This window comes from Scyliorhinus canicula, chromosome 11 (assembly GCF_902713615.1).
Source record: "Scyliorhinus canicula chromosome 11, sScyCan1.1, whole genome shotgun sequence".
Lineage (NCBI taxonomy): Eukaryota > Metazoa > Chordata > Chondrichthyes > Carcharhiniformes > Scyliorhinidae > Scyliorhinus > Scyliorhinus canicula.
The window spans coordinates 51,076,894-51,365,251 of record NC_052156.1 but is presented as its reverse complement, the minus strand read 5'-3'; positions in this window follow the sequence as shown (position 1 = coordinate 51,365,251).

Genomic DNA, 288,358 nt, shown 5'->3' with positions numbered 1-288,358 from the left:
GCCGCTCGGCCCATCCGGGCAGGACAATCAGCGCACCGGCCCATGCCGGCCCAACTGGAGAGTCGGCGCATAGCCCGACCAGCACCGTGCAGAGCACACCGGCCTCTGTGGCGCTGACTGCGGAGAATTGCAGCCCGGCATTGGGGCAGCGTGGCGTGATTCGCAAGACCCGCCGGCAATTCTGCGACCCGGCGGGGGGTTGGAGAATTCTGCCCCAAATCTGTGACATGCAGCCTAATTTAAATATTTAAATGAGATGCCGTGTCATTAAAATTTTCATAAGCGCCACACCTCCTGGAATTGTGTTGGTTGCCAACTCCCAAACCCAGCCCTTCACCATCATTTTCTCAGGCTCAATGAGTTACAATCCCGACAGAGACAAAAAGCTTTAAAATATAAATTTGAAATTCCAGTTAATATCTGAATGGATGCCACAACACAATTTCATATTGTAAGACATTTATTGTAACAAACAGACTGAAAGCACCTTTGACTAAACACCATCTTTGTATGAAACTTATACTTTAAACTACAGTATAGAACTTTCAACATCTGCAAGAGGACTTATCCTGAGAGAGCAGATGAGATCATCCATCCACTCCCTGCACTGGATGGTGTTTCCTGGGTGAGTGGCAGCGGCGCTGATCGCCTGGACAACTACCTCCCAGGCTGGAGAGGTGAGGTCAGTGTGGTTTCAAAAAAACATAAGACACAAATTAAAAGCAGGAATAGGTCACCAGGCCCTTCCAGTCTGGCCCACCATTCAATTTGATTACGGCTGATCTGTGCCAGCCTCAACTCCTTTACTGTGTGTCATCTGAGAATCCCTTTAAGAAAAGTGTGTTTTATCAAATGGTTGCAGTGATGTCACTGTGTGGGTGGAGCTGGAATGTGATTCTGTATTTTACTTTTGTTTTGAGCTGGAAGCTGCTGTGTGTCTTAGTTTTGTTTTCAGTTGAAAGCTCTATTCAGACTACAAGGATGTTGAAGTCCCTCTCTCTGGATGTTAAAAAGGTGTTCAGATCACTTGATAATTTCAAAGTGATACCTACTTTTTGTAGAGATTTCAAACCTGCTGTGTTTGTTAAAAAGGGTCTTTTGACTTATGGATGTTGTCAGGAAAGTTATTAAGGGTTACCTACAGAGTATTGTATCTGTGGCATTATCAGTGTTGTAGTTGATAAACTGTTTACTGTTTATTTATAAAGGTTTAACTGAATTCATGGAATAAACATTGTTTGGTTTTAAAAATACTTAAGATCGCTGTTGGGTAACACCTGGAGTGTGGACCCTTGTGCTCCCCATAACCAAAATCTATTAAAAGTTGTAGGTCAGGTGAACTCCATGATATACGTTGGTGTTCTCTAAACCCTGGCCCATTATAAGTGCAATTTCTCTATTGCCCCCTTTTCTTCGATCTATCAAATATTTATCCACCTCCACGTTAAGTACTTCTAATGATCCAGCCTCCACCACCTTCTGGGATAGAGAATGCCAGAGATTCACCAATCTCTGAGAGAAGAAATTTCTACACACCTCAGTTTTAAATGTCCAGCCCTTTATCTTTTAACTATGTTTCTCCCTTGGGTAGAGCACGTATCTATGGGCCTTGACTCTTCGAATAAGGACCTTGAGGGCCCTGGCAGTGAAAGCCAGTGCTGACTTTTCTTGAGGCTGCTCGCCTTTTCCCTCTGGCCGGCCTCGGTGCCACGCATGGCTGGTGCCATCTCCTGCGCCTGTAGCCTCTGGGACACCTCCAGCGGCAATGGATCTGCTGGAGCCTCTGAATATCACGGACGCACCCTAGCTTCTGCATCAGCTCTTGGGAAACCTGGTCCAGAGGCTCAGCATCAGACTAGGACCCAGCTGCGTCCTGGGATCCAGCAGACCTCCAATTGCTCTCTCACCTGGGCATTCCTGCCACCACCTGATGTGCATCGGCACTGTGTGGTGTTCACGGGAATGTGTCCAAGAGGTCTGTATACAACTGTCGCCCACTGAGATGTATGTCTCTGCGCTGGTGGAGGATGGGGATGATAGCTGTGCTGCAAATTCCTCCGAGGCGTTCTCATGGGAGGCCGGGGAGTGGGAGGGGGTGGGGGGGGGAGGGGGAGGGGGGGGGGGAGAACCACACCAGACTGGATGGGGCTGGCACCATTGGATGAGGATCCTGCAGGAGAATGGGCACATGGTCAGTGGGACGGATGGATCAGTCTGTTGGACATTAAGAACTCACTTGTGACAGGACATCTGGGTGAGGGCCAGTGTAACAACATCTCTGCGCTGTATATCAACCTCTACATCGGTGACAGATCTGGCCTCGGCCACTGCCGCGATCTCCAGAGCTTATTTCTCATGGGGAGTGAAGACACTGATGTCCAGCACCCTGCCACCCACCTAGGCCCTCTCCCATCTGCTATGGGCCAACCTGTCCTGCAGGGACACACAGGGGCATCGCGAGCTGCACATGTCATTCATCGCGGGGGTGGGGGGTTTTGATGGGGGGGGGTGGGGAGTATGGGGGGGATAGGGAGTAGTGGGTGGGGTGGGGAGCCTGGGGAGTTTGGCGAGAATGGGGAGTATGGGGGGGATAGGGAGTAGTGGGTGGGGTGGGGAGCCTGGGGAGTTTGGCGAGAATGGGGAGTATGTGTGGGGGGGGGGGGGCTGGACATGGGAGGGCTGGGGCATGGAATGATGCTGGGTGGGGATGGTGGCAGACGCATGCTCATGGGGGGGGGGTCAGGGGGGGCAGGGGGGCAGTGCCAACCCACCCGTGCGGCCGATGGAGGTAATTGACCGCCTTACAGCACATGGTGCCAGTCCCTGCATTCCCTGAGCTGACTGCCACTGACACTTCAGCCCAGGTGGCACTGGCTGCCCTGTTGTTGACCCTCCAAACCCTCAGGGCAACAGGGCATCTCGTCTGACCTCTACCGCGTCCAACAGTCTGCCCAGGTCGGCATCCCGAATTGTGAGGCTGGTCATCTCGGCCGCATTTCTGCAAGCTGAGTGTGGTTTTCTGTGCAAGAGCAGTTTAAGTGCTGCTCTCCCTTGTTAGCAGGGGGCAGATGAACGAGATCCCGGTGAATTGGCCGACGGGACAGTCATTTGCGGCATGAAGCTGGTCCAATTAACTTTTCACAGCGGTGACGGTCTTGCCGGGCCGAGCGGCGGGAAGCTTGCGGAAGTTCCCACTCATTAACACACTTAGAAATTTTCCATTAAATCATGCCTGTGATTTTACGCCAGCGGGTTTTTGACTTTTTGGCTCCGGGCCAGATACTCCATACCTGCCCCAACACCAAACCCGCCATTCTGATGACAGTCCCAAAGCATAACACTCTTATAAACCTCAGAATTATAACAAATGTCTACAGATTTGAAGTATTCAAATGATAAAACCACACAAAAAATAATAGTAATTGTACTTTGCGTGAATGAAACATTTTCCACGTCATGAAATGTTAACTGGATTTTTTTTGCAATTAATTTCATTTTATGTGCTGACAAGAAATATGAATTCGATGACAAGCCAATGTCATAAAAACCTCTAGTTTACTTTCATGAAGTGAAAAGCAGAGCAATGGAGGATGACATGATTTTCCATGAAGTCAGTGCGACATTTACTGTCGGATCACATTCAACTTGTTTTGTAAACACTTCATGTCAACCTGTCACCAACATAATAAAATGAGTGAACGCTTTAATTGATTATTTAGATTGTGCCAGGACTGCGAAACTGGAGTAGTAAAGAAACACAAGTATTAAAGGTTGTGTCATAAATTGCCTGTGCCAAGTCCAAACAGTTTGCCAAAGTATTCAGAAACTGGCTGATGTTAGGAGATTCCTCCTCACCTACAGTAAAGACAAACCACTCTTTTAGCACTTGTGTCCCGAGGATATAAATTAGTTTTAATTATATGAATAGTTAATCTAGAATGACAAAGAAAAGATGACCTCAGCAGTGATAAATGAAGCTTTGATCTAATCTCAAACAAAAATCAATACGTTTTTTAATTGGCATAGTAAAAAGCAGAAAGAAAATTTCCTAGTTTGGCACTGACTTTGTTGATGACAGCTGAGGGTGGATTAGGCACATTGGAAATGTTCTGTATCGCTTGTCTGCTGTGTGGGAGAAAACACCCAAGATTCCCATTTTTACTAATGAGCCCTTCTGAAAACGTGCCCGTGTACATGCAAGTATATGTGGATCGTTGAGTGGACAAAAGATCAGATTTAACTCTGAATGCTCTCCCATAGATGAGCATTATACTGATGAGCATCACCTCACATAAAAATGACCACTTGGGCATTTGTTTGTCAGCACCCATCGGACTCTATCCCGGCATGAGTCATTGTTTTATGGAGGAAAGAAAAGGAATAAAAGAATGTTAAATATAATGCCAGAGAAAATTAACACAGAACTGCATTATATGCATTTCAGTATATCCATAGTAGAGGTAGACAAAGAAAAACAAAATACAGTAGATACATTCATTGACTATCAAGATATACTCGATTGCTGTCATCTTAGCATCTCAAAAGAATGCTACAACATATCCAAATTCATCACTCAGGTAGTGTTTTAAAAAATAAACATTTCAATTGCATATGCATGGAACCATACGTATAAAATAGAAGCAGAAGGAGGCCATTCGGCCCTTCGAGCCTGCTCTACCATTCATTAAGATCATGGCTATCATCAAGTTCAATATCCTGATCCCGCCTTCTCCACACAACACCCCCCCCCACCCCCCCCCGCCCCCCCCACCCCTCCAATATCCCTTGATCCCTGTAGCCCCAAGAGCTATAGAAACATACATAGAAAATAATATTTTAATGTCTCAGCTCAGTTTGAACTCACGGTGATTGAAACTTACGTCTGACAGTGAGGGAATTACTGGTTCGACAAAGTAATTGGAATGCCATAATGTTATGTTGGCTGTGAAATAGCCACACATTTCTTTCTGGCATTACAAATATAATTACTGATTTGTTGACCATTCCAAACAGCAATTTGTCATGGCCGGAAATACATTGCTGATTGGTCTCAACCAATAAACACTGATGCTGTTGTACGAGTGAAAGTTTGGAAAGCGGCCTCTTTGATACTGGGTGATCATGGAATCGACAACACCACTTATCCAACGGCCTCCCATAATTTATCGGCCTCTCCAGCAAGTGGTCACGCCTTTTAAAAAAAACATGAACCTGGCGGAGTGGCTTCTGTGGGGAGCCGAGGAGGTGAGGAGCCATCTTTGCTTACAAAGAGTCCGGGGGTGCTGGACCCCAGTGCTCGGAGGGGGGTGGGGGTCCCTCAGCTAGGGGTGGGCCGCCATTGGGATGGTGGGGGAGGAGGTGCTGGGAGGGCAACAGGGGAGGCAACTGCACGCGGCACCACTATCCCAACCCTGGATCGTGTATACCCATTCCGGGTGCAACCTTTGTCCCAGCCCGTCTACTCCACCGACCTCCTATAACTCCCACTGACTGCTGAGGTCTGTGCTGAGGCTATTGCTGATAGGGAATTGGCAATGGTGGTTAAATGATCACTTCACACAACCCAAGTGGAATCCCATGGGTGGGCGACCCATGTAGTATGCGGGCGTCATTGCCTATCATACCAATCGGACTGTGATGCCTGGACATTGTGCCTGAACATTGCGTGAGACAACACCACACACGCATCAGCCAACATCCAAATATCCAGGGGATGGGACACAGCTCTGGAGCCATGTCCATGACCGGTGTGTGCCACAGAGGGGACTAGTGTACAGTCCAGGATATGTTATGGGTGGGTGTCCGGGGCTTTGTTAACGAACAAAACTATAAATGTATTACACTCCTGACTAAGATTTGTTCACATTCCTAAAGTAGAAGGTTATTATATAAAACTATGCTATCTCTAACTGCAGAACTATCAAGGAGACAACTGCTCCTATGCCTGACACTCTTCTAACTCCTTCTAACTCCTAACTCCAAGAATCCCCAAAGTCACCTGATATACATATATAATATATATATATATATATATATGACTGTTCTGTGGTTCCCTCTAGTGGCAAGAAGCATTATCATTAACTTGTTAACTCTTTACATCCCAGTCAATATATATATACAGGGGCTGGTGAGGGGAGCACGCTGTGACTGGTTTTTCATGGCCAGAACATTCTGGGTGGTGGGAAATCAATGGGGGCTGGAGGGTCCTGGGGTAGGAACAACCGCTGTTTGTCAGCCTAACACCATCTCCCAATGCCTTACATGTATTGAACACTATGGCAGAGATTTTGGACACACAGAACTTGCCTAGTGGTGCTGCTGGTAACCTGGGTGGCAAGGCATTGGAGGTGGCAGCAGGAGCAGTGTCTGCAGGTTCTCGAGGTGGCGGGCTATGTGCTGAACCCTGCCCCACACCCTGAGGACCCGGCCACCCATCAGGCCAGGGAGGGAACCAGAGGGGGAGTCCGCAAACGATCCAGGGTGTACAAGCGCCATTGGGTCTTTTGAACAGATGACGTCCATTACGTGCCACAGAGGGCTCCGCCTCAACAAGGAGACAATGCGGCACCTGTGCCATGTCCTCGCAGACTTGGCACCATGTGGAGGAGGAGGAGGACACCCGTTCCCAGTGGCCATTAAGGTCACCACGGCCCTGAACTTTTACTCCTCTTGATCATTTAAGGGCTCAAGCAGGGACCCTGTGGCATCTCGCATGCCAAAGTCCACAGGTGCATCTGACAGGCCATGGATGCTCTGGATGCCCAGGCGGAAAACAACATAATCTTTCACATGGACCAAGCTTAACAAAATGCCTGGGTTGCAGGTTTCTCCACCATCGCCGGCATGCCCTAGGTCCAGGGGGTAATAGATGCCACGCATATTGCCTTGTGCTCACCGGGCCAACTGGGAGTGCCCTACATTAACAGAAAGAGATTCCACTCCCTGAGCAGACAGCTTGCGTGAGACCACCAGATGAAGGTTATGCACGTGTGTGTACGCTTCTCAGGAAGTGTCCACGGCAGTGACATTCTGGGGCAGTCAGTCATCCCCGGCTGCCTCGAGGAGCACCCCAGGGTTTGCAGCTGGCTCTTGAGGGAATAAAGGGTACCCGCTGAGGACCTGGCTAATGACTCCAGTGTGGAGGCTGGAGACCGAAGCGGAGACCCAATATAACGAGGCTCATGTGGTCACCCTTACGGTAACTGAGATGCAGTTCCGATATCTTGACCATTGTGGTGCTGCCCTGCAGTACACCATCTGGCCAATCGCCCACTTTGTGGTGGTCTGCTCCGCCCTCCACAATCTCGCACAGCAGTGGGGCGACGAGCTGGAAGTTGGTGAAAAGGAACATGTGGCCACATCTGAGGAGGAGGGCAAACGAGGAAGAGGAGGGGGAGGACGAGGATGATGAGGTGGTGACGGACCAGCAGGGGCTGGAAGACGCGGCCAGGGAGGAACCAGAGGACCAGTTGCAGGCTGCAGGACAGGGAGGCCCTTATAATAGCTCAATTCACTTAGGATGTGGCCTGGTCCGTCACCCCCAACACCATTTCCCACACTCCCAGGGTGTGTGTCACATCGCTCCAGGGTGCTGGGACTGTGTCGGCTCCATCAGCAGGTCACTGTCAAGGGTAGGGGTGTGATGATAACCTGCAGAGAGCTGAGTGTCAATGCTCCACAATCTATGCCATAGTCTGACCCCTGCCTTTCTGTTGAGTGCTCGCTCACACCCATCACCTGCAATTGTGTGCCCATGGATATGGGGGGGGGGGGGGGGGTAGAAATGTTTGGAGAGATAGGCCAAGGGTTCGGAGGTCGGCTGGTCCCTGTTTGTGGAGACCAGGACTGAACAGCGCTTGCCTGTGATCTCCAAGGCATGTGGGTTAGATCCCAAAGTCTTGGGTAGATCATGGGAATGCATATTAGAGTGAAGCTAGCTGTCTCACTCTAATATGCAGATTTGCTAAAATGTGATCATCGCGACATCTCGCAAAATCGCGTTAGATCTCACGAGGTGTGGCAAGCTGGGAAGATCCCGGACGAGGGATCTCTCGGCATCTACCAGCTCAAATAGGGAATTTCGCCCAGTATCTTCAACATTCTTTATGTGGGTGCATATGAATCCCTGTCAGTGGTGGGTGCTTTTACTAAATTTACCCGTTTATATTCTTAGCCTATCCAAAACCCAGGAACAAAGGCATCTACCCTTCCTTTGTATTTAGAGAATAAACAGCCACCTGAATTGTGATTTAACTATTTATTTTTTAAACTTTGAGTACCCAATTAATTTTTTCCAATTGAGGGGCAATTTAGCGTGGCCAATCCACCTACCCTGCACATCTTTGGGTTGTGGGGGCGAAACCCACACATACACAGAGAGAATGTGCAAACTCCACATGGTCAGTGACCCAGAGCCGGGATTGAACCTGGGACCTCGGTGCCGTGAGGCAGCAATGTTAACCACTGCGCCACGGTGCTCCCTTGAATAGTGATTTTTTAAGTGCGGCATTAAACATGTGTCAGCATAAATTAAAGGACACTGATACTCCTTCATCGGACCCTGTATTACAATTCCTTTCCCGGCTTAATGAAGAAACTGCTACCCGATTCTACAAAACGGTAAAGTTCCTGTCAGTGAAATGAACAACTGATGGAGTGCCTTCGGCAATCAAAGCTCCATCCAAGAATCTACTAAATGTCATGAGCAGGAAAGGCTTACTTTTGATTAATGTGCAGCCAATGTGTGATGCTCTTTACTTTATCATGCGTGTTAATGCCAGCGACCTTGGAAGCTGGCTATTCCATGCGCCCATGTCTCAAAGCCATGTATCAGGATCAGCTAATTGACGATCTGTGCCATCCCCTGCAGTCTTGGCTTACTCCATTATGGCTTCTGCAGACAGAGGGTGAGAACAACATAATAAGGTTAATGTGGCACTACATGAATGCGATAGAGCAGACAATAGACATTTTGAACAGCTGCTTAAATCTGCCCAGCAATCGCCATTAGAATTATTGCAGCTTGCTGCATCATAGAACATAGAACATAGAACATTACAGTGCAGTACAGGCCCTTCGGCCCTCAATGTTGCGCAGACCTGTGACACCCCTCTAAAGCCCATCTACACCATTCCCTTATCGACCATATGTCTATCCAATGACCATTTGAATGCCCTTAGTGTTAGTCCACTACTGTTGCAGGCATTCCACGCCCTTACTACTCTCTGAGTAAAGAACCTACCTCTGACATCTGTCCTATATCTATCTCCCCTCAATTTAAAGCTATGTCCCCTTGTGCTAGACATCACCATCCGAGGGGGGAAGCACGGTAGCATAGTGGTTAGCACAAATGCTTCACAGCTCCAGGGTCCCAGGTTCGATTCCCGGCTTGGGTCACTGTCTGTGTGAAGTCTGCACGTTCTCCCTGTGTGTGCGTGGGTTTCGTCTCACACTTTTCTGCATTAAACTCCATTTGCCACCTGTCACCCCAGCTCTGCAGCTTATCTACGTCCCTCTGTAACTTATAACATCCTTCTGCAGTGTCCACAACTCCACCGACTTTAGTGTTATCTGCATATTTACTCACCATCCTTCTACGCCCTCCTCCAGGTCATTTCTAAAAATGACAAACAGCAGTGGCCCCAAAACAGATCCTTGTGGTACACCACTAGTATCTGGACACCAGTCTGAACATTTCCCATCAACCACCACCTTTGTCTTCTTCCAGCTAGCCAATTTCTGATCCAAACTGCTAAATCACCCTGAAGCTGATGCCTCCGTATTTTCTGCAATAGCCTACCGTGGGGAACTTTATCAAACGCTTTACTGAAATCCATATACACCACATCAACTGCTTTACCCTCATCCACCTGTTTGGTCACCTTCTCAAAGAAGGCATTAAGGTTTGTGAGGCACGACCCACCCTTCACAAAACCATGTTGACTATCTCTAATCAAATTATTCCTTTCCAGATGATTATACGTCCTATCTCTTATAAACCTTTCCAAGACTTTGCCCACAACAGAAGTAAGGCTCACTGGTCTATAGTTATCGGGGTTGTCTCTACTCCCCTTCTTGAACACGGTACAACATTTGTTATCCTCCAGTCTTCTGGCATTATTCCTGTAGACAAAGATGACTTGAAGATCAAAGCCAAAGGCTCTGCAATCTCCTCCCTAGCTTCCCAGAGAATCCTAGGATAAATCCCATCCGGCCCAGGGACTTATCTATTTTAACACCTTCCAGAATCGCTAACACCTCCTCCTTATGAACCTCAAGCCCTTCTAGTCTAGTAGCCTGTACCTCAGTATTCCCCTCGACAACATTGTCTTTTTCCTGTGTGAATACTGACAAACAATATTCATTTAGCACCTCTCCAATCTCCTCGGACTCCATGCAAAACTTCCCACTACTGTCCTTGACTGGCCCTACTGTTACTCTAGTCATTCTTTTATTCCTGACATATCTTTAGAAAGCTTTAGGGTTATCCTTCATCTTACCTGCCAAATACTTCTCATGTCCCCTCCTGGCTCTTCTTAGCTCTCTCTCTAGATCCTTCAGCACAATATTACATTGAAGAGAGGCTTGCTGCTTCCAGAAGCTGGAGACAATCATGAAGAAATTGGTGGGGGGAGGAGAGGGGAGGGGGGCTGAGCGGTGAGGATTCATTTGATGGAGATCCATCACGGTTTTCAATTGCACTCTCCAGCAGCACAGAGACACACCCCATGAGTCATACTTATAGATTAGGCTTGGGGTCACATTCTGGAGTATACTTCAACCACAATAATTTCTGCACAGCAGTCCGAGGCAGTGATAGCCCAGGGGCTGGATTCGCTGTTTTTGGGACTATGTCCCCCATGCTGTCATAAAAACTGTGGCCTTTCATATTCATAAGGGCCACATATTCATAGCCCTGTGGGAGGCTAGCAGTGAACCATCGGGAAGTTCGCAGCTTTTGCTGCAGATACGAGCCCCCGCACTTCCGTGTCAGAGGCCGCACATGTGCATGGCGGTGGCCTCCAGTGGCCTCACTGTGCTCTATGGCGGACTCAGGCCGTGGAGCTGGACCCTCAAAATAGTGCCCCCAATCGGCCGCTCGCCCGACCCGGACCACCTGCCCAAAAATTAGCCCGGCGTCTTATAAGGGCCCCCCTGCCCTCCGATCGGCCCGACCCCGACCATGATGGCCGCGGACTGAGTCCGCAGTCACCACGCTAGTATCCCGACTGGCAGGACCACATTAGATCCACGCCGTTGGGACTTCAGCCAGTTGGGGGTAGAGAATGGCGGGGTGGGTCTCCAGTACTGGCCGCCGGTAGGGGATACGCGTACAGGGCCCGGAGACTCAGGGAACCGACGCCGGAAAGAATTCTCTGCCCCGGCTCTGGCTATGATTTTGGCTTTGGGGTGTGGAGAATCCAGCTCCAGGTCTCTGATACCTGGAGGACTGCAGGAGAACATGCACCTGCTGAGTCCGAGACAGGTGATGAACTTCAGGAACCGGCCACGTCACACATGCTGGAGACAAATTGACAGGTGCTGGAAAATGAGGTTGAGTTGCGAGAGGCAGTCACCAGCCCAGAGCAAAAGTTAGATGAGCCTGTCTACCTTCTGTCTGATGTCGTGCTTCTGACTTGCAAGCACCTTGATCTTTCCATGAGAAGGGTGGCAGCTGCCTTGGCCCAGCAGATTCTGCCAGAATTGTGCTTGGACCTCACTCTTCTTGACATCTTCACGAAATAAATGGGTGGGATCAATCCATGTCAATCTCCCACTGGAAGCTCTGTCTCCTCAGGGATTCTGGCGAGATTCACGGGCACTCTTGAAAAATTACAAAACTTCAACATCACATCTGGGTCAAGGGTGCTTAATCACTCTGCATGTCATCCACGTTTGTAAATACATTTTCTCTTCATTAGAATGGTCTCATCATTTCAAGCATTGTGCATATGCATCTATGTGTCCCTTTTTGCAACATGAGTCATGCTCCCACTCAATGATCAACAAACTTTGTGAGCCTCACATTCATGCCATGTGTTACTGAATCATCATAGTTACTGGACCCTTGTATTATGTCAGGAAGATATGTCAAACTCTTTACTGGAAGCAAAGATCAAAGAACAAAGAAACTTACAGCACAGGAAGTGGCCCTTTGGCCCTCCAAGCCTGCATCGACCATGCTGCTCATCTGAAATTAAAAAAAACTAAAAAAAAACTCTACCCTTCCGGGTACCATGGGCACGATTCTCCGCTGCCCACGACGGGTCGGAGAATAGCGGGAGGGCCTTCCCGGCAATTTTCACGGCCTCCCGCTATTCTCCCCCCCACCGGCCGCCCCCCGACACGAATCACTTCTTGCCGTTTTTTACGGCGAACAGCGATTCTCCGCAGGCCGATGGGCCGAATACCGCGGAGTTTACGGCCGTTTTCACGGCCGCGATCACACCTGCTTTCAGTGTTCGTGAAAACGGCCGCAAAGTGCCCGTCCCGGACAAACATGGCACCGATTGGCACGGGCCTGCGATCGGTGTGCACTGATCGCGGGCAGTGGGTCCGATACCCGCGCACTATTTGTTCTTCCGCCGCCCCGCAGGATCAGTCCGCAGGGCGGCTGAGGGGCATGACGGCCCGCGCATGCGCGGGTTTGACACGTCTGCGTGATGACGTCATCGTGCGCGTCAGCCGCTGTGACTCTTGGCAGGTGGAGTTAGCGACGTTCGCTAACTCCGCGTCGCCGTGATTCACCCGGCCCCGATACTAGCCCCGCCCAGGGGGGAGAATCGGGTCCCGGGACGGAGCTCCGAGGCTGGCGTGAAACACGGCCAGTTTCACGGCACGCCGGATTTGAGGAGAATCGCGCCCCATATCTCTCTATTCCCATCCTATTAATGCATTTATCAAGACACCCCTTAAAAGTCACTATTGTATCTGCTTCCACAACCTCCCCTGGCAGTGAGTTCCAGGCTTCCCCCACCCTCTGTGCAAAAAACTTGCCTTGTACGTCTCCTTTAAACATTGCCCCTTGCACCTTATAACTATTCCAATTGACTCTTCCAATCTGGAAAAAAGCTTCTGAATATCCACTCTGTTCATGCCCCTGATAATCTTCTAAACTTCTATCAGGTCGCCCCCTCAACCTCTGTCGTTCGAGTGAGAACAAACCAAGTTTCTCCAACCTCTCCTCATAGCTAATGCCCTCCATATCAGGCAACATCCTGGTAAATCTTTTCAGGATCTTCTCCAAAACCTCCACCTCCTTCTGGTAGTGTGGCGACCAGAATTGGACACTATATTCCAAGTGTGACCTAACTAAGGTTCTGAGAAAGCTGCAACATACTTGCCAATTTTTAAACATAATGCCCTGGCCAATGAAGGAAAGCATGCCATATGCCTTCTTGACTACCTTCTCCAACTGCTTTGCCACTTTCAGTGACCTGTTTACCTGTACACTCAGATCCCTCTGCCTATCAATACTCTTAAGTGTTCTGCATTTATTGTGTATTTCTCATCTGTACTAGACCTCCAAAATGCATTTTGCATTTATCCTGATTAAACTCCATCTGCCATCTCTCCGTCCAAGTCTCCAATCTGTCTCTATCCTGCTGTATCCTCGAACGGTCCTCATCGCTATCCATAATTCCCCCAACTTTTGTATCGTCTGCAAACTTACTAATCAAATCAGTTACATTTTCCTCCAAATCATTAATGTATATTACAAACAGTACAGATCCCAGCACTGATGCTTGAGAAACGTCACTAGTCACAGCCCTCCATTCAGAAAAACATCCTTCCACTGCTACCCTCTGTCTTCTATGACCGAGCCAGTTCCATATCCATCTTGCCAGGTCATCTTGATCCCGTGTGAATTCACCTTCTGATCCAGTCTGCCATGAGGGACTTTCTCAAAGGCCTTACTGAGGTCCATGTAGACATCATTCACTGCCCTACACTTATCAATCATCTTTGTCAATGGTGCCACTTCACCAAAAGCATTCCTGCAATCTCTGACCGAGTATGCTGATTAAGATCAACTTGTACTTCAGCAATGATTGGATGTCCATGCCAATTGGGGAAAGCGCATTCGAGAATTTCAGTGATGAAATGAAATGAAATGAAATGAAAATCGCTTATTGTCACGAGTAGGCTTCAAATGAAGTTACTGTGAAAAGCCCCTAGTCGCCACATTCCGGCGCCTGTCCGGGGAAGCTGGTACGGGATGATCTGGTGGATATGCAGCAGCCATGCTGTCTCAATGGTTGTCTGCATTTTCCATTCTCACATTCCTCTGATGTTTTCATTCGCACATTCCAAGTGAATTTTTAAAAAAATCTTTCAAGGGATGTGGGCATCGCTGGCTGGGTCAACATTTATTGCCTACCCTTAATTGCCCTTGTGGTATGTGGATTGCGCAGCCATTTCAGAGGGTAGTTAAGTGTCAATCATGTTGCATGTAGGTCAGACCAGGTAAGGACGACAGATTTCCTTCCCGAAAAGACATCAGTGAAGCAGGTTTTTAAGACAATCTATAATGGTTTCATGGTCATCTTATGACTTTTAATTTCATATATATATTTTTTAAATTCAATTTCCACCATCTGCCATGGTAGGATTCCAGCCCAGGTTGTCAGAGCATTACCCTCTATCTCTGGATTACTAGTCTAGTGACAATGCCACTACACCACTATCTCCCCTTATTGTGAAGCCAGTGACAGTCTCTCATTGAAGTATACAAAAAGACATCGGATAGGATTCTCCGTTTGGGGGTGTTACCGCCAGGACTGAAATGCGACCAATTCGCATTCCCATTGGGTACGCTATTTGGAAAGCACGTCAAGACATACAAATACTCTGCCAGTGTGAATTGTCAGTACTTCCCAGCCCAGGAGGCGTTCTAACCACTGGGGCTGGAATCAGCGCTAAAGTGCATGGCAGCTGGAGCTCCACTTCCAAACACTCACTGCATCCACGGAGATGAGGTCGGGAGTCCAAGGTGGTCCCACAGCTCCAGGCCAGTGAGGTGCAGAGGGACACCCTCTTCCCCAGGGTGGCCCTCCTTAACACCGTCTGGTGGCAGAGGTAGTCAGCCTCACCAGGAGGAGACAGTTGGTGATCCAGAGGTTTGGGGGTCACTAGTGAGGCCTTTGCCCTGAGAGGAACAGCTAACCAGGGAGGGCTCCAAAGGCCACGGTGCAGATGTCCCTTGGTTAGGGTGAGCTCTGCTGAAACTCTGCTTCCTCTGCAGTGGAGCTATACCTTTGAGGAGTGACAGCACCTGGCGTGCCCCTGATTGAGCTTGGCCACACCCATCCCCGAGAGTCTACACGGTACTGCTGGGGTATGAGGGTGTCCAGAGGGTCGGCCTGGGTGGGCTCCCAGATGACCAGAGGCTCCCTGAGAATTCAAAGGATGCAGACAGCACTCAGCAGAGTGAACAGCCAGGGACCTGGAAATAGTGAGACAGACTGCAGCAATGGTGGTCTGAGCCAGTCCACCCCGATCCCAAGGGGACACCCTGAATCCACTGACTTGGCACCACGGCGCTCCCCGATACAGCCCCCAGCCTGGGCAGCAATCCCCCCCAGGAAGCCTGACAATTTTCATGGGTTTTTCACAGTTTCTTTACCCTGCCGCTCCCCCTCCACAGCCATTGCGCTCAGGCCCCACTTGTCAGTGCTTGCACTAATTCATGCCTGCGAGTCTTCTGCCTAAGAGGGGTGGGGCATCGCAGAAGGGTGGAGTATACTGTGTCCAACGCTAAGGAGATTTAAATCCCTGCAAATTACGATTTTGCATGGACCTGCCGGCTCAAGGCACAAACATTGATATTGATGCCAGCGAGGGACTGGAGCATGGCATTGGAATCAGAGCCAGGCACAAACCTAGATTCAATTCCCGGCTTGGGTGACTGTCTGTGCAGAGTCTGCACGTTCTACCTGTTTCTGCGTGGGTTTCTTCTGGGTGATCTGGTTTTCTCCCACAAGTCCCAAAAGACACGCTTGTTAGGTGAATTGGACATTCTGAATTCTCCCTCAGTGTACGCGAACAGGCGCTGGAATGTGGCGACTTGGGGCTTTTCACAGTAACTACATTGCAGTGTTAATGTAAGCCTACTTGTGACACTAATAAAGATTATTATTACAATGTTGAGATTCTAAGCAGTTTAGAGGGTGCTCCCTGAAAGGGCCCCTGGGTCCAGCCCTGGGCTGCTCCCACACAGCCTCAGACCCCTCCCATGCAGATTCTTTTCCAGTTTTAATTTCAAACTGCGCAACAACTTCAGGCTTTCTAGATGATGGTGCTGCATTTTTATTTTGAGACCAGCTCCGATGCTCCCTGTGTCACTGTTTGTCTCTCCAATCATCTGGAACCCCACAGTGTGGAGGTCGAGCTCCATTCAGTTATTCCACAGCCTCCTTCCCTTGCATTCCTATGTAATTGCGGTGGAAATTCCAGCTGCCCTACCTGAAGCCATCAGTGTAGATGTCCTCATGCCCCATGTGGACCTTGCCATACCTATTTTGAGGTTAAATGCACTGTAAACATACAGAGGACACCCCCCCCCCCCAACCACAAGCCTTGCCTGGAGCAAGCCTACGACATGCGTGCCATGCATAGCCCTGTAGCATGGCGCACAAAGCTCCAGGCCTGCCTGTTTCTGCTTTACTGATGACAACACAGTCTACTTTCCCCTCAACTCCCATGAGCCTCTATGCCTCCGTCTCTCTTGTGCCACACTAATACCCCTCCCCCTCATATTCCGGAATCTGCAACCATCCCCTCTGATTCAGGCAGTTCAATTCCCATCCCTCTCCTTCTGTGTCTGCATTCGAATTTTCCATGTCGGGTTCCCGCTTCCCTATCCTCGGTGTCCCCTCTGCCTGCCATCGCCTCCCACCTCTTTAACTCCACATGGCCCATTGTATCCTGTTTGTCCTTTCTTCTGTCACTCCCCACAACCCTACCATACCCCATTGCCCTACTAGGTCTCCATCCCACTCCCCCTTTCCAACCCCACCATTAGACAATAATTCCCATGTCTTCTACCCTGCCTCCAGGCTCACCCCCCCCCCCCCCCCCCCCCCAGGTCACAATGATGATCTCTAATTCACATTGCAGCCCTGCCTGAGCTCTGCAGAACACACCCTCCAAGAGTATGGAGGAAAACATTATCAGACCAAGCCAACATCCCCAAGAGTGTAGCATCTCATTAGCATTGGTGAGAAACTGGAACAGCAGTGCTGCAGGTAGGCTTTGAATGTTACACCCAACTCAGTTAAGTGAGGGTGGACATCTGCATGCCATTCATTTCCAAACGTCATTGCCGCTCTGATGTGGCACAAGATTGGGCTGACATCAATCAGTGGGAAACCCAACCTTCCATCAGCCCGCCATGAAAGTGGCGAGGAGGAAGTTCGAAGCTGATTTCCCAGTGGCGGATACCTGATTTTTGACCTCTCTCTGAATTTTCAGCTCCTGCCCAATACAAAGTCTTCCACAGAAAGGACTGGAAAATTCTACCCATCACGATGAGTCTAAAGATAAGAGCAGAGAACATGGAGACAGGACAAGACAGGGGAAAGGGTTTCAAATCATCACCCTGTGTTTTCAATGAATTAACTGTAAGTTGATATATCAAATAAAGTCTCTTCACACCCACCCCCTTCCCACAAACACACTCGCAAAATCCTTCACTGTGCATGCCTTTTCCTGACTTCTGTCCCAGGACAGAAGTCTGATTTTCACCTCCCAGCATTCAGCACCTCCCAACGAGAAAGAAATCCAACCCCTTGAGTGTGAATGCTTTGAACTTTTTCAAAACAGTTTTATCTTACCTCTGAATCACTAACATTGTCTTCCATTGCTACCAGTATCAGAGTCATTTTGTTCAAATTCCATTTCATTTTTTTTCTCTGTTTGTCCACATTATCATCACAAGCATCATTCTAATCTAAAACTATTGAAGTGTCCATGCGCAGCACTTGGTACATTCGTTCTCAAATGTGGATTTCTGAATGTTTATCGGGAACCTATCCATTAAATGCGCACACAACATACTGTCTGAATCTAAAATACAGAATAGAATTTCAAGCTTTTTAAGAACGAAATAGGCATGTCGTTTCAACAAGATGATGATTGTTTTATCTGTTTGGTCCTGTGGTTTTCTTGATGCTTGTCGGACTGATTGTTCCCTAGGTAACACGAGTGGAATAGATAATAGTGGCAGACAGAGAGACGAGGTGGGGACGATTAACTAGTCTGTACCAGGTTGGATGTTTCATCAAAGTCCCACTAAATTAAAGGGATCTTGCGTTTGTAACTCTTCCTTAGCCAATGAATAACTCCTTTGCCAAAAGTACATTTAATTCTAACGGCAAATTATTTTAATAAAAACAACAGTTTATCCATTTGTATAATTTCACAGATTGTATAGGAACAGGAGTAGGTGGGCGCAACAGGTGAATGGCGCGCGAGCCCCAACTCGGGGTCCACGCTGGGTCAATCGCGAGCCACCTGACTCACTCTACCCGGCGCAACCTGGATCTCCCCCTCGCTGGGCGAGATCCAGATCGGAATATTTAAATGAGCCCAATGAAATGAAATGAAAACCGCTTATTGTCACGAGTAGACTTCAAATGAAGTTACTGTGAAAAGCCCCTAGTCGCCACATTCCGGCGCCTGTTCGGGGAGGCTGTTACGGGAATCGAACCATGCTGCTGGCCTGCTTGGTCTGTTTTCAAAGCCAGCGATTTAGCCCAGTGCTAAATGGGTTCTATATGAAGAATTCACAGGGATACTAGGGAAATTTCCCTAATTCACACTTGGCCTCTCTCCCCGTAAATCATCTAAGGTGTCAGAGCCATGTTTTTCGTTGGAATTTTAATAATATTTTCTGCCTTGCCATTTAACTCTGGATACCATGAAAAGCTGGTGACGTGCCCAAACTCATTGTTTAACGAAAGGGATGAAAGTGCTTTGAATTAAATAGTGGTCTATTGTCTAACTTTGGTTGGAATTCAATGACAAGTAAAATGAGCTTCTTTAATCTTAGCTATATATTCATACCTTTTATATCCTTTCCCATTTTTAAAAAATCAAAGTAATAATCAGAACATAAGAGTGTTTCTTCTACCTACTGCAAACATATCACACCCTATTTGCTCCCAGAGCCTTACAGGCGTGTGGTGCCTAATCTGTGGTTAAATTACAGTTAGGATCGGAATTGCTGACATGTATTAGACCTGAATATCTCTATAACATTATTCATTAGAGGCCCGTAAATCACTTCTCTCACTTCCTTAAGACCACCCTAGATTCTAATGAGGCTATTTTCTTTGCAATGTTGGAGTAATTTAACCTCCATAAATGAGTTTGGGAGCAGGAGAAGCAGGAGTGCTCCTGTCACTCCTGTGGTGAAATGCCTGTGAATAATATTGCATACACTCAGCAATGCGACCTCCCACTAGCAGATGGCGTCAGATGGGGGCAGCACGGTAGCATAGTGGTTAGCATAAATGCTTCACAGCTCCAGGGTCCCAGGTTTGATTCCCGGCTGGGTCACTGTCTGTGCAGAGTCTGCACGTCCTCCCCGTGTGTGCGTGGGTTTCCTCCGGGTGCTCCGGTTTCCTCCCACAGTCCAAAGATGTGCGAGTTAGGTGGATTGGCCATGCTAAATTGCCCGTAGTGTCCTAAAAAGTAAGGTTAAGGTTAAGGGGGGTGTTGTTGGGTTACGGGTATAGGATGGATACGTGGGTTTGAGTAGGGTGATCATGGCTCGGCACAACATCGAGGGCTGAAGGGCCTGTTCTGTGCTGTACTGTTCTATGTTCTATGTTCTATATCAGTCATGTGACATATAGCCATCGCCAGTTGGTAGTAAGATGTACACAAAGACAGTCGCACATTGGATAGTTCCAGGGAAACCCAGTCTGTAAAGATTTTGTATGTTATCCCTCCACGTGTTCATTAATAAAACATCATTCTAAGTAAATCATCAGCAGTTCTGTATGAATCCCGTAACAGCCTCCCCGAACAGATGCCGGAATGTGGCGACTAGGGGCTTTTCACAGTAACTTCATTTGAAGCCTACTTGTGACAATAAGCGATTTTCATTTCATTTTTCATGAATCATTGCAAGGACAAGTTAACAGAACACTGCAACCCCAGCCTGCCAGATGCACCATTAATAGTAATAATAATAATCTGGGCAGCACAGTGGCACAGTGGTTATCACTGCTGCCTCACAGCACTGAGGTCCCAGGTTCATTCCCGGCTCTGGGTCACTGTCCGTGTAGAGTTTGCACATTCTCCCTATGTCTGCGTGGGTTTCACCCCCACAACCCAAAGATGTGAAGGGTAGGTGGATTGCTCCACCTACCACACGCTAAATTGCCCCATAATTGGAAAAATGAATTGGGTACTCTAAATTTAAAAGAAAAAGAAAAAATAATAATAATCTTTATTAGTGTCACAAATAGGCTTACATGAACACTGCAATGAAGTTACTGTGAAAATCCCGAGGTGTCACACTCAGGCGCCTGTTCGGGTACAGTGAGGGAGAATTCAGAATTTCCAATTCACCTAACAAGCTCGTCTTTCAGGACTTGTGGGAGGAAACTGGAATGCCCGGAGGAAATCCACGCAGACACGGGGAGAATGTGCAGACTCCGTAGAGATAGTGACTCAAGCTGGGAATCAAACCCAGGTTCCTGGTGCTGTGTCGCCCCCAGCAACTGGACCTCTCTCTGCGATCACTCACCCCCTACTTCCCATGATTACTAACTCTTTTCTACCACCTCCCCACCCCATCCCCGCCCTACGCTCTCCCCTTCATATCGACCCATGGTTATCTAAGCCCCTCGCAATCACACACCCCCCACCATGGAAATCGTTCCTTACCATTCACCAATGCTCCAGGAAACGTTGCTGCTAGTTAGGTTCTCATGGCCTAAACTTTTAAATGATCAGTAAGGATTTCCACCTTTCCGCTCACACATCATCTGCAGGAACCTCATAAAGGTTATATCTTGTTCATTCAATTGTATCTGGGTTTTAAACAGTGACAAGACTAATAGAATTTGACGAATATCGAACTGACTCTGAAAAAAATCATGTTAAAACCTTTTCACACAGGCGGTGAGGATATGAGATTATGGTAGAGGGAATTGGAATTGAGACATTCAAGGGGGAATTGCATTCGATGATCCTATGGTGTTACATTTTTAATTTGTTGTTTTTTAAGCGAATACTTTTTAGTGATATTTCTAAAGCTTTTATTCTTTCATTATTTTAGCTGCAACTTTCATCCCATGTTTAAGACCCAATCTTTATCTTTCTCTGTGTAAACATTTTTTTAAATTATTTTGTTTTACGACTTTTTATTTCCTCTTTGGCTGTGTGTGAAAATCCTTTGAAGTGATTGGCTGCTTGGACAGCCTTATGATATCACTGGTGCTACACACAGTGAAAGCCCTCAGGGGTACAGAATTCCAAAGATAGAATGCTGCAATCCATCCGGTGACACTGCATGGAGATAGAGGTGAAATTATTTCAGTAAAACCTACTTCAGGGTCAGCAGCAAGTGCCTGTGCTTTGTTGCTGGCCACAAACGTCAGGTTATTGTTACCTACAATTGACAACTTGCTCCACCATCAATTACAGCATTTCTCACGGCCTAACCACTGGTTATAAGTTTCACAAAGTGTCTGTTTATATCCATGACTGTCTCTCTAATCTAACTCAACAGAACGTACATTTAAGTATTGTAGATGTTTCTAATCATTAGTGCCAAATAGTTCAGTCTGACTTGTTGTGTCATGCTGCTTCGGATAATACAGGCTGCTACTTGATGCAGTCTTAACTAAAGGATGCTCCAGACTCTGAAATGAGTTCAACGTGTTTATTGAACTATTAACACAGTTTTCAAATGAGTTTGTCTCTCTGCTAATCCAACTGTAGTAACTCAGTCTAACTGTACCAGCTTGCTCTAAGCCACGTGCTGGGGTGTGATGCTGCTGATCAACCCTATCTAACTCTCTAGATGTCTGTCTGTGGAAAGAGGCAGGGTGTGAGTGCCTCATCCCTTTTATAGTGTTTATGTCACCCTTGTGGTGATGCCGCCTCTGAGTGTCCTGACTGCCCATTGGTTGTGTCTTATTTTGAGTGTTCATTGGTTGCATGTTTGCATATCATGACATGACTCTGGATTTATTTATCGATCTGAAATTAATCGTAGCAGGAGCTGACACAGTTAAGAATGTTCTGTAATTATTGAAGTTGCTCCCTGCCATGCATAAAGTATGGTCAGACTTGGTAGAAATTTCAAGAATACTGATTGTGGATTACTCGTGCTGCTGTGGATTACGTAACCTGATCCTTTCTAAAACACACCATTTATCAATTAAAGTATTCAATGCTCTATTCCAATAAAATGCACAGCATTTTGCGTCATCTGTTACATCAAGGTCAAAACACCCCGACCCTTCCTGGAGTTACAAGTCCCTGTTACAAGTCCCTGCCTTTTCCTGTCCTATTCTCTCAAAATTAGGAACTCACTTTTGCATTACGTATTCCTGCTGAGCCTGTTATTTGTTACTAAGGAAGCAAACCACTTTCCCAGTGCAATACAATGCACATAGTAGGTTAGCATATGATCATGAGTCCACAAACCTTCCTTAAAAATTGCATTTCCAGATTACATAGTACATTGTCACGTCCTGACCTAATGCACTGAAAGTACACACCCCAGTTGATCAGTTAGATATCCTCTTGCTAGTTTTCTTAATGGGAAACCATGCAATGATTCATTGTTTAGCGGAATGAAACTTGGGACATTAGGTTCTGCTCCACCTCATCCGAGTGGACAAGCTTGGATTTGACTCAAATCTTTTGTGTTCAGCCTCCGTCCTGAAAGATCTCCAAATTGCCCAACTTTCAAACGTACACAGGTACACCGATGCGGTTCAGTTACAAAGTTATTTTATCACTGTTAAAATTCCAACAATGTTAAGTGAACATTAAGTAATACTGGTATTATATTCTGTAGTTGATTATAGGATTATGCAGATAAGGTTGATTCAGGTTGTTCATGACTCCAGGGATACTGCTGTGTCTTAATTGCCATTAATGTTGATACCTGTGAAACCCTGATTTAAAAAAAAACAAAGAAATGCCACAACCACATGGCAATTAGCACTTATAGATGTAATAGTATCACAAAGCTGGTGTCCATGTGATTCAAAACTCTTACTCAATCCAAACATCCTTAATATTCACATCATTTTTTATTATTCTGTGTCTAAACTGGCAAAGTTGTATTGTTGTAACATACATCAAATATATCATTATGCAACCAAATTCATATAATGCAAAAATAAAATTCCCTCAGAAGTTAGAAACATTATTGTTATTACAATTGCTAGATCAGCGAATTTTTCTCCTTCCATATTCTTTAGTATTCCTGTACCATTTACCTTCTTTTTTGAAAGGTCAGAGGGTGGTCAATGGTCTCCTCAATGGTGTGGTGACCGACCTCCACTGAAATAGACCCCGAGTATGGTGTGCAGCTAAAACTGGTCACTCACCCCGTGCAGAATGACCGTTGCAAATCTGGGAGAGAGTTTCCCCTTGTAATATTAGCACAACTTTGGCAGAATCCGCTTAACCAGCCGAAACAATTGGGGAAATAGTAAATATCGGCATGTTATGCCCCAAACTACATAGGTTTGTGTTTTCTGTGATCTTTTACTAGTTCAAGATTCAATTCACTTTAATTGGCTCATGTCCATAAAACTGACCACATTCCCAAGGTGAAATTTCTGCCATTGCATTGGTCCGGGAAGACTCTTTAAATTGTGCTCAGAGGCAGATGGGAACTAGTAATCATGCATTTAAAGTGTTTTTAAATCAAAAAGTATTTATAGTTTTTAAGTTAAAAAGTATTTTATATACTAAGATACTGGACAGGATTCTCCTCCCCGTGATGCCAGCAATGTGGATCACGATCGGGTGGAGAATAGGGCCTCCGGCTGAAATCTTGGTTCATGCCGAATGTGGAACCGGCTGCTATGCTCTGGCCCTCCCGTTGGTGGTGGGATTGGGGTTCGCACTGCGTGCCAGTGGGAAGATGTTAATGGATGTAAATTGGTCTTAATAGCCCGTTTACACATGGCACCAGATTTCCCGGGCCCTCGTGATTCTCCAATCCTCCAGCCCAGGAATCACATGGGTGCTTATTACTACAGGTATAAGCAAACATTTACCTGATGTGGTGGACCCCACAGTGGGCCAAGGTGGTAGCTCCTTAAGGGAGTTGCCCTGAAAAGCCCACCCAAGGGTCAGCCTACCCCTTCCCCGCCCCCCCCCCCACTATACACTACCTGCCCACCCCTCCCCTTCTAGATGACCCCCCCCCCCCCGGAGACCCCCTAAAATGGCATCACCCTCCACAGAGACCCTCTAACTAAAGGGATCCCCCATAGAGGTCCCCTAAATAGGGAGACTCTCTGGAACCCCTAACTAGAAGGGCCCCCCACAGACCCCCCCCCCATGAAAAAAGGCCCTTGTATGGAAGCTAGAGAGCAGTCTAGGCAGTGGCAGTGAAAAGAAACTACAGTTGTAACACTCAACTGCAAGCACCATGTGTCCATTCCTGAAAAGAGAACAGCTGCAAACCTTTCATTCATTTCTAGCAGTTTACTGTGATAGACATTTCCGCAAAATAGCTGCAGCCTTTATTCATTCATCTCCCTTCATGGGTGAGTGACTCCAAGTGTTAAAACCTCACATTTTACAAACATTAACCACATCAAAGAGAGGTAAATGCATTTCAATCACATGCCGTATGACTCATTTAATAATGTCTCGCCAGATTCTCACAGTACACGGGAATGAACAACTTCCCCAGAAAGGCTTCGGCCTGGCGCCATTTAGTACTGGTCCACACAAACATAATGTAACACAGGGCTAATGGCACATGGGAGGTTTCCCAGGCCATTGGAGGCCCCTGGGTCGTTGGGGACAGGGCAGGATGGCCCCCTAGCTCTACCTCTGTTACCTTGACACTGCCAGCCTGGCACATTGGTACTATCACCAATCTACTGGCAGGGTTCTAGGGTAGCAGTGCTGGCTTACTCAGGTGCCAGAGTGGCACTGCTAAGAGTCGGGGCCTGAGGGGGGCCATGTCCATGAAAGAGGGGGGTTGTGAAGGATGGAGAGGGGGTGAAAGGCAGGTATGAAAGGGCCTCATAAAGCTTGGGGGTTTAAGAGTGGAGGCCCTGAAAGAGGGGCAAAAATGGGCGTGGGGATGCCTGACAAGTGGGGGCCCTCAGCGTCCCCCAAAAGGGGTGTCCTCACCTGGGGCAGTATGGGGTAATGTCCATGTGTGCAGGGGATGACATTGCCTGTGGTGAGGGGTGTTGGGAACCCTCAAGCTCACTGCAAGGTCGGGCCTGACCTCTGAAGAGCCGACCTGGTTGACAAGTTCAGCTCCCCAGTGATGAACAAATTTCTATGGGCGAGATTCTCCGACCTCGTTATGCTCTCGCTTGAGCGAAACAAGGACGGTGTATAGTGGGAGACCCCCAAATTGGAAACCACGGCAGGCGGCAAACAATTTGCGAGGCGACTGGCCCATTCCCCTCAGCAAAGTCTCGCCATAGTGTAGCGAGAAACCCTTAACCCTATTTCCATACGATTAATGGAAGCCACCCTATACCCAAGAGCCTCCCGTGATTCAGCGGCCTCCCCAGCAAGTGGTCACGCTGGCGCCAATTAGTACTCGTTTCAATAAACTTGAACCTGGTGGAAGGGCTTCTGTGGGGAGACGAGGAGGTGAGTAGCCATCTTTGTTCACAGGCAAATATCCTGGGGGCAGTGGGCTTGCTACCCCAGTGCTTGGAGGGGGGTGGGGCACTCTCGTCTGGGGGTGGGGGGGGGGGGGGTGACACCCTCCGCAGGGATGGGCCACAGGGGGGGTCAACCTTGTGCGGGTCACCATGCCATCACGTGTAACTTTCTGTGGCAAACTTAGGCCCTGCCTGTCTGCCCCACCAATCACCCATAACCCCCATCGACTACTCAAGCCTCTGGCAGTGCGGCTGAAGGCAACTTCTAATAGGGAATTGGTAATCGTGGTTAAGTGAGCCCTTCACACACCTAAGTGGATTCCCATGAGTGGGCGGGCCATGTAACATCTAGGAGTTATTGCCCAGCATCCAATCAGACCGCGATGCCTGAACACTGCTTGAACACTGCAGAAGGCAGCAGCCAACATCCGAACACCCAGTGGATGAGACACAGCTGTGGGGACATGTCCATGGCCAGAGGATGGGTGGGTGCCATGGGCAGCGGACCAGTGCCCGGTCCAGGTAAAGGTATGTACGGATGTCTGGGGTACAGTGTCTGGGGTCCGTTGAGGGGGGCCCGCTGTAGTCGGGAGTGTGTGGCAGGTCGTTCCGGGTGTTGGGGAGGGGGAAGATCAGTCGAGGATTGGAGGGTCCCGGGGTGGGAGCGAACACTGTTTATCCATCTAACCCCCCTCTCACAATTCCTCACAGATATTGAACAATATTGATGGTATTTTGGACCTCACAGAACAGGCCCCAGTGGTGCTGCTGATAGGTTGGACGGCCAGACACTGGAGACAGCGGCAGCAGCAGAGTCTGCAAAGGCTTGAGCGGTGGCCCACGTGTACTGTCCCTGCCCCGCATCCTGAGGACCCGGCTGTCCATCAGACCATGGTAAGACCCAGAGGGGGAGGCCCGCAATGGCCAGGGTGTACATGCATCACTGTCCTTTGAACAAATGACGGACAGTGCATGCCGCAGGAGGCTCCGCCTCAAGAAGGAGACTGTGCGGCACCTGTGCCATGTCCTTGCGGACTTGGCATCACATGAAGGAGGAGGACACGCGCTCCTGGTGGCCATCAAGGTTACTGCAGCCCTGAACTCGGGATCATTCCGGGGCTCAACTGGGACCTGTGTGGCATCTCACAGGCCACAGCCCACAGGTCCATTCGACAGGTCACGGATGTCTTGTTTTCCCGGGCTGAAAATTACATCAACTTTGACATGGACGAAGCACAGCAAGATGCCCGAGTAACAGGATTCTCCGCCATCACCGGGATTCTCAAGGTCCAGGGTTGATAGACTACAAGCATGTCACCTTGTGCTCACCGGGCCATCTGGGAGTGTCCTACATTAAGAGGAAGGGGTTCCACTCCCTGAACATGCAGCTTGTGTGCAACCATCACATGAAGATCATGCACTTGTGTGCATGCTTCCCGGGGCGTGTCCACAACAGCTATATCCTGGGGCAGTCAGACATCCCCGGCCTCTTCGAGGATGACCCAGGATGAGCGGCTAGCTCTTGGGGGATAAAAGGTACCCACTGAGGACCAGGCTAATATGGAGGTCGGAGACTGAAGCAGAGACCCGATACAACGTGGCCTATTTGGCCACTCGGGCTATCATTGAGCGGTGCATCGGACTGCTCAAACTGCAATTCCAACGCTTCAACCGCACTGGTGGTGCCCTGAGGTATACTGCTGGGAGAGTCGCCCGCTTTGTGGTGGTTTGCTGTGCCCTCCACAACCTGGCACAGCAGCGAGGCAACATACTGGAGGTTGGGTATGAGGAACATGTGCCCACTTCAGAGGAGGAGGAGGAAGATGAGGAGGTGCCGGACCAGCAGAGCCTGGAGGCAGAGCCCAGGGCTGAACGGAGGACCAGCTGGAGGTTGCAGCAGCAGTGGTGAGGATCCGGCAAGTCCGGACAGCCAGGGAGGCTTCATAGCCGCCTGATTAGGAAGTGGCCTGGTCCATCAACTCTACCTTCCCTGCCACCCCCCCCCCCCCCCCCCCCCACCCCTCCCCCCCCCCATTTCCCATCCTTCGAGGGTCTCACTCCAGGGTGCTGGGACTGTGTTAACACTGTCAGTAGGTCACAGTCAAGGGAAGCGGGGTGATGATTACCTGCAGAGAGCTGAGCGCCAGTGCATCTCAATCTATGCCATAGTCTGACTCCTTCTTGTCTGCTGAGTGCTTGCTCACTCCCATCACTTGCCCCCAGTGTGCCTGGAAGAAAGTGGTAGAGGCTAATTGTGGTGAAAGGTTTCTAATGTGTTACATATGCCCAACAATGCTCCATTCTCCCTATGGTGCTACCCCACTCTCCTGACGACCACTTCACGCCCCCCCCCTCCCCATCACCCACCTACTCTCCCAGCCCTCTCCCCCCTTCCCCTTGTGCCCTAAATGATCCTCAACACATTCATCCCCTTGTTCTACCGCTACATAAATGTGTGTCACCAGGACACACATCAGCTGTTTACCATGTCCCATGGCCTTTGATGTCCCCAGCGGACGTCCTCTGAGGCTCTGGGGCCGGAGGACCCCGGTGCAGTTGTCGACGGCACATACTGCCCTGTCCCGTGAGACGCAGCCTCATCAGAGGGGACTCAGGGTCGCCACCATCCCAACACCATGGGACCAGTCCGGGTTGACAGCCAGCGCACTGAGGAGCTTCTGGTTTGAGCCCCGGCTTCCCCGTGTCATCTGGCTCTGCCAACCTTGGCATCTCCCCGATGTCTACACCATGGTGTTGATGCCCTGGGCGATTCTCCTCAGTGACTGAGACGTGCTCTGCTGTGCCTCAGCAATGCCCACCGCCTCAGTAATGCCCACCTGCGACTTAGACAAGCTCCGCAGCACCTCGGCCATTGCTATCTGAGTGTGACGTGTCTCGCAGAACTTCATCAAGATCAGCCTGGTACTGGGCCATGTTCCCTAGCTAGTTGGACAGTCTACCAAGGCCCTCAGTAATTGACGTCACCAACAGTGCCATGCCTTGGACACCATCACTCATTCTCCCCACCTTGGTCACCATCCTAGCAGTTTTGGCCTCAGTACCACGCATTGCCGCCGACATCTCCTGCACCCTTAGACTCTGGGACTCTTCCAATCAGCTATGGACCTGCTGAATGTCCTGGCCGCTCCCTAATGACTCCATCAGCTCTGGGATAGCATGCTATGTAGGCTCAACATCTGGCTGCGTCCCAGCTCAATCCTGGGATTCAGCAGACTACCGACTGCTGGTTCATCTGGGCGTTGCTGCCTCTACCTGATGTACATCAGCAACTGTGCGGTGCTCACAAGATTGTGCTCCAGCAACCTTACCACTAACATTTCCCGCCGAGGTGTGTGTCTCTGAGCTGGTAGAGGGTGGGGTGACAGCTGTGATGCGTTGATTGTGTCATCCTCGGAGCTCTCCTCCTAGTTGGTCTCATGGGAGACCGGGGTTGGGGACACCCAGAATGGGCCGGCCCCATCGGCTGGATGACCTGCGGGAGAATGAACACATGGTCAGTGGGAGGGATGTGTCAGTCTGAATGCCAATAACAACTCAGGTGTGACAGGTGTCATAATATACACATCAGTATATGATGGTGCAAAGACAGACACTGACTGACACACTGCAAGACCAATCAACACACACAACACAACAGCCAATCACCAGACAGGGCACGGCCACTATAAAGCCAGAGGCACTAGTTTTCCCGCTCATTCGGATGCAGCCTCTGAGACAGACAGAGCTCGCAGTCAGTAGCACAAACATCTACCATGTGCTAGCAGTATAGGCTGGTCAGGTTAGGCATAGGTCTTCAATCAATCTAACATAGTGCCGACCCACAGTGCAAGTATGTTTAACAGCTCTTAGTTAAATAAAATCGAGTTGTACTATTACAAGTGTTGGTAGCCTGTCTATGTTACTGCTAAGGTAAATGCAGTCTCCACAGATCCAGAGTACCCAACACATCAACAGGTCCTCCAGGTGGGGCCTGGTGGATCCTCACCTCTGCGGCCTAGGACAACCTCGACATTGGTGACCGCTTTGTCCTGGGCCACCACCGTCACCCCCAAGGCCTGTTCCTCGAAGGTTGTGAGGATTCTTATGTCCGGCACAGCTCCACTAGTCTGGGCCCTCTCCTGGCGATTGTGGGAGAGCTTCTTCTGTTGAGACACAGAAAGGTCATCATTAGCCACATGCATGATTCACAGTGGTGGGGGTGGTGAAGGAAGGGTTGTGGGGGTTGAAGTGTAGGAGGGTTGGGGGCTGCATGGAGGGTAGGGGCATGGATGCTCACATGGGGGCGGAAATGTCTCAGGTGGGGGAGGTAGTGCGTTGGTGTCAACTCATCTGTGCTGGCTGGTGCAGGTCATTAACCTTCTTGTGGCATTGGGGGCTGTCCTCCTGGTCACGTTTCCTGAACTGATGGTCGCTGCCATTTTGTCCCGGGCAGCACTGGCTGCTCTGTGGCTTACCCTCTGGGAATCTCGGGGGAACAGAAAATCCCTCGACTTTATTAGCTGGGGGGGTTTGGGGGGGGGGGGCATGGCTGGCAAGCACGGTCCTGGAAAATCGGCTGGCAAGCCTTCATTTGTAGCATGAAGCCCATGGGGCCTATTTAAGTGGACCAATTATCATTGCCGTAGCATTGCCACCCTCACCGGGCCGAGCTCCGGGAAGCACGTGGCAGTTCCTGCTCGCTACCACACTTAGAAGTCTTTCTGTTGAATCACGTCCTAAGTATGGGCTTGACCAGAGAACAAAACAATGCCTCAGGGCAGGATTTACCGATCAACCCGCTGCGTGTCCTTTGGTGGTGGAGTCAGCCCATCGGGGATTTTCTAGTCCTGACATTGTCAATGGGAATATATGTTGACTGCACCGCTCATCACCAGAAAACCTGTGCGCCATGGTGGGACCGGAATATCCCACCAGCATGAACAGCCGGTAAATTCCACCCTAATTTTGGTCGAGTAGCAGTGTGGATCGCACCCAAAAAGCCGGGGAGAAACACGCCGCCAAACTCGCCCAAAGGCCAGAATTCTCCGTTTAATAGACTTGGAGTGGGATTTTTTGGCAGCGCCCACCCAGCAACCAGAAATTCCCACCCGAGCTCAACGGACCTTTACATGGCCCCGGTCCCACCCGTGGCAATCTTTCACCGGTTGCGGCCAAAAATTCAAGACCTAAGTGCTGACACCGGGACTGAATTGCGTGAGTACTATGGCCCCGAAAGCGGAGCCGGTCCTGGCGCAATTCAGGACTAGCACAGACGCCACGTGGAACTACTGCAATTCCAATGCATGCCAACATGCGATACGATGGGGTCAGGATCGGCACTGGGGAGCAGGAGCTGCATACAGGCACTCCATTCCCCACACACCCTCATCCCAGCCAAGAAGATGGCACTGGTTGCACTGGAGCACATCCATCCCGTTGATGGGGCGGCTGGGGCCAGAGGGTACCTCAGGGGGTGGTCTGGAGACATACAAACACAGCCTGTGGTGCTACGTTCACAGTGGGCAGTCAGCGGCATGCAGGCTACGGCAATGGCGGTTCATGCGTGACCCCCCGACCACATGACCCACCTCCGGGCCGCCTCCTGCTACTCACCCCGGGCTGCCTCCTGCTACTCACCCCGGGCCGCCAACTGCTACTCACCCCGGCCCGCCCCCCGCTACTCACCCCGGGCCGCCCCCCGCTACTCACCCCGGCCCGCCCCCTGCTACTCACCCCGGGCCGCCCCCTGCTACTCACCCCGGGCCGCCCCCTGCTACTCACCCCGGGCCGCCCCCTGCTACTCACCCCGGGCCGCCCCGTGCTGCTCACCCCGGGCCGCCCCACGCTACTCACCCCGGGCCGCCCCCTGCTACTCACCCCGGGCCGCCCCCAGCTACTCACCCCGGGCCGCCTCCTGCTACTCACCCCGGGCCGCCCCCTGCTACTCACCCCGGGCCGCCCCCTGCTACTCACCCCGGGCCGCCCCGTGCTGCTCACCCCGGGCCGCCCCACACTACTCACCCCGGGCCGCCCCCTGCTACTCACCCCGGGCCGCCCCCAGCTACTCACCCCGGGCCGCCTCCTGCTACTCACCCCGGGCCGCCCCCTGCTACTCACCCCGGGCCGCCCCCTGCTACTCACCCCGGGCCGCCCCCTGCTACTCACCCCGGGCCGCCCACTGCTACTCACCCCGGCCCGCCCCCCGCTACTCACCCCGGGCCGCCCCGTGCTGCTCACCCCGGGCCCCCCCTTGCTACTCACCCCGGGCCGCCCCCTGCTGCTCACCCCGGGCCGCCTCCTGCTACTCACCCCGGGCCGCCCCCTGCTACTCACCCCGGGCCGCCCCCTGCTACTCACCCCGGGCCGCCCCCTGCTACTCACCCCGGGCCACCCCCCTGCTACTCACCCCGGGCCGCCCCCTGCTACTCACCCCGGGCTGCCCCCTGCTACTCACCCCGGGCCGCCCCATACTACTCAACCCGGGGCCGCCCCCAGCTACTCACCCCGGGGCCGCCCCCAGCTACTCACCCCGGGGCCGCCCCCTGCTATTCACCCCGGGCCGCCCCCTGCTACTCACCCCGGGCCGCCCCGTGCTACTCACCCCGGGCCGCCCCCAGCTACACACCCCGGGCCGCCCCCTGCTACTCACCCCGGGCCGCCCCCTGCTACTCACCCCGGGTTGCCCCGTGCTACTCACCCCGGGGCCGCCCCGTGCTACTCACCCCGGGCCACCCCCTGCTACTCACCCCGGGCCGCCCCCTGCTACTCACCCCGGGCCGCCCCGTGCTACTCACCCCGGGCCGCCCCCAGCTACACACCCCGGGCCGCCCCCTGCTACTCACCCCGGGCCGCCTCCTGCTACTCACCCCGGGCCGCCCACAGCTACTCACCCCGGGGCCGCCCCCTGCTATTCACCCCGGGCCGCCCCCTGCTACTCACCCCGGGCCGCCCCGTGCTACTCACCCCGGGCCGCCCCCAGCTACACACCCCGGGCCACCCCCTGCTACTCACCCCGGGCCGCCCCGTGCTACTCACCCCTGGCCGCCCCCCGCTACTCACCCCGGGCAGCCCCCAGCTACTCACCCCGGGCCGCCCCCTGCTACTCACCCCGGGCCGCCCCCTGCCACACACCCCGGGCCGCCCCCCGCAACTCACCCCGGGCCGCCTCCTGCTACTCACCCCGGGCCGCCCCCTGCTACTCATCCCGGCGCCGCCCCCCGCTACTCACCCCGGGCCGTCCCCTGCTACTCACCCCGGGGCCGCCCCCTGCTACTCACCCCGGGGCCGCCCCCTGCTACTCATCCCGGCGCCGCCCCCCGCTACTCACCCCGGGCCGCCCCCTGCTACTCACCCCGGGCCGCCCCCTGCCACACACCCCGGGCCGCCCCCCGCAACTCACCCCGGGCCGCCTCCTGCTACTCACCCCGGGCCGCCCCCTGCTACTCATCCCGGCGCCGCCCCCCGCTACTCACCCCGGGCCGCCCCCTGCTACTCACCCCGGGGCCGCCCCCTGCTACTCACCCCGGGGCCGCCCCCTGCTACTCACCCCGGGCCGCCCCCTGCTACTCATCCCGGCGCCGCCCCCCGCTACTCACCCCGGGCCGCCCCCTGCTACTCACCCCGGGGCCGCCCCCTACTACTCACCCCGGGCCGCCCCATGCTACTCACCCCGGGCCGCCCCCTGCTACTCACCCCGGGGCCGCCCCCTGCTACTCACCCCGGGCCGCCCCCTGCTGCTCACCCCGGGCCGCCCGCTGGTACTCACCCCGGGCCGCCCCCTGCTACTCACCCCGGGGCCGCCCCCTGCTACTCACCCCGGTGCCGCCCCCTGCTACTCACCCCGGGCAGCCCCCCGCTACTCACCCTGGGCCGCCCCCCGCTACTCACCCCGGGGCCGCACCCCGCTACTCACCCCGGGCCGCCTCCCGCTACTCACCCCGGGGCCGTCCCCTGCTACTCACCCCGGGGCCGCCCCCTGCTACTCACCCCGGTGCCGCCCCCCGCTACTCACCCCGGGCCGCCCCCTGCTACTCACCCCGGGCCGCCCCCTGCTACTCACCCCGGTCCGCCCCCCGCTACTCACCCCGGGGCCGCCCCCTGCTACTCACCCCGGGCCGCCGCCTGCTACTCACCCCGGTGCCGCCCCCAGCTACTCACCCCGGGCCGCCCCCTGCTACTCACCCCGGGCCGCCCCCAGCTACTCACCCCGGGGCCGCCCCCAGCTACTCACACCAGTGCCGCCCCCAGCTACTCACCCCGGGCCGCCCCCAGCTACTCACCCCGGGGCCGCCCCCAGCTACTCACACCAGTGCCGCCCCCAGCTACTCTCCCCGGGCCGCCCCCTGCTACTCACCCCGGGCCGCCCCCAGCTACTCACCCCGGGGCCGCCCCCAGCTACTCACACCAGTGCCGCCCCCAGCTACTCACCCCGGGCCGCCCCCCGCTACTCACCCCCGGGCCGCCCCCTGCTACTCACGCCGGTGCCGCCCCCAGCTACTCACCCGGGCCGCCCCCCGCTACTCACCCCGGGGCCGTTCCCTGCTACTCACCCCGGGCCACCCCCCGCTACTCTCCCCGGGGCCGCCCCCTGCTACTCACCCCGGGCCGCCCCCTGCTACTCACCCCGGGCCGCCCCCTGCTACTCACCCCGGGCCGCCCCCCGCTACTCACCCCGGGGCCGCCCCCTGCTACTCACCCCGGGCCGCCGCCTGCTACTCACCCCGGTGCCGCCCCCAGCTACTCACCCCGGGCCGCCCCCTGCTACTCACCCCGGGCCGCCCCCAGCTACTCACCCCGGGGCCGCCCCCAGCTACTCACACCGGTGCCACCCCCAGCTACTCACCCCGGGCCGCCCCCTGCTACTCACCCCGGGCCGCCCCCAGCTACTCACCCCGGGGCCGCCCCCAGCTACTCACACCAGTGCCGCCCCCAGCTACTCACCCCGGGCCGTCCCCTGCTACTCACCCCGGTGCCGCCCCCCGCTACTCACCCCGGGCCGCCCCCCGCTACTCACCCCCGGGCCGCCCCCTGCTACTCACGCCGGTGCCGCCCCCAGCTACTCACCCGGGCCGCCCCCCGCTACTCACCCCGGGGCCGTTCCCTGCTACTCACCCCGGGCCACCCCCCGCTACTCTCCCCGGGGCCGCCCCCTGCTACTCACCCCGGGCCGCCCCCTGCTACTCACCCTGGGCCGCCCCCAGCTACTCACCCCGGGGCCGCACCCCACTACTCACCCCGGGCCGCCCCCTGCTACTCACCCCGGGCCGCCCCCTGCTACTCACCCCGGGCCGCCCCCTGCTACTCACCCCGGGCCGCCCCCTGCTACTCACCCCGGGCCGCCCCCTGCTACTCACCCCGGGCCGCCCCCTGCTACTCACCCCGGGCCGCACCCTGCTACTCACCCCGGGGCCGTCCCCTGCTACTCACCCCGGGGCCGCCCCCCGCTACTCACCCCGGGCCGGCCCCGCTACTCACCCCGGGCCGCCCCCTGCTACTCACCCCGGGGCCGCCCCCTGCTACTCACCCCGGGCCGCCCCCTGCTACTCACCCCGGGCCGCCCGCTGGTACTCACCCCGGGCCGCCCCCTGCTACTCACCCCGGGGCCGCCCCCTGCTACTCACCCCGGTGCCGCCCCCTGCTACTCACCCCGGGCAGCCCCCCGCTACTCACCCTGGGCCGCCCCCCGCTACTCACCCCGGGGCCGCACCCCGCTACTCACCCCGGGCCGCCTCCCGCTACTCACCCCGGGGCCGTCCCCTGCTACTCACCCCGGGGCCGCCCCCTGCTACTCACCCCGGTGCCGCCCCCCGCTACTCACCCCGGGCCGCCCCCTGCTACTCACCCCGGGCCGCCCCCTGCTACTCACCCCGGTCCGCCCCCCGCTACTCACCCCGGGGCCGCCCCCTGCTACTCACCCCGGGCCGCCGCCTGCTACTCACCCCGGTGCCGCCCCCAGCTACTCACCCCGGGCCGCCCCCTGCTACTCACCCCGGGCCGCCCCCAGCTACTCACCCCGGGGCCGCCCCCAGCTACTCACACCAGTGCCGCCCCCAGCTACTCACCCCGGGCCGTCCCCTGCTACTCACCCCGGTGCCGCCCCCCGCTACTCACCCCGGGCCGCCCCCCGCTACTCACCCCCGGGCCGCCCCCTGCTACTCACGCCGGTGCCGCCCCCAGCTACTCACCCGGGCCGCCCCCCGCTACTCACCCCGGGGCCGTTCCCTGCTACTCACCCCGGGCCACCCCCCGCTACTCTCCCCGGGGCCGCCCCCTGCTACTCACCCCGGGCCGCCCCCTGCTACTCACCCCGGGCCGCCCCCTGCTACTCACCCCGGGCCGCCCCCCGCTACTCACCCCGGGGCCGCCCCCTGCTACTCACCCCGGGCCGCCGCCTGCTACTCACCCCGGTGCCGCCCCCAGCTACTCACCCCGGGCCGCCCCCTGCTACTCACCCCGGGCCGCCCCCAGCTACTCACCCCGGGCCGCCCCCAGCTACTCACCCCGGGGCCGCCCCCAGCTACTCACACCAGTGCCGCCCCCAGCTACTCACCCCGGGCCGTCCCCTGCTACTCACCCCGGTGCCGCCCCCCGCTACTCACCCCGGGCCGCCCCCCGCTACTCACCCCCGGGCCGCCCCCTGCTACTCACGCCGGTGCCGCCCCCAGCTACTCACCCGGGCCGCCCCCCGCTACTCACCCCGGGGCCGTTCCCTGCTACTCACCCCGGGCCACCCCCCGCTACTCTCCCCGGGGCCGCCCCCTGCTACTCACCCCGGGCCGCCCCCTGCTACTCACCCTGGGCCGCCCCCAGCTACTCACCCCGGGGCCGCACCCCACTACTCACCCCGGGCCGCCCCCTGCTACTCACCCCGGGCCGCCCCCTGCTACTCACCCCGGGCCGCCCCCTGCTACTCACCCCGGGCCGCCCCCTGCTACTCACCCCGGGCCGCCCCCTGCTACTCACCCCGGGCCGCACCCTGCTACTCACCCCGGGGCCGTCCCCTGCTACTCACCCCGGGGCCGCCCCCCGCTACTCACCCCGGGCCGGCCCCGCTACTCACCCCGGGCCGCCCCCCGCTACTCATCCCGGGCCGCCCCCCGCTACTCACCCCGGGCCGCCCCCTGCTACTCACCCCGGGCCGCCCCCTGCTACTCACCCCGGGCCGCCCCTGCTACTCACCCCGTGCCGCCCCCTGGTACTCACCCCGGGCCGCCCCCATTTTGGGTATAATCACCTGAATGCACCCAAAGCAGAAATTCTACTCTTTGGATTTCATTGTTCCAAGCTGTTATGTACAATCCAATAATATTTTGGATCAAACAGTTACATTTCTGGTACATTAGGTATTAACAAATTTATCTCATTGACCAGTAATTTCCGCTCTATTGTTGATGACTGAATTAATTTACTGGAAGTGCAAAATTCCATTAATCTTTAATGAATCATGCCCAAAACTGGAAATGTATTGTTCTAACAGGAAGTTCTGTTTTTTTTTAAGCAATTCTAATTCTCATTATTCCTGGCGGCAATTTATGTGGGAGTGCTGTTCGACACTTATCAACAGACGTCATCCACATCACCCTGGGTCCATTTTTATGACTGAGCTTCTTTCACGAATAAGCTATTCAACTGCAGTATGAATCATAGCTCAGTTCCCATCTTGCCCATACATCGCTCTTTCTAGCAAGCACTCATTAGATCGGTAATAAGAGTCATGACAAAAATAAAATTGAAGCAGTAGTCAGCAACTGGGATTAGAGTCGTTGTCCCAGGGAGATCTGCTCCGGCTAAGATCGATTCAGTCTGTAAAGAGCAAGAATTGATCCTGGCATCTTCAATTTTGTAATACACAATAAGATCATCAATCAATCTGACAGAAATACATTGCATATACATACATTATAACAACTCATTTGGAAACAGATCTGAAAAATATATTCATTTTCTTATTCATATTTCAGAATATTGCTGCTGCGCTATTTTGTTATTCTTTCACCTAATCAATGGCTGAGATTTTCATCCTCGGATCAGGAGTGTAGAGTTGGGTGTCTTCCTGCATTGTTGAACCTGACGGGTAGCACCGTGGCTAGCACTGTTGCTTCACAGCGCCAGGGACCCGGGTTCGATTCCCAGCTTCGATCACTGTGCGGAGTTTGCACATTCTCCCCGTATCTGCGTGGGTTTCCTCCGGGTGCTCCAGTTGCCTCCCACAAGTCCAGAAATACGTGCTTGTTAGGTGAATTGGACATTCTGAATTCTCCTTTAGTGTACCCAAACAGGTGCCGAAATGTGGTGACTAGGAGATTTTCACAGTAACTTCATTGCGGTGTTAATGTAAGCTTACTTGTGACACTAATAAAGATTATTATTATTACGAAGACCACAAGTCAGATTTTCAGTTGGAAGTGGGCTGAAACAGGAGTTCAAAGGTGCATGATCATATTCACTTTTAACAATTCCAAAGGTGCCTTAACAATTCCAAGGGTGCCTTACCTTTCCCAAAGATGTTCCAGAATTCTATCCAAAGGAGTAATATACCTATCCAAATGGGTACCCTAGCTACCTATAAGAATGCATCAAGTTCAGACTTCCTCTTACTTGTTCCAATCTTCTGATTCCAGATTCCACACCCTTGTTCTTACTAATTCCCACTTCAGTGGAGGCAGCTGGTGATTTAAATAGCTCATTCTCTCTGTGAACCAATCATTTGCGATCTCCAGCTCCCCCCTCGCGAAGATGGGAAATACCAGCTTTGGGGGACTTAGAAATATCAGCTAGTTCCAGGATTTTCGGCAGGATGGAGAGGTTGTCCGTTGTAATGAACTCCAATTGGCTTTATTGGTTGGCCAATTGGAGTATGAGCTCCCTCAATGATAGCTCATTGAGGGGGCCCATATAAGCACCTGTGTAGGCTTTGTGAGCAGTCTTAAGTTGACTGGACTGCTAGCAGCACTGTTTGTAGCTGCTCCTGTAATATCGTTATTGTAAATAAATATTGGTGTGGTGACGGAACTCCTGCCTCCCGTGGATTACTACATCCGTCGTGGTGAAAATCGGGTGGATGTTACACTTTTCTATTATTGTAAGGCAAGCACTTTTTCCAACTTTGTTTTGAATGTGTAATAGCTGATGGCCTGCCTAGCTTACAGATCACAAGCTGTTAAAACAAATTATGCAAAATATACCATCACAAAATGTTTTTTAAAAACTTGTTTTGAACAGTGAGTGCCAATAAAATATCATCCTTTGGTGAGGTTCACCTGGATGTATAGGTTTAAGATGTACAGGCAACAGAATATTGTTAACTACAACAGAGGTGCTAACACCTGCAGGCTGTATTCTGCTGCTGGAAGTTCAATGATGCCATGATTCTCAGCTGATTTAAGTGAACAGAGCCTGAAAGAGTTTAGTTTGAATGTGTTTAATAGTTGATAATTTTTCCACAGCATTTTTGTGCAACATTACTATGAAAAGGAATCACGGGCATGTGGATTGGGCTGGTTTTGTGAGGGCCACGAAGAATCCAGCACGAGTTGAAGGATAGAATGATATAACATTTATTTACGACGACATACATATACAGCAGCAACTCCCTTGCTGCTCAATCTCCTCTTGCCAGTTCCAAACTGGCCAGCTTTATTTATGCAGGGAATCTGCTAATGATTTCTCCTGTTCCCCTTAGTTGAAGAGTCAGTCACAAGGGGACACAAGTTCAAGGTGAGGGGCAGGAGGTTTAGGGGGGATTTGATGAAAAACAATGTTTTACCCAGGGAGTGGTGACGGTCTGGAATGCACTGCCTGGGAGGGTGGTAGAGGCGGGATGCCTCACATCCTTTAAAAAATACCTGGATGAGCACTTGGCACATCATAACATTCAAGGCTATGGGCCAAGTGCTAGTAAATGGGATTAGATAGGTAGGTCAGGTGTTTTGCAAGTGTCGGTGCAGACTCGATGGGCTAAAGGGTCTCTTCTGCACTGTGTGATTCTGTGATCAGTCATGATCTTATAGAATGGTGGAGCAGCAATGACAGACAGCCTATTTTGGCTCCTATTTCTCATGTTGTTAAACTGTTATCCAAATAATGTCCGCAAACAGATGGAATTTTTCTGATAATATATAGCATATTTCTAATCGCGTGCAAGCAGATTAAAATGTTTTTTTGTTAAATAAATAATTCACACAGAGTTCAATGTTGATGAATTGAATCTGGAGGAAACTATTTCATGGAAATTTTGGAAATTGATTTCATGGGTTTCCACACATTGGATACAAACTGTGCTCTGATTTTCTTTGCTGTGAGCAATTATGTGAAAAGACATGTGCCTATCGTAAGGATCAATACTTTGGGATATCATTTTTTTGCTTTGTGGCAATGTTTGAAATTCTCAAAGAAATAAATGGATCATGAAGTGAATGATGCCACCTCGAAGGAAATAATCCGGGGCATCACTTGGTTTACTCATTTCTGCTTTAGTTCTAACCCTATAAAAGAGGCAGGTTGGTATTAAGAATGCTCAAAAGTATAGGTTTTAAGTATAAATCGCCGGAAATGCGTCGCAGATCATACAACTGTAGTGAAACAGAGAATTGATTATTTTGAGTGTAAAGATAAATTAGCACTTGAATGCCATGAGTAGGGTAGGGAGGTCTTTTTAAGAGAATGATGAGGATGGTCTGCTCAAGTTTGGAGCAAAAAACAAGGGGAGGGACAAATAACAGGCAGAAGTCAACAAATACAACTGCACCAAATGTAGGGTACCCTGAAGTCTGTTATAATTGGGTTCAGAGTATTTACAATGAATTGTAGATCTTGCACCTTGGTGAAGGTGAGGCCATCACATCTGGTCATTATCTCTGCTCGTAAAGATTGTAAAAGCACAAATAACTGTTCATTCAATGCTGTTTTGCATCACACTCGGAACATTTGAGTGTTGACCACAAACTCAATGATGAGTTTATTATGTCGGAAAATTAGAAGTAGAAAACACCACATGGTTTTCGATTTCACTTTCAAGAGTTTTTAAAAAAAACATTGATAGCATAATGTTAGTTTGGGGTGGCTGACATGCAATGATTCAGGATCCATGGGGTATACTTTAACTATCGGGCAGCCCAATGGAGCACAACAGCCAGCTGCCCAATCTTGCTAAAGAAAGGCCCTGATCCTTTCAAAGGTCAGACCTTATTGGCAGATGCCTGATGGCCATGACAACCAAATTGGCATCCCACTGCAGTCTACGGATCCAGGCAATTTAGAGTATCAAGGTCGGCTCAGGTGGGGGAGTGCACTGGGGGGTGGGAGGTTGGGGGCAAAGAGACAGCAAAAAAAGTTTTAAGAGGTTACTATTTCTGCAATAAGTCCTGGTCTTCTGAGGTTGGAGCGTCAAGAAGGCCGTCGAGTCAAATTAGAGGGAGGTTTCCCTTAAGCCAATCCATATTATGAATGCTTCACATTGACAATGGATGACAAGGAAATATTGTTCCTTTCCCAGAAAAGACATCCCTTACTGCACTGAGGTGAACAGAAATGACAACCAACATATAATTTAAAACAAGAAATGATCCGGCCTTAATTAGAACATAGAACATAGAACAGTACAGCACAGAACAGGCCCTTCGGCCCTCGATGTTGTGCCGAGCAATGATCACCCTACTCAAACCCACGTATCCACCCCATACCCGTAACCCAACAACCCCCCCCTTAACCTTACTTTTTAGGACACTACGGGCAATTTAGCATGGCCAATCCACCTAACCCGCACATCTTTGGACTGTGGGAGGAAACCGGAGCACCCGGAGGAAACCCACGCACACGGGGAGGACGTGCAGACTCCACACAGACAGTGACCCAGCCGGGAACCGAACCTGGGACCCTGGAACTGTGAAGCATTTATGCTAACCACCATGCTACAGTGCTGCCCTTTATTTACAGAATTATACAGAACAACAATCTTCCTCCACCCTCATTACTCTTATCACAAATGGTAAATACTGGGCACAACCTCTGCTAACTTACATTACATTCTGTACACAACGTTGACTGTGCATTGACAACCAATATTTGGAGCTTTCATTGTGATTCTTTTCGCAAACTAATTTATTGTAGAAAGTATTCCCCTTGTTTCACAATTCTTGCTAATACGTATTGGCAAAATATTTCGAAGACCTTGGGAAGAATTACAAGTAGTTCACAAAATGTTGATGGAGTGGGTGTGTTGCTCCAACCCCTGCAATTCATTGCATCATAAAGCCTGACCTGTTTTGATGCATGGAGCTCAATGGCATGTGACTGAGTGCTCTGCAGCTCGTCGCCCGATTTTGGAGGGCAGGAAATTGTCTGGCTCCCACCTGTCGGAGCCAGCTGGTTGAGACATGTAATGAGAGGGAGTCAGTGTTGGGTGGTGTGGGGGGTGGGGGATGCTCATATGGGTTGACAAGTGGGACGAATCTTATGCAGCCCCGAGAAGTATTCTTGCATTATACATTGAAAGCTCCCTCTCCCATTTGTTGAGTGAACTCGTGTTCAGCAGGAGGGCCTTTGATTAAGTTGCTTTATTTTTGGTACAACTTGGCAGACTGTGCACAGCTTGCTTGTACCTGACAATTGTAAAGCCAAGATGGGATACCAATTTGCATATGTAGATAGCCTCCTGACGGATTTAAACCAGCCAATTGCTTGCCTATTTACAGAGTGGCCTGAAAACCGCAAGTTACAGCATTAATAGCTCAGCAAAAGTTATTTCTACATCCCTCAGTCTACTATGTAATTAAGTTTGAGAAATTCACGATCAATTTTTCAGATCCACCACAGAACAAACAAAATCACAATGCTTTACTTTGGTCTGAAGGGAAGGGTTTAAATAGTCATTGAAAAACAATACACTCACATTGTTACAAATATAACCACGAGTTGTGCCTTCAGAAGTCAAACAGTCAAACAAAAATGACTTTAGTTTCAGTGCAGTGAAGAATGATTTTGAAAATCCGCTTGTGATCATCTCACCCAAACTCAATCGCCTCTTTTTATTACCCGTTATTACTGTGCACGGCCAGCTGGCTTTTCCTCAAGGAAAGAGAGAAGGTGATTATCTTAAAGCATTCATTTGAAGTCTAAAGCACAAATTCAAGAAAGATTATGGCTGGGAACCCCTGGTACCCGGCCGAGTGTTTTTCGGCCGCCCGCCGTTCGCTGGTGGCAGGATTCTATTTTCCCACTACTTGTCAATGGGATTTCCCATTGAAACCACCCCGTGCCGCCGGGAAACCCGCAGCAGGGGTGCGCGGCCGGCTGGAAAAGTGATCGCAATGACTGGAGGGTTCTGGCCAATATCGGAAAAATGTTGTGATATAGATAATCATACAATAATTGCAAGCATACACTGCAGCAAATTTAGCAATAATATTAATCCACCTCAAGAAGTGACTCTATCGGAATGATTGATGGTTGAGGCTGCAGCAACTCTGAAGTATCTGAGTAGAACAGACTCTTTTCCTGCTTTGCTCATTCCAATGAAATTTCTGATCGCAGTCAGAAAATGGCTATTCGGCTCCTCGCTTACATAAGTAAGGAGCCTGTCTAAGATCGTCGTGAGGCTTAAAAAATGGTTAGATCAAAGTCTGTGTTATGTTTCTTCAGGCTGCCATGGATCATTCTGTTGGTCCTATAAACTGGGCTTTGTTGCAGATGTTTTATGCCTGAGATACAGATCAAATGACATCTAGATTTGACCTCCTAATCGAGGCTGGAACTTTCAATGTCTTCCCAAATGAGTAGTGCATTTGCCGAAGTGTTACCTGAGACGTTGGATTAAAGCACAATCCTGGGACAGTGTACATTGTCACACCTGCTGGCAGCAGGACCACGGCAAGTTGGAAATGTTCATAGAATCATAGAATATAGAACAGTACAGCACAGAACAGGCCTAATTGAAAGTTGGTGGCGGCCAGCTAAGGACCGGTTGTCCTAATTAAGATAGTACCAACAAGCGGTAGGTACAACATGACCCCCAGAAGCAACTTGCTGGTCTCAGGAAAGCTTCAGAGGTTTCTGGGAGGTTAATCAATGGGGAGGGGCGTGGTTGTATTGTGGAGCAAGGGTCACAACCCATGGGTGGGTCACAGACGGGTTTCGGGAAGGTCACGGGCAAGTTTCGGGAAGGTCACGGGGCGATCGGTCCTGGCATTCCCAATCGTGGGAAGAAGTGTCCAATGGCCACATACATAGAAGATAGGAGCAGGAGGAGGCCTTTTATCATGATCATGGCTGATCATCCAACTCAATAGCCTAATCCAGCTTTCTCCCATAACCTTTGATCCCATTAGCCCCAAGTGCTATATCTAGCTGTCTCTTGAATATATTCAATGTTTTAGCATCAACTACTTCCTGTGGTAATGATTTCCTCAGGTTCAATACTCTTTGGGTGAAGAAATGTCTCCTCATCTCTTTCCAAAGTGGTTTACCCTGACTGTGACCCCTGGTTCTGGACACACCCACCATCAAGAACATCTTTCCTGCATCTACCCTGTCTAGTCCTGTTAGAATTTTATGTCTCTATGAGATCCCCCCTCATTCTTCTGAACTCCAGCAAGAACAATCCTAAACTAGTCAATCTCTGCTCATATGACAGTCCCGCCAGCCCTGGAATCAGTCTGGTAAACCTTCCCTGCACTCCCTCGAGAGCAAAAACTTCCTTCCTCAGAAAAGGAGACCAAAACTGCACACAATATTCTAGGTGTGACCTCACCAAGGCCCTGTATAATTGCAACAACACATCCTTGCTCCTGTACTCGAAACCTCTCGGAATGAAGGCCAACATACCATTAGCCTTCTTTTAAAAATGCTGGCCGCCACCAACTTTCAAGAATGCCGGCCGTCCTGCGCATCCGTACCCCTCAGCCGGATGTAGTAGTGTGCAGGCCTGGAGCCGATGGAGCAGATCGCCACCTCAGCGTGCTGACCCAGGAGCAAATCTTCTGAAATCGATTTGTCTACCTACCAGAAGCGGCGGCAGATCACGTGACTGGTATACGTATTCTGGGCGCGAAATTACTGAGGTGAGCTTCCTCCATTTTGTAGCTGCAACAAGCAAGCAACAGAATTGCGTGAAGAACTGAAGATGGATCTTGTTTGGGTTAAGTAGGAGATGGCCAGAGACACAAACAGGCCAGGATCTCACAACTGAATCTGCTGGAGAGAGATTCAAAGGAGAGTCCACAGCAGGACAAAGCAGTGCTGGTGTGAGCTCCAGAACCTCTGATGAACAATGTAACATTGTAACATTGAATGGCAAAGCAATTGAGATCCTGAGGACCAAACAGGCTCACCTGTCACATTAAATGTAAGTGAAAATGGTGGGTTGTGAAGGTTGCCTGGCGTGGGTCGCGAAGGTCAGCCTTTTGGTAATGATTGGTCCTTGGGAAAAAAGTTTGAAAAACACTCTCCTAGATTCACAGTAAGGTGTAATAACTTGAAACTTACCTTATGGCTGGCATGCTCCAGTGGCCCTTTAAGAAGGGCCCTTTAAGGCCCTTTTGGTTGGTTATTAAGGTTGTTGTGCACCATGAAAACAGCAAGCAGCTACAGAGCAATTTCACAAAGTGGCTGAAAGCAAGTGTTAAAACCTTGATATCAGTTCCTGGCTCCAGAACGCCCACTGAACTGGCAGCACAATGTGGTGTGTGAGTTCTTAATGGTGTGGAAAGAATACATGCACATTGTACTTCAGAACCAATTAATTATTTTCAAAGTGCAGCCGTTGATGTTATTTAGGCAAATATAATAGCCAACTGGGCACAGCAGAACATTGCAATATCTTACCTACAAATGTAACCAAAGATCCAAAATGAAAACTGTCTGACACTGGACATGTACAACTAATGCAGTACATTGCAAATGCTTTCTTAGTAATATAATTAACAGAAGCTGATTAACTAAAACAAACTATGGGCTTTGCAGACAATCCCAGTATTGAAGAATGTTCCTTGGCAAGGGGAAAATGGATATTGGGTTGCTGCTTGGGACAGTCCTTCATCAGAACACTGTTTGGTGCGGTGATCGGCATTCTTAGTTTGATCTGATTTTTTTACCAAGACTCTTGGGATCCAGCTTTACTTTAGTTTTTCATGCTTCTGTTTCTACCTGTGTGGTAGCATAGTCCCTATAAGGGGGCAGGCTCCACAGACCACGTGACCAGCTCGGTACCAATCCTGCAGGAGATTGTGAACCCCTGCTAATAGGGAGTTTGCGCAGGGCCCTGGGAATAGGACCCTGGACAGTGTGGACCAGGGAGCTGTAGTCTAAAGACCTAGGTCGGGATTCTCCCCTACCCGGCGGGGCGGGGGGTCCCGGCGTACCGGAGTGGTGAGAACCACTCCGGCGTCGGGCCTCCCCAAAGGTGCGGAATTCTCCGCACCTTTAGGGGCTAGGCCCGCACCGGAGTGGTTGGCGCCCCGCCGACCGGCGGGAACGGCCTTTGGCGCCCCGCCAGCCGGCGCGAACGGCTGGCCGAAAGGCCTTCACCGGCCGGCATGAGTCCGCGCATGCGCCGGAGCGTCAGCGGCCGCTGACATCACCCAGGCGCATGCGCAGTGGAGGGGGTCTCTTCCGCCTCTGCCATGGTGGAGGACGTGGCGGCGGCGGAAGAAAAAGAGTGCCCCCACGGCGCACGCCCGCCCGCCGATTGGTGGACCCCGATTGTGGGCCAGCCCACTGTGGGGGCACCCCCCGGGTCAGTTTGCCCCGAGCCCCCCCCCAGGACCCCGGAGCCCGCGCACGCCGCCAATCCCGCCGGGACCAGAGGTGTTTTGATTCCCGCCGGCGGGATTGGCCTATTAGCGGCGGGACTTCGGCCCATTGCGGGCCGGAGTATCGCCGCGGGGGACCCGCTGACCAGCGTGGGGGGCCCGCCGACTGGCGCGGCGCGATTCCCGCCCCCGCTGATTCCCGGGTGGCGGAGAATTCGGGCCACGGCGGGGGCGGGATTGACGCCGGCCCCGGGCGATTCTCCGACCCTGCGGGGGGTCGGAGAATTCCGCCCCTGTTGTATAGTGTTCTGTGCCTGCTATCTAACTGTCTTTGCCTTTCATCAATAAACTTCTTTGTTTATTACTGGAAGCCTCCAGTGTATGTCTTGAGTCACCACAACCTGCCTTACCCCCATTTCTTTCAGCTATTCACACACATGCCTTGGATCTATCTTTTCCTTCTTTGATTTCTCTCACTTTAGTGTCTATTGTCTGATGCTTCTATCTAGTAACTGTAGTGATCTGTACATCTGTACATACATCTGCACCGGGGACTACAGAAAGATGTAACAGCCACAGCATCACTAGAGGGCAGCATCAGAGACGGGTATAAAGGGCCCAGCCCAAGGGAGGAACCGGCTCTTTCAGAAGCACAGTGCTATTGAGCAGCAGCACACAGAGACAGCTCAGCATAGGCAGTTTAGCTTAGCTTCACTGGTCATATCTCTTGACTGTATTATATCTAGTTAAGCTCTGGAAACAGAACAAACCCACTGAATAAAGTATTTGTGTTAACTGGACTACAATCTTTATTCGGACTTAGGGAATAACATATGATACCAGGAGTGATTTCAGAAAGCTAGCTAGACACCAGCAAGAGAAGAAAAAATTAAACCGGATATTCAACTGTGGAAGACTTCACAGCAAATGGATCCTTGACGACTTACTGATTTGATGGAACTTGTTGGAACTCCATGCAAGCTGGAAACAACCGGTAATTTATGTTATAACTGGAAAATGTTTGAACAGCTGTTCCAAATATTTATCACAGCTAATGATTTAAGCACTGCCTCTGACGCAACGAAAATAGCCCTACTACTCTCAACAGGAGGGCATGAAGCTCGGGAAATCTATAATTGCTTTAATTACTTAGAAGGTGAGAACAACAGCAAAGTAGAAGTAATACTCCAAAAATTTGCTGAACGCTATTACAGTCAGTCTGGTGAGATGCTGGAAAGATTTAACTCTTGTCAGAGGAATGGAGGGCCCATCTCTGATTTTATTACAAATCTCAAGTTAATACCACAAGGCTGTGATTATGCTGATTTCAAAGACACTGTGATAATGCATCAATTAATTTCTGGACTATCTGATAAAAATCTGAGGGAAGATCTTTCACAAAATAAGTATCTAACTCTAGAAATCGCTATACAAAAATGCTTTGCTTATGAACAAAAAGAAAATCAATACTTTGAATTTCTACAAACACAGAATCATCATTTAGAAAACAGAATCGGTAAAAATGGCCTGAACACTCACCACGAGGCGGAGTCAGGGTTGAATTGGAGGAAGATGGAGGTTCTGAGCGGCAGCCATCTTGAGAAAGGAGCCGCACATGCGCAGTTGCGAAAAGAGCGTACAGGAAACCCGGAGTGCACATGGGCAAATGAGTCCTACGCATGATGCAATGAGCATCATGATGTCAGAGGACCAGGGCCATGCCCACTTAAAAGGGAAATGCATGAAAATGAACAGAAATAAATTTAAAGCTGCAAAAACCCAATTTTCTTGCCTCAAAAGACAGAACAATGCCCGAACTTACACCAGCAGTTGAAAATAACTTTCACAACACCCTGGAACAAGCAGTTAGCACCGCCCTATAAGGTGATATGGTCTTTGTAGACTACGACTCAGACGAAGATTTCATCTTGGGAAATGGCTACCCCAGTACCAAATACGAACCGCAACTAGAGATGTTGTACGTGAAGACCCCGACGATGAGTTCTTCGAATTGGGGAATCTTCAGTCTAACATTTTTTTTTGAAATAATTTTTTTTGAAAAATTTAGATTTTATACAACATTGACGCACCTTAGTAAAATACCGAAAATAATAATATTATTAACAATCATATACATTCGCCCCATCTCCATGAACAACACAGCATTTTAACAACAACGCAATTTAACACACTATAAAGTTACAGAATAAACACTACAATAATGCACCCCCCCCCCCCCCCCCCCCCCCCCCCCCCCCCGGGTTGCTGCTGCTATTGACCCAGTTACCTATCTCTGAGCCAGGAAGTCCAGAAAAGGCTGCCATCGTTTATAGAACCCTTGTATTGATCCTCTCAGGGCAAATTTGACCTTTTCCAATTTTATGAATCCCGCCATGTCACTGATCCAGGTCTCCACACTTGGGGGCCTTGCATCCTTCCATTGTAACAGAATCCTTTGACGGGCTACTAGGGACGCAAAGGCCAGGACACCGGCCTCTTTCGACCCCTGCACTCCCGGCTCTACCGCAACTCCAAAAATCGCGAGTCCCCACCCTGGTTTGACCCTGGATCCAACCACCCTCGACACCGTCCCCGCCACCTCCTTCCAGAATTCTTCCAGTGCTGGGCATGCCCAGAACATATGGGCGTGGTTCGCTGGACTCCCCGAACATCTGGTGCACCTGTCCTCACCCCCAAAGAACCTACTCATCCTAGTCCCGGACATGTGGGCCCGGTGCAGCACCTTAAATTGGATGAGACTAAGCCTCGCACATGAGGAGGAAGAGTTGACTCTCTCCAAGGCATCCGCCCAAGTCCCGTCCTCTATCTGCTCCCCGAGTTCCTCCTCCCATTTAGCCTTCAGCTCTTCCACTGACGACTCCTCCACCTCCTGCATTACCTTATAGATGTCAGACACCTTCCCCTCTCCGACCCACACCCCCAAAAGCACTCTATCCATCGTCCCCTGCGAGGGCAGCAAAGGGAATCCCTCTACCTGTCGCCGAGCAAACGCCTTTACCTGCAGGTATCTGAACATGTTCCCTTGGGGAAGGCCAAATTTATTTTCCAGTTCCCCCAGGCCCGCAAACCTCCCGCCAATAAACAGGTCCCTCAATTTGCTGATGCCCGCCCTTTGCCACCCCCTGAATCCCCCATCCATGTTCCCCGGGATGAACCGATGGTTGCCACCCAGTGGAGCCTCCATCGAGCCCCCTGTTCCCCCCGATGCCGTCTCCACTGTCCCCAGATTCTTAGGGTCGCCGCCACCACTGGGCTCGTGGTAAACCTCTTAGGGGAGAGCGGCAACGGTGCCGTTACCATGGCACCCAGGCTCGTACCTCTACATGACGCCATCTCCATTCTTTTCCACGCCGCCCCTCCCCCCTCCATCACCCATTTACGCACCATTGACACATTGGCTGCCCAATAGTACCCCAGAAGGTTGGGCAGCGCCAGTCCGCCTCTATCCCTTCCTCGCTCCAGGAACACCCTCTTCACTCTTGGAGTCCCATGTGCCCACACAAAGCTCAAAATACTGCTGGTCACTCTCCTAAAGAAGGTCCTGGGGATAAATATGGGCAGGCACTGAAAGAGGAACAAGAACCGCGGAAGCACTGTCATTTTGACGGACTGTACCCTCCCCGCCAACGACAATGGCAGCATGTCCCACCTCTTGAAATCCTCCTCCATCTGATCAACCAGTCTGGTGAAGTTATGCTTGTGAAGAGTTCCCCAGTCCCTGGCCACCTGCACCCCCAGGTACCTAAAGCTCTCCCCTGCCCGCCTAAGCGGGAGCCTACCAATTCCTTCCTCCTGGTCTCCAGGGTGCACCACAAACACCTCGCTCTTGCCTAAGTTTAATTTATAACCTGAAAAGGTCCCAAACGTGGCTAGCAACTCCATCACTCCCGGCATCCCTCCCACCGGGTCCGCCACATACAGTAACAGGTCGACGGCATACAACGACACCCTATGTTCCTCTCCACCTCGCACCAAGCCTCTCCACCTCTCTGAACCTCTCAACGCCATCGCCAGCGGCTCGATTGCCAGTGCAAACAACAAGGGGGACAGGGGGCAACCCTGCCTGGTCCCTCGGTAAAGCCAGAAGTACTCCGACCTCCTCCTATTCGTGGCCATGCACACCATCGGGGCCTCATGTAGCAGCCTTACCCATCTAATGAACCCTTCACCAAATCCAAACCTCCCCAACACCTCCCAAAGGTACCCCCACTCCACTCTATCGAAGGCCTTCTCCGCATCCAGCGCCACCACTATCTCTGCCTCCCCCTCAATCGCCGGCATCTTGATGACATTCAGCAATCTCCGCACATTCGTGTACAGCTGCCTTCCCTTCACAAAACCTGTCTGGTCCTCGTGCACAACCCCTGGCACACAGTCCTCTATCCTGGTGGCCAGGATTTTTGCCAGCACCTTAGCATCCACGTTGAGGAGAGATATGGGCCTGTATGAACCACACTGCTGGGGGGTCCTTGTCCTTCTTTAAAATTAACAAGATCAGCGCCCGCGACATCGTCAGGGGCAAAATCCCCCCCTTCCCACGCTTCGTTGAGTGTCCGCACCAGCAAGGGGCCCACTAGGTCCACAAACGTTTTATAAAATTCCACCGGGAATCCATCCGGCCCCGGTGCCTTCCCTGACTGCATCTGCCCGATCCCCATAACTAGCTCCTCCAGCTCAATCGGTGCACCCAGCCCCTCCACCTTCTCCTCCTGCACCTTCGGGAAAGAAAGCCTGTCAAGGAACCTCTCCATTCCCCTCCTCTCCCCCGTTGGCTCCGACCGGTACAGTTCCCCGTAAAAGTCCTTGAAGACCTCATTCACCTCTACCCCCTTCCGCACCACATTCCCACTCTTGTCTCTCACTCCAGCAATCTCCTTAGCCGCATCCCGCTTACGGAGCTGATGAGCCAGCATCCTACTCGCCTTTTCACCATGTTCGTACACTGCCCCTTGTGCCTTCCTCCACTGTGCCTCCGCCTTTCTAGTGGTCAGCAAATTAAATTTAGCCTGCAGGCTGCACCTCTCCCCCAACAGTCCCTCCTCTGGTGCCTCTGCATACCTCCTGTCCACCTCCAGCATCTTTCCCACCAGTCTATCCCTCTCACTCCACTCGCTCCTATCCCTGTGTGCCTGGATGGATATCAGCTCCCCACTAATCACTGCCTTCAGGGCTTCCCAGACCATCCCCACCTGAACCTCCCCCGTATCATTCACCTCGAGGTACCCCTCAATACTTGCCCGGACCCTCCTACACACCTCCTCCTCCGCCAACAACCCCACATCCAACCGCCACAACGGACGTTGGTCCCGCACCTCCCCCATCTCCAACTCTATCCAATGCGGAGCGTGGTCGGAGATTGCAAAGGCCGAATACTCGGCCTCCTCCACTCTCGGAATCAGTTCCCTACTCACCATGAAGAAATCTATCCGAGAGTAAACCCTATGTACGTGGGAGAAGAAAGAGTACTCGCGTGCCCTCGGCCTCACAAACCTCCATGGATCCACTCCACCCATCTGATCCATAAACCCTCTCAGTACCTTGGCCGCCGCCGGCCTCCTACCCGTCCTAGAGCTGGACCGATCCAGTGAAGGATCCAACACCGTATTAAAGTCCCCGCTATGATCAGACCTCCCGCCTCCAGATCCGGGATCCGTCCCAACATACGCCTCATAAAGCCCGCATCGTCCCAATTTGGGGCAAACACACTAGCCAGTACCACCTTCTCTCCTTGTAGCCTGCCCCTAACCATAACATAACTACCCCCCTTATCCGCCACCACTTCCGATGCCTCAAACAACACATTTTTCCCTACCAGATTCGCCACTCCCTGGTTCTTCACATCCAACCCATAGTGGAAAACCTGCCCCACCCATCCCTTCCTCAGGCGGACCTGGTCCGCCACCCTCAGGTGGGTCTCCTGAAGCATTGCCACATCTGCCTTTAGCCCCTTCAGGTGAGCCAGTACCCTCGACCGCTTCACTGGCCCATTCAACCCTCTCGCATTCCAGGTGACCAACCGGATCAGAGGGCGTCCCGCCCCCCTCCCCCGTCGGCTAGCCAGAGCCCGTCGACTGCCCGCCCCAGGCCAGCACCCCCTGCCCGACCCAGTCCCCATAGCGACAACCCCTCACCTCTGTCCCCCCAGTCCCCACCAGCTCCTTCTTGACCCTACCAGCAGCAACCTGGTATTCCCCTTTCCCCCCCCCCTCCCTCCCCCCCCCCCCCCCCCCCCCCCCAGGCTAGGAACCCTCCCAGCCGCGAACCGTCCTCCATTGTACTTCCGTGGGTCAGCTAACTTCTGCTGACCCCGGAAACTCCCGCCAATAGACCGACCCCTCCCGAAGTGGGATCATCCCCCAATCTATCCCTCCTCCAGGCACCACTCCAGCGCGGGGAAGAACCAGTTAAGGCCCCGCCTCCCCCGTCACCGTCTCCACCCCCCAGCCCCGCAGCGCGGGAAACCAGAGGAAAGCCCGCACTTTCGCCCTGCCCCACCACACCCTTCTGACGCAGCTCCCAAATATCAGCCCCACTCCATTCCCCCACTCCGACATAGAATACAACAGACCCCCCCGACCCTCCCCTCAAGATACACAGCCCAAACAATGCCCCACAGCACAAGAACAAAAACATAGCAGAACAACCCCTCCATAAATAACCATATCAAAATTGCAAAAGTACTAAAACAAGAAGAGAAAAATAGAAGAAAAAGAGAACACAGCAACAGCAGAATCCAGCACTAATATATTACAGCCGACCTCGCAACCCCCAACCCCTAGTTCAAGTCCAGTTTCTCCGTCCACACGAAGGCCCACACCTCCTCCGGGGAATCAAAATAATGGTGACAGTCCAAATAAGTTACCCACAGGCGCGCAGGCTGCAACATTCCGAACTTTATCTTTTTTCTATAAAGCACCTCTTTCGCCCGATTAAATCCGGACTGCCGCTTAGCCACCTCCGCACTCCAGTCCTGGTAGATCCGTACTACCCCATTCTCCCACTTGCTGCTCTTCACCTTCTTGGCCCAGCGCAGCACGCACTCCCGATCACTGAACCGGTGGAACCTCACCAGCACCGCACGCAGGGGTTCATCTTCCTTGGGCCTCCTGGCCAGCACCCTGTGCGCTCCCTCCAGCTCCAAGGGCAGATGGAAAGACCCGGCCCTCACTAGCGAGTTCAACATTACAGCCACGTAGGCTGTCAGGTCCGACCCCTCTAGCCCCTCCGCAAGGCCCAGGATCCGCAGGTTTTTCCGCCTCATGCGGTGATCTTGTGGAGTGCCTCGTGCCCCTCCACCTTACTCACGAAGACCACGGCCTCCTCCTCTCGTTCAGTGGCCTGCGTCTGCAACTCCTTGATGGCAGCACCCTGGGTGGACTGAATCTCTGACAGCCTTCTGTTCGTTTCCTGCAGAGAGCTCAGTACCTCATCCTTGAATTCTTTAAAGCAGCACAGGAGATCAGTTTGTTGCTCCTGGGCCCACAGCCTCCATTCTTCTGGAGCTCTATCGGTGGCCATCTTGGATCCCTTCCCCCGTTTTTTCTGAGGAGCTGCTGCCGTTTATTCCCCCTTTCCACTCCGAGTTCAAGGCATGGACTGCGGGGAAAGTCGTTCAGCACATCTTCCCCCACCGGAAGACGTCGAAAAATTTCTATTTTGGGCTCTCAAAAGAGCCGAAAAGTCTCTTTAAAACGGGAGCTCCCAAATGTGTGGCTTCCTACTCCATCACAGCCACCGGAAATTCTTCAGCCTAACATAGATGACATCCCGACTCGTGAGTGCAGGATTATGCTGCAGCCTGACGCCAAGAAACAGAGAGTGGTCCATGCACCACGAAGGGTCCCAGCCTCTACACAAGAAGATGATTTGTTCATTGAACATGAAGAGAACGATCACAACTCTGAAACAAAAAGCGATGATTTGTCTATTGAACAATAGATACAATTCTGCTCAGACATGGCTGAGTTATTCGGAGATCCTGATAACAGCATCAGCAACACGGTTCAACAGCTCAATACGACTCTTCTCATGGTAGATGAATCCAATACCATGATGCCATGGCAGATCGTCAATACATTGGATGACAGCAATACCCAAGATGAAGATGACGCCACACAGAGAGCACAGAACGACTCTGTTGAGAGAGCACAGATCGACTCCACAGGGAGAACACTGCACGACTCCACAAAGAGAGCGATGACAGACTTCACAGAGAGAGCGATAAAGGATTACTCAGAGAGCAATGAAGGACTCCACAAAGAGAGCGACACAAGCCTCCACAAAAAGAGCGATGCCAGCCTCCACAGACAGCTCGGTGATACTCCATAGCGAACGCCATGCATGTACAAGACCATGAAGATCCATCAAGCTTATTTGAGCCACCAGAAGAAGACACTATGTCTACCCACTGTATGTGAGACAAATGACAAAGAAATCACAATTCCCATACAGGATGTGCAGGATCACAGCGAGACTGACATATCTCAGCTCATCTGCACAGAAGCACTCAATAATCTGAGGACGGCCACCCATGTGCCCAGAGAGACCACGTCAATTGAAGATTTTGACTCCAAAAGAGGAGCACCAAGGAATCAATGATAATTCAAGTGACCCTGAAATGACTCCAAAAGAGGAGCACCAAGAACTCAATGATGATTCAAGTGAACCAGAAATGACTCTAGAAGAGGAGTACCAAGTAAGCAAAGAAGTGGAATTGAATCCACCACAAATGACTGATGTCACCAAAATCAATGCAACATCAGATCATTCTCATAATTCTCAAGAAGAAACGCTCAATGTAGCAGATACCACAAAGGACACTGACACCAATAACTGTGACAATGACTCAAATCATCCACATGGCACACTCATTGAGCGCAACAAGAACAACAAAAACCACAAGAAGCACAGCAGAAACAAGAGCAACAACAGCAACAACAAAAACAACATGCAGCTCAACAAAAACGACAAAAGCAACAAGAAGCATCCCAGAAACAAGAACAAGAAAAAGAACAAGAATAAAAGCGGAAACAAGGAAAACAGAATCAACAAGCACAACAAAAAGAACAACAAGAACAACAACAGCAAGAACACCAACGAAAACAACCAAGACAAAAACAACAAGAACGACAACGAAAACAACAAAGACAGAAACGACAGAAACAACAACAATGAAACAACGATCTGTACAACATGGTACAACTCTGCACGTGAAGGACAATGCCACAGCACACTGCGAAAAAATGACAAGACTACAAACATGCCATGGCATGATAAAGAATCTCACGAATACACATCTGCTCCAGAACAAACAAGCAAAACAGTTTGCACGAACGATGACATACAGGCTCAATACCACAAACACAGGAAAAAGTCGAGGTCAGACAATGGTGCAACACAGAATCGCTTCCCACAATCAAATGAAACAGGGGAAAAAGGAGTCCACAACATTAAACGACTCATCAGCAAGGCAGCCGAGTCACGTTCCGACATCAACCTAACTCTGTTATCGTACCGAGCAACCCCATTAAGCTCAGGACTGTCGCCAGCGCAAATGTTCTTTGGCAGTGACATCCGGACAACCCAACCGGCAAAGCAATTCCGAGACCCCGGCAATGCACCGGTTCTCGACGACATGTGGGCACTATGCTCCAAACAAAAACTATACTACGATCAACACGTGATCCCATTCAAGCCACTGACAATAGGTGACACCATCAGAATCAGGGACCCAGAAGGCGGATGGTCTGAGTCAGCCACGGTGATCAGGCAGGAGGCATCGCGGTCCTACATTGTCAAATCATCTGCGGGAGTACTTTTTCGCCGTAACCAGCGGGATCTATTAAAGATTCGACCTATAATGCCAGTATTTCCCACACTGGACTTGACCGAGTCCATTTGTCCACAGGATTTTCCTCACCACACAATGCCAGACAGTACTCTTGACGACATCAAACCATCAACCCTACTACCACCGTTAAGATGCTCCAGCAGAAGCCGTAAGGCACCCGACCGGCTAGATTTGTAATGACACTTCAACACACGCACAAGACGAATATGGACATTTCTCACGATGGACTCACAACACAGCTAATTGTTTCTGTATTACTTTTATCATTTTCACAGTGTGCAGATTTGCATATTCTCACCACTTGTTATGTACAGTTTTCTTGAGGCCAGTCTAGAAAACATGTCAAATAAAAGGGGTGGGGGATGTAGTTGTGTTAACTGGAAGTCTACAATCTTTATTCAGACTTAGAGAATAACATAGTAATCATCTTCTAGTTTCCACTTCAGTTTACTGAATTTTCTAGTTCTTTTCTTATGTGAGCGGATGGCCTTCCAGGACATCCTTGAGCAGCTCAGGCCCTGGAGGCCTGGCTTAGCCTATGACACCATGGGTGACAGCTGTCTGGCCAACAGCAAAGGCACAGGCGCAATGGTGGCTGGAGGAGGAAAAAAGCTATCATGCTGAAGGTGGACAGGGGATTTATGTCCCATGGAGCCACAGCTGCTCCACTGGGCAGTGCCCTAACAATCCTAGGACAGAGTGATAGCCGCTGTAAAACCCTCAAACCCTTTTGATCACTGGTATCCCAAGCCATGATGGCACCAGTAGAACCAGCATGACACCAAGCTTGGTTTGCATGGTATGAAGCTGAAATTTCCTGACCTCAGTCTGAGCTCTCATCTCTGCACACAGGCACTGGATGGATCCTGCTTGTGCTGCAATGGAAGCTGATACAGCATCATGCAAGTGTTCTCATGGAGTTGGCCACCACTTACACGATGGAAGTAATGGACTCTAAGCCCTGTACAAAACTCTGTGCCTGGTTTTTGCTGGACTCTTCCGTACTCCTTTGACAGTGAGTAGGTTTTCTGGCAGGCCTGCTCATTCACCAAGCATTTCCTTGTGCATACCCATCTGTCTTTTCCTTCATGTGGCCCCACTGACGTTCATCACCTCAGCCCTTAGCAGCAGAACCGGTGTGTAGTCTTGCTCTCCAGAGATCTCTGAAGCTGCCCTTTTCTCCTGCCCTGTCTAGAAACTACATGCCCAGTATCTCACCACATTCATTATCCACCACGATATGCCTTAAAGTAAGTGCAACCTCAGTAGCGGAGTTGGTGGCTGCGAGTGTGTGATCGAACAATTATGTTTCTTTATCATAAGTCTCTAGTTCTTCTGGCCATCACTGTCTCTTCCATTGGGGTGCAGACATGTAGCTTTGTCTTTCCCCACTTTTGCTCCTCCTCATAGAACATAGAACAGTACAGCACAGAACAGGCCCTTCGGCCCTCAATGTTGTGCCGAGCCATGATCACCTTACTCAAACCCACGTATCCACCCTATACCCGTAACCCAACAACCCCCCCCCTTAACCTTACTTTTATTAGGACACTATGGGCAATTTAGCATGGCCAATCCACCTAACCCGCACATCTTTGGACTGTGGGAGGAAACCGGAGCACCCGGAGGAAACCCATGCACACAGGGGGAGGACGTGCAGACTCCACACAGACAGTGACCCAGCCGGGAATCGAACCTGGGACCCTGGAGCTGTGAAGCATTTATGCTAACCACCATGCTACCCTGCTGCCCTAGACTACCTTGCAAGAGACAGGGAAAGTATGTCAATAAGTTTGATGCCATCTGTTTGGGTGATATTGTTGCCATAGTTGAATAATTGACAGTGTGTGGAAGTTGTAAGATGTGGGTGTGAAGCTTGCTGCAATGCTAAGTGTGCGGGGGTGAATGTGAATCTATGAAAGTAAAGTATGAGTCATGATTGATGGAAACGGTTCGTAGGCTAGTGTAGGAGGGTGTTGAATTGTGCAGTGCATGAGACAAGTTGTTCATTTGTAAAGTTATGGCATTTGAGGATGTATTCACTGACCTTGACCACTCTCATGTGAAGTCATTAAACATTGAGGTCCTTCGGATTGACTGCAACAGCTGGCTCCTCTCACTGCCTTTTGCAGTGTCTTTCTGGATGGCCCCCTGATCCACTGTGGATAGAGGACCTCACTTGCCCTGTCCACCTCCTGCACCAACATGTCCAGTACTTCACCTTGGAACCTTGGCACAAACTCTCTGCCCTGTTGAGCCATTAATCTGAGTTCATTCAGCTTAGACTGTCTTCCCCAGCCACTTCCAGCACCTACAGCAGCTAGAATCTACCTCCACTTTAAGGGTTTTATGATGGTTTTAAGCAGTGCAGGCTAGCTTTAAGTGATGGTCACTTCGAACAAACTTGGCCATAAGCACGGGCTGTAAAGTCCAAAAGAAACTAAATGTGTAATAGTTTGTTTTTAATTGCATGACCTTACTATATTTGGAATGAACCAAAGGGACCTGCCCAGTCTTGCAAACTGTTTAAGTGATTTCATAAACTCAGTTCAGGGCCAGATTTTTTGAAGATTGTGGAAGAATCAGCAGAGCTTTAAAAATAGCAGGTGACATCTGGACTCGGAAGTCCTGCCCCATTCCTGACAGTTCCTGTTTTTGCTGGTTGGGGAAAGGGCCGGAGCATGAGCAAGAGGGAAACATAAACTCAGCAGGGCCATTTGAAATTAATGTGCTGAGTTTAAGCAGACGTCGGACCTTAATTTGTAGTGTGGGAGTCATGGATTGATGGAGTACATGTAAATGTTCTTGAAGTGGGGGACAAGGTCTGTATAACTGTCATGATATGATGTTTGTTCAATGCTCGGTCTTTAAACTAAAAAAATAGCCGCCAGCTGTCAACAAGAGTTTTTTTTTTAAAAAGCCTGCTGCTGAACTGCTTTGATTGACAAGCGCAAGTGAGAAAAAAACATAGTATCTGGTCATGTAATTGCAATAGAGCTCTTTGTTGACATTTCCCAAAATGCTATCATTATGTCATTAAGAATGTCTGGCTGAGTTTCAAAAGATACAAAAATCTCAGCAGGGTGTTCTATGATCACAGTTTGATTGAAAGCTTAGGGAGGCTATTCAAAGATTAGCTACGGGGTCTGAATTGAAGTTTGTTTGTTTGAGAACCAGGATAGTTAAGTGAGCACACAAAACAAATGGTGGGGCTTCACACAAAGGTAAATTTGACAACTATATTCAAAAGAAGCAATTATCAAATAAAGGATCTCAGCATGATAACCATCCACTATTGCTGCTGGTCTTTGATCTTCTTCTGTAACGTCAGCTTTCTCATCCTGTTCCTCCGCCACTCTTGGTGATCTTCCACACATGAAATTTAGAAAATGCAGCACAAGACTCACATTTACTTGAGTCAGGCATAGGTCATCATGCTGCTAGATTTAATGATGGTTTCATTTTACTCATTTCATGTGAGAACAATGACGTGGAATATAGGCCTCCCTAACTGATGCTCGCATTTAATTTTGCTTGAATATTGTAACAAGAATGTTCTAGGGTAAAACTCAATGGTGGCTTAATCTTGATTAGGAAATACAAAACACAGTGTGACTAATCTACCAATTGTGGGTGGCCTGCCTTACCTCATGGTGCACTCAATGGTTAGTGCATATATTTGGCATTTCATCATAGTGTCAACAACTTACACCCTGTCTAACAATGAGGTGAGGAACTGGGACTTATAATTCACTAATGAAATGTCCTTTTTGAACATCTGTCGGGGAAATGTCACAAATGTCATGGCACAATCAAATTTTACTCAGACATGATTATTCTCCAATTAAAACATCGGCATTGGGAGTGGGTATTTTTTTCCTGCAGGGTTTTATCCTGGGCATTCTCTTAAGTACAGTGATAGCCTTTGTATGGGAACACCCACATGGTGAGCAAAATATTCTCTTTATCGAAGCAAACATCATTAAAGTATTAGCACTGATCCCTTTTGGCAGCCTTCTGTAAGCACTCAAAAGATGGTATTACTCAGGTTACAGTACCCCATAGGGCAAATTTTGAAAAAGCATGTAGACATAAATTATATTAGCGCAAGTTGTGGCAATGTAAGGTGCTAATTTGTATTATGGAATAAATTGCTCTCTATGCCATGACCTTGTGCATCTAGTGCCAGCATACTATTGTACCAGAAGTTGTGTGCAGTGTTAATCAACCAAAGTGTCATCAAAAAAATGCAATACGCACTATAAACAGTCAGTGTTCCTGCTGATTTTCCAGGATATGATTCAGAAACTGGGAATCTGTCTCAGAATAAGATAGCTGCATGAAATAACATCTTACTGAAATTTAAATAGTGTTCCAGAATTTGTTGGAGTATAACATCCACAATGTCGTCAATTATTTTCTTGCTACCTTCAGTTCAAAAACATTTGCTTTGTAAGTTGTTGGAAACGCAAACTGATAACAGCAGTTATTAGGTTTCCTATTATCGAAGATGGCCATTTCTTCACTGGTCAGAGTTATCTGTTGTGCAGTCGAATATGGCTGTGGAGCTGGCCAATTGCAGAGCTACATGGCTTTCTACAGTGGGGGCAAGGCTCAATTGTTATGATTTTGTTGACACTGTCTGGTCTTTCTCGTTTTCCTTTTGTCGTCAGCTGCCTGCAATATTTGCTGTTTGGAAGAAGCAATGCCACTACTTGAAATTGTTTCTCATGTAGTTCTTCCTTATGCATTTTTCTCGCTGGCGGACACGTCACGTTTCCTGAAGTTCATCTTCAATTACCTTAATCTCAGCCTACATCGCAGGCAGTGTCCAAGTTAAGTTGTGAATATATGACAACCATAGGAATTTTATTATCAATAGGTATTACATGTCCACTCTATCTGAGCTGAGGTTTGATGATGTGTGCTTCAGATCCAGGCAATTCTGCTCTTTGAAATACCTCAGTATTGGGCACTTTGTTCTCCCATTTGATGCAGTCATGTTCTGAATGCATCTCCTGTGTAACTGGGCAAATGCTGAGCTTTCATCAGATCAACAAAGGCGCAATAGTATCTCAACAGTTGTTCACAGCATTTCACTTGTATTTGGCAAAGGGTGAAGATTATGTTGCATGTGCCTCTGTCTTTCGTGAGCCCATTTTGACTTTCTGGCAGTACACACTCTGCTATGTGGCTCACCAATCTGTTGAGTAAAACCTTTTTGCTAAAATCTTGCCTGGGATCACAAGCAGCGAGATTCCTCTGTGGTTGTCACACAGATTTTTATTTTCCTTCCTCCATGTGAACAATCGTGGCTACCTTGAACTTCTAAGGAATGGTTTGTTGATCCCACATCCTTTCATACGATTGTGAATTAGCTCGGGTGCCCCAGATGTTCAAATATTACATGGGATCCTGTCTGAGCTTGGAGCTTACCTCAAGGATAGGGATTGGATGGCTTTTCCACCCTCCACAACTGGAGGTTTGCTGTCCGTATTTTCACACTTGGGTCACTGTGTAAGCTTGTCTATAGCTGCCCCACTTCAGGGAAGTAGTTACGCCAAAGAATAAAGATAGATGGGTGACGGTGAGAGGGGCTGGGGTAAGCAGTCAGTACAGGGATCCCCTGTGGTCGTTCCGCTTAGTAATAGGTATACCGCTTTGGATACTGTTGAGGGGGACGACTTACCAGGGGTCAGCCATGGGGTACAGGTCTCTGGCACAGAGTCTGTCCATGTTGCTCAGAAGGGAAGGGGGGAAAGGAGAAGAACATTAGTCATTGGCGAGTCCATAGTTAGGGGGATAGATAGGAGATTCTGTGGGAACGAGACAGACTCGCGGTTGGTGTGTTGCCTCCCAGGTGCCAGGATCCGCGATGTCTCGGATCGTGTTTTCGGGATCCTTAAGGGGGAGGGGGAGCAGCCCCACGTCGTGGTCCACATAGGTACCAACGACATAGGTAGGAAAAGGGATAGGGATGTAAGGCAGGAATTCAGGGAGCTAGGGTGGAAACTGAGATCCAGGACAAACAGAGTTATTATCTCTGGGTTGTTACCCATGCCACGTGCTAGCGAGTCGAGGAATAGGGAGAAAGAGCAGTTGAACACGTGGCTGCAGGGATGGTGCAGGAGGGAGGGTTTCAGATTCCTGGACAATTGGGGCTCATTCCGGGGTAGGTTGGACTTCTACAAACGGGATGGTCTACACCTGGACCAGAGGGGAACTAATATCCTGGGGGGGAGGTTTGCTAATGCTCTTCGGGAGGGTTTAAACTAGTTCAGCAGGGGATTGGGAACCTGAATTGCAGTTCCAGGACACAAGAAGCTGAGAGTAGTGAGGTCATGAGTAAGGTTTGAAAGTTGCAGGAGTGTACCAGCAGGAAGGAAGGTGGTTTAAAGTGCGTCTACTTCAATGCCAGGAGCAATAAGGTGGGTGAGTTTGCGGCATGGGTTAGTACCTGGGACTTCGATGTTGTGGCCATTTCGGAGACATGGATAGAGCAGGGCGAGGAATGGTTGTTGCAGGTGCCAGGGTTTGATATTTCAGTAAGCTCAGGGAAGGTGGTAAGAGAGGGGGAGGGGTGGCATTGTTAGTCAAGGACAGTATTACGGTGGCTGAGAGGACATTTGATGAGGACTCGAATACTGAGGTAGTATGGGCTGAGTTAAGAAACAGGAAAGGAGAGGTCACCCTGTTAGGGCTTTTCTATAGGCCTCCGAAAAGTTCCAGAGATGTAGAGGAAAGGATTGCAAAGGTGATTCTGGATAGGAGCGAAAATAACAGGGTAGTTGTTATGGGGGACTCTGGGGCAGTTGTACAAAACTGCTGTGGGAGCCTTCTAGTGCCATTTGCCTGCCAATTTGTGCCAAAAAGGGGCTATCAAAGCTCCTTAAAAGGGCCCGTTAGTCCGTTAGCGACGGGAGCTGCCGAAAACGCGACCTACCCGCTCATGGCCGCCGTCAGACCAAAACTGAAGTTTTAACCCTTCCTTATCACATAAATACAGAAACAAAAATTAAGCTTAAACTTAAAACAATATCTTATTTCTAATACACACAATACAAATATAAATTACTTAAACTATTTTTAAGTGCTATCATTTGATTCTATAACTGTTTGGAGCTTTCTCTAGTTGTTTCAAATTTCCAAAGATGACAGTGAGTATTGTGGTAGTACTCAAGGAACCTTTGCTGAGTTTTCGGCACAAACTAGTTCCTCCCCATTGGTTCCCTTATAGGTATGAATTGGAGAATGAAAAAGGTCATGCAGTGCAGGAGAAGCTGCTGGAAGAGGGAGGAAGATAATCAGGACAAGGGTTATCAGCAGATGTCTATCTCCACCCAAGGTTTTCAGGGAGCAATTTGTCTGAGGGAGTCTTTTTCTAATTCTTTCAAGGGATATGAAAATGAAAATCGCTTATTGTCACAAGTAGGCTTCAAATGAAGTTACTGTGAAAAGCCCCTAGTCGCCACATTCCGGCACCTGTTCGGGGAGGCTGTTACGGGAATTGAACCGTGCTGCTGGCCTGCCTTGGTCTGCTTTCAAAGTCAGCGATTTAGCCCTGTGCTAATGTGTATGATAGTTAATTTATTTCTCTAGTAAGGTCAGCATTTGTTGCTTATCTGTAGTTGCTAGTGAACTGAGCGGCTTTCCACACCATTTCAGAGGGCAGTTAAGAGTCAACCAAATCATGGAGTCTGGAGTCAGATATTGGCCAGATCAGGGAAGGATGGCAGATTTCATTCCCTAAAAGGGCGCTAGTAAACCAATTGGCTTTTTATGACTATAGAGAATGGTTCGCAGTCACCTGAAGGTGGCTTTTTAATTGCAGATTGCTAATTGAATTTAAACTCCACTGGGCTGTGATGGGATTTGAGCCCTTGTCCTTAGCACGATATAGTGGGCCTCTAGATTAGTAGTTGAATGATTGTCCCACTGTGTGAGGGACAATGTGTGCAATGTCTGTGCTTCAGCAATGTTGTAAAAAAATGAAAAAAATATGTAAACATTCAAACTTTCTCCAGTTTTGGGAGATATCCTCACATACATTAGAACCACTTTGAAGATTCTCCTTTATTGCCTTGATCAAAAGCAGAGTGAACTATAGTATCATGTGACATGGTAGTGATATTAGGAAGCCTGAAGGATATAGGTAACGTAAGTGTGTCTGGAGCTGTTTAGGAAAACATATCAAACTATATGTTATAGCCTGGAGAAGTCCCTTCCTTTGTTTCCCACGTCATCCACAATTTCTTATGTTAGTGCCCTCTGCAATTGCATCGCCCAAGCCTTTCATTCGCCTGGACAATATTGCGAGGAATTTTCTCTCATCCAAACAGAAGAGTTGCAATCCTGGTCAACAAACGGGTGACTTTTGAGGCAGGGAATATTGTGGCTGACAAGGGGGGCAGATCCATAATGGGTAGCGGGAAGCTGCAGGGGACTCAGATAGTGCTAGTTTACGCCCCAAACTGGGACGACGTGGAATTTATGAGACGCACGCTGGGTAAAATTCCGGACTTAGACTCAAACAATCTGATTATGGGGGATGATTTTAACACAGTTATAGACCTTGTATTGGACCGGTCAAACCCCAGGTCGGGGAAGTGACCAGCGGCGGCTAAATAACTGAGGGGATTCATGGAACAGGTGGGGGGGCGTAGACCCTTGGAGATTCACCCGACCGACGGTGAAGGAATTCTCTTTCTTTTCCCATGTCCACAAAGTTTACTCCTGTATAGATTTCTTTGTGATGAGCAGGGCGTTAATCCCTAGGGTGGAGGGGACAGAATACACGGCCATTGCAGTTTCCGATCATGCTCCACACTGGGTGGAATTGCGTCTTGGGGAGGAGAGAGGTCAGCCCCCACTATGGAGGCTAGATGTGGGGCTGCTGGCAGATGACAAGGTTTGTGGGCGGATAAGGAGGAACATTAAAAATTACCTGGAAACTAATGATACGGGGGAGGTAGCGGCATCCACGGTGTGGGAGGCCCTGAAGGGAGTTATCAGAGGGGAGTTAATTTCCATCAGATCCCAGAGAGGGAAGACAGAAAGAGCGGAGAGAGAAAGGCTAGTCGAGGAGATACTCAGAGTAGACAGGAGCTACGCAGAGACCCCCAAGATGGGGCTATTGTAAGAGCGCCGGAGGCTGCAGGCGGAATTCGACCTGCTGACCACTGGGAAGGCGGTAGCACAGCTGAGGAAGGCCAAAGGGGCTGTCGATAAATATGGGGAGAAAGCGAGTAGAATGCTGGCGCACCAACTTTGCAAGAGGACGATGGCAAGGGAAATTGGGGAAGTACGGAATAAGGAGGGCAACACGGTCATACACCCAGAGGGGGTGAATAAAGTCTTTAGGGCGTTCTACAGTAAATTGAGTCAGAGGTCCTGCTGGGACGAGAGGGATGAAGCAATTCATGGACCAACTGAGGTTTCCAAAAGTGGAAGAGGATCTGGCGGAGACACTGGGCGCCCCGATAGAGCTGGAGGAGATGGTAAAGGGTCAAGGGAACATACAGTTGGGAAAGGCCCCGGGGCCGGTCTGCTATCCTGAAGAAATCTACAAGAAATTTTCGGAGCTGCTGTGCCCACTCCTGCTAAGGACCTTTAATGAGGCCAAAGAGAGAGGGACCCTCCCCCCAACAATATCACAGGCTTCAATTTCACTCATCCTCAAACGAGAGAAAGATCCGCTACAGTGTGGATCTTATCGACCAATATCGCTCCTGAACGTAGACGCCAAACCCTTGGCTGCTAGAATTGAGGACTGTGTCCCTAGGGTGATAGGGGAGGATCAGACAGGCTTTGTCAAGGGCAGGCAATTGAACTCCAATGTACGGAGGCTCCTAAACATCATCATGATGCCCTCGGAGGGAGAGGAGGCAGATGTAGTGGTGGCGATGGACGCAGAGAAAGCCTTTGACCGGTTGAATGAGAGTACCTGTGGGAAGCGCTAAGAAGGTTCGGAGTCGGTGAGGGGTTCATAGGCTGGGTCCAGCTACTCTACCAAGCCCCCTTGGCTAGTGTGTGCACGAACAGGGTGAGGTTGGAATACTTTAGGCTCCACTGGGGGTCGAGGCAGGGGTGCCCCCTCTCCCTGTTATTATTCACCCTTGCGATAGAGCCGCTGGCTATAGCGCCGCGGACTTCAAAGAACTGGCAGGGGTTGGTTCGGGGTGGGAGGAGCATCGGGTCTCGCTTTACACGGATGTCCTGCTCCTATACATCTCGGACCCACTAGAGGGGATGGGGGAGGTCATGCAGATTCTGAGGGACTTTCTCAGGGTACAAGCTAAACAAGAAGAAAAGCGAGATGTTAGTGATCCAAGCTAAGGGGCAGGAAAAGAGACTGGGAGAGCTTCCGCTGAAGGTGGTCGAGAAGAGCCTCCAGTACCTAGGGATACAGGTGGCTCAAAAGTGGGATGCCCACCACAAGCTTAATCTATCTCGGCTGGTAGAGCAGATGGAGGGGGACTTCAAAAGGTGGGACATGCTCCCGCTATCTCTAGCGGGGAGGGTGCAGACCGTTAAGATGACGGTTCTCCCTAGATTCCTGTTCGTTTTCCAGTACCTTCCCATCTTCATCCCTAAGTCCTTCTTTAAGCGGGTGAACAAGATCATCTCGGGATTCGTATGGGCAAATAAGACCCCGTGAGTAAAGAAACTGTACCTAGAGCGCAGCTGGGGGTGGGGGGGGGGGGGGGGGGGGGGGGAGGGGGAGGGGGGGGGGGCTAGCGCTGCCGAACTTTTGCAGCTACTACTGGGCAGCGAACATAGCCATGATGAGGAAATGGGGATTGGGGGAGGGGTCGACGTGGGAGCGGTTAGAGGCGGCCTCATGCAAAGGTACCAGCCTAGGGGCACTTGTAACGGCACCTCTGCCACTCTCGCCAGCCCACTACTCCTCCAGTCCAGTGGTGGTGGAGGCATTAAAGATCTGGGGTCAGTGGAGAAGGGACAGGGAGGTGGAGGGAGCCTCAGTCTGGACCCAGATAGGCAACAATTACAGATTTGTCCTGGGCAAGTATTCTGGCCTTTGCGTCCCTGGTAGCCCGGCGGAGGATTCTTCTTCAGTGGAAGGATGCGCGGCCCCCGGGCGTGGAGGCCTGGATCAACGATATGGCAGGGTTCATTAAATTGGAGAGGGTGAAATTTTCCCTAAGGGGATCGGTACAGGGGTTCTTCAGGAGGTGGCAACCATTCCTATATTTCCTGGCAGAACGGTAGAAAAAAGGCCAGCAGCGGCAGCAACTGGGGGGGTCTTTTTGTTTTGTGTTGAAGGGGCGTGTATATTTGTTCATTGTTGATGATGGGTGTTAATTTATTTCTTTTTGTATATATGGGGGGGCGGGGGGGGTTTTATTGTATTTTGTTATTGATATTTTGTGAAAATTTGAATAAAAATTATTTTTAAAAAAAGATTTGTCCCGGGCAAGATAGACGGAGGGTTTCAAAGCTGGCATAGGGCAGGCATTAAAAGGATGGGGGACCTGTTCATAGATGGGACCGTTCCCAGCCTGAAAGCGCTGGAGGAGTGTGGTAGTCACCACTGTTGTATTATATTGTATATATGGATATTACGGTAAGGCTCCTGTACGACAGGTACGGAGGTAGATCCCTGCCTGCTGGCGGAGTAGGCGGAGTATAAATGTGTGTGCTCGGCGAACAGCAGCCATTTCATCAGCTGCTGCAGGAGGCCACACATCTCTGTGTAATAAAGCCTTGATTACACTCTACTTTCGTTGCGTTGTAATTGATAGTGCTTCAATTTATAACACAGAGATTTTCAGTGATGGACCTCCGCATCAAGCCTGATCACCTGCAGCTGCATCCTCAAGCAGACAACACCAAAAAGGACTTTGAACATTGGCTAGCTTGCTTTGAAGCGTATCGGGTCTGCGCCAGACCCAATCCCAGAAGCACAGAAGCTCCAGATTCTGTGCACGTGACTGAGCTCCAACGTTTTTCCCCTCGTCCAGGACGCGACTACCTAAGTAGAGGCCAAGGCGCTACTGAAGGATAATTGCGCCCAGCGGACCAACAAGATCTACGCCAGGCAACTCCTGTCCACGCGGCACCAACTTCCCGGTGAGTCTGTGGAAGATTTCTGGCGTGCCCTGCTCGCCCTGGTGAGAGACTGTGACTGCCAGGCCGTTTCGGCCACTGAACATTCGAACCTGCTAATTAGAGACGTGTTCATTACAGGCATAGTGTCTGATCACATCCGCCAGCGCGTCTTAGAAGGGGCCACGCTTGAACTCGCGGCGACCAAGAAACTAGCGCTCTCGATCACGGTCGCCTCACGCACCGTACAGGCTTACGCCCCCGACCGCACGGCCCACCCCCTCCTGTGCATTGTGGACCCCATCAGCAACCGCACTCAGCCAACCCCACGCCTGCAGCCAACCAACCCCGGGGAACCTAAATGCTACTTCTGCGGACAGACAAAACACCCCCGGCAGTGCTGCCCGGCACGGAGCGCACTCTGCAAGGCCTGTGGCAAGAAGGAACGTTTTGCTGCAGTGTGCCAGGCCCGCTCAATCGCCGCTATTGGTCCGGCAACCCCCACGTGCGGCCAGTGGGCACCGCCACCTTCCCCTCCTCAGACCATGTGCGGCCCGTGCGCAATGCCATTTTGCTCCACTCACAACACATGCGGCCCGTGGGTGCCGCCATCTTGCTTCCCTCAGAACCAATGGGCGCAGCCATCTTGTCTGTCCCAGGACACGTTCGGCCCCAGAGCGCCGCCATCTTGCCTGCCCCAGGACATGTGCGGCCCATGGGCGCTGCCATCTTACCCGCCTCAGGACCCCTGCCCATCGGGCACTTCATCGGGCCGCTGATCACCTGAAACCGCCGACGACCAGCCGCGTCTCGCCTCGATCGCGATCGACCAGTCTTGACCGCACAACCTCACGACCGCTTCAACAAAGGGGAAGGTCGACAGGCACAAGATATCCTGCCTTCTAGACTCCGGGAGCACAGAGAGCTTCATCCACCCCGATACGGTAAGGCGCTGCTCCCTCGCGGTACACCCCGCTAATCAAAGAATCTCCCTGGCCTCCGGATCCCACTCCGTGGAGATCCGGGGGTACTGCATCGCCACCCTCACCGTCCAGGGGATAGAGTTCAGCGGCTTCCGGCTCTACGTCCTCCCCAACCTCTGTGCTGCCTTGCTACTAGGCCTGGACTTCCAGTGCAACCTCCAGAGCCTAACCCTGAAATTTTGTGGGCCCCAACCACCCCTTACCGTTTGCAGCCTCACAACCCTTAAGGTCGACGCTCCTTCCCTTTTTGCAAACCTCACCCTGGATTGCAAACCTGTCGCCACCAGGGGTAGGCGGTACAGCGCCCAGGACAGGACCTTCATCAGGTCTAAGGGCCAGCGGCTGCTATGAGAAGGTATAATCGAGGCCAGCTACAGCCCCTGGAGAGCCCAAGTGGTAGTGGTGAAAACCGGAGAGAAAAACAGGACGGTCATTGACTACAATCAGACATCAATCGGTACACGCAGCTTGACGCGTACCCCCTCCCACGCATATCTGAAATGGTCAATTAGATTGCACAGTACCAGGTCTTCGCGACAGTGGACCTGAAATCTGCCTACCACCGGCTCCACATCCGCAAGGTGGATCGCCCGTACACTGCGTTTGAAGCAGACGGCCGCCTTTACCATTTCCTTAGGGTTCCCTTCGGCGTCACCAACGGGGACTCGGTCTTCCAACGGGAGATGGACCGAATGGTTGACCGGTACGGACTGCGGGCCACTTTCCCATACCTGGACAATGTCACCATCTGCGGCCACGACCAGCAGGCCCACGACGCTAACCTTTCCAAATTTCTCCACACCGCCACTCTCCTCAATCTAACTTACAACAAGGAGAAGTGTGTGTTCAGCACGAACCGACTAGCCATCCTCGGCTTTGTGATTCAGAACGGAGTTCTAGGGCCCGGCCGCATGCGCCCCCTCATGGAACTCCCCCTCCCCCACTGCCCCAAGGCCCTCAAACGATGCCTGGGGTTCTTTTCGTACTACGCCCAGTGGGTCCCAAACTATGCGGACAAGGCCTGCCCACTCATTCAATTCACCGTTTTCCCACTGACGGCGGAGGCTCATCGGGCCTTCAAACGTATCAAGGTCGACATCGCCAAGGCCGCGATGCACGCGGTCGACGAGACGCTTCCCTTCCAAGTCGAGAGCAATGCATCAGACGTCGCTCTGGCGGCCACCCTCAACCAGGCAGGCAGGCCTGTGGCATTCATTTCCCGCACCCTCCATGCCTCTGAAATTCGGCACTCCTCCGTTGAAGCTGTGTGGCATTGGAGGCATTATTTGGCCGGCAGGAGATTCACTCTCCTCACTGACCAATGGTCGGTTGCCTTCATGTTTAACAACACACAGCGGTGTAAGATCAAAAATGATTAAATCTTGAGGTGGAGGATCAAGCCCTCCACCTACAATTACGAGATTTTGTATCGCCCCGGTAAGCCCAAAGATTTTGTATCCCCCCCCGATGCCCTGTCCTGAGGTACATGTTCCAGCGCACAAGTGGACCAACTCCGGACCCTGCACGACAATCTCTGTCACTCAGGAGTCACCTACTTTTACCACTTCATTAAGGCCCACAATCTGCCCTACTCCATCGAGGAAGTCAGGGCTATCACCAGAGACTGCCAGGTCTGCACGGAGTGTAAACCGCACTTCTACTGGCCAGACCATGCACGCCTGGTGAAGGCGTCAGCGTGGACTTCAAAGGGCTCCTCCCCTCCACCGACTGCAACACGTACTTTCTTAATGTGGTCGATGAGTACTCGAGATTCTCCTTCGCCATCCCATGCCCCGATATGATGTCTGCCACCGTCATCAAAGCGCTCAACACCATCTTCGCTCTGTTCGGTTTCCCCCCCCTATGTCCACAGCAACCGGGATCCTCATTTATGAGCGATGAGCTGCGCCAGTACCTGTTCAACAGAGGCATTGCCTCGGGCAGGACGACCAGCTACAGCCCTAGGGGAAACGGGCAGGTGGAGCAGGTGAATGGGACAGTCTGGAGGGCCGTCCAGCTGGCCCTACGGTCCAGAAATCTCCCGGCATCCCACTGGCTGGAGGTCCTCCCAGACGCACTTCACTCCATTTGGTTGCTCCTGTGCACTGCAACTAACGAAACCCCCCATGAACGTCTCTTTGCCTTCCCCAGGATGTCCACCTCCGGGGTTTCGCTACCAACATGGCTGGCAGCTTCAGGACCCATTCTCTTCCGCAAGCATGTGCGGTTCCACAAGGCGGACCCGTTGGTTGAGAGGGTACAGTTACTCCACACAAACCCGCAGTACGCCTAAGTAGCGTACCACGACGGCCGCCAAGACACAGTGTCCCTCAGGGATCTGGCACCAGCTGGGTCCCCACACCGCAGCCCCCGCTCCAGGACAATCCGTCCTCCCCTTGCTCCCACCCAGGGATGAAGAGGATTTCGACACGCTCCCGGAGTCACCGAAGACCAAGCCGACGCCTGAGTCGTCACCAGCACTGCGGCGCTCTCAACAACAGATCAAGGCGCCCGACCGTCTAAATTTGTAACCTTGTCTGTAATTTTAAAACCATTCTGTATGTAGTTTTCCACCACCCCCGCTGGACTCATTTTTAACAAGGGGTTAATGTGGTAGTCACCACTGTTATATTGTATATATGGGTATTACGGTCAGGCTCCTGTACTACAGGTACGGGGGTAGATCCCTGCCTGCTGGCTCTACCCAGTAGGCGGAGTAGAAACGTGTCTGCTTTCCGAACAGCAGCCATTTTACATTCTACTCTCGTCTCGTCGTAATTGATAGTGCATCAAGGAGAAATTCAGTTTGCCCCTGGAAATGCTTTCAGTTACCTTCAGGAACGCACATTCTCGAAAAACAATTGGTATAATTTCCGCTGCTAGCCCCACACAGGATATAGGATAGGGTGGTCTCCGGCTCCTGGGTAGGGGAGGGGAAGGTGTCGGACATCTACCAGGAACTCCAGGAGGCGGAGGAAGCCCCAGTGGAGGGATTTAAGAGTAAATAGGAGGAGGAGCTAGGCGGGAGCTGGATGTGGGCCTGTGGGCGGATGCCCTAAACAGGGTCAATTCCTCTTCTTCATGTGCCAGGCTTAGCTTAATCCAGTTTAAGGTGGTCTACTGGGCACACATGACGGCAACCAGGGAGAGCAAGCTCTTTGGGGTTGAGGATAAATGTGCGAGGTGTGCGGGAAACCATGCAAATCATGTCCATATGTTCTGGGCATGCCCGCCTCTTAAGGGATTCTAGCAGGGATTTGCTAAGGCAATGTCCAAGATCTTGGACACGTGGGTGGTGCCGAGTCCAGAGATAGCGATCTTTGGTGCGTCAGACGATCCGGGAGTTCAGGAAGCGAAAGAGGCCGACGTATTGGTCTTTGCCTCCCTGGTAGACCAGAGACGATCCTGTTAATGTGGAGGGACCCGAAGCCACCGATTGCAGAGACCTGGGTTAGTGACATGGCTGGGTTTCTCAGTCTCGAGAAAATAAAGTTTGCCTTGAGAGGGTCCATGAAGGGTTTCTCTCAGAGGTGGCGGCCGTTCCTCGGCTTTCTAGGGGGTGGAATTGTTACATAGTATTGTTCTTTTCTCTGTACATATGGTTAACATTTATTTTGTTATGTTAATTGTTGCGAACGGTTATGCAAAAAATTATGTTTTTTTGACAAAAATTTGAATAAAAATAATTTAAAAAATAACTTCAGTTTTGCTTCATGTTGAACAAAAATGTCTGCATGTCTATCGGTTTTAGTTCCACATCAAACCTTGCCTGAATTGTAATTAGGTGTTTCTAATGTTTCTAAAAGCAATTACAGGGGTATAAAAATGTAAAGTGCTGCTTTGAAACTGAAGGTTCACACCGAGAAAGCAGAAGCACTTGAATCAGTCTGGAAGCAGGTAACCCGGAAGCAAGACTTTTTCCACAGAAGCTGCCAGGCAGAACAGTAAAGAAAGAGGCAGAACGCAAGACCCTGAAGCTAAAGACCTGAAAGTTCCAAAAACCAGGGAATGAAAAATGAAGTACCATGAAGACTGAAGTCAAAGGGACAAATAACCAGAATCTGAACAAGGTATTATTCACTAAAGTTAAAGGATGGAGCAGAGAGGAAGGTCCCAATTAAAGACAGAGCAGCAGGGTACAGATCTGGAAAGGTTGGCTAGTGAGAAGTCAGACAACTGAAGTAATCTTAAGGTTGATGGCACCTTAACGCAGCCTGTGAAGCTGTTCTGTTGGCATGGCTGGGTGCCTGACAGACTGTGTGGAAGCTTGAATGCACGGAGTATTCCAGGGTAGAGGAATACCGAAAGGAAAGGTTAAAATCCTGGATCCATTGTGAAGGCAACTTGTGTGGGACAAGATTGTGTCCTTCGAGAGTGGAGTTTGTAAACCTTCGAGTGGAAGTCAAAGTTCCAGTGAGACCTATTGACTCACAGCATTACACACATCTGGGGGGATTTGATGAGAAAGCCACAGAACTTGTACTGGGTGCTACCTATCACTTGATTTTAGTGTGTGGTGTGTCTGACCACATGTACTGTGAGACAGCAGTGCTAACCTCTCAATTCATTTGATTAATTTTATTATTTGTTTGCAGGGGCTGTTTAGCACAAGGCTAAATCGCTGGCTTTGAAAGCATCACGTTCTTGAGGGCATTTAGGGATGGGAAAAAAAAATTGGCCTTGCAATGACACACACATGAAATGAAAATCGCTTATTGTCACAAGTAGGCTTCAAATGAAGTTACAGTGAAAAGCCCCTAGTCGCCACATTCCAGCGCCTGTTCGGGGAGGCGGTGAAGGGAATTGAACCACGCTGCTGGCCTGCCTTGGTCTGCTTTCAAAGCCAGCGATTTAGCCTTGTGCTAAACAGCCCCTGCAAACAAATAATAAAATTAATCAAATGAATTGAGAGGTTAGCACTGCTGTCTCACAGTACCAGGATCTTGGGTTCAATTCCAACCTTGGGTGGCTGCGTGGAATTTTCTTATTCTCCCCTGTCAGCGTGGGTTTCCTCTAGGTGCTTCTCGGTGTTTCCTCCCACAGTCCAAAGATATGCAGTTTTGGTGGATTGCCCATTCTAAATTCTCCCTTAGTGTCCAAGAGGTTAAATGAGGTTGCAGGGACAGGGGAGTGGGCCTAAGTTGGGTGCTCTTTCAGGGGGTCGGTGCAGACTCAATGGGCCAAATGGCCTCCTTCAACACTGTAGCGATTCCATGATTCTATGATCAATCAGCAACTTCCCAGTAAGTAGTTGATGAACCATTTAAAGATTCCTGGTAGAGTCTGCTGCTGATAAATGTGCATTCAGCTATGTGAGGGCACTGTTTGGTGTCCACAATGCAGTCCAAGGTTTGTGAGCACACTTTTGGGCTGAGTTGCACCAATGCCATTGATGGTATTGAACAGACAAAAGGAATACGCAGAGCAAGCAGATCATGGCTATGTGAGATTTGGTCTTTGGAGCATCGATCTTCAAAATGACACTACTGGCTTCAAATCATCATTGCACACTGATTAATGCCATGATCTGCTTGCTCTGCGTATTCCTTTTGTCTGTTCAATACCATCAATGGCATTGGTGCAACTCAGCCCAAAAGTGTGCTCACAAACCTTGGACTGCATTGTGGACACCAAACAGTGCCCTCAGCATCGAAGCAACTGCCATTATCAATGCGAATTTAACACTATATATGTCTTTATAATAGAGCAAGGTTAACACAGGCCTCTGGGCCATCTAAATGTGCTGCAATATTTTGAGTTGCAGAGGTTGGAGTAGGCACTCCATGAAAATGTCAGTCAGTTTCACCTCAAATCCCAAGGGCGCACTGCAGCCAACTGAAAGAGAGGCAGCATCAGCACGTCAGCCTAATAGTAACAGGAAAATCGGCATCAAGTGCCATCTCCACAGCCCACTTCAGAATTATTTCAATTTGGGTGCTGTTTTATGCTTGTAAAGGAATCGCATTTTATAATACATTTTCTAATGAAATCCTTGCATCTCAGAACTATTTCATGAAGTGAAATAATTGATTGAGTTCCCTCATTTCTTATTCAACCCTGTAAATCCCAAATTTTAAAAATCTCTCTGTATCTCATGCTAATTTTTCAAGGTCAATTTTACTGCAGATGGCTTCCTCCCTGCAAACCCTACACTCATACTTACTGTGCATGCAGTACATGATGTCCCCTTCAATTTCTATTACGTGTGGCTATGCAATTCCCATTATTTGTTTTGTTATTCATTTAGGGGACGTGGGCATGTTTGGCTGTGCCAGCATTTATTGCCCATCCCTGGGGGATTTAAGAATCAACCATATTGACTCTTAAGGTCAGATAAGGACAGCAGATTTCAATCCCTAGACTAGAGGGGCCTCCGTGAACCAGATGGGTTTTAACGATAATCGACAATGTTTTGCGGTAATTTTAAAAGTTCAATTCAATTTAAAATCCACCATGTTGGGATTTGAACCTCGGACCCCAGAGCATTAGCACTAGTTCAGTGATTAAAGCACTGCACCTTGCGTGGTAATGTTTGTGAAGTTGGAACAGGAACAAATCAATCAATTGAGCAGAAACACAGCAAGTTGCCAAAAACAACATTGTGATAATTAAGTGATTAATATGCATCTGCTGTATTGCCATTTGAGGAATGAGTGTTGGATAGGAGATCCAGAGAATTCCCTGGCTTCTTAGTGATCAACCTTAACCACTGACCCAAACAGACTGGACTCACAGAGCAGCACTTCTAACAATTGAGATCTTGTGATGTAATAGTCACATTTTTACCTCTGGGTCAAAGACATGCCAGGGCTTTTTGGCCATGAAAGGAACATTCATTTTCTGGTTCAATGGGCTGATAATCAGCCTGCAAATCCTCCCACCACTTCCCTGTTATTCCCCAAAGGTGAAAAATTGTGGGCGCGATTCTCCGCTCCCCACACCGGGTGGGAGAATCGCAGGAGGGCCGCTCTGGCACCCCCCGCAATTCTCCCACCCCCCCCCCCCCCAAAACGTCAGCTGCGCATGCGCAGGTTGGCTGGCTCCAATCCGCACATGCACGGTTACCGTCTTCCCCTCCGCTGCCCCGCAAGACGTGGCGGCTTGATCTTGCGGGGCTGAGGAGAGGAAAGTGCATCATTTACAGACGCCGGCCCAACGATCGGTGGCGACCGGCGATTCTCCGGCCCGGATGGGCCGAGCGGCCTGACGACCCCGACGGGTTCACGCCAGCGGCAACCACACCTGGTCGCTGCCAGCATGAACAGCATACGACGGGTAAGTGTGGGGCCTGTGGGGGGCGGAGAGTGGATCGAGCACCACGGGCGTGCTCAGGAGGTGACTGGCCCGCGATCGATGCCCACCGATCGTTGGGCTGGCGTCTGTAAACAACGCACTTTCCCCTCCTCCACCCCGCAAGATCAAGCCGCCATGTCTTGCGGGGCAGCGGAGGGGAAGGCGGCAACCGCGCATGAGAATAGGGGGCGAGGAGCGGCCTCCGACGCCGGAGTGAAACACTCCGGGTTTCACTCCAGCGTCGGTTGTTGCGGAGAATTTCGCCCTGTGCATCTGAAGCTCTGGAGTAGCAACTTAGGTTACCGGCCCTAGCTTCTCAAATAGGCCTTGTAGCCACTAGCCTGAAAACGGGAATACCAGATAAACTGGCAATCAGAAATGGTGTTCATTTTACCGCATATCTTTTGACAAACTAATGAAGGACACAACCAACAAGAATCAGGAGCTAATGACTAAATTCTAAATTGTTTCAGGCTTTGTGTACCACCTTAAAATTACCTCCAGCCCCAATTTTCACATCTAAATATAGTCCATTTTTCTTGCCAATAATCTCAGTCTGTTGTATTATTGCACTGTTGCACTATTGATGTCAGTGCAGTACCATTTAAGTGTGAAGGCAGAACTAAAAAGTAGCATATAAAGTAGGTATTATTATTATTATTATATTTGTGGTTTGCTGCAAAGTGCACAAACCAATCACTTTACTTAATAGTTCAAATTAGTAGAATTTCTGTTTGCCCGATGGACTGGGCTAATATGTGTTGTGCTTTTAGCTCCTTTTCAAGCAAGCACCACAATGCTCATTAACATATTGGTCAGGAGCTAAGCGAGAATTAGTCCCATCAGTGACAGGTTCACCCAATTAGATTTGCATGACCAGTTAATCATCAATGGTGTCTTGTTTGCTTCAGATTTTGGATTACCATCTGCCACAGAGAATTGAGATAAAAGGTTAGGGGGAAAATTAAAAATAGTTTAGGTCCTGAAAAAGTATCCGATTGATGAAAAGAGTTGGATTCTCTGACCAACTTCTTCTTCCTCTTAGTCTGTTCGTTCATTCATACTCTTTGCGAAGTTAAATGTGTTTTCATTAGTAACACTAATGGGATTCTCCCAATAATCCACTATATCTTCAGCAGAAGTTTGGTGCAACCATCTGAAGAATAGGGATATAGAAAACCCCTTCAATACAATTTATTCAACTAAAAATGAAGTGTATATGTTTTGCTGATATCAGCCAGGAAGATTCTTGGAAAGTGTATTCACTCGCCAAGTTGCTTGTTGTGTATTGGTTTTATTCCAGAATACTGCGGTTTTCTTTGGGTTTTTTTTCTGTATTTCCATCTATGTGTTGATTTTGATGCAACAACCTTCTGCAGTACAATGGTATTCTTTGTTCTTCAGTATTCATATTGTCAGTACATACTATTTTATGCTTATGTATTCCTGATTTTAATGGATATGTATAATAAACTATGTTTCTCTGAATTTATCACGTAATCCACCTTTAACAAATAGAGTCACATCACCACATCTTTGCACAAAGGCTTCTTATATAACCAGTGTTTTTAAAGCAATACAACATGTTTTTCATGTTATGTGAACACAAAAAACTACTGTAATACTGTGGAGTGAAATCATTGACCTGAGGCACATCACGTTTTGGCAAATAGTCTGACAGCACACGAATACCCAATCTCGTATTGCTTCAGCTTTGCAGTGCAACTGCATGGCGGCAAAATATTAAAAGAATTAAAAAGAAAATACAATATAAAAAGCTTTAATACTTCATTTGGAAACTGTCCTCTGTCAGATACAAGCCTGCTCTTCACTAATGTTGAAATATATGTCTGGCGTTTGGTTGTTTGTGTGTTGAACTGTACACCGGAGACCAGAACAGAGGAAATTGTGGTAACTCAGTCTTTACTTTCAACTGCACAATGCTCAGAGTGGCCATTGGTTTCCAACAAGTACCTTTAGTATGTTGGGGTTTGAAACATGAAACGTCACATTCGTGAATTCTCACTGTACTTGTAGTACAAAAGATTTCACAAAAGCTGAAAAGCAGGAATTGCCCTTGCACCTTGCTATTTTGTACCTGACCCAGAGGATTTGGTGCTGGCGCTGGATGCGTGAAATGGGAAGACTTCCAACCCAGATCACTCTTCATCTTGATGAGCTAAATAGTTTTAAAGAATCAAGTATTCCATTGGCTGTTGAAATATATAATTAAGGAGAGCTTTCAACAGAATTGCATTATGAAAGATACAGAACACCCAGTTAATCAGAAAATTCTTTTTTTTAAATTAGTAATTTAGTGTTTTTTTAGTAATTAATTTTTTCGAATTAAGGGGAAATTTAGCGTGGCCAATCCACCTAGCCTGCACATCTTTGGGTTGTTTTGGCGAAACCCACACAAACACTGGGAGAATGTGCAAACTCCACATGGACAGTGACCCAGAGCTGGGATCGAACCTGGGACCTCAGTGCTGTGAGGCTGCAGGACTAACCCACTGTGCCACTGTGCTGCCCACAATCAGAAAATTCTAAATTGAGCTTTGGCTTATTTGAACTCTGGTTTTTAGGCAACTATGAATGCATACTGTCTCCCAGGAGCTAAACCGTTCGCATATTTGTTATGTCCACATAACGGTGAATGTTCCACAACAGCATGGAATCCAGCAAAATAAATGCCAGGAGATAATCTAATCATCTTCAAATGAATAAAATGATTCACCTGAGGAAGGAGCTGTGCTCCGAAAGCTAGTGATTCGAAACAAACCTGTTGGACTTTAACCTGGCATTGTCAGACTTCTTACTAATTTGTCAATGCCCAGCTAACAAATAGAAGAATAAAAATGCACTGGTGCATTTTGAAGCCACCGTGATAGCAACAATCATCTGCCATGGAGGATCTGAACGGATAGATTTAGAAGAACCTATCGAACCTACATTGGTTTGCTTAACAATAAGACAGTTATGTAAAGAACAAAGGTTAATCTAGCAAAGATATTCTTTTCATATGTAGATTATAGAACAGTACAGCACAGAACAGGCCCTTCGGCCCTCAATGTTGTGCTGAGCCATGATCACCCTACTCAAACCCACGTATCCACCCTATACCCGTAACCCAACAACCCCCCCCTTAACCTTACTTTTATTAGGACACTACGGGCAATTTAGCATGGCCAATCCACCTAACCTGCACATCTTTGGACTGTGGGAGGAAACCGGAGCACCCGGAGAAAACCCACGCACACAGGGGGAGGACGTGCAGACTCCACACAGACAGTGACCCAGCCGGGAATCGAACCTGGGACCCTGGAGCTGTGAAGAATTTATGCTAACCACCATGCTACCCTGCTGCCCCTGTGCACGTATCGAATGTATAACCAGGAGAGAATTCATATCTGTATTGAAATTGTGCCTTTGTTTTACCTTTCTAACTCCGAACACAAAGGCTCAACTGATTCTATAGGAAGCATTGTTTTCCCATACTCTATGTTCTATAGTAGTAGGGGTGTGGAACGCCCTGCCTGCAACAGTAGTAGACTCTCCAACTTTAAGGGCATTTAAGTGGTCACTGGATAGACATATGGATGAAAATGGAATAGTGTAGGTCAGATAGGCTTCAGATGGTTTCACAGGTCGGCGCAACATCGAGGGCCGAAGGGCCCATACTGCGCTGTAGTGTTCTATGTTCTATGTTCATTGTATGCTTCACCAGCATATTCACCAGTACAGTGAAAAATATACACTTGTTTGCCTTTTCAGCATTTAACTTTCTGAGGAAACACAAAGGAACTTTTGTCACAGCTGTTAATTTTTAATAAGAAGCAGATGAAATGCTGAACATATGTATGTAATTAATTTTGTTGCTGGTATCAAACTGTTTTGGTTAGCAGGTGGGGCAACTGAGAATAATACAAAATGTGCAGTAATCTTTGACAGATGAAAGAGTGAGTGAACAGAAAACAACACCCGTGCCTACTCGCCAATTTGTGTACAGTGTCTGCTCTGAGTTTTCCAAACGGTTAGCAACAAATATAAAAGCTAAGCATTTCTAACACACTGAAACAGTACAGTGAAAAATGTTGCTCTTATGGTATAGTGCATTGCGTCCCACAACAAGGATCTCGACGAACATGCTTTTCCATATCTGCGCAGCAAAAATAATCTTACGATGACAGTCGAATGTGTCCAGGGAGCATTTGAATATCCTAGCAACAGTATTATTTTTATATCCTTGTAAAACAATACTTCCTGTTACCTGACTGGTACACACATTATATGTTCTTGTAAATGTTCTCTCCTCCTGTCACATGATGAGAAGCTGCAGGGAAAAATCATGATTCCCATAGCAACTAGATAGGCATCTCAGTGGCAAATTGAGAGTATCTTTAATGAAAAGAAATTAAGACATATAAACTTAAATAGTTACGGTATAGCTGTGGCATTAGCCAGGGGAGTAAAATTATACCCTGCTGAAATCTTGGGTGGGAACGATAAACAATTCAACAGAAGGAAAGACTTTCATTTAGATGGCTCCTCTCACAACCTCAGGATTTCTCAAAACACTTTATAGCCAATGAAGTGCTTTTGAAGATTAATCACCAATGTAATGTAGGACGTGTGGCAGTCACTGTGCACAGCTAGGCCCAATAAATAGCAACCTGGTAATGCCTAGATAATCTACTTTGGAAATATTGATTGAAGGCTAGATAATGCGTTTATTTTTAGTAATGCTATGGCGTCTTTCACATCCACCTGAGAGAGAAAGCAGCACTGTACTGAAGTGTCATTCTAGGTTTAAAACTCTGCAACAGGTTTTGGATACTCAAGCTTCTCCTTCATTAACACCAGTGCTACAAAATGAGCCACAGGTGACTCCCAACTGTTAAAAGTAAACACATAGGCCAGTAATATCCTCAGGAGGTTTCCTAATTTCCCTCTGTAAATTTGGCAAAGATTACTGAAAAGCCTGAAGAAACAGCTGAAATTACCACATCTACCATCTCTTCAGAGTTTCTGTCAACCCTCTACGACAGTGGATAATCAGAGAACCCTGAAGGAAATTCTAACCTATAATGTGTTCTTCTAACTACTTGGGCTGATATATATTTTGTTCCCTTAATGGTAGAAAGTGACAGTAGATGGGCGATGGAAAGCGAGGGAAAATTGTGAGAATGGCGATAAGGGAGGGGCCAGAAAACAATGCATATTTATTAGTGTTATATTCTTTTCTGTAGTCGCAGATAAAGAATCAAAGGTGGCAAAAGTCGAGTTTGTATAACATAGTGCAAGGGGTTTATTTACAAGATGCTGCTGAAACATGGTACAATGGTGATCTTCACAAAAGCCCACAATACGCTCCAATTATGTCATTGTGTAATACGTGACATCAGCCAATGATGCTACTCTGTTAAATAACACCCCATCCTCTTTACTCTTTGATGTCCCTGGCATTTATACTTAATATCCAACGGGCTGGTTTAGCACAGTGGGCTAAGACAGCTGGCTTGTAATGCAGAACAAGACCAGCAGCGCGGGTTCAATTCCGGTTCCAGCCTCCCCGAACAGGTGCCAGAATGTGGTGACTAGGGGCTTTTCACAGTAACTTCATTGAACCCTCCTTGTGACAATAAGTGATTATTATCATTATGCCATAACTAACATCGTTATGTAATGGACAAATATGTTCATAAGGTAGTCTCTTGGGTGGAGGTCTGTCTTGTTTTGGCAGAACATGACGCCCAGGAACTTGGTACTTAGGGATACTAGGAGTGACTTCCTGTACACAAGTCGGTGTTACAGCTGGTGAAACCAACTCAGGAACTGTCTCTGGTCGTGTGGATGAATCTGTTGTAACAGATTCCGTACTTTTGACAGTTGTAGTCCTCAAGTCAGGCATGTCACTGTTCATATTCTCTGTGGTGGAAATATCTGGTACAGATTCAGCACTCTCACTACATGCAAACAATAATTGATCAGCCAAATTCATTCACCGTCAGATGGTACAGTATATAAAATCGGATTCATTTTGGCTAATACAATTGCTGGAGTCCATTTCTCGCCTGAGGTTTAATTAATTGCAAGAATGTTCACCACTTTCAAAGACGCTGCTTTTGGAATGTTGTTGCCGGACTATCTCTGAAGTTGAAAGGGAGTAAAAAAGTTGAACTGTATGTTTACTTTGCTTTTGAACATTAGCATAGCCAGTGAGCTTTGAGTTGTTGAATGCGCAGTATTTCTGTGTCATTAGAAGGTTTTTGGCCCATTTAGATAGAGAGCTTTTATCCCTCAAAACATTCACTGTATGCTTAATCAATTGTACAAAATGTTCAGCTAAGCATTGGTAGATGCATGATAGGGGGCAGATTTGATATGGTGGATGGCACACCCCTTCTGGTAGTCTTCAGATTTGGCTGATGTGAAATTGTTCTGGTCATCTGAATCTTGCAAGTACCTCCTCAAGCCTTTCTATGGTCTGTTCCATAGTTGTTGATTTCATGATGGCAAAATCTGGTTACTTCGAATACTTAGTGGCGAATGTTCTTGCGATTAATTAAACCTCAGGCAAGAAATGGACTCCAGCAATTCTATTAGCCAAAATGGCGTCATCCATGACCAAAAAGATGTCCTTCGACTGGGTCCCACATAATCAACATGGATTCTTTGCCATGACCTGGTAGACCATTACCGTGGATGCAAAGATTGTAGTGGAGGTACATTTCTCAACGCAGCGCAGGATTGGCAAAACCCCACCTTCTCCTCCACTTGGGGTTCCAACCCAAGCCACAAGAAGTAGCTTTTTTCCAACTCCTTCATTCTAACTATACCTGGATGGCTCTTGTGCAGCTGTTCCAGGATTCTACTTTGTGGACATTGTGGAATGATTACTCCAATACCCTGGGTGGCAGTGCAAGGGTGCCAAGGTGCCAGGGCAGCCAAGAGCAAGGGGGCCATACCCATGAAATGAGGGTGGGGGGGGGTGTTTAAGGGTGGGGGAATGCAGGTCAGGTAAATTGGGGTCTCCGGGAGGATGGGTGGGTGATGCGTGGGGGTCCTAGAAGGGAGGGGTGCTGTAAGGGGGTTGGGAGGCCTGAAGAGGGTGGACCTCGAGGGATCCCCATAGCGAGGTGTGGGGTGGTGTCCATGTGTGTAGGGGCTGACATTACCCATGAGTGGGGGTGGGGGGTGGGGGGGTGGGTGGGGGTGAACCACAAGCTCAGTTAGAGACCCTTTTAAAATGGCGGCCCCATCTGAGTTCAGCTCCCCAGTGCTAAAAAAAATTCTAAGTGTGGGTTCAACCAGTGAGAAACTCCCCAGGGCCCAATAAAGAGACAAAGTGTCATTGAATAGCGGTGGGGAACTCGCCGGCAGAGCTGGCGGGAAACTCACTGAAAAACCCGCCACAAATTAACTTAGAAATTTTGGGGCAGAATCATGCCCATATTTTACAAAGGAAAGTACCTGATGCCTTGCTCCTCACTTAACTGTCCTCAATAGATAGAGTTCTTAAATGACAAATAGGATTGGGTTAGATGATTAGGTGTTTTAAATGAGAAGTGGGAACTGGAATAATAAGGGAAAATAAGTTGAAAGGAGATGTTGGAATAAGTGCCATACCATCAGGACACCACTGGGTACAAAGTAAGCTAGTGGGGGTCCTTGATAATCCAACATATCGAGGTATTATTCTACTTGAAAAAAAAGACTGACATTTATGTGGAACCTTATATAGACCTTATTTATATATAACCAGTGAAATACTTTGGAGGGTTGTCACTGTTATAATGTGGAAATAACAGCAGCTAATTTACACACAGCAAACCCGCACATGCAGCAATACAATAATGACCAGACAGTCTATTTCTTTATGATATTGTGAGGTACATGTTAGCCAGGACACCAGAGATAACACTGTGCTCGTTGAAATATTGGCATGGGATCTCTTATACTAACCAGAGAGGGAGCAAGCGGGGCATCAGTGATTCATGGTTTAATTTCAGCACCTCCAAAAGTGTAGCACTCCATCAGCGCTGGACTGGAGTTTTCAGCCAAGATTTTCTTATGCAGAGATATCTGGATTGAAACTTTGGCCGGGTTTACCAGCAGTATGGGGTGATTTCAATGAGAAATCCCATTGACAAGTGACGGGAAGATAGAATCCCACAATCAGCGAATGGCGGGCCGCCAAGAAATCACACAGTCGGGAGACTGCAGAATCCAACCCTACATCTCACAACGTCCCGATTCAAGAGCCAAGCGTGCCAACAACTGATGCTCAAGCTTGCAGTCATTGATGGGAAAAGTGACTGTACAAACTACCTGAATGGGCCTACTATTTCTATTTCTAAACACATATGAAATTCATAGTTGACATTTGTGCACAAGTCTGGTACTGACCTTATATGAGATGATATTTACTCTGGTTATCTTCCACCATAGAAAGCCATCATTGAAGAATGCCTTTAGCTTTAATTAGCATGTCATAACGATCAGGTGAGGACGGATAGAATTACTCACCTCTTTTCCCATTCCTCATTTGACTGCAGCATGTCCTTTTAAAAGGATAATTCACTGAATGTTTAACTGTCGGTGTGCTGTGACTGTAAGAGACACACACTGACAGGTTTCCTTGCACGGTTTTAAAAAACAGAAGAGCATTTGTGGTCCTTAATGTCCAATCTAAATAAAGTAATAAATATGCTGTAACTTTCATGCACACATGCACTCAAGCGTTCATACACACGTTCACCAGTAAGTTAAAATGTTAAAGAAATCCAATAAAAGTTATGCAGCGGGATACTCCGCCGGCGGGATTCTCCATTGCACCAGCAGTGTACCCACACCCCTGGGTTTCCTGGCGGCGTGAGGTGCCACAATGGGAAATCCCATTGGCAAGTGACGGGAACAGAGAATCCTGCTGCCACTGAGAGCGCGCCGCCCAGGAAAACACGGCTGGCGGACTGGAGAATCCCATTCATGATATGGATCTTGTTCAATATCATAGAATTTACAGTACATATTTGTAGATGGATAACTTGGCTGATTTGAGGTTGGTCTCAATGGCCCCTCAGGATTCAGGATTGGGGCGGTTTACTGTTAATAGACAATTCACAACAGTTCATCGTGAGGCAGCAGCTGCTGGGGTGATTCTTGAAATGCTGTCTGTGATGTTCTCCTCACCTTGCTGACTGTACCAATCATACACAAAGGTTGATGAAGCAATGATGTGGGTGCTATAATTGAGGATAAAACTATATACAGATAAGGGGTGAAATTCTCCGAACCCTAGCAGGGTCGGAGAATCGCCTGGGGCCGCCTAAAATCCCGCCCCCGCCATGGCAGAGATTCTCCGCCACCCGGGAAGTGGCGGGGGCAGGAATCTCGCCACTCCGATCGGAGAGGCCCCTACGGTGATTCTCCGGCTCGGATGGGCCGAAGTCCCGCCGCTGGGAGGCCTCTCCCGCCGCCGAGGTTTAAACCACCTCTGGAACGGCGGGAACAGCGGCGCGAGCAGGCCCCCGGGGTCCTGGGGGGGCGGGGGGCGATCGCACCCCGGGGGGTGCCCCCGCGGTAGCCTGGCCCGCGATCGGGGCCACCGCTCAGACTCCGGGCCAGTGACCTGGCTGCACTATTTTCCTCCGCGGCCGCCACGGCCTCCGCCATGGCGGAAGCGGAAGAGAACCTCACATCGCGCATGCGCCGGCAGTGACGTCAGCGGCCAGCTGCCGCTGGCGTCACTGCCGGCGCATGCGCGGACCGGCGAAAGCCTTTTGACCAGCCCCGCTGCCGGCGGCGCCGGTTTTTTGCGCCGGTCTTCTGGTGGCAACGCTCCGGCGCGGGGCTGGCCCCCAAAGTGGGGAGAATTCCATCTTTGGGGAGGCGCGACCCCTGGGTGGTTGGCGCCACTCCCCTACTCCGGGACCCTCCGTCACGCCGGGTAGGGCAGAATGCCGCCCAAGCTTAATTAAAAGGCAAAATACAGTACATCTAGGGCTGGATTCTCCATTGTCTGATGCCCATATCTGGTTTTCCGATCGTGACAAGAATGGGGCATAGGGTGAAAAACAGGATCAGCGCCAGGTGCCCAACACATTGCGATGCTTCAATACCCTGCTGGGGGTGGCAGAAAGCTACACACCTGGCACCTGCAGCACCATGCAAAACCATCTCTCACAGCCGGGAGTCACACTTGTGTGATTTGGTGCAAGTATTTACAAGCGGGACCCAGGCTTCATGGCCGTTGAAGGGAAGCAAGGAGGAAAGCAAACCATTGAAGCTTTCGGGCTTGCTGGGGAGTATAAGCCTGGATGTTAGAGAGCAATGGGAAATGACTTGATGGCAAGTGCCTGAACTCCAGGTGACCCCTCGAGATCGGGGTGCATTGGCTGAGACCCCCATTGCTGCTATAAATTCTTTTAAACCCAACCCCTCGCTGAGCAGCAGCTTACAGGCTCCTGGCTGTTGAGACTGCTGCCTGCTCACAGAACCCTGCAAATGCTCTCGGGGTTACTGGTCATGTGGCAACCCTCTCAGCCCACCCATCTGGACACCTCATATCCCAGCAGCAGCATCAAGGGGATGGGCATGGCCATGCTCAATCCCTGGCACACCAGGTGTTGTCACTCCTCAGTGCACTCCTTAGCAGCACAGCCCCATAGCAGAGGAAGCAGGGGATTAGCAGAGATCACCCCACTCAAAAGGCACATACACCAGTGGCACTGGAACATTCTCTGGCTCATCGCCACTCTCAGACTAAAAGCCTCACCAGAGACACTCTCAGCTAGCCCACCCCTGAGTATCGTGAGCTATCTCAAAGTCCTGCTTGCCCATGGCATCCCTGATCCCGTCCTCCATCCCATCCCTGGCCAGGAAACGTGACCAGTTCTCTGTCACAATCTGTGTGTAAAGCCCAGAGTCCACATCACACTGCATTTAAGGTCCCAGAAAATGCGCACATTCCTTGCTGAACCCCACAAACTTGTCCATAAATCGATCCCTTAGCATGGAGCCACATGCCTTCACAGTATGAACGTCCCCACCATACAACCAGTTGCCACCCTCTGGCAGGAGGGCCACAGTAGACCCCACTGGGAGAAACAGGACAGGGGCAATAGTTCCTCTCACTTACACCAGTTGTGGCAGCCACCTGTGTCCCTATCAGCAGGGATGGGTGGTGAGGATAATAATAATTGTTTATTGTCACAAATAGGCTTCGGTGAAGTTACTGTGAAAAGCCCCGAGTCGCCACATTCCAGCGCCTATTCATGGAGGCCTGTACGGGGATGGAGTCTCTCCACGTCACAGGCCGGGTGCCAGTCACTGATGGGGGCAACGATGCAGTGCGGACTATGTCATCTCGAAGGGGCCGGCAGGTGGAGGGAGGGGGAGGGGGGCGTTGGCGGGTGGGGGAGGGAGGTGGAGTGTTGTTGTAGCAAATGGTAAACAGTTAAGTTCACTCACTGGGCCTGCTGTCATACAAGCTGGGTTTACACTGCTGCTCCCATGCCCTGCCACTTCTCATTGAGGGTGTAAACATGTGGGATGTTTGTGTGCCATGAGTGAGATTCTGCAAAGGATTAGCATGTAGAAGAGTGGGTGACTCACTTGCTACAGGACATCTGCGTTGCATTGGACTCTCACCTGTCTGCCCTTGTCTGCTGAATAATAGTTACACATTGGCTCCGCCATATGGAGTTTGCAAGTTGGTTACACATTAGTCTAAACAGTGGCATATAATTTGTTGGCTGATAATCTGCATTGGTGAGATGAATGGTCTTTTTCCAGTGTAAGCACAGGGTTCCCAATGATACTTCTTGTGATCTTTGGCCTTTGCTATAAGCTTAATGTTGTCATGGATGGTAACCAAGGACAATTCATTGCATGCCAGTCGGCCTGTATTACTGGACTAGTAGTGTCCACAATATAAAACAGCAGGGGTGACCAGAGTGAGTTTTTGTAGCAACACTTGAATGTAACGGATCCCAGTATGGAATCTCTGACCTATTGTACATGATGAGTTTGGGTTTGGCTGTTTGAATCATCAATTGCCATTTCTGTAGATACATACATTTCAGTATGATGAGTGGAAGGATGTTCGCACTTGCACCGTTATCCCGTTTTGCTTGTTGGGTATGTTGATTCTTCATCAGTGAGCATATAATCAGGTGGTAGCAAAGGTTTCTGTTGGTCCGCTGTGCCAAAGCATACTTTGATGTTCATCATGCTGAATGTCTGCTCACTTAAGAGTGTTGATGTTCTGGCTATCCTCATCACCTGACTGTATAACTGGACTAGACATGGTGTGGGTTTTACCTTGACACTGTTTGCTACGTACTCTTGGTTGGTTGAAATGCTGCACCTGCCGGATATGTGTTTGTGGTTTCTTGTGATGTCATACCATTGGCTTTGGCCTCTGTTTTCTGCACTGGCACTTCCAATGCCCTCTGGTGTCACATGCCAGCCATATAGTGTTAAAAGGTGGGTATCTCTGGGTGCATGTATGAGGCTGCACCTCCCAAATTACTCACTTGGCTTACCTGTATGGGCTATCGGGCCAATGGTGGACAAATTACGTGGAGCCTGTAAACTGTGTCTACCCAGTAGCGTGGCTCAGTACAAGCAGCCACTTTGTAGAAATGCTTCCTTGTGTAGCATTTGGATTGATCCAAGATGCCTGTTTGTATGCTGCCATAGGGTTAGATGCTATCTCTAACTTGATAATTCTGTTGGCTAGCTCCGAAGCCACGAAGTTGCTCCTTGTCTCTGCATCTACTTATGAGTCTCTGTTGGTTGTTGCCTGAAAGACATGGGCCGGGATTCTCCAAAATCCCGGCCAATTGTTGACGCTGGCGTAAACACTGGAGTGGTGCACGCCGGCGTCAATGGCGCTCCTGGCCCAACATTTCACCGCTGTTCAGGGGGCTAGCACGGCGCCAGAGTGCTGTGCGCTGCTCCGGTGCTGAAAGGCGGCCCTGCACGGCTGGCGTGGGTCTGCGCATGTGCGCGCCGGTGCATGCGCGTGGTTGCCGTCTCCGCGCAACACGGAGCAACATGGCGGGGAACTTACAGCGGCCCGCGCGGAAGGAGGTAGGCCCCCTCCAGATCGCGGCCGCCCACCGATCGGAAGACCCCGATCGTGGGCCTGGACCCCATGGAAGCCCCCCCGGAGTCTGATCCCCCCCCCCCCCCCCAGCAGGACGCCCACAGCGGGCCGCGAGTCCGAGCTCCCGCCGTTTGGTATCAGGTTTGAACCATGTCGGCGGGACTCGGTGGAACTCAGCGGGAGTTCGGCCCATCGCCCGTCGAGAATCGCCGTGGGGGCAGATGACTGGTACCACGGTGACCTCGTGTGTGTGATTGGCGCCGATTCTCCAGTCGCTGGAGAATCGCCGCCCCAGTGTCGGTGCGGCGTTGCAGGAATCTCCCGCGCCTTCGGCGATTCTACGACCCGGCGTGGGCTGGGAGAATCCTGCCCATGAAATCCAGATGTTGTATTCTGTAGTTGAGCTTCACTTGTAATTGATCGCCAAGTATTGAAAATATTCTATTTGAAATCTTTAGATGGTCATCGCACAGACCTGGGCCAGGATTCTCCCCTACCCGGCGGGGCAGGGGGGTCCCGGCATGTTGGAGTGATGTGAACCACTCTGGCGTTGGGCCGCCCCAAAGGTGCGGAATTCTCCACACCTTTGGGGCCAAGCCCTAACATTGAGGGGCTAGGCCCCCGCCGGAGTGGTTTCCACTCCGCTGGTTGGCGTGAATGGCGGCTGCTGATGTCATACCGGCGCATGCGCAGGGGAGGGGGTCTCTTCCGCCTCCACCATGGTGAAGACTATGGCGAAGGCGGAAGAAAAAGAGTGCCCCCACGGCACAGGCCCGCCTGCTGATCGGTGGGCCCTGATCGCGGGCCAGGCCAACGTGGGGGCAACACCGGAGTCAGATCGCCCCGCGCCCCCGCCAGGACCCCGGAGATGGCCGATTCACACTCCTTTGAGGTGATTTTCTCTGATGGGGTTTACAAGACAAGCTGACTCCGGTTCAATGGCTTCAGAATTTGTGAGATACAGTCATGCAAATATCTAGCTGTTATAGCCTGCACGGATCTTATTGGCCGGGGATAACCTGCACGGATTCTATTGGCCGGGAACAATTGTAATCCCATGATGTATTTTGGGGAACAACAACTAAATAAAAGACCATAAATTAACTAAATGATAAATTAAAAGGGGCCGTTCCTAAAAAAAACAAATGAAGCGGAACGGAAACTTAAAAAACATTAAATCAAAATGTGAAAACTGGGGTCAATAAAGCAATCCAACCCCTGTGGTGCCCAGCGAGCATGGAAGGCCTTGATTGTGCCCATGGACACCGCATGCTCCGCAAATGAAGCCAGGGAAGAGGGGTAGCCAGTCCGGTCGGACGACCGTCTCGGTCGCCTGCTGCCTGGTCCTGTTTATGGCAAGTTTCGGCAGGTCCAGGAGCAGGTTCACAAGGAGGTCCTCCGCCTTCCCCTCCCCCTGCGCACCGGCTGCCCGTGAATCAGGATCGTGGGGCTGAAATGCAAACCGAAACTTTAACAACAACGTTGTTAAGAAACCAAAAAGAGAGTGCAACCTAAGGCATTGAACATAAACATGGCTCACGGACTTCACAAGGCCGTAAAAGTGGCAAGGCCCTTGGGTGTCCATGAACCTGTGCAATTGGTGATTACATGGTACTGCTGCGTGCATCACCCTCCACTTCAAGTCCCCAAGTTTTGGTTACTCCATGATCCTTGGGAAAATGAGATCCCCCAGTGAGGGGGGGGGGGGGGGGGGGGGGGCGTGACAATCATTAGCAGTGCAGCTGTATAAATAGAGCTGGCCAGTGTGGTACCGGCTGGAGAGGGAACCAGTAGTGAACGGCTGGTACTGTGTGCGTATTGTTGTAAATCGTTACTTTCTGTTTGACTCTACAAACTCATTACTGGATTCTTCGTGGTTCTCAGAAAATCAGCTATCTTTAAAGTTGTTGTTTTAAGTCACAAGAATGCTGTTCCAGTCTTTTAAAACTCAACCAATGATTTTCAGTCCAATATATACACAAAGTCATTTTCAGTGCACCACATGGCTTCATAACAATATAGTTCCATGGAAGATGACTCTGACTGCTTAACAATTGACTGCTTAACAATTGACTACATATTGTACAGAAGAGAAATAGCATAGCACAAACCACTTTAAGCAATCTGTGTTGCACCTAATCAAAGCAATGTTCATGCTGGGCAGCCAGGCACCAGAAGATTTCTGCAAAATTATATAAGCTGATGCCCCAAGTTAATAATTGATAAAACCTGCAGAAAGATTTGATTATTCCACCAGATTGTATCATATTAAACTTTAATTCTGATCATAAATAGCAGCCAGGTCAATAGCTGGGATTATTTTGCTCAATTTTGTGAAGAGAAATACATTAAATTAGCTGTTGGAAACATTGTTACAATGTAGATTGTTTGAGGAATGTTTTGTTTATATTGGATGCACAGGGTAAAAAACCCCCATCTTGTGTATAAAATCGCAACAAGGTTTTATTCATTTGCTGTTTTGTACATTAAGGGTCATGTAATCTGATTGCAGTTAGTTTACCTTATATGGAGACAAATGTTTCCATTAATCTTAGAACAACTGATGTTCCTGCTTGTGAATTTTCCATGATCTCTATCTGCTTAAAGAGGTACTCTGTGTTCAGTTAAACCTGTGGTCAGTATTCATGCTTCAGGCACTTCCCTTGTCATGTTCAACAGAGACAAAAGTAGAAATAATCGGCAACCTTGCCTTCTCACAGTGCAGGGTACAGAACTAACTATTTAAATGGATGTCACGGGTTTTCTGTGAACAGGTTTGACCCACTATCTCAGTATGTCATCAAAGCATGAGCAGTTTAAAGATGTACTCCCAAATTGTCCATGTTTTATTTTCCTGAAGAACTTCTCTGTATCCATTGAGCCACCAGTTCCTGAAGAGCAAATTAACCATTTAGCCTGATGGATACTCCACACTGTTTTCAATAACTCCCAACTGAGAACACTCTCCAGAACTTTGGTTAAAGACTTGGTGATCTCCATGGATGATGTTCCTATTTGCTGGGGTGATCTTCAGGCTCTCACAAAACCAAAAAAGAGTAGGTCTGATTCAGAGCAGAGAACAGGTCACATGTTTGTATCTTCATCATAAATGTCTGCTGAACAATCAGTTATTATTGAATCAGGAGCTTTATCAAAGTTAATTATATTTCTGTTGTGATGTGCCTTTAAGGGATTACAGCACACCATCACTAGGAAGAAGTGTCAATATGATAAAAGGAAATTACTGCGGATGCTGGCTAAGGGTCATCTGGACTCGAAACGTTAGATCCATTCTCTCCTTACAGATGCTGCCAGACCTGCTGAGATTTTCCAGCATTTTCTCTTTAGTTTGTGTCAATATGATCCACTTTCAATTGCACTTTTGTTTGAAGCACACACACACACACGCAGCTCTGCTGCTGATGCATCTTCAGGCTTTATACTTTTGGATACCTGTTCTCATGTGCCAGCCTTAATTCATGAACCCACAACTCTTGAGTGATTGGTACTTTTATATCATTATAAAAACACACAAATTCCACCTCTACCTCTGATGTCTACTGGAACGTCTCTTGTCAAAAGATATAGATCAGGCTGCAATTATTTTAATTTAGGTGAATAACTTTCGAAGAGTCGTATTATTAGTGAAGCCCTTACTGTTTTATCTTGGCAAGATCAGGAAGCATTTTCCTAAAATCTTTCCAATAACCCTTACTGCATCATCACTCTTTTTCTCATTTGCACTCTGAATATTCTGGTGTCTTCAACAAGATCAACTTAACCTGAAAAATCACCTCTAATATGGAGAAATATAGATACAGTACAGCACTACTGAAGAGGGTGGATGTTTAGACACATGAGATTAGATGCTGATCAAGTGGACTGTTGTGTTTTGGATGTTATTTAGATGCTAATGTGCTATTACAGCTGTCCCCAAGCAAGTCAAGTATAGTCCATCTCTTTTCTGACTTATGTCTTTTTGATAGTGAAGAGAATTTGGAAATCATGAAGTGAATAATTTACATGTATTCTTTGTCCTGCTCTAGTAGCCTTGGTGTTTATGTAACTCATCCAGTTAAGCTTGATGACCCCTTGGTTCTTGAAGATGTGGGTCTCACTGCTGGTAATATCATTGAATATCAGGGGACTTTATTATGGACTTTATCTTATCAGTGGGCTAGACAGCTGGTTTGTGCTGCAGAACAAGGCCAGCAGCGCGGATTCAATTCCCGTACCAGCTGAGAATCCTGAATTCTCCCTCTGTCTACCCGAACAGGCGCCGGAATGTGGCGACTAGGGGCTTTTCACAGTAACTTCATACTTCTGATAATGAAAGATTAATATTACTGGAGATGGTTGTTGCCTGGCAATTCTGTTTCGTGAATGTTTCTTACCTCTCAGCCCGGGCCCAGACATTCTTCAGGTCTTGTCCTTTGCAGCTATTGACTGCTTCAGTACATAAGGAATTATAAATGGCTCTGAACACTGTGCAGTCATCAATAAACAGCCCCAAATTCTAACTTTATAATGGAGTGAAAGGCCTTGTTGGAGTAACTGGCCAGTTGGACGGAGAAAGCTACCTGGAGGAACTCATTGTATCAGGGCTGAAATGATTGGCCTCTCATTCCTGCTGAATTCACTTTGGTACTGATTGATCAGTTGAAGGAAGTTGGTAAGTGGTAATCAGCAAGAACCTTCCTTACTTATGTTTGACCTGAATATATTAGACATCCTGGAGTCTGATATTTCACAGTCCCACGTTGACAGGCTGCGAGGTTGAAGGGCTGTCAAAATGGTGGGTGACAAAAATGGCAGGGTAGCCTGGCGTGTTTCTGCCACCACAACATTTTCAGCGGGATTCTCCCTTTTGGGGACTAAGTCCCCACGCCGGCGGGAGAACCGGTGCCAACCACTCCGGCGTCAACAGCCCCCGAAAGTGCGGAATTCTCCGCACTTCCGGGGGATAAGTGGACGGCTGAGGGGTTGGCGTCACTCCAGCCTGCGGCGAAGGCCCGGCGTGATCTCGCGCATGCGCGGGACTGCTAGCATGGTTAGGTGCGTGCGCAGACCGGCCAATGTATTTTGGTGCACGCTTGGGGGTTTCTCTTCGCCGCGCCAGCCATGGCAGAGCCCTACAGGGGCCGGCGCGGAGGGAAGGAGTGCCCCCATGGCATAGGCCCGCCCCCAGATCGGTGGGCTGGGCCCCGATCGTGGGCCAGGCCACCGCGGGGGCTCCTCCCGGGGTCGGATCCTCCCTCGCACCCCCGAGGACTGCCCCCCACTGACCTACCTGCCAGGTCCCGCTGTATGGGACCATGCGTAACCCATGCCAGCAGGACTGGCCAAAAACGGACGACTGCTCGGCCCATCTGAGAACACTCAGTCATCGAGATGCTGCAGGCTCATTAATTGCCGCCACTAGCTGCCAAGCTACTGGCCATCTGATTGGACTTTCAATGCTCTGGGAGGTGGGCTGCGAATCTTAATTGGATGGTGGTCATGGTGGTGGGATTTCTTCAATTGTGATCATATTCACTCGTATACTGAAAACCCTTAATGTCATTCCCACTTGGTGATGTATCACCGTGGCCTCATCTCTGCTGCGTTTATTTTGTCAGTGGGATAATGCATACACACAGATGGTGATGGAGAATTCTTGGCTCTGATGTATTTTCAATTAGTGACTTTACACATTTTCAAAAGTTCTTGTTCACATTGAGGTTTCCAAGCTACAAGTTTTTTTCAGCAAATGAAATAGAAGCCCTTGCTGTAGGTCATTACAAATCTTTTTTGATAAACTGACAAGAACATGTCTTCCAATCTTTTTGAATCAATTTCACATGGTATTTACTCGTCACTCCTTAAGAAAGGCACATTTTCTTTTAAAATAGACAGAATCAGAACCCAGAAAATCTACATAGTAATTGGGATCATAGTTACTTTGACGGAAGGACATCTGACATTCCTTGAATTTGTCAGTGGAAAAAGTCGGGACAGATGTTGTCTGGATCAGCAGTCAATAACCAACTTTGTGAGGAGCTCGGGTGGGGGGGGCGGGGGGGGGGGGGGGGGGAGGGTGGATTTGAATAGTCTTGTGGTTAGTCTTGTGATCCTTGTGCTGAAAAAGCTATCAAATACTTCAGCTCTTATGCTGGAAATCTAAACAAATGCCAGAACCCCGCATGCCAAACTTCTAAATCCAAATATGCCAATCCATTAATCGCTGTATTAGTCCACAGAGCAGATCGTTCTGTGTAGTTGTGATTCAGTCACAGCAACAGTGAAGTGAACTCCTGTATATGACCCAGTCAGACTTCAGGGACCAGTGCTTCACATGCAGCAGTTTGTGAGAATGTAGAATATGGAATAACTGAGCCAGCTGCCTCCAGCCAGGTGCAGGCTGCTTCAGGATTGTTCAGTTTTTCTAGGAATTTAAATGTTTAAATACAACATTATAGCTTTTTATTTTAAAGGTCAATGGGAAAAATTGCAGCAAGTTTATTATTACTTGAGACTTAATTTAGTTCTTCCGGTTGTCAAATTAATTGGTGGGAACAAACATAATTTATTTTATTTGTTGTGTGCCATAGATCTTATTCATTGGCATCAATTAGAAAATTCTTTTGCCAACTTTTTAAAAAACTTCATTTGGAACTGTCGGCATGACGTTGACCGTCTCAATTTCTCTGCTCCTTTCCCCCACTCTAATCTGTTGCCTTCTGATTGGCTGCACTCCGCTCCCTCAGGTCCCAACTCTGACTTTGTCATTAAACCCGCCGACAAGGGTGAGGCTGTTGTTGTCTGGCGGACTGACCGCTACATCACAGAGGCCGAACAGCAACTGTCAGACACTTCCTCCTACCTCCCTCTAGGCCATGACCCCCCACCACCGAGCATCAGGCCATTGTTTCCAGGACTGTCACTGATCTCATCTCCTCTGGAGTTCTTCCCTCCACAGTTACCAACCTCAATCTCCCAACCCTGTACAGCCCACTTCTACCTCCTCCCAAAATCCACAACAGGTCTATCCCAGTGGGCCCATCGTGTAAGCCTGTTCCTGCCCTATTGAACTCATTTCTTCCTATCTTGACTCCATACTCTTCTCTTGCCCAGTTCTTTCCCTCCCACATTTGTGATTCCTTCGATACCCTACATCATATCAACAACTTCCAGTTCCCTGGCCCTACCATGGATGTCCACTCCCTCTATACCTCCATTCCCCACCAGGCTGATCTAAGGGATCTCCACTTCTTCCTCGTACAGAGATCTGAACAGTCCCCATCCACCAACACTCTCCTCCGTCTGGCTGAACTTGTCCTCTCGCTCAACAATTTCTCCTTTAACATGTCTCATTTCCTCCAAACCAGAGGTGTCGCTATGGGTTCTGCCTGTCTCTTTATGGAATATGTGGAACATTCCTTGTTCCAGTCCTACTCCAGCCCCAACCCACAACTCTTTTATCGGTACATCGATGACTGTTTCGGTGCCCCTTCACATTCCCGTCTGAAACTGGAAAAATGTATTATTTCCGCTTCCAATTTCCACCCCTCTATCACCATCACGTGGTCCATCTCCGGCACTTCCCTTCCCTTCCTTGACCTTTCTATTTCAATTTCTGGGGATAGACTGTCCACTAATACCCATTCCAAACCCACTGACTCCCACAGCTACCTCAAATACAGCTCTTCACACCCCACATCCTGGAAGGATTCCATCCTATTCTCCCAGTTCTTCCACCTCCGTGGTATCTGTTCCGATGATTCCACTTTCCAAAATGGTGCTGCTGAGATATCTTAATTCTTCCTTAATCATAAAACCATTGATCACTCAGCAATGATCCTAAGCTATTGCTTGTTCTCCCAGAATGCTGGATGTGGTCAACCAAATCCAAGTAGAGAAGCAGGTGTCATCAGAGAATACAGTCATGTACATCAACCATAAGGCTTTCCATTCCCACAACAGTCAAGGGGCTCAGATGCCCAGAAATGCACTATGCACTGTTTCCCAGTGATAAGTATTCATTCGAGTTAACACGTGTCTCCTTTAAGAAAAGTCCAAAAACCTATGGCATAAAATTCAATGCTTTCACACCTCTTTTCTGGACCTTGATGCATTAGTGGCAGCTTCCCACACAGCCCACTGTGTTTTCCCAGGGAAAGGGCACATAGGTGGATGTGTTAATCCGTTCTGAAGCCAGATGATGAAGTAGAAAACCAGACACCAATATTTTTTACTTTACCAATTCTAGACAACAAATTCATCAGTCACTGATCAAACTGATTAAATAACAAGTGGGAAGCTGAAAGAGCGGCTCTCCACCAGTGTTCCTTAAAGGGTCAGCCACCCAAATTGTAGGTAAGGTCATTTTTAAGAATTTATACTATTGCAAATTGGAAATACTCTGTCGCAATTTTGTAGGTGTTGTGGTGAGCAACTGGATTTACCAGAGTGTGTGGCCATATCCTCATAGAGATGGCCGAGGAGTAAGTGACCTGGCCAATCAAAGGTTGCAACAGGTAAGAGGGTAGCACTGGCAGGGAGATGGAGCAGAGGCTGTGATGAGGATAAACACTGCATAGTGCTCATTGCAAAATTGGAGCAGGACTTCCCAATGCTCCATGACAGTGACAGGAATATGTTTGGCAAGCCAGCCAATTCATCCAGCATCTTGGTGTGCAGGTCCACCAGCACTCTCCTCTAGGCCACTCCACGTAGATCCTCGCCTGACAGCTCTGCAACAGAATTTGCCCGTCTTCTCACCCTTCTCACTACTTTCCCCCTGACCATTTCTAAACAGATGATGCACCACATGCTAAGCCCACCTCTCATGCAGTGGAGGTAACTGAGCTGGTGGCTGTGAACGCCAGAAAAAGTGGCAGGGCCACTTTATCAGTCGTGTGGTTATGCTCTGTCTCTCTCCATCTTTTTCTCTCTCTGTTCCTCCTCCACCTACTGCTCTGGTTGTTCTTGGGTGTCTGAAAGGGGAAATCAGGTGGTGAAAGTTGGGATGAGAGGGTGGGGGTGGGGTGGAAAGCACGAGGTCCATGGCCAACTATCAACAGCTTTTGCATCACGCCAGGTACCAGGATGAGAGCAAGATGGGAATTGAGACAGGGCAAACCACAGGAACCATCATCCTCAATATTCTCAACATCACCAGGTGCCATGGGCTGCATTGCAGCCAGTCCCAATATTCTGAGCACCATCTTCTCAGTAGGGCTCAGTAGATGCAAACATCTTTGTTCCCATGTAGATCATCTCTGCTTCCTTGTCCTGCAAGAGAAAGAAAGAGTAAAATGCCTCGAGTTGTGTAATATTGTGTTTTTGTGAAGTTTCTGTTCCGAATTAATTTTCATCATATCAACCATTTTTTTCAAAAAACTTATTTTAAAATGAAACACTAAGGCAGAGAGAGAGTTCCAGGGGGTTAAATGAAGTACTTGGGGCAACAGTGACAGTGATGGGTTGGAGGAGAAGCAGAATAGTTCTACAGGGAGGAAGAGGAAGGAGGGTGGGCAGTAGGTCCTCAAGAACCATCCTCAGAAGAGTGTGGGACAAAAATCAAATAGCCTCATGTGGGTGGTTACATTTAGTGAATGCATCTTCACATGATAAAGCCTATCACCACACCACCATCCCATTACCAGCTCCTGGTATCCATGACTCACACCTAGCAATCAGATACACCACTCTATCCTTGCACCCTGACCAATCCATAGGTCTACACCCACTTTTCACTGCCTCTACATGCCTCCAGCTATTTCCCGGAGTGTTAATTTGCTGTAATCTGTTTTGATTCATGTTTGTAATAAAAATACATTTTTTTTAAAAACGTTGATATGATGAAAATTAATTCGGACTATCCAAGATTCTAGATCCATTTATGAGTTAAACCTGGTTGGGCTCCCAAAGTAAAGCCGTGCAATGTAATGGGAAAAAATGAAACCATGTGCATTTCTATTCAGTTTGCTTTGGAGCCCTGTGGGGAACAGTAAATTTCAGAGGCAATTACTTCTGTTCCTTTTCCTTTGCTGTCAATCACCACAACATTCACATACAACTACCCTGAAAATCATGCTAACTTTATTCACGAGAGAGAAATAATGTGAAATACCACAACCTCCAAAGAACTGTGAATGGCATTTCTTCCTTTGTTTTCTCTTTCTTCTAATTGTAGATATTGAAGTATTCGTTAAATTCCCGATCCAATGCAATTTTTTGGCCATTTGTAATTCTGCCTAAGCTGCTTGACATTGTCATTGCTGTCACCACTCCTATTGCTCTTGATTCAAATCCATTTAGTCTCGTTTTTGTCCTGCCTTCCACGTTAAAACCACCTTGTCACTGTCATCAGCAACATCCTTCTCTGATCGTTATCAAAGTGCATTATCCTTCCTTGTTCTCCCTCATTTCTCCACAACTTTCAACAAGCTCATGACTCCATTCTTCTCAACTGCCTCACCTTCATGGTCACAACCTTGCCTTCATTGCATCCGGACTGGTCACACTTTTCTAGTGCATCCCCTTTGAAGACTGCAGCTCCTAAATGGTCATCTCCATAGCAACATAGGACTTTGGAGCAGGAGCAGGCCCTTTGAACCTGCCCCGCCATTTGGTAAGATCATGGCTAATCTGGTTGTGGTCTCAACTCCACTTTACTGTCTGCGCTCCCTTGTCTGTCGAAAATCTGTGTAACTCAGCTTTGAATAAGTTCAATGACCCAGCCTCTATTGCTTTCTGAGAAAGAGAATTCCACAGACCCTCAGAGAGAAAATAATTCTCCCCAACTTCATCTTAAAATTTGATCTATTGGGCTGGATTGTCCCAAAATGGGACTGTGTCCCCATGCCAGCATAAAAGCGCTGGTGTTTTACTTTGGAGATTCCTGGGGAAAAGTGGAGTTGATTAAATGTCCTGCAGGGGGCTAGCAGGGACCCAGAGTAATTCACACAGCTTTAGCTGTGGATATGGGCCCCTGCACTTCTGGTTTTGAGTCCGCGCATGCTCCCGGCAGTGGCCTCCAGTGGCCACGCTGAGCGCTATGGCAGACTCGGACCGCGGAGCCACACATAAAAACTAGACCCCCCGATCGGCCACGCACCTGAAGATCTGACCACGCGGATCTGCCCCCGGCCGCCTGTAAGGCACCCCCTGGTGTCCGGTCCCCCTGCCCCCCCCACCAGGGCGGCCGCGGACGCGAGCATCCCGACCGGCAATAGCAGGTTAGTTCCATGCCGTCGGGAACTCGGCCGGCCGGGAGCGGAGGATCACTGGTTTGGCCTCTGTCAATGCGCCCCCAGCTGCGCGGCGTACTCCACGATCACACCGATTCTCGGGTCCTGGAGAATTGTCGGACTGGCGCCGGGCCCGATCGCGGCGTGAAATTGGATTCCCCGCCCCCTCGCCGAACGCAATTTTGGCACAGGTCTGCAGAAAATCCAGCCCATTATTTTTAAACTGTGTTCCCTAGTTTTCGGCACTCCCACAAAAGGAAGCACCCACCTGGTATCCACCCTTTTAAGTCCCCTCAGGAACACCATCATCTGGAAGTTCCCCTCCAAATCATTTCCTTACTTATAAATATATTGCCATTCCTTCACTGTTGTTGGGTCAAAATTTTGGAACTGCCTCCCTAACAACACTGGATGTGTCTACATCGCCATGGACTGCAGTGGTTCAAGAAAGTAATTCACCACCACCTTCTCAAGGACAATTAGGGATTGGCAATAAATGGTGGCCTAGCCAGCGAAGCCCTTATCCCCATTAATGAACAAAATGAAAGGATCTTAAAGTTTTCAATACGAGCATTTCTCATTCTTCCAAACTCCAATGGATATAGGCCCTATCTGTTCAACCTTTCTGTCATGATATGCACTCATGCACATAATGAGATACAGACAGGCAGTGACAGACACCCAGTACAGCCAATCAACACATAGGCCAGAACATAACCAATCAGCAGGCAGAACACTTCGAGGTGGTCTCCCACTGTAAAACACACGAGGCATCAACACTCTGGCTCTTTCCACTGGTGACAACTGTAGTCACAGTCAGGGTGTATATATCAGTGAGTACCTTCTACACGTGGCTCAGAGCTAGTCTGGTCTAGTTAGTTATAGATTAGTAGAGTGTCAAACCCACAGCAAACTCTGTGCACTGCTTAACAAGTTCAATAAAGCGTATTGAACTAACATCACAGTTTGGAGTCTACTTTCCAGTATAACTGCATCAAGTTGCAGTCCGTGTTACCCCAGGGTGAATAACACAACACTTTCTTCATAAGATATGCCCTTCACTGCAGGAATAAGTTAAATGAACCTTTTATGAACTGCTTCTCACGTAAATCTATCCTTTTTTCAAATATGGAGACTAAACTTATGTACGGTATTCCAGGTGTGGCCTCACCAAAGTACTGTACAGCTGCTGTAAAACTTCCCTACTTTTCTTTCCGTTCCCCTTGCAATAAACGCAAACGTTCCATTTGCTTCTTAATTACTTGCTGTACCTGCGTATTAACCTTTTGGTGATTCATGTACCAGGACACCCAAATTCCTCTGTCCCACAGAGTTCAGCAATTCCTCTCCATTTAAATTGGAAACTGCTTTTCTATTCTTTCTGCTAAAGTGGACAAATCACATTTTCCAACATTATACTCCATCTGCCAATTTTTTAGCCCAATTACTTAATCTATCTAGCCCACCCCACAACCAGCCGCCCACTGCTGAGCTCACCCCCTTCCTGTGCCAAAATCAACAGTCCCGCCTATAATATTCAAATAAGTAATCAAGAGTCAATTAGGCTTGTTACCAAGGCAATGGACCCTGATATAAATGCTACCCACCATCGTAAAAGGTTTGGTGTGGGCAGTGGAGCGGAAGCGGGCAGACTGATATTAAAATAAATTCTTCAAAAGACAGGAAGGGAGGGGAGGTGTTTACTCCTTGGGGTTGACCTTTGCTGAAAGTGGAGTGCTCGCCCTAAGATTAATGCCCCCCACCCGTTTGTTCCTACACACCCACAGTCTTAAACCCAACACCACCCCCTCCCCTCATCCCCACCCTCACCCCATTCCGGACCTGCCCAAACCCTCCCTGCCCAAGACCCTGATCTTTTCAACTCCAGGAATCCATGAGCCTTCTTTTTTCTCTTGTAGTCCTGGCAGTGGCCATTCACATGCTCTTGGTATTGCTCGGCCTGACAGAGCGACCAGCCGATCCAATTGGCCAAAAGCTTCAGAAGGTACGGCTCCCTCTCCAGTGAGGGGTGGAAGTTGCTCTTGGCCCTCATTTAGCCACCCTGCAGCTACTTATGGCTGAGGGGTGGATCAGTGTGTAGGATGTCAACTCCATGCTGACTTTGCTTCTGTAGGAGCGAGCCATTTGCCCCCACCTTAGTATTATTCAGTCCTATGGCACAATTCACCCACAACCCTTCAATGGTTCTTGAAATTCCAGTGCCCCAAGATTAAAATCCTAGAGGGTGAATTTTCACAGGGGGCCTCCTCACTTGCCCGGCATGATTTCAATGAAACTAGCAAGGAAGCCGTGGCAAAATATACAACCATACACAACCCTCCATGAAAATACACCCTCTAGTTCTCATTTCCAAATCTTGCCATGGCTTTGTTCAACACTTTCTTTGAAAAGCCCTCTGCCCTATTCTGTAGCATGTCGCCTCCATTTTTCTAACTTTAGTTACCGTGGAGATTTCTGCTCCCATGCTTCTCCCCCCCCCACCCACAAATAAGTAACATTAAAATTAAAGCTACAGTCGACACAATCACATTTTTGTTCAATTTTCATTACTTTATAGGAGGTGAAGGTGCCGAATAATGCAGATGCCATGTTGTTGATACTGCTCTTAGATTGATTCCAGGAACAAATCGGACCCTTGCTGATAGTCGATGATCATCTTGGGTTATTGTCAACCAAATGCACAGGAAAAACAATGAAAGTCTTCCGCACTCGTACACAAACGACATGGTAGTGCTTTCAATGTCTGCTGTAAGGATTCAGGCAATCTAAAAATACATGGGGGTAACAACAGCCTTCTATAATCTTCATATCAGAGACATATGTAATTATTGAGCAATTGCAGGGCAATATAGCTTTAAATTCCTCAAATTATATCTGAACTTTTAAAATGTATATTTTAGTAGCTCCAGCCTGTTTAATCTGATTAAAAGGAGTGAGACCATATGAAGTTACTTTGCGGTTATTGAAATCAGTATTGACTAGCTTTGATTTACTGTTACAATGCTTAATTTGCATTTTCATAATTCTTTTTATAGAAGGTATCAATCACAAATTTTAGGATTGGCTGATGAGAACCCGAGAAGATCCTTGGACCTGCAAGGACAAATTCAATCAGACAAAACACATCAGTATATATATATATATATATATATGATGGAGAGGATTTGAGATTTTCTATAAAACTTCTGTATCCTGCATAACAGTGAAGGTTCTTATGGAGTAGAACCAGTCTTTCGTGTAGGAAAAATTCTAATGATAAAGATAATAGGACAGACCTACAGATTTCCATAGGGCAATTCACAGATCAGATATAAGGGGAGAACCTTTTTAAATAGTTTTGCCTTGGCATGTTAAACTTGAGCTAAACTAATCCCGTAAATTAGTTTTACACTCACCCAAGCTGTTCTTAAACTGGTGTGAACAAATCTGAAAATGAATGAAATTAACTTTTGAAATAGATAAAGGGCTAAGTATCTGGGAGGAAAGAGCTGGCACAGATCACAAAGGATCAGATAACTATGTGGGAAAATAGATTAGAGATGATGGGATTAACGCATTGGCAGTGCAAACTGGTGCATTGTCTTGTTTTTCAGCTCATGAAAGACATGTCCAGTTTGCAGTACCCACTGATAAAATGGGATCACTAACATCAAGCAGTAGTTGGTTGAAAGTGTTTTTTGAGAAGTGGCTGAAAAGATGAATGAAAAACAGTGCAATAGCATGCTTTTTAAAACAGACACATTGGGCGGAATTCGCCGACCCCCCGCCGGGTCGGAGAATCCCCGGGGGGATGGTGCGAATCCCACCCAGCCGCTCTGACGCCGGCTGCCGTTTTCTCCGATGGCAGTTTTTGCGCGGGGGCGGGGTTTACACTGCGTCGGTCGCGGGCCGTTGGCAGCCCCCCCCGGCAATTCTCCGGGCTGAGCGGCCATCGTTTCCTGGCCAGTCCCGCCGGCATGAAATAGACATGATCCAGCACGGTGGGACATGGATTGTAGGCCATCTAGGTGAGTCCTCGCGGGGGTGCAGGGGGATCTGGCCACGGTGGGGGCACGGTAGCCTGGCCCATGATCGGCGCCCACCAAGCTGAGGGTAGGGCTGTGCCGTGGGGGCACTCTTTCCTTCCGCGCCGGCTTCTGTAGGGCTCCGCCATGGCCGGCGTGGAGAAGAACCACCCTGCGCATGTGCAGGAGACACGCCGGCCAGTCAGCGCATGCGCGGATCACACCGGCAGTTCTGCGCATGCGCCAACTCACGCCGGACCTTCGGTGCTGGTTGGCACGGCTCCAACCCCTCTGCCGCCGGCCTAGCCCCTGGAAGTGCGGTGGATTCTGCACCTTCCGGACAGTCCATCACCAGAATGGTTCACACTTCTCTTGGCACCAGCGTCGGGCCATCCGGCCAGTTGAGGGAGAATCCCGCCCAATGTTATTTAATTAGTAGTTAGATCCCACAATTTGAATGCAGATAGTCTTTCTGGAAAATCAGAATGCCCCTTTTTCATTTTTCTATGTGCCATTTGGTGAGAATGGGTTTGGTGGGTCACTTTAGCACATGGATCTAATGGGGGTAAATACTATTTTAGGGAGGCAAGGCCACATTAGTCGTCACCTGGTGAGCTGTTCTTACCGTGAATTATTTAAGCATCTCCTGAAGCTGATTTAACAGCTGGAAAGAAGCCTAACTCTGCACCTTCAGTCCAAAGGGTCTGTGCCTGAACACAAGAAGCAGAGAAAAGAGTTGTGTATTTACATAAGTGTTTGTTCAGCAACTATAAGATGCAACAGCTTGAATGAATGTATTAAGTTATACCACTGTATGATAATCAGATAACTGGTTTTAACAGGAAGTCGATAACAGGTGGTAATGCTGGACCTCTGCTTCAGTCTGACTGCATGGACCTGCTCTGGCTGATGTTGTCCAGGATGGTTCAATATTACTGGGTACACAAACCTTGACCTGAATGCCCAACGTGTCTGGCGTCTACTTAAAAAGGAAACATGTTTGTTCAGATTGGGTCAGAAACTGAGGTCTGTGACATAAATTGTTTTCATCCAGAACTCAAAGTTATTTACAGTTGTAAACCTGAAACTTCAAAAGACACAAAGTTCAGTTCCTCTCTAGTATATACCAAGTTAATTTATCGGATTGTGCTTCAAATGCACAGATACAGGCAAAGAAATGGAGTTTACGTCAGACATTGCACGAGATCCTCTGGCCTCCCCACAGAGTGTTTCTTGGTGACGGAGGTGAAAGGGCGGGGTCAGCTGGCTGCCGACCAGCGGCGGGAAATTCTGGCCTCACCTCCAGTCAGTGGGATTTTTCATTCAATCCATCCACGCCACCAGGAAACCTGCCGCAGGGGTGCATTGTTGGTGGGACAGGAACATCCCACTGACGTGAACAGCTGGAAGATCTCACCCAGAATATCTGTAGTAATAGCATCATTACACGTTTCCCTTTAAAGAAATAGAGCTGCATGATATACTTCTAAAAGGTCACTGAAGAAATTTGAAACTAAAGATTTCAATGCATTTTTTTGTTAGCGACACAACATGGACACAGGTCATGTTCAGGTATCAAAGGTCTGCTTAAAAACTCCCTACAGTCTTTTCAATATCCTATCACTTTGAAGACCCCTAATCGGCCTGATTTAAAAAAAAACAGATATGGATATCAGCTGCACAGCAAGGCCAAATGCCAAAAATGTGGAAAATTGACATGGTGCAAATGCATGCTTTTCAAGCAATGTATATGCAATAGAAGGATAAATGGGCTGGATTCTCCTACCTGGAGACTAAGTGCTGCCGCCGGTGGAGAATCATGATAAATCCGCGCTGGCGCTAGGATCACGGCGAGAAACGATTCCTGTCATGCAAATGAGCCAGCACGCAGCCCACAGGCAGCCCGCCCAAGTCCTGGCCCTGCAGGCGCCTGATTGCTGGGGTCAGGATTCACGTTCAGAGACTGAAGCCGTCCACTCAGAACAGACTCACTTCAGCCAAGCAGGTGGCTGCACAAAGGGTTCCTGGATGCTGATTGAACGCATTCTGGACGCAGTTGAGATGATGCAGGAAGACATCTTCCCGGGTGGGGCAGAGTTTCAAGCTGGCTGTACTGAATGAGGCCTGGAATGAGGTGGCCTCGCCAGGCTGACCGGCATACAATGCTGTAAGAAGATGAACGACCTCCTTCAATCAATTTGGGAGAGTAACCATCTGTGTGCCCCTGGCATCACTCCCGTCCTTCAGTCCTCACATCTGACCCCAATCCCGCACCCCCCCCCCCCCCCAGGCCAATAACACCCCCATCTGCCTTACAGCCCACGCTCCATGAACCCCCTACACATGTATTATCCTCTTCGGCCAGGAGCCTTGCACACACCTACAGCTACAAAACCCACATATTACTCGACCCCAGCATCCTGCTATGTCCTCTCTGTGTCTCCCAGAATAAAGCGGGCCACAATTGGTGGGAGCACCAGAAGGCAGGGGGGGGGGATATCCCAGATATTTGGGCCTACACCCCCTCTGAGGAAAGGTCCCGACAACACATGCAGGAGGTTGAGGAAAGGGCCTTCAGGAGTAAGAGATGGCGCTCTAGAACTTGGCCCAGCCACAAAGCGCCATGGCTGAGGGCATCTAGAGCATTGGCCGGGCGCTGACTGACCATGGCCAGTCACAGAGGAACATGTCACAGGCACAGAGGGGCATGGCCAAGGTAGTGAGGCACATGGCCCACTCGCTGAGGAACATGACCCACTCTCAGTGTGCCATAGCTGAGGGCATCGGCGCCACGGCTCAGATGAGGGTGAACCTTCAGGACTGGCAGGGTCAAATGATGGTGGGGTCTCCAAAGCTCACTCTGGCATCCCCTCAACCCATGGAATAGCCTTGGAGACCAATGAGCACTCCGAGGTAGGAGGAAGTGATGGGGCCCAACCTGGGGCCTCCCAGACGGGAGGTGCTGGAACACCTCTGTACTTCCAAGTCCCCCACATCTGACACTGGCGTATCTGCTGGGCAGCAGGAAGAACAAGATGACACATCATCACTTGTGACACCCAGAAGTCGGCTGGGCCCAACCAGGTTCAGACCCCCACAGGACGAACGCCGAGGGCATCACAGGGCAGAAGTCGAGACAAGCAGCAGGCCACCTCCAATCCTGATGTTGTCTGGGGAAACACTTTGAAGGAGTGGGCGGCCATGGAAGATTAGAATGATAGAAAACAATTAAGTTGGCACTCCTGAAGTAGACAGTAGATAGAAATTGGGAAGGGCACACTTATTGTAAAAAATTACCACAAAACACTTTTGCACCACCAGTCCAAACTGTACCTGTCTCTGGGGTGTGAAGGAAGGATGGACTATGGTCAAATGGGCTTGTGGTAGGGAGGGGAGGGGGTGTGAAAGGCATCCATGGTACATGAACATCCCACATGCTTACATCCTTAATAAGAAGTGGCAAGACATGAGGGCAGCAGTGTCAGTCCATCTTGTATGACAGCATCCCTAGTGAGTGAGCCCTAACAGTTTACAATCCCCCGTCAAACGAGCCCCCTCCCCAATATATTTGTGCCCGTGAGAAGGAAAGGGCATCACATTTGCAGGCATCGTCAGGCCGGACAGTGGTATGATCGGAGGCAGAGTTTCACAGACACTAAGGAGCAGCAGAGCTCATCTCACAGCGAGTTGTCATCATCCTCTGTCCTGTGAACAAGATCTGCTGATATTGCCAGCCCAGGGCCAACCAGTGATGCTGGTATGACCCTCAGACGGGGAAGGGAAATGTGTGGTAGTGGGTAGCAGAGGAAAGTTGGGGGAGGGTAGGGTTGGACGGGCTAAGGGAGAGGGAAGGTTTGAGAGGCTCAGAGGAAGGTAGATTTCGAGTGGGGCACGGGGGGAGGGTGTTGAAGTGTGGGCGGGGTATGCCACCATCTGGCACAGCTGATGCACGTTCTCCCTGGTGAGCCAGAGAAGGCGGCCGCAAACTTGGTCGGCAGCTCTCAAAGAACAAGCGCCGGCGGTATATAAGTGGGCTGATGTGGTGCTGCCTTCGCTCCTCCTCCTTGGCCTAGTGGACGACCGGCACTTTTCATAAAATCCCTATAGTGCAGAAATGGTGATTGGGAGAAGGTATCTATGAATAAACTGGATATCAGGTTCTGTTCAAAATATTTGGGAAAAGCAAATTTATTGTAACTTTCAAAATAGCATTGAGTATATCTTTGCTGAATAGGAATACATTGCCAGGCTACACAGAAAGAGTAGCGATGAGGCATTCATTGCATTCCTCTTTTATAGAACCAGAGCAGGCGTGATAGACTGAAAAGCTGCCTGTTGCGCTGTGGGATTTTATGAAATACAGAAACGGGGACAGCTGACTTCGGATGATAAGCTATTGAAGTTCAGGTGAATGACTAAGATATGATGGATCTCTTTTTGCATTCTGTGATCCTTCATCTTTTCTGTGTTCATGATGAATGTCTCAACTGTGCAATAATGCCTGGGACTTTCCCTGATTGACTGATTGAAACCTCTAGCCATTTGCCTTGTGCATTTTAATCCTTCCCATGATCCTAGCTAGAATGGTACGTAGAAATATTCAGCAGTTACAGAATTAAAACAAACCATTCAGTCCAAGCTATCAACTGACCAATTCTCAGATTGCTAAAGTCTCTTTTCCTTTATCCACCTATCCTATCTAATCTGGGATATTGATGTAGTTTTTGCCTCAATCTCTAAATTCCACAGGCTCACAACTCTGGGTGCCAAAAATTATCTTGCTTTCTCTTCTGAATGTCTGAACAAGTTGAGACTTCTTCCTCTAGAAATAAGATCAAGGGGTGATCTAATAAATGATTTTAAAATTATGAATGGGTTTCCGAAAGTTGACATAGACTTGCAGGAAGGCCAGGGGCTGGGTTTTATGACTGATTCCACCTCCCCACAGCTGTATTTGAAGGCGGGTAGCTCCTAAAATAAAGTGGCCTTCACACACCCCCCGCCCCGCCCCGTCCTGCCTCTCATATTGTGGTGGGTGAGAAGGCGTCATGACAGCCCTTTGGGTCTACTGTGGCTCTAATGTGGTCAATTAATGACGGCCTCATTCCATATCTATGGCGGGGAAGAAGAAGGTCAGATGGGTAACTCAGCAGCTTTCATTGCACGGACTGCTCTCAGGGCAGGTAAGGCGAGGTACCTCCATTAGGGGTGTTCCCTGTGCTCATCCATAGGACACATTACAACTTACCAAGATCTTATCTGCCCTTTAAACCTTCCTTCCCTCCAGCCTCTCAAATCTGGCCTCCCCCAACCACTGCTACCATCACCCCCCCCGCCCCCCCCCCCCCTCACACCCCAGACGTGTGTCAGCTGATGACCGACTTTACAGTTGGGGGTGGTGGGGAGGGGAATATGGCACCCTCGAAAATCCATCCCCAAAACTGGAGCTTGCCATTAAGACATTGTCACTACTAAATCCAGCAAGGAATTCAGAGTGATTATAATATGGAACTTGCTACAACATGGAGTAGTTGTGATGAATAGCAGAAATGCATTTAAGAATACTTAGGTCAGTATATGAGGGAGAAAGCAATAGAACATCATGCTGAAAGAATAAGTGATGTAGGGTGGGAGGATGTGCATCTGGAGCATAACACCAGCATAGGTTGGGCTGAATGGCCTGTTTCTATGTACTTCTTACATTTATATTTTGGTCCCTCTTTGAAAATCTCTCAACTAGTGGAGACAACGGGCGAGATTCCCTGGCCTCACTGCAGTGTGCTCCTTGGTAGCGGGACATGGCCCACTGTTGAATGGCAGCAGGATCTTCTGGTCCCACTGCTGTCAATAGGATTTCCCATTGAATGCACCCCACACCACCGGAAGGTCTTACCCATAATGTTTCTATCAACCATGTCCAATCTTTGTGTACTTTGAAACTGTCTAATCTGCATTGTTCTGATAACATAGTCTCCAATTTTCAAGTGTTTCTTTGTATTTATATTTCTTAAGGAGCCTGGAGCACTCTCTGAAGCTTCGATATCCTGCCTATGGGGTGGGGTCCAACATTATCCATGATACCTTAATTGAGATTTTATTTATTCACTCATGGGATGTGAACATCGCTGGTTAGGCCAGCATTTATTGCCCATCCCTAATTGCTCCTACCGATACTGTCATGAACAAATTCATGAGACCGGCATATTGGTGAGTGCAAGGTCAAGTAGATTTTTCTTTCTTTATGTCTGACTCACTACTTGCCATTGGCCAGTCTGGCAACTTGTCCAACTCGGTCCGTAATGATGTTGAGGCATTCTTGGTGATGGACATTAATATGTGCTGTGCACTTGCCACCCTAAATGCCTCTTTGAACTGGTCTTGTACATGGAAGCACTGATTCCTGACGGAGGGAGCTTTTGGAAGGAGTTTTTCATGTTTAATGAAACATATTTAACCTGATACATTGAGACTTCCTGGGGTCCATATTCAATGTTAAAGGCTCACATGGTGATGGCTGAGTCTGGTCAGTGTAACTATATTAGGCTGTTGACTATTCTCCCAATATTGGCACACACCTGGGGCGGGATTCTCCGACCCCACGCAGGGTCGGAGAATTGGCGGGAAGCGGCGTGATTTCCGCTCCCGCAGGTCTCCTAATTCTCCCGCCGGTAAAAAACCGGCGTTGTGCAAATCCCGCCGGCAGCCTGTGAAAACAGCTGGCGCCGGCGGGATTTCATTTTTTTTAAAACTCACCTTTAAATCTCCGGCCCGGATGGGCCGAAGTCCCGCCGCTGGGAGGCCTTCTCCCGCCGCCGAGGTGTACACCACCTCAGAAACGGCGGACTCAGCGGCGCGAGCGGGCCCCCGGGGTCCTGGGGGGGGCGGGGGGCGATCGGACCCGGGGGGGTGCCCCCACGGAAGCCTGGCCCGCGATCGGGGCCCCCCGCTCACTCCGCGGGGCAGTGCCGTGGGGGCACTCTTTCTCCTTCCGCGCCGCCACGGCCTCCGCCATGGCGGACGCGGAGGAGAACCCCGCATCGCGCATGCGCCGGCAGTGAGGTCAGCGGCCAGCTGCCGCTGACGTCACTGCCGGCGCATGCGCCGACCGCCGAAAGCCTTTCGGCCAGCCCCGCTACCGACTGCGCCGGGTGTTTGCGCCAGTCTACCGGTGCAAACTGCTCCGGCGCGGGGCTGGCCCCCAAAGGTGGGGAGAATTCCCCACCTTTGGAGGAGGCGCGACCCCTGAGTGGTTGGCGCCACTCCCCTACGCCGGCACCCTCCGTCACGCCGGGTAGGGGAGAATCCCGCCCCAGACATCAGTGAGGAGGATTTTTCAGGGTTCACTGGGCAGGATGTGCATCTATTGTTTCCAGTGACTCAGTCATATCGGGTGGTCTGTTTGGTTATGTTCTTAATGATCTTTTCTGTAGCTTTCTGATGCACAGATTAGCCGACTAAGCCATTTCAGAGGGGTACATACCAGACTGCAGATTTCCATCCCTGAAGGACATTAGAGAGCCAGATGATTTTTTTTTTTTAAAATAATTTTTATTGAAAAATGTTGTATTTATATAACAACGAACCGCAATAAAATACCAACAATAACAATGATTTTTAATAAAAATCTGTTATTTTAATGATAATTATTACTGAAACCAACTTTATACTCGATTTATTAATTGAATTTAAATTCTCTAGCTGCTGTAGTAGGATTTGAGTTCAAATCCCTGAAGCCCGATCACTAATCCAGTAACTTTGCCACAATAGCCTTGATTAATGTATTAGATTATTATATGTTGGTTTTAAACTCGAATAAACCTAATTTTTTTTACAGCCTTATCAATCTGTGATGAAGACTTTAAAATCCTGTGAACTGGTAACCCAAATCAATCTGCACATCCACAGCACAGAGCTCGGGGGTGATTCGCTACTCCGTGGACCAAGTGCCCGTGCTATCGTGAAGGCTGTCGCGTTTCACGACGGCGTGAACAGGGTCCGGGCAGGACCTAGTCTGGCCCCCACAGGGGGCCATCACGGCCCTGGAGTGGTTCACGCCACTCCAGCGTCCCTACGTGGTGCCAAATGGACGCCGCGCCACCCCACGCATGTGCAGTTGGGCCGCGCCATCCTTCGCATGCATGGGGAACTTCTTATGTGCGTCGGCCCCGATGCAATATGGTGTGGGTGTTCAGGGGACGGTCGCGGTGGAATGTAGGCCCGGGGGGAGAGAGGCCGGCCCACTGATCGGTGGGCCCCGATCGCGCCCCCCCCACCCCGAGCGTTCCCGCCGGCAGCAACCAGGAGTGGACGGCGCCAGCGGGACCTTGTCGGAGCGGACGCTCGGCCCGTCCGGGCAGGATAATTGGCGCCCGCCATTTGCGGCGATTCTCCGAGCGGCCCGGCATTGGTTTCAGGGGGGTGGGAGAATCGCGTGTGGGGGTCGAGGCGGCGTGACGGAATTCGCACGGCGCCCTGGCGATTCTCCCACCCGGCAGTGGGGGGGGGAGAATACCGCCCCACATTTCCATTTATGATGTAATTACTGAGTTTTTTTTTCATATTGATTACATACTGACATTAAATTCCACTTGCCACCTATCCATTTGCACCTTCTTCTGGTCTCAAAGAGAACCTTTTATGTTGATACAGCCTAAAAATTTGAACATCACACTCTCATCCAAATCCAAACATTAATATAGGCAATGAATGGAACTGGCTCCAAAATTAAACCAACAGCCACTTGCCACTGAAAAGCTTCTCTAAACTCCTATTCCCTGTTTACTTGCTTTTAATCCTGTTTGCTATCCTCCCCATAATTCCACACCTTTTAATCTTCTTTACAAATACCCAAAGTGGAACCTTGTTGAAGGATTTCTTGAATCCATGTATCCTTCCTCCATTTCATTTCCACCGTGCTTCATGTTAATTAACTCCTCGACGAAGGCTGGAGGTTTGTCAAATATAGTTGACCCTTTGAAATATGTGCCTATGCTCCTATTTACTATTTATCGAGATAAATGGGAATTTCATCCTTAATTAAACACTCCAAAATTTCTATGACATGTGTGAAACAAACTGGTATGTAATTATCTACATTGGTCTTGACACCTTTGTTTAAAATGAGTACTGTATTGGGTACTCTCCAATCCTCCAGAAAATACATTAATATTTTAAAAACCTCTCAAATATAAAGTGCTGGTCCTTGGCAATTTGCTTCTTTATCTCCTTCAGGGCCCAAGGACATATTCCATTATGCACTGACATCTTGGGTGGGATTCTCCGATCCTGGGGCTAAGTGTTGACGCCGTCATAAACGCCGGAGTGTTTTACGACGGCATCATCTGGCCCCTAGGGTGAGTATAAAAACTCACTTTAACCCGGGGATCGAGGCCTAGTTTCGGGAGCCGTTCAGAGGAGGAGGAGCAATCTCTGGGTGAGTATAAAAACTCACTTTAACCCGGGGATCGAGGCCTAGTTTCGGGAGCCGTTCAGAGGAGGAGGAGCAGTCTCTGGGTGAGTATACAGACCTAACGGTAACTTCCTGTTTTCCACTTTTTTTTTTATTTCAAAAGTGACGTCAGAGGGAAGCTGTGATCTGATTGGTTGGTAACCAATCTGCCCCAAATTTAAAACTCGTAAACTTAAATTAAACAAATTAATTAATTAGAGATGGCTGGTCAGGTGATGTGCTTAAGCTGCTTGATGTGGGAGCTGGCAGATCCCATTGCGAGCTGCAGCGACCACATCTGCAGTAAGTGTTGGCTGCTCGAAGAACTCCGGCTCAGAGTTGATGAGCTGGAGTCTGAGCTTCACACACTGAGGCATAGTGGTGGGGTGAGGACAGGATGGGACTGGATTGTAATATTATTCAAGAACAATGTTCTGCTGACATTGAAAGTGTTCATATGCATAATGGCTACCTGCACATGCCTGCGGAACTGTACAAGATGTTGGAGGTAAAGTTTTGTTTACTCCTGGCAATTCAAAAGTGCTGCGCATTTTTTAAACTGCTTTCAACTGCAAAAATCCAATCAGTTGAACAATTAATAATGCGGAGCAGAGATATGGCAAACAATGGAAATTTGAAATAGGAAACAGAAAAAGTTGAAAAATACATTGTATGTCTTGCTACATGTGGGAGGCCTGCTGTTGAGTGTAATGATGGTTCACTTACGTTTTAAATTGGGTGCTCATTCAGTATACAGTAATTGGATTATTGATTTGGTGTAGAACAGACTGGCAGTATTTCACATGTATAGTCAAGGCAAGTTGCAACAAAAATTGTCAAACATTTCAAAAAAAGTACTGAGGTGACTTTCTTCAAACAGCAGAAAACAATTTCTGCACATCAGGGGGTTGTATGAGGCGATTTCCTCTTTGGACAAGGTGTTGAAAAGTTTAGATTATAACTGGATTCACAATTTTATTCTGTGCAGCACACAGAGGAAGCCTTTCCCAAATGATGTGTGAGTAATGCTCTCGCACTAGAAGCAGATCTGACGTTCATTTAAAATAATAACAGAAAATGTTTCAGATATACACCAGTTTTATTAGTCGCTGGAAAGGCTGATGGCAGGCTATTATTTCCTGCAAAGGCCATTAACAGTGGAAAGGAAAATCAGCTCAAACACAATGTAAATATTAGGACCTGTGTCTTATGTTTTTTTCTAGTAAACCAACAAACAAGAGTAATGCTCTGGGGACCCAGGTTCAAATCCTGCCACTGCGGATGGTGAAATTTGAATTCAATAAAAATCTGGGGCGGGATTCTCCGGTCTCCGACGCCAAAATCGTGTTCGGCGAGCGGCGGGAGAATCCCTGTTTGCGATTAAATTGGAGGCGGCGCCACTTTTGTGATGCGCCAACCCCTCTAAAGTGGTGTACTCTAGGAGTACGCCGCATACCATATCGACGGCCTCAAACGTTACCTAAGGCCCTCCACCCGATGTTCTGCCCCTGACAGGCCAGGTTCCCAACGGCGCGGGTCTCTCGCGCTATTGTTTTGTTGGGAACTCGACGTGGCGGCTGCGGACTCAGTCCAGCGCAGTCACAGTCAGGGGAGAGCCGATCCGCAGGCAGGGGGACTTTGGCAGGAATTGGGGACACTGTTGGGGGGTGGTCTGGGTGTCTCATGCCTGGCCAAAGGGGGGCACTATTTGGCAGGCCGTGTCCGCGCGCGGCCAATGCCATGTGCACAGTGCGACCACTGCATACACGTGCGTATGCACGGCCACGGATCCGGTAGGTCTCTGGCCATATCGGCAGTTAGAGCCGGGTGCTGAATGCTGCCTGCCTGCTAATCCCCCACCAAATGGAGGATTGGTGGCCGTTTTGCACCGATTGTTCGGTCGCAAAACACCACCGTTCCCACGCCGGCATCAGGTCATTGCCTGAAAATTGAAGAATTCAGCCCTTGGAATTTAAAGCCTAATTATACAAATGAATCGATTGTCATAAAAACCCACCTGGTTTACTAATGTCCTTCAGGGAAGGAAATCTGCCATCATTACCTGGTCTAGCCTCTATGTGACTCCTGAACCATATCAAAGGTAATTAGGAATGGGCAATAAATGCTGGCCCAGTTTTGTGCATATAGCTATCTCCCTGTAAACTCTCTGCGCTGTGAGAATCTAATACGCTCTGCAAATGCATGCTGGTTGTGCCTTTGTGGCCAATTTGTGTGCATTGTAACTTCACTACCAAAATGAATTATTGATGGGCAGGAGGCTACAAAGACTCAATGAAAAATGAGTAGACTGACAAAAACAAGTAGATTTATATTCTTGTAGCTGCAACAATAACTAATGTAGCCGTGCAAAATCCAATATCTGATCTGCACAGGAGTTCAGACCACTGATAGATTGCTGCCTGTGATACCTCAATACAAGTTCCAAAAAGTATTTCCAGTTCTTGAGCAGCATAACTGGCAGTGCTTAAATAGATCATTGGAGGCCCAAAGACTTCCAAAATGTTGTTATTGTTGGAGGTGAACCCTCCACCGATTGATTCCCACTGCCCCCACCTCCAGACTTGCCATTGGCCTTGGTACAGCTAAAATTCATAAGGCCCTGACTAGCAAAGTGTACTGACATCATACAGTAGCTCATCCCTTTGATTCTGCTGGGACGTATGGAAACATTTACTTTGGTCCTTGACATCTCCATTTCAGCAAGCTGTCGCCATGTGCAGGTAAAACCTGGCCCAGTATGGAGCAGGAAGGAATTTAGGCCCTTTAAGTAAATAGCATTGTACACATTTGACAACCATATTTTGGAAACTGAAAACATGGATAAGTGCAATTGAAGCATTGTGGTATTGTACTTTTAAGGTAAATACAGCAGAGTAATGATAAGAGTAAGAAGGCTGATTTAGCTCAGTGGGCTGGACAGCTGGTGTGTGATGCAGAACAAGGCCAGAAGCGTGTGTTCAATTCCCCTACCAGCTGAGAATTCTAAATTCTCCCCCTGTGTATCCAAACAGGCACCAGAATGTGGCAACTAGGGGCTTTTCACAGTAACTTCATTGAAATGTTAATGTAAGCCTACTTGTGACAATAAAGATTATTTTTTAAAATTATTTACCTGGCCTGTTGACCAATCAGGACTCAGAGTGGGGTATCACCTCAGAGATAAGAGTTCTCTTAGGCAGAGGCATTCCAATGCTGACAGCAAACATGCTGCTGCTCTTGTAGTATCTTGTAAATAAATCCTTTGTTATTCACGAATAAAGTCACTGAAAGTGCATCTGGCGACGAGGATGAATTATCCTGACACTGCCTGGGGCCCGATACATCTGAGTATCCTATTTTAATCAAAGCCTGAGAAAAATAAAAAATATACTCACCAGAATGTCTCTCTTTGGGCGAATAGACCCATTTGAGATCTCACCAGACCCTGAGAAATGTAACATCAGAAAACAGTTAGAAGTTGTGCGAGCAATGAAAAAAACACGGCAAGACCCCTGGGTAAGAATCCACAAGAAGGGGGAGTGAAATACAGAAAAGTATCTGTAGTTACATTGTAGGCTGTGTGGTGATCCAGGAAGCTCAGTGCATTAAAGAAGCTGAAAGACAGACACAGAAAAATACCTGTAAAATTGCCCGGCAGAATCAAAAGTTTCAAAAAGAAACTTGCAGAGGAAAAGCAAAAGAAAATGGTTGCACAGAGCTGGCAACTGGAAGAGTTGTTGCTATAAATTTTTTAAAAGTAATTCAAGTTTTAAAAAACATTGCTCCCTAACAGAAGAAACAGAAGTACTTTTGTTTTAAATGTTTACAAATGCGGCCGATGGCTGAAGGGCTGAGAAGTTTCCAACAACAAAGAGTTGCCGCAAACTTTAAAAAAAACAGAGCACACAGACAACAGTGCTGCAGCTTTAAGTTTTTAAAAATTCCCGAGTGAACTGCGGCGAGGTCGCCCAAAGCACGGTGTAGTAATCCACGGGAGGCAGGAGTTCCATCACCACACCAATATTTATTTACAATAACGATATTACAGGAGCAGCTATAAACAGTGCTGCTAGCAGTCCAGTCAACTTAAGACTGGCTACAAAGCCTACACAGGTGCTTATATGGGCCCCCTCAATGAGCTATCATTGAGGGAGCTCATACTCCAATTGGCCAACCAATAAAGCCAACTGGAGTTCCCACGGGAAAATCAAGAGGCTGACAGGTTCCCAATGTGCACGAGAGCCTGCAGAGGTTCCATGGTAGCAATTGCTGCATGGAGACTAACCCTAACCCTAACCCTAACCCTAACCCTCAGAAGAGTCAATGAAAATCTCTAAGAGGCAATAAAGGCTTCAAAGGAGAGGCAACAAAGACCTCCGAAAGGTGGCAATGGAAGACCCCAGAAGCAGGGCAAACATAGACCTCAAATAGGAGACAACAGAAGACTCTAGAAGGAGGACAATGAAAGGCCCCACAAGGAGGGCATTGAAATTCACCAGGCAAACCAACAGGCAAAAAATGCTCATAGTTCACCAGAGATAGACTTGGTCAACAGTGATGCCAAAAGAGTTTGGCTGATGTTAAGACAATTAGAAATGAAGGTTCCGTTTATGAAATGTAAAAATATGATGGATTCTCCACAAAAGAAACGCAGAAATTAAGGGCTTCCAAATAAACTAGGAATTATTAATTGTAACATGGTGGAATTGCGGCTAGCGATGAGGGCTGTCAGAGGATGCAGCAGGATATCGGTCAGTTGGAGACTTGGGCGGAGAGATGACAGATGGTGTTTGATCTGGACAAATGAGAGGTAAGGCATTTTGGAAGGTTAAATACAGGTGAGATATATTCAGTAAATGGAAGAACCCTTCAGAGTATTGACAGGCAGAAGGATCTGGATGTACAGGTCCACAGGTCACTGAAAGTGGCAAAGCACGAGAAGAAGGTAATCAAGAAGGCATACAACATGGTTGCCTTCATCGGTCGGGGCACTGAGTATAAAAATTGACAAAGCATGTTGCAGCTGTATAGAATCTTAGTTGGGCCACACTTGGAATATAGTTCAAGTCTGGTTGCCACACTAGCAGAAGGATGTGGAGGCTTTGGAGAGGGTACAGAAGAGACTTACCAGGATGTTACCTGGTATGGAGGGTGATATACCATCAATTCCGACATGAACTGTAGAGTGAGTCCAAAACTTTGGCTTTAATGAGCTAGATGTTAACCCTGCAGTTGATTTACACAGAATGGCCGACTGCCAGGTGCGATGGTACTTATACCCCTCCCTGTGGGAGGAGCCACCAGCCTCTCGTCAGCCAATTGGCAGAGAGGCACATGACCAGCCAGAGCCAATGGGCAGCGAGTCCTCTGCCCCAATAGTAGCACACCTCTTAAGGTGCTGCAAGGTCTGCTAGCCATACCACCACAGAGGGCATTAGCTATGAGGAGAGGTTGGAGAAATTCATTTAGTTCTCACTGCAACGGTGAAAATTGAGGGGCACCCAAATAAAAGTCTACATAATTATGAGGGGCATGGACAGGGTGGATAATCAGAAGCTTTTACCCAGAGTGGAAGAGCCCATTTCTCATGGACATCGGTTTAAGGTGCAAGGGACAAAGTTTAGAGGAGATGTACAAGGGAAGCTTTTTACACAAGGGGTAATGGGTGCCTAGAACACGCTGCCAGAGGAGGTGGTGGAAGTAGGTATGAAAGTGATATTTAAGGGGGGTAGCCTCCTCGGACAGGCGCCGGAATGTGGCAACTAGGGACTGGCCTACTCGTGACAATAAGCGATTTTCATTTCAATAGAGGGATACTGAACCCAGATATGTCGAAGGTATTAGGTTAGTCAGACAGCATGATCGGCGCAGGCTGGGAGGGTCGAAGAGCCTGTTCTGTGCTGTACGTTTCTTTGTTCATAAAGAAAAATCAATAAAAAGAATTAAAGCTACAGAGAAGACATTAAAACAACAAGATGATATGGCTGGCAGCAAACTTGGAAAAATAAAGGAGTTGCAAAAATGTTTAAATTGAAGTTAAGAAGGAGGAGAATTTAATGAGTCAAAGGAGAATAAGCTGAACTCCAGGAAAATGCGACTGGGAAAAAAGAACAAGTCCAGTGAAGGATTGAATTAGGTGAATAAGAGCTTGAAGAAGGGAAGCTTGGCAATGTTAAATTAACTGAAGAGGTAAACACTTTGAAATTGACAGCAGAATCAGCAATTCAGACAGAGAATTAAACTGAGTCACAATGCCAGAACAAGATTGCTGAAATGATCATGCTAATGGAAAGCACAAGAATCAATAGGATAAAATGGTAGTTGAAAAGGATGCTGAATTGAAACACAATCTAATACCAGAACAGAATACTACGACCATTCCTTCACATGTGACAAACCAAGTTTGTGAAAGAACTGTCAGAGCATATAACTGTGTTATATTTTGATGACATGTTCCTGCATACATTATAATTCAAGGTGCTTGGCAGAGCAAGGGTTAACATGGGACTGTAGAGTGACACTGCAGTGATGCATGTAGTCACATAGTCAGGGAACAGTCTAGAACTGAACTCAGGAAGCAGCCTGCATGGAACAGCCCTATGCAAGACCATACATGGAACTGTACATAGTTAAAGCCAATCAATAAAAGTGTTTATAGTTTTTTTTTAAATATAATTTTTATTGGAATTTTTTACATAAAATATAAAACATAACGACAAACAATGAAATGCAACAAAATAACCCATAATAACTGTATCACCCCCAGACCGTATCGACGCATGTATCCCATCCCCCACCCCCCCAACCCCAATGAACAACAAAAGAACTTCAAAATAAATTTAAATTAAATAAACAAACATAGTCATCGTCCGCCCCCCCCCCCCCCCCCCCACCTTCCCCCCCCCCCCCCCCCCCCCCCCCCGGGTTGCTGCTGCTACTGTCCCAGTACCCTATCGTTGAGCCAGAAAGTCGAGAAAAGGTTGCCACCGCCTAAAGAACCCTTGTACCGACCCTCTCAGGGCGACTTTGACCTTCTCTAGCTTAATGAAACCCGCCATGTCATTGATCCAGGTCTCCACGCTTGGGGGCCTCGCATCCTTCCATTGTAGCAAGATCCTTCGCCGGGCTACTAGGGATGCAAAGGCCAGCACACCGGCCTCTTTCGCCTCCTGCACCCCGGCTCCACACCGACCCCAAAAATCGCGAGTCCCCATCCTGGCTTGACCCTGGATCCCACCACCCTCGACACTGTCCTCGCCACCCCCTTCCAGAACTCCTACAGCGCCGGGCATGCCCAGAACATATGGGCATGGTTCGCTGGACTCCCCGAGCACCTGACACACCTGTCTTCACTCCCAAAGAACCTACTCATCCTTGTCCCAGTCATGTGGGCCCGGTGCAGCACCTTGAATTGGATGAGGCTAAGCCGCGCACACGAGGAGGAAGAATTAACCCTCTCCAGGGCATCAGCCCATGTCCCGTCTTCGATCTGTTCCCCCAGTTCCCCCTCCCACTTAGCTTTCAGCTCCTCTACTGACGCCTCCTCCGCCTCCTGCATAACCTTGTAGATATCAGATATCTTCCCCTCTCCGACCCAGACCCCTGAAAGCACCCTGTCGCTCACCCCCCTCGCGGGAAGCGAAGGGAATCCCTCCACCTGCCGCCTAGCAAATGCTTTTACCTGCAGATACCTGAACATGTTCCCCGGGGGGAGAAAGTGTTTATAGTTAAACACACAAAACTCAAGATCTCAGAAATGAGCCATCACCACTGTAACATAAAGAACTGATATTAAGTACAAAGGGCGCGATCTTTCCAAAAGGGAACAAAGTCCCCGAGCGAGCGCATTTAGCCGCGTGCTTCCTGGCACTCGCGATGCTGAGAAACACATAGCTTTTCAACGGAACTTGTGGTGAATAAGGGGCATGAACGGGGAACGTGTGGCCGAGGCCACACATAACCCCGTTTTGTACAATGGGGAGCTCTGGTCGCTGGAACTCCCCGTTATAGCGAGAGATCAGGAAGCCATTTAAATATGGCGTCTGATCTCCGAGGCCACCAAAAGAATACCCACCCTCCCTCCACCCCCCCAGTCGAAAAGCAATATTGGAGGGCCCCCCAACACCCATGCCAAGCAGACCCAGGCCCAGATGCCAGCTTGGCACCTTGGCTGAGCCCCTACCAGCTGTCAGTGCCACCTGGGCACCTGGGCAGTGCCAGGCTGGCACACAGGTGGCACTACCAAGGTACCAGGCTGGTACTGCCAGGGTGCCCAGATTGCACCAGCAGTGCCAGGGCACCACTTGCCCATAGGGAATGCAGTTGGGGGCCTCTGATTCCCTTGAAGACCGCCATGAGTGCCTTTGTGGAGACCAGTACCAAACAACGCTCTCCCAAAGTCCCCAAGATGAATGGATTGAATCCCAAAACCTCAGGTACCTCAGGATCAGCACATTAGAGTATTGCTTGCTGCGTCACTCAAATATGCCGATTTGCCAAAACGTGATCCCTCCCATTGTGGGGGAGATTCACCGCACAACGTCGTGCGAGAATGCGTTGAATCTTGCGAGGCGTTGTCAGCCGGGTAGATCCTGGGATCAGGCTTTCAACGGCCACACTGTACCATGGTCAGCTGCTGCAGTATGGCAGGAGCGTCGTGCCCATAATATGACATGGTGCCATAATATGAATCTTTGGTAGTGCATCAAGTTGGATCCCCAGAATTATTATCTCTTGAGATGTGACCCCTGTCATACCAAGTGGCCATGGAGGGACAGACTGTTCATAAACATGTGGTCCACTTGGGGAGTAGAGAGACACTCCAGCATTCATTATTATCATCTAGAAATGCTTTTGAACCTGTAAGTACCAAAGTACCTCATCGACTTGCTATAGATATAACTGATGTCTCTGTGGAAACAAGCTGTGATGAACTGCCTGTGCCAGTAGGAGTACCCACTCTTTCAGTTATTGTTAATGTTGATCCTGTGGAAGCTTCTCAGACTATAGAATTACGCCGTTCTGCAAGAAACAGAAAAGCCCTCAAAGACTTGTATACATGAGTCCAACTCATGTATATAGTGATTAGTTTGAATTTAGGACTATGTAAATACCTTTTGAGGATTGTATAAGGAGTTAAAAGGGGTGGGGTGTGCTGATTGTCCCTGTGACTGCAACACAGTCGAAAAGGGTAGCCTGGCCTGGGTGATCAATTGAGACTCAGAGTGGAGAAGCACTCCAGGGGGAAGAGTTCTCGTAGGCAGAGGCATTCCAGAACTAGCAGTGGACATGCTGCTGCTCTTGTAGGTCCTTGTAAATAAATCCTTTGTTGTTCACCAGTGAAATCTCTGAAATTGCATCATTATGGGCATGAAGTAGCCTCTCAATGATCTGGACATGGATCTGGATATCATTAATTAACCTAGAGTGGATGAATGTGTTGAGTCCGTGTGGAAATCTTGTAGAATGGGGAGCTTGTTAAGTACATAGGAAGGAGTGATGTTCAGCTAGTGGCAAGGAAAAGAAGGAAATAGATTGGCTTGAGCTCAATTGAACCAATTAATATTGACTTGCAGGTTTTGCACATCTAAGCTGTGGGGCAGGTGTGAAGTGCATCTGCATAGCTAAATTGAGCTATTTTAAAGGAACAATTCACAAATGTAAACTGGAGGTATCCATAATAAATGACGGATATAGACAAAACGAATGACTTGGATTTGATGATGCCTTGCTGAAATAACTGCTAGGTGCAGCTAGAAACAGGAAGGCATACTATTCCCCAGGATGCAAGGAAGAAACTTACCAAGCTCACTATGAAGGTATGGTGGAGTTTGCTATGGAGGGGAACAGCCGCTGCCCGGGTCATGAATACAATGTAGGAAGCAGTTTATGACCTCCAGCCCTTTCACTCTGTCCTACTGAGTATTTCCGCACCCACTCAACTTGCAGCAGCACTCAGCTTTTCATTTCTAGGAACTCCATCACTTCCCCATTTGTCCATCCATCATTGGAAAGACTTGCTCCCAACCTTATACACGTGACGCATGTTTTTTGGAACCACTGTCACCAAATGCGCTGCATTCATTGGGTGATGACCACTCCTTCACATATTCATAGGCCTGTTTTCTCCCAGTTGCAGGAGAAGAGTGCAAAATACCAGAGAGAGGGATAGGACTGGAGGTAGACCGCAATAAATCGTCCCGCTCGCAGGTGTTAAGTGACGCATCTACATCTCACTTAGTTGAAGACTGCGATTTAGGAAGCTTGATGAAAGAATTACAAACATCTTTGATAAGCATGCACTACCTTTATTTCAATAACCCCGAAGGGATAGGATCTTTAAAGGGCCTAGACACTTACAGCAAGAGTCACAAGTGACAGGGACTGCTTTGGAGTGATTGTGTGTGGCGGGCACAATCCTCTCCAAGCAATACTCAGCTGGACACCGATGCCAAACTCCTGGCACTTTCACTAAGAGGAGAACTTTAGAGGTACATCACCAACTTAGCAAAGTATTGAGAGACATAGCTTGCACTCTTTTCACAATAGCAAAGTGAGGTCTGAGTCCAACTTGATCGTGAGGCGATTAGTGGATTAGGTAATTGTATGAATATCTACCCTTGGAGAGCATAGTTTCCTCAATATAACTTCAACGGGGCTCTCAAATGTGTTACTATGGGCGATGGTCACATCTATGCAGACTTTGATGACCAACTGTCTGCCATCTTAAGTAGGGATAACAGATAACTTATCCATCGTCTCACATATCACTGATTTTCACCAATCTGGTCTGCTGAATGAACAGACAGAATGGTGCATAATACTGGAATGATATGCTCCATCTAAAGAATAAACAGCACAAACTTCATGCTGACCCAGAATGTCTAAGTCCTGTTGGGTAATGTGTAACAGCACCATAATAAATGGACCAAATTAACCTGCCTGTCTACAAGGAAATAAGCACAAAGCAGGATTTAAATAAACTGGACAACATTCAGTTTGAAAACAAAACAAAATAAACTAAACAAAAGATAAAAGTACCATGAACATTTTACATTGAGATTAATCTATACATGACTAGAAACAAGGGCTGTCTGAGAGTGTATACAAGACCGAAAAATGCAAAGATTGATGCAGGGACAGATTCAGTCAAGAAAATCAGACAAATATATGGAGGCAGGTAAAAGCTTAACGGGACCAGGTTCTATGAACTGAAGAATAAAGAAGGGCTTTGGGTGCGGTGAATAAGGGAAAATTTAACTCTCAAGCGATATGCTGGCAAAAGAACAGAGAGAGAGCACAGCAGAAAGCTGCCAGAACACCAGGCATGATGAGATGATAGAAATGCTGAGCAGAAAAATCCTATATAAAACGCTATGAAAATGGAAGGGAAATGAAACACTACATGATTATTAAAACATTGTTGATTGAAAGCTTCGAAGGAAGGCACTAGAGAAAGGAGAGCAACACATAATAACATTTTCAGTGAGTATGAAGAATTGATAGTAATGTATATTACCAATTAGATATGGGTTTCATGAAGTTGGACTCTAATTCATTTTCTTGAGCCACTCTGCTTTTTCATTAGGATCATTAGATTCAAGGCAGGCAAGTTGCCATTGTTTAAAAATAATTGGCAGGGGGTCCCTGGATGGGTCAGTGGATAAATGCACTACTTGATGTGAAACTGAGCATGTCAGCCAGTAAGGCCATAGGATTAGATTCCAATCTGTGTTCATTTAGCAGATTTTAACCAGGGCATGAGAATTGGTCTCAACAGCCCTGGAGTAGGGAAAAGGAAAACTGGGCAAGATTCACATTCCTCATCCCTATCCAGTAATCCCTCCAGTGCTGATGCAATGACCACTGGTGCTCCGTTCCAGACAGATGGTGCCATCCTCAGAACCGTATCCGAGCATGCGACACCGTCTTAAAAGGGGATGGGATAAAAAGTAGAGCAAAGTCAGAAAATAAAACTGTTAATTCTCTGAAAAAAGTCAGATAATAGATGGATGACTGCCGAAGAGAAGTGGTTTTGAAATTTATACAAATGGAATTGTGCGATAATATTGTTTAAAGTTAGCAGACCGCAAAATATTTCTGGTTAAGAAAACAATTATTTATTTCTTTACTGTCATATCCTGCATTAAGACATAATAAGATTAGAGTGCTGCCTTTATCGTTTGTATATTCTATCATACGCTGGTGGTGAAAAAATATTTACAAAGAATTCCAGTTTAACAGCATACAATGTTTATGGAGGGCAAATGGAGCTGATCCATAATATGGTATCAACATCACATTGTATTGAGAAAGATGTCTACTACTGCATTGAACAAAATGATGTACAACATGCGGAGTACAGCTGTGATTTACAAAGCTAACATTCTGATACCATTTTGAACTTTGGTTAAAAAAATAGACAAGACTATTTACATTCTCTGGGCATGATTTAGCCGAATGGGAACAAAGTCCTGTTTCGTGTGTGTTTGACCAGATATTTTCTGGCGCTTGCTGAACTGAGAAACACCACGCTATCTACCAGGACTTTTGTTTTAATCAGGACCTCAGCTTGGTACTGGCAGTGCCCCTGCCAGCTGGCAATGTTATCTGGCAAGTGCCAGGCTGGCACCCAGGTGGCACTGCCAGGATGCCAATCTGGCAGTGCCAAGGTGCTCAGGTGGCACAAGCAGTGTTAGGATGCCACCCAGCTCAGAAGGCAAGCACCTGGGGACCACCGATCTCCTGGGAGACATCCACGAGTGCTGTTCCATTTGGTCCCTGTTTATGGAGACCAGCACTGAACGGCGCTTGCCCAAGGTGTCCAAGGCAAATGGGGTTAGATCAGCTGGGCTGAGAGGTGGCAAATGGAGTTTAATGTGGAGAAGTGTGAGGTGATTCACTTTGGAAAGAATAACAGGAATGCGGAATATTTGGCTAATGGTAAAATTCTTGGTAGTGTGGATGAGCAGAGGGATCTCGGTGTCCATGTACATAGATCCCTGAAAGTTGCCACCCAGGTTGATAGGGTTGTGAAGAAGGCCTATGGTGTGTTGGCCTTTATTGGTAGAGGGATTGAGTTCCGGAGCCATGAGGTCATGATGCAGCTGTACCAAACTCTGGTACGGCCGCATTTGGAGTATTGCGTACAGTTCTGGTCGCCTCATTATAGGAAGGACGTGGAAGCTTTGGAACGGGTGCAGAGGAGATTTACCAGGATGTTGCCTGGTATGGAGGGAAAATCTTATGAGGAAAGGCTGATGGACTTGAGGTTGTTTTCGTTAGAGAGAAGAAGGTTAAGAGGTGACTTAATAGAGGCATACAAAATGATCAGAGGGTTAGATAGGGTGGACAGCGAGAGCCTTCTCCCGCGGATGGAGGTGGCTAGCACGAGGGGACATAGCCTTAAATTGAGGGGTAATAGATATAGGACAGAGGTCAGAGGTGGGTTTTTTACGCAAAGAGTGGTGAGGCCGTGGAATGCCTTACCTGCAACAGTAGTGAACTCGCCAACATTGAGGGCATTTAAAAATTTATTGGATAAGCATATGGATGATAAGGGCATAGTGTAGTTAGATGGCCTTTAGTTTTTTTTTTCCATGTCGGTGCAACATCGAGGGCCGAAGGGCCTGTACTGCGCTGTATCGTTCTATGTTCTATGTTCTATCTCTGGTAAGTCATGGGAGAGCATAAAGTGTGACCAGCTGTCTCGTTCTAAAATGCAGATTTGCAAAATAATGATCCCGCCCACAATGCGAGATCCCGTTAGATCTCGCAAAATGTGGTGAGCCAGATAGATCCTGGAAGAAGGATCTCTCGGCATCTACTGGCCATGCCACGCTGCCTTTCGAGCGCAACACGGCCGGTAGATCATGCCTTCTATTTGTTACTTTTTCACTTAAAATAAAATGTCATTCATGGGACCTTACCATACAACATTATCCAAAGAAGAGGACAGCAATTCACCTTATGAATCTCTGATTTTCCCTGGTTTATTCTTCCATTCTGTGAAGAACATTGATCTCTACTCAAACTCCTTTGTGGTGTCACAGTTGTGATCAGTCCCTGCACTCGGGTGTGCCATCCTACCAGATTACATTTTGGCTTTATGATAATTTGATAGATTCATGGACATTTCGAGCACAGAAGGAGGCCATTTGGCCCATCAACAATCACCACACCAGTCAACAAAAATCTAATTGCACTAATCCCAATTTGCAGTGTTAACCCACAGCTCAGCTCTGGTAACTATGGCAGCACAAGTTAATATCTAAATACTTCTTAAATGTTACAAGTTTCTGACTCAACCATTCTTTCAGGCAGTGAGTTCCAGACTCCCATCACCCTCTGGGTGAAGAAGTTTATCCCCCAACTCCCCTCTTAGCCTTCTACCTCTTACCTTAAATCTATATTTCTTGATTATTGACCTCTGTATTAATGAAAAAAAATCATCCCTCTCCACCCTATCTATGCCCCTCATAACTGACCCTTCAATCAGATCCTTTCTCAACTTTCACTACTCCGAGGAAAACAGTCCCTGCCTATCCAATCTTCCTTCATAATTCAGCTCGTTCAGCCCAGGCAACAACCTGGTAAACCCCTCTGCACCCTCTCCCGTGCAATCACATCCTTCCTATCATGTGGTGACCAGAACCATATGTAGTACTCCAGTTGTGGCCAAACCAGCATTTTATACAATTCCAGCACGACCTCCCTGCTGTTGTATTCTGTGCCTCGGCGAATAAAGGAAAGGACCCCATACGCTTTCTTAGCCTTCATGATAGTGTTTGTGTAAAACAGTGTTTATTTATATTTTTAAGATACATGAAGATTGGGAAGGCTCAGCAAAATTATATAAAAGACATTACAAATATGTTGGTGGATGGAACTTTGAATAATTTTAAAAGAGATTTAAACAGGTACTTAAGAATGAGAAACCTCTCGGGTCCAAAAGTAGGGATGTGAGACTAAGCACATCTACTCTTTGAAAGAGCCAACACAGGAACAATTCACTGATTGGCACTTTTTCAACGCTGTATGTTTCTATTTCTATGATTTGACAAAATTACTGACAAAACAGTAATGAAGTAATAGAGTACAGCTTGAGTCGCAAGGCAGCTCTCCAGTAGTAAACACTTCCCATACTCCAATATGGTCAGAGGAAGGTTCCTAAAAGTTCTTGCAGCTGAAACTACGATCAGACATTCATCTTAATGGAGGTGGAAATCAAATAGCGCTATCAGCCTGCTTTCTAAGTGATTATATCATGCTTTTCTGGGTGGTTGAAGAAATGTTTGAAACAAATGCTTCCAATTTTTTCAAGCAGTCTTAATATGAGCACCTATTGAAATATCTGGGGCAGAAAAATCACCATTTAGTTCAGGCACCTGCTAAAGACGGCCAACGAGCACTTGATCAGATATGGTGGCTGCTGCGGCTTGCAGCTAGTTTTCAATGCGGGACATCCCACCACAATATTAGTAAGTGGAACACCTGGAAACTGTCTGCAAGGCAACTGAATATGTGCTCCAAATGGCCGAATAAAAATAAGCTTTACACAACTGATTTGACACTACATTTGACTATATGGACATTACTGCCAAGCTTGATGCACATGCGCAAATGTGCTTTCCAGTCAGAGTCACTGAACAGCAATAATAGCAATAACATGTCATGACAACGGATTATCGCCCAAATTACTTATGGACGTACTGAGCTTTTTAATGCCTGTGTTTTTAAGAAAGGATTACAAGCAAAAACTGGCTGAGGCTGTAAAGTAGCCACTTGCTGGAGAATTCTGGCGTGAATTACAGTTAACCAACCAGCCCGGGAAGAATGGAATGTTGGACATTTTTTCAGATAGAGACACTTCAAAGAAAGAGATGCTATACAGAAACCGAATTGTAATCTCCTCTGGTTGCAGAGATATTGGAGGCTGATTACCATCTCTGCAGAAACCATCTCATGAATTCGCGCAAAAAAAGGGATTAAAAGCCAACTTTACCCTGGTCTCTTTGTGTCCCAGCCTGGTGTTCCAGTTCTACTGTGCTGGTGTGTGCTGTGAAGGTAACAGCTGAAGAACAGCTACTAGGTATCCCTGCACTTGCTGGTAAAACATTTCTCACTGATTGCTGGAAGCAAGTCACGAATAAGCAAAGCCACAGTCAAAATGGAAGCAGGACAACTTCTTTCAGCCAACCTGCCGAACCAAGAATCTCTAAACTAACCATTCAACTGCTAAAGTCAGCGGTACCGGAATCGCCCAACTTAATGACCTCAATGTTCCATCATCTACTTTTCATAGACAAGCCAAATATTAATTTGTACATATTTTTAATTTTTATTTTTGGACTCACTTCTCATTTCTAATATGTGTATATATGCTGTATTTTCATTATTTTCTTCTTGCATTTTAGTAACAAATAAACTCACTTTTTCTTTAACTCAAGATAGCCTGGGTAAATTGGCTCCTTTTAAACCATAAATACATTTGAACTGGGAAAAATTATCCACAAGGGAAGGGAGCCTTTTTAAATTAATCTTGTCACAACCAACCCGAAGGGTTTGAATAAAAAGGGGAGCCAGTTCATCCCTCCTCACCCAGGAGCATAACAATTTATGATGGGGGTGGCGGGTTGCGGAGGAGAGAAGAGTGTCTCTCATCCAGAATCATAACAAATTGGGAGACTTCGCCTGAGAACCGGTCATAATAAGCAACATCAGCTCATATTTATTTGGCATATTCAAGTATTGTACAACATTACAAATATCAATGAAGATTTGACACCAGAACACAGAAGGGGATACATGGGAAGATATAACGTGAAGCTTTCGTTAATTTTGTAAATTCTAAGAAGAGATGGTCAGGTTTAGGGAGGGAATTCCATAACTTAGGACCTTGGCTGAAGGCATATCCACCAATGAGGGAGCAATTAAAATCAGGGATTCTCAAGATGCCAGAACTGGAGAAGCACAGATATCCTGCGGAGTGGTGGGACTTGTACTTTGTGCCTCAGCGATATGTAGAGATGGCACAAAGGAGGGAAAAAGAAAACAGTGAAGTACAGGCCAGTCAGCCTAGCATCCGTTATTGTGAAAATGTTGGAACTATTATTAAGGAAGTTTTAACAATGCACTTGAAAAATCATAGCATGATTAGAATACATTGACCTGGTTTAAGCAAAGCCAAACCCTGTTTGACAAATTTAGGAGAGTTATTTGAAGACATATTTGGTAGGGTGGGTAAACGGGAACCAGGAGGTGTAGTTTACCTGGATTTTCAAAAGTCATTCAGAAAGATGTCATACAAAAGGTTAACAGGCAGGTTAAGGGCACATAGAGTTAGGGTTAATATTTTAGCGTTAGAGGGTTGTTAGATGGATAGAAAGCGGAGAGTGGGCATAAACAGGGTATTTGAAGTTGGTAAACAGTGAATAGCGGAGGCTGCACAGAGTGTGATTTTCAGGCTTGTTTGACACGCGGCAAATCCCATTATGGCTGCTAACTCTCGCGAGAGTCCCAACGGGATTTACGTCGGCATGATCTCAGAATGAGATGTTCCCTGCCCCCTGCTGGTGACGCTATCAGGTTCACACCCTGAAAGGGCACGGACCCAATTTCCAAGAATTAAAACATATTTCAACATCATTAAACAGCTTTACACAGTACCTTCCAGCCTCTTTTAATGCCATGTGTCCCCCCTCCCCCCCCCCCCAACCCCAGCAACGTGACGTCATGACCGGCATGAATCACTACTGGTTTTTGAAATCGAAGAACCAGTCACGATGGCTACGGCAACAGTGGAGGTACCTGAAGGCCCCAGGGGGCAGTGCGGTTGGGGGAGGGGGGGAATAGAATGTGGGGGGGGGGGGGGGGGGGGGGGGGGGTGGATAGTGCTGCATGATGTTTTCATGGTGGGGGGGCATCCTGAAGCTTGCAGGTGGGAGGGGTGAAGTCCTCCTTGGCTTTGGGAGGTAGGTGGGAAATATATTTTTAGCATGAACCATCAGGGCACATTTTAAAGATGGTGCCACAATCTATGTAGCCAGTCTTGCCGGCTCTGCCAGAGTGACAGTGCTAAACATGCCCACCAATATTTTTCTGACCAAGTATCAGAAGATCCGGACAGAGAACCTGGCTGTGGTTCTGGGGAGAAACACTCTGGTTTTCAATCAGAACCTGTCACTTTGCCATTTTTTTCTGGAAACTTTTGCCTATAGTGAGGTTAAGTGAGTGAGCAACAAGATGGTAGATATATGAGGCGGAATTCTCCACCGGCGTGACTCTCCGTTTTGCCAGCGCCCAGGGGTTTCCCGACGGCATGGGGCTGCCGTACAATGGGAAACCCCATTGACCGGCCGGTGTAATGGAGAATCCCGCCGGCGGGTCGGGGCAGAAATGTGGCATGGCGGAGAACCTGGCCGATAATGTAGGGAAGAGTGAAATGATTCACTTTGGTTGTAAGAAAGGAAAAGCAGAATATTTTTTTAAAAGATGAACCTCTTAAGTGTTTATGTTCAAAGAGGCTTTGCTATGTTCATTCAAGCAATGCAGAAAGTGAGCATACAGGTACATCAAGTAATTAGGAAGACAAATGGCACATTGGCCTTCATTGCAAGATGATTTGAGTATAAGAATAAAGAAATGTTGCTGCAATTGTACAGAGTTTTGCTGGCGTATTGTGTGTAGTTTTAATCCCCATATTTAAGAAAGGATATACTTGCATAATTGGCTGTACAGCGAAGGTCACTAAATTGGTCCCTGCGGAGGGGTTGACCTATGATGATTGGCTAAATAAATTGGGCTTATGTTCTCTGGAGTTTATAAGAATGAGAGGTGGACTCATTGAAACCTACAAAAGTCTGAAGGGGCTTAGTAGAGGAGACATTGAGTGATTGTTCCCGCTCTTCAGGGAACTAAAACATGGTGGCAAGTCTCAGAATAAGTGGCCGATCATTTAGGACTGAGATGAGGAGAAATAATTTCAGTCAACGGGTTGTGAATCTTTGGAATTCGCTACCCCCAGAGGGTTACAAACATATGAATTAGAAGCAGGAGTATGACATTTAATAAGATCATGGCTGATTTGATTGTATCCTCAGTTCCACATTCCCATTTACCCCAGATAACCTGTCACCCTCTTGTTCATCAAGAATCAGAGACTGCTTCCAAAGCCTTTTGAAGAAGAGAGATCCAAAGTCTCATAACCTTGTGAGAGAAAAAAATTCTCCTAATCTCTGTTCTAAATGGTGACTCTTTGACTTTGATTTTCCGTTCCTTCATGCCAGGGGGGATCTCCGTTCCCACTGCAGTGAATGGAGATTTGGCTCAACGCCAAATTATCCACCCTCACTGGCAGCATAGCAAGGTGGAGGCGCAATGGAGTATCCCGACCCTTATTTTTAAACAGTGGCCTCCATTACTAGGTTCTCCCACAAGAGGAAACATCCTCTCCACATCCCTCAGGATCTTATATGTTTCAGTCAAGTCGCCTCTTATCTATAAATTGTAGCGGATCCAAACCTGGCCTGTTGAACCTCTCCTCACAAGACAATCCCTCCTATCCAGTTGTTAGTTCAATCAACCTTCTCTGAACTGCTTCCAATACATTTGCATCCCTTCTTAAATAAGGGGATCAATACGGCACACAATATTCCAGATGGTGAATTTTCCGCCTCCCCAGCCGTATGAAAAAATGAAAAAAATGAAATTTTATTGTCACGAGTAGGCTTCAATGAAGTTACTGTGAAAAGCCCCTAGTCGCCACATTCTGGCGCCTGTCCGGGGAGGCTGACACGGGAATCGAACCGTGCTGCTGGCCTGCTTGGTCTGCTTTAAAAGCCAGCGATTTAGCCCAATGAGCTAAATCAGCCCCTATGCTGATGTTCCTTGGTAGCGCGCCGTCGCTGGCAGGGGACTCTCCTTTCCCGCCGTTGGCCAAAGAGATTTCTCATTGTAGCCAACCCATGCCACCGGATACCCACCGGAAGGGGTGCACTGTCGGCTGAACAGATTCCCGCCAGTGGAGAATTCACCCCATGGTCTCACCAATGTCCTGTGTAACTGAAGCATAACCTCCCTACTTTTCTGTTCAATGCCCATCACAATGAATGAGCTTTTCAAATTACTTGCTCTACCTGCATCTGATTCATGCACGAGGTAAGCTGGTTCCCTCTGCACCTCAGAGCTCTCAATCTCTCACTATTTTTATATGCTCTTTTTTCATTTATTACCTGCAAAAGTGGACAAATTCACACCCCCCCCCCCCCACATTATACTCCTTTTTCCAGCTCTTTTCCCACTTACTTACCCTATCTATATTCCTTTGCAGCCAATTTACTATCTTATCTTTGTGTCATCAGGAAATTTAGCAACCATACCTTCATCTGGGTCTCAGCAAAACTCTGTACAATTGCAGCAGCATTTCTTTATTCATATACTCAAATCCCCTTGCAATAAAAACCAATGTGCCACTTGTCTTCTTAATTAATTGATGTACCTGTATGCTAACTTTCTGCTGTGGGAATATATTATGGTTCTCCATTGCTGTATACATTCAATAGACATGGAGGACAGATTTTTGGTCTCTTAGGGAATTAAGGGTAATGGTGAGTGGGCGGGGAAATGGAGCTGAAGCCTAAAATCGCTCTTAGGCAGAGTAGGCTCGACCCACCATATGATCTACTCCTGCTCCCATTTCTTGTATCTGAAGAGGCATTTTATTCAGTGCTTTTGAAATGTCTGCAGCACAAGTTCCCAACTTCTTTCTTCAATTTAATTTCTCTTTCTCAGTCGTTGAACCCAGGTCTGACTAACAGTGCACAGAGCAGGGAACAGTCACCAGGCATAATCAAACAACAAACAATTGTGTACTATATAATTTGCCCCTTGTAAAAGTAAAGGGCCATATTTTCAACTAAACCATTATGAACAACAAGCAGATGAACATAGAGTCATCTTGTTCAAGTTAAGCATGTCTGGTTTCTTTAAGCATGAAAATAGTCTTTGAGGTGTGAACATTGCTAATGACAGGGCTGAGACCTATTAACTTGAGGTTATTTATTCTCCTGCGTGATCAGCTCGATTAGGTGGATGATCAACATTCTGGTCACACTTTGGGAAAGGAAATAAATCCTCATAATCGCCGTTTTCAAATATCCTGGTCTGCTCGCTGTCCGGCATCTCACATTCCACTTTGTGCTGTTACCCAACAGGTAAACATTGGTACCAAAGAACCGCTCGAAATGCTCTGGTTCTGATGTGGAGATGCCGGCATTGGACTGGGTTGGGCACAGTGATTCCAAATAAACCTGGTGTTGTAAGACTACTCACTGTGCTTTAGTTCTGACAGAGATGATGCAAGCTTGTGGTCACGATTTAGTAATTTAAGGCAAAGCAAATCTCCAACTTCAAACCATGATCTACTTATGCATGTTCACTTGCCGAAGTACGCTTTTGCATTGAGTAAATTTGAGCAGATAGACAGATTTTTAATTAGTAATGGATTGAAGAGTAATGGAGAAGGGCGAGAAAATGGAGTTGAGGCCGAGAGGACATCAGCCATGATTGTATTGAATGGCTGAGTGGTTCGATGGGCTGAAGTGCCTAAACTGGTTCCTAGTTTTTAATCTTAAATGCTTAGGTTTCCCCTCAATATCTGACAAGATAGTAAAACAATCTTTTGGAATGTGATAGGTGCTGGACATTGTCCGCAGGTATTCTGCCATAATGAAATATACCTTCATGAGTAACAAAACATGCAAGATATGGCCTTTGCTCCTCCAGTGGTATCTGGAGATAGCTCCGTCGTCTGTCGGGTTTTGCGAAGATTATGGAGCCATGAAATGATGCTGATTGTTCTTGGAATGGAGGAAGTAAATACTTACCTGGAATGATTGCTTTGTTTACTGTCTTCAGAGTAATGCATAGTCTAAGTTTGCCATTTTATCATCACGTAGTCACTGTATTGATATTCATGGCCATGAATGCATTCATTCAATGACACAATCTGGGATTACTATTACAAAAGAGACGTCTCATTTTTTCAGATGTTAATTGTTGTTGGAGATTTTAAAAAGGTTAGATTTCTTCTATCATTTCTGTCTTATTTTCTCTTTCTCTTAATCTAAGTTTTCTTTCTCTCACTATTTCTCACTTTGAACATGACTTGATGTGTTGAATTCACACACTCTAATTTTTAATTCCTTCCCATTCCTTGTGCCATTAATTTACAATCTACAATCTGATTGGTTAAGGAGATATACAATTGTTTTCTTTGCTAACTCAGGTCCGAGTGCTCTGTTTCGCATTCTGCACCACTATCAGCTCACTGTTTCAACACATTGCCATACAAACATTTCAAAACCTAAACATGCCAAGGGAAAGTTAAATTAATGTAGATGGCTTTAGATGTCTTCTCACAGTAAACTCTCACCCAGATTTTCTTTCCTGTTGACAGAATTTACATATTACACAAAAATCTAGATACTGAATAAAACACTTTTCGGAGGATAAGGACTAGGGGTGAGATGCAGATATTTATAGTGTGATTGGTTAAAACTGTCCTGTGAAATTTCACAGCCTTAGTTCAGAGGAGACTGAATAAAGATTGAAAATGTTGGTTTGCAAGAACACTTCTTCATTTCACGTTGCAGTTTGGAACTCGGGTGATTTTAAAAATGTTTAAATTCCTACTTTTTGGGAGTTGATTCAATATGAAATTTCAAAGAGAAATGGATATGCAGTAAACCCAGAAAAGGAAAATCTGCAGGGCTCTGGGGAAAAGGCAGGGCTGTTGGGATAACTCTTTGAAAGGCCCAGCACAGTCACAGTCAGTTGAATGACCTCCTCTGTGCTGATTCAATCTCGACGGTAACAAACTTATTCTTCATGCTAATTAATGGGTAATATATGCATTTCTGCCTGTTGTATTGTGAATTATTCATAAATTTATAAAAAAACAAAAGTTAAAAAGAAAAACTCCGAACTGGAAGCAATCTTTACATATCTTATATGCAACAAATCATACTTGAATGCATAACAATAACAAAGGCTTCCATTTGTTCAGCGTCATCACATTTCAAAATGTTAAAGCAGTAAATGATTGAATCCTTAAAATACATTTTTTAAAAGTCTATTCTTCAACCAAAATAAATTTCTAAATGAACCGTGAAACATAACATAAAGCGCAGCTAATTTTGCCAATGCTAGCACACTCAACACAACTGCAAATTATTCTCAGCGTATTGCATTCTTTGGTTGTGATAGAAACTAATTTAGACGGGCTTTCCTCATCTCCCACGAAGGGGACTACAGGATAAGGTGATATTAAAAATAGGGGTCGGGGAGGGGAGGGTCTCGGAAATATATAACAAACTGATGGTGTGGGAAGGGGTTCCAATAGGGGAGGTGAAGAGGAAGTGGGAGAAAGAGCTGGGAGTGTAGTTGGAAGTTGGGTTATGGGAGGAAGCCCTGAGGAGAATCAATGCACCTTGTCTTGTGCCAGGCTCATCCTGATCCAATTCAATATGCTCCATGTGGTGAATTATAAATACTAATAATCCACACTATATTGTACAACATGTGTTGAACCTGTAAATTGTATTGGATCATGTGTAGTTGCGCGGCTCTACCCATAGGGGGAAATGAGGAGCTTGTACTGGACTCCACCCTTGGCTCCGCCCATGGTTCCACCCATGGCTCCTCCCCTTAACCGGATGTATAAAGGTTGATGCTGAGAGCCTGCCTGCCAGTTCATCTGGAGTTCATCTCGTCACAGGCAGGCTCTGTTGTAAGAGGATTAAAACCACTGTTCACTTCTAACCACGTGTCACGTGAATTGATGGTCTCATCAGTCCACAGAGCTCATATGACTGTGGAACAGTTGAGTAGGTTTTTTGGGAGGCTGAGGACAGGTGTGGGGGTCTTGCGAAGCGTTTACATATGTTTAGGGCGTGTCCGAGGCTGAGGGGATTTTGGCAGGGATTTTCAGATATCATGGGAGGGATTCTCCCCTACCCGGCGGGGCGGGGGGTCCCGGCGTCGCGGAGTGGCGCCAACCACTCCGGCGTCAGGCCTCCCCAAAGGTGCGGAATTCTCCGCACCTTTAGGGGCCAAGCCCTCACATTGAGGGGAAAGGCCCGTGCCGGAGCGGTTGGCACCACACAGACTGGCGCCCAAACCGGCTCCAGCGGCCTTTGGCGCCCGCCGGTTCGCGCATGCGCCAGTGCGTCAGCTGCCGCTGACGTCACCACCGGCGCATGCGCGCTGGGGGATTCTCTTCCGCCTCCGCCATGGTGGAGCCCATGGCGGCGGCGGAAGAGAAAGAGTGCCCCTACGGCACTGGCCCACCCGCCGATTAGTGGGCCCCGATCGTGGGCCTGGCCACCGTGGGGGCACCCCCCGGGGTCCGATCGCCCCGCGCCCCCCCCAGAAGCCTGGGGGCCCGTTCACGCCGCCGATCCCGCCGCCACCGGAGGTGGTTCAAACCATGGCGGCGGGAGAGGCCTCCCAGCGGCGGGACTTCGGCCCATCGCAGGCCGGAGAATCGCCGCACGGGGCTCGCCGATCGGCGGGTGGTGTTTCCCGCCCCCCCCCCTCCCCCAATTCCCGGGTGGCGGAGAATTTCTGCCACGGCGGGGGCTGGATTTTTGGCGCCCGCAGGGTCGGAGAATTTCGCCCCTGATCAGAGGTCATGGGAGAGAGGGTGACTCAGAGTCCAGAGGTGGCAATATTTGGAGTATCGGAAGATCCAGGAGCCCGGGGGAGGGGGGAGGGGAGGGGAGTGAGTGGCCGATGTTTTGGCCTTTGCGACCCTGGTGGCCCGGAGACTGGATCTGTTGGGATGGAGGGACTCAGAGCCTCCAAAATCGGGTGTTTGGGTCAGTGATATGGCAGGGTTCCTTAGGTTAGAGAAAATTAAGGGCGAAATTCTCCGCCACCCACGACGGGTGGGAGAATAGCGGGAGGGCCTTCCCGACATTTTTGCCGCCCTCCCGCTATTCTCCCACCCCCCCGCCGAAGTCCCGACCCGAATCGCTGCCGCCGTTTTTTTACGGCCGGCAGCGATTCTCAGCTGTTAGATGGGCCGAAGTCCCAGCCCTTTCCGCCGTTTTTACGAACGGCAAACACACCTGGGGCGAGATTCTCCCAAAACGGGAGAAATCGTAAAGCTGCCGTAAAACCCGCCCGGGTTTTACGGCAGCGCGCCCCTTCCCGACGGGGGACCGATTCTGGTCCCCGGTCGGGGCTAGCAGCCCGACGCCGTAGGCTCCGGCAAGACGGGCTTAACGAAAATCGTTAAGCCCGCTTACCGGAGTTAGCGCCGGCTGACGCGTCATATGACGTCAGCCGCGCATGCGCAGTTTGGAAGACTCCAACCCGCGCATGCGCAGGTGACGTCATCGCGTTTTTGCGCGAAACCCGCGCATGCGCGGGCCGGGTTGCCCCTCAGCCGCCCCGCGAATGGATACTGCGGGGCGGCGGAAGGACAAGTAGTGCGCGGGCATCGGGCCCGCTGCCCGCGATCGGTACCCACCGATCGCGGGCCCATGGCACCCTTGGCACGGCCGTGGTACTGCCGTGCCAATCGGTGCCATGGTTATAAAAAGCGAGTTGGTGACGCCGTTTTTACGAACGGCAAGACCAGGTGTGTTTGCCGTTCGTGAAAACGGCGGAAAGGGCTGGGACTTCGGCCCATCTAACAGCTGTGAATCGCTGCCGGCCGTAAAAAAACGGCGGCAGCGATTCGGGTCGGGACTTCGGCGGGGGGGTGGGAGAATAGCGGGAGGGCGGCAAAAATGTCGGGAAGGCCCTCCCGCTATTCTCCCACCCGTCGTGGGGGGCGGAGAATTTCGCCCCCGGTCTTGCCGTTCGTAAAAACGGTGTCACAAACTCGCTATTAATAACCATGGCACCGATTGGCACGGCCGTACCACGGCCATGCCAAGGGTGCCATGGGCCCGCGATCGGTGGGCACCGATCGCGGGCAGCGGGCCCGGTGCCCGCGCACTACTTGTCCTTCCGCCGCCCCGCAGTATCCATTCGCGGGGCGGCTGAGGGGCAACCCGGCCCGCGCATGCGCGGGTTTCGCGCAAAAACGCGATGCCGTCACCCGCGCATGCGCGGGTTAGAGTCTTCCAAACTGCGCATGCGCGGCTGACGTCATATGACGCGTCAGCCGGCGCTAACTCCGGCAAGCGGGCTTAACGATTTTCGTTAAGCCCGTCTTGCCGGAGCCTACGGCGTCGGGCTGCTAGCCCCGACCGGGGACCAGAATCGGTCCCCGGTCGGGAAGGGGCGCGCTGCCGTAAAACCCGCCCGGGTTTTACGGCAGCTTTACGATTTCTCCCGTTTTGGGAGAATCTCGCCCTAAGTTTGCCTTAAGGGGTGGGGGGGGGGGGGGGGGGGAGGGGGGTTGGGTTTGTTATGGTGGGGGGTTTTGTGTGTGTTGGATCTCTTTGTTTAAAATGTTAAATTATAAATGCCTCAATAAAATATTTTACTTTAGATAGTAGCAAAGGAAATTAAAAATAATATTGAAATCATCATTTATTTTCTCATCGTATAATTCCTATCTATAAGATTTTAAGCTTTGTTGTCTGAAGAGATTAGTTCCAATGTCAAATCCTCCAAACCACAGCATATGGTTTGTTGTTCCACACGCTACAAAGTCAGGCATGTTTATCACAGATCTGCTTTCAACAGTGAGTCATTTTACCTTGGTGCATCAGCACAGATGCTTCTTTCAGTTGTCTGAATGTGCTTTCAGGTCTGATACTGAAGGAAGCCCACTAACTTTATTCAAATTTTGTGAAAATGTCCAATTGTTTAGAGACAATTCCTATCCTGGAGAGTTTTTCCTTCTTCAGAAAATTGGAAAAAAACAAAATATGACAGTTGTGGTGCCTATTCTTTACTCTTGTGACACAAAAGTATACTTAATTTTCACAGAAATGTTGCCTGCATGGATCATAAATGAATACAATTGAGGAAGGCTATTCGTTCATCCATTTCCATCTATTTAGTAGGCCAGTTACCTCCAGACATCTGTTCCAATTGTTGGATGTCAGCTTGGTTTCTTTGCTGGTGGTCTTATACCTCTGAGCCTTTTCAAAAAATTATTTTATTGGCTGTGGGTGTCCCTGGTTCGGCCAGCATTTATTGCCCATCCCTAGTTACCCTTCAGAAAGTGGTGGTGCATTGCCTTCTTGAACCGCTGCAGTCCTTGAGGTGTAGGTACACCCACTGTGCTGTTAGGGAGGGAGTTCCAGGATTTTGTCCCAGTGACAGTGAAGGGACGGTGATATATTTCCAAGTCAGGGTGGTGAGTGACTTGGAGAGGAACCTCCAGGCGCTGCGGTTCCCAGGTATCTGCTGCTCTTGTCCTTCTAGATGGTAGTGGGTTTGGAAGGTGATTTCTAAGGAACCTTGGGTAAGTTACTGCAGTGCATCTGATAGATGGTACACATGGCTGCCACTGTTTGTCAGTGGTGGAGGGTTTGAATGTTTGTGGAAAGGGAAGCAATGAAGCGAGCAGCTTTGTCCTGGATGGTGTCGAGCTTCTTGAGTCTTGTTGGAGCTTCACTCATCCAGGCAAGTGGAGAGTCCCCACAGTAGACTTGTGCACACAATCAGGATTTCAGTGGAGTACTGCAGGTGTTGCACTGTTGGTCTGTCAGGTACACTCTCAAACTGAGGTCCATTATCCTCTTTGGTAGATGGCATTATCTGAAGAGCATAAAGTTCTCCTGCTATTCTAACAAACATATTTTCCTCACTAACAGTTACAAAAATGATTACCAACATCTTGCTGTTTGTGGGACCAAATTGTGTCCAAGTTCTGCATCTAGCAACCGTGTTTTCTATCTCTTTCTTTCTAGTTTTACAGGTAAGTGGCAAAAGCACACAGGAGCCTGGTATTGGGTGACAAACATAGCAAGATCAGGACATGGAAGGCCTGTTGCCAATAACAATCGGGCCTCATTTGAATAAATATTTCCAGAGTCCTAGCCAACAACCAGCGAGACGGGTGGATGGACTGGAGTGGGAGTTTGGTCACAGTTGGGGACCAATACGAATGGTCTTCGATAGTCGCAGATTGAGGGGACTTCTTCCCATCATCTTAGAAGGGTGATGCCATGGATAAAACTCCCATGAAGATTGGAGCTTGGAGGCCTGGAGTTGAGCAAATCTGGCTCCTTCCGACCCACAAGCAGGCTAAAAAACAGGGCAAAAACTTACCTGCAGGAGTTTTCTCTGGATATTTAGGTTTGAATTGTCCTATTAGAAATGGGCTAAGAGGCAGAAAGTCTGTTTTGTATCAGAAATCCACCTCCGGTGGGAGCACTTGATAGAGTTTCAGCTTTTTCCATGGATGAGGCATTAATTAGGACGGAGACAGGTTTCCTGTTCAATTAAATCGAGTGGGGACAAGAATGGAAACAGGTTTCAGACAGACAGGGCAGCCAGCATTAGGGAGAGAGCTTTTTGCCAAAACCTGCCACTGCAACAGAGGACCTAAGAAGGCATAGAGGAGCCTGAGGCCAAGTAAGGAAGGGAAGGAATGGACCCAAAAGAATCTATGTGGCTTCGCTAATTGGAACGGGCCAGTTCCGAAGACCGCTGCCTTCCAAGTTCTTGGCGAAAATAGCGGAGGGCAGGACTTCAGGCCACGGGATGTTGTGGCCATTTTCCCCCAGTTCTTCCCCAGTTCCTGTCAAATCAGGGCTGGGGAAACCATCTTGCTGTGTTGTTTTTGTCAGACAGCAGAGAGCCTAGGTGGGGCTCCTGGGGTGTGGACCTTCAAATTGTGCAGCACGCTGGTGACATAACTGGTTTTAAGTTTTGAAACTTAAGTAGATTCCCACCTGCTTTTAGTGGGACTCTCATCTAAGGCTTGAATCACCATCAGTAAGTAATACAGTATTGGAAATATGGCAGCTCGGAGGTGGGATCACAATTGTTAGGAGTTAAACCCTTATCTTTCCTGCCCATTAAGTCAAGGGATTAAAATCAAGGCATTTAGGGCATATTGCAGAGTTGAAATCAACATATATAAATTGAATCTAAATATTCTGTCTGAGGCCTAATCTGCACATTTTGAAATATATTGCAACAGACAGACTAAATCGGCTTTTGTTGTGTACTGACGCTAAAACTTACTTGGTTATTTTGGAGCTGCCTTTAACATCTGTAGTATCTCATTTTAACATTTAGATTTTAAAATAGTATGAAAGACGCAGCCATGTTAGGAGTGGAATAGCTTGCAGAATGTCTAAAAATAACTGAAGTGGATGGGGAGGAGTCAGAAAGGATTATAACAACACTTACAATCAGGTTTTTGTGGATTTATGTGACATGTTTGGAAATAACTAAAGAAAAGGAGAAAAACACATGCCTGCTTGTTTTTCTTTCTTGCGGTTAATTTCAAGGACATTACAGAATAATATGTGATGTGACGGACCCGAGGTTTCTTCTGTCTGGTTTCAACTCAATTTGATGCATTTTTCCTCATCTCTTCTCCCCACCATTCTCCTGAAAGTAGTGACTAATGTTGCACTAATGACTCATGGGGCATTGTGCCATAGATGCTGGCTGTTCTCCAGTACCTTATCCAAGTGTAAACTATTCTTCACGTGTAAGCCCAGTGAAAAGGAGCATTCAGCTGTGGAGATATCAGGCTCAATCCTGGCTCCACAACCACAAGTGACGATTTCCAGCAACAACTTGCATTTGTGTAGCAATTTTAACATAACAAAATGTCCGGTCTCAGGAGTGAACTTGGCACCAAACCACATAAGGAGATGTTAAAACAGATAACCGAAAGGTTGGCTAATGAAGTAGGTTTTAAAGGAGAACTTAAAAGTTGGAATATGAGGTAAAAATGTAAAGGGTAGATATAACATGCCCCTGCTAACTCCTCGGCACCCCACAGCCATTTAACACTCAATTGTGGCACAGTGGTTAACACTGCTGCCTCACAGCTCCAGGTTCAATTCTGACCACGGATCACTGTCTGTGCGGAGTCTGCACATCCTCCCCGTGTCTGCGTGGGTTTCCTCCGGGTGCTCGTGTATCCTCCCACAGTCCAAAGAAGTGCAGGTTAGGTGGATTGGCCTTGCTAAATTGACCCTCACAGTTCAAAAGGTTAGGTGGGGTTACTGGGTTACAAGGATAAGGTGGAGGCGTGGGCTTAAGTAGTGTGCTCTTTCCAAGGGTTGGTGCAGACTCGATGGAAGGTAGTGGGCTGGAATTACATCCTAGGGGCTGGTTTAGCTCACTGGGCTAATCACTGGCTTTCCAAGCAGGCCAGCAGCACAGTTCGAATCCCGTACCAGCCTCCCCGGAATGTGGCGACTAGGGGCTTTTCACAGTAACTTCATTGAAGCCTACTCGTGACAATAAGCGATTTTCATTTCATTTCATTTCACCTTTGGAAGGAAGTCCCACCTTGGAGAGCTGTCAACCAATCTGATTGGCCGACAGCACTCCAACCCCTCCAGGCATATCACTGCAGTGGCTAGAAGAGGTACTGCAGTGCTCTGCCCGGAACAAAGTCCTGGGACCATTCCCAAGGAACGTTGCAGAGGTCCTAAGGGCAGGATGGTTGGGAATGCTCTAGGTGGGTCAGGAGGGGGATGTTGCAGCATTTTGGGGAAGACTAGTGCGGGAGGAGTGCCAGAGCTCCCAGGTCCTGGAGGGGTGGGCACCCCAAATATGATGGGGCCTTCAATGTAAATACAGAACTTTGTGTGATGAATGATAATAAATTTTAGGTCCCAGAAAATATTAATTTACATTGGATCTCTTTACCGTTTAAAAAAAGTTGTTTTTAAAGAGTTTATCATCACTGCTTAAAAGTGCAGAGTTAAGAAACACAGTGATCTTAAAAATCACTGAAATCTGGGCTGGGATTCTCCCCTACCTGGCGGGGCAGCGGGTCTCGGAGGGATGGAGTGGCGTGAACCACTCCGGGGTCGGGCCGCCCCAAAGGTGCGGATTTCTCCGCACCTTTCGGGGCCAAGCCCTAACCTTGAGGAGCTAGGCCCGCGCTGGAGTGGTTGGCGCCCCGCTGGCTGACGGAAAAGGCCTTTGGTGCCACGGCAGCCGGGGCCGAAGAGATTTCGGCGGCCGGCAGACGTCCACATTTGCGTCAGCGGCTGCTGACGTCATCCCTGCGCATTCGCAGGGTAGGGGGTCACTTCCACGTCCGCCATCGTGAAGGCTATGGCCAACGCGGAAGGAAAAGAGTGCCCCCACGGCACAGGCCCACCCCCCGATCGGTGGGCCCCGATCGCAGGCCAGGCCACCGTGGAGGCACCCCCCAGGACAAAAATGATTACCAACATCTTGCTGTTTGTGGGACCAAATTGTGTCCAAGTTCTGCATCTAGCAACCGTGTTTTCTATCTCTTTCTTTCTAGTTTTACAGGTAAGTGGCAAAAGCACACAGGAGCCTGGTATTGGGTGACAAACATAGCAAGATCAGGACATGGAAGGCCTGTTGCCAATAACAATCGGGCCTCATTTGAATAAATATTTCCAGAGTCCTAGCCAACAACCAGCGAGACGGGTGGATGGACTGGAGTGGGAGTTTGGTCACAGTTGGGGACCAATACGAATGGTCTTCGATAGTCGCAGATTGAGGGGACTTCTTCCCATCATCTTAGAAGGGTGATGCCATGGATAAAACTCCCATGAAGATTGGAGCTTGGAGGCCTGGAGTTGAGCAAATCTGGCTCCTTCCGACCCACAAGCAGGCTAAAAAACAGGGCAAAAACTTACCTGCAGGAGTTTTCTCTGGATATTTAGGTTTGAATTGTCCTATTAGAAATGGGCTAAGAGGCAGAAAGTCTGTTTTGTATCAGAAATCCACCTCCGGTGGGAGCACTTGATAGAGTTTCAGCTTTTTCCATGGATGAGGCATTAATTAGGACGGAGACAGGTTTCCTGTTCAATTAAATCGAGTGGGGACAAGAATGGAAACAGGTTTCAGACAGACAGGGCAGCCAGCATTAGGGAGAGAGCTTTTTGCCAAAACCTGCCACTGCAACAGAGGACCTAAGAAGGCATAGAGGAGCCTGAGGCCAAGTAAGGAAGGGAAGGAATGGACCCAAAAGAATCTATGTGGCTTCGCTAATTGGAACGGGCCAGTTCCGAAGACCGCTGCCTTCCAAGTTCTTGGCGAAAATAGCGGAGGGCAGGACTTCAGGCCACGGGATGTTGTGGCCATTTTCCCCCAGTTCTTCCCCAGTTCCTGTCAAATCAGGGCTGGGGAAACCATCTTGCTGTGTTGTTTTTGTCAGACAGCAGAGAGCCTAGGTGGGGCTCCTGGGGTGTGGACCTTCAAATTGTGCAGCACGCTGGTGACATAACTGGTTTTAAGTTTTGAAACTTAAGTAGATTCCCACCTGCTTTTAGTGGGACTCTCATCTAAGGCTTGAATCACCATCAGTAAGTAATACAGTATTGGAAATATGGCAGCTCGGAGGTGGGATCACAATTGTTAGGAGTTAAACCCTTATCTTTCCTGCCCATTAAGTCAAGGGATTAAAATCAAGGCATTTAGGGCATATTGCAGAGTTGAAATCAACATATATAAATTGAATCTAAATATTCTGTCTGAGGCCTAATCTGCACATTTTGAAATATATTGCAACAGACAGACTAAATCGGCTTTTGTTGTGTACTGACGCTAAAACTTACTTGGTTATTTTGGAGCTGCCTTTAACATCTGTAGTATCTCATTTTAACATTTAGATTTTAAAATAGTATGAAAGACGCAGCCATGTTAGGAGTGGAATAGCTTGCAGAATGTCTAAAAATAACTGAAGTGGATGGGGAGGAGTCAGAAAGGATTATAACAACACTTACAATCAGGTTTTTGTGGATTTATGTGACATGTTTGGAAATAACTAAAGAAAAGGAGAAAAACACATGCCTGCTTGTTTTTCTTTCTTGCGGTTAATTTCAAGGACATTACAGAATAATATGTGATGTGACGGACCCGAGGTTTCTTCTGTCTGGTTTCAACTCAATTTGATGCATTTTTCCTCATCTCTTCTCCCCACCATTCTCCTGAAAGTAGTGACTAGTGACTTACTGGGTTACAAGGATAAGGTGGAGGCGTGGGCTTAAGTAGTGTGCTCTTTCCAAGGGTTGGTGCAGACTCGATGGAAGGTAGTGGGCTGGAATTACATCCTAGGGGCTGGTTTAGCTCACTGGGCTAATCACTGGCTTTCCAAGCAGGCCAGCAGCACAGTTCGAATCCCGTACCAGCCTCCCCGGAATGTGGCGACTAGGGGCTTTTCACAGTAACTTCATTGAAGCCTACTCGTGACAATAAGCGATTTTCATTTCATTTCATTTCACCTTTGGAAGGAAGTCCCACCTTGGAGAGCTGTCAACCAATCTGATTGGCCGACAGCACTCCAACCCCTCCAGGCATATCACTGCAGTGGCTAGAAGAGGTACTGCAGTGCTCTGCCCGGAACAAAGTCCTGGGACCATTCCCAAGGAACGTTGCAGAGGTCCTAAGGGCAGGATGGTTGGGAATGCTCTAGGTGGGTCAGGAGGGGGATGTTGCAGCATTTTGGGGAAGACTAGTGCGGGAGGAGTGCCAGAGCTCCCAGGTCCTGGAGGGGTGGGCACCCCAAATATGATGGGGCCTTCAATGTAAATACAGAACTTTGTGTGATGAATGATAATAAATTTTAGGTCCCAGAAAATATTAATTTACATTGGATCTCTTTACCGTTTAAAAAAAGTTGTTTTTAAAGAGTTTATCATCACTGCTTAAAAGTGCAGAGTTAAGAAACACAGTGATCTTAAAAATCACTGAAATCTGGGCTGGGATTCTCCCCTACCTGGCGGGGCAGCGGGTCTCGGAGGGATGGAGTGGCGTGAACCACTCCGGGGTCGGGCCGCCCCAAAGGTGCGGATTTCTCCGCACCTTTCGGGGCCAAGCCCTAACCTTGAGGAGCTAGGCCCGCGCTGGAGTGGTTGGCGCCCCGCTGGCTGACGGAAAAGGCCTTTGGTGCCACGGCAGCCGGGGCCGAAGAGATTTCGGCGGCCGGCAGACGTCCACATTTGCGTCAGCGGCTGCTGACGTCATCCCTGCGCATTCGCAGGGTAGGGGGTCACTTCCACGTCCGCCATCGTGAAGGCTATGGCCAACGCGGAAGGAAAAGAGTGCCCCCACGGCACAGGCCCACCCCCCGATCGGTGGGCCCCGATCGCAGGCCAGGCCACCGTGGAGGCACCCCCCAGGACAAAAATGATTACCAACATCTTGCTGTTTGTGGGACCAAATTGTGTCCAAGTTCTGCATCTAGCAACCGTGTTTTCTATCTCTTTCTTTCTAGTTTTACAGGTAAGTGGCAAAAGCACACAGGAGCCTGGTATTGGGTGACAAACATAGCAAGATCAGGACATGGAAGGCCTGTTGCCAATAACAATCGGGCCTCATTTGAATAAATATTTTTTAGAAGAGGGGGGGGGGGGGGGGGCGCCGACAGGCGCGGCGCGATTCCCACCCCCGGCGATTCTCCGACCTGGCGGGGAGGTCGGAGAATCCAGCCCCTGTTTTTTCTCTGGGAGGGGGAGATGTAACAGTAAGAAGAAGGGACAAGATTCAAGGCTCTTGTTTTGGCTCACTTTCCCGTCCATTGAGAAATGTTCAAAAATGGATTGCCAGCTTGCCCCTTCTGCCCGTGCAACAACCTAAAAATCTCAAGGAATCATAATGTCCCGGATGATAACACCTTCAATTGACTCCACAGTTGTCGGCGGGCGCACTGCCGATCGCGTCTGAGCCCACTGACTGAAATATTGCACGTGTGCGGCATTACTGTGGGATTCGCATCCAATGTCAACACACGCTACTTTATGCCTTCCCAGGTCAGGAGCACACCCACCTGGGACACACTCAAGAGGTTTAGGGAGGAGGTTCCAGAGTTTTAGCACATGACGACATAGCGTCTAATGGTGGATTGATTAAAATCAGGATTGCGCAAGAGGCACAGTGATTTAGGTATAACCTGGAATGGGAAGCTGACGGAAATGTTTCTATTTGCCTCAATCACCTTGGAAAATGAAAATAACTGTACCCCAAGAACCCTCCAGGTTGGGATCAACTATAGCACCATTAACTATTTGCGCCTGAGAAACATCCAGGTCTGTTCAGTAATTACACTCCAATTTCAGTTTGCCCGTCTAGTTACTACAAATGTCCAGTGGCTATTAATCAAAGCTTGATATTTGTAAACATTTCTGTTAGAGCATTTCAGAGTTATTCAACTGTGTAGGCAATTGAATAGAGCATAGCTGACAGCTGTGTGCATGTGTGGAAGATGTCAATCACAGCCTTGTAAAACCAATATCAAAGAGAAATGAATGAATAGCTTGTGGCTCAAAGATCTGAGGGGATTTAAAACCAGCTGACTAGTTTTTGTTTTCCAGGAATTGACAAGTGTTGCTTCCTCTGTCTGAACCAGTCGGTGTATTGTCCAGGTGAGTGTTAAAGGAATACTTTTTTTTTCACTGCCTCTGCCTGGACTGCTCTCTAGCTTCCCGACAGGGGTCTCCCTTCTGGCGGGCTTGCGGAGAGAGGTCTCTCTTCTAGGGGGAGGAGTGGTGGGGGGGGGATCTGTGGGAGGAGTGCCCTTATTTTGGGGTCTCTGTGGGGGGGTCCCTTCAATTAGAGGGGTCCCAGGGGGCTCTCTTATTTAGGGGGCTTCTGTGGGTGGGGTGGGGGGTGGGGGGGTAGTTCACCCCTGCACTGGAGGAGGGGTAGAAAACCGAGTAGTGGGGGGCCGAATTACGATGTGAGGTTAAGGGCAGGAGCACTGGCTCCCACCGGTAGCCCGATAGTGGGATTCCCTTCGGAACTCCTCGCAATCCTCATCATGCGTAAATTTGCATGGTGAAGGATTGGGAATTGCTTCCTTGCAGGGAGCGCAAATCAGATGCAATTAAGCTCTGATGGGAGGACGTCGTCTCCCAAACAGAGAACTTCACCCAGTTTTCGTTTTTAGAAATGTTAATAATAATTTTTTTATTGTCACAAGTAGGCTTACATTAACACTCGAATGAAGTTACTGTGAAAATCCCCTCGGGAGAATTCAGAATGTCCAATTCACCCAACAGCACATCTTTTGGGACTTGTGGGAGGAAACCGGAGCACCCGGTGGAAACCCACACAGACATGGGGCGAACGTGCAGACGCCACACAGACAGTGACCCAAGCCGGAAATCGAACCCGGCTCCCTGGCGTTAACCACTGTGCTACAGTACCACCCATTTTTGGGGAAGAAGTTGCCAAGGCAAGTCAGAGAGAGAGAAAATATAAAGACATTTAAATTGTAATTAGGGATACTTCTGAAAAGAGAAAGAAGATGGTGAAAATGTGGGTAAATTGAGCTAACATGGTTGATGAACTGGTTGTTCCAAAATTCTTGTGTGCTTATTACACAGAGATTAACTGTAGAAAACTCACTGCTCCCTAAAATGAAGGAAAATTAATACTTTTAAAGTGACATTAAAAATAAATAAGAGGTTTCAAAATACATTAAAAATGGTAATGAATCTATTTTTCGTTAAAGCAAAATGGAGCAGAAAACTAATAAAAAAGTTCCTGACGTCGATCTTTAAGAAACATAAGACTGCAGCTCTTTTGTCTTAGAGTTTGTATAGATATGTTTGAAATAGGATAAACTGTTAATGGACTTTGAAGTTAGATACACAGATGTTGTGGCTAGTGTCTCCCATGGCAAAATTCTAAATAGGATGCACAGAAATGACAGGAAGTTCAATAGACTGCAGAAAACCTGCACCATGGGGACAGCCTAAAGCTACATTACGGTAAAATAAAACCAAATGATCAGCTCATTTTAAACTTTTACAGCTGTTGCTCAGAATTCTTATAACAGGCAGTAATGGTTTGAGCAAAACTTAATTTGTAGACACTGTACATAATACTGTATGGTAGCACCAGTTAGGTGAATTCTATGAAATGCAACAGTTCGCAAAACCAGACAATAGCCAGTTTAATGTTTGTAGTTAAATGTTGGAAAGTGTGCACTGAGGTAACAGTTTGTGTTTACGCTGGACATTACGATACGATCACTGGAAAATCTTCCTTTTGTTGTGGTTCCATTAAGTTGGTCCTTGATGTCTAGAATCAGCTGGAGGAATCATCTAATGCAACCCAGATATGCTGAACAGAGTATCTGATAAATTCTCAGTAAAATTGAGAAGAACACCTGGTCGCAGTTGGAGCAGATTGCATTATCTCTGATCTGCTGTGTGATAAGGAGGCAATATTCGGATTCAGTGAGCTGAGAAATGTTCATTCAACTTCTGAAGAGCTGCGACCAATTGTTTATCTTTGAAGAAACCAGGACACCTGTGAACACTGTGAGGAGACATTTTAATTACTCTTGATGTTTAACTTAATCTTTACAAACAAACTGGGTTTCTGCTGCAAACTTTGGGTGCCCTCACTTGTGAGTGTATCAGCCGAGCTCCACATTCGCCAGATGATGACCAATTCAATAGCAATGAAACTCCCAACATATTTGAGTCAAAATGTGGGTCCTCTAAATTCAAGTTTTGAATAGTGGGGACACATTCACGTTTCTGGCTATAGGAATGACAACCATCAAAATCACAGTGGAGAACATGGATTGCCAAAGTAAGCAGGTGTGGGGGAGTGCTAACAATACTGCTAAGTCTTGCCATTTTCTCTGTGTTAATATCCTCATATTTACATCCCCCTCAGGTTAACATGAACATAGGAAATGATGGCATCCAATAAGGCCAATCTACCCATTGTGGCTGTGCAACCCTACCTTCACTTTAAAGCCACTCCCAAGCACCTGACGTCCTGGAAACAAGATTAGGATTCAGTGAACTGAGAAATGTTCATTCAACTTCTGAAGAGCTGCTCCCAATTGTTTATCTTTGAAGGAACGAAGGCACCTGTGAACACTGTAAGGAGACATTTTAGTTACTCTTGAAGGTTTAAATGATTGACAATTGTTAGAGTAAGGCGAATTCACATTGATAAAAGCTAGGGGAGACGGTGGCATAGTGGTATTGTCACTGGGCTAGTAAACCAGAGACCTGATGTGTTAACTGTGTTGGTCTAACATCGACTGCAACTGGATGCAGTAAAACGAGAAACAGGCTTCCGACACAGGAGATGGTCCAACACTGTTTTATTGAATCTGTTGATTGCTGTACATAATCTGCTGTGGGTTGACACTCTATTAACCTAACAGATAACCTCCTACTGGCTTGACCGGACTAGCTCTCTATCACATGGTGATGATGTTCATTGGTTTGTGCACTGCGACTATCTCCCTAGCCGTGTCCTGTGAGAGAGGGAGAGCCTTAATGCCCTGTGGGCTTTATAATGGTGGTGTCCTGTCTGGTGATTGGTTGTTCTGTGTTGTGTGTGTTCATTGGTTATCCTGTGTGTCAATCACTGCCTGTCTGCATCTCATGATATACATGAGTGGATATTATGACATCTCCCCCTTTTAAAATAAATTTTCGAACGTGGCTGCATATGCATGCATAACTATGTACAAGTGGGGAATGAATGAACATATGCACATGGGAATGTGTCTATCGTGCAGATACAGAGCAAACTGAACATAATTTACAAGTTTTAAGTCTATAGATGCAGTCTTTGTGGTGGGTGACGAATTCTCATCGATCGTCGCAGAGGTGGAGGGGGGGACGCCGCCACCTGGACAGGTGGGATGGCTGCCAGATCGGTGGCCTCGTGGTGCAAGACATGCGGAGAAGTGCGGTCGGGTGATGGGCAGGGAACTTTACGCAGCGCCCTCCTGTTGCACCGTAAAATGGAGCCATCAGCCATTTGGACAACGAAAGACGTGGAAGCAGCCTGTCTGACGACAACAGCTGGGGCTGACCAACCTCCCTCAGGCAGCTGAACGTGAACAACATCATCTGGAGCCAGCGCAGGCAGATACGTGGCATGAGCATCATATGTGATCTTTTGCTGGTCCCTGGATCGCTGCACCTTCTGCAGCACCGTGAGGTGGTCAAGGTCGGGAACATGGATGGCTGGAACAGTCATCCTCAGGTTGCGGTTCATGAGCAACTGCGCTGGAGACAAACCAGTCGACAGAGGGGTTGCCCTGTATGCCAATAGTGCCAGGTTGAAATCCGAGGCTGTGTCTGCAGCCTTGCACAGCAACCGCTTGACAATATGGACCCCTTTCTCGGCCTTCCCGTTTGATTGCGGGTAATGGGGACTGGATGTGATGTGACTAAAGTGGTAGGATCGTGCAAAGTCGGACCACTCTTGGCTGTAGAAGCATGGACTGTTGTCACTCATTACCGTGAGTGGTATCCCATGCCCGCCAAACGTCTCTTTGCAGGCAATGCTGACGGACGTGGACGTGAGGCCCGACAGTTTCACCACTTCCGGGTAGCTGGAGAAGTAGTCGACCAGGAGCATCCATTGTAATCACACCCATTGGCGCGAAAGAGCTCTATCCCCACCTTGGACCACGGAGAGGTCACGATCTCGTGCTGTTGCAGCGTTTCCTTGGGTTGAGTTGGTTGAAACTTCTGGCATGTTGTGCAGTTGAGGACTCTGTTGGCAATGTCCTGGCTGATGCCAGGCCAGTAAACTGCCTGCTGAGCTTTGCGTCGGCATTTCTCGACCCCCAGGTAACCCTCATGTCTGAGCACCATGTTTTGCATGCTTTGGGGAATGACGATTCTATCTAGTTTGAGAAGGATCCCCTCAACAACTGTCAGTTCGTCCTTAATGTTGAAGAACTGGGGGCACTGCTCCTTTTACCAGCCATGGGCGAGGTGCTACATCACGCGCTGCAGTAGGGGATCTTTGGCAGTTTCTTCACGTATTTGTATAACTCGTTCATCAGTGGCTGGGAGGTTGGTGGCACACAGCTGCACCTGTGCTTCAATGGCGAATGAAGTCGCCCTGTTCACACGGCGTGGTGATGGATCGGGATAGGGCATCCGCGACAATCAGGTCCTTACCCGGTATGTTGATGAGTTCAAAGTCATATTGGCGGACACGAGGAAAAATTCGCTGCGTCCGAGGTGTCATGTCATTTAAATCCGTTTGGATTATGTGGACTAAAGACCTGTGATCTGTTTCCACTGTGAACTTTGGCAGGCCGTATACGTAGTCATGAAACTTGACTATTCCTGTCAGGAGACCCAAGCACTCCTTTTCGATCTGGTCATACCGTTGTTCGGTCGGAGTAATGGCCCTGGAGGCGTATGCCACTGGAGCTCAGGACGAGGAGTCGTCTCACTGGAGGAGCACTGCCCCAATGCGGTCCTGGCTTGCGTCTGTGGATATCTTGGTATCCTTGGTTGGGTCAAAGAATGCCAGTACTGGGGCTGCGGTGAGCTTCGCCTTCAGCTCAAGCCACTCCGCTTGATGTGCGGGAAGCCACTGGAACACCGTCGACCTTTTTATGAGATGCTGGAGGGCTGTTGTATGGGATGCCATGTTGGGAATAAATTTCCCGAGAAAATTCACCATCCCGAGGAAAAGGAGGACCACCTTTTTGTCCTCTGGGGTCTTCATGGCTTTGATTGCCAGCACCTTGTCAGCGTCAGGTTGCACACCCTGCTGTGAAATGTGGTCACCCAGAAACTTGATAGCGGATCCAGTCGGAAGCTGTGCACGTTTAATACTCCGTTCGGCAGGTATTGCTACAAACGCATGCCTTTTGGTATCATATCAGCTACCAAAGTATTTAATCGTATAATGGAGCAAATGATGGAGGGTATCGAGGGGGTGCGAGTCTATGTGGACGACGTCATCATCTGGTCCACGACGCCCGAGGATCACATCGCTCGCCTCCAGAGGATTCATGAAAACGGCCTCCAGCTCAACAGGCCAAATGCTCATTTGGTCGGTCCGCTCTCAAGTTTCTGGGTGACCACATTTCACAGCAGGGTATGCAACCTGATGCTGACAAGGTGCTGGCAATCAATGCCATGAAGACCCCAGAGGGCAAAAAGGCGGTCCTCCGTTTCCTCGGGATGGTGAATTTTCTCGGGAAATTCATTCCCAACATGGCATCCCACACTAATTGACAGACATCTGGGGCACAATCTGGTGAGCACCATATGGTTGCTGATGAACATCAGATGAAGGCAGGGACATCCAAAGGAGCGAGCAGTTGGCGGTCTGCTGGATCCGAGGACTCAGCTGAGTCCTAGTCACAGAACACAGAACAGTACAGCACAGAACAGGCCCTTCAGCCCTCGCTGTTGTGCCGAGCAATGATCACCCTACTCAAACCCACGTATCCATCCTATACACGTAACCCAACAACCCCCCCCCCCCCAACCTTACTTTTTTAGGATACTACGGGCAATTTAGCATGGCCAATCCACCTAACCCGCACATCGTTGGACTGTGGGAGGAAACCGGAGCACCCGGAGGAAACCCACGCACACACGGGGAGGACGTGCAGACTCCGCACAGACAGTGACCCAGCCGGGAAACAAACCTGGGACCCTGGAGCTGTGAAGCATTTATGCTAACCACCATGCTACCGTGCTGCCCGAAGTCAGATGCCAAGCCCCTGGGCCAGTGTTGTAACCTGCCTGCTTACCACTGGCTGGGGACTATGGCAATCCCACAATACTTAGGGAGCATGCGCTTCCCCAATGAAGGGGGTGGAGAAATCATTAGCAGATTTCCTGCATAAATAGAGCTGGCCAGTATGGAACCAGCTAGAGAGGAGTGAGCAGCAAGTGAGTTACTGCTGCTGTCGTGATTTATATATGTCATTGTAAATAAATGTTATTTCTTTCTATTCTACAACTCGTGCTGGATTCTTCGTGGCCCTCACAAAACTGGCGACGAGGGTTAAAGTGAATAGCTGTCTACGCTGCTGAAGCCACCTCCCTGGATTTTTGATGGATACAGTTTGGAAGTTTTTTTTCTATTACACCATGCCTCTGTATGGACATTTCGATGTCTTTGATGCTGCGCTGGAAAGTTGGAACCAGTATGCACAACGGATGCGTTATTATTTCCTGGCAAAAAATCTCACCGAAAACAAACGCCAGATGGTCATATTGCTCACCGCCTGCGACCTGCATACATTTGAGGTGATTAGGAGTCTTGCGTACCCAGCTGCGCCGGATACCAAGACGTTTGATGAACTTGTGACCTTAGTGGGGCAAAATTTTAACCCAACCCCGTCCACAATAGTCCAGCGTTACTGGTTTAATACCGCTGAGAGGACCCCAGGAGAATCCCTTGCAGAGTTTCTATCTGGGCTACGCAGGATTGCGGAGTACTGTGACTATGGTGAGACCTTGTCAGAAATGTTACAGGGCAGCACGGTGGTACAGTGGATAGCACTGCCGCCTCACGGAGCCGAGGTCCCAGGTTTGATCCTGGCTCTGGGTCACTGTCCATGTGGAGTTTGCACATTCTCTCCGCATGCACAGTTGCCGTCTTCCCCTTGATCTTGCGGGGCAGCGGACGGAAAAGATTGCGTCTTTTAGAGACGCCGGCCCGACGATCGGTGGGCACTGATCGCGGGCTAGACATTGCCTGAGCACGCCCGTGGTGCTCGATCCTCCCTCCGCCCCCACAGGCCCCACACTCACCAGTCGTGCACTGTTCACGCCGGCAGAGACCAGGTGTGGTTGGCGCCAGCGTGAACCGGTCGGGTTCAGCAGGCTGCTCGGCCTATCCGGGCCAGAGAATCGCCGGTCGCCATCAGAAACGGCGAGTGGCAATTCTACGATCGGCCTGTCAAAAAATGTGACACGCCATTTTGGGGGGTTGGGAGAATCGCGGGGGATATCAGGGCGGCGTGGCGTGATTCGCCCGGCCCTCCCGCGATTCTCCCACCCGTAGGATGCGGAGAATCGCGCTCCAGGTCTTTGGGATCAATGCAAATGCGGAGTTCAGCAGAGGGCTTCTTGACACAGACCATGGAGCTGACCCAGTCTGTTGATTCCATGACCTTTGAGATGATACCCTGGTTGTGGAGCTCTCGTAGCTGCGATTTCAGACGATCCTTGAGAGGAGCTGGCACCCGGCGCGGTGCGTGGATGACTGGGATGGCATTCGGTTTGAGCAATATCTTGTAACGATATGGGAGCGTGCCCATTCCAGCAAACAGGGGGTATTGCGTGAGAATGTCATCCATCTCGGGCCTGGAGATTTACATTGGGCGAGGCAGTCGCCGGTATCGAGGACATGGCATGGACGCGCTGGACCAGATTTAGGAGTTTGCATGCGCGAGCACCGAGCAGGGATGCCTTGTCAGGCCGGATGATCTCGAATCGTAACGTCACTTTGATTGCCTTGAGAGATACACCGAACTGACACTGGCAGCTATGGCATTGCCATTGTAGTCAAGGAGCTGGCAGGCTGCTGGAAGAATGCTGGTTAGTCTCGGATGCTGTCGAGGCCCGACTGTGATATGAGGTTTGCAGATGCGCCAGTGTCCAATTTAAATCAGATGTGAGACTGGGTAGCCATGACGACAGCACACCACTCGTCATCAGGATCCACAGTGAGGATTGAAAGGCGGTTTGCAGGCACGGTGGAGACTAACTCGCGTTTGGTGATTATGCCCACCCGGTATGGAGACTCGAGGCAGTCAGCATCAGGGTCCGTTGGGTTGTCAGGATCCGAATCCTGTATGCCTTGTTGTACGCAGCGGACACGTCTGTGCTGCAGCTGGGATCGCTGGCTGTTGGTCGGTGGAGCGGACCTGCATAAGGCCGCGTAATGCCCAGGCTTTCCACATTGTAGACATCGCCTTCCTTTGGCTGGACATTGCCGCTTTAAATGGGCAGAGCCAGAATTTGGACACGTCATGACGCTGACGTCAATGCGTTCCGTGCGCCATCGCGCATTGGGGTCTTCCGACTCGTCGTCCACCCGGTCGTGGCGCGCATGCGTAGGGACCTTGGAAAAGCGCGCGAACCTCCCACTCTCCTCGATGCTCAGGCCTTGCATTTTTGCAATGGCCTGCACCTTTCTGCCTTGTGGAGGACTAGTTTTCTGCCGCCCTGATGCGGGAGTAACAATTCCAGGCATGCTCATGGACAACGCACGTTTCGCTGGCGACGGAGAGGGTCAACTGTTTGATTTTGAAGAGCTGCTCCCACAGGGAGTCGGACTGGACTAGGATGCGGAGCTGGGTCAAGAAGGACTGAAAAGGTTCATCCTTACCCTGAAGTCTCTGTTGGAAGATGTACCATTCAAAGCTGTCATTCACCTCAATGTCGCAGTGGTTGTCGAATTTCAGCAGAACCGTCTTGAACTTCGTCTTGTCATCGCCATCGGCAAACGTGAGCAAGTTCTAGATGTGGATGGGGTGGTCCCCCGCAGTTGACGATCTTTCGGGCATCCGATGCTGCCTCGAGGTCGGAGGCCTCGATATACAGGAGGAACTTCTGTTTGAAGACTTTCCAGTTGGCACTGAGGTTGCCGGAGATCCGGAGTTGCAGAGGAGGTTGGATCTTTTCCATGATGCTGGATCGTTGCGTGCTGGTCGTTGCAGATTCACTCGAGGTAGGTTCGTTAGAGGTAATAGCCCTCTGGTACCATGATGTGTTATCTGTGTTGGTCTAACATTGACTGCAACTTGATGCAATAAAACAAAAAACAGGCTACCGACACAGGAGATGGTCCAACACTGTTTTATTGAACCTGTTGATTGCTGTACATAATCTGCTGTGGGTTGACACTCTATTAACCTAACTGATAACCTCCTACTGGCTTAACCAGACTAGCTCTCTACCACATGGCGATGATGTTCATTGGCCTTTGCACTGCGACTATCTCCCAAGCCGTGTCCTGTGAGAGAGGGAGAGCCTAATGCCCTGTGGGCTTTATAGTGGTGGTGCCCTGGCTGGTGATTGGTTGTTCTGTGTCGTGTGTGTTCATTGGTTATCCTGTGTGTCAACCACTGCCTATCTGCATCTCTTGATTATACATGAGTGAATATTATGACAAGACCTAGAGTAATGCTCTGTGGACCCAGATTCAAATCCTGCCACTGCAGATGGTGAAACATGAATTCAATAAAAATCTGGAATTAGAAGTCTACTGATGACCATGAAACCATTGTCGATTGTTGTAAAAACCCATCTGGTTGGCTAATGTCTTTTAGGGTAGGAAATTTCTTGTCCTTACTTGGTCTGGCCTGCAAGTGAATACAGACCACAGCAATGTGGTTGACTCTCAACAGCCCCCTCAAGGGCAATTAGGGATGGGCAATAAATGCTGGCTCAGCCTGCAATGCCCACACCCCCTGAAGAAATAAAAAATTAACAACTGCAATCTTGTCATGGATTTCTCTGCTCTGCTTCTCCCATATTCTGTATGTTTCCTGATTAAATGGATGAATGTATGCAACAATCATGAGTAGACATTGGAATATATTTATAATAACTTTCATATTTTTCTACCCATAATTGGCTTCACCGAAAATTGTCTTTTGTTTCCCTCTGTGTGTTTTCTTAAGAAACCAAAACTAATCTTTTACTGAACACTAGATTTATTTATAGAATGCATTACTACTTATGTCTGTCTTCTCCCTAATCAACACCCTGGGCGCAATTTAACGGAAAAAGTTCGAAGTGCCTTATCGGGTGTGACTTCCTTGGTCCTTCCTGACAGCCGAGCAAGCGAGACCGCGGTCCCTATTTAACGGCACTTAATGCCGGATATGATCCCCCAGGAGCTTCATGGCAGAACTGGCTGACCCACCAGCTGATTGACCTGGACCGTACCCAAGTACCTCCCTCTAACCAGGGGGAGCTGCTCATAAACCGCTCCCTCTGAACAGCTCTGAGGCAGTGGACAACCATGGGACTATGCAGGCCTGCTCCACGCTTTGGGAACGCCAACCTGGCCAGGCTGCTGGACATCATGGATGTGAGACGGGATACCCTGTTTCCCCAGAGAGGGTCGGAGGACCAGCAACCGGGCCGCCAATACTGCCTGGGAGATAGTGTCAGCCACCCACCTTTTTCGAGGGCACCACCATCGTGAGACTCCCCCTCCCTCTCCCATACGTCAGCAGCTCCCACCTCTGATTGTGAGCTTGCTGATCTCTCAGGTTTGGAGGGATTCCTAGCAGGTTTGCTCGATCGTTCCGTTGTTCTTGTTCTATTGCATAAGTTCATCAACATGATCTCTCACGTTCTGAGGGATTTCTATTGGCCCTCGAGCCTTGGGAACATACCCACCGTCCTTAATTGGATGGTAATCATGCAACCTGGCCACTAATTGGCATGCTGGTCAAAAATCGCATGGGCCTCAGGTGCCAATGCAATGTAGGATCGGATGCACAAGTACACTCAAACTCAGGATTCCAACCTTAGAACTAAAATCCAGCTCAATATACATGATGAAGACAAGATAAGACACGGTGCTGATGTTCCCTCTGATTAGATAGTCAATGAGATGCCAGGGGGACAGACTTTGTAACTCAATATGTCCAGTTTTCTGGATGTAAAATGAGTGGTTTCAATTGAAAAAACTTTCTGGACATCTGTCATGCTGGATTTCTGCCCATTTTGCATCTGTTCCAATTTTACAATCTTGATTTTAATTGGTGGAGGAAACACCTGGCAGTTTGTGGGGGGAGTGAGTGTGTAATGATGTGGTGGCATGAGTTCCACCATGTTCTTCCATTTTGTCCACTTCATGGTGTTCTCTTTAGCTGCCTATAAAATCTGGATGTTTAGGGTTATTAGCGCTGAGTTCTTTGTGGAGCTCAGATTCAAAACCAGATTGCCACACTTTAAGGCCATTAATGAGGTTTTAATTTCTTTTTTTGTAAAATACCATGACGGTATTTTAAGAACTTCTGTGACAATTTCTGCCTCTCTGATTTCTGTTGTCATGAGACCAGGGTGAACTCTAACTTCTACATTCTTTCTAGTTCTGCTTTTCAGAATAAGTGGAAAAGAGATGGAGAGATGCCAGGCAGGTCAGGGTTCACCAGAGATACTCTGCACTCAACAGTTAATACTTCCTGATACACATACCTTCACGAATGTGAGCAACTGCAAGCTTGACTGAATCATTTTGTTGCCAAGTTCCACCAAAGGCTGATGACGGTCAAGGTAACTTTACGCATTTACTGGGAACATCAGCTCAAAAGGCCAATTAGCTGCCCATGAGTGTGTCGAGCCAATGACTAATGTCTTGTTTGTTGAAGCAATCAGTTTTATCCCCTTCCTCATGGGTAACCAACAGTAGATTTCTGCAGTGATGAGTTTCCCAAATCCCAGAACATGCTCGAACAAGCCCACCTAGCGTATTAGCCAACTGTAGGCGATGTAAGCTTGTGATTTTACCAGCACCAGTTAGTTAGTTATATTCTGTGTTCTCAGCAAATATTCAAGCTGAGCATGCCTCAAACCAAACAAAAATGTCAGCGTAAATACAATTGAGGAAAAAAAATCTATAGAATCAAAACCCGGATTTCTGAATTCCATAATGTTACCAATCACAGTATTTATAGGTTTTTATTCTTTACTTTATTATACATGAAGTTGAACGAGATCAGGAAGGGATTGAAATTAGAATGCACTGACATTTCAAGGGCTGCATCATAGAATTTACAGTGCAGAAGGAGGCTATTCGGCCCAGCGAGCCTGCACCGGCCTTTCGAGTCTGCACCGGCCCTTGGAAGGAGCACCCCACTGAAACCCATGCCTCCACCCCCATCCCCGTAACCCAGGAATCCCACCTAACCTTTTTTGGACACTAAGGGCAATTTTATCATGACCAATCCACCGAACCTGCACATCTTTGGACTGTGGGAGGAAACCAGAGCACCCGGAGGAAACCCATGCAGACATGGGGAGAATGTGTAGACTCCGCACAGGCAGTGACCCAAGCCAGGAATTGAACCTGGGACCCTGGAGCTGTGAAGCAATTGTGCTAACCACTGTGCTACCATGCTGCGTGATTCACCTTTCTCCTCAGCCTGAAGTTGATCTGAGTCATTGTAGAATGTGTGTGGCCTTTGGGAACACCATTCTCTATCTATGTAAATGGCATGAATTCTGTGATATGGTCCAACACCAACATGGAAACAGCAGATACACATCCAAACATGTGGCCTTTGGAGAATGTTTCCAACAGCAAGCACGGAAAGAATAAAACTAGTACCAGAGGGAGCAGAAGCGAGGACAAGACGAGTAGATTTTTGAGAATGATCAACGTGAAGCAGATAGTATATGAGGGTTTTCCACAAGAACATCCAGACAAGAAATGAATCATAATCAAAGATGCTCTTGTTTTCACACTACACTCCAGTGTACATGATCTCACCAGGGGTATCATGGTTACAAAGAATTGCATAAAACAGCTTGTTCCCAGCCCAGAAGAATTGGAAGGCAGTCCAGAGAAAGTTCATTAGGTTGATTCCAGGTATGGAGTAATTTTCTTACGTGGAAAGGTTGAGTATGTACTTATTGGAGTTTAGAAGAATGAGAAGCAGCTTTATTGAGACAGAGTATTTTCAGGGAGCATGACAAGGTAGGTGCTGAGAGGTTGCTCCTCGGGTTGTAGGGTCTAGGACCAGAGGGCATAATCTCAGAGTAAGGGGTTGTCCATTTAAGACAGAAATTAGGAGGAATTTCTTCTCTCAGAGTGCAGTGAATCTGTGGAACTCTTTACCACAAAGGGAGATAGACAGATTTTTAATCAGTAAGGGTATCAAGAGTTATGACGATAAGGTGGAAAAGTGGAGTTGAAGAATACAAAATCAGATCACCCATGATTTCATTCAATGGCAGAGCAGACTCAATGGGCCTAATGACCTATTTCTGCTCCTACATTTTAAGAAATCTAGAGCTGGATGGAGAAATCCTGGAAATAGTTGTACAGTTGGCATTCCGTTATGTTGGCACTATTTTTGAATATTGGCTCACATAATGATGTGAATTGATAGGATCGCTGACATCTCTAGGAATTGACTTTCCATAGTTAGCAAACGTGAGGAATCCTGTGCTGAATAGTCGCAGATTGGCTTCAAGACAAAATTACTTGACAATATTCAAGATCAGTAACAAAGAATCCAGCAAGTCCCTACAGATCACTGTTTTGTATATCGTCTAACACCTAGTGGAGTCATTAATATATATTTTGTTAAATAAATGAACGTGCATGTACTGGTAACTCACACTTTCCACATCCTCAGGACATCCCAAAGTTCTTCACAGCCAACAAAGTAGTTTTGAAATGTGCTACTCTAGGGAAGCAATTAGTTGCCCTATTCTTACTCATGCAATGATAAAAGACATTGGGAACAAAATGAGTAAATAAGTCTGCCTGTCCAACAGACATTTCCAAATGTAAAAATAAACAGATGGTATACTTCTTGTGTTTGGTTGAAGCCCTTTTGTAGCCAGCAGCCAAATACCAGACCTCAAATTAATTCTCACGAACTAAGTACAAGAAAAACCATATGTCTTCTTGCTATACTTGTGTCCAATATATGGACTGCAGCATTTGAACTCATTAGGAGGTCTCATAGACTGACTTCAGCATAACCACTCCCTGTAGGTTTTAATACAGTTCAATAACAACATGTCTGACTAGTGGTTAGATCTGACCACAGCATATTTAGAAGAAACCACAATAGCAAAATATGCATTCTAGCAGAATACACTCAAGGTTACATAATTAGAAAACATCTGCAAGATGTGTTGAGGTGCAGAAGCAAATAGTCACATGAGAAACATCTGCAACCTTAGAAATACAACTATAAATCATTCTGGTGCTCCATGTGGCGTATAGAAAGATATGCAATATAATATTGTTTAATACAATATTACTGTTATCTACTAAGATGCCTCAGACCGAAGGGCATCTTCACTGATATGTACATTATTGATGATACAGGAAAATGGGCCCAGTTACAAGATTATTTTTTAACTGGTTGACCAAATTGCCTTCCCCATTTTACAAGCGAAATTGCAAACTTTGCATTGACTACTTGGTGAGGTGCAAAGATGAGTCAACATTTTAAAATATGATTTTTTTGAGTCAGATGTGGAAAAGGTTTAATGGTATTAACGGCACACTCAATTGATGTGCCTTCAGAATTGGCATAATTACATCAAACAATCAATATGCCTGATATTGATTCAAAGGTTCAGGAACAAAATGATGATCACTCATGTCAATTGGACAACTCAAAGAAAGACTCTTGCGCGCCAAGAAACAGAATGGTAGCGGCGGCATTTGGCTCAGTGGTTAGCATTGGAACTGCGGCACTGAGGACCCGGGTTTGAATCCCAGCCCTGGGTCACTGTCCGTGTGGAGTTTGCACAAATCCAACGATGTGCAGGTTAGGTGGATTGGCCACACTAAATTGCCCCTTAATTGGACAAAAAATTAAATAATTAGGTACTCTAAATTTATAGAAACAAAAAAGAAACAGAACGCTATAAAATGGCACCTGGGTTAAATAGGGGGTTTTGTATACTGAGGAGCTCCGCTCGCCAGTACACCTCAGAATAGTGAGAGACCTGGTCACTATTTTAAAATGGTGTCCTGATCTCTGGAGCCCCAACACTATCCCCAATCCACCCCCCAGCGCACTATGGGAATGTCCCTGGCTCATCCTGCACTCCCACCCCCCCTCCCCCCCCCCAACATCCATGCAGGGTACCCCCCTTGCCCAATCGCTATCACACAGGAAATGCCAGCTTGGCACCTTAACAGTGCCACCTGGGCACCTTGGCAATGCCAGGCTGGCATCAAGATGGCACTGCCAGGCTTCCCAGCTGGCACCAGCAGTGCCTGGGTACCACCCTACCCAAAGGGCATGCACCGGAGGCCTCCGATCCCCTGGGAGTCTTCCACGAGTGCCGTTATATCTGGTCCCTGTTCGTGGAGACCAGTACTGAACGCTGCTCCCCCAAGGTCTCCGAGGTGAAGTGGATGGATCCCAACACCTGTGGTACCTTGGGAAACTGCACATTAAAGTGAGACTAGCTGTCTCGCTTTTACATGAAGATTTGCCGGAAAGTGATCCCGCCCATAATCGGCGACATTTATATCGCAATGTCTTGTTGGATCTCGCGAGACATTGAGAGCCGGGTAGATACCAGGTGCGGGATTTCCTAGCTTCTATCGGCCGGGCTACGTCACTTTTTTGCCGCAGCATGGCCGTTCGATTGCGCCCTGGGTGTCATTGTAGTTGTCAATCAATCCAGTGAGTATTTCTTTTTTTTTAATTTAGAGTGCCCAATTCTTTATTTTTCCAATTCAGGAGCAATTTAGCATGGCCTATCCTCCCTCCCTGCACAACTTTAGGTTGCGGGGTTGAGACCCACTTAGACACGGGGAGAATGTGCAAACTCCACATGGACAGTGATCCGGGACCGGCATCAAATCCGAGTCCTCGGCGCCATAATGCAGCTAACCACTGTGCCACTGTGCTGCCCTCCAGTGAGCATTTCTTTCCCTAGCAAATGCTTCTGTTGTGGTCGCTCTGGATTGATTAATCAGCACTGACAATACTTCTTGAGCAATATATCTAAAATAGTGTAATGATTAGTTGACTAGATGTTCAGTTCATGGCTTAAATTAACCCACTGAATATGGTAGTATTTGAAATATGTGGTTGCCATTTGGTAAAGAGTAGAATGCATTGACATGCTGATAACCCTGCAGTTAGGCCCTGAATAGAGTGCAGGTTGATGCCACATTAGATAGTATTAGAGGATAAAAAATTTACATTTTTGTCTGCATCCCTTGTTACTGAAGGTTGAACATAACAGATGGAGACAGGCATATTCTTTTGTTTACTTAGATGGTAATACTATCATTTAAGTAGATGTTGTTACTAATGTTGACCACATTGTTCATGGTATCAATGATGCTTCTTTCCAATTGCATAGAAGTAGCTAATGGAGATTGTTGATGGAACGGAATTCCTTTCTAATTGGTTCTCATTCTAATTTGGGACTTTTATTTTTGTGAGAAGGTTGAAGCCTTGATAATTTTGAAGCTGCATGATGCTACATGGTCTGTTAGAAATAAATCTCTGCAAAAGGAGGGGAATACTAAGCAACCAAATTAATTTGCATTTTGCATGCATTTGTTACTGTGTCACTTAGTAAAGCTGTTTAATTAAATTTTGCGTTTCTGTAGGGTTAGAATGACAACTAGTAGCATGCACATTCTACAGATGTCATGAATATCTCCATGTTCTTTAGATTGAAACAAAAAACTCCCTGTTGCAGAGAGTTAAAAAAAATCAATTTGGAATGGTGATGGACAAATGTTCTTTAATGCAGGAGAGCAGGTGATGTGGAGCTTTAGCATCTGGCACTTAATGTGTACCAGAAATAGTGCAAGCAAGTTTTTCCAAAGAGGAAACTCCTTACCAGCAGTCTTAATTATTCCCCAGTGTTATTTTGTCAGAATTATTTATTTATAAACAATCCTTTATCTTCCAAAATGTTACTGAAGGGGCTGGTTTAGCAAAGGGCTAAATCGTTGGCTTTGAAAGCACCAGGCCAGAAAACAGGGCTGACGGGACGGAGAATCCCGCGTCATAACTCTCATTTGAGTTTGCTTTCTTTTACAGAGTCTATTGCAGTAAAGTGTTCAATTCTCCTGAATTTTGTGTACTCTGCCATTTCTAACCGTCACATGATGAATGAAGATTGCCTCTACTGGACAGAATCATAGAATTTACAGTGCAGAAGGAGGCCATTCGGCCCATCAAGTCTGCACCAGCCCTTTCAAAGAGCACCATCTTGAAGCCCACGTATCTACCCTATCCCCATAATCCAGTAACCCCCACTTCACATTTTGTGGGCACTAAGGGCAATTTAGCATGGCCAATCCACCTAACCCACACATCTTTGGACTGTGGGGGGAAACTGGAGCACCCGGAGGAAACCCGCGCAGACACAGGAAGAACATGCAGACTCCGCATGGACAATGACCCAGCCGGGAATCGAACCTGGGACCCTGGAGCTCTGAAGCAACTGTGCTAACCACTATTCTACCGTGCTGACAGGATGGGAATTCCTAAGAATATAAGTACATCAGAAATAGGAACAGGAGTAGACCATACAGCCCCTCGAATCAACTCCCCGTGGTGTGATCATGGCTGATCCTTTGTCTCAGTGCACATTTCCCACCCGCTCCTCATATCCCTTGATTCCTTGAGCGACCAAAGATTTGACTATCTCAGCCTTAAATATATTCAACAATGTCGCATCTACAACCCTCTGGTGTCGAGTATTGTAAAGATTCACAACGCATTGAATAAAGGAATTTCTCGTCACAACTCTAACTGATCAGCCCCTTATCTTGAGACTGAGCTCTCATGTTCTAGATTACCCAGCCAGGGGTAGTAATGGGCAAGAATGTCCACGCTTCCCACCGTGTATTTCACCATGGTGGAGGCGGCCTGCAATTAGCTGGCCGCGGGATCTTCTGCTCCCACCGCTGTCAACTGTGTTTCCCGTTTTATGCACCCCCTACTGCAGATTTCCCAGCAGTGGGGGCACACCATCAGTGGGGCCAGAAGATCCCGCTGGCGAAATTGGCCTTAGAATTTTAGCTAACATCTCAGTGTCTACCACGTCAATCTCCTTCAGGGATCTCTCCTGCCCTCGGAGGAGATAAGGAGCTAAATGAAGGAATGCTTGAAATTGCATATTCTTTCATTTGTTCAAAATCTTTGGTCTGGACTTACCTCAGTATGAAAGAGTCTGAATTTCCACTGACAAAAAAAATCTGCTTTAGATACTTTGGCCCTTATGCACTGAAATTATTTACTGTTGACCAGAAAGTATATCATTGTATCCATCAGTCTTAAAACCATACTAGGTTACAAAAATCATATGGAAAAATCCTCAATCAGGTAATTGCAGTAAGTGCGCAGTAAAAACTACATCAGTGATACCTACTTTGCGAATGACAATCATTAAATGAAAATTGCCGACGTACTTTTTCTGTCAACAGTGCCATAATTACATTTACTTTGAATACTTTAAAAGTTGAGTAGTGTTTACTTTGAATAGATCGGTTTAAATTTCAGTTCTTTGCCTCAAAAATAGCATGGTAAAATCTAAATATTATGTAATGGATGTGATGTAAGTTAGTTTCAAGAGCTACAATTATGATTCTTTTTGAACAGAGGCTACTGATGTCAAATGTATCTCTAGATAGACAGTCCGTATGAGAAGGTGTTGACTGAGACTTTGAGTAAACTGTTCTTTGAAAGTGAAAGAATGCAACCATATATTTACATCTAATTGTGGATCAGCTGCCAAAGTAAAGTGACTTTTCGGTTTTTCAAGGATATTCAGACTTCCTCTTAGTATAAAATGTATCTTTTTTACCAACTGGAATGTGTATATTGAATATAAGCCTTGATATTAATGGCATAGATGTCTTTTTCTATGTTCAACTGTCCAGCTTTGCTCTTTAGTTTGGAAAAATCAATGCTTAAACTATACATGTAGCATCTTACCTTTGATGGTTCCACCTTTAGGTTTCCTTTTCCCATTGATCTTCATGGCCTCATTATCTCCTTATACCTCAAGGAGAGCTCTCTCCTCCAGTACAATGCATTTTTTCTCTATTACCAGTAAATATTTACTTTTTTTCGATAACTTGTATCTCTTTACAAAGCACAAGACTGTGTAGTAGGGTGGATTCTATGAGTTGGTGCTCCGGATTCAACACTTCATTTTTAGCCCATTTAAATCAACGGGAAATTTTGTGTGATGGACTGATCTCCATACCCAAATGCCCACTATTCATTCCTATTGGACAATCTCTCCAGCGGAAATGCTAATTTGCAAAATCTACCCCATTGTTCACTTTATCATGGAGGCCCTGCTGTTATCTCTCTTGCATTCCTGAACAGCAGACAAACCAAGCTAAGGTCTTTCTCCTTTCCTATTATCTCACTCCAATCCCTCTCTCTGCATCACAATCATTCTGATCTTTCTCTATCTTATCAGTACTACAGTGGCCAGTGCTCTCCAGAACTTTCTTCCTTTGTTTGTACAGAGTTCTTAATGTCTTCTTCCTTTGTGCATGTTGATTCCATGCATTGCACAGTCTCATACTAAAATGTATTCTTTCCCAGAATTTCAAGAGTCAGAAATTCCTTTCTACAAACTTCAGGCATTTAAAAACCAAAGCTTGGCATCATTATGATTTACTGTGTATTTTCAGTTATTCTTCTGAACATCAGCCTTGATTTTGTGGTTGGAATGGGACGCGCTGAATAATACACATTTGCTATTTTAATCCTTTTGTTCAGGTAGTCTACTGAAAAATAACCTAAATTGCTTTGTAGGTTTTTATTTTACAACCACTCATTGGTTTTCCCAGCTTCTAAATCAGTTATGGCTGAGGAGTTAAATGGATGGTCGGTATTCTCTCTTCTCTCTCTTCAACTCACAGCCTCACCACCACTCATTACGCCCCCCCGTCCACTCCCACCCCCAAGCAGAGGCAGATTTCATTTCCCCCAACTGAAGGCCAAAGCCCACTGCTCACACACATTCCCTCTTCCCCCGACTCCTCGTTTACACTGGGCGAGTTTTCCACGCACCCCCATTGCGTGTTGCTTGGCAGTGGAGGCAGCCTGCCATTGACTGGCAGTGGGATCTTCCATGCACCCCTGCCGCAGTGGGAGCTTGACATCGGAAGGACTGGAAGATCCCACCAGTGAGAGCAGCTGCAAAATTCCGGCCACTCCCACCACACCCTATCCTTGCACACTCACATTTCCCCCAACCCCTCACATTCTCTGCTTCCTCCACCCATTATATTCACTCTCTTCTTCCCCTGTCCCTCAGATGCACTTCCTCTTCCACCCCTCAACACCTTGTACACATTCTCTCTTCCCCTTACTACTTCCCCTGCACTCACTCTCCACACCGCCCCCCCTTCCCCACCACCATCACCACCACCACTGGTGCAGTGGGAAATTCTGAGGTGCAGGAGCTCTAAGAAAATGTGTTGACTGTATAATTTCTCAATCGTCTATTCCATTGTTTTCCCATGTATTAATCATTTGAGTCCCCAAATGTCAGTAAAACAATATTTTTAGGTGAAAAATATTAGTGCCAGTTGCCATTTTGTTTCGAACCATGAATCATTGAATTATTAGTCTTTGGAATAGCTGGAAATACATGATGCAACAGTTCAATTAAGCCTATTAAAAACAAGAATTAACGAGCTTTACATACAGGATAGGAAACAAAACTGGATAAATAGAGTTAAGATATATATCAGTCATAATGTGCTTAGTTTCATTTCCCCCCAACGCGGGCTCTGAAGGCCGAAGCCCACTCCTTGCACACACTGGGGGGGATTTTCCGCACGCCCTCAGAATATGCTTCTGTCGCTTGGTGAACTGGTGGTGTTCTCCTCTATGCCAAATCCTACTGTGATGGCGGCTTCCCCTTGAACACTTACAGTAGCCAACTGAATCACAATGCCTGGGGGCACCTCCCTGAGTGCAGGCCACTGTTCAGGATAACCTCACTGTTGAAGGAGCCTGAATACAAATGGGTCACCCATTCACACAAGCACACACACTCTCTCTCACTCGCTCACTTGGGAGGCAATGATATAGTGGTATTGTCACTCGACTAGTAATCCAGAGACCCAGGATAATGCTCTCGGGACCTGGGTTCAAATCCCATGATAGCAAATCGTGACACTTGAATTCAATGAAAAAAATCTGGAACTAAAAGCTTAATGATGACCATGAGATCTTTGTCTCTTGTCATAAAAATCCATCTGGTTCACTAATGTCATTTAGGGAAGGAAATCTTCCACCCTTACCTGCTTTGGCCTACATGTGACTCCAGATCCACAGCCCCTTCAAGGGCAATCAGGGATGGGCAATAAATTCTGGTCCAGCAAGTGAATCCCACATCCCATGAATGAATAAAAAGAACCTCCCATACAATGAGTACTTTTGTAGTGGGGAATGGGGGTTGAAGGAGGGGGGTGCGGATTAAGGAGCAGGGTTTTGTCGTGTGAAGAAGGGTGAATGGGAGTATCTAGGAGAGGGGATGAGGGTTTGAAAGAGGGGGGTTTGGGGGTGAGGAAGGAGGAATGGGAAGTGAAGAAGGAGGGGATGTGGTTGAAGGAGAGGGAATGTTGGGTGAAGGAGCGGGGAGTTTTAGTGTGAAGAAGGGGGAATGGGAGTGTCTATAAGGGGGGATGAGGGTGTGAATGAAGGAGGATGAGAGTGCAAAATAAGGATGAGGGTGTGATGGGGTGAGGAAGCGCAGATGATGGGGTGAGGAAGGGGCATGGGGCTGAGGGAGAGGTAATGGGGTATGATGGAGGGAGATGGGGTAGAGGTGATTAAAGAGCTGTGATCTGGTTCTCGCCTCCCAGGTCTGGGATTTACATGTGTGCACCTCCAATTCCAGTCCCACCAATGGTGCTTGCTCTTTCTGAGATTCAAGCTCCTGAACGCTGGGTGCCATCCCCTGCTGCGTGCATCACAGTTACAACTCCCATCAGAGACCGTGGGCTGGGTCTCCCCTGACTACTTACTGCCACTGTTCACTGTACAGGGGGCACAGCGCCACAAGCCACATGAGTAATGTAGTTCCGACTGGTGATTGTATCAGGAAAGAGCTGCCCCCTCATCATTGATTGGCTCACCAGCATGATTGGTATGTAAATTAATTTTGCGACCCCCTGCTGCTTGGGGGACCTGTGCCAGAGCATGATACCTTTCAGTGTGAATCTGCCCCTCCCCCAAAGAGGTGTTCAGTTTAGGAAAAGAGCAAAAAAAAATATTAAAATATAGTTCATCCTCCATATTCTGTATGACTGAATGTGTTCATTTTAGTTTTTTTGTCCCATCCCTCACACACACATTAGGCTACCTCACAGTCAATTGCGGGGATTCACCTGAGTTCTAATATATTTAACTGACCAATACAAATTATGTGCTTTAAATAACACTGTTTTATTTGTTCTGGCTGGACAGTGCGAGCTTTGGTTGCCTGTAAAAGTCAGTATGCCCTTACAAATTTGCAGGCAAGCACATATCTTCTGAGACGAGCAAGCTCAAATGTATGTCTGAAGGTATTTTGACTTCCAAGTGAACTGGGCACTCGATAATTGTGGGAGTGATTTTATTTTCTGGATGCCTTTCCAATGATCACTGCTGTAGTGTTGGGCCTGAAGTGGAAACGGGAACACAGCCATAAGCCTGTGGCTCCACACCTCACAGAACCACAGGACTGTTATAGCGGAGAAGGAGGCCCTTCTGCACTGGGTCTCCAAATGAGCAGTATTACTTGGTACCATTTTCCTGCCTTTTCCCTGTACATCGCTTCTATTCAAATAATCATCTCATGCCTTCTTGAATGTCTTGATTGAACCTGCCTCCACCGGACTTCCAGGCAGTGCATTCCGGACCCGAACTATTCACTGCGTGGAAATGTCTTTTTCTCACATCACATTTGTTTCTCTCACAAATCACTTTAAATCTGTGCCCTTTGTTTTTGATCCTTTTATGACCAGGAACAGTTTATGAACATATAAATATATGAACAAGGAGTCGGCCATTTGGCCCTTTGAGCCTGCTACGTCATTTAATAAGATCGTGGCTGAACTTATTGTAACCTCAAATTTGCCTCCGGCCTACCCCAATAAGCACCCTTACTTATCAAGAATTTACCCACCTCTGCCTTAAAAATATTCAAAGACTCCGCTTCCACCGCCTTTTCAGAATGAGAGTTTCAAAGACTCATGATCTCCTGAGAGTAAACATTTCACCTCATCTCCCTTTTAAATTGGCAATCTCTTATTTTAAGCAGTGATCTCTAGTTTGTGATTCTCCCACAAGAGGAAACATCCTCTACCAAATCCACCCCATCAAGACCCCTCAGGATCTTATATGTTTTAATCAAGTCGCCTCTTACTCTTCTAAACTCCAGCACGTACAAGAGTAGCTTAACATTTCCTCATAAGCAACCCGCCCATTCCAGGTATTAATCTGATAAATCTTCTCTGAACTGCTCCCGATGCATTTCCATCCATCCTTAAATCAAGTAACCATACTGTACACTGTACTCTAGATGTGGTCTCAATCGTGCTCTGTATAGCTTAAGCATAACCTCCTTACCTTTGTAATCAATTCTCTTTGCAATAAATGATAACGTTCTATTAGCTTTCCTACTTGCTATTATATTTCTTTGTTGCCGCCAAGATAAAAGGTATGGAAGGGCCCACACTCTGGATTCTTGTAAACCACGATGCTCATACAATCAAGATGGTGATCTGCTCAAAGCCCGCGTAAACACTCTGCTAACATCACTACACATTACGTGACGGAGAACCAGCAAGTATGTATTCCCAGATACAGAACACCTCCCCCTGCTTTACTTCATTAGTACAATAACAACAAATAACACATATACAACAGATCCCCTGGTACATTATTTCTATACATATATGCAATTCAACAAGACAATGGGCGGGATTCTCCGCGCTGATCGCGATTTCGGCACGGGGGCGGAGAATGGCTTTTGACGCCAAAATCCGGCGCGACGTTGCTCCCGCGATTCTCCGGTCCCAGGAGAATCAGTGCAGATTGCGCGCACGTGGTCTATGCCATGCCAGTAGGGAACCATTGACAGAGGCCCCCGCGACGATTCTGCGAGGACAACTGGCCGAGTCCCCATCGATGTGGTTCTAACCACATTTTGCCTGTCGGGAACGGCTGGCGTGGCACCCTAGTTGGGGGCAGGGGGATCCTTCATGGGGGGGCCTCACAGCCGGCCTGGCATGCGATCGGGCCACACCAATCCGTGGGCGTGCGCAATCTCGGGGGACCTACATTACTGGTGTCGCTCTGTGGGCTGAGTCCGCCATGTCTGCATGCGCGGTCTCCCGACCGGAAGTGCAGGGCCCTGTATCTGCAGCCACGGCTGTGGGAAGCACTCCAGGCCCCTGCTAGCTCCCTTCAAATTGGAGAATCACTCTAGACTTTCTTAAGGAAAATCCAAAGTGAAACGCCCGCATTTTGATGCTGGCGTGGGGACATAGCCCCATTATTGGAGAATTCCGCCCAGTCTCTGTGGTGGATGTCTATTCCTTTTTGGTAGAATTTGACATTCTTGAACTCAGCTACTTGCGGCTTCAGAAGTGTCCTCATGTTGGTTGTCCCATAAGACCATAAGTAATAGGAGAGGAATTATCCTCAACCGCTCCTCACATGACAAGCTCTTCAATCCAGGGATCATTGTTGTGAACCTCCTCTGGAAACTTTCCAAGGCCAGCAATGGGACTTTACTCTGTGTGCATGTATTTACTGCCATAGACAGACTTCTTCTGGTCCTGAATAAACCAGCACTCACCCTACTGTTTGGTTTCCTGGGTCTTCATAAATACCCAAATGGGTTTTTATGGATTTGCCTTCCCACTTGGAATATACAAAAAATGAGTTAAAATCGATCTGTGAAACTGCCCCAGGTGTCTGTTGGTTTTTCTGCTCTCTGAAAACAAGTGCTGGAATTTTGACACAGAAGTAATCGCCAGCAAGCAAACTCATAATACCCATTTAATCACCATTTTGGAGGTATAAGTCTTGATCTCTCACTCTTTGACCATGGAAGTCAGCCAAGTCAGTAAAAGACAGCAGTTGAAAAGAGAACTGGGAAGCTTCTCCACCAAACTACAGAACACTGGAAGCTCAAAACTGACTAGTCGCCTACTGAAGAAAGCTCTACCGGAATCATGAATGGTAGGGCATGAATGAATGAAAGGGCAGCACGGTAGCATGGTGGTTAGCATAAATGCTTCACAGCTCCAGGGTCCCAGGTTCGATTCCCGGCTGGGTCACTGTCTGTGTGGAGTCTGCACGTCCTCCCTGTGTGTGCATGGGTTTCCTCCGGGTGCTCCGGTTTCCTTCCACAGTCCAAAGATGTGCGGGTTAGGTGGATTGGCCATGCTAAATTGCCCGTAGTGTAAGGTTAATGGGGGGATTGTTGGGTTACGGGTATAGGGTGGATACGTGGGTTTGAGTAGGGTGATCATTGCTTGGCACAACATCGAGGGCCGAGGGGCCTGTTCTGTGCTGTACTGTTCTATGTTCTATGTAATGCCAATGTTCCTCATGATTCAAGGACTCTTCCATGTACCTTATTTTATTTTTACTTAATTTGAACGTAATTCTCCCTTCTAATCTGTATGAATGTATATGCATGCGTTTTGCCATTTTCTTGCCTTTAGTAGTGAATAAACTTACTCTATCTTTAACTTAAGAAAGCCTGGTTAAATTGGCTCCTTTTAAAACAAAGCTATTGGATCCAGGAAAAAGGGTATCCAGGCTAAATTATGTTGCAACCAGCAGGAGGGGATGGAATAAAGACAGGAGCCAGTTCAACTCTCCTCATCCAGGGTTTAGGAGTGTCCAAGCCGGATGGTGAAATATTGAACGGTCTCACCTGGATCAATAGCTTTGGGGAACCTCACCTAGAGTGGGCTGTAACACATAGCATTCAACATTTTCAACAGACAGCATTTACAGGATAAATGGATACTATTAAATTATAATTGAGACTATTGACACAGACAGTGGTATAATAGAATGGAAACTGCCTGTGAAAAATCTGAGGAAAATGTGATGTTTTCCACAAATGCCAAGGGGGCAATTTGAAGTCTTGTCATCCAGACAAAAGGGGGCAGTAAAAATTACCGAAGTCATTTTCCCATTCTGAGCTTGTTGTGAGCTACAGGAATTTTAACCACGTTAACTCTTTGTGGGTGGCAGCAGAGTGCATGTCCACAGGTCCCTGAAGGTAGCAGGTCAGGTCGACAAGTTGGTTAAGAAGGCAAATGGAATACTTTTCTTTATCAGCCAAGTTATAGAATATAAGAGCAGGGAAGTTATGGTGGAACTATATATGATTTTAGTTAGGCCACAACGTAAGTACTGCCTACAGTTCCAGTCATCTCATTACAGAAAGGATGTAACTGCACTGGAGAGAGTACACAGGAGATTTACAAAGATGTTGCCAGAATTGGAAAATTGCATCTTTGAGCAGAAGATTGGATAGGCTGCGATTGTTCTCCTTTCAACAGAGGAGACTGATGGGAGATTTGATTGAGGTACACAATGTTATGACGGGACTGTTAAATTACAGAGATGTAATATGTATATTACTCATTTATCTTGCCAAGTTGTATTTAACTTGATGATAAACAGTCAAAGTCTTCCAGTTGATGACAAATTATTTATTGAGTAGCAAAATAATATACTTGTGAGTTCTTTTACTTTAATACCTTGACTAGTAATAGAATTAACTAAGATTAGATTAAATTAACAATGAATATAATACACTACACTTTGAGCTGGTCCTTTAGCTGCAATACACACACACTAACACTAAGAAAGAGCGGGAAACTCCTTATATAGTTCCTGTTAGTGTTGCCACCTAGTGATCATCTGACTGAACTGACTACGCATTAACTAATCGTGTATTAACATATACAGAGATCACTACAGGCAACTGGATAGAGTGGATGGGATGAACCTGATTCCTTTATCAGAGAGATCAGTGACGAGGAGCCATAGATTTAAAGTGATTGCTAGGGGGATTAAAGGGGGACTCAGGAAAATGTCTTTCACCCAGAGGGTGATGGGGTCTGGAACCCACTGCATGATAGGGTAGTGGAGCAGAAACCCTCAATGGTTTTAAAAGGTGACCTCAAATCCCGTAAACTGCTGTGCTGGAAAAAGGGGATTAGGCTGGTTAGTTTGCTGTTCAGCTGGCACAGCCACATGGGGCTGAGTGCCCCCCCCCCCCCCCCCTTCTGTGCTATAGATGTTTCCACATTTAATGATTTTTAAAATTATCTGAAAGGGAGGAAATTGCAGTGATGGTGGTGGTGGGGGGGGTAGGAGAGTGACAATATATAAATTGTCAGACCCTATTTAGAGTATAGTGAGCAGTTCTGGGCCCCGTATCTAAGGAAGAATGTGCTGGCCTTGGAGAAGGCCCAGAGGAGGTTCAGAAGAATGATCCCTGGAATGAACAGCTCGTCGTATGAGGAACGTTTGAGGACTCTGGGTTTGTGCTTGTTGGAGTTTAGAAGGATGAGGGGGGATCTTATTGAAACTTACAGGATCTTGCGAGGCCTGGATAGAGTGGACATGGAGAGGATGTTTCCACTTGTAGGAAAAACCATAACCAGAGGGCACAACCTCAAACTAAAGGGACGATCCTTTAAAACAGAGATGAGGAGGAATTCCTTCAGCCAGAGGGTGGTGAATCTGTGGAACTCTTTGCTGCACAAGGCTCAGGAGGCCAAATCACCGAGTGTCTTTAAGACAGAGATGGATAGGTTCCTGATTAATAAGGGGATCAGGGGTTATGGGGAGGAGGCAGGAGAATGGGGATGAAAAAAATATTAGCCATGATTGAATGGCAGAGCAGACTTGATGGACCGAGTGGCCTAATTCTGCTCCTATGACTTAGGGTCTTATGGTTCTTTTGGAGAGCCTGCATGTATGTACATGATGGGTGGGTGGAATCTCCTTCTACTGTGCTGTAATAATTTTAGGATTATTCTATTATTCAGTTAGTTTCCCAGCAGGCAAACCTAAAAGAGGAAGACATTTAAAAAAAAAGACCTTTGAGTTTTTCTTAAATTTTTTCTTGTCATGGAGCTCTCTTCTAGAAAACACAAGGCTCTGCCGCGCATTCATAAACTTGGCCCATTTCTACCTCACACGCAGAACCTGCAGGAGACAGCTCTAGTATAAGAATTCCAGCACTTATGTGGTGTTGGGCAGTTTCCTCCAGACTGCATCATTTTCCATCACTCCCCACCTGTAAATGATTTGGGGCTCGACAGTTAAAATGCCTCGAATGAAAGCTTACCAGAATTCAGCAAAGTGTCAGGCTCAGACTGAAACCTGACGTGTAACTCTTCAGTTGCACAGATCAGTCTTCTCTCCAGTTATTGAGCCTCTTCAAAGAAAGAAAATGAGTGGGCGTTGTTTAGCCCGTCACTGGCGGGCGGGGTGGGGCCTTATAGAGATGGAAATCGGCTCCACAGAGATCGGATGCCATCTTTGAAGGCGCCTGATAGGCACTGAGACCTAAAGGCCCTAGCCCCCACCACGGAGCTATCAGAGGCTCTACTGCACCTACCTCCCACCCCAACAATCATCACCAGAACTCCCCCCTACCACCACAGCGAAAGTATCACCGGCAATCACCCCCCCCCCCCCCCCACCCTCCCCAACCAGTGGCTGCTTTTCCCCCACAACACATAAATGAACCCCCCACTAACGCTTTCCCCGGCACGTCTCCCCTGGCACTAGTTGGCACTGCCAGGTTGGTGTTGTGCCAACCTGACAGTACAAATCTCTGTCACGAGGTAGTGCCAGGGCACTGCCCAGGCATATCCCTCTCCTCCCCGGTGTTTATACTTACCTGTGTGCCCCGAGAGAGGTCCCTTCAACTGATTCTCACCTGGCCAAACCTGTTGCATGCCTCGCCAACATGATGTCACGTCAGCAAGGTATGAATGTTTCGTGAGGAGAGAATCATGTGATTGGGAGGCCTGTTAATAATATTTAAATGCATTAAAATCTCTTCAAGGTGCGAACCTTATGATGTTCCTGGTGAGGGGCAGAGAAAATCGGGAAACACGGGGCTGGATTCTCCGGTCATCGATGCCGAAATCGTGTTCGGCGACAGGCCGGAGAATCAAGATTCCCTACAGAACCTGGGGCGGCGCTGCTTCCACGATGCTCCCTCCCCTACAAAGCGGCGTACTCGTAGAGTGTGCTGCGCCACATAACCACGGCCTCAGGCCATTGCCTGAGGTCCGCCCCCGACCGGCTGTGTTCCTGATAGCATGGGACAGGTGTTTTCTCATACGTGTGGAACTCAGCATAGCGGCTGCGGACTCAGTCCAAAGTCTGCACAGTCAGGGGAGAGGGCACCGTGGTGGGGCGGTCCGAGGCATGCAAGCCGGCCGAACGGGGGGACATTTTCACAGGCTGAGTCCGCGAGCGGCATCCGCCATGAAGTGCGGCGCGGCCGCTGCAGGCCGCCGCCATGCGTATGCACGGCCACGGACCTGGCAATTTTCCAGGCCTTAATTGCAGCTAGAGCCGGGTGCCTTCCTGCTAGCCCCCAGCAAAACACGGAATCGGTGGCCGTTTTGCGCCAGTTTTCCCACCGTTCCCACGCCGGCATGGGGACGTCGCCTCCAAATCGGAGAATCCAGCCGATGACCTCTGCAGAGAGGGTCACGTTTTCCCGATTCTATCTGGATTTTCCACCTGCGTCGGTAATCCCGCGCACAACGACTGTGGGCTCAAAATCGCTTCCCTCATTTCTGGCCTGGAGTTAAAGTTGAGGCCTAAATCTGGTTATGCATGAGTGTCGCCTTCGAATGCATATCACTGACTTTATTTGTAGGACAGATGTGACCACCTAAAGGAGACCATAGCACAGAAACATGGAAAATAACAAAAGATACCAGGGAGACCCTTAGTAAGGCTTGTCAATGACTGAACTTCATTTTGTGTATGCTGGATCACCCTAACATACAAATTGAATGGCTAAATACAAAAGATCGTTTTCATTGCTTGCAAAGCATATTCTTTACCTTGATATGGGGCTGGTTTAGCGCACTGGGCTAAATCGCTGGCTTTTAAAGCAGGCCAGCAGCACGGTTCGATTCCCGTACCAGCCTCCCCGGACAGGCGCCGGAATGTGGCGACTAGGGGCTTTCACAGTAACTTCATTGAAGCCTACTGTGACAATAAGCGATTTTCATTTCATTTTCATTTTCATGTCCTTTTAAATAGGAAGCTGAAGTTGAATAAATATTCTGTGGTGCATAATAGTGTCATCAAGCTTGACATTATGTAGTTAGCATGTTTTAAGCAATCATTTTACTGCAATTTATTTGGTAATTTAAAGCATTCTCCCCAAATAACCATGATTTGAGAAAACTGTAAAATAATAATGAATTTGTGTATAGGATGTTGCCATTTTAGTGCAAAATAAAATTTGAGTCTCTTTTCAGGAACACATTAAACATTTTATCCATGTCTGTAAATATTTTTTTCACAGAGATTAATGATAATTGCTAAATCTTTTTTAAAAAAGCTTTACCTTTTAATCATGAAATAGTTGCAACTATTTCTTGTACAGAGCGGAGCAGTATGAGGTAGTGCGATAGTTACCATAGTAACAAATTGGCTCTGCAGTAAAAGCCACAATAAGTGTGGTAGATTGGTGCATTGTGCCAGTGAAAGTGGGCTTTGTTCGTGGTACTTAAAGCAATGATAGTTTTTAGACACACGCTACTAACCCTAACCCTGATGACCCCAAATCACCAAATTGTTTGAAATTGTTTCAGTTTTCAGGGAAGGTTGCCATCTCAAATAAAAGATATTCGGTAATAATTAAAGTGCAGCACAAATAATGCTGATCAGTGTTTCTGATTGTTTTTGGCTGTGTGGAGCGTCACAGCATTATCTGCCAGATTAAAATCACAGCAACTAACTTGGGGTAAACAAAATGAATCTTTAGGACATTGGACCGTCATGTTAGCTTTAACTCAGCTCTTTGGTGTTGCTGTGTACTGCTCTAATACCATGATATTTTTCCACTCATGTTTTTGCTATTCATGATGTTTGTTCAGTGGGTTGATGGTCTATGGATTTTTCCTTTTAGATTTTTCCATTTCTTTAACTGATACCACACAGTATTAATAAAACCAACCGCTCCATCAGATTGGGATGTGAGGCTGGATTCTCCGCCCCACCACGCCACTTTATGGCCTCGGCCTGCCAGCAGGATTCTCTGTTACGTGGGCCGGTTCAATGGGGTTTCCCATTGTGGGGCAGCCGCACACCATCGGAAAACCCCCAGGCGCCGGCAAAACGGAGAATCCCGCTAGTGGAGAATCCCGCCCGTGGTGTCAGTAATGGTTCCATGTGAAAAAAAATTACCTCAGCGATTCAGCCCTAAACCTTGACTTTAGTTAACTGACCCAGCATTCGTGTCTCACCATGGCAAAGTCACACAAAGCAGAGCAAGCCAGTTCAGCAGACACTTCCTCATATTTGAGGGCTAGATTTGGGTTCAAATGGCAGATGCTGCTCAAAGGGAGAAGAAGCCAGAAGAGCAGGCCATAAATTGGACCTTTCCCTTGTATGGTTGCAGTTTAGTCTGCAGCCTCGTATTAAATCTACTCGGCGGAGTCATTATTAAAATTATGTTATTCACTTAGTTTATAACCAGCGGAAGATAATACTGCCCAAATGTAATTCATTTACAGTTGTGAAGTTCTCAGCCCTAAAACATATAAATGGTCAAATATGTGTGGAATCAAAATTTACTCCAATCTACGTGCATTGTATTCACTGTGAGTCACCCAATCCAATAGCTCGGGTCAGCAGTACTTTCATTGATCCACAAGGGCTGACATTACATGCAAAATTTATGTCACAACTGGAATGATCGAATAACAAGGCCACTGCATGCCATTTCCTTGTTGCTTGTGGAATTGTGACACCAATTTAAATACTTTATTTGACTGTTGATACTTTTAGAGCTTGTGAAGGGTAGAAGATACCATGCCAATCATCAGCAATTACAGATCTGTCAGTTCGGTATGGGACGAAACTTCTGTGAACAATTATTTGGAATAGAATTATTAGTCACATGGGAAAATTGGGTTAAGTAGGACATGCCAGCATAGATTTTTAAAGGTGAACTCATGTTTAGCTAACTTGCTGAAGTTTTTTGCTGAGGTAACAGAGAGGGTTGATGAGGGCAGTGCTGGTGTACATGGGGCGGGATTCTCCAATCCTCCGTGCCAAAATCGCACCAAAATCAGAGAATTACCCGAAATAGGCTCCCACGCCGGCACGCGATTCTCCGGCAACCGGAAAATCGCGTGTCGGCGTGGGAGCCTATTTTGGGTTGATTCTCCGCACACAACGGGCCAAGTGCCAGCCGAGTCCTGCCAGCGTGCTTCACAGGTGATCCCACCCGGCGGAACCTCGGTGTTCTGGCTGCGGGGGCTTTCCTGGTAGGGGGGTGGGGGATCCAACTCTAAGGGGGGGGCCTCCACGGTGGCCTGCGATCGGTGGCTACCAATCAGCAGGTGCGCTCATTCTGGGGGCAGACCTATGTTCCTCCGTGCCGGGTCCCTGTAGGGCTCCGCCATGTTGCCCGGGGGCTGGCGTGAAGATGGCTGCTGCGGCCATGCACGGACCCACGGCCGGCCGCCGTGCACATGGGGCGTAACTACAGAGCCCCGCCAGCAGCCAGAGTTGCGGGATGAATGCTGGGGCCCTGCTAGCTCCCTTGAAGACAGAGAATCACCCCGGACTTTCTAGGAAAAAGTTCGGAGTGATTCCCGCCTGTTTTCCGGCAGGTGTGGGGTCTTAGTCCGAGAAGTAAGAATCCCGCCCATGGACTTTCAAAAGGCATTTGATACAGTGTCACATGACAGACCTGTGAGAAATGCTATAGCTCATGGAGTAAAAGGGGCAATAACAAGTCCCGAAAAACGTGCTTTTTAGGTGAATTGCATTATCTGAATTCTCCCTCTGTGTACCTGAACAGGCGCCAGAGTGTGGCGACTAGGGGGTTTTCACAGTAACTTAATTGCAGTGTTTTAAATAAGCCTACTTGTGACACTAATAAAGATTAGTCTTATGCACACATAATTGGCTGAGTAATAGGAAACAGAGCGTAATGGTCAATGGATTTCTTTCAGGCTGGGGGAAAGTTTATAGTTGAGTTCCCCTGGGGTCGGTATTGGGACCTTTGCTTTTCCTGATATATATTAATGATCTAGATCTTGGTTTGCAGAGGACAATTTCAAAGTTTGTAGATGATACAAAACTTGGAAGCAATTTAAACAGTGAGGAGGATGGTGTAGAGTTTCAAAGCACATTGACATGTTGGGTGGTGTGGGCAGGTTCAATGCGGAGAAATGTGAAGTGACGCAATTTGATAGGAAGAACATGGAGCAACAATATAAAATAAGAGGTAAAATTCTTAAATGGGTAAAGGAGCAAAGGGGTCTGCATGTATATGTGCATAGGTAAATGAAGGTGGCAAGGCAAGTGGAGAGCAGTTAATAAAGCACATAGTATCCAGAACTTTATTAAAAGGGGCATAGAGCACAAGAGCAAGGATGTTATGCTGAACTCATATAAAACACTAGTTAGACCTCAGCTGGAGTATTGTGCACAGTTCTGGGTGCCACATGATAGGAAGGGTATGAATGCATTGGAGAATGTGAAACAGAAAGTGAGGATGGAACAGAAAGGAAGAAATAATGGGAGCTTGTCAAACAGGAACAGTGATAAACATGGGCGATTTTAATTTCCATTTCGGCTGTAAAAGTCAGAAAGGCAATGGAGAGGAGTTCATAAAATGTTCCCTAGATAGTTTCTTAGAACAGCATGTTCTGGAGCCAATGAGAGAGAAGGCTATACTAGACCTGGTATTGTGCAACGAGATGGGAGTAGTTAATGATCTTATAGTGAAGGCAGCTCGATGTAGCAGCAACCATAAAATTATTGAATTTTCGGGGGAGTTGAATAGGTCAGAGACTATGGTCGGGATTCTTGATTCTGGAGTCTAAGTGCTCCTGCCAGCGGAGAATTGGGACTGGTTTCTGCTGGCACCAGGAATGCCCCTGACATGCCATTCCATGGCACTTGGAAAACATTTTTTGGAAATCGGCTTCTCCATGACATTCCATGGTGCGCGGAGGTCTGCACTGCAACTGAGAGGGGTGGAGCCTAATCTCTCTGACAAGTCCCACACCTCTGCGATTGGGCACTCTGATCTCAATCAGCTTCTGCACCCCCCCCCCCCCCCCCCCCCCCCCCCGGATCTCAGGCAGGGCATGACCCCAACTCAATTGCTGGCAAGACTCCCCCTCAGAAAAGGTGTAAACCTTTTCAATGGATTTCTCAGAATCAGTTTCATTGCCTTTTGAAGTATTTAGGTCAGCATGTATGGCTAGGAGGCTGAATGCTTTGAGCTGGATTTTTTACATTGAATTTCACACTGTATTGCCTCCTGAAAGCATCTTGATTGACAGCTCGCTTGAATTTCAAAGGGTAGAATCAGATTGTTTATTCTTATGGCTCTGCAGAGATTCATTAGGTCAGGGTAGCAGCTGTTTCTCTAACCACATTCTTTTTATGAGTCGGCCTCTTTGTTATCGAGGAAAGAATAGCTGTGGGACTGCCCTTCACTTTCTATGAAGCACTCGAGGGCTATTTGCATGGTCGCACTGAATTGGGGCAGGAAGCCCGACTGGGCTGTCGGGAGATGGAGACACGTGACTGGTTTGCCAATTGGATAGAATCCCGGTTTTGCCTGCAGTGGGATTCTCTGCCCAATTGGGATTCCCAATCTTACCAACAGGGAACGGAGAATCCCGGCCTATGCCTTTAAACTTAAACACGGGCAACCAACCATGAGAGCATTAAAGCGAAGCTGGTTAAGTGAATTGGCAAATTAAGTTAACGGATATGTCAATAGATATACAGTGGCAAACATTTCAGGGGATATTTCAGAATACACAGAATAGCTTAGATACATTCCAATGAGTTTAAAAAGTCTAAAGAATGGACCCACCGTGCGTGGTTAACTAGAAAGTTTAAACATAGTATCAAACTTAAAGAAAAGCATGTATTTGCGCAAAGACATGTGGCAGGTCAGAGCATTTGACAGAACGTAAGGAACCGCAAAGGATGACTAAAAGATTAATAAGGATTAAACAATTAGAGGATGAGGGAAAGTTAACCAGAATAGGAAAAATTGACAGTAAGATTTTCTATAAATATTTTAAAAAGAAACGAGTAAGGAAAGTGCGTGTTGGTCCCATAGTGAGTGAGTGAGTCTGGAGAATTGATAATAGAAAACATGGAAATGGCAGATGAATTGAACAGGTATTTTGCATCAATCTTCCCTATAGAGGATGCTAGTAACGTCCCAGAAGCAGCTATAAACCTAGAAATGGAAGGGAGGGAGGAACTTAGGAAAATTACAGTCACCAGAGAAGTGATACAAAATAAATTGTCGGAGCTGTGGGCTGATAAGTGCCTGGGTCCTGGTGGACTTCATCTGAGGGTCTTATAAGAAGGGGTCAGTGAGATAATTGATGCATTAGTTTTAATTTTACGCAGCTCGCTTGATTTATGGAAGGACATAGCAGATTGGAAGATAACAAATGTAACTCTATTATTCAAAAATGGGGGGAGACAGAAAGCAAGAAACTGTAGGCCAGTTAGTCTAACATCTATCGCAAGGGAACTTTTAGAGACTATTATTAGATAGGGCACTTGGATAAGCTCAAGGTAATTAGGCAGAGTTAACATGGTGTAATAACTTAGGCCAGGCCTTTGAGATTGGCCAATTAGAATACGAGTTCCCTGATTAGTGGCCCAATCAAGGAATCCCTTTCTGTGTATATAACAGGGAGTGTCAGATCCTCTGCACTCCCGGTGTAGACAGCACACGAAATGGTCATGGTTGTTCAGCTGTTGGGTTTGTAAATAAAAGGAATTCTGGTGATGGGACTTCTGCCTCCGTGGACTTATTACACATGGCTCTGTGAAAGGGAAATCATGTTTAACCAACTTATGTTATTTGAAGAAGTAACATGAGCTGTGGGTCAAGAACAACACATGAATGTATCATACTTAGATTTCAAGAAGATATTTGATTAAGTGCCACATTAAATGTTATTGCAGAAAATAAAAGCTCATGTTCTGGGAGTTGACATTTTGGCATGGACAGAAGATTGGCTGGCTAACGGAAGCAGAAAGTAGACATAAATGGATAATTTTCAGGTTGGCAAGATGTAACAAGTGGTGTGCCACAGGGATCAGTATTGGGATCTCAACTGTTTACAATTTATGTAAATGGCTTGGATGAAGGGATGGATGAATGTTTGTCAAATTCGCTAATGGCACAATGATAGGCAGGAAAGTAAATTGCGAAGAGGACATAGGAGGCAGCAAAAATATAATTAAGTGAGTGGGTAAAGATCTGGCAAATGGAGTATAATGTGGGAAAATGTGAGGTTGTCCTTTTGGCAGGAAGAGTGAAAGAGAAGCATATTATCTAAATGGTTAGAGATTGCACATCTTTGAGGTGCAGTGGGATCTGGGTGTCTTAGTACATGAATCACAAAAGGCTATAATGATGGTGCAGCAAGTGTTAAGTATGTAGGAATAGGGGCAGCACGGTGGCCTTGTGGTTAGCACAACCGCCTCACGGCGCCGAGGTCCCAGGTTCGATCCCGGCTCTGGGTCACTGTCCGTGTGGAGTTTGCACATTCTCCCCATGTCTGCGTGGGTTTCGCCCCCACAACCCAAAAATGTGTGCAGACTAGGTGGATTGGACACGCTAAATTGCCCCTTAATTGGAAAAAATAATTGGGTAATCTAAATTTATAAAAAAAAAAAGAAAAAAAAAAGTATGTAGGAATACATTCTTGCTGGTAATCCATCACGTGATATGTAGTGATGTCAGCAGATTGTTTCCATGGGCTGTGGATAGATCACCATCTTGATTGAATGAGCAACGCCCTTAATAAACCTTTCATTGTGTTTTAGAAGAATCCAGAGTGTGGACACCTCCATACCTTTTCTCTTTGCAACAACAAAGAAATATACCTGGAGAGAAAACTGGCGATGAGGATTGAGGCAGAAAAATCGCTGGAAAGAAGATTTTCGTTGACTAATAGTGGGAAGACTTTGGGAGCAATGGTCGATTCTCGGGACCAGTCTCAAACATACACAGACATCGGGAGAAGCAGTGCCGCGAATGTGGAGGTTTAACAAAAGTTTTCAACAGCAACCGTGAGTAAGGAGACCAACAGTCAAGGAAGACTTGCTTGCGTTGAAGTGAGTGGGGTCTGGGCTGCAGCTACCGTACACATAGAGAAGCTACATGGGCTGCGGGAAAAGTGGATTATCAAGTCTGCTGACTCTGCACGGGCCGCTACTCAGGCAAAAAGTTGAAATATACTCAGGCATAAAGAGGAAAGATTTCCAAGTTGCTTGTTCAAGGGATTGTATGTGCCATACTTGCCAACAGGGTTGGAAGGGAGGAATGTAGAATGGTGGGAAAAATGGGAGCCATGGATGTGTTTGATGAGGAAGATGAAACATGGAATTCATATGAAGAACAATTCCAATTGCATTACTAGCTAATCAGATACCGGAAGGCCTAAAGGTCGTAATATTTCTCAGCTCAGTTGAACTTAAACTATTTATGCTGCTGCAGAATTTAGTTCGCCCAGCAAAATCAGGAGACAAGTCCTACATTGAATTAATGAAAAACTTAGAGGGGCATTTCTCTCCTGAACTGTTGCTGATTTTAGAAAGGTTCCCATTCCACCGCCGTAGTCAGGAAGAAGGCAAAACCATTTTATAGATTATAGCATCTTTAAGAAGATTAGCTAGATATTGTGAATTTGGTACAACACTTGAATAAATTCTTCGTGATAGGAAGCAATTCAGTGGTAGCTGCTTACGGTATGTGATTTAACTCTAAAAGCAGCTGTGGAAGTTACCACATCCATGAAACTTGCAATGAGAGAACTTCACAGATAGGGGCTGAACCCCAGATCCAAAAAATGGATACCTCAAGGAACAAAGCTGCAAAGGTGCAACCAAGTCACCGTTGTGCACAGGCTGGACACATGGGGCGCGATTCTCCGCAAATGCGGCGAGTCGTAAAGGCTGCCGTGAAACTGGCCATGTTTCACGGCAGCCTCCGTGCCCCCTCCCGGGACCCGATTATCCCCCCCCCCGGGTGGGGCTAGCAGCGGGGCCCCGTGAAGCACGGCATCGCGGGCTTAGCGACCGTCGCTAAGTCCGCGCGCCAAGTGTCACGCTGGCTGACGCGCATGATGACGCCAGCCACGCATGCGCGGGTTGGACGGCTCCAACCCGCGCATGCGCGGATGACGTCGTCACACAGACGCGTCAAACCCGCGCATGCGCGGGCCGTCATGCCCCTCAGCCGCCCCGCGGACTGATCCTGCGGGGCGGCGGAAGAACAAATAGTGCGCGGGTATCGGACCCGCTGCCCGCGATCGGTGCCCACCGATCGCAGGCCCATGCCACCCTTGGCACAGCCGTGATGCGGCCGTGCCAATCGGTGCCATGGTTGTCCGGGACGGGCACTTTGTGGCCGTTTTCACGAACACTGAAAGCAGGTGTGATCGCGGCCGTTAAAACGGCCGTAAACTCCGCGGTATTCGGCCCATCGGCCTGCGGAGAATCGCTGTTCGCCGTAAAAAACGGCGTGCAGCGATTAGTGTCGGGGGGCGGCCGGAGGGGGGGAGAATAGCGGGAGGCCGTGAAAATTGTCGGGTAGGCCCTCCCGCTATTCTCCGACCCGTCATGGGCAGTGGAGAATCGCGCCCTTAGTGGGGGAATATTGGAGTAAAATCAAATACATGGCTAGAACTGTGGGAAAACATTACCAAAACATGTTGGGCTCAGAAAACGTCATCTATACCAAGAAAGTGCAAGAAGAACAATACAAGTAAACAATCTAGTTGTGTCTACAAATTAGTGGATGAAGCTCAAGATCACTCAACAGACAGTGAAACCGAGCTACAGCATGAGCTAAAGTGTTGTGTCAATGCAGGAAGACCAACAATGTTTTTGGGAAAATCCAAAATGGTCATGAAATTAAAATGGAAGTGGGTACGGGTGCAGCAGTGTCGCAAATATCTGAGACGATTTATCAGCAAAGGTTGAGGCATCTGCCCTGAAACAGTCAAATGTGATCCGAAGGATGTACACTGAAGAGGTCGTACCATTAAAAGGATGCATTATGGTAAAAATAGAAGCAAATGGGCAGGCAATGAAGCTGCCTCTTCATGTTGTCCATGGAAACTTTCCTGCTCTATTTGGCTGAGCACGGTTGGCAAAGATTAGGCTTAACTGGGAAACAGTCAATCAATTAGTGGATTCAAAAAGCAACTTGCAAAGTGTTCAAAGATTTGCTAGGCCCTATGACTGGAGTTGGAGTACATCTAAAAATGTCTCAAAGCTAGAACCATACCATACGCCTGTCAGCCTAAAGTTGAAGAAAGGCTGGAAAGATTAGTAAGGGCAGGAGTTATTGAACCTGTTGCTGAAACACCAATCTTTCCTATATTAAAAAGGGATGGCTATGTGAGAATTTGTGGAGATGTAAACCTACTGTGAACCCAGTTTTGTGCGCAGTTCATTATCCACTGCCACTGATTGAAGACTTGTTTGCTGGACTTTCCAGAGGGCAGAAATTCTTTCAAATTGATCTTTCACACGCATATCCGCAGATGAATGTGACTGCCAAATGACAACCACTATTCACCATCGTGATACACAAAGGTCGGTTTCATTACAGAAGTCTCCCTTTTGGAATAACAACTGCACCTGCTCTTTTTCAAAGATCCATGGAGCAAATTCTAAGTGGGTTGAATGGAGTTAAGTGTTATTTAAATGACAGACTCATCACCTGTTCAAGTGAACAGGAACACTTGGAGAATTTGGAAGCTACTCTGAAACAGTGACAGAGACACAACCTGAGAGTTAAGAAGGAAAGTGTGACTTTTTCAAGTCATCCAGAAATTACTTTGGCCATTTTATCGACAAAGGTGGTTTACAGAAAGAACTAAAATGTCGGCAATCTTAGAAGCATCCCATCCTCACATTATGACACAATTAAGGTTTTTTTTAGGATTGAGCCATTATTATGGTGAATTTGTGCTGAATTTACCAACACAATTGAAGCCTTTACACACTTTGCTATGTGCCAAACAGGCATGGTACTGGTTAAAAGGATGTGAAAATGCAGGCAATTAAGTGAATGAAGCTTCACAGAAGTCAGAGCTGTTGGTTCACTATAATCCAAAAATCAAGTTGCAATTAGCTTGCGATGTCTCACCCTGTGTGATTGGTGCAGTTGTCTCGTACATTTTGCCTTCAGGAGAGAAATGACCAATAGGATTTGCTTCACGCACTCTTATTGGCACAGAAATAAATTACACTCAGCTAAAATAGAAGTTTTGAACATAATTTTCAGCGTAAGAAGGTTCCACCATTACCTTTATGGTCATCATTTTACCCTTTAACAGATTATCGATGATGCGACCATCAATTCATTCAGAGACACGAGTTGAAGTAAACTGTGGCTTTAATTGGCTTACAACTGAGCCTGCCTGCGACAATACTGAACTGAGGGCGAACTCTTAAGACCGCAGCACTTATACTTCCTGCTGGAGGCAAAGCCAAGGGCGGAGCCCTGTACATGCTCCTCATCTCCCCCTGTGGGCAGAGCCACGCAATGGCTCACAGATGGAGCCCACAGGGACACAGTAATGTACAATGTGAATTTATAGTGGTTACACATTCACCACATTCACCCCCTGATAAAAAATCAAGTCCGGCGGGGGTGACGGGTCTATAAGTTCAGTCGGTCCGGCGCTCGAATCGTGCGTTGAGATCGACGGAGCACTGGAGTTGCAGCCGTTTCGGATGGCTGTGGACAGATGTTCAGTGTTAATCCAAGGGTGCACTCCGGGGGTGGTTATTCCAGAGCTTCGTTCCTGCGGATCGGTGTGATGGGTGGAAGAAGGCATGGGAAGCAAGTAGGTGCAGGGGCGCAGGGCATGGGAGGTCGGGTGGGGTGTAGTGTGGGGGGTACCTCGGAGATAGTGGTAGTGGTAGTAGTAGTAGATCCTGCAGGTGCCAGGTCCCAGAGGGAAACGGTGTCCTGTCGGCCATCGAGGTGTTCGACAAACGCGTATTGGGGGTTTGAGTGCAGGAACAGGACCCTCTCTATTAGGGGGTCTGTTTTATGTGTCCGGACGTGCTGCCGAAGGAGGACAGGGCCCGGTGTCCTCAACCAGGGCGGAAGCGAGGCCCCCGTGGTAGTGCCCCTAGGGAAGACAAATAATCGATCGTGAGGAGTCTGATTTGTGACCGTACAAAGGAGGGACCTAATTGCATGGAGCGCGTCGGGGAGGACCTCCTGCCAGTGGGAGGTCGGGAGATTCCTGGACTGTAGGGTCAGTAGGACGGTCTTCCAGACCGTCGCGTTCTCCCTCTCCACCTGCCCGTTCCCCCTGGGGTTACAGCTGGTAGTCCTGCTCGAGGCGATGCCCTTGCCGAGCAGGTACTGACGTAGTTCGTCGCTCATGAAGGACGAACCCCTGTCACTGTGGACGTAGCTGGGGAAAAACAGAACAGGGTGAAGACACTGTGCAGGGCTCTGATGACTGTATGGGAGGTCATATCGGGGCATGGGATGGCAAATGGGAAACGGAAGAATTCATCTATAATATTGAGAAAATAGATGTTACGGTTGGTCGAGGGGAGGGGCCCTTTGAAATCAATACTCAGTCGTTCAAAGGGCCGGGATGCCTTTACTAGGTGGGCCTTGTCTGGTCTATAGAAGTGCCGTTTACACTCCGCGCAGATCGGGCAATTCCTGGTGACAGCTTTAACCTCCTCGGTGGAGAAAGGTAGATTGCGGGCCTTGATGTAGTGGGCGAGCCGGGTGACCCCCGGGTGGCAGGGGGCATTGTGGATAGCCTGTAGTCAGTCGTCTTGCGCGCTGGTGCATGTGCCGCGGGACAGGCATCTGGGGGCTCGTTGAGCTTCCCAGGACGGTATACAATATCATAATTATAGATGGAGAGTTAATCCTCCACCGCAAGATTTTGTCATTCTTGATTTTGCCTCGCTGCACGTTATCAAACATAAAGGCAACCGATCTCTGGTCGGTGATGAGGGTAAACTTCCTACCAGCGAGGTAGTGCCTCCAGTGCCGTACGGCTTCCACAATGGCTTGAGCTTCCTTTTCGACTGAGGAGTGACGAAGTTCCGAAGCGGAGAGGGTTCGGGAAAAGAACGCTACTGACCTACCTGCCTGGTTCAGAGTGGCAGCGAGAGCGACCTCTGAGGCGTCGCTCTCCACCTGGAATGGGACGGATTCATCTACCGCCCGCATGGCAGCTTTGGCGATGTCCTCCTTGATGCAGTTGAAGGCCTGATGAGCCTTGGCTGACGGTGGGAAGAGTGTAGCCTTAAATAGTGGGCGGGCTTTGTCTACATACTGGGGGACCCACTGGGCGTAGTAGGAGAAAAATCCGAGGCACCTCTTGAGGGCCCTGGAACAGTGAGGGAGAGGGAGCTGCCAGGATCGGGTCCTAGGACCCTGTTTTCCATGATGTAGCCGAGGATGGCTAGTCTGGTTGTGCGGAAAACGCATTTCTCCTTATTATAGGTGAGGTTGAGTTTTTGGGCGATTTGGAGAAATCGTTGGAGGTTGGCATCGTGGTCCTGCTGGCCATGGCCGCAGATGGTGACGTTATCCAAGTACGGAAACGTGGCCCGCAGCCCGTACTGGTCCACCATTCGGTCCATTGCTCGTTGGAACATCGAAACCGAAACGCCAAAGGGAACCCGGAGGAAATGGAAGAGGCGGCCGTCTGCCTCGAACGGCGTGTAGTGGCGGTCCTCCGGGCGGATTGGGAGCTGGTGGTATGCAGACTTCAGATCCACCGTGGAGAATATGCGGTACTGGGCGATCTGATTTACCATGTCTGCAATCCGGGGGAGGGGGTACGCATCGAGGTGCGTGAACTGGTTAATGGTCTGGCTGTAATCAACCACCATCCGGAACTTTTCCCCGGTTTTGACGACCACCACCTGAGCTCTCCAGGGGCTATTACTGGCCTCTATGACTCCTTCACGAAAGAGACGCTGGACTTCGGATCTAATAAACACCCTGTCCTGCAGGCTATACCTCCTGCTGCGAGTGGCCACTGGTTTGCAGTTGGCGGTGAGATTAGCGAAGAGTGGAGGGGGGTCAATTTTCAGGGTTGCTAGACTGCATATAGTGTTAGGCTCCTGAGGTGGCACTGGAAATCCAGTCCTAGGAGGAGGGGGGCGCAGAGGTCTGGGAGTACATACAATTGGAAGTTGGTGTAGTTGGCGCCCTGTATTGTTAACATCGCAATAGTGCACCCTTGTATCTGAACGGAGTGGGACCCCGAGGCGAGGGAGATAATTTGCTGTGTTGGAAATATCGGGAGCGAGCAGAACCTTACCAGATCTGAGTGAACAAAGCTCTCAATGCTCCCGGAGCCGAAGAGGCACGGTGTCTCGTATCCGTTGATTTGGACGGACATCATGGAGCTTTTGAGGTGCTCTGGCCACGACTGGTCCAAAGTGACTGCACTGAGCTGCGGGTAGTCAGTGGCATGGTTAGCGGTGCTGGAGCGGCCCCGTGATAACTGTCCGTGGAGGTCGTAGTTGTCAAGTGGCATATCAGGTGATGGCCAAGATGGGGGCCCCCGTTGATCGTACGTGGTGGGCGGCGAGGAAATTGGCGTCCAAGATGGCCGCCCCCATGGATCGCACGTGGGGGGCAGCGAGGAAGATGGTGCCCAAGATGGCGGCCCCCATGAATCGCACATGGCCGGCCGCGTGGGGGAGGATTGCCAAGATGGCAGCCCCCATGAGTCGCACATGTCGTGCGGAGGCGGAGTCGGCAGACACGCTGCCACATTACTGGGTCTACGGGCCTGTGAGTTGGAGGAGCGAGCGTTCGGGCTCGGGTTTGAGTTAGAGTTTTTAGCTTTGGCCAGGCAGACATTAGCAAAGTGCCCTTTCCGCCCGCAGCTGCTGCAGGTCGCGTTGCGGGCTGGGAAGTGCTGCCGGGATTGTTGGGGCTGGCCGCAAAAGTGGCACAATAGCCCTCCGTGGTGGGCGGGTGGCCGCGCGGCGCAGGCGAGGGGCAGTCTCTAGTTGGGGGTCCACGATGGGGTCGTGTGATCGGCCGGGAACGCATTTAAACTTTGGAAAGCGACCTCTAACGAGGTCGCTAGTTTTACCGTGTCCTCCAGGTCCTGGGCCCCTTTCTCGAGAAGACGCTGCCGCACATAATTGTATCGGACCTCTGCAACATACACGTCTCGGACGGTGAGTTCCATGTGCTGGGAGGCTGTCACGGCCTGTAAGTTACATTCTCGTGCTAGAGCTTTAAGGTCGCACAGGTAGTCTTCTAGCGACTCTACAGGGTGCTGGCGGCGAGTTGTAAAGAGTTGTAAAGATGGGTCGCGCGTAGACTTCATTCACGGGCCGCACGTACAGGCGGTCGAGTATCACGAGGGCCTCAATATAAGAGTCAGTTACATCAAGTTGAGTTGAAATACGATGGTTCACCCGTGCCTGGAGAAGACTGAGTTTCTGTTCTTCTGTAACAGAGGAGGTAGTCGACGCAGCCAGGTAGGCCTTGAAGCACCGAAGCCAATGCAAAAATAATTATTTTGCTTCTGCGGCCTGTGGATCGAGTTCCAGTCGATCAGGTTTGAGGGCTGATTCCATAGTAGTTTTTAAGTCGATTAAATTGATGCGACCATCAATTCATTCAGAGACACGAGTTGAAGTAAACTGTAGCTTTAATCGGCTTACAACTGAGCCTGCCTGCGACTATACTGAACTGAGGGCAGACTTGTAGGACCGCAGCACTTATACTTCCTGCTGGAGGCGGAGCCCTGTACATGCTCCTCATCTCCCCCTGTGGGCAGAGCCGCGCAACGGCTCACAGATGGAGCCCACAGAGACACAGTAATGTACAGTGTGAATTTATAGTGGTTACACATTCACCGCAATTAACTCTAGACAATAATCTTTGGGCTGTTTAACCACAGAAACATAAAAAATTGAAGCAGGTGGAGGCCATTCGTCCCATCATTATGATCATGGCTGATCATCAAGTTCAATACCCTGATCACGCCTTCCCCCCATATCCCTTGATCCCTTTAGCACCAAGACCTATATCTAATTCCTTCTGAAATTACACAAAGTTTTGGCCTCAATTGCTTTCTCCGGTAATGAATTCCATAGATTCAACACTCTCTAAGTAAAGAAATTTCTCCTCACCTCAGTCCTAAAAGGTTTACCTCTTATCCTCAAACCATGACCCCTAGTTCTCGTCTCCCCCACATTCTTTCTGAATCTACCCTGTCTAATCCTGTTAGAATTATGTACGTTTCTATGAGATCCCCTCTCACGCTTCTAAACTCCAATGAATATAATCCTCACCGATTTAGTCTCTCCTCATAAAGGTATAACTTCTTTGTCAGCTAGTGATTGCAACGATAGTCATTGATATTCTCGCTGCACATTTACAATATCCAATATATCAAGTCAGAGCAGCATGCAAATGCTGATGCTTTATCATGATTGCCTACAAGTCAAGCGTGACCCAGAAGAACATTTCATCAATATTCTCTATTTCTCACTTGCGGATAGTAAACCTGTGACTTCATCTCAAGTTCAGAGATTTACAAGTACAAATCCAGTAATGGAGAAAATGATGGTCTTGGACCAAAAAAGAACACTGTCAGATATTCATAAGAATAATCCAGACCTGAAGCCTTACATCACATGAAGACTTGAGTTGACAGCACATAATAGAGTTCTATTGTGAAGAATTATGAAATTATTCCTCCATAGTTGCGCAGTAGATTCCTTGACCAACTGCATGAGGTCATCCTGGTGTGGTAAGAGTAAAGGTCTTAGTACGTAGTTATTTTTGGTCACCAGGATTAGATTTTCAAATTGAAGAGAAAGTTGGGCGATGCCAATTTTGTGCTAAACTAAGGAATGCTTCACCATTACAACCATTACATCCATGAGAATGGCCGACTCAGCCATGACAAAGAATACACATTGATTATACTGGTCCATTGGAGGACACATGTTCTTAGTGATTGTGGACACACACTCAAAATGGCTGATATCCAAAATGGATGATATATTTGCAAGATTTGGAACACCTGAGCAGATTATCAGTGAGAATGGTACGCATTTTACTTAGAAGAAGTTTGAGGACTCTTGAAGACGAATGGTATACAGCATATCAAGTCAGCTCCATATCATCCAGCAATGAATGGATTGGCTGAACACTTTGTGCAATCATTAAAGCATTCTCTCAAAGTATCAAAGGACCAGGGAACATTATCAAGAAGAGTACACAAATTTACATCTTATTGGAACACTGTACATGCTACTACACAAAGTTCACCTGCAGTGCTGTTGCTTAAGAGGACACTACGAACATAATTTTATAACTCCATCTGATACTTCAAAGATGGCCAAACGATAACAACAAGCACAAATTTCTAAGAGGGAGAAAATCTCTAAAGAGTGAGCATTCAACCACGGAGAGAGAATGTTCCCTAGGAGTTGCACCACCAATGAGAGATGGGCACCAGCTGTGATCCGAGCAAAGACAGGCCCAATGTCATACACTGTGTAGACGGACGATGAATGAGTTTGGTGACATCATGCTGATCAGCTACTTTCTGCACAAAGTGAGTTCGCAAAAACTTCTCAACTGAGTGGGCCGGCACCCACTAGCGGGGAAGCTCATATTCCACAAATCCCATGGGTAGATCAATCAGGATATTCCCATGGACTTCACTGGGGTTATTACACTATTACACAGGAAATCTCTTGCTGAGATGGCCATTAAGTCCCATTGTCTCCACCAGAGATGGTAATTAGTTTCTGGATGTTTTTGGAAGTACCATGTCTGATAACATGGTGGGGTTCCATTTTCCCTTAGAGACTCACCCTGCGGCAATTCAGCCAATGACTTGTGTGTCCATTTTATTTTTAAAACACAGGTTTGATTGAAAGTCAAATATTTCCAGGCTTAAGTCGATATCTTTTCCTTCAGTATAATGGCATGCTGTGCATTTTCAGTGTTTAAGGGGTGATATGGAAGATTTCCAGCATCAATTATGGTCCAGTAAGCAACAGACTGTCAATACCATGAAAGATTAGAATCACAACTGGCATAAGAAAAATATAATTTAGAACAAAAAGCATTGAAGAAATTAGAAAACTAGTTTATTTCCAAGAGTAGTGAGCAGATGGTAGAGGGAGAAAGGTGGTGAATAGTTAAAAAAAAGCGATTAAGTTTGAGTGCTGGCAGATGATGTTTGGCTGTGATCACTTCCATTGTTGAATTGCTTTGAAAAGCCTGTTGTCTAAAAGCGAGCCACTTAGGTTTGAGTTCTGCAGCTTGACACCAGTAGAATTACTGTAGTCAATTCACAAGAGGATGGGAGAAAATGGGTCATTACGGTCTTGATACCAATCTAGCATGTCATTGCAAAGTGAACAATTTTGCTGAATTCCTTCTTCTCAGTGCAAAGTTTCAAAATGGCATGTCTTTCACACGGATACACCAAAAAGAAGGTATTTATTTATTTAAATTTAGAGGACCCAATTCATTTTTGACCAATTAAGGGGCAATTTAGAGTGGCCAATCCACCTAGCCTGCACATCTTTGGGTTGTGAGGGCGAAACCCACATAACCACGGCGAGAATGTGCAAACTCCACACGGACAGTGACCCAGAGAAGGGATAGAACCTGGGACCTCGGTGCCGTGAGGCAGCAGAGCTAACCCACTGTGCCACCGTGCCGCCTCAAAGAAGGTATTTATAATATTTATAATATATTTCTAATATATTAATTTTTTTTCTTTGAAACATTTTCTTTCAAAGTTGTACATAATAATTAAAAGAACCTTTGCCCAGTCCTCTACATACCATTAGCTGTCCTTTCCATTTACTGGATACAGATTCAACATATTATATTTTAAGAGCCACTGTTACTTCACAGCTCCAGAGTCCCAGGTTCGATTCCCGGCTTGGGTCACTGTCTGTGCGGAGTCTGCATGTTCTCCCTGTGTCTGCGTGGGTTTCCTCCGGGTGCTCCGGTTTCCTCCCACACTACAAAGATGTGCAGGTTAGGTGCATTGGCCATGGTAAATTGCCCTTGTGTCCAAAAAAGGTTTAGGTGGGGTTGCTAGATTACGGGGATATGGTGGAGGTGTGGACTTGGGTAGGGTGCTCTTTCCAAGAGCTGGTGTAGACTCGTTGGGCTGAATGGTCTCCTTCTGCACTGTAAATCCTATGATTCTATGAATGTGCAAGAATGATTGAGGACAGGTTATGCCTTCCCGATGTGGAACAAATCCACACTGCGTGGGGGAGGAGGGTGAAGGAAGAAGCGGGGGGGATTGAAATTACAACCTCATTCCCACTGGCCTCCATTTTGACTAGCTCAGAAATCGTGATGGTCACTATCCAGTACACACAAAACTGACAACAGGGTTTCCATAATGCTACCCACCTCAATTCTGTATTTAAGCAAGACAGGTTTCTGAAGCCTGTATGAACTATATCAGGTTAGAAGAATCATGAGCCAGAGGTGAAGTCTGTTCTGGAGTTGACAGGTAAGTTGAACATTTGTTGGCAATTTCACGTCATATTTAGATGCTGTATAGGGCAGCACGGTGGCTCAGTGGGTTAGCACTGCGGCCTCACGGCGCCGAGGTCCCAGGTTCGATCCCGGCTCTGGGTCACTGTCCGTGTGGAGTTTGCACATTCTCCCCGTGTTTGCGTGGGTTTCGCCCCCACAACCCAAAAGATGTGCTGGCTAGGTGGATTGGCCATGCTAAATTACCCCCTAATTGGAAAAAAAATTAATTGGGTACTCTAAATTTATTTAAAAAAATATTTAGATGCTGTATGATAATTTAAGTATGTTTTTGATGAGGTGATTGATGATACTTCAAAAGATAAGTGACCAAAAAAATGGCCAGCATTCTCAAAATGTTCAGATGCCAGGGAATGCATTTTTCAATGGATAAAGTACTCTTCCACATTCAACTGTATTGTGATTCAGAATTTAATGTGTCATTTGGGCCATGTACTTCAATCTTTACGTTATTAAGGTTCTGAAAGAGGTTTTTTTAAAGTTTCATGAGCATCTCAAAGACGTCCCAATAAAATTATAGAACTCATGAGTTATCCATGGGTGAGGGAGCATGGGTTGTATGGAGTAGGCATTGAGGGTATGGATGAGGTGGGTCTGGGGGTAAAGAGGGATGATCGAGGATGGCTGAGGGTTAGGATGCCTAACACACATGGATAGAACTGGGCTGATGTCCCGGTGAATGTAGGCGAACCTTCCAACCTACCCGCCTTGGCATTTGCCTACTTCCGTTCCAACCTCAGGCATGCTTCTGGAGGTGGTGGCTCTGGCTCCTGCCCGCCAGCACCCACAATGAAGGCAGCTTGGTCACTGCCATTTGGGAGGTGGGATTGCAACATCAGGAAATGTCCTGACTCATGATTCCCACCACAAAGGGAAAAATCTGGCACCCAGTTATCCACCAGAACAAAAGAATATTCGGACATGAATTGAAAAAATTGAGAAATGGCTAAGGATACTTTCAAATATTTTCTGGAATCGACATAGTCAGCTGAAGATCCCTCCCCCCACCAACCTTTTCAAAAGTCAATTTGGTGCCCCATCTTGTTATGCCATTGTGTCATAATGGAAGGATTTGTGTTCAGAATTCCTTACCCACATCTCAACGCTGTCTCTTGCACATGTTCTGAATATACCAGACACTTTCCAATTAAAGGAAGGTAATTGAAGAGCCGTTAAGTGCTTCTCTCACATCTTCAAATCATTAGTTCAAGAACAGCATTGACAAAGTCCTTGAAAACCTATTTCTGAACTAACCTTTAGTTCAAATTTGAAATGAAAAATGAAAATCGCTTATTGTTCAATGAAGGTACTGTGAAAAGCCCCTAGTCGCCACATTCCAGCGCCTGTTTGGGGGAGGCTGTTACGGGAATCGAACCGTGCTGCTGGCCTGCCTTGGTCTGCCTTCAAAGCCAGCGATTTAGCCCAGTGTGCTAAACAGCCCCTAATTGGCAAAAGGAACTCAAGGTTAGAGAGAAAAAGTAGCACATTACAGGTTTGGAAAAAGTGAGCTATTCATGGCTCAAACATGAGCTGTCACTAAAATAAATTCATATCAATACAGTCACTGAGAACCAATTGTGAAGGTGAAAGTAAATTAATGTATAAAATGCTGGAACTTGTTTTTGCATCAATGTAAATGGGACATGCTTTCTGTGATTTCCATATATTTATGGGGTTTTCTTTAAGTTTTGAATGAATTAATTCCCTCAGCATAATAAGCTACCAGTAGGCAGACACATGGTAGCATAGTGGTTAGCATTGTTGCTTCACAGTGCCAGGGTCCCGGGTTCGATTCCTGGCTTGGGTCACTGGCTATGCGGAGTCAGCACGTTCTCTCTGTGTCTGCGCAGGTTTCCTACAAGTGCTGCAGTTTCCTCCCACAAGTCCCGAAAGACGCGCTTGTTAGGTGAATTGGACATTCTGAATTCTCCATCAGTGTACTCGGACAGGCGCCGGGGTGTGCCGACTAGGGGATTTTCACAGTAACGTCATTGCAGTGTTGATGTAAGTCTATTTGTGACACTAATAAAGATTATTAGAAAATCTTCCTCTGCAACACGAACTGGAACGGGCTGCCAAAGGCAGTGGTTGAGGCAGGTACAATTTTGTCCTTTAAAAAGCAGCTAGACAGTTACATGGGCGGGGTGGGTATAGAGGGCTATGAGCCAAATGCAGGCAAGTGGGACAAGCTTAGTGATAGAAACTGGGCCGCATGGACAAGCTGGGCCGAAGGGCCTGTTTCCTGCTGTAAACATCTATGAACTAAGATTGTTGCAGGGCTGCTTAAAGCAGAAGGGAAAGCTCAGTGTAGAGAATTTGCTTTCAGTAACAGAATTTGCAGTTGAAAAGTTTTTAGTCTGCTTTAATTTGCTGCAGAGGCCTCAGAGAAGATAATACTCTCAGTCGTGTTTTATATGAGAGAAATATTTTGGAATGTTAGCAAATGTTAGCGCAATGTTAAGAGGAATAGCCACAAAATGGAGGCATCACTGTTGGATGTACTATCTAGCCCTTTGTTTAACTTTTAAAAAGAAGTGTAATATTGTGATGACCACAGGTTAGGGTTCTTATTTGCCATCTGTCAATTCTAAATGTGACGTAATGTCGATATAAAACAGACTCAAACTGCAATTAAAGAAACCTCATTTCCAGTTCAATTTTTCACCACATACGCTATTTTCAATCAAATGATATCGATCAAGAAAATGAAGAGGCTTAATCAGTCTATGCTGTTGATAAGTAGTCAACCTTACCTGATCCAGCTTGCCCTGATTTGATCGTTTCAGAATAATACAATCCTGAATCAATTGGAACCAGTTCAAGTTCAGGTGTGCTGTACTTTGAAATGAAATGATGTATCTCCAGAGGAGGAAATGTTTCAGTGGCAGGTATCTATAACGCCCTGTGTGTGGTCTTCCCTTTTTCATATTTGCCTCTGGTGGTTGTACTTTCTTCAGTTCAATACAATAAAGAGGAGGGACAGCATATGTGTTTGTATTCGATACCTTGTAGTCTGTTTGAGGGAGGATCATATATCTGGCAGCGTAATGGTAATATATGTGTCTGAGCTGTTGTTGGCCTGGTGACAATGTAAACCCCAATCTCAGATGATCTAGTAAGTCTGTCAATATCACCCACTTGGATACTCACCTTTTTGAACTTTATTCAGGTAAGACCACGCTTCAAACCATGAAAATGCAAAATCTGAATCTGATCAAATACTCATACCTGATTAACACAGATTTTAAAATAAAAACACGGCTCTTTGTTTCCTTACTAAAATTTGTGGAGAACAGAGGAATTGCTGAACAAAAGAAGACCACGGACTCCGCAGGGAGACCCCAGCACCGGCCTGCGTAAATGTAAGCCAGGTGGAATGGCACCTGGGGTGGTCTCCCATGCCATTGGAGGCCCCTGGCTGGTCAGGAACAGGGAAGGGTGACAGCCAGACTCTCCCCCCTGAAACCCAGCACCTTGGCACTGCCAGGCTGACACCTCAGTACTGCAACGCTGACACTGTCAAGGTACCCGGGTGGCAATGCCAGGCTGGCAGGAGTGGGGCCAGAGTGGCAGTGCCAGGGTGCTCATGTGAGAGGGTGGTACTCCAATGGTCAGCGCCTGAGGGGGTTATGAATGGTGTGGGGGGGGGAGTGAAGGGCAGGTATGAAGGGGCCTATGGAAGGTTTGGTGGTTGAAGGGTGGGGGTCCTGGAAGGGTGGTGGGAAGCTCTGAAAAGGGGGGCCCTCAGAGACCCCATAGTGGGTGTCCTCACTTGAGGGGTATGGGTTAATGTCCATATGTGTATGGGGTGGGGGGGGGGGGTGGTGGTGATATTGCCTTGTGTGCGTGGTGTGGGAGACCCTCAAGTTCACTTAGAGATCGAGGCACCCTTTCAAAATGATGGGCCAATCTCTGAGGAGATGGTCTGGCCAGCGACTACAGCTGCCCAGTGATGAAAAGAACTTGTAGGGGTTAACCTGGAGAGAAACTCCCCAGGACCCACCAAAGTGACTAAATGTGGTTAGAGAGCGGTGGGGAATTCGCTGACAGAGCAGGGGAGAAACTCACAGCCAAACCTGCCTGAAATGACACTCAGGGCGCGATCAAACCAAAAAGCTTCGTAGTGTAGCAGTGAGTGGGAAATGCAGAATGTTTCCCGATAGCCAACCCGGTGACGGTATCACTGGTAGTGTTGCTCGTTCTGGGTGAGTGTGCTTTACACTCAATTGACTCTGTTTTATTCTTTAGCTCTAGAGTCGCCAGGTATCCTATGATACTGCCACAAGATTCAAGTTCAAGTTCAGATCAATGACTCAATAAACCAGTTAGTAAGTTCAAACAAGACACGTTTATTATTACACAGTTATTTACTACTCATGCACATAGTACTAAGTCTAAACGGTTCCTACCACTACTAAGCCAACACTTATCTGAAATAAGGGAACTGCCGGATCAGGGAACAATGGCCTCTTGCTTTGTCCTGGATCCGCAGGCTTCCAGTTGGTGTGGACCAAAGGGGTCAGGAGTGTCTACTCTCGTAGCGGGCATTGTATGACACTTACTTGTCGGTGTAGCAATTGGCCAGGTCTCTCCTTCTCATGTCCAAGTTCCTGGAGAGCTGCTGCAAAGGTGTTCTGCTGGGAGGGCCGGCTAAGAGAGCGACCTGGGCAGACTGATGGATGCGATTAAATCCAGACTGGATATTGTCAAACAGGGGCTGGTTTAGCTCACTCGGCTAAATCGCTGGCTTTTAAAGCAGGCCAGCAGCACGGTTCAATTCCCGTACCAGCCTCCCCGGACAGGCGCCGGAATGTGGCGACTAGGGGCTTTTCACAGTAACTTCATTGAAGCCTACTCGTGACAATAAGCGATTTTCATTTCATTTCATTTCATGTGTTCTCTCGAGGGGGTGGGAGGGTCAACCACAGGTCAGCCAGTGCTGCCTGGGAGGCAGTGGCAGCAGCCGAGCACAGGAAGTGTGGCAAGGAGAACCTCCACCAAGTACTATAAGAAGTCCAACATCTGCCACCACCCGCATGTGAGTTGGCATCAGCCCCCTGGCACCGATTCCGCCTGCTATACCCGGAGACCGCCCTCCGATGACCCTGAGCCTGGCACTGCCCCCATCACACTACCACCACTTGCCCCATGGCATCCACCAGCGTACCTCACCCAATGTCAAGCAGTGGTGCATCTGCCTGTCCCCCACCATGTCATACCCTCCCCCGATGCATGAAGCATGCGGCTCACAATGTCCCTTCTGTGCCTCCGCAGGAGAAGTTGGCCCACAGCAAATGCGAAAGGGCCCAGGCGGGCAGCGGGGTGCTGGACCTCAGGGTCCTCACCCGCTAGGAGGAAGACACTGGAGGTTGTGGAGGTGGCCAAGGACAGAGCGAGCGGTCACCGACGATGATTGACCTGCACTGCAGAGCTTTCCACCGGCCCCCATTCAGATAATCTGTCACAAATGAATGGTTCATGTCAAGGATGATTCTTCCCTCCCACTGACCACATGGCCATTCTCCTGCAGGATCTCCATCTAATGGTGCCAGCCCATCCAGGGTGATTCCATCCCCACCCCCCGGTGACAATGAGAACACCTCGGAGGAGAGCTGTGTCACAGCTGTCTTCCCCACGCTTGACCAGCACAGAGACACACACCTCAGTGTGCAAAGGATAAAAGCAAATTACTGCGGATTCTGGAATCTGAAACGAAAGAGAAAATGCTGGAAAATCTCAGCAGGTCTGGCAGCATCTGTAGGGAGAGAAAAGAACTAACGTTTCGAGTCCGATGACTCTTTGTCAAAGCTGCTGAGATTTTCCAGCATTTTCTCTTTCGTTTCAGTGTGCAAAGGTACTGGGCAGCTTCTGGGGCACAAACTGGTGAGCATGATACAGTTGGAGTTACACGTCAGGATCTTTAAATCTTGCACATAGTCATTAACTGCTCTCCTTCTGATTTTGCCCACGCAGAGCCCTAGCAGATCATCCCTCCCCTCCCCATTTTCACAGCTTCTGGCAGAGTATCACCCCTCCCCAATCTAATAGAGCCCCATTGCAGAGTGTACCTCACTTTTCTCTGTGAGAGGTGGTCATCCCACATCGATGATCTGTCATCAGAGCTGAAACATTAACACTGGGCTGGATTCTCCGACCCCCTGCCGGGTCGGAGAATCGACGGGGGCCAGCGTGAATCCCGCCCCCGCCGGCACCGGATATTCGGCGGGGGCGGGAATCATGCTGCGCCTGTCGGCGGGCCCTCCCCCGGCGATTCTCCGGACCGCGATGGGCCGAAGTCCCACTGCTGTTATACCGGTCCCGCCGGCGTGAATTAGACAAGGTATTTACCAGCGGGACCAGGCAGCGCGGGCGGACTCCAGGGTCCTGAGGAGCGGGGGGGGGGGGGGGGGGAGAGGGGGTGGGGGGCATCTGGCCCCGGGGGCTGCCCCCATGGTGGCCTGGTCCGCGATTGGGGCCCACCGATCCGCGGGAAGGCCTGTGCCGCGGGGGCACTCTTTTCCTCCCGTGTCGGGCATCAACCTCCGCGATGGCCAACGTGGGGGTGACCCCCCACCCCGCGCATGCGCGGGGATGACGTCAGCCTCTGCTGACGCTCCCGCGCATGCGCGGACTTCTGCCGGCTGGCGGAGTCCCTTCGGCACCGGCTGGCATGGCACCAAAGGCCTTTCCCGCCGGCCGGTGTCACGCCAACCACCCCGGCGCGGGCCCAGCCGCTAAAGGTGAGGGCTTGGCCCCTAAAGGTGCGGAGGATTCCGCACCTTTGGGACGGCCCGACGCTGGAGTGGTTCACACCACTCCATCCCGCCGGGACCCCCCGCCCCGCCGGGTAGGGGAGAATCCAGCCCACTGTTTCCACAGTTGATGCCTGACCCACTCGGAGGGCGGGATTCTCCGACCCCACGCAGGGTCGGAGAATTGGCGGGAAGCGGCGTCATTTCCGCTCCCGCAGGTTTCGTAATTCTCCCGCCGGAAAAAAACCGGCGTTGTGCAAATCCCGTCGGCGGCCTGTGAAAACAGCTGGCGCCGGCGGGATTTCATTTTATTTGCACTGACCTGAAATCTCCGGCCCGGATGGGCCGAAGTCCCGCCGACGTGGCCACGGGTCACGTCGGCGCAAATCAGAGTTGGTTTAAAACGGCGTCAACCATTGATGATGGCTGACGCCGTTCAGTGTCGGGGGTGGGTTGCGGCCATCAGGGGGGGGGGGGGGGGTGGGTTGCGGCCATCGGGGGGGGGGGGGGTGGGTTGCGGCCATCAGGGGGGGGGGGGGTGGGTTGCGGCCATGGGGGGGGGTGGGTTGCGGCCATCGGGGGGGTTGCGTTGCGGCCATCGGGGGGTTGCGGCCATCGGGGGGTTGCGTTGCGGCCATCGGGGGGTTGCGGCCATCGGGGGGGTGGGTTGCGGCCATCGGGGGGGTTGCGGCCATCGGGGGGTTGCGTTGCGGCCATCGGGGGGGTTGCGGCCATCGGGGGGTTGCGTTGCGGCCATCGGGGGGGTTGCGGCCATCGGGGGGGGGGGGGGTGGGTTGCGGCCATCGGGGGGGGGGTGGGTTGCGGCCATCGGGGGGGGGGGTGGGTTGCGGCATCGGGGGGGTTTGGGGGCAGCGGCGGGCAGAGAGGGGGGGGCGACGGATGCCCGGGGCCAACGCCCCCCCCCCCTCTGTACGCCGCTGCCCCCTACCCTCACCACCCCTACCTCCCTCCAACGCCCCTACCCCCCTCCCCACCACCCCTACCCCCCTCCAACGCCGCCCCCCATCTCTCGCAACGCCGCAACCGCCCCCCCCCCCTCAACGCCGGGTTCCCCCCCCCCCCTCAACGCCGGGTCCCCCCCCCCCCCCCCAACGCCGGGTCCCCCCCCCCCAACGCCGGGTCCCCCCCCCCCTCAACGCCGGGTTCCCCCCCCCCTCAACGCCGGGTCCCCCCCCCCCCTCAACGCCGGGTTCCCCCCCCCCCCCCCCCACCCCCGGTTCCCCCCCCCCTCCTCAACGCCGGGTTCCACCCCCCCCTCCTCAACGCCGCAACCCCCCACCCTCAACGCCGCAACCCACACCCCGTCCCCCTCCCTCTGAAGGCCGGTACCCACACCCCCCCCTCTCTTCCTCCCCCCCTTCCTTCCTCCTCCCCCCCTTCCTTCCTCCTCCCCCCTCCTCCCCCCCTTCCTTCCTCCTTCCCCCCTTCCTTCCTCCGTTAGTGGGGGGGGGTGGGTGCGGCGTTGGAGTGGGGTAGGGGTGGTGAAGGGGGTAGGGGTGGTGAGGGGAGGGGGTTGGGGTAGGGGCAGCGGCGTGCAGAGGAGGGGGGCGACGGATGCCCGGGGCCAATGCACCGTCGCCCCCCCTCTGCACGCAGCTGCCCCTACCCCAACCCCCTCCCTTCACCACCCCTACCCCCCTCCAACGCCGCACCCCCACCCCCCCACTAACGCCGCACCCCCCCCCCCCCCACTAACAGAGGAAGGAGGAGAGAGGGGGGGAGGAGGAGAGAGGGGGGGGAGGAGGAGAGAGGGGGGAGGAGGAGAGAGGGGGGGAGGAGGAGAGAGGGGGGGAGGAGGAGAGAGGGGGGGGGGGAGGAGAGAGGGGGGGGAGGAGGAGAGAGGGGGGGAGGAGGAGAGAGGGGGGGGAGGAGGAGAGAGGGGGGGGGAGGAGGAGAGAGGGGGGGAGGAGGAGAGAGGGGGGGGGGGAGGAGGAGAGAGGGGGGGGGAGGAGGAGAGAGGGGGGGAGGAGGAGAGAGGGGGGGAGGAGGAGAGAGGGGGGGAGGAGGAGAGAGGGGGGGGAGGAGGAGAGAGGGGGGGAGGAGGAGAGAGGGGGGGAGGAGGAGAGAGGGGGGGAGGAGGAGAGAGGGGGGGAGGAGGAGAGAGGGGGGGAGGAGGAGAGAGGGGGGGAGGAGGAGAGAGGGGGGGAGGAGGAGAGAGGGGGGGAGGAGGAGAGAGGGGGGGGAGGAGGAGAGAGGGGGGGGGAGGAGGAGAGAGGGGGGGGTGTGGGTACCGGCCTTCAGAGGGAGGGGGACGGGGTGTGGGTACCGGCATTGGGGGGGGGGGGGGTACGGGCATTGGGGGGGGGGGGTACCGGCATTGAGGGGGGGGACCCGGCGTTGAGGGGGGGGGGACCCGGCGTTGAGGGGGGGGGGGACCCGGCGTTGAGGGGGGGGGGGGACCCGGCGTTGAGGGGGGGGGGGACCCGGCGTTGAGGGGGGGGGGGACCCGGCGTTGAGGGGGGGGCGGCGTTGAGGGGGGGGGGGACCCGGCGGTGAGGGGGGGGGAGACCCGGCGTTGGAGGGGGGTAGGGGTGGTGGGGAGGGGGGTAGGGGTGGCGGGGAGGGGGGTAGGGGTGGCGGGGAGGGGGGTAGGGGTGGCGGGGAGGGGGGTAGGGGTGGCGGGGAGGGGGGTAGGGGTGGCGGGGAGGGGGGTAGGGGTGGCGGGGAGGGGGGTAGGGGTGGCGGGGGAGGGGGGGTAGGGGTGGCGGGGAGGGAGTTTGGGGTGGCGGGGAGGGAGGTAGGGGTGGTGAGGAGGGAGGTAGGGGTGGTGAGGAGGGAGGTAGGGGTGGTGAGGAGGGGTTGAGGTAGGGGTGGTGAGGGGGGGTTGAGGTAGGGGTGGTGAGGGGGGGTTGAGGTAGGGGTGGTGAGGGGGGGTGAGGTAGGGGTGGTGAGGGGTTGTTGAGGTAGGGGTGGTGAGGGGGGGTTGAGGTAGGGGTGGTGAGGGGGGGTTGAGGTAGGGGGGGTTGAGGTAGGGGGGGTTGAGGTAGGGGGGGTTGAGGTAGGGGTGGTGAGGGGGGGTTGGGGTAGGGGGCAGCGGCGTACAGAGGGGGGGGGGGCGACGGTGCGTTGGCCCCGGGCATCCGTCGCCCCCCAAATGCCGGAACACACCCCCCCCCCCAAATGCCGGAACACACCCCCCCCCCCCCCCCAAATGCCGGAACACACACCCCCCCCCCCCCAAATGCCGGAACACACCCCCCCCCCCCCCCAAATGCCGGAAACACACCCCCCCCCCCAAATGCCGGAACACACCCCCCCCCCAAATGCCGGAACACACACCCCCCCCCCCAAATGCCGGAACACACACCCCCCCCCCCAAATGCCGGAACACACCCCAAATGCCGGAACACACACCCCCCCTGTCTCTCTCCTCCTTATCCTCCAAAAAACGCCGGGTCTCACCACTTCCGCAGCTGGAGAAACTGACGCGTATCGCGTCAGTCAGCTGCTAGCCCCTCCGGGAACGGAGAATAGCGGCCTTAAAGAAGGCCCCTACGCCGGAGTCATTAACACCGATTTTTCTCGCAGGCAACCCGCGTTACGAAGGGCTACGGAGAATCCCGCCCGGTATTTCCTGAAATTTTGTTATCATTTCAGAATTTCTCCATTTGTAGTATTTAGCCTTTGTATGTATGTTTGGATGTTAGGTTTGGCGACATCGCGGCACAGTGGTTAGCACTGATGCCTCACAGCTCCAGGGTCCCGGGTTCAATTCCAGGCTTGGGTGGCTGTCTGTGTGGAGTTTGCACTTCCTCCCTGTGTCTATGTGGGTTCCTTCCAAGGTGCTCCGGTATTCTCCCACCGCCCAAAGATGTGCAGGTTAGAATCTTCGAATTTACAGTGCAGAAGGAGGCCATTCGGCCCATCAAGTCTGCACTGGCTCCTGGAAGGAGCACCCTACCTAAGCCCACAACTCCACCCTATCCCATAACCCAGAAGCCCCAGCTAATCCTTTTTTTGGCCACTAAGGGCAATTTATCATTGCCAATCCACCTAACCTGCACATCTTTGGTCTGTGGAAGGAAACCGGTGCACCCAGAGGAAACCCACGCAGACACGGGGAGAACATGCGGACTCCGCACAGACAGTGACCCAAGCGGGGAATCAGACCTGTGACCCTGGAGCTGTGAAGCAACTGTGCTAACCACTGTGTTACCATTAGGTGGATTTGCCATGCTAAATTGCCCCTTAGTGTCCAAAAGGTTAGGTAGGGTTACTGGGTACGGGGATAGGGTGGAGGCGTGGGCTTAAGTAGGATGCACTTTACAAGGGCTGGTACAGACTCAACGGGCCAAATGGTCTCCTGCCCTGTAAATTCTATGATTCTATTAAATATCAGTATGTTTGGATGTCAGTCCCAGTGCGGTGACTTCTGGGTTTAATGCTGGCACCTTCTGCGTAACCCCCTCTGGAGTGAAGGTTTACCAATTCTAAATGCAATAATCACTTAATTGAAATAATATTTCAACCCAGTTGCAAATTTAGTATTGCATCCAGGGTCTTCCTGTGCTCCTGAAACTTGCCATTGAAAGAAAGTGAGAAGGGAACGGCAATACATTTTTTCATGACAGGCATTATGGGCCCTGACAACATCCGGCAACAGCACTGCAGATTTATGTCGCAAAACTTTCCATGCCCCTGTTCTAGTACAGTTACAACACTGGCATCTAGCCAGTGATGTGGAAAATTGCCTAGTTATATCCTGTACACAATAAACAGGAGGCTTCTTCAGCAGCATCTTCCAAACCTCCAACCTCCATCACACAGAAGGACAAGGACAGCAGATTCATGGGAACACCACCATCTGGAGGTTCCCCTCCAACCCATTTATCATCAAGACTTGGAAACATATCACCGTTCCTTTCCTGTCACTGGGTCGAAATCCTGGAAGTACCTCCCTAACAGTACTGTGTGTGTACCTACAACACGTGGACTGCAGCAGTTCAAGAAGGCAGCTCACCACCACATTCTCAAGGGCAATAAATGCTAGTCTAGCCAGTTGCATTCTCATCCCATGAAAGAAACACAAATCCTTCCACAAATATGGAGACCAAAACTGTACACAATATTCCAGGTCTCACCAAAGTCCAGTACAGTTGTGGCAGTATTTCCTTATTCTAATACTCCAATCCCCTTGCTGAAAGGTCCACATACCATTTGCCTTCCTAACTGCTTGCTGTAACTGCGTGCTAGCTTTCCAAGTTCCTTGCATAGCCAAGTCCCTCTGAACATCAATAGTTACAAGTTTCATGTCTGTTTAAAAAATGTTCAGCTTATCTATCTATCCTTACTACCAAAGTGAATAACCTCATAATTCTCCACACTCCATCTGATATGTTTTTGCCCATTCACATAACCTATCTGTATCTTTTTGCAGCCATTTTGTGTCCTCCTCTAAACTTACATTCCCACCCAGCTTTGAAATGTCAGCAAACTGACGTATATTATTCTGTCTCTTTTACTAAGTCATTAATCTAGATGGTAAATAACTGAGACACAAGCACTGATCCTTGAAGCACTTCACTAGTCATAGCCTGCCTACTTGAAAATGCACCATTTATCCCAAATCTTTTCTTCCTGCCGGTTATGCAATCCTCTATCTAGGCTAATGCATTAACCCAATTCCATGAGCCCTTATCCTGCCTATTAATCTTTTGTCTGGCACCTTACAGAGGCCATTTAGAAATCAAAGTATCCTACATCTATTTGTTAACCTGTCTGGTTATATTTTCAAAACACTTTAATAAATTTGTCAAACATCATTTCCTTTTCGTAAAATCGTGTTAATTTTGTCATACCATGATATTTGAAGTGCTTCGTTAAGATTTCCATAACACTAGATTCCAGTGTTTTCTCAATGACTGATGTCAAGCTAACTGGCCTATAGTTCTTTGTTTTCGCTCCCTCTTCTTTGAAGAGCAGAGTTACATTTGTGAACTTCCAAACTGCGCCATTGTAGAATCTAGTGAATTTTGAAAAAGCATAATCACCACATCCACCATCTATGCAGCTTCACCTTTTCGGACATTGAGATGTAAGTCATCAAGTCCTAGGAATGTGTCAGATTTTAGAATTCCTCCAGTGCAGAAGGAGATCATTCAGTCTGCACTGACCCTCCTGTTTTGTTATGCTCTTGGCGTAGTATAAGCAGCTTCCTTGATGTGCACTCTGACAAAGGAAGGTTCAGACGCGGAGATAACTTCAACACGTTTATTAAACTATTTACAATTCTCCTACTCGAGTTCGCCATTACTGTTAATCCTTCTATAGCTACTCAGACTGACTAACCAGTCTGCTACAATCCACGTGGTGGGTGTGATATTGAATCAACCCTGTGTCTGTACTCACTGAGGGTCTCCACTGGAAAGAGGAAAATCATGTGTGCTGTGTCCTGTATATATGGGTTGGTGTAATGCCCCCCTGTGGTAGTGTCACCTCTGTGTGTATTGTGAATGCCCATTGGTCGTGTCCTATCTTACTGACCTATTGGTTGAGTGTCTGTGTGTCATGTCTCTGGTGCTCCCCCTAGTGTCTAGCTAGTCTACGTGTACTTATATTAACCCCTGTGTATCTACAGTGATGCATATAACCACATCCCCCTTTTTTCGTGTTACATATTTTCTATACACTTAAAGAAAATTGAACAAAAAAACAGGTAGATAAGCGATGCTCTGTACAAGTCACGATAACAGTGATCACTAAACAATAAGTCCAAATCATATGTGTGAGTCCAAAACCCATCAATTATCATGGTCGAATGTCTTTCTTGTTGGGTTGGTGAGTTGGTGACTTTGATGGTGGCATGTCCTTGTGAACGCCATCAGTGTCCCTGTGCATGAGGAACCAAGAAGTGGTCAAATCACTTCACTGTCTGATTTGGAGTCTTTTTTTCTTCCGATGCTTGTGGTAGCGACATTTGATGGCATCCGTCCTGAAAGCCAGATTGCCTGTTGGTAGTGCAGCAAACGTGAATTGGGAAGATGCATCGTCCTGCCATGGTATGTTATTGTACTGAGCTGAGCAGTAACAGTGTCCCTCATGGACAGAGTTGTACCATGTCACACCAGTTGTAGTTCCATTGGTGTAGTCTTTGTCGTGCTTGCTGTCGACGATGTTGCCTTTGGTTTTCAAAGGTTGTGATGTGTTGGTTGGTTTTGTTGCCATGTTTGCTGTGCTCAAGGACCACACTCTATGGATAATACGAGTCCTTCACACAGTTACTCGTGTCAGCGTGCTGTGTGGCATCTGCTGTTTTCTTGAGCGTGCCGTCACTGAGTTTGCAGCGCTCCCCGTCCGGCTTACTTGAATCAGCTTTGGCATTTGGTTGCTGCTCCCCATCTGGAGTCATAACATTCAGGAATGTATTTCCTTGTGGAGAGGCTCGAGCGAATGAGGTTTGAAGTAACGTGGTGTCACCGGAGTCACCAGTGGTCTCTCACTGTGATCGTCGAGTGCCTCTGTACATTCTAGCTGAGGTCTGTCACATTGCACATCTTGTATGGGAAGTGGGATGCTGTCGTCACCTGTCTCACATATAGTGGATAGAGTCTCAGTAGCTTCTTGTTGTTCACTTGGGCTGAGTAGACTGTCAGTCTTCTCCTTGTGGCTCAAACAATGTGGGTGGACTTTCATAGTCGCTTTGTTGTTCACTGGAGCGTGGTAGACTGTCATAGTCTTCTTTCTGTGTACTTGAGCATGGCAGACTGTCATAGTCTTTCTGTTGTTCACTTGAGCGTGGCAGACTTGCATCGTCTGCTGCTGGTTGCTCGGAGGAGGTTGCTGGACCCTCATGGTCTTGTTCATGCAAGGACTGCGCTTTGGAGTCTTGCGTTGCTTCTATCGTGGAGGCTGTCCACGAGCTCGCTGTGGAGGCTTGTGCCACTGGAGTCACTTCTTGTGTGGAGACGTGCAGTTGTCTCGCTGTTGAGTCTTTCATTGCTTCTGAAAGAGCACCCAGACCTGGGCCCACTCGCTCACCTTATCCCCATATCTCTGCACATTGATCATGGCTAATCCATCTAACCTGCACATATTTGGACTGTGGAAGGAAACCGGAGCACCCGGAGGAAACTCACGTAGCACAGGGAGAAACTACAAACTCCACACAGACAGTTACCGAAGGTCAGAATTGAACCCAGGCCCCTGGCGCTGTGAGACAGCAGTGATAAGCACTGTGCCACTGTTCCTTAAATGTTTCCAGTTCTTTTTTTTTTTGCTGATATTGATGACTATAAGCTCCTTGTTTTTTTTGGACCCCTTGGTTACCCTTGATTTATGGTGTGTAATTTGCACCTTCTATTGTGAAGACACACACAAAATATTTGTTCAATGCCTCTGCCATTTCCTCAGTCCTCATGATGAATTCTCCTGCCTCCTGATTTTGCCCACACAGAGCCCTAGCAGATTATCCCTCCCCTCCCCATTTTCACAGCCTCTGGCAGAGTATCACCCCTCCCCAATCTAATACCCTCATGACCACCACCTCCCCCACACTACTGGCCCATGTCATAGTTAGTTGCAGGGCCCAAGTCTTTGCAATAAGCAAATATCTTTTACCAGTAATCATTATTATTTGACTGATTATTTATAGACAATGCTCTTTTCTAATGCAGGGGCTGAAGGAAAAGAATGTGGAATCGTGTTGGAAATGTAGTGAAGGAATCAGACACAAAAATGGAGGCACAAAATTAAAGCAATATGAAATAATAATAATCATCTTCTTGTCACAAGTAGGACTTTCATTGTGAGGGGCTGGGTGCGGGCTGGAGTTCGGCCAGTTGACCAGGGAAAGAGTTCAGAGGCAGCCACAAGGGCTGTTGGGTGCGGAGGCAGGCTAGTTAAAAGGTTCGCTTGGGTGTTGTGGGCTTTTGTTTCAGTCAAAATAAAGATAAAAAGACCCTTCAGCCCTCACCCCACACACACTCTCACCCCCCAAATATTCCCCATGCCCCATTCATGTCATTTCATGCCCCCAATCACCCCCATGGTCCTTCATGCCTCCTATGCCAATCTACACCTCCCAAAATTCCTCTATGGCCCCATTAGTTCTGTGCAAAGGTTATGCCACTTCCAGGCCCATTTATCCACGATACGCTTAGGCAATTCAGCTTATAATGACCCTAGGATGTAGAAAAAAAAAAGCTTTAAAAAACATTGATAACTTCCACTTTCTTTTAAAATTTCTTTTATTACAGCCCAATGAAAGACTCAATCTTCCAGACGCCTTAAAATATCAAAAACAAAAAGGTAAAGTATTTGAAACATCTTTATCTTGTCAATGTGAAATTGATAGTTCTGGCTCTCTGATCCATGCTGTCAATCAAGCAATGTTTTCTCTGGGACTCAGGTGTTTTAGTACTCTAATGGATGGCTGAGCTCTCAACCAAGAAATCATAATGAGGCTTGGCTTTGAAACCAGAAATCAATTACCCTGAGCCCCAGGGAAAGCATTACTTTATTGACTGCTCTAGTCCTATGATCTATGCTGCCAATTTAAAATAAAAAGTAGTTTCTTTAAGCAAGTAGAAAGCTTTTTAAAGCTTTTTTTAAATGCATGCCGCTGTGACTATTTGATGCATTGCTTCTATATAGTGTATAATGGGTGAACAGCTATGCAAGTGCCACAGCTTTGCATGGTGACAAGAGGGGTCATAGCGATTGTTTGGAGGAATCACTTGGCATGGGGCATTGATTGGCCTTGGGGTTGCTGGGGGCATATCAACATTGGCGGGGGGCATGAAGGGCCAAAGGAGATGTTTCAGAGGGCATACGTTGACATGGGGGGGCATGAGTAAAACCTTTTGAACTTACTTTTCTAAAGGTCTCCTCATGAAAATTATGGTCGATGACACCTCTGAGGTACGGTGAACTATGTCTCTTTGAAAAGCTGGCCCGACGCCATCAAAATGTCAGAGGACAAGGTAGGACACACTTACCCTTGCAGTGGAGTCAGCCATGTGGGAAGTGCAGGCTTTTGACCCAAACCCAGATTGCACCCCTAAAACGCATTCCTGAAAATCATAAGCCCTGGGAATGGAGCTGAAATCTTTGAATTGGGTCCCCTGTTGCTGTTTTTAAAGGGCTCCCGAGTCATCCCCACTCTGTGAAAATCTAACGCCAAGAGTTAATTAAGGCCTGAGAATCTCTGGTAGTGAAAATCGTTTTTTTTTCCAGCAGTGCGTATGCCTCCCTGTTGTTTTTTCATTTACTGGTGGCAACCAAGCAAATTAAATATTTAGTTATAATCCAGTTGTGTTCAGGCCAGACACAAGAGAGGAGGAACCTGTCGTGACCTGTACATCTGTACATACATCTGCATATACACCAGGGACTGCAGACAGATGTAACAGCCACAGCATCACTAGAGGGCAGCATCAGAGATGGGTCCAGCCCAAGGGAGGATCCGCCTCTTTCAGAAGCACAGGGCTAGTGAGCAGCAGCAGACAGAGACAGCTCAGCATAGGCAGTTTACCTCAGCTTCACTGGTCATACCTCTTGACTATTATATCTAGTTAAGCTCTGGAAACAGAACAAACCCATTGAATAAAGTGTTTGTGTTAACTGGAAGTCTACAATCTTTATTCAGACTTAGAGAATAACATAGAACTCACAAATGATAAATTACGACAGGCGATTAACATTAAAGACTTCTTTATATGTACTTCCTTCATCACAAAAGTGTTTGAACGTTTGGCTACAGTTCAATGCTTCAGAATGACGTTCAGAGATCCTTTTTAACTTCCAGGATTTGGAAGAAGAACTGTCATTTATATAATACCTTTCATGGTATCCAGGCCTCCCAAAATGTTTTCCAGCTAATCAAGTAGGTTTGTACTGTCGTGATTATTAAAACGTAGGAAATCGCAACTATTAAGCAACAGTCAGTTCTGATTTAAAAAGTCACCGACCTGAGACGCTAACTCTGTTTTGCTCTTTGCCTAACTGGCTGAGCATGTCCAGTACTTTTTTGTTTCTATTTAAGGTCAAAATAGTATTGTGGGATATTTTACATTCACCTGATAGTGTTGACAGGAACTTGGTTAATGTCTCATCTGAAGAACAGTACCTTTGATAGTGCTGCATTCTCTCAGAACTGCACTGGATTTTCTGACTTAGTCTTCTGTTTAAGTCTCTGGATACACAACCATATGACTCAGAGGTGATAGAGCTTAAGGGTCAGATTTTCAGGAAGGAGACTGATATCTGGAGTTAGGAATGCTTCCACCACCGTAAAATTGTTTCAGTTATGTAGGACACTACCTGCTATGCTTTTATTTCAGGAAGGCAGGGGCAGATGGAATCTGGCCCACTACCTTCAGAGGCAGGCCCAAGGCAGCAACAGAAGTGGGCAGATAGCGAGGATTGAACGCATGCTTTCATTTACTGGGACATTAGCCCAATTGTAATAACGACTCCCATCCCCATATATCCTCCATCCTTTCATGCCCCTTCCCTGCTCCCACATAGCTCCATGCCTCCTTATCTCCCACGACCCCAGGTATCCTCCATGCTCACTCTTCCAATATTTACTATGCACAGAGCCAATGAGCCATTAACAAGTCTGTTCACTCTGAAATAAGAACATAAGAACATAAGAACTAGGAGCAGGAGTAGGCCATCTGGCCCCTCGAGCCTGCTCCGCCATTCAATGAGATCATGGCTGATCTTTTGTGGACTCAGCTCCAGTTTCCGGCCTGAACACCATAACCCTTAATCCCTTTATTCTTCAAAAAACTATCTATCTTTACCTTAAAAACATTTCATGAAGGAACCTCAACTGCTTCACTGGGCAAGGGATTCCATAGATTCACAACCCTTTGGGTGAAGAAGTTCCTCCTAAACTCAGTCCTAAATCTACTTCCCCTTATTTTGAGGCTATGTCCCCTAGTTCTGCTTTTACCCGCCAGTTGAAACAACTTGCCCACATATATCCTATCTATTCCCTTCATAATTTTAAATGTTTCTATAAGATCCCCCCTCATCCTTCTAAATTCCAACGAGTACAGTCCCAGTCTACTCAACCTCTCCTCATAATCCAATCCCTTCAGCTCTGGGATTAACCTAGTGAATCTCCTCTGCACACCCTCCAGTGCCAGTAGGCCAGTAGGCCCATATAGCCAAAAAGCCAAAATACTGAAATGTTCTTTTCGCGATGTCCTTTATTTTTAGTTATTTTTGTTCTTGCAATTTCAAGCATTGGCTTTATGATCTGGATATGGAAGTTTTAGCGTACATCTTAGCACCATATTTCAAAGGCTTGTAGTTTCTTTCACAGGTCTCATTTCACAGTTTCAGAGGTATACAGGTGTGGTGAATGTATTCGCCATAATATAAGTTGTCTGTACAGTACTGGGCCTATGATCAGTACCTGCTCAATATGGGGTGAATATGGCCCTACCTGGCGTGGTGGGGGGTTCCGGCGTAGCGAAGTGGCACCAACCACTCCGGCGTTGGGCCTCCCCGAAGGTGCAGAATTCTCCGCACCTTTAGGGGCTAGGCCCGCGCTGGAGTGGCTCCCGCTCCACCAACTGGCGCCAACGGACTTTGGTGCTATGTCGAGCGGCTTCGGGGCTGGCCGAAAGGCCTTCGCTGGTCGGCGTGAGTCTGCGCATGCGTCGGAGCATCAGCGGCCGCTGACGTAACCACCGGCGCATGCATGGTGGAGGGGTCTCTTCCGCCGTGGTCAAGGCCGTGGCGGCGGCGGAAGGAAAACAGTACCCCCACGGCACTAGCCCGCCGGCCGATCGGTGGGCCCCGATCGCGGGCCAGGCCACCGTGGGGGCACCTACCGGGGTCCGATCGCCCTGTGCCCCCCCCCCCAGGACCCAGGGGGCCCGCTCACGCAGCCAATCCCGCCGGCACAGAGGTGGTTTAAACCACATCGGCGGGAGAGGCCTGACATCGGTGTGACTTCGGCCCATCGCGGGCCGGTGAATCGCCGTGGGGGCCCGCCGATCGGCGCGGGGGGTACGCCAATCTGCGGGGCGTGATTCCCGCTGCCGTCGATTCCCATGTGGCAGAGAATTCCAGCCACAGCGGGGGCAGGATTTACGCCGGTCCCGGGCAATTCCCCGACCTTGCGGGAGGTCAGAGAATTCCGCCCCTGATCTCCTTCCGTGTATTGTACTGGAACCCAGGTGGGCTCTGCCTCTGGCTCTGCCCCCCTGAACGGTATATAGACCGGCCGCCTGGGGGCAGCGCTCAGTTGTTACAGGAGTCACAGGCAGGCAAGTTCTTGGATAATAAAGCTTATGTTCACTTGCTCTCATCGTCTTGTAGTGAATTGATGGTACATCAATTTCCTATCCAACGAAATCACTATGGAAGCCACTCTGAAGCCTGAAAAACTAGAACTCAACGCACGAGCAGCAGAAGCTAAGGAAATCTTCTCCCACTGGCTCCGCTGTTTTGAGGCCTACCTCAACTCCTTTGAAACGCCTCTTTCCGATGCCCTCAAGCTGCGCATCCTCCACGCCTGTGTGAGCTACCGAATCTCGGGTACGATTGAGGACGAAGCCATGTACGAAGCGGCGGTCGCAATTCTAAAGAAACAGCTTGTGAAGCCCATGAACGAAGTGGTCATGCGGCACTTCCTCACTAACCGCCGACAACGCGCCGAGGAATTGCTGGACGAGTATCTAGAGAACCTGACTCTACTCGCCCGCAACTGCAACTACAGGGAGTTGAAGGCTGATGAGCACATGAACCTGATGATCCGGGACACCTACGTGGCTGGGATCCGGTCTAACTACATCCAGCAGCGACTGCTGGAAAACGAGGCCACTGATCTACAGTACACGGTAAAACTAGCCACCTTGTTGGAGGTGGCCTACCAGAGCCTCAGCACGTTCCCGGCAGACCCAGCAAACCCCTCGTGGGCACCACAGACATGGCCTTCACCAGACCCGACTACGTCCCAGGCCTGTGCCGCGTGGCTGCCCGTGCAGCCCGGGGGGCCGTCTTGCTACTTCTATGGGCAGGACCAACACCCCCGGCAGCGTTGCCCAGCAGCGACTGCGGCAAAAAGGAACATTTCACCAGAGTCTGTCTGGCCCAATCCAAAGCCCCGAAGTCAAATGTTTACCAGGCCCGATCCACAGACTCTCAGGCCCACAGGCTCCACAAGGAGGCTTCGTGCCTGTCGGCACCGCCCCCTTCAGACACGTCATCCGCCTCGTGCAGCTCGAGGGGGTCGCCATCCTTAACTCAGCCCGACCCGTGCGACCTGTGAGGGCAGCCATATTGGCCGCCACCTTCAGCACCAACCAACACGTTCGACCGATGGGGGCGGCCACCTTGGTCACCATCTTCAACCCAGCCCAACACGTGTGACCCGTGGGGGTCGCCATCTTGCGACCCCGATGCCTCTGATCACACAGGCTACCCGCAACTCGGCACAGACACCCTCGACCAGTCGCGGCCAAAACATCTGAAGAATTCCATGATGGCCGTCCGGGTCAATGGGCACGAGACCCCACTGTCTTTTTGACTCTTGGGAGCACAGAGAGCTTTGTCCACCCCGACACGGTAAGGCGCTGCTCCCTCACATCTACCCCACGTCCCAGACAATCTCCCTTGCCTCCGGATCCCATTCGGTATAGATCCGGGGGAACTGTGTTGCGAACCTTGCGATACAGGGCGCTGAGTACGCCCATTTTAAACTGTATGTCCCCCCTCACCTCTGCGCCCCTCTACTGCTTGGACTCGACTTCCAATGCAGTCACCGAAGCCTGACTCTAAAATTCGGCGCACCCCTACCCCCCATCACTGTATGTAGCCTCGCGACCCTTAAGGTCACCCCACCTTCCCTCTTTGCGAATCTCACCCCCGACTGTAAGCCCGTGCCACCAGGAGCAGGCGGTACAGTCCACAAGACATGACTTTTATCAAGTCAAAGGTCCAGCGACTCTTGAGGGAGGGGGTCAACAAGGCCAGCAACAGCCTCTGGAGGGCTCAAGTGGTGATTGTCAGGACCGGGGAAAAGAATCGGATGGTTGTGGACTACAGCCAGACCATTAACAGATTCACACAACTTGATGCGTATCCCCTCCCCCGCATAGCGGAGATGGTCAACCAGATCGCACAGTACCGGGTGTTCTCCGCGGTAGATCTGAAGTCTGCCTACCACCAGCTCCCAATCCACCCGGACAAACGCCACTACACTGCTTTTCAAGCAGCCGGCCGACTCTTCCACTTCCTCAGGGTCCCTTTCGGCATCACTAACGGGGTCTCGGTTTTCCAGGGAATGATGGACCGAATGGTGGACCAGTACGGGTTGCGGGCTACATACCTGTACTTGGACAATGTTACCATCTGCGGCCATGATCAGCAGGACCACGACGCCAACCTCCAGAGGTTCCTCCAGGCCGCCCAATCCCCCAACCTCACATATAACAAAGAGAAGTGCGTTTTCCGAAAAACCCGGCTAGCCATCCTCGGCTATGTCGTGGAAAATGGGGTTCTAGGGCCCGACCGCGACCGCATGTGCCCCCTCATTGAACTTCCCCTTCCCCACAGCCTCAAGGCCCTCAAACGCTGCCTGGGGCTATTCTCCTACTACGCCCAGTGGCTCCCCAACTATGCGGACAAAGTCCGCCCACTTATCAAAGCCACAATATTCCCTCTGATGACTGAGGCCTGCACGGCCTTCAGTCGCATCAAGGCAGATATTGCCAAAGCAACGATGCACGCGGTGGATGAGTCCATCCCCTTCCAGGTAGAGAGCAATGCGTCAGATGTCACCCTGGCCGCCACCTGCAACCAGGCGGGCAGGACAATAGCCTTCCTTTCTAGAACCCTCTACGCCTCCGAGATTCAACACTCTGCTGTCGAGAAGGAAGCGCAAGCCATTGTGGAAGCTGTGCGGCACTGGAGGCACTACCTAGCCGGTAGGAGGTTCACCCTCAACCGACCAACGGTTGGTAGCCTTTGTGTTCGACAACGCACAACGGGGCAAAATTAAAAATGACAACATCTTGAGGTGGAGAATTGAACTCTCCACCTACAATTACGATATCAAGTATCATCCTGGGGAGCTCAATGAGCCCCCAGATGCCCTGTCGCGCTGCACATGCGCCAGCGTGCAAGATGACCGACTTCGCGCCATCCACAATGACCTCTGTCACCCGGGGGTCACTCGGCTTATCCACTTTACTAAGGCCCGCAACCTGCCCTACACCACCGAGGAGGTCAGGGCCATGACCAGGGATTGCCAAGTCTGCGGGAAGTGCAAACTGCACTTCTACCGGCCAGACAAGGCCCATCTGGTAAAGGCCTCCCGGCCCTTTAAACACCTCAGTGTCAACTTCTAAGGGCCCCTCCCTTCCACCAACCATAATATATACTTCCTGACCATCATTGACGAGTCCTCCTGCTTCCCCATCGCTATCCCATGTCCCGACATGACCTCGGCCACGTTATAAAGGCACTGCACAGCATCTTCACCCTGTTCGGTTTCCCTGCATACGTCCACAGTGACCGGGGCAAGTCTTTCATGAGCGATGAGCTGCGTCAGTACCTGCTCAATAAGGGCATCACCTCGAGCAGGACTACGAGCTACAACCCGCAGGGAAACGGGCAGTTGGAGACGCGACGGTATGGAAGACCGTTCTTCTTGCCCTTCGGTCTCGAAGTCTCCAGATTCCCTGCTGGCAGGAGGTCCTCCCCGATGCGCTCCACTCCATTAGATCGCTCCTCTGCACAGCCATGAACAGGACCCCTCACGACCGTTTGTTTGTCTTCCCTCGGAAGTCCATCTCTGGGGTCTCGTTTCTATCCTGGCTGACGACTCCTGGACCTGTCCTTCTCCGGAAACATACGAGGAGCCATAAGACCGACCCCCTGGTCGAGAGGGTCCAGCTGCTGTACGCCAACCACCAACATGCCTCCGTCGCGCACCAAGACGGACGGCAAGATACGGTCTCCCTCCGGTATCTGGCTCCCGCTGGTTCCCATGTTAACGCGCCCCCCCCTCCCCATCGCCTATCGCCACCCCCCCCCCAACCCCTTACACCCCCCGGGGCTCCTGGACTGTCCCAACCCTACACTGCCGCCATCCACCACCCCCCTGCCTACCCCCACTCCTCAACTGTTACCGGCACGCCTGATCGAAGTTCCGGGCAACACGTGTTTGGAGTTAACAACTACAACACCCGCACCCGCTGCATCGCCAGAGCTGAGGAGGTCCAAAAGAACAATCCAGCTTCCAGTCAGACTGAACATATGATGACCCCACTTTTCCCCCACTGGACTTAATTTTTTTAACAGGGGGTGAATGTGGTGAATGCATTCACCATAATATAAGTTGTCTGTATTGTACTGTGGCCTATGGCCAGGGAATAGTAATATGATCTCTTTCCATCTATTGTACTGGAACCCTGGTCGGCTCTGCCTCTGGCTCCGCCACTGGCTCCGCCTCTGGCTCCCCCGCCCCCCCCCCCCTCGGACGGTACATAGACCGGCCGCCTGGGGGCGGCGCTCAGTTGTTACAGCAGTCACAGGCAGGCAAGGGTTTGGATAATAAAGCCAATGTTCCATCGCTCTCATCGCCTTGTAGTGAATTGATGGTACATTAGCAGGAAAGTGGATAAAATGTGGCATCCTGTGAGTTTTTTTCTTGTGACAGTATTGAGTTTTCTTGTCGTTAACATATCCTTCATCTTCATTATTTCTGCCTATCTCGATCCTCCGTCCAATTTTGGCATCACATCTACCATATTCTGTTTGTTTTAAATAGGCAAACGAATCTCCTTCTTCCAGTGTCACACCATCCACTTCAATCATCACCCCAGTTTCATCCAATGAATTCTATGTAGCTACTATTGGTTTTGTCTTTTTGATGTTTGTACTCAATCCATATTCTAAACTTGGAGATTTTACTTGATCTATGCTATTTTGCCGGGCCTCCTGTGACTCTGCAAATAGTTTCCTACCTGAATGGTGCAACATAAATGTGCAAGTTTTTGTTTCAGTTTTGTAGCTGAGGTGATTGTGGTAGTCACTACTGTTGTATATATATCGCATACGAGGTGTATTATGGTAAGGCTCCTGTACTACAGGTACGGGGGTAGATCCCTGCCTGCTGGCTCCGCCCAGTAGACGGAGTATAAATGTGTGGACTCCCCGAGCTGCAGCCATTTCAGCAGCAGCTGCAGGAGGCAGCCCATCTCTGCGTAATAAAGCCTCGATTACACTCTATTCTCATCTCATCGTAATTGATAGTGCATGAGTGATTCAAATGGGCCTATAATTATCTTCACACTTTTCTTTTCCAGGGGCTTCTGCCATAACACTTATTTTTCATTGGAGTTCCTCCTGAGAATTCTACTCTAGCAAGAGGAGAAAGAGAGGAACAGAAGCAAGAAGAAGGAGCAAACAGCGGGTGGACTTCGCTGAAGAGCAGTGTGCAAGTAGGCTGTCCTCCTCTTCAGAGGCTGTGACAGAGTTGTGTTGTGTCCACAACAAGATCTGGTATAATTAGCACACCACTACCTGTTACAGTCAGACCATTGCAGCATTAAGATTCTTTGGCCACTGGCTCTTTTCCATAGAGAATATCAACAACATTAATCAGACTGCAGTTCACGCCAGTACCAAACAAGTTATTGATGCAAAATCAAACACTTTCATCACCTCCCCCACAGACAATTAGAATCCGCTCAATAGGGCTCTAGGGTTTACATAGATTGCAGACCTGCCTTCCACTCCATTATCTAGCCACTGTTGTATGACTACAATCAGCCCATGATACCCTCTTCCTTGTTATTTGCATTATTGCAATCCCACATTTGTTGTGATAAGTCTTTAAGGGATTGCAGCACATTATTCAACAGTAATGAAGTGTGTCATGCCACCCAGTTTTAGTTTTGCTTTTGTTTCACACACACAGCTCTGCAACTATGATGTCTTTGAACTTTATATCCATGTCTATCTGTTCTCATGTGCCAAGTCTCAATAGGTGACCCCACAACATGTTTGCACAATCCCTGATGTGAGACTCATGCTTTTATGTCATTATAAAAACATGACAATATTCAACTCACCCTTCATCCCCACCCTTTTCCCCACGCACAGCAATAAGAGTCCTGCTGGGTAAAGGTCAGTCATGATCTAATTGAATGGTGGATTAGGCACGATTACATAGACTGCTATGTTTGTGCATTACCATCTCCTGCACGCTTGGTATGTGACTCCTCTCAGGACCCAAGACTTGGTGGCAGAACTGCACCACAATCAGACCCGTGATTCAGGGCCCTCATCAAGGAGAGCAATATTCTCCGTGAACAATGATGCTGATAGCTGGACAGGAGTGGTGACATCAGGAACATACCACACAGAGTGTTTACATTATTTTCTGTATCTTGCATGAGTTTAATCTATAACTGGGACAACACAGACAGCCTTTGCTTCCAATTCCTGGCCAATGACTTGAGATCATAAATTGGACTGACGACACAGTGCAGTATTATGGGAGTGTTGCATTTGACCTTCACATAAGATGTTAAACTGAGACCCTATTTGATCTTTCACGTTTGATGCAATAGTTCCCATTTCACTATTCAAAGAACAAGGAAGTTTTCCAGATCTTGGTCAACAAATATCTCTCAACTACCACACGTAAAATAGGCTCCAGGTTGCTAATCACATTTGCTGTTAGTGGGACACTGCTATGCACAAACTGGGTTAGATCCTCTGGCCTCCCCATGGTGTGTTTCTCAGTGACAGGAGGCGCATTCTGGTCCCGCCGCTGTTTATGGGATTTCCCATTGAATCCACCCCAAGCCACGGGAAACCCATGGCAGGAGTGTGCTGTTGGCAGAAGCCACCGGCATGAACAAACGGAAGATCTCACCCACGACTATTACATTTGTGTACACATCAGTGACTATTCCGACTGAGCCCCAACAGCGAGCATGTGTATTCTGAGGGAAATTCATTTTTGTCCTTGCCCAATACTAACGCTTGCACATGTTCAACAGCAACCGCCAGGTAAAACCAGGAACCATGGAAAGCGACCCCCCCACCGGCGTTTCTCCATGCCTCGGCAGAGTTCAGCTGAGTCCCACTAGCGTGGATTATGTATGATCCCACCTGGCCGGACATCGGAATTCTGGCTGCGGGGGCCTTCCTGGTTGGGAGGGGGGGTCGGGGGGATCTGACTCTGGTGGGGGGCCTCGACTGTGGCCTGGCTCGCGATCGGGGCCTATCGATCGGTGGGCGCGTTAATTCCGTGGAGGGGCCTATGTTCCTCCGCGCTGGGCCCCTGTAGGGCTCCGCCATATTGCCCGGGGGCCAGCGCGGGGACAGGAACCCACACGCATGCGCGGACCTGCGCCGGCTGTGCGTGCTTGCGTGGATTCACGCCGGCTTTCGAGCGCCGGAGTAGCGGACACCACTACAGCACTGTACTAGCCCCCCAGGAAGGGGTGAATGCCTGGGCCTGGAGGCCCGCTGACGCCGGCGTGGCTCGCACCACTTTTGACACTGGTATCAGAAGCTGGCCGTGGGATTGGAGAATCCCAGCCTATGGGCAGAGCCCACGGCCGGCGTCAATATCACCCCGCCGTGTCCCGAATTCTCTGCCCCCCGAGATTCGGCGGGGGCAGGAATTGAGCCCCCCGCGGCGATTCTCCGGCCCGCAATGGGCCCATGTCCCGCTGCTGACAGGCCTTTCCCGCCGGCGTGGTTTAAATCACCTTTGGTACCAGCGGGATTGGCGGCGCGGGCGGGCTCCGGGGTCCTGTGAGGGGCGCGGGGCGATCTGACCCCGGGGGGTGCCCCCGTGATGGCCTGGCCTGCGATCGGGGCCCACCGATCGGCGGGCAGGCCAGCGCCGTGGGGGCACTCTTTTTCTTCCTCCCTGCCATGGCCTTCACCATGGCGGGGGCGGAAGAGACCCCCTCCTCTGCGCATGCGTACGGTATGATGTCAGCAGCTGCTGATGCACCGGCGCTTGCGCGGACTTCCGCCGGCCGGCAAAGGCCTTTCGGCCCCAGCTGGCGGGGCGCCAAAGGCCGTTCGCGTGGGCCGGCGGAGCGGGAGGCACTCCGGCGCGGGCCTAGCCCCTCAATGTGAGGGCTTGGCCCCGAAAGGTGCGGAGAATACCGCACCTTTGGGGAGGCCCAACGCCGGAGTGGTTCACGCCAATCCGTCCCGCCGGGACCCCCCGCCCCGCCGGGTAGGGGAGAATCCCGGCCTATTTCTTTCATGTCCCTAATATATACAAAATATGTTCACAAGATTTGTGAGACATTTTGCAATTGTAATACCACTGGAATAACACTAATATGGTTTAGTGAATCTTTTGAAAATGGCACTTAAAAATGGTTTTTACTACCTTTTTGTACTTATGATTATTCTTTGCTGAAAATTATTTCTGTTTATCCAAATAATGGCTATTGTTACAGACCTTCAGGTGTAATCAGTGGGAGGTGGAAGCGGGTTGGATTTTTTAGAAACTGAGTTTATAATAAACTCGGGGGGGTTTCGCTTCGTGGTGACACCACAGTTGGAGCGTTAACACAGCAAAGAGACATGGGGCGGAATTCTCCATCGGCCGTCAACGGAATTGGGAAATGCGATTCGGCACCATTGTGCCAATGCCCTCGGCGCTGCTCCTCAGTGACTGGGACATGCTCTGCAGCACCTCAGCAATGCCCACCTGTGACTGGGACAAGCTCCGCACCGACTCACTCATTCCCATCTGAGAGCGGCACAAGTCCCGCAGAACCTCATCAAGGTCAGACTGGTACTGGGTCACATCCCCCAGCAAGTCACACATTCTGCTGAGACCCTCAGCCATGGCCTTCACCGACTGCGTGATGCCTTGGACACCTTCACTCATGGTGCCTGCGTGGTGCACTAGGCTCTCTACTTGAGAGCCATTGACCTTCTAACAGCACTGAAGGCCAGTCTTCCTGGTCATGCTCCCCAAGCTGACAGCTGCTACCCTCATCCCAGGCAGCACTGGCTGTCTTCTGGCTTACTCTCCGGGTCCCTCGGGGGAAAGGGCATCTTACCTGGCCTCCACTCCGTCTAGTAGCCACCCAGGTCAGCATCCCCGAATATTGGGGCCGGTTTCTTCAGTGCCACTATTGCAGGCTGGCTGGGGTTGGCTGAGCAAGGGCAGCTCGACCTTGTTAGTGGGAGGGGGGCTGGCGAGCACGGTCCCGGGAACTCAGCTGGCAAGCCTTCATTTTCAACGAGAAGCACATGAAGCCTCGTTAAGTGGACCAATTAAATTGCATTGCCGGTCTTGCTAGGCTGAGTGCCGGGAAGCTCGCGACAATTCCAGCTCACTACAACACTGAGAATTTTTTCCCGAGAATTGCACCCTTAGAGATCGGGACATCCTTTCAAAATGGCAGCCTGATTTCGGAGTTCAGCTCCCGAGTGCTGAAAAAAATTCTAACTGTGGGCTGAAACCAGTAACAAACTCCTTGGAGCCCAAAAAAGTGACTCACGGCTGGATTCTCCGATTCTGTGGCTATGTCCGCAGGATCCGTCTGGTTTTACGACCAAAAAGTCGCCGCTGTCCCTTCACCGATCCTCCACCCGGTGGGGAGCTAGCAGCTGCACCACGTAAAACCCCCAGCTTTACCTGCAGATACGGCCGCAGAATGGCCAGGTCCGTGGTCACGCATGCGCATGGCGGTGGCCTGCGGCGGCTATGCCGTACAATATGGCGCCGGCTGTGCGGGGATCCGGCCAGCCCAAGACTGCCCCCCTGTAACACCCCTCGCCACCCCCGGATCACCACCCACCAGTCCCCCAGCCCCCGCCGAAGCCCCCTCTGCTAGCGGAATCCCCCCCCGGGACTGTGACGCCGCTGGACACAGTCCGCAGCCGCCATGCGAGGTGCCCGAAAGTTGTGACGGCACGCACCCAACGCCATTGGGGACTCGGCCCATCGGGGCTGGAGCATCAGGGGAGGGCCTCAGGTGACATCCTGAGCGTACCTCTCGACGAAGCCGTTTTTGAGGGGGCGGGGCATCGTAAAACCGGCACCAATTCCAGTGTTCGAAAGAATTGTCCGGCTGATCGCCAAACATGATTTTGGCATCCGTGATCAAAGAATCCAACCCAAAATGTCATAGGGTAGCGCTGGGGAACTCCCTGAAAAACCCGTTCCAAATCTTTCCATTGAATCACATCCTTAGTCTCTGAAATGGAGAATTTGACCTAGGTGTCTGGGCCAGTCCTCAAGAGAGAGAGAGAGAGAGGGAGAACTGAAGTGAGTTTTTACAAATATTTTCTTACCAAGGGAAATAGGTTAAAGAATGGAACTGAATGGAACTGAAAAAATACACAAAAGTGAAGTTTGTTCATGCCTATATTTCTTTTAAAAATACAATCCAATGATGTGCAGGATAGGTGGATTGGCCATGGTAAATTGGCCCTCAGTGTCGAAAAGTTATTTGGTTATGGACATATGGTGGAAGTATGGGCTTAAGTTGGGTTCTCATCCAGGGGCCAGTGCAGACTGGATGGACCGAATGACCTCCTTCTGCACTATAGGGATTTTAGGATTCTAGGAAAAACAAAGGTTCAGAAAGTATTTTAACTGACATTTTTCAAATATTCAGGATAGCATAAGTTCTCGTTACAGCATTCCATAATGCATTGCAATGACAGTTAATATTTTTATTCTCTTGACTTTTATGTGTGAAACATGTAAAAGAGCACTGTTCGGGATGAGTGAGTGGTTCAGATGATTGATATACTTCTATATTTGTGATAATGCATGACTGGGGTAGGGGTCTTTGCTCTGGATTTACAACGCAAGAAGCTCCCAATTTCAGCAATGCATTATGAATGAACTAGCAAATTTGGATAGGTTCACCACACACAGGAGAGTCGAGATTCAGTGCCACTCGACTGCGAGTAGGTAGATAGCCCACATTTGTGTGGGCTGGAGAATGGTGCATTGTACAGCAAGAAAAAACATGTTAAAGATGGAATGAAGTTGGAAATGAAACAGCGCTATGTTTTCGCAGACTTAATTGCTGTCTGCACATTGTCCAAGTGACACCTTGGCTTTTACAGAGTGCAACACATGATATAAAATATAAAAGCCCCGATAGCTCCCGATTGGCTCCCTCTGATGGTTTAAAAACTGAGAGTTTAAAAATTGAAAAAGCACAGTATAATTCAAAATGGAGATGCAAAAAGATAAACAGTCAAAGGAAGGGCATATTGTGGCTTTCTTTTCAAGTTTTACAAATAAATTCTTTCTAATCTGTGGCAGGGCAGTTTTGTTGAGTAATTCACTGACTTACTGCTTCCTGTTTGTACAAGATGTCAGAATCACTTACTGTTCTCCAGACCAGGAGAAACACTGCGACCAGAGCAACCTAGGTCCTATTTTAATAACCATAAGTTTACAAGCATGTAAAAACAGATGTTGATAAAAAGAAGATAAACTGAGCATTCTGTTTAACGTTTCGAAGTAAAGCACACATGAAGAGCATTACATTGTGTTACCATGTCATGCATTGGAAATCACAGTAATGTGATATTAATATGAGCTATTTTTTCCACATGTAACCCCACCTTGATGTGACTGGTTCTAACAAATGAAGCTTTCCTTCTACATTTGAAGACTGCTGAAAGCATTTATTTATTAAAATCTAACCAGCAACATTCATCAAGGGGAGGGGGAGACGGTTTTATTGAAAGCTACAGGCTTTGGATTCATCTAAGTCTCCTTTTCATTTTAAAAGTCAACTCCCACTGACTTTGTAAAAAAATGTCAATATAAAAAATCGTAACTATTATTTTTAAAGAGCAATAAAGTATGTTTGCTGTCATTCTATCATCAGTCAGCTCTGCCCCAGCTTCTTAAAACAACATCACTATATCAGCTTGTTATTTTTAATTACAACAAAGGCTTATTTTTGAATTAGGTCTTCGCCGGTCCTCACAAGCAGTTTTGTATTGTTACCTCCACCAGTTATACAGACTTACATCCTCCAGACACACATAATTCCAAACTCTCAATCTGCAATTTTACTATCTTAAGTCCCGATTGTAACTCAGGGTGGGAATGGTGCATGCAGGGCCAAGGCAGACAGCAAGTTACAAATAATCCCAACATTGGCAAATGATGCCTGGGGAATATTAATCAACCCCGAGAAAGGGCAGCTAAACAGCAGACCTGGGCACAGTGTTCAGGCAGCAGGGGTTCATCACTGTGCAATGAAGGAACAGTCCCTGACACGCGGGCAAGTCATGGGAAAGGGTTTCTTTAAATTAATTTACAGGATGTGGGCATCACAGGCTAGGCCAGCAGTTATTGTCCAGCCCTAGTTGCCCTTGAGAAGATGGTGGTAAGCTGCCTCTTGAACCTTTGGAGTCTGGCATGACCTCAGGGGCAGGATGTGGCTGAACTTTCTTCCTGCCCAGAAGAGCAGGGTAAAAGTGGGAATCTCCAGTAGAGAATGGAATCTCGGCTGCTAACTCCCACACAGATTTTTAACCTGCTCTCCCATCTGGATTTCACCCTTTTAGTTTTGGTTTTTTCTGAGCTCCTCTCAGTCTCCCAACTCTTTGCTCCACAGCCCCTCAAGCTTCATCTTTTTCTGCACGCTGCTCCTTTCTTCAACATTTTGTTTTGCTTTCCAGCTAGTTGAACGTTTCTGTCGTGAAGTTGCTTTTCTCAGTGGTCTAACCTTTACAACCGTTCTTTTGTATCCCTCCCCCTAACATTACACTCTCACCAAAGTCATTGCTTTGTGTTTCACACTAACACTTTCCCACCAGCCCCACAGGTGTTGTCTACAATAGGCTTTGCATTCCTCACCTTTCCACTTTAAATATCATAAAGACCCCAATTGTTTCCATTGACAAATTAATGCTACTCCCAATGGAACATAAAGAATGCCGCTGTTCTTTTCATTATTCCTGATTGAACAAAACCTGTAAAGTAATATTTTTAAGACATTACTTGTTTAACATGAAATAAAAGTTCACACCCCATACATGTTTTAAATTTATATTTGTAGTATCCGTTTAATCTTATCCTTCTCTGATTTCTTTGCCCGCAGGGCAGTAAGGTACTTGACTATTATTTTGAAAAAATAAGGGGGAAATTTCCTATGTAAGGGAAAAAAATTCTGACGCAAAATGCCAGTTTAATTCTCAATGGTCTCTATATATTTGTTAAATTCGTCCATGTCTATTTGCATTTCAGTGATTCTGGACAAATGGAGTACGGCTGTCTGGTGTGGTTCTTTTCATGGAAGATACTTAAGGCCACTGATTTCTGCAAAATTATTTGCATAGGTAGCAGATTATATCATAGATCATAGAATTTACAGTACAGAAGGACGCCATTCAGCCCATCGAGTCTGCACCGGCCCTTGGAAAGAGCACCCTACTTAGGCCCCACACTTCCACCCTGTCCCCTTTATCCCCGTAACCCAACCTGACCTTCTTTGGACACTAAGCGCAATTTATCATGGCCGATCCACCTCACCTGCACATCTTTAGACTGTGAGAGGAAACTGGAGCACCCGGAGGAAACCCACGCACACACGGGAAGAACGTGCAGACTTCACACAGGCAGTGACCCACTCTGGGAATCGACCCTGGGACCCTGGAGCTGTGAAGCAACTGTGCTAACCACTATGCTACTGTGCGCTATGTTATATGCTGATAGAGTTTTCATGTGGCTATTTGTGGTGTGCACAGATTGTAGAGAATATGGGTGTGATCTACCTGTGGCATGCGAGATTAGCCAGGTGCACCAAGAAACACCCCGCTATCTAACATCCATTCAGATAGATCAGGGGCCTCATCTGCAAACTCACCGATGAGGCCACACTTAGCCCCCAAGGGTGTCCCGATCTCTTGAGCCCCCAACGCAGCCCCCAAACCTACCTCAAGCCCCAACACATTAGAAGGGGGTCCCTGCACTGCCCCCCACCGCCCCCCCCCCCCTTCCCGCAACCCTCCTTCCCACAGAGCACATGCTGGCCTGATCACCACCACACACAAATGCCAGTTTAGCACCTTACCCTGGCAGTGCCCCTGCTCCATCTCAGCATCTACACACAACTGTGCCATTGCTTCATCAACTTGAGGTGGCAAAGTGAGCTGAGATCATCGTACTGCCCCGAGGAATGTCTGGGCGAAATTCTCCGACCCCCAGCAGGGTTGGCGAGACCCCTGCGGTGATTCTCCGGCCCGGATGGGCCGAAGTCCCGCTGCTGGGAGGCCTCTCCCGCCGCCGAGGTTTAAACCACCTCTGGAATGGCGGGATCAGCGGCGCGAGCAGGCCCCCGGGGTCCTGGGGGGGGCGGGGGGCGATCGAACCCCGGGGGGTGCCCCCACGGTGGCCTGGCCCGCGATCGGGGCCCCCCCTCAGAGTCCGGGCCAGTGCCCTGGCTGCACTAGTTTCTTCCGCGTCCGCCACGGCCTCCGCCATGGCGGAAGCGGAAGAGAACTCCACATCGCGCATGCGCCGGCAGTGACGTCAGCGGCCACCTGCCGCTGACGTCACTGCCGGCGCATGCGCGGACCAGCGAAAGCCTTTCAGCCAGCCCCGCTGCCGGGGGCGCCGGTTTTTAGCGCCGGTCTTCTGGTGGCAACCGCTCCGGCGTGGGGCTGGCCCCCAAAGGTGGGGAGAATTCCCCACCTTTGGGGAGGCGCGACCCCTGAGTGGTTGGCGCCACTCCCCTACTCCAGGACCCTCCGTCACGCCGGGTAGGGGAGAATGCCGCCCCTGACACCTGTCTGGCTGAGGACCGAGGTTGGGTTTCTCCATTGGCTGACACTGAAATCGTGAAAGGCGATAGGACGGAGAATGGGTTTGGCGCTAAAATCATGGCGGGCGCCGATTTGACGCCAAACCGCAATTCTCCGTCACCTCGACAGCGGCGTCAATGTAGTCCAGTACAGTACAGCAAACACCATTGGCATATCATTAGTGGACCCGACCCGGTTATCTCCACGGCCTCCACAATGCTGCGACTCCAATGGACCAAGGTTCCGGCAGCGTGGTTCATTTGTGCTTGTAAAAATCGTGAAACCGGCGTTGTGGCTGCTGAGGGAGAGAGAGGGGGGTATGGATGGTGTCCAACATCACCATACTTTGCTGACAGTTATTCCACTGGCCGAGGGGCTTCTGCCATGGCTGGGGAGAGTAGCAGGGGTTGGCCAGGAGGTGGGAGTGCAGTCAGGGTGGACGGGCACAGAACACCATTGCCGCAGCCAGAAAGGCAGTCATGTAGCTGTACACACCGCTAACAACCTACTGTGAACTTGAGGCCACGGACGTCTAGATGTCCCCTCAGGCCACCTCTCTAGGTGACATCTGGCCCCAGCTGACCCATCAGCTGTATGGGCGTGTTCCAGCACAACCAGTGCCACCTTGTTGGCTGGGGTGAGTGCGTTTGGGGATTGCTGTGTCCGTGGCTTTCCAGCTAGTTGAACGTTTCTGTCGTGTTGTTGCTTTTCTCAGTGGTCTAACCTTTGCAATCGTTCTTTTGTATTCCTCCCCCTAACATTACAGTCTCACCAAAGTCTGGTGTATACAGAATTAACGTTCTGTACCCGGATTCAATTGCAGCCTTGGGTGACTGTCTGTGTGGATTTTGCATTTTCTCTCCATGTCTGCATGGGTTTCCCTCGGGTGCTCTGGTTTCCTCCCCCAGCCCGAAGGCCAAAGGTGTGTAGGTGAGGTGGATTGGCCATGCTAAATTGCCCCTTAGTATCCAAAGATGTGCAGTTAGATGGTGTTACAGAGATAGGGTGAGTGGGCTTAGGTAGAGTGAACGTCCAGAGAATCAGTGCAGAATCGAAGAGCCTCTTTCTGCACTGTAGGAATTCTCTGCTTCTACGGTAGCTTGCTGACTGATTTGCCCTGTTGCCCACGATGACCCTGGTGGGCATCCTCTGGAGGGTCGAGACTTTAAGGCCTCTGGCCTATTTCTGGGGTACTTCTGTGGGCTAGCTGCATCTTCCTTGGCTTTCGGAGCAGGAGCTGATGGGGTCATAGAATCATAGAATTTACAGTGCAGAAGGAGGCCATTCGGCCCATCGAGTCTGCACCGGCCCTTACAAAGAGCACCCTACTGAAGCCCACATATCTTCCTTATCCCCGCAACCCAATAACCCCCACTTAACATATTTTGGACACTAAGGGCAATTTAGCATGGCCAATCCACCTAACCTGCACATCTTTGGACTGTGGGAGGAAACCGGAGCACCCGGAGGATACCCACGCAGACACAGGGAGAACGTGCAGACTCCGCACAGACAGTGACCCAAGCGGGGAATCGGACCTGGGATCCTGGAGCAGTGAAGCAATCGTGCTAACCACTATGCTACTGTGCTGCCCTGGGTCACAGGAAGAGAGGATTTGGGTCAGCTGGACACTCTCGGAATCACCTGGCTGAATCCTTGAGGAGCAGAGCAGCTAGAGCTAGATCAAGGGAAAATGCTAGAAAATCTCAGCAAGTCTGGCAGCATCTGTAGGGAGAGAAAAGAGCTAACGTTTTGAGTCCAATGACTCTTTGTCAAAGCTTTGATGGGTTTTTAATGACAATCGACAATAGACTTTTAATTCCAGATTTTAACTGAATTCAAATGTCACCATTTACAGTGGCGGGATTTGAACCTGGGTCCCCAAAGCATCACTCTAAGTCTCTGGTTTTCTAGTCCAGTGACAATACCACTATGCTACCGCCTATCCACCAGGAAGGCAGTGCACCAACTCAGTCAGTCACAGGGGACCATTTATGAATAGAGGTTAGCCGCCTGTTGACTCACCAGCTGAGAAAGCAGGCGGCCATGAGAAAGATGGCCCAGGAAAAGAACAGCAGACGCGGATCGCTAGCCAAGCCAAAAAAGGTCAACTAGACATTTGAGATCTTCTACCAGGAAATGTACACCTCCAAGCCCCCTGACGGGGACACAGGGATGAAACTGTTCCTCAGCGAACTAACATGTCAGTCGTAGGGGACGATAGGTGGAGGGAGTTGGTAGCACCAATAGGACTGGGAGAGATCATGTAGAGTATCAACTCCATGCAGGCGGGATAGGTGCCAGGATAAAACATTTGCACCAATTCTGGCCCCGCACCTAATGAAGATATTCGCAGACTCACTCGCAAGGGGTACTTTGCCTCCGATGTTAACACAGGCCACCATAACGCTGATACCCAAAAAGGACAAAGACCCGACGAAATGCAGATCATCTAGACCCATTCCGCTCTTTATCATAGATGTAAAAGCACTGTCAAAAGTCCTGGCCAAATGACTGGAAAACTGCATACCAGAAATGGTTGTAGAGGACCAGACGGCCTTTGTCAAGGGTAGGCAGCTAACTGCGAACATCAGAAAACTGACCCCATCCGGGGAAAGAACACTATAGGTGATTGTCTCCCTGGACGCAGAAAAGACATTCGGCAGAGTCAAATGGAAGTACCTCATAGGTACTGGAGCGGTTTGGGCTAGGCACAGGGTACACCTCGTGGATGAAACTCCTGTACAACTGCCCTAAGGTGAGTATTCGAACCAATACCACCAGCTCGGGCTCCTTTCAGTTGCACAGAGGTACAAGTCAGGGTTGCTCGCTGTCCCTACTCCTGTTCGCCCTAGCAATTGAACCTTTTGCAATCACCCTGCAAGACGCGAAAGGCTGCAAGGGTATCTGAAGAGGAGGCAGAGAGCACAGAGCCTCACTCTATGCTCCTCTACATCTCAGACCCACAGAATGGTTTGAAGGAAATCATGTAGCTCCTGGAAGAGTTTGGGGATTTCACGGGCTACGAACGCAACCTGGGCAAAAGTATGGTATTCCCGGTGAACCTGAACGAGGAAGGAACGGAATTGGAGGGTCTACCATTTAAAATGTCCCAAAACAAATTCCGCTACCTGGGGATCCAGATAGCCCAGGACTGGACAGGTCCACAAACGGAATCTGACCAGTCTGGCAGAGGAAGTCAAAAAGGACCTTCAGAGATGGGAGGCACTCCCACTTTCCCTGGCAGGGAGGGTGCAGACGATCAAGATGAACGGACTGCCAAGTTTCCTCTTCATGCTGAGATCCATACCGATCTTCATGCCCAAGGTCTTTTTCCAGAGAGGGAAGAATCCAAGAATCCCCAAGACAATACTGCAGAGGAGAAGAAACATGGGCGGCCTGGCCCTCCCTAACGTACAATACTACCACAGCCGAGAGGGTGAGGGGATGGGTAAGAGCAAGGAACGGGTGAAGATGGACAAGGCCTCCTGCATGGGATTGACCCCCCCGAGCCCTAGCCATGACAGCACTCCAACCCCTCCGGCGAAGTACACATCCAGCCCAGTGGTGATAGCAGCGCTAAAAACCTGGAACCAGATGAGACACTTCGGCTTAAACGGGATGTCCACCATGCCCCTATCTGCAATAACCACAAATTCCCACCAGCCATGGTAGACACCACCTTTAAGAGGTGGAGACAGGATGGGAGGCACTGGCAATTAGGGATCTCACATGGGGGACAGACTTACAACCTTGGATGAGCTGATGGAGAGACTGGAGCTACTTTTTTAAAAATAATTTTTATTGGAATTTTTTACAGAAAATATAAAATATAACAACAAACAAAATAACCCATAACAACTGTAAAACCCCCCAGACCGCCTCAACGCATGTATCATATCCCCCCCAACCCCCCCCCCCCACCCCAACAAAAGAACTTAAAAATAAATTAAAATTAAATAAACAAACATAGTCATTGTCGTCCGCCCCCCCCCCCCCCTTTTCCCTCCCCCTTCCCCCCCTCCCCCCCCCCGGGTTGCTGCTGCTACTGTCCCCGTACCCTATCGTTGAGCCAGAAAGTCGAGGAAAGGCTGCCACCGCCTAAAGAACCCTTGTACCGATCCTCTCAGGGCGAATTTGACCTTCTCTAGCTTAATAAAACCCGCCATGTCATTGATCCAGGTCTCCACGCTTGGGAGCCTCGCATCCTTCCATTGTAGCAAAATCCTTCGCCGGGCTACTAGGGACGCAAAGGCCAGCACACCGGCCTCTTTCGCCTCCTGCACTCCCGGCTCCACCCCAACCCCAAAAATCGCGAGTCCCCAGCCTGGCTTGACCCTGGATCCTACCACCCTCGACACCGTCCTCGCCACCCCTTCCAGAACTCCTCCAGTGCCGGGCATGCCCAGAACATATGGGCATGGTACGCTGGACTCCCCAAGCACCTGACACACCTGTCTTCACCCCCAAAGAACCTACTCATCCTCATCCCAGTCATGTGGGCCCGGTGCAGCACCTTGAATTGGATGAGGCTAAGCCGCGCACACGAGGAGGAAGAATTAACCCTCTCCAGGGCATCAGCCCATGTCCCGTCTTCGATCTGTTCCCCCAGTTCCCCCTCCCACTTAGTTTTCAGCTCCTCTACTGACACCTCCTCCACCTCCTGCATAACCTTGTAGATATCAGATATCTTCCCCTCTCCGACCCAGACCCCCGAAAGCACCCTGTCACTCACCCCCCTCGCGGGAAGCGAAGGGAATCCCTCCACCTGCCGTCTAGCAAATGCCTTTACCTGCAGATACCTGAACATGTTTCCCGGGGGGAGCCCAAATTTCTCCTCCAACTCCCCCAGGCTCGCAAACCTCCCATCAATAAGCAGGTCCCTCAGCTGTCTGATGCCCGCTCTGTACCAACCCTGAAATCCCCCATCAATGTTCCCCGGGACGAACCTATGGTTCCCCCTTAACGGAGCCTCCATCGAGACCCCACTTCTCCCCTATGTCGCCTCCACTGCCCCCAAATCTTGAGGGTAGCCGCCACCACCGGACTCGTGGTATACCTCGTAGGAGGGAGCGGCCACGGCGCCGTTACCAGGACCCCCAGGCTTGTATCTCCACAGGACGCCCTCTCCATCCATTTCCATGCTGCCCCCTCCCCCTCCATCACCCACTTGCGCACCATCGACACATTGGCTGCCCAGTAGTACCCCGAGAGATTGGGTAATGCCAGCCCCCCCCATCTCTACCCCGCTCCAAGAAGACCCTCTTCACCCTCGGGGTCCCATGCGCCCAAACAAAGCTCAAGATGCTGCTGGTCACCCTTCTAAAAAAGGCCCTAGGGATAAAGATGGACAAACACTGGAAGAGGAACAAGAACCTCGGGAGAACCGTCATTTTGACGGACTGCACTCTACCCGCCAGCGATAGCGGCACCATGTCCCACCTTTTAAATTCCTCCTCCATCTGCTCCACCAGCCTGGTAAAATTAAGCTTATGGAGAGTCCCCCAACTCCTGGCCATCTGCACCCCCAGATATCTGAAACTCTTCACCGCCCTCTTAAACGGGAGCCTCCCAATTCCCTCCTCCTAATCTCCCGGGTGTACTACAAATACCTCGCTCTTGCCTAAATTTAACTTATAGCCCGAGAAGCCCCCAAATTTCGCTAACAGCTCCATCACCCCCGGCATTCCCCCTTCTGGATCTGCCACATACAACAGCAGGTCATCCGCATACAGCGATACCCGATGTTCCTCCCCACCCCACACCAGACCCCTCCATCTCCCTGACTCCCTCAACGCCATAGCCAGAGGTTCAATCGCCAGTGCAAAGAGCAAGGGGGACAGGGGGCACCCCTGCCTGGTCCCACGGTAGAGCCTAAAGTACTCCGATCTCCTTCCATTTGTAACTACACTCGCCATCGGAGCCGCATAGAGCAGCCTCACCCATTTGATGAATCCCTCCCCAAATCCAAACCGCTCCAGCACCTCCCACAGGTAGCCCCACTCAACTCTATCAAACGCTTTCTCTGCATCCAGCGCCACCACTATCTCCGCCTCCCCCTCCACTGCCGGCATCATGATAACGTTTAGTAGTCTCCGCACATTCGTGCTGAGCTGCCGTCCCTTGACAAATCCTGTCTGATCTTCGTGTATCACCCCTGGCACACAATCCTCTATCCTGGTGGCCAGGATTTTCGGCAGCAACTTGGCGTCAACATTGAGGAGCGAGATAGGCCTATATGATCCACACTGCAAGGGGTCCTTATCCCACTTTAGGATCAGAGAGATCAGTGCCCGCGACATCGTCGGGGGCAAAGCCCCCCTCTCCCATGCCTCATTGAAGGCTCGCACCAACAGGGGGCCCACCAGATCCGCATACTTTTTATAAAATTCCACCGGGAACCCGTCCGGCCCCGGGGCCTTACCTGACTGCATTTGTCCAATCCCCCTGACGAGCTCCTCCAACTCTATCGGCACCCCCAGCCCCTTTACCAGCTCCTCTTGAACCCTTGGGAAACATAGCCTGTTCATGAAGCTCTCCATCCCCCCTCTCCCCATCGGAGGTTCCGACCGGTACAGTTCCTCGTAGAAGTCCCTAAAGACCCCATTTACTTCTGTCCCTTTCTGCACTACATTCCCACCCCCATCCGTCACTCCACCAACTTCCCTAGCAGCATCTCGCCTACGGAGCTGATGCGCCAACATCCTGCTCGCCTTCTCCCCATACTCATATACCGCGCCCTACGCCCTCCTCCACTGTGTCTCCGCCTTTCTGGTGGTCAACAAGTCAAATTTGGCCTGCAAACTACGCCGTTACCCCAGCAACCCCTCCTCCGTTGCCTCTGCGTATCTCCTGTCCACATCCAGGAGCTCCCCCACCAGTCTATCCCTCTCCCTCCTCTCCCTCCTTTCCCTATGGGCCCGGATGGAGATCAGCTCCCCCCGGATCACTGCTTTCAGAGCCTCCCAGACCATCCCCACCCGGACCTCCCCCGTGTCATTGGTATAAAGATATCCCACAATACTTCCCCGGACCCTCCTACACACCTCCTCATCAACCAGCATCCCCACATCCAGGCGCCAGAGCGGGCGTTGGTCCCGCGCCTCCCCCATCTCCAGATCAACCCAGTGCGGAGCATGGTCTGTAATCACTATGGCCAAATACTCGGCATCCTGCACCCTCGGGATCAATCCCCTGCTCAGGACGAAAAAATCTATTCGTGAATAAACCCTATGGACATGGGAGAAAAAGGAATATTCCCGCGCTCTCGGTCTCCCAAACCTCCAGGGATCCACCCCTCCCATCTGGTCCATGAATCCCCTCAGTACTTTGGCCGCCGCCGGTCTCCTACCCGTCCTTGAACTGGACCGGTCCAGTGGGGGATCCAGCACTGTGTTAAAGTCTCCCCCCATGATCAGGCCCCCTGCCTGCAGGTCCGGAATGCGGCCCAACAAGCGCCTCATGAAGCCAGCATCATCCCAATTCAGGGCATATACATTAACCAGCACCACCTTCTCTCCCTGCAGCCCACCCTTCACCATAACATATCTGCCCTCCTTGTCCGACACCACCTCAGCCGCCTCGAACGCCACCCTCTTCCCCACCAGAATCGCCCCCCCCCCCCGGTTCTTCGCGTCCAATCCTGAGTGAAAAACCTTTCCTCAGACAAACCTGGTCCGCCACCTTCAGGTGGGTCTCCTGGAGCATAGGCACGTCCGCCTTCAACCCCTTCAGATGAGAAAATACCCTAGTTCTCTTAACCGGCCCATTCAGCCCCCTCACGTTCCAGGTAATCAGCCTGATCAGAGGGTAACCCACCCCCCTCCCCCGCCGGCTAGCCATAGCTTGTCGACTGCTCGCCCCAGGCCAGCTCGCCCCGCCCGACCCGTTCCCCATGGCGATAACGCCTCTCCTCTAACCCCCCGGCTCACACCAGCTCCTTCCTGACCATTCCAGCCCGGTATCCCCCCTCCCCACCCCCTAGGCTAGGACCCCTCCTGGCCGCGACGCACCCTCCATGGTACTTCCGTGAATCAGCTGACTTCTGCTGACCCCGGCAGCTCCCGCCAAATCCCATCCCCTCCCGGCATGGGGTCATCCCCCTCTTGCCACACCTCCTTGGCACCGCTTCAGCGCAGGAAAGAAAACCAGTAGAGGCCACGCCCCCACCACCAGCTCCGCCCCCCTGCCCCGCGGCGCAGGAAACCAGAGGAAAGCCCGCGCTTTCACACTGCCACACCCCGCCCTTCTGACGCAGCTCCCCAAAATCCAGTTTCACCTCAACCCCCAGCCCCTTACAGAAGAGAACATACAAAATACAAACCCCCAACATTCCCCACATACCCCACACCCATACCCAACAAACAGACCCACCTGGAAACAGAGCAAAAAGAAAACCAGCATAAAAAACACACATGTCAAAGTTAAAGAACAGCAACAACGAAAACAGCAACGGCCATAGTGTGTCCCCAGGCCCTAGTTCGAGTCCAGCTTCTCCGCCTGTACAAAGGCCCACGCCTCCTCCGGGGACTCGAGGTAGTGGTGCCGGTCCTTGTATGTCACCCACAGGCGCGCAGGCTGCAGCATTCCAAATCTGACCTGCTTGGCATGCAGCACCGCCTTCGTCCGGTTGAACCCGGCCCGCCGCTTTGCCACCTCCGCACTCCAGTCCTGGTAGATTCGCACTACCGAATTCTCCCACTTGCTGCTCCTCTCTTTCTTGGAGGGACCGAAGTAGGATGGGGACTCTGGAGCGAAGCACTAAGTAGGGCCAACTCCACCTCCTCCTACGCAAGGCCAAACCTCATGCAATTTAAAGTGGTGCACAGAGCGCACCTAACTGGAACCCGAATGAGCATTTTCTTCCTGGAGGTGGAGGACAAGTGTGAACGGTGCCAGGGAGGCCCAGCCAACCACGCCCACATGTTCTGGACCTGCCCCCGACGTTTCAGGTTCTGGGCAGCCTTCTTCAAGGCGAAGTCCTATGTTGTGGACGTGAGAGTGAAGCCAAACCCGGGAATGGCAGTCTTGGGGGTATCGGACCAGCTAGGACTATTCATGGGGAAGAGGGCCGATGCCCTTGCATTTGCTTCCTTACTCGCCCGCCGGACAATCCTACTCGGCTGGTGATCAGCAACACCACCCACTAGTGCGGACTGGCTGGCAGACCTGTGGGAATTTATGCATCTGGAGAAGATCAAACACACCATCTCACGGTCGGGCGAGGGCTTCCACAAAGCATGGGGGCCATTCATCAGCCTGTTCCAAGATCTGTTCGAAGCCAATAGCGGACAGGGAGGGAGGCGCCAGGGGGATCAATAGGAGCCAACAGGACCGTACAAAGCAGTCAGGAATGGGGGGAGGGGACAGCAAGTGAGGAACTCAGGGAAATACCAGGGAGTACATAGGGGAAGGATGAAGAGGGGGCCAGAGGTCCCCCCCACAAAGCCATAGGGACAACAACAACAAAAACAAGACTAAAGAGAGACTGTAACATCTAAGGCAGAAGAAAGGGCTAAGACTGAGCCCGAATAATAGGAAAGGGGAGGAGGGGGGAATGGTGGCGGGAGGGGAAGCAAGGGTGGGAAGGGGAGGGGGGTGTCGAAGAAAGAAAAACTTGTAATTTGTAAATAATAACCTTCTGTGTGGTGCATAAATGTAAAATTCAATAAAAATATTTTACAAAAAAAAAGAATCGAACCCGGGTCCCTGGCACTGTGAGGCAGCAGTGCTAACCACTGTGCCACCATTTAGAGTAAAATTACTCCTTTTTTTGAAATATCATTTGACTGTTAACTGGTGTCATTTGCATTGGGTCTGATTCATGTTAAAAGTGAAAGCTTCAAAAGTGGAAAAAGAAAGATATAGCACTTCGGATGAAGGGGATCAAAGGCGGGGGAAAGATGGGATCAAGCTGTTTAGTTGGCTGATCAGCCTGGTCATAATGAATGCTGAGCAGGCTTGAAGCGCCAAATAGCTTCCCCCTGCTCCTATTTTCTATGTTTCTATGTAACTTGTCCATCAAACTGCATCAGACTTTGAGTCACAATGTTCCTATTGATATATTTTGTAATGACAAGAACACAATGGGTTATGAAGATAGTGATTGTAAAAGGCATTGAAGTATCTGATCAGCCATGAATACGTTAAATGGCGGAACACACACGATGGGCTGAATGGCCTACTCCTGTTCCTGTATCTTAAAAATGGGGTAAGCAACGGCAGAGAAGGAAATAAAAGGAAACAAATCCTGTGCTCTGGACCCCACTATCTCATGGTTTATCATGTCCCATGTGTTAAAAGATCTACGGTCAGGAATTGGCCTGTCCAATCACATGAATACCCATGAAGAGCCTTGCGAACGTGAATAGACATCACATTTGAATAGAGAGACAGCTGACTACAGCAATCTCTGTATCAGCTTCTAGAAATCCCGATAGACAATGAACAAGCATTCATTTTCCACTGGTGAAAGAGGTGTTTATAAGTAATAGATGATATACACCTAAATATAGACTTCATGTACTGTATTTTGTATTTCCATGTTTGGCTTCTTTAATGTACCAGCTGTGACACTGGAAACTGAATTGAGATCATTGATGGTCTGCTATTCCCGACTTTAGGTAAATGCAGCTTCAACGGACTTAATAGCTTTGAGGAAATTTATAATGGTGTGCAAATATTGAACTTCAATTCAAAGCATCTTCCATTTACAACATTGAAAGTTGTGATGAAAAATATGATCATAATATTCTCCATGGCCGAGCCTCCTCATACATAGAATGCTGATGAAGGAGCTGCGCTCCGAAAGCTAGTGACTCCAAACAAACCTGTTGGACTTTAACCAGGTGTTGTAAGACTTCTTACTATGCCCACCCCAGTCCAACACCAGCATCTCCACATCATAGAATCTAATGGGTTAATACTTTTCTTTGAGCACAAATGAATTGCTTACTTCAAACGTGGGTCAACATGTCCTGTGGTTGAGCTTTTTATTTTGAAGCTTTGAAAAATATTAAAGGTCCACTTAGATAAGTTCATAACATATGCCGGTTAATCTTCAATCTTCTGTTGCTCAGTTGGTTAAAGGTTTAGCATTTTGAGCTTCATTTCAGCTAAGCAAAGGCCAGCTTATGTCGAATATTTGAACAATATGTTTTTGAGGAAAGAATATTGCCATAGATTAAAAGATGAATAAAGTTTAAATAATTAATAGAAACAAAAAAGAAACAAAGAATTTGAAGGTGTGATGAAGTGTTTAAAAAAAATCATTTTTTCACAAATTTTTGATGTGTTTGTTCTAGTGGTTGAAAGGTAATGCTGCAATAATAAAGTTACTACTAAGATTTCAAAATCAATATTACTATGTGTGTATTTGTCTCCGTATCACAGAGTGTGAATTAAAATGGATGGTCCAGACAGACTGTAATTCCCAGAGCTGTAGCTGTCTAATAGTTAGTTCTTCACCAAATAACAAATGAAAAAGTCATTTTATTTTTCACAGACCTCAGGCAAGGGGGTGGAAATTCCCATGGACTGGTTTTCAGGGCTGGCATTGCACAATGCACAAGAGCATTTACCATACCCAGGAGGCCTTCGACTGGCTGAAATTTGGCCTCAAACCTCATTAACATTATTTAAGTGAGCTGTCGACATCAGTTGCTTCCTTCAGATTTTATAAGCATCAATGTCGAACCGCTGCTCCTTGCGGCTGCCGCATCAAAATAAACATAACCTTTTCATGGTGGCTGCTTGCTGGGTCACATCCTCACCTGTATTACCAGAGGCCCAATAAGTACTCCATTCAAAGGCTTAATCTGCCTGAGCAGACTTAACATAGTCAATAGGCTTCTTATTAGCCCATGCAAAGATCTTCTTTAGCCAGCCACCTAGACACATGGAGCTGGATTCTCCGCACCCCAACGCCAAAATCGCGCCTGGGCGGAAAATCCATTTCCCCGCACATAAGAATCGGGACCACCGCCGGTTCCCTGATCCTGCGGCCATTGTTGCAGACCTATACCGCCATTCTACGCCCCCGACCGGCCGAAGTCCCGATGGCGTGGCCCACTCATGGTCCTGCCAGTCGGGAAACTGGCATGGTGGCTGCGGACTCAGTCTGCAGCCGCTCTGGTCAGGGTGGGCCGATTGAAGGGCAGGGGGGTCCTTATACGTGGCCGTGCAATGTTTGGGCGGGCAGTCAGGGTCGGGCGCGCGGCCGATTGGGGGGTCTATTTTTAGTGTCCAGCTCCGCGGTCTGAGTCTGCAATGAAGCGCAGCGCGACCGCTGGAGGCCGCCACCGTGCGCCGCATGCACGACCTCTGACCTGTAAGTGCAGGGGCCCGTATCTGCAGCAAAAGCTGCTAGTCCCCTGCAGTGCTAGAAATATGTGGCCCTTTCACACCAGTTTTTCTGGAGTGAAAGTCCACAGTTTTTATGACATAGTCCCAAAAACAGAGAATCCAGCCCTTGAAATTTGCTTTGTCCCAGTATCTGTTTGGATGTTTATCAGGCATTCTTGAAATGCAGGATGCTAGTCCCCAAAATTGGCCCTCACTGCACCCATTTTAAGCCTGCAAATGACATCCAATAATACTCAATTTGTACCCTATCTCCTGTGTATTAGTTATTTGCCAACTGATGTAAACTCCTGAGGGCTGGACTGCAGAATCCATCTCTTCCTTCACTTTCGAAACATCCACAGCTAATTGTCATCTTTGACAGTCGAATGATTTTTGGAGATCCAGGAACCACAACATTTCAAATAACATTTGATTATATCTGCACTAATTCTCATAACTATCAATCCTACCCATTATCAGTTATTCTGACAGCTTTTTGAAAAGTGCACTATGTTCCTTTCCAAGGATCCATACCGTATCGGGGGCGGGGGGGGGGGGGGGGGGGGGGGGGGGGGGGGGAATTACTAATTTTAACTCCTTGGAATTCTCTTCCGCAAAGAGCTGTGGATGCTCAGTTGTTGAGTAAACGTAAAGTCGCCATATTCCCAGAAGAACCAAGTACTTTCCCCTTTGAGGGGGAAGAGCTGACTGGTGATGGTTTAATCTGAGGATCACCACACCTCAGGTGAGGGGCAAGGTTGAGAAGGAGGACTTTCATGAATAACCTACTGAACTGCCAAAACCTCCTGAATTGTAAAGAGTCAAGGAATATGGAAATCGGGTGGGGAAGTGCCGTTGAGGTCAAAGGCCAGCCATGAGCCTATTGAATGTTGGAGCAGGCTCAAAGTTACTCCTGCTCCTATTTCTTCAGCTCCTTTGTTCGAAACTTAAGTCTTCCTCGAAAGTTTGGTAATCTTATATTCCTATTCTTCAGTTCTGGCTTGCAGTTCACGCTAAATCCTGTGCATTAATTCAGCCACAATAATTGCCATTGTACATCAAAGGCTGCCTGTCTGTTGATTTAAAGTGATAAATATTGTCCAAATATTTCAAATCAACTTTTAAATTTCAGACAAATGCAACTTTACCCTAGCATTACTGCACATAAGGAGCGCTTCAGTATCTCTAAATTAGCATAAAAGGACTAGGTATTCTCCCATTAACCAAGGCTATGGATACTCCTCTCCTAATCCCAAGAATGCATAATAGACATTGCAGAAGAGTCATGTAATTCCCTTCATACGTCTCCAATGTCTGTCAAATCAAGACCCTCTCTTCCTGAAGCTAAAAATAGTTAGTGGTTGTAATATATCTGAATAAGAGGACAGTTTATCCAAATTAAGCTCATATAATGCTGCCATGAATTTCATCAGGGACAGTGCTAAAATTTTCTCTCCTGTACTTCATAGTCTTTGGCAAGAAAGACATAAGCTAATGGATGGAAAACCACACCTCTAATATAACAAATAAAGAAAGTTTACAGTGAACACGCCTGCACCATCTGTCCTTCACTTTCCTGTTGTCGATGAAAGAAGCGTGTGATGGCCCCAAGCTTACTTGGTACTCTAGAGGGATAGTTCTATTGGATGCCACTATTTACTGTTGTTATAGTTACAGTCCCTTGAAAGCAGATCAGTGACTGCAGTTCCTAAAAAGGCCAAATTGTTATACAGCTGTCATCTGTGAATCTTGGCTTGTAGTTTTTTTTCCCCCCCATTCATTCCTTCACATGGTGTTGCCTTTTTTACTTTGGGGTGAACCACAAGCTGTTTCTTATATCGACCAAATGAACACACAACCAATATGTTAGCTCAAAAACACAGTTTATTAATAACACAAGACTTGTATCTCTATGCAATAACACACGCGACTCCGTACTAAACTACACCTAACAACTAAGATGACCTTTACTTAACTTCAAGTGACCGGCACTGTGCAAGATAAGGCCTTTATCCGGGTTCACGTGGTCGGTTTGGAAGTTGTTTGGATGTCTTAGCTGAGCTTGTCCTTCAGGAATGGTCGCAGGTCCTTGAACTTGGTTGTTCTGCTGCAGTTGGTCGCACATAGGCCGGTCCCAAAAGAGATTGATCTCTAGTGCGCAGGGCTTTTTATCCTTCGAAACTTTCGCGCCCTTTTGGGCGGTCCTTACTCCGGGTCCAATGGATCGATAGGGCTTTCGATCACCCTCATCGATCTCAGCCAATTAGGTGGTGGATACCTCGATAGCTAGGCGGGTCATATCTATCATTATCCTAGGCACGTAGGCCTTTTCAAATAAGGAGGGGTGGCGCCAGTTAGTCTACTACTGTTGTAGCTCCTTGATTCAAACGCTATTGTCCTGAGGGAAATGGTGATCGACACTTAATGGATACAAGTTTCAGCCAAGTCTGGTTCTTTGCACAATACACAGAGGCTGTGTACCTGTCTGTGTCTCAAATTGACCACAATTCCCATGGTCCTTTGCAGGTGGCCACTTTACATGGTTACAATGGAACTGGGAGAAAAAAAGTCTGCACTTTAATTGCAAGCAAGCAATGTTATGAATGAATTTCAAATACACTAACAGAGCACTGAAGGAGAAATAAATTTAGCTAATATTGGAAGTCGAAAGGGTTATTTCTATACTAATAATCAGATTAATAATCAGCAGGAAAATAAATCAACTAACAAAATACTGTGAGGCTGATGTGTTGTCAGAAGAAAAACTATGAAATTACATCAGTTATTGAGAAATTGAAATCTACTATTAAGGAAGCCTTAATGCACTTAGGAAAGCACCGTATGATTGGAACAAGTCGACATGGTTTTACGAATGGGAAATCCTGCTTGACAGATGAGTTTTTTGAGGATGTAACTAATAGTGTGAATAAAGGAGAACCAGCAGATGTACTATACTTGGATTTACATAAGATGCTACACAAAATGTGACTGCATAAGACCATGGAGTTGGGGCGATATATAACATGGATAGTAGGGATAAATGGGACAGTTTCAAGTTGACTGGTGGAGTGCCACAAAGGATCAGTACTGGGACCCCAGCTATTTACAATGCATATGAATGATTCAGACAGAAACCAAGTATAATATAACTAGGATGGCTGATAATACAAAACCCATGTGGGAATACAAACTGCAAGGAGGGCGGAAAGAGGTTGGAAAGACATATGGACAGGTTAAGTATGTGGACAACCTGATGGCAGATAGCGTATACTGTGAGAAAGTGTGAGGTTATTCACTCTGGTCTAATGAATAAAAAAGCAAAATATAAAACTTGTAAAGGTTGATGTTCAGAGAGACTTGGTGTACCTATACAAGGAACATGAAAGATAACATGCAGATACAGCAAACAATTAAGAAAGCAAAATGGCAGGTTGGCCTTTATTGCAAGGGAATTGGAATGCAGGAATAAAGGAGTTTTGTTTCAATTGTACAGGGTTTTGGTAACGCCACACCTGGAATATTTATGGGGCGGCATTCTCCGTCCATTGGTAGCATTGTGGATAGCACAATTGCTTCACAGCTCCAGGGTCTCAGGTTCGATTCCGGCTTGGGTCACTGTCTGTGCGGAGTCTGCACATCCTCCCCGTGTATGCGTTGGTTTCCTCCGGGTGCTCCGGTTTCCTCCCACAGTCCAAAGATGTGCAGGTTAGGTGGATTGGCCATGATAAATTGCCCTTAGTGTACAAAATTGCCGTCAGTGTTGGGTGGGGTTACTGGGTTATGGGGATAGGGTCGAGGTATTGACCTTGGGTAGGGTGCTCTTTCCAAGAGCCGGTGCAGACTCGATGGGCCGAATGGCCTCCTTCTGCACTGTAAATTGTGTGACTGTGTGTGTGTGTCCTGCCGCACCCCCGCCGGCAGCCAGCTGATGGGGTTTCCCATTGTGAGCACCCCCATGCTGTTGGTAAATCCACAGGCGTGAGTGCACTGCCAGTGAAACGGAGGATCCCACCGATGGAGAATCTAGTATATGAGGCTGGATTCTCCACCCCGCCCCGCCACATTTCTGTTTCACCCCACCGGCGGGATGCTCCATAACGGCGGCTGGTCAATGGGGTTTCCCATTGTGGGGCAGCCCCACGCTATCGTGAAAACCCCGGGCTGCCGGCAAAATGGAGCATCCCGCCGATGGAGAATCCAGCTCATGGTCTCCATATTTGAATAAGGATATATTTGCATTGGAGATAGATAGGGTCACTAGATTGGCCTCTGGAAGGAGAGATTATGTAAATTGCGATTATTTTCTCGGGAATTTAGAAGAATGAGAGGCGATTGCATTGAAACATACAAGATTACAAAGGGGATTGGCAGATTGGACTCTGAGACATTGTTTGCCCCTGGCTAGGGAACCTTGAACTCAGGGAAACCCAGGGGGTGGCACGTTTAGCGCAGTGATTAGCATTGTTGCTTCAGTGCCAGGGACCTGGGTTCGATTCCCAGCTTGGGTCACTGTCTGTGCGAAGTCTGCATTTTCTCCCAGTATCTGCGTGAGTTTCCTCCGGGTGCTCCAGTTTCCTCCCACGAATCCCGAAAGATGTGCTTGTTAGGTGAATTGGACATTCTGAATTCTCCATCAATGTACCCGAACAGGCTCCGGAGTGTGACGACTAGGGATTTTCACAGTTATTTCACTGCATTGATAATGTAAACCTACTTGTGACACTATTAAAGATTATTATTATCACAGTTTCAAGATAAGAGGCCAATCATTTAGGATTGAGATCAGGAGAAATTTCTTCACTGAAAAGATTGTGAGCTTTTGGAATTCTCTACCCCAGAGAGCTGTGGATGCTTCATCATTGAATAAATTGAAAGCTGAGATTTTTAGTCTCTCAGGGAATCGAGGAATATGGGGAGCGGGCATGAAAATGAAGTTAAAGCCCAAAACCACACGGCAGCACAGTGGTTAACACTGCTGCATCACAGTGCTTGGGATCTGGGTTTGATTCCGACCTGAGGTGACTGCCTGTGTGGAGTTTGCGCATTCTACACGCGGCTGAGCTCCAGCGTTTTTCCCGTCGTCCAGAACGCTCCGACCTATGCAGAAGCCATGGCGCTACTGAAGGAAAATTACGCTCAGTGGATCAACAAAATCTACGACAGGCATCTCCTATCCATGCAGCGCCAACATCCCGGTGAGTCTGTGGAAGATTTCTGGCATGCCCTGCTCGCCCTAGTTAGAGACTGTGACTGCCAGGCCGTTTCGGCCACTGAACACTCAAACCTGCTCATGAGAGACGTGTTCATTACGGGCATAGGGTCTGACTACATTCGCTAGCGCCTCTTAGAAGCTTGACCTTGACTTGCGTTAAGTGACCAAAAAACAAGCATCCTCGCTTACGGTCGCCTCACGCTATGTTCAGGCCTATGCCCCCAACCGCGTGGCTCACCTCCCCCTGTGCATCGTGGATCCCGTCAACGGCCACCCCATCATGGACCCCATCAGCGACAGTCCCCAGCCAACCCCACGCCTGCGGCGCACGGCAGCCAACCGATCCCGGGGGACCCAAATGCTACTTCTGTGGACAGACAAAACACAACCCGGCTGCCTGGTGTGGAGCGCCCTCTGCAAGGACTGTGGCAAGAAGGGACATTTCGCTGCAGTGTGCCAGGCCCGCTCAATCGCCGCTATTGTCCCGGCAACCCCCACGTGCGGCCCATGGGTGCTGCCACCTTCCCCTCCTCGAACCACATGCGGCCTGTGGGCGCCACCATCTTGCCTGTCTCAGAACCAATGGCCGCCACCATCTTGCCTGCCCCAGGACACGTGCAGCCCCAGGGCACCACCATCTTACCCGCCTCAGGACCCCTGCCCTTCGGGCACCTCATCAGGATGCTCATCGCCGGCAACCGCCGCCGACCAGCCGCGTCTCACCTCGATCACGATTCACCAGTCTCGACAACACAACCTCGCGATCGCTTCGACAAAGGTGAAGGTCGACATGCATGAGATCTCCTGCTTGCTGGACTCCGGGAGCACTGAGAGCTTCATTCACCCCGATATGGAAAGCGCTGCTCCCTCGCGGTACACCCCGCTAACCAGAGAATCACCCTGGCCTAGGATCCCACTCCATGGCGATGCAGGGGTACTGCATCGCCACCCTCACCGTCCAGGGTGCAGTGTTCAGTGGCTTCCGCCTCTACGTCCTCCCCAACCACTGCGCTGCCTTGCTACTCGGCCTGGACTTCCAGTGCAACCCCCAGAGCCTAACCCTGAAATTTGGCGGGCCCCTACCACCCCTTACCGTTTGCGGCCTTGTGACCCTTAAGGTCAACCCACCTTCCCTTTTTGCAAACCTAACCCCGGACTGCAAACCCGTCGCCACCAGGAGCAGACGGTACAGTGCCCAGGGCAGGACGTTCATCAGGTCTGAAGTCCAGTGACTGCTTCGGGAAGGTATCATCGAGGCCAGCAACAGCCCCTGGAGAGGCTAAGTGGTAGTGGTGAAAACCGGGGAGAAAAACAGGATGGTCATTGACTCCAGTCAGACTATAAATCGGTACATGCAGTTCGACGCGTACCCCCTCCCACGCATATCTGATATGGTCAATCAGATTGCACAATACCGGGTCTTCTCGACAGTGGACCTGAAATCCGCCTACTACCAGCTCCCCATCCGTGAGGCGGACAACCCATACACGGCGTTCGAAGCAGACGGCCGCCTTTACCACTTTCTTAGGGTTCCCATTTGCGTCACCAACGGGGTCTCGGTCTTCCAACGGGAGATGGACCGAATGGTCAACCAGTACGGACTGCGGGCCACTTTCCGGTACCTGGACAATGTCATCATCTGCGGCCACATGACCAGCAGGACCACGATGCCAACCTCGCCAAATTTCTCCACACCACCACTCTCCTCAACCTCACCTACAACAAGAAGTATGTGTTCAGCACAAACCGATTAGCCACCCTCAGCTATGTGGTCCAGAACGGAGTTCTGGGGCCCGACTCTGATCGCATCCACGTCCTCATGGAACTCCCCCTTCCCCACTGCCCCAAGGCCCTCAAACGATGCCTGGGTTTTTTTTGTACTACGCCCAGTGGGTCCCAAACTATGCGGACAAGACCCGCCCTCTCATTTAATCCACCGTTATCCCCCTGATGGCTGAGGCCCGCCAGGTCTTCAACCGTATCAAGACTGACATCGCCAAGGCCGCGATGCATGCGGTCGATGAGACGCTCCCCTTCCAGGTCGAGAGCGATGCATCAGACGTCGCTCTGGCCGCCACTCTCAACCAGGCAGGCAGGCCCGTGGTATTCTTTTCCCGCACCCTCCATGCCTCCGAAATTCGACACTCCTCCGTCGAAAAGGAGGCCCAAGCCATCGTTGAAGCTGTGCGGAAATCGAGGCATTACCTGGCCAGCAGGTGATTCACTCTCCTCACTGACCAACGGTCGGTTGCCTTCATGTTTAACAACACACAGCGGGGAAAGATCAAAAACGATAAAATCTTGAGGTGGAGGATCGAGCTCTCCACCTACAACTACAAGATTTTGTATCGCCCCGGTAAGCTCAACGAGCCCCCTGATGCCCTGTCCCAAGGTACATGTGCCAGCGCACAAGTGGACCGACTCCGGACCCTGCACGACAATTTCTGTCACCCAGGAGTCACCGGTTTTTGCCACTTCATTAAGACCCGCAACCTGCCCTACTCCATCGAGGAAGTCAGGGCTATCACCAGAGACTGCCAGGTCGGCGCGGAGTGTAACCGCACTTCTATTGGCCAGACCGTGCGTGCCTGGTGAAGGCCTCCTGCCCCTTTGAACGCCTCAGTGTGGACTTCAAAGGGCCCCTCCCCTCCACCGACCGAAACACGTACTTCCTCAGTGTGGTCGATGAATATTCCCGATTCCCCTTTGCTGTCCCATGCCCCGACATGACGTCTGCCACCGTCATCAAAGCCCTCAACACCACCTTCGCTCTGTTCGGTTTCCCCGCCTACGCCCACAGTGACCAGGATCTTCATTTATGAGCGATTAGCTGCGCCAGTTCCTGCTCAACAGGGGGATTGCCTTGGGCAGGACGACCAGCTACAACCCCAGGGGAAACAGCCAGGTAGCGCGGGAGAATGGGACGGTCTGGAGGGCCATCCAGCTGGCCCTACGGTCCAGAAACCTCCCGGCCTCCCACTGGCAGGAGGTCCTCCCCGATGCACTCTACTCCATTCGGTCACTCCTGTGCACCGGGACTAATGAAACCCCCCATGAACGTCTCTTTGCCTTCCGCAGGAAGTCCACCTCTGGGGTTTCGCTCCCAACGTGGCTGGCAGCTCCAGGTCCCGTTCTCTCCCGTAGACACGTGTGACTTCACAAGGCGGACCTTTGGTTGAGAGGGTATTGCTACTTCACGCCAACCCGCAGTACGCTTATGTAGCGTACCCCAACGGCCACCAAGACAGTCTTCCTCAGGGACCTGGCACCAGCTGGTTCCCACACACCCTCCCCTCTGCCCCGGCGCCACCCTCACTTCCCCCGGCGCACCCCACCGCAGCCCCCGCTCCAGGATAATCCGTCCTCCCCTTGCTCCCACCCGGGGATGAAGAGGATTTTCACACGCTCCCGGAGTCACCGAAGACCAAGCCAATGGCACCAGCACTTCGGCACTGTCGACAACAGATCAAGGCACCGGACCGCCTAAATTTGTAATATTCGCTGTGATGTTAAAAGCAACTTGTCTGTTATAGTTCTCCACCACCCCCACTTGACTCATTTTTTAACAGGGGGTGAATGTGGTAGTCACCACATGCATATACTGTATATATATATATATATGGGTTTTACGGGAAGGCCCCTGTACTACAGGCTGTCTGCTGGCTCCACCCAATAGGTGGAGTATAAATATGTGTGCTCCCCGTACAGCAGCCATTTCATCAGCTGCTGTAGGCCACACATCTCTGTGTAATAAAGCCTCATTTACATTCTACTCTCGTCTCGTCGTAATTGATAGTGCGTCACTCCCACGGTCCAAAGATGCGCAGGTTAAGTGGATTGGCCATGCTAATTTTCCCCTTAGTGTCCAAATTAGGGTTAGGGTGGGGGGTGGGCCTCGGTAGGGTGCTCTTTCAAAGGGTTGGTGCAGACTTGATGGGCTGAATGGTCTTCTTCTGCTCTGTAGGAATTCAATGATTCTATGATCAGCCATAATCATATTAAACAGGATGTTTGGTCTTCTCCTGCTCCTATATCTTATCTTATGTTTCTTGGTTGGCCTGATTCGGGGATCGTTCAAAATGTTTGAGACAATGGTGTTAGACCGAAAGTCAATTGGGGTGTGCCAGTGTCATCCCTGCTTCTCACCATTCTTCTTTCATCCAGCCACAGATTCTTAGCTGAAAAGGCATGCCTCTGTGATAGTGAAGCCTCTGGAAGAACAATGATTTGAAACTCTGTGGGAATTTAGATTCTGAATTAAAGGAAGGAGCGACTCCTTGGAGCCAGAGGTAGTGCACAACCAACAGCCCAAATCGACTCCTGTGGAGAAGATTTCCTCTGTTTAATATTTGCAGTGGAATTATAAGTAGGTTTTCTAGATCTGCATTTATGATTTCACTAGAAAGCAGCCGGAAGAAGTCCTTTTTTAATGAACTTTAATGAAAACAGTTATTCCCCTTTACTTTGTGCGTTCTAAGTTTAAAAAGCATTATCTCTTGTGAAATAGGTAAATTTAGTCGCTAATTTTGAGTAACCTCCATTTTATGTTTAGTTGTACTTGTTTACCATCCAGATTAGTTTGATCGAGAAACAGAAATGCTAGACGCACGCACACAGCAAGTCTCTCAGCTGCTAAACAACAGCAAACAGGTTAATGTTTTAGGTAGAAAGGCCTCGTCAACATAAGTCTAATGTTGATCTGTGCTGCATAAAATAATTTCCAATCACGCTCAGGAGTTTGCATCAATTTATGTGTCTATTCAATGCTGTCTTAAGCAAGTTGTGCTACATTCATCATATTTCTTGTTTTATTCTTGACATTTTAGATTTAATTTCTATTTCAGCATTTGGATATTATCCTGAGCTGAAATATTTAAGTACGATTTTGAAGCTTGAAACAAAAGAATGGGAAACTTAAGGATCAGTGCATAAAAAACAGCCTCCAAAGAAAATATTGTGGATGATGAATGCGCCATCCTGCTACATGTAGAAAGTAAAAATATTGGATCATGAATTTTCAGCCAAAATTGTGGAAAACAATTGAAGTTTAGGTAACATTGGCCCATAACCTACAAGTCCCAGGGCAGTGTATCTGGGGTGTACCCCAAAGATGCCCTGAGAGATCCCCACCCCCACCCCAAGATGTTCCCGGTAAGGATTGCACAGTGATTGTTCGGGAAGTTCAAACTTACAATGGACAATTGCCCTTCACTGGGAAACATCTGAAAATGCAATTTAAATCGCAAACTTCGGATGATTCCAACTGTCCCAAGGCAATCACTACCCCAGAAATCGATAGAAGGACAATTACTTCCAGCTTCTGGGTAACTATTATACAGACCCACCTTGGTTCAGGCCAGCAGCCTCCTGCCATCTGAACTTCCGACCCAACCAGGTGACCATTTGTTGCTTCCCACCATTTTTGGGCAAACTGGCAGCGTATAAATGAGGCCCGTGTGATAAAATTACCTACGCCTCATGCTTCCAAGGTTGAGTGACTGGTTGTAATAGGACTTGATGCTTCACCCAGTGACCAATCTCTGGTTCACAAGCTGCTCCTTCTGTCTGCTGGTGTTTGCACAGGCAAGATGCCATGAGGCCAGCTGTCAGAAAGCAGCAGCAGTCGAGGCTCTGGCTCCAGCAGCTCATTTCCCAGTGGACGGGTTCAGGTGGTCATCACTGTGGCCGGCAACTTCCTGCAATGTATTCCAAAGATTTAAAACACAGACAAGCGTCTTTGGTTACACACACTGCATAATTATTCTTTAAGAAATATACTTGGTGAGTGAAAGGACATTGCAAATCTTTGAGAAGGTGCATCAGCTGAGGCGACCAAAAATAAATGTTTCTCAGCTTTTACCAACTTATGTTGCCATCTCATCTCCAAACTCTCACCTTACCCACCAATTCTCCTCTCTGCCTGACCACAATTTACAACCTGCTGATCTGCGTGTGCTCAGATTTTTCAATACTATTTCTCCCTGCTTTGTCATATTTCTGTGGCGTTGGTTGAAATGTGAGCCGTTTTTTCTTTGGTGGAACAGACATTTGAGAGGCATAGAGAGTTCCTCCCACTGCATTCCATGACTCTAACACGTGTAGCTTGACTAGCCGTTTCCATTAAACGTCCTTGAAAGTTGTCAGTATCCCTTGCGGCAGACTTGTGAGTTAGCAGAATGACAAAGAAAGTGCTTGAGAGTTTGTTGAGGTTCCCCTAAAATGGAGATACTGAGAGGGAAGGGGACAGAAAGGTAGGGAGGTGACTGAGCACTCTCTGTATGGTACAAGATGCGTATTGGTAAAAATGTCAAAATTTACCTTGCCTATTTTTGTGAAGGTATTCAATTTCTTCTAGCAGTGTGCCAGTTCTTGAGATGATGGAAGTTTCACTGCCTTCATTACTTCTCTCCAGACAGCCTGCAACGCCCTTTTATGGGCTTCTTGCCCTCAGTGGCCAGCTTGGTTATCAGGTCATGACCTCTTCCAAAAGGACCTGGGTATCTGGGAGCCCAACCGGGTGCTGATGCTGCAAAGGCTACTGCTGCTTCAGCGATTCTTGAAAAAAGGATGCTCCCCTTTTACCTCATTGAAATGTAGATGCTGTATTACTGCTCCTGTCTTGTATAAGAAGTCAGAGGCCAGAGGTTAGCAACAGAATCATGTGGCCAGCTGGTATTACTACTGTTCACCTGTTAGAAATGCCGGTCAAAGAGGTAAAAGGGTTTACAGTGCAGGAGGGCACCATTATGCCTATTCTATCTGTGACAGTTGCTTGCGGAATGCACCAAAACTAACCCAACACTCTGTTTTGCCCTCCACCTTCATTCCTTCTGCTAATTATCCAGTCGTATTCTTAAAAGGTACAGGCCATTAAATTTGGCTCCATAGTATCTTGTTTCTCATTGCTATGGGTGCCATTTTGATGTTGCTGTGCCACATGAGCACTCCTCTGGTGCCAACTGCACCGCTCTCATTTAGTGATGGCATGAGCGTGCAGCAAAGAAGCACAGGAAGTATGAGAGTTGGCAGCTCATGACATCAAACAGCGTTTAATGTTGATTTGATTCCAGCGCTACCATTTAGGAATACAATGCTTCAGATCTTAAATACATGCAGCTGGAACAGGAAGGACCCCATTCAGCACTATTTAAAAGGATTATCATCCACATTCTGACTAGTCACTCTACCCGTCTTTGCTGTGATTATAGAAGAGAAAAATTGTTTCCAGATTGTTTAAAATCATTAAAGTTCACAGGTAGGGAAGTGGCAGGTACTGAAGCACTTGGGCCTGACTCCAAGGATTCTGCACAAATCACTTGCTCTCAGACACGGGTGTTGCAATAAACATTTCCCTTGCGCTACAACATGACAGAACGAATGAGCAGAGGCAGCACAGAGCAAGACAAGTTGCCAGAAAAAAGTGGGATGGTGGGGGGATCGGGGGGATGGGACTGTGGGATAAGTTTATAGTGGCCAGACATTCCGCTTTTAAACCCGGTTAATCCAAAGAACCGCTAGAGTGCAGAAGGAAGCCAATCGGCCCATCACGTCTGCACCAATCCTCTTACCTAGGCCCTCTCCCCCACCCTATCCCCGTGACCCCACCTAACCTGCACATATTGGACACAATAAGGGACAATTTAGCATGGTCAATCCATCTAACTGGGCATAATTTGCTCAAAATAGCTTGCAGCTTTTACCCCTTTACATGAAACATATCAGAGTTTTCCATCAACACTTCACCTTCTCACACACCACCAACGTCTCTTCTTTTTAATTTCCCTCCCTTTCCCTTTACCTCACGCTCCATTTAATATCGGAAAACACACATGCTACACCCTATGAATCAGAACGTCACCCACTCACCAACCATTAAGCAATTGACTGGAACACTCCCACATGTGCAGAAATAGTTCTCACTGGCATCCAGAGACAGAGCCAGAGACAAACTATATGCCCCCAAAATGGACTGCTTTTCAATGGGACACCTTTTCGCTTCCCTGGTTGCTACACCTTTCAGTGCCATTCCATCAGAATGCCCAATCGGTATTCCAGGAAGGAGTCCAGTTGGGGGATAGCAGGAGGCAGGCGGGGGAGAGCGAGAGAGAGCCGGAGGCCAATATGGGCAAGAGCCAGAGACCAGGGGGTGAGAATGAAGCCAGTGGGAGAAATTGAGGAAGAGCCAAAGGCCAGAGGGGGAAAATGTGAGAGAGCCAAAAGCTATTAGAGAAGAGTAGGAGACCAGAAGGGGAGGGGCTTGTTACATTACTTGTTTGTAATGTGCTGTTACTCTTTGCTTGACCTCCAGAATGATCTGATGGTTAGATTTCACAGAAACTACCAATCTTCAATTCAAAGCAAAATAAGTTTAATGAATAACGAGTTAAATAATAAAGTTTGTTCACTCTTCAGAACAATCACTGATAATAAAGTAAATCAGAACAAGGATTAACTGGATTAAACAATAAGAATTAACTAAGCTATGTAGCTCTCTAGCTGCTGTTTAGTCCTGGGCAGGGATGATCTTCCAGGTTCACATATTTAGAAATAAATCTAGTGCTGTCATCTAGTGGTTGCCTGACACTATGATGTAGATGTTAACTCTTTATATACCAGCACATATACATAAAACATAGAACATACAATGCAGAAGGAGGCCATTCGGCCCATCGAGTCTGCACCCACCCACTTAAGCCCTCACTTCAACCCTATCACCTTAACTCAATAACCCCTCCTAACCGTTTTTTTTGCGACACTAAGGGCAATTTAGCATGGCCAATCCACCTAACCTGCTTGTCTTTGGACTGTGGGTGGAAACCGGAGCACCCTGAGGAAACCCACGCAGACACGGGGAGAACGTGCAGACTCCGCACAGACAGTGACCCAAGCTGGGAATCGAACCTGGGACCCTGGAGGTTTGAAGCCACAGTGCTAACCACTATGCTACCGTGCTGCCCAAATACATATCACGAGAGGGCTGATTTCTCGGAGGCGATAGGGATACTTCATAGGACCTGCTTTGGTAATTTATATGTAGTCCTGGGGTTAAATTATTGGAGTTACTGTGGATGATTTAAAGGAGTAACTGGGGGTAACTTACCCATATCGCTTCCTATAAATTAACCCATGACCACCTGAGAAACAGGAAGAAATCAGCCTCTGGCTGCACAAGAGAAGATTGTCTGCAGCGCCCGCCAACAGCCAGAAAACATAAAAATCAGTTTTTGATATAAAGCATGGTTTCACAACTGCTGTCTTCAATAATTAGGTTTCTTTAGGGTTGTCAACTCCGCCAAGACACTTTTCGGCAGATGTCGTCACATTCCCTTATGGTCTTATAGGAGATGAGAAAATATCAGGCATGATTGAATGGTGGAGTAGAGTCGATGGGCCAAGTGGCCTAATTCTGCTCCTATGTCTTATGGCCTCCTACCTTCAACCACCACTCCCTACACTCCTTATTTTGGTCACCCAACATGAATGAAATGAAATAAAAACCGCTTATTGTCACGAGTAGGCTTCAATGAAGTTACTGTGAAAAGCCCCTAGTCGCCACATTCCGGCGCCTGTCCGGGGAGGCTGGTACGGGAATCGAACTGTGCTGCTGGCCTGCTTGGTCTGCTTTAAAAGCCAGCGATTTAGCCCAGTGAGCTAAACACATGTGTATTATCATGGGCTCCCGCAATCTTTTGGTTTTGACTTTTGAAAATCTAGTCACCCGAGGGTAAAGAGCTCTCAGTAGGAGGTCATATCCATCCAGAGTATTCGGGGAATATTTCCAGAAGGCATTAAATAAGGTGCCACATTGAAGGTTATTACAGAAAAGCTCATGGCGTACATATTAGTATGGATACACGGGTTGGCAGATAACAGAGGCTTCAATTTACCAGCTGCATTGTGTCCAAAAGGTGATGCGGCCGGTAGGTGCCGGGCAATCCTTCTTTCGTGATCTACGCATTTCTCCATGCCTTGTGAGATCTAATGCAATCTCGCAAGCCGTCGCGATCTGAATCCTGCCCATTGTGAGCAGGATCACTATCTGGAAAATCTACACATTTCAGCAAGACAGCTAGTCTCACTCTAATATCCGCTCGCCGGATCTACCAAGGCCCTGGGATCTAGCCCCTCAGAGAGCACAATTCAGTGCTGGTCTCCACAAACAGGACTTGTGGGGGTCTTCGAAGGAATTGGTGGCTCCCAGGTGCCTTCCATCTAGGCAGGCTGGCACCCTGCCACTGCTGGTAGCCACCTGGACACCTTGGCAGTGTTACCTGGCATTTTCTCTGCGGTGGGGATCGTGCCCAGGCTGTTCTGCATGTGTGAGGTGTGGTGCGGGGGTCCGTGGACCCCCTTATTGGTGAGTTGGGTTTTGGGAGGGTCAGGGATAAGGTCGGTGAGTGGAGCTCCTCAGTGCAGGAAGTGGGGCTAAGTACAGCCTCATAGGAGCATTCTTTGCTGAGGCCCCAAATTTAAACATTTAAACAAATTTAAATCCCGATAAATAGTATAGTGTTTTTCGGTGCTGTGGGTGCTGTGAAACACCTGACTAAACACACTCATCACGGGACACCATTCCAATTTGGTTAGGGGGGAGAGTGCCGGGGTGAGAGGGCAAGTGGGGGGGGGGGGGGGAGGGGGGGGAGTGCCGGGGTGAGGGGGCGAGTGGCGGGGAGAGGGGAGAGTGCCGGGGTGAGGGGGAAGAGTGGTGGGGAAGGGGGAGAGAGCCGGGGTGAGGGGGCGAGTGGCGGGGAGGGGGCAGTGTGCCGGGGTGAGGGGGCGAGTGGCAGGGAGGGGGCAGAGTGCCGGGGAGCTGAGAGAGTGCCGGGGTGAGGGGGGTGAGTGGCGGGGAGAGTGCCGGGGGGAGGGGGAAGTGTGGTGGGGAGGGGGGGGAATGCTGGGGTGAGGGGGCGAGTGCCGGGGAGGGGGGAGTGTGCCGGGGTGAGAGTGGCGGGGAGGGGGAGAGTGCCGGGGTGAGGGGGCGAGTGGCGGGGAGGGGGGGAGTGTGCCGGGGTGAGAGTGGCGGGGAGGGGGGAGAGTGCCGGGGTGAGGGAACGGGTGCCGAGGAGGGGGGAGAGTGCCGGGGTGAGAGTGGCGGGGAGGGGGGAGAGTGCCGGGGTGAGGGGGCGAGTGCCGGGGAGGGGGGAGTGTGCCGGGGTGAGAGTGGCAGGGAGGGGGGAGAGTGCCGGGGTGAGGGGGCAAGTGCCGGGGAGGGGGGAGAGTGCCGGTGTGAGGGGGCGAGTGCCGGGGAGGGGGGAAGAGTGCAGGGGTGAGGGGGCAGAGTGGAGCGGAGGGGGGAGAATGCTGGTGTGAGGGGGATGATGTGTTATCTGTGTTGGTCTAACATCGACTGCAACTGGATGCAGTAAAATGAGAAACAGGCATCCAACACAGGAGGTGGTCCAACACTGTTTTATTGAACCTGTTGATTGCTGTACATAATCTGCTGTGGGTTGACACACTATTAACCTAACTGATAACCTCCTACTGGCTTGACCAGACTAACTCTCTACCACATGGTGATGATGTTCACAGGCTTGGCACTGAGACTATCTCCTTAGCCTTGTCCTCTGAGAGAGGGAGAGCCTTAATGCCCTGTGGGCTTTCTAGTGGTGGTGTCCTGTCTGGTGGTTGGTTGTTCTGTGTCGTGTGTGTTCATTGGTTATCCAGTGTGTCAATCACTGCCTGTCTGCATCTCATGATATACATGAGTGGATATTATGACATCTCCCCCTTTTAAAATAAATTTTCGAACGTGGCTGTATATGTATGCATAACTATGTACAAGTGGGGAATGAATGAACATATGTACATGGGAATGTGTCTGTCGTGCAGATACAGAGCAAACTGAACAAAATTTACAAGATTTAAGTCTATAGATTCAGTCTTTGTGGTGGGCGGCGAATTCTTGTCGATCGTCGCTGAGGTGGAGGAGGGGACGCCGGCACCTGGACAGGCGGGATGGCTGCCATCTCGGTGGCCTTGTGGACAGGTGGGATGGCTGCCAGATCGGTGGCCTCGTGGTGCAAGACATGTGGAGGAGTGCGGTCGGGTGATGGGCAGGGAACTTTACGCAGCGCCCTCCTTTTGCACCGTAAAATGGAGCCATCAGCCATTTGGCCAATGAAAGACCTGGGAGCAGCCTGTCTGACGACAACAGCTGGGGCTGACCAACCTCCCTCAGGCAGCTGAACGCAAACAACATCGTCTGGAGCCAGCGCAGGCAGATCCGTGGCATGAGCATCATACGTGATCTTTTGCTGGTCCCTGGATCGTTGCACCTTCTGCAGGCCCGTGAGGTGGTCAAGGGCTGCAACATGGATGGCTCAGAACATGGATGACAGTCATCCTCAGGTTGCGGTTCATGAGCAACTGCGCCGGAGACAAACCAGTTGACAGAGGGGTTGCCCTGTATGCCAATAGCGCCAGGTTGAAATCCGAGGCTGAGTCTGCAGCCTTGCACAGCAACCACTTGACAATATGGACCCCTTTCTCGGCCTTCCCGTTTGATTGCGGGTAATGGGACTGGATGTGATGTGACTAAAGTGGTAGGATCGTGCAAAGTCGGACCACTCTTGGCTGTAGAAACATGGACCATTGTCATTCATTACTGTGAGTGGTATCCCATGCCTGGCAAACGTCTCTTTGCAGGTTTTGATGACGGACTTTGACGTGAGGTTCGACGTGAGGTTTCACCACTTCCGGATAGCTTGAGAAGTAGTCGACCAGGAGCACGTAATCATGCCCATTGGCATGAAAGAGGTCTATCCCCACCTTGGACCACGGAGAAGTCACAATCTCGTGCTGTTGCAACGTTTCCTTGGGCTGAGCCGGTTGAAACTTCTGGCATGTTGTGCAGTTGAGGACTGTGTTGGCAATGTCCTGGTTGATGCCAGGCCAGTAAACTGCCTGCCGAGCTCTGCGTCGGCATTTCTCGACCCCCAGGCGACCCTCATGGATCTGTCTGAGCACCACGCTTTGCATGCTTTGGGGAATGACGATTCTATCTAGTTTGAGAAGGATCCCCTCAACAACCGTCAGCGCGTCCTTAACGTTGCCAACCATGGGCGAGGTGCTACATCACGCGCTGCAGTAGGGGATCTTTGGCAGTTTCTTCGCGTATTTGTATAACTTGTTCATCAGTGGCTGGGAGGTTGCTGCCACACAACTGCACCTGTGCTTCAATGTGGCGAATGAAGTTGCCCTGTTCACACGGCGTGGTGACGGATCGGGATAGGACATCCGCGATGATCAGCTCCTTACCCGGTGTGTAGGCGAGTTCAAAGTCATATCGGTGGAGACAAAGAAGAATTTGCTGCAGCCGAGGTGTCATGTCATTTCAATCCTTTTGGATTATGTGGACTAAAGGCCTGTGGTCTGTTTCCACCGTGAACTTTGGCAGGCCGTATACGTAGTCATGAAACTTGACTATTCCTGTCAGGAGACCCAAGCACTCCTTTCGATCTGGGCATACCGTTGTTCAGTCGGAGTCATGGCCCTGGAGGCGTATGCCACTGGAGCCCAGGACGAGGAGTCGTCTCGCTGGAGGAGCACCGCCCCAATGCCGTCCTGGCTTGCGTCTGTGGGTATCTTGGTATCCTTGGTTGGGTCAAAGAATGCCAGTACTGGGGCTGTGGTGAGCTTCGCCTTCAGCTCAAGCCACTCCGCTTGATGTGCGGGAAGCCACTGGAACACCGTTGACTTATCTACAAGATGCTGGAGGGCTGTGGTGTGGGATGCCATGTTGGGAATGACTTTCCCGAGAAAATTCACCATCCCGAGGAAACGGAGGACCGCCTTTTTGCCCTCTGTGGTTTTCATGGCATTGATTGCCAGCACCTTGTCAGCGTCAGGTTGCACACCCTGCTGTGAAATGTGGTCACCCAGAAACTTGAGAGCGGACCGACCAAGTGAGCATTTGGCCCTGTTGAGCTGGAGGCCGTTTTCATGAATCCTCTGGAAAACTTGTTTGAGGCGAGCGATGTGATCCTCGGGCGTCGTGGACCAGATGATCACGTCTTCCACATAGACTCGCACCCCCTCGATGCCCTCCATCATTTGCTCCATTATGCAATGAAATACTTCGGAAGCTGATGTGATACCAAAAGGCATGCGATTGTAGCAATACCTGCTGAATGGCGTGTTAAACGTGCACAACTTCCGACTGGACTCGTCCAGCTGTATCTGGCAGAACCCTCGGGAGGTGTCCAACTTGGTAAAGAATTTGGCATGAGCCATCTCACAGGTTAACTCTTCACGCTTTGGGATCGGGTAGTGCTCGCGCATGATTTTGCGATTCAGGTCTTTGGGATCAATGCAAATGCGGAGTTCACCAGAGGGCTTCTTGACGCAGACCATGGAGCTGACCCAGTCTGTTGGTTCCATGACCTTTCAGATGATACCCTGATCTTGGAGCTCTCGTAGCTGTGATTTCAGACGATCCTTGAGAGGAGCCGGCACCTGGCGTGGTTCATGGATGACTGGGATGGCATTCAGTTTGAGCAATATCTTGTAATGATATGGGCGCGTGCCCATTCCAGCAAACAGGGGGTATTGCGTGAGAATGTCGTCTATCTCAGCCTGGAGATTTACATTGGGCGAGTCAGTCGCCGGTGTCGAGGACATGGCATGGACGCGCTGGACCAGATTTAGGAGTTTGCATGCGCGAGCACCGAGCAGGGATGCCTTGTCAGGCCGGATGATCTCGAATTATAACGTCACTTTGATTGCCTTGTGGGATACACCTAGTGACACGATCCACTGGCAGCTATGGCATTGTCATTGTAGTCAAGGAGCTGGCAGGCTGGTGGAAGAATGCTAGGTTGGTCTCGGATGCTGTCGAGGTCCGACTGTGATATGAGGTTTGCAGATGCGCCTGTGTCCAATTTAACTCGAATGCGAGACTGGTTAACCGTGACGACAGCACACCACTCATCGTCAGGATACACAGTGAGGATTGAAAGGTGGTTTGCAGGCACGGTGGAAGCCAGCTCGCACGCGGTGATTATGCCCACCCAGTATTGAGACTCGAGGCAGTCAGCATCGGGGTCTGTTGGGCTGTCGGGATCCGAATCCTGCATGCCTTGTTGTACGCAGTGGACACATCTGCGCTGCAGCTGGGATCGCTGGCTATTGGTCGGTGGAGCGGACCTGCATAAGGCCGCGTAATGCCCAGGCTTTCCACACTATAGACATCGCCTTCCTTTGGCTGGACATTGCCGCTTTAAATGGGTAGAGCCACAATTTTGACACGTCAGTGCGTTCTGTGCGCCATCGCGCATGCGCAGTGCGGTCGGCCGACGTTCGCACATGCACCTCGGGGTCTTCGGCCTCGTCGTCTACCCGGTCATGGCGCGCATGTGTACAGGACCTGGGAAAAGCACGCGATACAGCCACTCTCCTCGATGCTCAGGCCTTGCATTTTTGCGATGGCCTGCAGCCTTTCTGCCTCGTGGGAGGCTAGCGGAAATGGGAGTAACGATTCCTGGAGTGCTCATGAACAACGCACGTTTCGATGGCGACTGAGGGGGTCAACTGTTTGATTTTGAGGAGCTGCTCCCGCAGGGAGTCGGACTGGACGCCGAAAACAATCTGATCCCGGATCATGGAATCAGCTGTCGAGTCATAATTATATGACTGCGCTAGGATACGGAGATGGGTCACGAAGGACTGAAAAGGTTCATCCTTACCCTGAAGCCTCTGTTGGAAGATGTACCGTTCAAAGCTGTCATTCACCTCAATGTCGCAGTGGTTGTCGAATTTCAGCAGAACCGTCTTGAACTTCGTCTTGTCTTCGCCATCGGCAAACGTGAGCGAGTTATAGATGTGGATGGCGTGATCCCCTGCAGTCGACAGGAACAGCGCGATCTTTCGGGCATCCGATGCTGCCTCGGGGTTGCAGACCTCGATATACAGGAGGAACTTCCGTTTGAAGACTTTCCAGTTGGCGCCGAGGTTGCCGGAGATCCGGAGTTGCGGAGGAGGTTGGATCTTTTCCATGCCGCTGGATGGCTGCGTGCTGGTCGTTGCAGATTCACTCGAGATAGGTTTGTTAGAGTTAATACATCTCTGGTACCATGATGTGTTATCTGTGTTGGTCTAACATTGACTGCAACTTGATGCAGTAAAACGAGAAACAGGCTTCTGACACAGGAGATGGTCCAGCACTGTTTATTGAACCTACTGATTGCTGTACATAATCTGTTGTGGGTTGACACTCTATAAACCTAACTGATAACCTCCTACTGGCTTGACCAGACTAGCTCTTAGCCATGTCCTGATGGAGAGGGAGAGCCTTAATGCCCTGTGGGCTTTATAGTGGTGGTGTCCTGTCTGGTGATTGGTTGTTCTGTGTCGTGTGTGTTCATTGGTTATCCTGTGTGTCAATCACTGTCTGTCTGCATCTCATGATATACATGAGTGGATATTATGACACGGACGAGTGTCGGGGAGGGGGGAGAGTACCGGGGTGAGGGGGCAGAGTGGCGGGGTGGGGGGAGTGCCGGGAAGGGGTGAGAGTGCTGGGGTGAGAGGGTGAGTGGTAGGGAGGGGGAAGAGTGGCGGGGAGGGAGGAGAGTGCTGGGGTGAGGGGGTGAGTGCCGGGGAGGGGAGAGAGTGCCGGGGAGGGGGGTGAGTGCTGGGGTGAGGGGAGAGTGCCGGGGTGAGGGGGTGAGTGCCGGGGAGAGTGCTGTGGTGAGGGGGCGAGTGCCGGGGTGAGGGGGTGAGTGCCGGGGTGAGGGGGTGAGTGCCGGGGAGGGGGGGGAGTGCCGGGGAGGGGGGGAAAGTGCCGGTGTGAGTGGGTGAGTGCCGGGGAGGGGGGAGAGTGCCGGGGAGGGGGGTGAGTGGCAGGCAGGGGGGAGAGTGCGGGGAGGGTGGAGAGTGGCGGGGTGAGTGGCGGGGAGGGGGGAGAGTGCCGGGGAGGGGGGTGAGTGCTGGGGGAGGGGAGAGTGCCGGGGTGAGGGGGTGAGTGCCGGGGAGAGTGCTGTGGTGAGGGGGCGAGTGCCGGGGTGAGGGGGTCAGTGCCGGGGTGAGGGGGTCAGTGCCGGGGAGGGGGGGAGAGTGCCGGGGAGGGGGGTGAGTGCCGGTGTGAGTGGGTGAGTGCCGGGGTGAGGGGATGAGTGCCGGGGAGGGGGGGGAGTGCCGGGGAGGGGGGAAAGTGCCGGGGAGGGGGGAGAGTGCCGGGGAGGGGGGGTGAGTGCCGGGGAGGGGGGAGAGTGCCGGTGTGAGTGGGTGAGTGCCGGGGTGAGGGGGTGAGTGCCGGGGAGGGGGGGGGAGTGCCGGGGAGGGGGGAAAGTGCCGGGGAGGGGGGAAGAGTGCCGGGGAGGGGGGGTGAGTGCCGGGGTGAGTGGGTGAGTGGCGGGGAGGGGGGAGAGTGCCGGTGTGAGTGGGTGAGTGCCGGGGAGGGGGGAGAGTGTCGGGGAGGGGGGTGAGTGGCAGGCAGGGGGGAGAGTGCGGGGAGGGTGGAGAGTGCCGGGGAGGGGGGGAGAGTTCGGGGAGGGTGGAGAGTGGCGGGGTGAGGGGGTGAGTGGCGGGGAGGGGGGAGAGTGCCGGGGAGGGGGGAGAGTGCCGGTGTGAGTGGGTGAGTGCCGGGGAGGGGGGAGAGTGCCGGGGAGGGGGGTGAGTGGCAGGCAGGGGGGAGAGTGCGGGGAGGGTGGAGAGTGCCGGGGTGAGGGGGTGAGTGCTGGGGAGGGGAGAGAGTGCCGGGGAGGGGGGTGAGTGCTGGGGTGAGGGGAGTGTGCCGGGGTGAGGGGGTGGAGTGCCGGGGAGAGTGCTGTGGTGAGGGGGCGAGTGCCGGGGTGAGGGGGTGAGTGCAGGGGTGAGGGGGTGAGTGCCGGGGAGGTGGGGGAGTGACGGGAGGGGGGAGAGTGCCGGTGTGAGTGGGTGAGTGCCGGGAGGGGGGAGAGTGCCGGGGAGGGGGGGAGAGTGCGGGGAGGGTGGAGAGTGGCGGGGTGAGGGGGTGAGTGGCGGGGGAGGGGGGGAGAGTGCCAGGGAGGGGGAGGAGTGCCGGTGTGAGTGGGTGGAGTGCCGGGGAGGGGGGGAGAGTGATGGGGAGGGGGGGTGAGTGGCAGGCCAGGGGGGAGAGTGCGGGGAGGGTGGAGAGTGGCGGGTGAGGGGGTGAGTGGCGGGGAGGGGGGAGAGTGCCGGTGTGAGTGGGTGAGTGCCGGGGAGGGGGAGAGTGCCGGGGAGGGGGCGTGAGTGGCAGGGTGAGGGGGTGTAGTGGCGGGGAGGGGGGAGAGTGGCCTGGTGAGGGGAAGAGGGCGAGGGACGCTGGCCAGGTGCCAGCTTCCAACAGACGCGACCATGTAGCCCATGGCCCCTGGTTGCGGGGAGGGGGGGAGGAGGGGGAGGGACGGGGCGGTGGGGTGGGGGGGCAGTGTATTGGCAATGCTGACATGTCGTCGTTCCCCTCCCCCACCCCCTGCAGGCCGTTATGTTTGCTGATCAGCCAGCGATGTTGGCCGCTGTGGCGGCAGCCGCGCGTCTACATGTTGCCCTGGGGTAGGAGGAGGAGCGTGCCAGGGATGCGGTGGAGGCTGCAGCAGAGGAGCATGCTGCAGAGGGGCAGGTGGCAGCCGCCCATGCTGGAGGGCCGTCCACCCGACAGGTCGAGGAGAAGGAGCACGAGGAGGAGGAGGGGGAGGAGGAGGAGGGGGAGGAGGAGGAGGGGGAGGAGGAGGAGGGGGAGGAAGAGGTGGTGGCACCATGGTGACGGACCACCATCACGAGGAGGCCCCGCTTGTCGTACCAGGGCCTTACGGACCAGGAATGCAGGAGGAGACTCTGGATGAGCCAGGAAACTGTGGCACACATCTGCCACCTGATGGCACACCTGGCACCGCCTGGCACTGGGGGAGGACACCCTCTCCCCGTGTCCGTCAAGGTTACGGTGGCCCTGAACATTTATGCCACGGTGTCATTCCAGGCGCCGAGTGGGGACCTGTCCGGCATCTCGCAGACATCGGTGCACCGCATCTGTGCAGTTTCAGACGCCCAATATGCCATTGCAGACCGCTACATCCAGTTCCCTGTGGACCAGGCCAGCCAGGATGCCCAGGCAGCGGACTTTGCTGCCGTGGCCGGGTTTCCCATGGTCCAGGGTGCGATCAATGGGATGCACGTCGCAGTGCGGCCACCTGCAGATAACAGGGCCATGTTCACGAATAGGAAGGGGACCTATTCCATGAACATTTAGGTGCGACCACCCGCATGATGATCCTGCACGTCTGCGCCCAGTACCAGGGCAGTTTACATGACTCATACGTATTGGCGCAGTCTTACATCCCCGGCATGTTCGAGGGACACCCCCCACAGCTGAGGGGCTGGTTGCTGGGCGACAGGGGTTACCCGTTGCAGTCGTGGCTGATGACGCCTATACGGAGGCCACAGAGTGACGCAGAGAACGGCTACAACGATGCCCATGCAGCGGCCAGGGGTGTGATAGAGAGGTACTTTGGGCTGCTAAAAATGCGTTTCAGGTGCCTGGACCACTCTGGAGGGGCCCTCCAGTACCCACCAGATAGGGTCGGCCACATCGTTGTGGTGTGCTGCGTCCTGCACAACATCGCCCAGCAGAGGGGCGATGTGCCACAGGCAGAGGAGGGAGAAGGGGAAGAACAGCAAGACAAGGCGCAGACCTCCCCAGATGAGGAGGATGGGGGCAATGGTCAGGACAGATGAGCTGGATATGGATGAGCGGTTGCCCACCGTTACCAGCTGGGCCAGTGGGCACGGGATAGGCTGATAGCCACCCAGATCACTGACTAGGGGGGGCGTGGGAATCGCCGAGTATGGGCACAGACTGCACACCACGACACCAGCCAACCACCCTCACCCCCCCCCACAAACCCACCACTAACACCCTCACCCCCCCCCCCCCCCCCACCCACCCACCGCCAACCACCCCATTCCACCCGAATGCACACCACCCCTCCATTGCACATCCACCTGCGGCACAATGGGCCGGGCTCACATGGTCGCCAGTGGAAGCGTGTCTATTGCAGGCCATGGAGATTCATGAATACCCGCTCTGCGATGAGCTCGTTGCTCTACATCGTTGGACAATGTCTGACCCATGGCCACAGTGCCACCCTCCACCCAGACCATCCCTGCATGCGGCCGTGACACTGCAGCGCACAATCCCGTCCTCTGCCCGTGGGAATGGCGAGGACGACTCGCGGGGGGCGGGGGGGGGGGGGCATACTCACCTGGGGCCGACGTAATATCACCCCTCACACACACACTGACGCTCACTGCACACGACACCCCCGCATGCTTCGGACTGAGCACAAAGGCAGCTTCTGTAGGTGTGAAAGTGATTTTAATAACAAACAGTCCATACACGTGCCCTAGCTCCTATAACTCATCTGTGCCCTGCACCTGTGCCAACTAATTCGGTGTGTAATTGTTTGGCCTTACGGGCCCCTTTGACTACGTCTAGGTGGTTCCCCAGATGGTACAGCAGAACTGGAGGTGGACTGCTGTGATTCCTCCCCTGTGACTCGGGATCCCTGGGGCGGCCCGGCCTAGATGGGCCAGGCTGTGGCTCGGGTGACTGGGATGGCAAGCTGCCAGCCTGTCCTGCCCGTTGCCCACCAGATGCACCTGGGACAGAAGGGGGGGAATCCGAGGTGTTGCGGTGTTCCGGGGCCTCCCCTACACGGTTAGGCAGGGATATACACGCTAGTCACGCCGCTACTAGCCCATTCCGTGCCCGAGAATTTGCGGCGTTTCGGGGGGCCCCGATGCCAGAGTGATCCGCGCCGTTTTTGGCACCGGGTTCCGGAGATCGTGCTGATTACGGGAGAATCCCGCCCAAGGAGTTTGCAAAGTAATATAGACCGGTTGAGTGAGAGGACAAAAATCTGGCAGATGGAATATAATGTGGGAAAATGTGAAGTTGTTAACCTTGGCAGGAAGAATAGAAAAACTGTATTACATAAATGGAGACCGAGTACAGAATTCAGAGGTGCAGAAGGATTTAGGTGTTCCAGTGCTTGAGCCACAGTAGGTTAGTAGGCAAGTACAGCATGTAATTAAGAAGGCTCATAGGATGCTATATTTTATTACAAGAGGATTTGGACATAATGTGAGGATGTCCAGACCTAGGGGGGATGACACACGTAACACACAAGCACACCCACACAAAATAAAAGGTAACCCAAACCGACAAGTTCATAAATCAAATCACACCATGTTGCAGACATCTGTTAATCACGCTTATGCATTTACCTCATGCCCCTATGTACCTTTGCCTGTCCTAGTGCTCCTACTCACTGTTACCCGAGTGGCTGCAGCATGGCTGGGGGAAGGTTGCTGACTGTTGGTAGGGGAGATTCCAGCTGGTCTTGGAGGTTGACCTCAAGCAGCCGGCGCGGAAGGAAGAGGTGTCCCCACAGATCAGGCCCGCCCGCAGATTGGTGAGCCCCGATCGTGGGCCAGCCCACCATGGGGGCCCCACACTGGGATCGGATCCTCCCGCGCGCCCCCCCCCCCCCCCCCCCCCCCCCCCCCCCACCCCCCCCGATGACCGCCCTCGCCGACTTACCTGCCAGGTCCCACCATGTGGGACCATGCATAACCCATGCCGGCGGGACTGGCCAAAAACTGACAGCTGCTCGGCCCATCAGGGCCCTGAGAATTGCCAGGCGGGTGGGGGCACTGCCAACGGCCCCCGACCGGCGGGGCGTGACTCATGCCCCGACCCAAAAAACGGCGCCGGAGAATACGGCAGCCGCCGTTGGGGCGGTATTCGCGCCACCCCCCATGGATTCTCCGACCCAGCGGGGGTTGGAGAATCAGAAGTGTGTGCCAGCTGATCTATTAGGCCCTTTACTGAACTGAGAGGTACCAAGGCCAATTGTATTGACTCTATCAGCATTGCAAAAAACATAAATTAAATTAGCATAAAACCTTGGACCTGGGAATTATGACCCATCTACTCATACAATATAAACTCACCAAAACATCGAGTTAGCACCATATTTAAAAGCTTGCATTTGCAGTGACATTTTCTGACCTTTGTAGTGAATAGTTAACACAGAGAGTTCTCTGTTCCGCGTCAGTCATGGCAGAGCCCCACAGGGGCCAGCAAGGAGAAGAGAACTCTCTGCGCATGCACCAAATACGCCGGCCGGCCTGTGGATGCACAGAATCACGCCGGCGGTTCCGCGCATGTGCAAACTTGCGCAGTACCTTCACTGGAGCGGCGTCAACCCCTCCGGCGTCCACCCAGCCCCCAAAAGTGTGGAGAATTCCTAATTTTCGGGGGCTGTTGACGCCTGAGTGGTTGGCGCCAGTTCTCCTTCCGGCATGGGGACTTAGTCCCCGAGAAGGAGAATCCCGATGTCGATTCCTAACGACCAAGCTCTTCTCTCAGTGCCTGTGTGTGACTATCAGAGTGGAGCATGAATAGCCATGGCTCAAATGCCCTTCCTCAAATAGCCTGCTGGCATTCACCATTAAGGTTCACACATGAATAATTGCTGCTTGATAAGATACCAAAGGATTTCCCAGCTCGTATATTCACACTGCAGCTCAGAGTTAATCCTTCCCGGAGAAGAAGAGAGAAACGGGTGAGCTAGAATTGGTCAGAAAAGATGAGGGGTGGGATTCTCCATTGCCCGACGCCGTAATCGGGAATGGTGGTCAGGCAGTGAATGGCTTCCGACGCTGAAATCGCAGCAGGCGCTGGTTTGACGCTGGGTCGTGGTGCTCCGCCCCCTCCAAACTAGCATCATCGAGACGCGTGCCTTGCGCAGTCGCAATCTTCTTTGAATATCATTATCGGGCCCATCCATGATGCTCTGATGGGCCGAGTTCCGGACAGCGCAGACCCACGTGTGGTCTCAGCAGTCGTGAGTCTGGTGTGGTGGCTGCTGAGAGAGAGAGACAAGGCGTGTGGACAGTGTCCAACACCGTCGTACTCCACCGAGAGCCGTGCCGAGGCCGGGGGGCTTCTGCAACGCTGGGGGGAATAGTGGGGGGTGGCCAGGAGGTGGGCTGTGGGGTCGGGGTGGATCAGAACTCGGTCCAGCACAACCAGCACCTTTTCCGATGCGATCGGTGCGTGTGTGTGTGTGGGGGGGGGGGGGGGGGGGTGGACGTATGCACAATTGGAGCTTGTCAGCCCAGCGTATGTCCAGCATGGACCCAGCAACCCTCCCACCGATTTCTGCGTGTTACGCAGGAGTTTCACCCAGCACCGTTGCTAGCCCCTCACCGGTAGCGGAATCGGTGCAGGTATGGTGCCGATTTTCCGTCATGAAACACCACGGATACTCCATTGGCGTCAGCACTTAGACACAGGAACAAAGAATCCACCCCGAAATGTGTAAAAAAATATGGGGCCTCATAGAAAAAACCGAAACTTAATGATGAAGCAGAAACATAATGATAGTTGAAATAAAAATGTGTAACTGGGACCACTTAAAAGGAAAAAAACCACGACTGATGGAGGTCCAAAGTCCTCGTTGCCAGAAATTATTTGTAAACTTAAAGAACTTTGGAACTATGTTACATATCCTTTACTGGGAAGGTTTAATTGTGTTTGAAGAATAGGGCTTAGCATGCCTCCAGTAAGTCCCGACAGCATCAAACAAGCAGTAAGATTGAGTATCAATGCAGAAAAGAACACGTAAAAGTATGTAAGGAATATAACCCAAAGCCGTGAAATAATGAGGTGCTGAAAGAAATTCCCGAGCTAATCACTGAGACTAATATTTGAGGATGAAATCTTCTCATTTAGGTGGACCTATGAGTATGAAATAGAAAAAGTAAGCTGAAAGGAGTAATGTTTTCATTTGCATATTTTCACTGGTGGAATTGGTAAGATTATAATTCCACTACCCAAACTTTGCTGAATACAAAATTGAACTGTATTGAAACAAGTAGTAACTTCACGGGATTCAGTTACCCCTTAAGGCTGCCTCTATGCATGTGGGTGCATTGGAATGATTGCAGCTACAAGCTCCCACCCACCTGCACTCTGATCTCATTCCCAAGCCGCATGTGTTACTGTTGCCGATGCTACATGTTCACTCTCATGAATCACTACATCTGATCTAAAGGCAGCGGGGTGGAACTATCCAGATCAATGGAACAATTCATTTTCAAATGTGAGATGCTTTGAGAAATGAAAGCCGTGGTTTCATGAAAGTACATATTGATTAACATTTCTAAACTTGATCTAAATAAATATGGCAAATGTATTCTTAAGAAAATGACTTGCACAGAGCAGTTAAGACTTACAAATTATAAGAAAAATCATGAGAAAGCGTGGTGGAAAGAGAAAGAAAATTTTAATAAAATTAAAAGGATAAGAATCTTTTTAATGCAGTGGGATGACTTCCAGTCAATGTCTTTCTGAAGTTTAGGCTTGTGTTTTGGTACTTCTTGCTTCCGGGCTTGAGATTTGGTTTCTGGCTGGGCTGTCTTCTTTCTATGCAGACTCAGCGTCATTTCAGATTTACAGCAAAGGCACACACTGCTTTCAGAATAATAAGGCAGTTCTTTCACGGTAGCAAGAAGGAGAGAGAGAGAAGAAGAGTGTTCCTTTCACTTCCAAGGTCTAAACACCTCTGCTCAGTTCTCACAGCAAGCATCACGCAGGAACCATTCCCTATTGTCAGGCAAAACACTGTCCCTGGCCAACCCACCAGCTGCCAGTTAACCAATCGAACAAACTGTCTCCAAAGCTGGTTCTTAAGATCCACTCGGTGCCAAAGAGTCTGGCTTCTCCTTTCCAAAATACAAAGCCTCAGAACACAATGTCTTGGCAATCAGATTGTAACAACTTTGATTCTTTTGTTTAAAGGCACATTCCGATTATGGATCCATGGACCAAAGTAATAAAAAGAAAATAAATTGGATCAAAGGAAATAAATAGGAAGGACACAAAATTTAGACAAGCAGCTTACAGTCATCTGTAAGCAGGAATGTAGATGCCATATTATTCTTATGACAACAAAAATAACTTTAATTTATCAATGGAAGTAAACATGTCATTGTGCTGGCAGATGTTGATCTGGTGCATTAGGGAACAAAATGGAGGATTCAGGCTTGACCTTCCATTGTGCCGTGTTCAGAACCAAAACTGCATGATTGTGGGGCAGGGTCCAGCAGAAGTCAAGCACCTTTTTTTCACAAGGAGAAATCAGGAACAACAACTTGTTTATATATAGCACCTTTAATGTGATAAATATGCAAAGGAACTTCAGAGAGGCAATACAAAGCAATATATGACATTGAACCACATAACGCGATATTAGAGCAGATGACCAAAGGCTGACTTAAAGATGTGTGTTTTAAGGAGCGTCTTAAAAGAGAAGAGAGAGTTAGCACTTTGGTGATGTTTTAGAAGGAAATTCCAGAGCATAGCACATAGCCAGCTGAAGGCACTGCCACCAATGGCACAGCAATTAAAATCAGGGATGTTTAAAGAGTCCAGAGAATTAGAAGCACACAGATATCTCAGGGAGTTGTGGGGCTGGAGATTACAGAGACAGGGAGGGATGAGGTAATGGGGAGATTTGAAAACAAAGATGAGGAGCTGGATTCTCTAATCGCTGAAATCGCGTTTGGCGATCAGCTGGAAAATCCCTGGTTACACCGGGATGAGGGGCGGTGCCGTTTTTGCGATGCTCCGCCCCCTCAAAAACGGCATACTTGAGTACTCTGCATGCCGTATGGACAGCCTCAGGACATCACCTGAGGCCCTCCCCCGATGCTCCGCCCCTGATGGGCCGAGTCCCCGACGGCGACTCTCGACTGTGCTCACACAGTTCGGGGTACTCACATGGCGGCTGCGGACTGAGTCCAGCACCACCACAATCGGGGGGTGCTGTTCCGGTGGCAGGGGGGCTTCGGTGAAGCTGGGGGGGATTGGGCGGGGGTTAGCGAGGCTGGGTAGAGGGAGGCAGTTTTTGGCAGGCTGTGTCCACGCATGGCCGGCGCCATGTTGCACGGCACGGCTGCCGCAGGCCACCGCTGTGCGCATGCGCAGCCAATGGCCCAGCCATTCTCCGGCCATATCCGCAGGTATAGCTCGGGGCTTTACGCTGTGCGGCTGCTAGCCCCTCCCTCCACCGGACAGAGGATCGGTGCGGGCGCGCTCTGACTTTCTGGTCATAAGGCCAGACGTATCCAGCCCGAGAATTTTAAAATCAAGGTGATACTTAACCAGGAGTGAATGTCGGTCAGTGAACACAAGGAGACAAGATCATGTGAATTCAGATTTACACTGGCAGCATTCTTCTGTACTTCCTTTGCATAAGAAAGTTTCTTTTTTGCTGAAAAATTTCCTCAGAAATGCTCAAGTTGCAAATTTGGGTAGAGGGGAGGGAGGCTTGGAGGGGGGGGGGGAGGGAAACAAGCATTGATGTAAAGCTTAAGCTGTTTGATTGATCCATTTCACTGTAAATCACTTTTTCAACCAACAGTTGAACCAGACAGTTCTTGAGGTTGACCATACAGTGCAATATCAGACTAAAATGATATATAATTCTACATTTTGACTGCTGGCTTGACTACTTTGAGAAGGAACAGCCCAAGATAAGGAAATGTGATGCAAGCTTTATCAGTAGAGACCATCAGAGTAAAATGCTTGGTGTGTTGACGGGTTATGTCACTCAGACTGCACAACCAAGGATAAGCTGAATAATTTGTGTTTAAACTGTCAGCTGTCAGTCCTATTTGTAGACTTGAAAATTAGTTGAATGACTTTTCAGCCCAAAGAATAAATATGCGTAGTGAGTTTAACATATGCTGCATGTTCTTTCATAGCATGATGTGTATTGTCAAACAGCTTTGTTTTCAAATACAATAATTTGCAGCACTTGCAAAAGTATGCAAACAATTTTTCAGACGTCTTCGATGCCTTTGATTAAACATGGCTCAAATAGGATATATTTAATACCAAAAACTAATCTACAAAGCATACTTGCACAAATGGTCATTTGAAACTAAAATGATCACTGTCCCTTTATGATTTTGCTGTCATGTAAAACTGCGATTTCCAGAGTTCCGAGCATCAATGCTGTAAAATTTCCAATCTGCAGTCTGAATTGACAATCTACTCACTGGAAATAATTCATATCATATTTATTATGCACATAATTTGTTGCAGGAATAGGGGGGGGTGTTGTTTCTAACTTTATGCAGCCTTCCATTCTGATCCCTGCTGTTCCTGATAGTTTGGCAGTCTTATATTTTGCCTTCCCATCTTCCCAAGCAGCTCTGCTCACTATGTGGTCTTTTTGCCCCCCCCCCCCCCCCCCCCCAGCAGCAAGAGTCTTTGTTGTGACCATTCATCTCTCCCTGACCACCAACAGCTCTGAAACTTCTCTGCCAGAATGTTTTTCTCCCCAGCTGCTCCACAAAAGCCAGAAACAAATAGAAAAGGCAGAATCAGATAAGATACAGAAAACAAGAGGACAGAAAGTAGAAGAAAAGAAAAACAGGCAGGAACTATATTGCTTTGAATGCATAATGTTCTGACTGCACACTTATAATAAAAATGTTTCCTGTTATATTCTTTCTTTTCACCCACAATAATGCTTGTCTCATGGCTATTTTGGGCTGTTTTCCAATTCCTGTTTCCTCTCCAGTAAGCCCCAGTGAAAACACCCTTTTTATGTGAAATGAATGATGAATATATTCTCTCCCACACAAATTACATGGTAATGTTGTGTACAGAGCACTATCACTACTGACTATAGGTGGTACGAGAGCTATTACTGCACAAGGTCAGTAAAATAAGAAAATCACATCTTGGCAACTGTAAATAAAACAACTTTAATACCACTTATTCTACCTCACTTACACAACAACATAATAAAAAATCAGGGGCAGCTTTAATGCAATAAGATCTGTGCATTATAAGGCCACCTATTGTCTAATGACACCTCTTAGAACATGTTTCAACTGTTCGAAATAATTTGTCACAATTATTGCCTCAGAAAGGTTAGCACAAGGTCTCAGAAAGCAACATTGGATGATTCCTTGCACATTCATGGAAAACCAACAAAATCTTTATGCCCTTCCTATTCACTTTATTAATCTAACCTATGGCGCATTTGCAAGTCACAACTTGCAGCGATATAGTATTTCTGTCAGGAGCGCATACATCTAAGAAACTTGCTCTGGAATATTTAACCTTCCAGTTTTCAAATGTATTATTTATTTTGGATCCTTTTAAAATTCTTGTGGGAAGATGAATTAGAGGTCTAACGCGCAATACATCAGGGGTAGATGTTATGGAGAAGGGTACATTCCTACACAATAGAAGCGTACACAATGCTATAAGTTCAAAACTATGTGCCATGTTATCAGAGAGCATTTTTTAAATTTGTTTTATTTAAATATAACGGTGTTGTGAAATTAAAGTTAAAAGACTGAGTATTGAATGTATTCAAATATGCTACCTTTGCAGAATGTAACGGGATTCTAGCCAGAATATTTTTCTCGTGTCCAATGGTTCCTTAATTTTGATGTCCATTTCCTATTGATTTGGGGTCCTACATCAATGTTAGTAAAAAGGAAAGACACTTGACATTTTTGATGCATTTAAATGTAAATATATATTCCTGATATTTCAGGATAAAACACAAAATATTTCCGTAACCTTCGAAGGTATTCTTCCATTTGGGGACGAAAGCTCATGACGGGAGTGGGAACGTGGACTGGGATTCTCCGAGCCTCTGCTGCGAAATCGTGCTCGGCACGGGGCGGATAATGGGGCCTCAGACTCGCGTCCGGGTCCGACGCCGGGACACAATTCTCCAGCGACCGGAGAAACACCGCCAGTCACGCGCGCGATCGATGCAGTGCCAGTCGGAGGCTGTTGAAAGAGGCCCTGGTGGCGATTCTCCACAGTCGACCGGCTGAGTTCCCGCCAGCGTGCTTCTAACATAGTTCCTACCAGCGGGAGCTCGGACCACAGCCGCGGCGGCCGTCTTAGTGCGGGGTTGGGGGGGAACAGACTCCGGGGGGACCTCCACAATGGCTAGGCCCGTGATCGGGGGCCACTGATTGGCGGGGGCGCGCAATCCGGGTGTGGGGCTACCTTCTTCTGCGCCGGCTTGCTGTGTGGTTCCGCCATGTTGAGCGGGCCGGGTTTAGAGAACCCCAAAGTGTATCATGGAGTTCACCTGACCCACAACATTTAATAGATTGTGGTATGGGGAGCACATGGCCTACTCTACAAGTGTGGAACAGCAGAAATGGAAAAGTATTTTTAAAAACTGAACAATGTTTATTCTATGAACTCAAGTTAACCTTTTTAAAACAAACAGTGAACATCTTAGCAACCATCAATTCAAGTACAATCCCGAAAGAATACAACACTAAGTAATCCTGAATAAATTCCTAAACAACATTCAGATGACAAAAGACCCTTTTAACACAAAGATCAGGTTTAAATTTGCTATTGAGAGCAATTACCATTTTGAAAATTCCAAATGAACATTCATAAGCTTGCAGAGATTCATACACATCCTGCTGTGATTTCAGCTTCTCCAAAACCAAAATGAAACCAAACCCACCCTGTAGCAAAAAGCCGAAAGTGAAATTTAAAAGCTGACAGACAGCCCAGCTCCACCCACTCTCAGAAATCACTGCAATTAAACACCCATTTCATAAAGATACTCTCACTACAGATATTTATATACACACCCATTTATAAATATTAATTTCTTAAAGGTACTCTCACATGACACCTCCCCCCAAGAAAAAAAAAACCATCAACTTGAAGATGGTTTCATTTTTCACTTTTTCACTATCCTTTCAGAAATGCACACAATAAATATACTCTTTTGTCCCAAAAACAAACAACACAAGCAAACACGTACAATAATATAGTCGATTTTTGTTCTTCCTCCTCCAACTAGAATCCTTCTCGATTGACAGTCTCTTTGGACAAGAAGGTCTCTGCACGATCCATCCATTTCCCTACCCCTCGGCATTTTTCTTTAAAGTCAGATTCTTTAGTTCAATCTGATCACAGAGTACCTTGTATTTTTCCAACACAGGAGCATTGGTTATCACAGCTTTCAGGCAGTCAAATGTCTGTTGAAATTCCGCTGTCTACTGAAATTTTCAACATCTCTTCAGCAAATCCATCAGTGGAGCAATCACGCTACAAAACCTTTGCACAAATGTTCGATTAAATCCACTCATGCTTAGAAATCGCATTATTTCCCTTTGTCTTGAGGGTATCGGAAACTCCTCAATAAGTTTTGTTTTCCCATCCCGTGTGACCATTCTACCCTGTCCAATTGTATGGCCAAGGAAAGTGACTTGGGCTTTTCCAAATTCACTTTTGGCTAGGTTTACCACCAAACCCACCTCCTGAAATCGATCGACTAACTCCATCAGATGCATTAAATATTCTTTCCATGTCTGGCTGAAATTACCCGATCGTCGATGTATACCGCACAATTGGTTAATCCTGAAACAACTTTGTTAGTTAACCGTTGAAATTTGGCTGGGGCGTTTTTCATTCCAAATGGCATAACTCTGAATTGCTATATACCATCTGGAGTCACAAAAGGTGAAATCTCCTTCGCCCTTTCGGATAAAGGTATCTGCCAGTAACCTTTACTTAAATCCAGTTTGGAAATAAAAGCTGATTGTCCTACTTTCTGAATGAAATCCTCCAAACGTGGGATAGGATAAGAGTCTGTTCTTGTAACTGTATTAACCTTTCTGTAGCCCACACACAACTGTTGGGTACCGTCTGGTTTTGGTATCACCACCAAGGGTGAGCTCCATTCGCTGCAACCCACTTCAGTTATGCCATTTTTAAGCATACTCTCAACCTCTTTGTTAACTTGTGCCAATTTTAAAGGGTTAAGTCTATATGGATGTTGTTTGATTGGAACAGCATTTCCCACATCTACATCATGTAGAGTCATTTTAGTTCTTCCCAATTTATCTCTACTAACTTGCCCATGTGATATCAATAACTCTTCCAGGTCAGTCCGAGTTTCCTCAGGAAGTTTACTCCACAATTTATCCCAATTTTTAAGAACATCCTCGTTTTACAATTTAATTTAAGGTATGTCAAATTCCAAGTCATCTAGATTTGGTTTGTCACTTTGAGTTAGAACCATTAAAACGTCCTCCTTTTCCTCTCCTTCCCTTTCAAAGTACCTTTTAAGCATATTCACATGACACACTCGGTGAGTCTTCCTTCTATCTGGTGTTTTTAACCACAGAACTCATCTCACTTAATTTCCTTTCAATCTGATAAGATCCACAAAACCTAGCTTTTAAAGGTTCACCTACCACATGTAACAATACTAAAACTTTATCTCCTCTGGTAAAACTACGAACTTTGGATTTCTTGTCAGTTACCCGTTTCAATACATTTTGTGCAACTTTTAAATGTTGTCTAGTCAATTCACCTGCTCTATTTAACCGTTCCCTAAAATTTGACATGTAATCCAACAATGTAATTTCCGATTTCTCACTCACCAATTTTTCCTCAATCCATTTAAATGGTCCTCTTACCTCATGACCAAAAATTAGTTCAAAAGATTGAATTTGGTTGACTCATTAGGGGCATCCCGAATTGCAAACAGTATGAATGGAATTCCTTTATCCCAATCCTCTGGATAATAGTGACAATAAGCCCTCAACATTGTCTTTAATGTCTGATGCCACATTTCTTTTTTTTAAAATATTTTTTATTCTCCTCCTTTTTCACATTTTCTCCCAAATTTACACCCACCAATAACAAACAATAATCAGTAACCAATATGTCAATCCCCATATCAATAACAATGATCCCATCCTCCCACCAAACCCCAAACATTAGCCCACATGTTCACATAAACAAATGACAAAAAGGAATCAGGAATCACCCACAGTCACCATCAACACAAACTGCCCACCTCCCCCAAGCCTCCCACCCATTCCCCCCCCCCACCCACCCAACTAAAGTTCGATGTTATCCAGTTCTTGAAAGTGCATGATGAATAATGGCCATGAATTGCAGAACGCCTCCATCCCGTAACAGCCTCCCCGAACAGGCGCCGGAATGTGGCGACTAGGGGCTTTTCACAGTAACTTCAATGAAGTCTACTCGTGACAATAAGCAATTTTAATTTTTCCTTGCCCGCAGTTCAAACTTAACCTTCTCAAGAGTCAAGAATTCCAACAGGTCCCCACGCCAAGCCAGGGCACAGGGTGGAGAGGTTGCTCTCCAACCCATCAGCATCCGCCTTCGGGCGATCAACGAGGCGAAGGCTACAACATCTGCCTCCGCACCTGTTTCCAACCCTGGCTGGTCCAACACCCCGAATATGGCCACCCAGGGGCCCGGGTCCAGTTCCACGTGCACCACTGTAGAAATTACTCCTTCCAGTAATCCTCTAGCTTTGGAAAGGACCAAAACATATGAACCGGCAACGTTCACACACATCTTCTACTCCTTCAAAGAATCGGCTCATCCTTGCCCTTGTGAGGTGTGTTCTGTATACCCCTTCAGCTGTATCAGCCCCAACCTCGCGCACGAGGTGGAGGCATTCACTCTCCGGAGCACCTCACACCAGAACCCCTTCTCCATATCCTCTCCCAACTCTTCCTCCCACTTTGCCTTGATCCCTTCCAGTGGTGCCTTCTCCTCTTCCAAAATAGGCCCGTAAACCACTGATACTACCCCCTTCTCCAGTCCCCCTGTCATCAGCACATCCTCCAGCAATGTGGAGGCCTGCTCCACCAGGAAGCTCTGTGTCTCCTTTCTCGCAAAATCTCGAACCTGCATGTATCTAAACATTTCCCCCTGCTCAAGCCTGCACTTCGCTTCCAGCTCCTTCAGCCCTGCAAACTGACCCCTCAGAAACAAATCTTTTAGTGTCTTAATCCCCTTCTCCTCCCATTTCCGAAAATTTCTATCACACCTCCCTGGCTCAAATCTGTTGTTCCCCCGAATTGGCATTTCCCTTGACCCTGCCCCCAACCTGAAGTGTTGGCGAAACTGCCTCCAAATTCCTAATGAAGCTATTATTACCGGACTCCCTGAGTACTTCCCCGGGGCTATCGGGAGCGGTGCTGTTGCTAGTGCTTTCAATCCCAACCCCTGCACAAACTGTCCTCCATTCTGACCCACTGGGAATTAACCCTCTTGACCCAGCCCCGCACCTTCTCCACATTTGCCACCCGGTAGTAATACATCAGGTTCGGAAGACCCAAACCCCCTGCCTGCCTTCCCCTCTGTAGCAGCATCTTTCTCACTCTGGCCACCTTCCCTCCACATATGAACAAAGTAATCCTTCCCTCAATCTCTCTGAAAAAAGCCTTTGGCAGGAAAATCGGCAGGCATTGAAAAATAAACAGAAGTCACGGCAGCACATTCATTTTAACCGCCTGTACCCAACCCGCCAGTGACAGAGGGAGACCATCCCACCTTGCCAGATCAGCTTTCACTCTCCCCACCAAACTGGAAATATTGGACCTGTGGAGCCCCCCCCCCCCCCCAAAACAACCCTACTCCCAGGCAACCTGCACCCGCAGGTACCGAAAATCAGTCCCTGTCCTACGGAATGGCAGCCCCCCCCACCCCTGCTCCCACCCCCGGCCGAGACACCTCAAAATACTCACTCTTCTCTAGATTTAGTCTGTACCCCAAGAAAGACCCAAACACTCGAAGCAGCTCTAATATTCCCCCTATCGACACACTCGGTTCCGACACGTATAACAACAAATCATCGGCATATAAGGACACCCTATGCTCACAAGGACACCCTAAGCTCATAAGGACACCCTGTGCTCATGATGCCACCTTTCTACCGCTCCCTGCGATTCTGGATGGTACGCAGTTGATTTAAATTGTTTTATTCCTAAGCTATTCATATTGTTGGAGAGGACAGTGTGAAACAGACTGGTAAGCTCAAGGAGATACTTGTTAGGAAGGAAGATGTGTTGGGCATTTTGAAAAACTTGAGGATAGACAGGTCCCCCAGATGTATCCAAGAATTCTATGGGAAGCAAGAGATGAAATTGCAGAGCTGTTGGCAATGATCTTTTCATCCCCACTGTCAACAGGGGAGGTACCAGGGGATTGGAGAGTGGCGAATGTCATGCCCCTGTTCAAAAAAGGAATAGGGATAACCCTGGAAATTACAGGTGAGTTAGTCTTACTTCGGTGGTAGGCAAAGAAAGGGTACTGAGGGATATCTGAGCATCTAGAAAAACACTGCTTGATTAGGGATAGCCCACACAGATTTGTGAGAGGTAGGACTTGCCTCACAAGGCAAGAATTCTTTGAGGAGGTGACCAAGCACGTGGATGAAGGTAAAGCAGTGGATGTAGTGTACATGGATTTTAGTAAGGCATTTGATAAGGTTCCCCATGATAGGCTTATGCAGAAGGTAAGGAGGCATGGGATAGTGGGAAATTTGGCCAGTTGGATAACGAACTGGCTAACCAATAGAAGTCAGAGAGTGGGTGGTGGATGGCAAATATTCAGCCTGGAGCCCAGTTACCAGTGGCATACCGCAGGGATCAGTTCTGGGTCCTCTGCTGTTTGTGATTTTCATTAATGACTTGGATGAGGGAGTTGAAGGGTGGGTCAGTAAATATGCAGACGATACAAAGATTGGTGGAGTTTTGGATAGTGAGGAGGGCTGTTGTCGGCTGCAAAGAGACATAGATAGGATGCAGAGCTGGGCTGAGAAGTGGCAGATGGAGTTTAACCCTGAAAAGTGTGAGGTTGTCCATTTTGGACGGACAAATATGAATGCGGAATACAGGGTTAACCGTAGTGTTCTTGGCAATGTGGAGGAGCAGAGAGATCTTGGGGTCTATGTTCATAGATCTTTAAAACTTGCCACTCAAGTGGATAGAGCTGTGAAGAAGGCCTATGGTGTATAAGCATTCATGAGTAGAGAGATTGAATTTAAGAGCCGTGAGGTGATGATGAAGCTGTACAAAACCTTGGTAAGGCCACATTTGGAGTATTGTGTGCAGTTCTGGTCGCCTCATTTTAGGAAGGATGTGGAACCTTTGGAAAAGGTTCAAAGAAGATTTACCAGTATGTTGCCTGGAATGGAGAGTAGGTCTTATGAGGAAAGGTTGAGGGTGCTAGGCCTTTTCTCATTAGAATGGAGAAGGATGAGGGGTGGCTTGATAGAGGCTTATAAGAGGCTGCATAGGGGCCTCACGGTAGCATGGTGGTTAGCATCAATGCTTCACAGCTCCAGGGTCCCAGGTTCGATTCCCGGCTGGGTCACTGTCTGTGTGGAGTCTGCACGTCCTCCCCGTGTGCGCGTGGGTTTCCTCCGGGTGCTCCGGTTTCCTCCCACAGTCCAAAGATGTGCGGGTTAGGTGGATTGGCCATGCTAAATTGCCCGTAGTGTAAGGTTAATGGGGGGATTGTTGGGTTACGGGTATACGGGTTACGTGGGTTTAAGTGGGGTGATCATTGTTCGGCACAACATCGAGGGCCGAAGGGCCTGTTCTGTGCTGTACTGTTCTATCTAAGATGATCAGGGGAATAGATATAGTAGACAGTCAGAGACTTTTCCCCGGGTGGAACAAACCATTACAAAGGGACATAAATTTAAGGTGAATGGTGGAAGATATAGGGGGATGTCAGAGGTAGGTTCTTTACCCAGAGAGTAGTGGGGGCATGCCTCAATGCACTGCCTGTGGAAGTAGTTGAGTCGGAAACATTAGGGACCTTCAAGTGGCTATTGGATAGGTACATGGATTACGGTAGAATGATGGGGTGTAGATTAATTTGTTCTTAATCTAAGACAAAAGTTCGGCACAACATCATTGGCCAAAGGGCCTGTTCTGTGCTGTATTTTTCTTTGTCCACATTCTATTTTCTATAACTTCTTTGAATAACCTTGAGGTAAAATTTGATCCTTGATCCGATTGTATCTCTGTGGGTAGTCCATATCTGGTAAAGAATTTAAGTAACTACTCCACAATTTTTTTAGCTGTAATATTATGTACTGGAATGGCCTCTGGAAACCTATTAGACACATCCATTATCATCAAAAGATATTGATTCCCACTTTTCATTTTAGGAAGCGGTCCTACGAAATCAATTAGGACCCTTGTAAAAGGTTCCTCAAATGCTGGAATGGGTATTAAGGGTGCTGGTTTTATCACTGCTTGAGGTTTCCCTGTCACTTGACATGTGTGACATTATTGACAAAATGTAACTACGTCTTTACATAGTCCAGGTCAATAAAAATGTTTTTGCTTTTAGCTTGAGTTTTCCTTATTCCCAAATGACATTCCACTGGTACCTCATGTGCAAGTCGTAATACCTCCTTTCTATACCGTACCGGCAATACTACTTGATGAATTTCTGCCCACTGCCCATCCTCCTGCATATGTAAAGGTCTCCATTTTCTCATCAAGACATCACTTTTACGGTAATAACACTCTGGTATACACTCAGATTCCTCTTCCGTGTATGCTTTCTGATACGTTTTATTTGTACATCTTTTTGTTGTAACTCCACCAATTTTCCTGAACTAAAAATATCCGCCTCATCCTCCACCTGTTCTTGTTCTTTTTCAACCATCTGATCAAAAATCGTTTCTGATAATTGCACTTCTACTTGATTTCTCTTTGATTTCTCCTCTTGTCTTAACCTGTGACTTTGCAACCTTGTTACTACACAATCCGGAAAAATCCCAGGATATTCGTCCTTCAATACTTCAGTTGTCTCATTCTCGACTGGCTTATCAACCACAGTAGGCATCACTCCCACCTGCGATCCAGCTATATCATTACCCAAGAGAAATTGTGTTCCTGGACAAGATAGTTTCTCTATTACTCCTACTACCACTTCACCACTCTTCACTGGACTTTCCAACCTTACCTTATATAATGGAACACTACTCTGAATTCCACATATTATCACATTTTCTGGCAATATTCTTCCCAGACTACATAACTCCTCATCTCATACCATTAAAGATTGACTAGCTCCCATATCTCTTAAAATTGTGACTTCTTTACCTGCTCTTCCTGATACACATGAGTAAACTTTACCCATACAAGTAAATTCTTTAAAGAGATCTGGCACCTTCTTATCAATCACCTCTTGATCAGGCCGTACAATCTTTTGCACCTTTGCCATTTTAACAAACCCCACTGTCTTATCCTGTTTTACCACATCAGCCTTCCCAATGCTTTTCTTCAACCACCAACACTGTAACTTTACATGGCCTAGTTTATTTCAGTGAAAATGTTTGAAACTTTTCATTTCTTTTCC